The sequence below is a fragment of the Ziziphus jujuba genome, chromosome 10 (genome assembly GCF_031755915.1).
Source record: "Ziziphus jujuba cultivar Dongzao chromosome 10, ASM3175591v1".
In the NCBI taxonomy this organism is placed as follows: Eukaryota; Viridiplantae; Streptophyta; class Magnoliopsida; order Rosales; family Rhamnaceae; genus Ziziphus; species Ziziphus jujuba.
The window spans coordinates 25219228-25435638 of NC_083388.1; the positions used below are offsets into that span (position 1 = coordinate 25219228).

Genomic DNA, 216411 nt, shown 5'->3' on the forward strand with positions numbered 1-216411 from the left:
GCGTCAAGTGTAAATTTTTCAGACAAAATTTCAAACCCCAAAGTGTTCAAAAATTATTTATTATATGTATTTACATTTTAATTACATTTAGGGTATTTATTTATTTATTTATTGTTATTAAATTGTTTGATCCCTTGGTTTTTGAGAAATACGAATATCGGGTTTTGTGAAAATGTTTTAAAAAGGGAACATTTCCAACGGAGTGATTAGTGAGAGTTTTGAGAGAAATTATTATTTTCATCTGCTATTATTTATTTACCTATTTAATTGCCGGTATTAATTAAATTCCCTTATTTGTTATTATTATTATTAAAAGTGTTCAGTAGCTAGGGTTGCTCACTGAGATGATTAGCATCTCACGTTTTTAAATTCCGTTCCATTAGGTGCAAGGGGTGGTAGACGTTCTTCCGGAGCGAACCAATTCTCCGCCGCTATCGTGGTTCGAGAAGTACCTTTGTACTCATTTGTTTCAGTTGTAATATTTCTTTCATCTTTGTTGTATTTTCTATTGAATAGCACTTCATCAAGCTCTGTATACTATTTTGGACACCTATGTTTTATTTATGCACTGGATTACTGTTATTCTTGTGAAGTGCTGTAAAATTGTGGAATCAATTTGTAGTATTGTGGGAGGAATAAGGGGATGAATATAGAAGTGTGTTTTCAGTACAGGTAATTTTTGGTAAGTCCTACCCTTAGGGGAGGTGCTGCCGGATTTTCCGTTGGAAGGTTCGGTGGTATTGCCAAGATCCTTCCAATAGAACAATGTGGTAGAAAGGAAAAATAGAACAATCCTAGATATGGTAAGAAGCATGCTTAAAAGCAAGAGATTGCCAAAGGAGTTTTGGGCAGAGGCAGTTGCATGTGCTGTCTACCTATCTAATCGATCTCCAACAAGAAGTGTGTGGGGAAAAACACCTCAAGAAGCTTGGAGTGGAAGGAAGCTCGATATTTCACACCTAAGAGTGTTTGGAAGCATAGCTCATGCACATGTACCTGATGAGAAAATAAGCAAATTGGATGATAAAAGTGAGAAGTATGTCTTCATCGGCTATGACATAAACTCCAAAGGGTACAAGCTCTACAATCCTAAAAGTGGGAAAACAATAATCAGCCGGGATGTTATATTTAATGAAAAAGCAGAGTGGAATTGGGAATCACATGATAAAAGCTATAATTTTTTCCTATATCTTGGAGAGGAAGACGCAAAACAGCCAGGAATGGAGCTAATGAGAGAGGAGCCGATCACCCCACCAGCTTCACCAACCACAGGTCTTCAAGAAGGTGGAAGTTCAAGTGAAAGGGCCCCACGGTTTAGGAGTTTTCAAGAGATATATAAGGCAACCAAAAACCAAGATGATCTCACTTTGTTTTGTTTATTTGCTGATTGTGAACCCGTAAACTTCCACGAGGCAATAGAAGACAAGAATTGGAAGAATGCCGCGGATGAGGAGATAAAAGCAATCAAAAAGAACAAAACATGGGAACCAGCTTTACTTCCATAAGGATCCAAGGCTATTGGCGTGAAGTGGGTGTATAAAGCCAAGAAGAATTCTAAAGGAGAGATTGAAAGGTACAAGGCAAGATTACTAGCAAAAGGTTGTAGTCAAAGAACTGGAATAGACTATGATGAAGTATTTGCTCCCATTGCTCGACTAGAAATGGTAAGATTGATTATTTCTTTGGCAGCTCAACATGGTTAGAAGATACATCAAATGGATGTAAAATCTGCCTTTCTAAATGGGTTTCTTGAAGAAGAGGTTTATATTGAGCAACCACAAGGATATGAAATCAAGAGACAAGAAAAAGTTTTAAGGTTGAAGAAAGCACTTTATGTGTCAGGACCCATCCAAAACCCCTCACCGGAACCCTGGACAAATCCTGATCCCAGGGAAATACCACTGAATTCGACAGCATCTCTCCTAAGGGAAGGACTTACCACAAAATTTACCTGCATAAAGATACACTCCTATATGGTACCACCTTATCCCTTCCACCTTACTACAATAATTTCCACAATAGCAGCACTTCGATAACAATTTATATATAAAACACATACGTATATATATATATATGCAATAGGAATAATCAACTAAATAAACAACAAATTATACCTTTAATCATTCACGTTCGCCCACACTACCCACTTGTTGCTGTATATTTCAAATACACGTCAAATATTGTGTTAAAAAATATACCGATGCGTAATATAGGAAGAAAAGTAAAGCAATCATCACATTAACAACAACAACAATAATAATAGTAATCATTTTCATGATAAAAATAGTACTAATATCATCTGTCATATTTACTTGAGGCAATTACTTGTTCAATGACTATCACATAATCACAGCTGTCGCAAGGACTATCTCACATGCCCAAAAGCTACCACTTGTTCTAAGGACTATTCTACTTGTCCAATGGCTATCTTTCTTGTCTGTAGACTGTGATACTTGTCTGGATATACCATATGATAATAATAATAATAATAATAATAATAATAATAATAATATTAACAATAAAAATAAAAATAAATAATGGAAATAATAATAATAATAATCATAATAATGATGATAACATTAGTAACAATGAAAATAATTGCAAACATAATTCTGATAAATAATAATTGTAATATTATTAACAAGAATAATGTTAATAATAATAATGACAATAAAAGCAATTAAGTATAATGTTAGAAAATCAGGTTATGAATATATAGAATAGTACGAGGTCAAATAATATTTTAAAATTCAAAATATATTATGAAATATACACTCGTATCAAGGGTACAAACGATACCCTCCAACATGCTATGCAATCCATGATTCCAGCTATCGCCAGCACCCTGCTACCAATACAATCCAGGGTAGTTGCCTAAATTGGCCGTCCAATCCTCTGGACTCGTAGCAACATAGTTACGAGGCTAGCTTTTCATGGACCACATCGGATCGCTGTCCCCATACGATGTGATACATACAAATATAATATACACATATATATATATATATATATACATATTTACAAAAAATACTTGATGCACATACTATATACCAGTGGTGTCCTACGGTGCCCAGCGTCCTAAAGCACCGTCTGACAGGGAGGTTAAAAAAGAAATCAGCATACGGTCCCGTGGCATCCCACCGCACCGCTGCTTAAACCGTCATCCCAGCCATAGAGGGGAGCTGCTATGGCCAATATCCAACTTGCCTGCCCTCGGTTCGATAGCAACTCACTGGAGACATTACAACCTGCACGCTAATCACGTCCACATCCACATCCACCTGCACGCTAATCACATCCACAACTACATAACACCGGTACGTGTATGGTGCATCGAAAACCGATAAAAATATTTATAATATTATATTTTTTTATAATATAATATAATATTATAAAATTTGAACTTTTATATGATACACTTAAATTTATGCACTTTTATCAAATTCACAAAATTTCATGCATAAATAAATAATTAAACACATAAGTATAGTTTCGATCAGAATAATTCAATATAACCAATTCCGCAAACCTTCAAATTAATTCATACTAAGTATCAATAGAATCACATACAATTCCATAAATAATTAAGCATATAAAGATACATTCTATTAGCTGTCATAACTTCATAGTAACCTCACAGTAAAGTTAACAATAATTTAACAACAGTTTAAAATCTATAGCTTTCCAAATTTAAGAAACATTAATTCAACACAATTGGACATCATCAATATAAATAGCAATTATTTAAACATTAAACATGTATTTTTCAGATTATCATATTAAAATAATATTATTTATCCAAAAATGGCATCTGTCAAAATATTCAATCACAATTCACAAATAAGGTGCCAAACGAAAGCTAAGGTGATGATGAGTGTAAAACCAACCTTCGTTTAGCTCAAAACCCTCGGAGTTGGCCGGAAAATGGTCGGGAAGTTTCGACCGGAACCCCCTCCACTCATCTCACCAATGGCTTGGAATTTGGGCAAACGGATGTCATTTTTGGAATCAGGGGGTCAAAAACTAGGGGGAGGGACCAACCTCGGGACCGATGGCCAACCAATTGGCGACTCAGCGCCGGGCCTCGTCCAGCCATGGGCCACCACGTCGTCAGGCACATGTGGTCGTGCGACGGCCGGAAGAGGTGCAGCAGAGAGAAAGAGATACCGACGAGAGTGAGAGGGAAGGAAGAAAGAAGAAGGAAGAAGAAGAAGGAATCCAGGGGGGGGGCTATTTTTTCTTCCCACGTGGGGAAGAAGAAAAAAAGAAAGACAAAAAGAATATAAATAAATATAAATATAAAATAATATTAAAATAATAATATAATATAATAAAATAATAATAATAATAACAATAATGTAATATTTAATTATCTGAAATATGGCATTTCCTTGTCGTGACACATGGCACCCTTTATAATGCTACACGTGGCGTCGCTGTTCACGCACACTTACATATTAATGAATAGTAATAGCTGTCTTAGAAAAAATTCACAGGTCCGTAACTTTCCAATCATATGTCCAAATTGAGCGTGCTACTAGTCTATGAGCTCGTATCGACGAGTACTTCATAACCATATATAAGTCAAAGCTCAATTTTACAAGAATAAAAGCTCAACTCTGACACCCTCGGACAGTTCGAACCTCAACTTGTTTTACTTATAACTTTCAAATTGTAGCTCCATTTTTTATGTGCTACTAGTCTGTGGACTAGGGTCGATGTGTACTTCGTAATGGTGCCTTGGACAACCTAGAATTCTTACCGAGTCAAAAAGTCAAAATTTGGCCCTTCTCGATCAACGACGGTCAACGACGATCAACTTGAGAAATTTTCAATGTACTTCGGGATGGGGTGTTACATTATGTGTAACACCTCGTCCCACAGTACGTCAAAATTTTTGCACATTTATCGAGGTTGACCGTTGACCGAGATGGTTAAAATTTTGACTTTTTGTTCTGGATGGAATTTTGTGTTGATCAAGGCACTATTTCAAAGTACGTATCATCCAGAGTTCGTAGACTAGTAGCATGTCAAAATCGGAGCTAGCGTTTGAAAGTTATGCGCAAGGCAAGTTGCGGTCCAAGTTGTCCGGGGTGCCAAGTTTGACTTTTTATTTATGTAGAATTTTGATTTGACTCTTGTATGGTTGTAAAGTACTCATCGATATGAGTCTATAGACTAACGGCACGCCTAATTTGGACACCCGGTTAAAAAGTTATGGACTCGCAAAGTTTTTCTGATACAATATTATTTTATATCATTTTTAATTAAATGGTGTTATTGTGAAAAATGAGCGCCATGTGTCAAGCCCTCAGCTTTTCCCGTTAGTGCACAGTGGCACCCACGGGATGGCTTCTTATTGGCTCAAACCCGTGTGTGAGCCGCTAGAGAGAGAGAGAGAGAGAGAGAGGAGAGAGAGAGGCGAGACCACCACTGGCCACCGCCGATTTGCCATTTTCTGGCCACCCTTTCCGTACATGCTTCACCCCACCTTGGCGCCCACTTGAAAACCGGCCAGCCAGCCAAAAATCACTGCTAATCGATCGCCGACACGCCCGAATCGAGACTTTTTCCGGCGGTGGAGCCGATTGTTTCAAACCCAGATTTCTCCTCGATTTGGCCTCCATTTGCCTCACTGCTGGTCTCATCCGTTCGCCCATCCTCCAATCTGCATTTCCTCCAAAAATCATAACCAGTGACGGGTTCCTGTGACCATGGCGGCTCGTCAGGAAATTGACTTTCCGATGAGTTTCTAGTTGCACCGCCCATCCTTTCCTACTAATTCTGATCCAGTATCCACTTTCCCCAATTTTTAACAGATTGTGAGAATCGAGAGTCTAAAATCTAAGAGTTTTCCGACGAGATTCCGGCCACCTCGAGTCCGATCTCCGGAAAGTAAGACCAGATTCGTAATCCTCATTTCACAAACTTCGTTTTGGTATATTACTCGTAAATTTTGGTTGTCGTTTGTGTTTACTCCCCGGGTACCCATTTGGGAGTTATCCGATTAAAATATTAAAATAATTAGTTTTGTGTATTGTGGATATTTTAGGTGCACGTGTGGATAGTGGAGTTGATCCTGCAGAGGATCTCGATTGATACACGTGCTTGAGGTGAGTGACCCACCTTCAAAACTATTTTGGAGTGATTAATTATATTTATTTTATGTTAATTGAATATTTAGAAAATATCTCATGTGGTAGAATTTATTTATAACTATGGTAAACTGTATTATCAATTTCGGTAATTTCTATATATATATATATATATATATCTTATTGATGCTAAACAAAAGTTTGGTTTATTAAGAAATTCTTGATTATTATTATTGTGATTTAATTGAAATTATTACACATGAGCAAGGTGTTTTCATTTAATTAATTGTACTTGGATTTTAATATTATTTTTTGGGCATGATTCGATTTTAAATATTTCAAGAAAAATATTGGTTTAAGATTGGTGCTTTCAAATTATATAATTATGCCTTTGAAATATTATTTGATTGACTTTATGATTTGGAAAAAGTTATTTGTATATTATTATTGGTGGATTTTTGCTGGAAATATTAAAAAAAAATGTGGGATTGTGAATTTGAAAAATGGTATGATTTCCACAGTGAGTTTTGGAAAAATAATTATTATTATTTTTAAATAATGTGGTTATTTATTTTAGATGCACTCATACAGTACTGGTGTTCTGTACTGTGTATGTGGATGAGCACGCAAGTTATAATGTCTCCCATAAGTTGCCATTGGACTGAAGGCAGGCAAGTTTGATATTGGCCATAAGCCGCCCCCCTCCATGGTCGGGATGACGGTTTAAGCAGCGGCGCTGTCGAGACGCTGAAGAGACCGTATGCAAGTTTCTCTCTTTAACCCCCCATCGGACGGTGCTCGAGACACTGAGTATCGTAGGACATCACTGGTATATAGTGTGGTGCATCAAGTATTATTTCTTAGATATAAATTTCAAATCCTAAAGTTTTAAAGTCGTATTTAAATTAAATGTATTTAACTTGTTTTATCACTTATTTCCAATTAGTATTTTTCTAAAATGTATTTGTTCATACTTGATGTCAATGAATTTAAATCAATGTTTTTAAAATGCATCTTGCCATATTTTTATTATATAGATTGATTGAATATTTCAAAATGAATTTTATAATATATTTTTGCCATTTATTTTACATGATTGTTTGTAATTATTTAAATTATATTTTTTATACTGTTTATTTTAGATTATTAAATCAAATGTTACGAATTATGTATTGAATTTCACTTTTATGTTATATTTCTTTAATGCAAGTGTTCTAGAATTATTTTATTATATTTTATTTGTATTTGGATTATTTAAATTTTGATCAAATTAATTATTCCTTGATTTTTGGGGCATAAAAGATTGGGTTTTGTGAAAATATTTTAAAAAGAAAAACTTTTCCAACGGAGTGAATGGTGAGGGTTTTGAAAGAAAATATTACTCTCAATTAATTATTATTTATTTAATTATTTATTCTTAATTAATCAAGTGTACTATGATTATCATTACTATTATAATTGTATATTAGATAGAGTCATTCATTGAGATGATTAGCATTTCATATTTTTAAATATGTTCCCCTAGGTACAAAGATTGGTAGACGTTCGTCCGGAGTGAGTTTGGTCTTTATTGCTATCGTATTTCAAGGAGTTCTCTTTCTTTTCATTTATTTTTATTGTAATATTACTTTTCATCCTTTGTTGTATAACTTCCATACTTAATTGTACCCTATGATGCTCTGTATACTGTATTGGATGTATTTTATTAAATACTGCATTAGTTCCCGGTTTAATTTATGGAAGTTCTTATTATTGTGGAATTAAATTGTAGTAAAGTGGAGGAATAAGGCGGTATATAATATAAGTGTGTTTTCAGTACAGAGAATTTGTGGTAAGTCCAACCCTTAGGGGAGATTCTGTCAGATTTTCCATTGGAATGTCCGGTATGATTTCCCTGGGATCAAAGCTTGTCTAGGGTTCCGGTAAGGGATCTTGGACGGGTCCTGACATTATGGGTTGAAGCAAGCACCAAGAGCTTGGAATGCTAGAATTGACAAGTATCTCCAAGAAAGGAATTTTATCAAGTGTCCATATGAGCATGCACTTTATATTAAAATTAAAAGAGATGATATATTGATTCTGTGCTTGTATGTAGATGACTTAATTTTCACGGGCAGCAATCCAAGTATGTTTGTCGAGTTTAAGGAGAAGATGACGAGAGAGTTTGAGATGACCGATATTGGGCTCATGTCTTACTATCTCGGCATTGAAGTAAAGCAAGGAGGTGAAGGCATTCTAATTACTCAAGAAGGGTATGCTAAGTAGGTATTTAAGAAGTTTAAGATGGATAATGCAAATCCCATTGGCACACCAATGGAATGTGGAGTCAAGTTATCGAAGCATGAGGAAGGAGAAAAAGTGGATCCAACATTTTTTAAGAGCTTGGTTGGAAGCTTAAGATATTTGACGTGTACAAGGTGGGACATTCTCTATGCAATAGGAGTTATAAGTCGTTACATGGAAAATCTAACAACTCATTTGAAGGTTGCAAAAAGAATTCTTAGATACCTAAAAGGTACAACAAGTTTTGGTTTGTATTATTCAACTTCCAATGATTACAAGCTTGTTGGATATAGTGATAGTGATTGGAGTGGAGACATAGATGATCGTAAAAGCACAAGTGGCTTTGTGTTTTATTTGGGAGATACGGCTTTTACATGGATGTCAAAGAAGCAGCAAATTGTTACTCTTTCAACATGTGAAGCGGAGTATGTAGCTGCCACCTCATGTGTTGGTCATGCAATTTGGCTTCAAAACTTGTTAAGGAAGTTGGGTTGTCCATAAGAAGAACCAACCAAGATATATGTGGATAATAAATCAGCAATTGCCTTGTCCAAGCATCATGTTTTTCATGATCGAAGTAAACATATTGATACACGTTATCATTATATTAGAGAGTGCATTGTCAAAGGAGATTACAGCTGGAGTATGTGAAGTCTTAAGATCAAGTAGCCGATATTTTTACCAAAACTCTTAAGCATGAAGTCTTTGTTAAATTGAGAAGTCTCATAGGAATAACTAATCAAGTTTAAAGGGGAGTGTTGAAATATAAACTTGATTTTTTATTGTTATTTATTTATTTATTTATTTATTATTATTTTGTGGGCCTTGATTACTTAGGGTCCAAGTTTTCTTAGAGTCCAAGTTTTAGAAACTTCTTTTATGGTAATTTTATGATGTTTTATGTAGGTAGGATTAATTATTAGTATAAATATTGTTATGTTTTTTTTTTTCTTGTATGTGCTGAAAGCCAAAAACAGTTGAGAACCATTGAATAAACTAGTAGCAATTTTTTTTTCCTTTCTTCTGGTGTTTGCATTCTGTTTTGCTGCTTTGTTTTTATTTTTTGCTTCTGGTTTTTGTTTTCATCCAACACAGCTTGTATTCTTTTTTATTCTTTGACAATTTCAAGCCAGTAAACCAGTAAACACACTTTTACGTATAGGAGGTTTTGAGGATTAAATCCTCACAACTATTTATATGAGAGGATCTTATCCATAGCCAAGTGTTAATCTACTGTATATCATTAATTTGATGCTACTGTGACCTACACCCATTGACTATATATATATACGGAAAATATTAAGGAAACTTTATCTTAGAAAATTCAAACAAGAATACCAATTTATTCAATGGCATAGGAAAGATACAGAGAGAGAGAGAGAGAGAGAGAGAGAGAGAGAGAGAGAAATACATTACAGTCAGAAGGCATTCACAATCACAACAGCCTTGTATTTATTTTATAATTGACTTTTTTACTGAAGCGACAGGAAAAGCATATCGTACATTATTCTTTATAACCTATAAAGGTATAGGTATAAATTATTGATAATCAAGAGGCTGCTTCATGTATGATAATGGGTCTAATTGTTATTATCAACCCAGAACTGCTTCTGGAGATAATCAATCACATTCTTGTCAACTTGGAAAGCCTTGGTAAGAACATCAGGATTGATACGAGGGTCTGATCCAAACACAGCCTTAGCAATGGTAACCACTCCTGGGTTCTGGCTGCTGAGAGCAGCAAATGCGACAGTATTCTTATGTCACCTGTTGATCCATCATTCTTCATCACATCTAGAGCTGAAAAATAACAAGAGCTAAATATTGTTCCAATTTAGAAAATTTTTCCTAGCGGAGTTCGATAAAGTTTTCCCACTAATGTTTGGATGACTAGATTTTGTTACCTGCTGATGCTGCGACAACAGCATCCCTTCCAGAGGTTTTCACCGAAAAAGACAGTCTCGTCTAATAATTTGGATATGTAGCATAGAAATCAGAATGTGCCATGTATATGTAATTTTGTGCCATTTTCCCGACTCCAGAGTTGGGATCAAGAATTACACCAACGCGTACCACTTTCTGTGATCCTACACTACTAGTTCCATTTTCAAAAGCAACTACAGCAGTCGCTTTTGATCCCCAATAGTAAGACGATGAACATACAGAGATTGGCCATTTGTAGAAGGACCAAACTAAAGACAGAAATTGTATGTAGATGGCTATCTAGATTAATTGTTTGTATAAATGAGTATGTTGGTTTGTTTTATGCATATATTATACATATATATAAACATTGTCTGTCTATATGAGCAGTGAGAAATTTGTATATATATATATTGCATCAGCCAGTGGTCAACGTGTACAGTAACTTCAAGGAAAGGCTCGCGCCGTGTAGAGGAAGGAAAATTGGACTGGAATCTCTTATTCTCCGTTTGTATCGTTTTCTTTCCTTAAAACAGACGTCCAACCATAAAAATTCTGCACGAAGAAATTTAATAGCGACAGGTAGATTAATTTATTTCTTCTTTTTTTTTTATATTAAATACCATTTGTTATTTATTCAATAGGGAAACAAATATACGGATCCTTATTAAAATGTAGAAGCTTACATATAAATTATGAATTCATTGGCTGCTTCATATAATATAAATTAGGGTCTAATTATTGTTGTCAACCCAGAACTGCTTCTGGAGATTTTCAATGACATTCTTGTCAACTTGGAAGGCCTTGGTGAGCACATCAGGATTAATACGAGGATCTGAATCAAACACAGCGTTGGCAATGGTGATTACTCCTGCATTTTGGCTGCTGAGACCGGCAAAGGCAACTGCATTGGTATATCCCCTGTTGAACTGGAAATGAATGAGACCAACTGGGAATACAAACACATCTCCCTTGTTCAGGACTTTAGAAAAGAGGCGGTTCTCGTCCTGGTTGGAGGTGACAAAACCAACCTCCAGTGTACCCTCTATGACTACGAGGATTTCGGTGCCGCGAGGGTGAATGTGGGGAGGGTTTAGACCATGTGGTGCATAGTCAATACGAGCCAGGGATATGCCCAAAGTGTTGAGTCCTGCTATTTTATCGACGTTGAGTTGAGTTACATTTGAACCAAGTGGGTTCGACGTGTCCCTAGGCTTATCGAGCCCCTGAAAGAAGAAATCATTGGCAGTGACATCCTTTGGGTTCTTGCAGAACTTTCCATTCACAAACACTGTTCCATAAAGAAAATACTTTTTGTTAGTTCAGTAATATTATAGTATCATGGTATTCTTGTATATCTAGTTATCTTAGGATATAAAAAACGTTAGTGAAGAAATACAGAAAAAGGAAAATAAAGGGTAAACATACAAGCAGATTCAACTTCAGAGTCTTTGACTGCTACACAGAAGTCCTGCAGAGGACTGGGGTCAGAGGCAGAGGCAATAGAGGATGCCAAACCCAAAACAACAAGAGACAAAAAGATAGGAACTCCTTTCATCTTATTCATAGAGAGACTTGTCTGATCGATGTTTTACAAACTTTCTGTTGTATATATGCAAGTGAGGGATGAGAAATCTTGGTTGCAAACCTTCTTATTTATAGAGGCTTGGACTCGAGAACTAGTCTCTGGGTATTATATTATAGTAATCAATGTAAAGAATCGTTCTTCATTAAGCACTAAAAGAAAGAGTAAAAACTTATTTAATTTCCTCTACAGCGTTTACTTTTAACGTGGAAATGGTCTTTTTATTTTATTTTACTTTTTTATTTATTTATTTTATTTCTGATGTCTTGCACGTGCCCTTCTCTCTTCAGTTCATTCAAGCCCTTTTTTTTATAAGATTTATTTTAACCATTAATATGTTGTTCTCAGTAAACGTTAAGTTTTATTAATTTGTCTCCCAGGAAGCCCCTTGTGTAAGTGCGACATAATTTTATTTATCCAATTAACATTGATTTTATTATTATTATTATTATTTTTTAAGTTGAAAATTGTCACTGTTGTGCGTGATTTGATCAATTCGAGTATGATTCAACAAATGTTGTTTCAAAATTTTGGTTATATTAAATAAAACATATTTATAAACTATCTCGATGGACAGCAATTATGATATTGCTTCCAGAAATTAATTATATGGTTAGAGCTTAACTTAACAACCTAAACTTTTGGGGCCGGAGAGGTTTCTATTAATGCTAGATAAAATTAAAATGCCTTTGATTGTGTCTTAATTTGCCAGAAGTAATCTAATAAAATGATTTATTTTATTAATGCTTCTGGAAATAAAGAAAAAGTCCACTTGTCTAGATGTTTATTTTCGTTTTTTATGTTACAAATATTTTTCGCCTTTGGTTGACAAGGGTTGTTGGAACAAGCAGAAAAGTGTACGTTTACTCCAACTAATCTGTATGACATTCAGAATTAAAGTACTATCAATTGCAAGGAACTAAAAAATAAAAAAAATAAAAAAAAGCGCAGAGTTCAATTAAAATTTTTTACAATTTTCATTGATCCAAATTTGAAATGAAAATTGGCATGTGCATTAAATTATACATAAAATGAAAGTAGAATTCTACAAGTAATCAGATTAAATTTTTACTTTAAGAGAACCTGCCATTCATGCTTTTCTGGGTTGTCGTATAAAACTTTGATATTGACTCAACTTTTCATCTAAAATTTGAAGATATGGGTATTAATTTGAATTACCAAGTACCAAAAGATCAATCTAAATGACCCAATACCTTAGTGTAAACTGTCAAATCACACGCATCATTCTTGATAATCATTTCGTTTATATTGAATTATATATTACGCCACAGATTATTTGATAAAACTCTTTCATTGCTACATCTTTATCATATTTTTGTCACTGAAAGTAATTTATTGAACTGAAATTCAGAGGCATATATATATATATGGTAAGTTAATTTGTAATAGTACTTCCCCCATGAATAGTCAAGCAGGGCCTTTATCTTTTCTGGTGGATACTTGTTCGGAATAAATTGGAATACAATCAGAATGAGACACCGGAGGAATAGTCCAAAGCAAAGTGTAAAATACTCAACAACACACGTTTCTTTCATTTTTTCCTACAGCAGTAATTTTGTGGTAATGTGAGCCTAAAGCCACGGACCATATAACTCCTGGGTTTTGGCTGGCTAAGAGCAGCAAAAGCAACAGCATTGTAATCTCTCCTGTTGAACTCAAAATGAATGAGACCGACTGAGAAGACGAACACATCTCCTTTGTGGAGGATTTTAGTGAAGAGTCAATTTTCATCTTGGTTGGATGTGACAAAACCAACCTCTAATGTTCCCACTACCACTAAAAGGATTTCAGTTGCGCCAGGGTGTGTGTGTGTGTGGATGGTTTAGACCATATGGTGCATAATTGATCCTAGAGATATACCCAAAGTGTTGAGTCCTGGTATCTTGTCGACGTTGGCTGTGTTTACCCCTGAGCCAAGTGGGTTTAATATGTTTCCAACCTCGTCGACCCGAAAGTGAAGAAATCATCAGCACTGACGTCCTTTGGGTTCTTGCAGAACTTTCCACTAACAAACACTGATCACATAAATTTTTGTAATTAGTAGCAAACACATTTTAACAAGTACCATATAATAGAAATTTAAATGCATGCATATTAATATAATATTGTATATGTACAACCACGGGTTTTGGTGTCATTTAATGCCACACAGAAGTCCTGCACAGGGTCGGGATCAGAGGCAGAGGCAAAGGAAGAGGGCAAAACCAATATGACAAAAGACAAAAGGAGATGAGGACCTTGGATTTTAGAGAGACTTGTCTTAACTTGTATTTAGCAACAAAAGACATTTTAATCGTGGCTAATACCCTGTTTTTCTGTTGAGTGTTTTTTATGTAAAAGTTCTATAACATCTTTTTTTTTTATATTTTGTTTTAAGTTGCTTCCCCACCTTAATATCTTTACGTACATGGAATAAAAAGTTACGCTCTGCGGAATAAAAAATGTAAAAAGGTACTTTGTTTCCTGTTCTATAATATCTTTCTATTGGTTTTTATTTATTGATGTATAAGTATCCGTTACACTGTCAAATTTATGAGAATGTTTTTTTTCCATGGCCAAAAATTTCTCAAGCTCGAGTTGAAACTTCTCAATATGATGGAGTGATGGCACTGTAATCCTTGCTATTTTTAATTTTTATATCAAATAAAGTTTTCAACACCTTCAAGTGATGGAAACTTTTATATTAAAAAAAAAAAATTAAAAAGAGAAAGACAGAAGATAAAACAGAGTTTCTGATTCAAAGACAAACAAAAGTGCTAAACAAATTGGAACTAAAAAAAGTTCAATTAGAGTTTTTACAACAACATTCTATTTATTCTATAAATGGATATGAATCCGGCAATAGGGAAACAAATATAGCAATCCTTATTAAAATGTAAAAGTAAACATGTCCCAACAACAGGGAAACAAAATATTCGAATCCTTATTAAAAAGTAAAAGTTTTCATATAGATTATGAATTCTTCGGCTGCTTCATATAATATAATTAGGGTCTAATTATTGTTGTCAACCCAAAACTGCTTCTGGAGGTAGTCAATGATATTCTTGTCAACTTGGAAGGCCTTGGTGAGCACATCAGGATTAATACTAGGATCTGAATCGAACACAGCGTTAGCAATGGTGATTACTCCTGCATTTTGGCTGCCGAGACCAGAGAAGGCGACTGCATTGGTATATCCCCTGTTGAACTGGAAATGAATGAGACCAATTGGGAAAACAAACACATCTCCCTTGTTGAGGATTTTGGTGAAGAGGCGGTTTTGGTCCTGGTTGGAAGTGACAAAACCAACCTCCAGAGTACCCTCGATGACTACAAGGATTTCGGTGCCCCGAGGGTGAGTGTGGGGAGGGTTTAGACCATATGGTGCATAGTCAATGCGAGCCAGGGATATGCCCAAAGTGTTCAGTCCTGGTATTTTGTCAACATTGAGTTGAGTTACGTTTGAACCAACACGGTTTGATGTGTTTCCTGGCTTGTCAAACCCGGAAAAGAAGAAATCATTGGCAGTAACATACTTTGGATCCTTGCAGAACTTTCCATTCACGAACACTGCACCATATATAAAGAAAGTACTTTTGTAATCAGTTCATAGTATATGGTTATCTAGGATATATATAAAAAGTCAGTGAAGAAATACAAGAGAGGAAAATAAAAAGGTAAACATACAAGCAGATTTAACTTCAGAGTCTTTGAGTGCGACACAGAAGTCCTGCAGAGGGCTTGGGTCATAAGCAGAGGCAAAAGAGGATGCCAAACCCAAAACCAGAAGACATAAAAGAAAATGAACACCTTGCATGCTTGTCTGACGGATGTTCTACTATGTTCTTAATTTCTTAACGCAAAAGAGGGATGAGAAATCTTGGTGGGACACATTCCCTATTTATAGAGAACAGAGTCAGGAACTAGTCTCCGCATATTTTGTATACGATAGCAATGAAACAGAAAGAAGACTTGAAAATTTATCCACTGGGTATTTGATTTAATAGTATAATGATCAATGAAGAATCATTCTTTATTAATCACCAAAAGAACAAGTAAAATCTAAAATGGAAATGGTCCTGTTCATTTATTTATTTTTCCTAGTGTCTTACACGTATCCTTTTTCTCTTTATTAAATCCCTTTTCCCATATAAGATTTGTTTAAACCATTTACTTGGTTGATTCCAATTGGAAGTTCCACAATTTTCTTTAGCTAGTAGACGCTGACTTTTTTTTTTTTAAAAAAAAAAGTTGAAACTGGCACTGTTGTGCGTGATTTGATCAAATCAAGTATAAATAATATATATAATAAATTTTAGATGCCTTTGATTCAAGTCTTAATTTTCCTAAATTAATCTAATAACATGATTTATTATATTAAAGCTTCTAGAAATGAAGAAATATTCTACTAATCTAAAATGTTTATTTCGATATTTATGTTACAAAAATTCAATGGCTTTGGATGACAAGGTTTGTTGGAATGAGCAGAAAAGCTCACATTATAGATTTACTCTAACTAATCTGTATGACATCAGGTAAGTACTATTAGTTGCAAGGAACTAAGAAAACAGGAAAAACATAGTGTACTATTAGCTGCATGGAACTAAGAAAATTGGGAAAACAGAGTTTCAACTGGAATTTCATAAGCCTCAGACTATACATGTAATGAAAATGGAATTTGACAGCAAACAGACTAACTTTTCTAATTTTATGACCTTTGACAACTAATAGTGCTTTTCTTGGGTTGTCCTAAAAAAATTTGATGCTAACGAAACTTTTCATATAAAATTTGAAGAAATTGGTATTTGTTTCAATTGCCGAGTGCCAAAAAGGCTAATCAAAGTTACTAAGTACCTTTCGCTCATATTGAATTTAAAGTGCCAGTAGTTATTTGAAAAAAGTTTTGATTGTTATATTTTTATCATATTTTTGTCATTGAAAGTAATTAGAGAAAACTAAAAATCAAGGACATCAACTGGAACATAGTTTTAGACTTTTTTACATGCTAAAATTATTTTTTAGTAGTGCTTTTTCATGAATAGTCAAGTAGGGCCCTTATATTTTCTGGCGGATAGCGATTGGTTGTTAGTTAAAAGAAAATTTGTCCTTGCCCTACCTTTTCACATCGGAATGTGTTAATTAAATAACTTATGTTGTCCTAAAAAAAAATTAATTAGATTATATAATATTTCTAGAAAATTACAAATAAATAATCGTAGAGGCATTGTTTCATATATAATATTTTTATAAAGGCATTTGGTTCTTATATTACAATCTATGCTTGGATGTCACGGGTTAAAGGAAATATTCGTTGGGGTTGTTTAATATTTACTCTAAATAATACTTTTATGAAAATAAGAATTACTTTGCAAATTTTCTTCAAAAAAAATAAAAATAAAAACACTATAAACTCCATAGAAAAAACCTTGATTTTTCCTATGTTGTATGTATATAATTTTCAAAGCAATATATTATAATTTAGAGCATCGATCTCAAAAACCTGTAGGTTCTATTAATTGACCAGTAAAAGAAACAAAAAGGTCCATATATCATGCTCTTTTTTTTTTGCAGTATATATCAATATTAATTAATTAACAAAAGTAACATTCTAATTATGAAAACTTTGTTTCATATTAATTTCACTTAAAATTAATCTTGATCCAAACTCTTAAATTTAAATTAATTAAAACATGACAATTAATGTTTATTAGCTTCAAAACAGAGAAGATAAGTTACCGGTGAAGTAAAGGCCAAGAAAAGTACTATGAATCACTGACCAAGTCAAAGTGTCAGATAAAATGGAGAATATTCAATCCACGGTCAACGATTTCTCAAGCATGAGGCCATTTTGAAACTTCTCGATATGATGGGTTGGCGGTAATGAAATCCACTTTTTTTTTTTTTTTACATCAAATGGACATTTTCAAAAGCTTCAAGTGACCGAAACTTCCACATAAAATTAAAAGGAGCAAGACAGGATAAAACAAAGTTTCTGATTCAGAGATAAACAAAAGTGCTAAACCGGTTGGACCAATATATATAGCTGAAAATTTCAATTAGAGCTTTTACAACACTATTCTACTTATTTTATAAATGAATCCAAAGCCGACCATACGGAAACAAATATACGAATCCTTATTAAAATGTAACAGTTTATATGTAGATTATGAATTCATTGGCTGCTTTGTTAAATTAGGGTCTAATTATTGTTGTCAACCCAAAACTTCTTCTGGAGATAGTCAATGATATTCTTGTCGACTTGGAAGGCCTTGGTGAGCGCATCAGGATTAATACGAGGGTCTGACCCAAACACAGAGTTAGTAATGGTGATTACTTCTGCATTTTGGCTGATGAGACCAGCAAAGGTAACTGCATTGGTATATCCCCTGTTGAACTGGAAATGAATGAGACCAACTGGGGAATACAAACACATCTCCCTTGTTGAGGATTTTTGTGAAGAGGCGGTTTTTGTCTTGGTTAGAAGTGACAAAACCAACCTCCAGAGTACCCTCGACGACTACCAGGATTTAGGTGCCCCGAGGGTGAGTGTGGGCAGGATTTAGACCATAAGGTGCGTAGTCAATGCGAGCTAGGGATATCCCAAAGTGTTGAGTCCTGGTATTTTGTCAACATTGAGTTGAGTTACGTTTTAGCCAACACGGTTTGATGTGTTTCCTGGCTTTTATTGGTAAACATACAAGCAGATTCAATTTCAGTCTTTTACTGCCACATGGAAGTCATGCAGAGGACTGGGGTCAGAGGCAGAGGCAAAAGAGGATTCCAAACCCAAAACAAGAAGAGATAAAAGGAAGTAAACGCCTTTCATCTTATTCATAGTGAGACTTGTTTGATCGATGTTTTACAAATTTTCTGTTGTATATATGCAAGTGAGACATGAGAAATTTTGGTAGCAAGCGTTCCTATCTTTAGAAGCTCGAAGTAAGGAACTAGTCTCTGCATATTATATTATAGCTAATCAATGTATCGAATCATTCTTCATTAACCACTAAAAGAACAAGTAAAACTATTTAATTTGATCTATAACATTTACTTTGGACGTGGAAATGGTCTTATCTATTTATTTATTTATTTTTATTTCTGATGACTTCCACGTATCCTTCTCTCTTTAGTTCATTCTTACCCTATATCTATATAAGATTTATTTTAACCATTAATTGGTTGTTTTTGTTAAAAGTTAAGTTTTAAAATTTGGTCCCCTTGAAATCCCTTGTCAAAGTGCCATAATTTTCTTTAGCCAATTAAGGCTCATTTATTTTTATGTTGAAAATTGTCACTGTTGTGTATGCACTACTAGAATCGAGTTGATAAACAACGCAAGCACTACGTTGCACGAAATAAACAGCGACGCATTCGACGGAGTCGCTAAATGTCTTGTCGCTAAATACCTAATACAACGGGCATTGCATCATAACAGTCGCCTATTCATAATTTTTAGCAATACAAAGTTAATGTTTGGCGACGCATATAACAATGAACTTACAGCGACACATAACATAGCGACACTTTAATAAAATGTCCCTAAAAATGTTTTAGTGACTTGTTCATAAAGTGTCGCTTAACACTTAAGTTGTTAAACATTGATGTAGAAGAGCAACTCATGTATGTTTTAGCGACTCGTTTTTTTGTCACCTATTTAGTGATGTGGGATATTTTAGCGATGAATTATGTGAGTCTCCTTGGTAGCGACCCATATATTTTTAGCGACTCTTTTTTAGTCTCTTATTGAGTGACACATTTATGGTTTAGCGACAAATTATAAGAGTCGCATATTTATAAGTTTTTAGCGACGTAGTTTCTCATTTAGCAACACATTCAACAATTAACTTAAAGCGACTCATACATTGAGCGACACTTGATGAAATAGTCGTTCAAAATTTATTAGCGACGTTTTCATTAAGCGCGCTAGATATTTATGTTGCTAAAATGGGGAAAAAAAATTCTTTTAGCGACATTTTGTATAAGGTCGCGAAATTTATGAGTAGTTAAAATTATCTAATTATATGTCGCTATATATTTTAGGCGACTTTTTAATATTTTAATGCGTCGCCATCTCTTTTCTTTTTTTTAAATTTTGTTTTTTTTATTTTTAAAAATTTATTAAAATAGTTAAAATATAAAAGTAATTAAAATACAAAAAAAACCAAACTAGCTTTGTTCAAAATAATTAGAATACAAAAATTTAAAATAAATACTTGTTCATAATAAAACAATTATCAATATAATTAAATATCATCTCACTGACATATTTTTACATATGTGTACTCATTGAGATGAAAGTTGACGTCCTTGTGTTGACGATAATATACCCTCATACTGCATATGGAAAAATTAAAAAATTTATTAACACTTATACAAAATAAATTAATAAAAACTTAAGTCATTATTAAATTTGTAATTTGGTAAATGAAAATTTAATGAATATTACCTTCTTAAGATTTGGCATGGTACATTTCTCCTAATCAAAAGTGGAAAACACATAAGAAATAAATAATTAATGAATAAATAAATATTACTTAAAACATAAGTTAATAAATATACGTATCAATTTATTTAGAAGATATTGTTTATCCATATCCCCTCACAGTCATTACGAACATAGCCACTCTCACATTCATCCTCATGATCATTTTCATCAACACTTGGTAATTGTATGGCAAATGGATTGTGAGCCATCATAGTATCGCCAAAAACATCTTCTTCAACAAAAGTACAATATCGTGGTGGAGTTAAAACAACAAACCATCTCGAATCAAGTTGATCTTCAACATAAAATATTTGTTGAACTTGTGAAGCCATGATGAATGGGTCAGATTTATATCCAATTTTACTAAAATTAACACATGTAAACCCCATCTCATCAACTTTCACACCACTGCTGTTAAACCCAATCACACTTGGACATTGGAATTCAAAACATAGTGTAATCGACGTCCTAAATCTCTCTTATGATCCCATAGTATGCCATCTCAGCTAAAATTGGGTTATTATCCTTAACACTCATTGGCAATAACTTTGATACCACTATTCTGGGTGACTGTAACACCCCGTCCCGAAGTACATCGGAAATTTCTCAAATTTGACTGAGGTTGACCATATTTGACCATCATTGACCGAGAAGGGGTCCAATGTTGACTTTTTGCTTCCGGTGGAATTTCACATTGAAACAAAAATAAAAACATGAATAAATGCATTTTAATAATCATTTTAAAATAAGTAAAATGAATCGATTAAATAATCAAAGAAATATTTAAAACATGCATTTAAAATAAGAGTAATAATATAATAAAATTTATTTTAAATCATCCAATCAATTTAAATAATAAGGTCATAGTAAAATGCACTTTAAAACATTAATTGAATAAATGATAAAAACACATTTTATGTAAACTCTATTGGTGGATTGGCACGATAAAGGAAGTTGCCGAATTGGAATCAAGGTACGTAAGCTGCCGACAAGTGGAAGCGGGAAGTAGAAATGTTAGCGCACCTTTTACTAGTATGAGAGTGGTTCTCATTGAGACAAGTTGGTCGAGCTGTTCGTAAAGCATATCATGAGACTACATAGAGTATCAATCACCATCACAACTATTTGAGATTTGAGATTTGAGCTTTACTTGAAGACTATGACGAAGGTTAACAAATACACTTGGAGTGAGAGTTAACTACTGCATCGCCTTCCACCACAGGTCATTGGACAAGCGAAGTGCAAAATTTATACTTTGGAAGCTATGCTGAGACCGTGCATTATGTAATGTCGAATGAAGTGGGAATAAGCAATTGTCGTTGATAAGGTCCGTTGTAATATTATCTACCAAGTGAGCATCAAGGTGTCTTCATATGAGATTCTATATGGAAGGCAGTGTCGAACCCCACTATATTGGAGTGAAGTAGGTGAACGCCTACAGATGACTATGAATAAGGTAAAGGTCATCCGAGGGAGTTTGAAAGCCGCTTAAGATCAACAAATGAGTTAAGCCGACATGCATGGAAAAGATCTTGAATTCAAAGTCCAAGATTGAGTTTCTTGAAATTATCTCCGTAGAAGAGGGTCATACGCTTTGGCTGACAAAGAAAGTTAAGTTCTCATTACCTTAATTTCTACTGGGTTATTGGAAGAATTGGTTTTGTGGTATGCAAGTTAGTATTTTCGAGAAAGCAGACATGGGTATGCAACGTAATTCACGTATTGTTGCTACAAAAGGACATCGAAGACCTGTCATGTGTGGAACAACCAATACAGATCTTAGGTCACAAAGGATATGTATTGGTCGATGAGATTATTTCTCAAGTTAAAGTCTTATGGTGGATTTTACCTAGCCAAGGAAGTGACGTGGGAGTCGAGGCGTAAATTCGTGACTAATATTCCTATATGCTTCGGCTACGTATGAAATTTTAAGGATGAAATTTTTGTAAGGGGGGAAAGTTGTAACACTCCGTCTCGAAGTACATCGCAAATTTGACCATCATTGACCGAGAAAGGATCTAATATTGAATTTTTGCTTCTAGTGGAATTTTACATTGATTGAGGTCCCATTACGAAGTACACATTGGCATGAGTTCATAGACTAGTAGCACGTCAAAAAAGGAGCTACGGTTTGAAAGTTATGAGCAAAACAAGTTGTGGTCCAAATTGTCCAAGGATGTCCGATTGACTTTTTATTTTTGGGGATATGAGCTTTAACTCATGTACAAATGTGAATTACTCCTCGATACGAGTCTATAGACTAGCGGTACACCTGATTTGGACATTTTGTTGAAAGGTTATGGACCTGTAAAGTTTTTCAAATACAATATTATTTTAATATTATTTTTAAATATGTTATCAGTGTGCCACGTGTGACTTAATAAAGATACCATGTGTCACAATGAGGATATGCCACATGTCAGCCATATTAAATACTATATTATCTTAATATTATTTATTTATTTTATTATTTTATTATTATTATTATTATTTTAAAAAAATTTCTTTTTTCCTCACATGGGAAAACACTTTTCTTTTCTTTTCTTTTCATTTCTTTCCTTTCTCCTTCTTCTTCCCCAAGCCCTAAAAACACCTGCAAAACACACACAGTGACTTCTCTCTCTCTCTCTCTCTCTCTCTCTCTCTCTCTCTCTTTCTCTCTCTCTCTCTTTTGACTCTCTCCCCCTTTCTCTTTGATCGGTCATTTTGGCCTGGTTTCAATGGCTGGAAGGCAACACGCACTGGTAGGCTTGAGATCCCATGGTTAGGTGACATCGGCGGCCAATTTTCAGGCCATTTGGCTGGCGGACGTGTCGAGATATGCCGTCCAAAACCGGCGACCGGCGGTCCTCTAGCTAACCCCTTTTTCAGCTATTTCCGACCGTTAGACCAGTCCTCTCCACTATTTTTTGACCCCCTGGTTCCAAAAATGACTTCCATTTGCCCAAATTCCAAGCCATTTGTGAGATACATGGAGGGGAGTGTTTGGCTGAACTTTCTGTTCATTTTTCGGCCACCACGGACGAAATTGAGGTCAATGGAGGTTGGTAATGTGATCCTCGTCTCACTAGCTTTATATAGACACCTTATTTACAAATTTTGGACATCGTTTGTGTTAAACCCCCCGATATCGGGTATTATTTATCCGAATAAAATATTAATTTGTTTGATCCTGTGTAATATTATTGTTTTAGGAGCACGTGTGAGCCGTAGAATTGATCCTATGGAGGATTTTGGTTGGATTGCGTGCACAAGGTGAGTGACCCACCTTCAAAATTATTTTGGGTTGGTAAATTGTATATATTTTGTGTTGATTATATATTTGGAAATTTTATTTCATGTGTTAATTGTTTAGTAAATTTCCAATTGAAATTTTATGCCAAAATTAAAGGAAATTAAATTATTTGTGTATTATAAATATTTTGGGTTTTAAGAATTTTCTTGAATTTTAGGTTTAATTTAATAATTATTGGATTTTGTTATTGGAATATTTTATAATTAGATATTTGAAAAATATGTTTTATGTATTTGATATTAAGAGAATTTCCATCTAAATTATATTGCCAATGCATGTTATTTTAATATATGTTTGGGCGCCAAAAATATATTTGGGAATTAAAAGAAATTGTTATTTCAATTTCTTTTTATAATTGTTATGTTTATCATGTGATTTCATTATATGTTGAAATTTGTGGAATTGAAGGAATATTTATTTTAAATTATTGTTGATTTCATTGATGGATTTAAAATTGATTGAATTTATAGTGATGGATTTATGCTTGTGATATTAAAGAAAAATGTGGGAATGTGAATTTGAAAAATGGTATAATTTCCACGGTGAATTTTGGAAAAATTGGGTATTTTAATAATAAACTTGGTTATTTGTTTTAGACGCACTCATACAGTACTGGTGTTTTGTACTGTATATGTGGATGAGCGCGCAAGTTGTAATATCTCCCATGAGTTGCCATGGGACCGAGGGCAGACAAGTTCTATATGGTGCACATAAGCTGCCCCCCTCCATGGCCGAGTTGACGGTTTAAGCACTGGCGCTGTCGGGATGTCGAAGCAACCATATGCAAGTTCCTCTCTTTAACCTCCCGCCAGATGATGTTCGGGACGCTGGGTATCATAGGACATCCCTGGTATATAATGTGGTGTGTCAAGTTATTTTCTCGATATAAATTTCAAACCAAGATGCTTTAAAATCGTATTTAAAATTAAACATATTTAATTTTGTTTAATTGCTTATTTCAAACTAATATTTTCTAAAATGTATTTATTCATGTTTTTATCAATTTTTTGAAATTGGTGTTTTAGAATTTTATTTTAACATGTTGATATTATTTATTTAGATTTTGAGATTTTAACATGAATTTCATTGTATTCTTTTATCTATTTTAAATTGAGCTTTAAAATTTATTAAAATGTTTCCTTAATTATTTCATTGATTTAAACAATAAATTTTATAATTTATATACTGAGTTTATTTTTTTGTTTTGTGCCAAATTTCTTTAATACAAGTTTATTTACGATTTTATTTATTTTATCTAGTGATGTTTTATTCTAAATTTAATTATTGAATTTTTAAAATGTTTTCAATGTATATACTGAGTTCTAAATTAATATTTATATTTATGTGCATTTTGAATTATTGCATTCCGTTTAATTTGATTTTTCCTTGATTATTTTTTTACGTAAATTTTATTGTGATTCTACTTATTTTATTTATGATATTTTGTGTACAATTTAATATTGTTATTAAAATTATTCTTGTTTCTTATTATACATTCTAGATTTTTAATTTAATATATTTTATTTATAATTTATTTAATTAATTATTCCTTGATTTTTGGGGTACAATTATTGGGTTTTATAAAAATATTTTAAAAGGGAAACTTTTCCAACTGAGTGAACTGTAAAGGTTTTTGAGAGAAAATACTATTTCAAATATTTATTATAATTATTTATTTAATTGTTTGGTATTGATTAATTAAGTTTATTTTATTGTTATATTATTAATATTATAATTCTGTAATAGATTGGGTCACTCACTGAGATGATTATTATCTCATGTTTTTAAATTTCGTTCTCCTAGACTCAGGTTGGGAGACGTTGATCATCTGGGGCGAGCCCGACGTCTCAGTTCATTGTCGAAAGTCCAAGAAGCATTTCCTCCCTTTTTCCTCTCCATCTTGTATTGCTTCATCTGTCATTGTATTAATTTCATATTTATTTGTATAATGCCTTGTATACGGATTGGACAGATATTTGTTTAATTGCTTACTGATTCCCTGTTATTATTTTGGAGTACTGTAAATTTATGGAAACTAATTGTAGTAAGGTGGGGAGAATAAAGGGATGTTTCTAGAAGTGTTTTTTGTGTAGGAAAATTTTGTCGTAAGTCCAACCCTTAGGGGAGGTTATATCGGATTTTTCATTGGAGGGTCCGGTAGGGTTTCCCTGGGATTAGGACTTGTCTAGGGTTCCAATGAGGAATTTTGGACGGATCCTGACAGTGACCCTCTTATTATCCATATTTAAAGTGTTGAATTTAACCCCTCTAATGACAAGTCCTTCATTTTTCGTTACCACCCATTGCGGACCATGGGCTAACCATCTTAATGTTTTAAAAACTGTGTGATTAGGTTGACTTCGCTCCTGTTCAATCTAGTCAATTGAAAAAAATATAAAAAATTAAAGCTAAAACAATGATATTATATATTGAATATTTAACTTTCCCATACCTTATCACATAACAGGTACATAAATGTACGTTTGTGTTCGTCTTGAAACCATTTTGCTTTTTTTCCTCGATTTTTTTTGCTTGACTTCAAGCCTTCAAAATGAATACTAAAACAAATAAAAGTTGTTGTAATTAATAAAAATATCCAACATATCAACTTATTGATGCATATTAATATATTCAAAATATCAACCAAATTATACATGTTGATATATATATATATATATATATATTAAAAATATCAACTAATTTATACATTAACATGTATATACGCACCTGACATACGGTTCCACTTCTGTTGTATTCGAAAGTATGCATCTATGGACCTGCTCCCAAAGTTCTTGATCAATTGATTGATTTTTTCCACCTTTAATAGGGGCACTAACATCATCCTTATCATTTAACTTTTGATATCTACCAATTGGGTTTCCAACTGCATCTAACCCTCTTTGAAATTCACTACAAAACTCAATCACTTCTTCACATATGTAACCTTCGGCAATACAACCTTCTGGCCGATTTTTATTTCGAACATAACTTTTCAATACTTTCATGTACCTCTCAAACGGGTATTTCCACCTGAGATGTATTGGCCCACACAATCTTACCTCTCGAACCAAATGTACAGTTAGATGAACCATTACATCAAAAAATGATGGTGGAAAGAATGTCTCTAGACGGCACAAAGTTGTAACAAGATCATTTTGAATTTTGTCCAATTCAGCAACAATGACAGACTTCTTGCAAATTGCACTGAAGAAAAAATAAAGTCTTGCAATTGCATGTCTCACATGTTTAGGAAGGATTGCACGAATTGCAAGAGGCAAGAGTTGTTGCATCAATGTATGATAGTCATGAGATTTCAATCCTACCATCTTTAAGACCTCCATTGAAACAAGATTCCTAAAGTTTGAAGAATAACCATATGGAACCTTTAAGTCTGCTAAACACTTACAAAACAATTTCTTCTCATGCTTTGATAATGTATAGCAGGCCAGTGGTAGGAAAGTTCGATTTCCTTGCAGCTTAGGGACCAAGTCTTTCCGCAAACCCATTTCTTGTAAATCTAACTGAGCATTAACTCCGTCCTTCGTCTTACCAGGAATATTGAGCAATGTACCATATATGCTCTCACAAACATGTTTCTCAATATGCATGACATCTAAGTTATGTCGCACATGGAGAAATTTTCAATATTCCAATTCAAAAAAAAAATGGACTTCCTCTTCCAACATTCTTCAGAATCAACAGTCATTTTTCTCTTATTTGAGTTATCAAAACTCATTGCATTAAGCTTATCTAAGATTTCTTCTCTAGTCAACGGTTTTGGAGGCACTCCAAATTCTTGAAATCCATTGAAAGCCTTCTTTTGCCTTCTATAGTGATGATTTGGAGGAAAAAATCTTCTATGCCCAGTAAAACTCTTTTTTTTTTCCATGCTTTTGCCTTGTAGCAAAAGTATTTTCACTACAAATTGGACAAGCATAATATCCTTTCACCGCATGACCAGACAAGTTACCATAAGCTGGGAAATCATTTATTGTTCATAGCAACACTGCCTTCAAAGTGAATTTCTCTTAACGGTAAGCATTGAAGATCGTAACACCCTCATTCCACAACCACTGCAAGTCTTCAACTAGTGGCTCCATGTATACATCAATTTGATTTTCGTGTTGCTTCAGTCTAGAAATTAGAAGACTTAACATTATAAATTTCCCCTTCATACACAACCAAGGAGGAAGATTATACACAACTGTCATCATAGGCCAACAACTATACCTACTACTCAACATATTATGTGGAGAATCCATATGGTGGTTCATTTCCCCTGTCTTAACCTTTCTCCCATTGGTATGCCATGTCAAATTCTTAGCCGTTTCAATACTATGAAACATTCGTTTAAAACGAGGAATAATAGGAAAGTACCATAAAACTTTATTTGGAATATTGCTAACAACTCCATTCTTATCAATTTTCCATCTAGCAGATCCACATTTAGGAAATCCATTAAGGTCCACATATTCCTTCCTAAACAAAATACAACTTTTAGGACATACATGAATCTTGGTGTACTCCATTCCCAAAGCACTCAAAGTCTTCTTAACATTATACATGGATGTTGGCAACACATTGTCATTTGGCAACATCTCGGATAAGAATTGCAACAGTACATCAAAACTTTTATCAGAATATCCATATCTTACCTTTAAGTTGTACAATTTAACCAAGGCAGACAACTTGGTAAATTTGGTACAACCTGGGTACAAAGGTTTCTCTGCATCCTCCAATAAGGTAGCAAATTTATTAGGATCATTATCAAAAGTTTCTAATGCAGCACGGGTCATTTCTAAGCTATTGAAAGCCACATCTTCCTTACTACCACTATCATTTTCATTATATTCTACATTAATATTCCCAAAATGAGAAGATGGTCCAACACCATCAGCACATGACTCACCATGCTATATCCATCGCCGATAGTTGACATCAAACCCATTCCAATATATGTGGCCTTTAATATCCCTAATAGTATGGATTTTCATATTCCCACATTGCATGCAAGGACACCGTATGGCATTACAATCATTGGCATTCTCGATGTTAAATTTCAAAAATTCATTCACCCCTTTAGCAAAATCGCTTGAGGTTCTATCTTTTGTTATCCACGATTTATCCATTTCCCTACCAATTTAAGCAGAACAATGTCAAACAGTATCACAAAAAAAAATTATAGACAAAAGCAAGATTAAGAAAACCCATTGCAAACAAATTATCGACAAAAACAAGATTAAGAAAACCCATAGAACCTAACCTTAAGTTATAATGAAAAAAAAAAAGGTTAAAAAATAACCCAACCCACCACATGTCACCGCCAATCATAAAGAGAAAAGAAACTCACTGAAACCATGGAGACGAAGAAAGAATAAGCCAAGCTAACCATGAGGGTGACACAGAGAAATCCAACTTCCAGATAGTAACACAAGCAAATAGAAACTTAAACACGAAATATCCCACTCTTCAAGTCTCTTTTAGATTGCTTCCAATTCTAACACCTATTATAAAGTGTACTAACATATATTTTGTGAAAAGAAATGGTATTCAAAATCCCACGTAAAATTTTAAAACAGGCCAAAAATTTTAAGAAAATGGATAAATAGGCGACGTATTGAAATAAACTGTGTCGCTAAAGGATAAACAGTTTCAGAGACGCCCTTTTTTTAATTCTTTTTAAAAAAAAAAAGTTTCTCCAAGTACTGTTTATTTCCTTCTTAAACTTTTCGCTATAACTCTAAAATTATAATTTTACGTTTAAAAAACTAGATGAACTAGTGACTCATTGAAATAAACAGACGATGCAGTTACATATAAAAGGGTCGCCTTATCCAATAGTACTTAAAATTTATTTTTTTAATTTTAGTTACTTTTTTTAAAATTTCATCTACAATTATTTTCACGTAGCATTCCAATGAACATCAATTCAATTGATCTAAAAACAGAAAAAAGTTTTATCAATCCTCTTTTCAATTATTCACATATATGTGTATACACAAACAAAAAAACACATCTCACGATATAATTTGAGATAGGATATAACAATTGTAAATTGATCTAAAGTAAGGACCCATAGTCCAATTGCTCGACGTAAGTATGTTCAACAGTTGAAGTTTCATGTTTTTGGCTATCAATGATAGTTTATTTGAACTCAAATAAAATAATAGATTATATTTGTTTCTTCTTTTGAAATAACAAGCAACACATTAAATGATACATGGGTCGCCAGATAATTTAAGGCGACCCTTTCGAAAGGACAATAGGCGACACATAAATATCATTACGCGTCGCCTGTTAGCCATTAATTTTTTTGTTTTCCTATTTTTTTGATCAATCTAATTTTTTTTAAACATTAAATCACCAGTGAAAATATTAAAGCAAAATAAATGATATGGTTTTTCTTCTTTTTTTATTTATTAAAAATTTTAGTAATAGGCGACACATAAGCATAATTAAGAGTCGCCTGTTAGATATTTATTCATGTTTTTTGGTTTATTTTTTTTAACTTGTTAGCAAATCTTTTTTTTTTTTTGGTGCTCTTTTTTTTTCGATCAATCTGATTTTCTTTCAGCATCAAATCAACATTGAAAATATTTAAAAAACATAAATGAGTTTGTTTTTTTTTTTAAATAATTTTAATAGGCGACGCATAACCACATTTCTAGGTCGCCTCTTAGCAAATCTTTTTTTTTTTCTTTTTGGTTTTTTTTTTAAATCAATCTGATTTTCTTTACAACATCAAATATCCTATGAAAAAATTTGAGTAACTTATTAACTATACTTTTTTTTCTTTTTTCACAACAGCATGGTGACAGGCGACGCATAACCATAGTTACAAGTGGCCTGTTAGCAATTTTTTTTTTCTTGGGTGCTCTTTTTGTTTAATCAATTTGATTTTCTTTCAACATCAAATCACCAGTGAAAATATTTAAACAACATAAATGACTTTGTTTTTTTTTTTTTTAAATATTGGTTTTTTTTGGTTTTTTTTTTTTTTTCAATCAATCTGATTTTCTTTCAACATTAAATATCCAATAAAAATATTTAAGCAACTTATTAATCGAACCATTTTTATTTTTTTTTAACCAAAAGCATGGTAACATAAATGTTTAAACATTTTTTTTTTAGGCATCGCTTGTTACTAAAATATTTTTTTCTTTTTTGGGTGCTCTTTTTGTTTAATCAATCTTATTTTCTTTCAGCATCAAATTACCATTGAAAATATTTAAACAACATAAATGAGTTTTTTTTTTTTAAATTATTGGTAATAGGCGACGTATAATAATATTTCCGCGTCGCTTGTTAGCAAATACTTTTTTTTTTTTTGGGTTTTTTTTTTAAATCAATTTCATTTTCTTTTAAACATCAAATATCCAGTGAAAATATTTAAGCAACTTATTAACTGAACTTTTTTTTTTTGTTTTTATACAAAAGCATGGTAACAGGCAACGTATAACCATAGCTACACGTCACGTGTTACCAATTTTTTTTTTTTGTGCTCTTTTTGTTTAATCAATCTAAGTTTCTTTCAGCATCAAATCACTAGTGGAAATATTTAAACAACGTAAATGAGTGTTTTTTTTGTTTTTATTTTTTAATTATTGGTAATAGGCGACACATAATAATATTTCTGCATCGCCTATTAGCAATCAATCTGATTTTCTTTTAGTATCAAATCACCAGTGAAAATATTTAAACAACATAAATGAGTTTTTTTTTTTTGTTATTTAATCAATCTGATTTTCCTTCAAGTATATTTTATTTTCTGTTTAAACTTTCAAAACATTTAAAATTTATATGCTTTTTATTTTTTGATAGGCAACGTTGTTTCTTCTTTATGAGTCGCCTGTTCTAATTTCTTTTTTTTTTTATTTTGTGTTTCAATTTTTTATTTTTTTGTGTCATTAAATATTTTCATTTGCCCCTAAAATGTTCTTAATAACCATTGTTTATTCCCCAATATTCAAGAAATATTAAAAAATAAAATGGCACATCTTTCGATGGGCTTTCTTTTCAACATTTAACCCCAAGTACGGGTACTTGAGTGTTGGAAGCAATCTAGGAAGTATGAGAAGATTTTGAAGGATCACTCTCTCATTAGGCATTCGTGTTTCTTTCAAGGGTTTGAAGGATTTTGTGGGTTTCTTTCCTAAATTTCAAAGTTCCTTCTTCTTCTGCTTCTTCTTCTTACCGGTGATTGGGTTGGAAGCACTTCACCCTTTTGCCATGGTCGTCGTCGCCGCCAGGTTGGGTGCGTCATGTACTTCACCGTCGTGGAGTTGGGTGGCTGGGATTTTTGCCGTCTCTTCGTTGGGATTGGATTGCTGGGTTTCTGCCGTGCCATCTCCGTCGCCTGCTGTGGTCGCTTGAAGAAGTTCCTCTTGATTGCTATATTTGTAAAGGTGTGCTATTTTTCCTCCGTTTTGGGGTTCGGTGGTGTATATGTTGCTTAAAAAAATATTCTGTTTGCTGTATTTTTTTTTTATTTTTTTGTTCGTTACTTTTATTTTGGTGGGGTTTTATGTTGTTGAAATCATGTCTTGTCATCGACAATGGGTTAGCTAATTTTTTTTTTTGAAAAATAGCTATATTTATTGAGTGGGGTTCGATTGTATGTAAAGCAAAATGATATGCTAATATTTTTATTATGTGTTTATATGTTTAAATTCAAGATATAGCCGTTATAAATTGCATGGGAAATGTCAACGGTATCACAGATGGTTCTCTGTTGCGTGGTTCTCTGTTGCGGGTCTTAAAATGACGTCGTTTGTATGACTCAAAATCCATTAGTGATTTAGTTTCCTTTTGTGTTTGAAAATGTTAATGGCTGTTAAAGGGGATAGATGTTAAGAAGATACTATTAATGCATCACTTGGTAAATAAATTACATGAATTTATCATTTATTATTGTTATTAATGGTTTATTAATTATACTACACCCTATGTTCATATTATGAGTAATATTAATTTGTGTTTATGTTTTTTGTATATCGAATTATGGATCCTTTTAATGAACATGTTCTCTCGGATCGGGATAGTTCTGGATCACCATCTAGTGATATGAAAAGACCGAATACGTCATCCCCAAGGCATAGAACACGAGGGGCTACAACGATGAAAGGCCTTAGGAAGTATTTGGCAGGAAACAAAAGCTTGGAACCTCAATATAATGAGGTTGGAGTTGCTATTGACTCTAAGGCTGTTTGACTGAACAATTTGGAGGGCTCGTTGGCTAGGAGCACAATACCAATTAATACACCTAATTGGAGAGCTGTGTCAGATAGGTTAAAAGATAACCTATGGGCATCAATAAAGGTATGGAGTGCATTATTGTTAAATATTGTTTATTATGAATCATATTTAATTGATGTAGATTTTATAATTCCTTTTTTGCATTTGTAACTTGTATGCATTTTACTTGCATTTCTAACTTACCGCATTTACTTGTCAATCAATGTTACTAAATATATATTTTAATTTTGCAGCAATATACAGGTAAAGATGATAGTTTTAGGAAGGTAACTTTAAAAGATTTTTGTGACAAATGGAGAAAATTCAAGAATTACTTATATAGATATTTTGTTCGACCATATATTCACACACCTGAAAAGTTGAAGCATCGACCCTCATTGTATGAATTCATAAGCCAAGAGGTGTGGGATGATTTTGTACAACAAAGGTTGTCGGATAAATTCCAGGTATAGTTTTATTTAATGCACGTTAATGTTGTATTAAATTGTGCTGTCATTATTTATATAAGAATTAAAATTTGTTATGGTGACTTAAATTATTTGGGTTTTCTAATATGTATGTTTATAACTGTTGTAGGCATTAAGTCACAAATATTCGGAAAAACGGCAATTAAACAAGTATCCGCATAGGATGGGTGGAATGGGCTACGCGAGATTAGAAAGAGCCATTGTATGCAATTTATTTTTATTTACATTTAACCATATTAATTTTGTCATTGTTACTCACTTGCATTATTAAAATTAATTTATTTGTAACTTTTGAAGCAACTTGAAAGAGGGACCCAAGATTATGTAGACCGAGATGACTTATGGATATGGGCACGTATGGGGAAGGATGGAAAATATGCAAATGAAGAAACTGAACATGTAGCGGAAAAAATTGTGAGTATTGTATTTTTCATGAATATTTGTTGTATATATTATTATTTAGTTCGTTATTATATAAACCAATATATTTAATCATTTAAAAAATAGGGATATTGGCAGCTATACACCCTGAATTTTATCGGGGTTGACACATTGCACCTTAAACTTTTTTTCCTAGCATTAGGCACCCCAAACTTCTTTTTCTCTTGCACTGTTGGTTCTTCTGTCAAAAATGCTTAATGGAATCATCATGTGTTGCACATGTAATCATCAAATAAGGGTAAATCAAGTCATTTCGTTGTTCTCAAATTAGAAATTAAAGCTTAAAAAATGGAGTTTTAGCCCTAATTTTGAAAGAGATATTGCATTTTGAAATGCCTCCATTTTTCTCTGCCCTAAAAAAAAGAGCAGGAATTGTGAAAAGACAGCCATGGAAGGATACAATCAGTTCCCAATTCGAAAGCTTCTTTGCACACAGAATAGTGCAATTCATTCGAGATGTGAGAAGCGTTGATCTCAATCATCGGCATTGACTAGATTGCTGTTTTGAATGCCGATGGCTGCTCGCACCATCCGATACTGTTAATTTCAATCTGAGCAAGCTTCTCTAAAAGCCGATCGAATCTAGACCCCAGTAGAATCTCTGACATGCTAGGTGGCAAAGGTCTCAAACCTGATCTAGCACTGTCGCTGTAATAGAGCTTTAACCCACATCCCTCTGAACCACCATCGCGTTAGCTCCATCCAATGACGATCCGTGAAGCACGATCACCGAGTTGAAAGGAGAATGGTCGCTGCCACGTCTTTCAGATGAACAGAGCTTCCCTTTCCATTCCATAAACCATCAGAACCAGAATTTGCAATTAAAAAAAAAAAGATTTATTGGATGGATTTTCAAGAAGTCTTCTCTACGAAAAGAAAAATCATCTTCATTCAAATAAGAGATAAAAAAAAAGGGATAAGGGTGGTGTCTGGGAGACAAGAAAATGAAGAAATTAAGACTTTCTTGGAAAAAAATTTGGACAAAACTCTAAGAAACATTTCAGTTCTTCTATTTTTTTTCTGATTGTTTATTTTTTATAAATTTTGTTTTTAATTTGTATGATGAATTCAAATTTTCCATTGGGAAAGGGGTTTTGAAGAAACCTGAGAACAACAAAATGACCTGATCTACCCCCACTTGATGATTCCGTTAAGCATTTTGACAGAAGAACCAACGGTGCAAGGGAAAAAGAAGTTTAGGGTGCATAATGCCAATAAAAAAATTTTAGGGTGCAATGTGTCAACCCCTATAAAGTTCGGGATGCATAGCTACCAATATCCCTAAAAAATATATCGTAGAATGACTTAAAGAAGAAGGCAACAGAAGGAGAAATTCGGCTTTCACTTCCGGTGGATATCCTCACACAAGCTTTGGGAAAAAAGGAGTATAGAGGTAGGCTTAGGGGTCGAGGCAAAGGATATACTGTGTCTAACGTTTTCCATACTCCTAAGCTGAGTTCACAAAAAAAGACTAAGTCAGAGGGAAGTGGAAACAATGCAGTCTATGAGATGCTGCTCAAAGGTCTGGTCGCGATCGTCAGAAATTCAAGAAGCAACAGCGTTGCCCAAGTTGATGCACTCATATCGGCATGCGGTATTGACATTCCATCACTCACTCATCCAGCCAATGATGTTGCTGCTCCTGGGACCCAAGTTGATGATGTTGCTGCTCAAGGGACCCCCCAGCCGATGATGTTGATGGTCCTAGGACCCAAGTCGATGATGTTGCTGCTCATGGGACCCAATCTACATCTAGGGTTGATGCTCCTCTGATCTGTCTATCACCGATGAGATGTTCAAAGGTAACTATTTCATTATATATATATACATATATATGTTTAAGTGGGTTATTATTATCTATATAGCTCCCATGGTTGAAGAGCCCTACCTACCACCATGAGGTCATGGGATTGAGTCTTTAAGTTGAAGGAATATTATCATGTGAACATGTATTAATTTTTTATTTTTTCTTTAACTTTGCAGGGTGTAAAATGCAATCTTGCACAAGGCAATATTGGCCATATACTAGCACGTGGCACTTTGGTACCTTCACTGCTAACAGATATGTACCATGGTGTGAAGCTAGGTGCAGCAAATTATAAGGTTACTATTGATGACGTTATTGATGGATTTGCACCTTTGCTTATTCTGTCATTTGACATCATATGTGTCGGTGATGCTGAAGGTTTATTTGTTGCATGGCCAAGAGATCTTGTTATCTTGCCATCTGAAGAGGTATTGTTCGATGCAACTATATATAATAATGAAGTTTAAAATAATTTTGTTTTTGTATATAATAATGAAGTTTAAAATAATTTCGTTTTTGTTCTACTTTAAATGTTGTTTGTTGATATTTGTAGGGAAGTTCGAACAGGTCAAATGTTGATAATGATCAAGATGATAATGTTGATCCCTTAGTCGTTACCCCATTGATCCAAGAGTTGTTACGTCGGATCAAGGACGTTGATAGCGATCATTTATGGTTTTTTTATAATATGAAAAAAGAGATCTTTAGGGAAGAACGACAGTTGGGCATAGCGAGGAGCGACATAAATTATTTTTGTTACATGCAAGAATTATCTTCCGAATGCATCTTGTTCTACATAAGCTAACCTAAATTTGGATGTGTTCATAACTAATTCTTCAATTTAATTAATTATAAACACTATAATTACTTGTAATCGGGTTATGTAGGCATTTATGTGAGGGATTGACGGGCTCCTTTGAAAGGAATTATTGCTTTGGTCATCCAGATATTATTGCTTCGGTTGGTCATCCAAATCTTCATGAACAGATGATAAATATATTGAGTAGATGGCAAGATGCAAGAAATAATCAACTATGGTTCATTCCCTACTGTACAAGGTAATATTGTAATAGTTTTAATTGAATTATGTTGTGAAAATATTAATTTCAAAAAACATCATATTAACTAAAATATTTATTAGTGTTTTTAGGAATCATTGGATGCTATGTGTTGTTGATGTATACAAAGCAGTAGCACGATTTTTTGATTCTTTGAAGACTCATAAGAATACAATTGATAAGGATCTAAAAACTTTGATCGACGAGTAAGTTAATAACTCTAATTTTTTTAATTAATTGTTCTTATATTGGATATGTACTTTTGAAGCTACAATATAATATTATACAATATTTATATTTCCATGTAGTTCCTTCGTTGCATGGAACCAAGGGAAGACATATGAAAAGAAACTTCAGTGGCAAAATACTAAGGTAATTATTATATATAAACTGAGCATTATTAGTTGTTAGTTAATTTAAATACTTGTATATGTTCGTATCTAATATTACACATAATTTATTGTTTGCAAATTTAGACACCGATGCAGCCCGGGAGTACGGAATGCGGTTACTATATTATGAAGATAATGCGAGATATCATTAGGAGCAAAGTTCCTCCTCGAGACTTAAGAGGAATGGTAAATTATTATTAATTTAATGATTTCATAATATTTCTATTTTGTAATAATTAATATTTATGATTATTTGTATATGTATTAACATAAGTTTATCATGTTCAATATGAAGGTATCACTTGGTTACAAGCTGAAAATGTCAACGAATTTAGAGATGAATGGGCAACAGCGATGATTAGAAGTATCTCAAACCAATGAATATCTATGTGATGCGAACCCGCCCGAGCTCACACCACCGAAAACTCGCTGGGGTACCGATCCGATACGGATGAAGTCTGGACCGATCACTAGGGCTCAAGCTAAGAGGTTTAAGGACAACCTTGCTGCCTTTATCCAGAGAGTAATTCATTCTCAAAAGGGCTTGTCCATACCTGAAGATTAAAGACCTATTTTAAGTATCCAAGTGGTGGAAGCTGATACATCGGATACCCATACATCGGACATTTTATATCGGCCACATTTGCCTCGGACATCGGAGCCTTGCCTTGGACATCTGATCTTGGACTTCGGATATCGGAAGTAACTTAGCTCGGACAGACATCAGTTAGCTCGGCCAGCATAACTTAGCTCGGACAAACATCAGTTAGCTCGGCCAGACATAACTTAGCTCAGACAGACATCAGTTAGCTCGGATAGGCCATAAGTTAGCTCGAACATCAGGCAGACATAAGTTATCTCGGTTGAAGACATAATTCAGCCTAGATGTCAAAGTCAACTCGTTACCTAATTTGCGATTGACTTTATTTCTTTTTGGGTTTTTTTTATTTATTTATTTTCTGGAAAAATAACTTTAGGAAGGTTTTTATTTTATTCTTTCCATTGTAAATTAATTAATTCCTAATTTAATATAAAGGAATTAATTAATCAAACTTAGATTAGGAAAGGAAGTATAGTTTCGGCCAACTAGGTTTCTTTATGCGTGTGGCCGGTTTTTCCTAGGGTTTTTAGGATTTATTTTGTTTCTTTCAAATCCTATTTAAAGGCTTATTTTTCAATAAGAATACAACTTTGATTTGATAAAGAAAATACTTGTGAGATTAATTATCTCTTTGTTCTTTGAGAACACCTAAAACACTATTAGAGAATTGGTTGTTTTAGCTTCACTTATCAATAGGTTTTCCATCCCCTATTGTGGCATCTACATTATACAAAGGTTTCTAACCACAGGTTGGTTAGGCGTTGAGGTCCATTCCATTAAAACTTGAACTTAATTGAGATCCGGGCTAATATAATACGGGTTTAGGAGCAGGTCATCCTAGGTTCGTATCATTTGGTATCATAGCTAAATTTTGTTCAGGTTTGATCTATCTTTATTTGACTTATTTGTTTTTGCGTTATTCTGCAATTTTAGCATTAGGTTAAGGTTGCATCCATTCCATACACGTTCTTCATTTAAAAAAAAAAAATCATTCCTAGTTGAATTAGGATTTCCTAGTTTTATCGTATTTTTGTTTCCTAATTTGTTGGTTGTTTTTCATCATTGTTTTTGTTAATTTTAGTTTTTGTTGATTTTTCTTTGCTATTTTAGTCTTAAATATTTGCATTCATATATTAAAAAAAAAAAAGAAAAACAAAAGAAGGGTTTGCGGCAACATATTAAAAAAAAAAAAAAAAACTGCATTTTTTTTTCTTGTTGGAGGCCACGGGTTTGGTGGATTTTTGGTGTGGAATTGCAATTTTTAGTGTTGATATTTGATACTGCGGTTGCTTTATGATCTGTGAGTTAAAAAAAAAAAAAAAAAGAAGAAGAAGAACAAGCCAAAAAAAAAAAAAAAAACAAAACAAAAAAATTCGGTTTGTTGGAGTTTGAGTTGTTTGCTGGAGATTTGTTGGAGCTACTGGTTTGTGATTATTTATTCAATATTTGGAGTTGCTGGAGAATTTTTGCTGCTGGATATTTAGAATTGTGGGTGTTTAAATTATTTGGATTAAAATTAGATAAAGGATTTGATACAAAACTTGAATTACAAGAACAACAACCAACACTTTTCTATATTTTTGTTTTCTTTTATTCTTGTTCGTATTTGAATTTCTTTTTCTAGAATTTTATTCTTGAACTCATAATCTATTACCATCTGGTCCAGTTCTTCAAAATTCCAAAGTTTTCTCATTAATTTGTTTTGTTTTGTCTAGAAAAAACCGAACATAGGTATTTTCATTCGTTCGGTATTTGTTTATTTTTGCTTACTGTTTTGTTGGTAAGTTTAATTAAAACATACTAGTGATCTAATTGCTATTTTGTGGGTGTTTTAATTAGAACTTTGAGATAAATCATTGAGTGGAAAAAAGGCAAGAGTGTGTGAGCTTAAAAGAGGGTAAAAGCCGAAACAAGTGTGCAAACACGAGTGTCGAGTCCTTATTTGAGTGAAACACATAAGGGAGTGAAATTGGTAAGGTCCTATTTTATTTCTATTGCATTATTATACTAACATGATAGAATAAAGAATGAGTAGAGGAGAGCCACCCTTGAGGATCAATGAGGAGGAGTCCGTAGCATTCCATGGCGATGCCCGAGTTACCGGGAGTGGAGACCAAGTGGACATGAGAGCTGTTTTGGAGTCAATACAGCGGGTTAGTGCTCAAGTTGAGCATGTGAATCAAAGAGTAGGAAGACTAGAAGCCTCACAAGGAATGCCAAATACAAGAAATAGGACAGAATTCCATGGAGGACGAGGAAGTCGTGAGAGACCGAGAGAGGAATTTGATGAGGAGCCATTCGGTGGAGACTTTGAGGAAGGCATGGACGAAACTTTTGCTGTCCAAGATAGAGCTGGCCATGGAAGATATAGGAGGGAAGATACAGATGATGATTTGGGAAATATCAAGGTTAACATCCCACCTTTTATGGGTAAAAGTGATCCCGAAGCTTATTTGGAGTAGGAAGAAAAAATGGAGATGATTTTTGACTGCCACAACTATTCGGAAGGTAAGAAGGTGAAATTGACAGCAATGGAGTTTGAAAATTATGCACTCCAATGGTGGACCAATGAGCAAAATACCAGAAGGAGAGTTGGTGATGATTTAATCTTGACATGGCGTCAAATGAAAGGAGCCATGAGGAAACGGTTGATGCCATCCCATTACCATAGGTTGCTGCATCAAAGGCTTCAATATTTGTCTCAAAGAAGTAGGTCCGTGGAGGATTATTACAAAGAAATAGAGATGTTAATGATGAGGCTGAATATGAATGAGGATAGGGAGGCAACAATGGCAAGATTCCTTGGAGGGTTAAACCGTGACATTGCCAACCAGCTTGAATTACAACAATACTTGGAATTGGAGGAGATGTTGCATGTAGCAATTAAGCTTGAGAACCAATTCAAGAGGAGGGGTGTTAGCCCACGGTTTGGAGGAGTTTCTAGCAGTGGAAGGACAAGTTCAAGTGGCTGGAAAAACAATTCTACTTACGAAAGCAAGCAGAAGCCGAAGCTTGGTGAAGAAGCTACTAACCGGCCAAGATGGGAACTTAAAGCCGAATCTGTCCAAGCCATTAAAGGTGAGGTAAAATCTGAACCTAAACCTCAAAAGTCAAGAGAATTATTTGTTTCAAGTGCCAAGGAAGAGGACATATAGCCAGCCAATGCCGGAATAGAAGAATAATGGTAATTAAGGGTAATGGAGAAGTGGAATCCGAGAGTGAAGCTAGTGGGGCTGAAACCGAGCAAGAGGAGGATTGCAATGAAGATGAAGCCGAACCTGTAGATACATCTAATGCCGAGTTGAGCTTAGTTTCAAGGAGAGTACTTGCTGTTTACAAAGATGAAGAGCAGATACAAAGAGAAAACATCTTCCACACTCGCTGCGAAATACAAGGTAAAATTGTTAGCTTGATTATAGATAGTGGGAGTTGTACCAATGTGATATGTAACCTTGTAGTTGATAAATTAGTCTTGAAAACAATTAAACATTCAGAACCCTATAGGTTACAATGGTTAAATGATAGTGGTGAGATGAGGGTAAATAAACAAGCCAAAGTAAAATTTAGTATAGGTATATATGAGGATGTAGTCTTATGTGATATTGTTCTCATGATTGCTGGACATATACTATTAGGTAGACCATGGCAATTTGATAAAGATGCTACTCATTTTGGTCGAGAAAATAGTATTGTTTTCAGGTTTAAAGGGAAGAAGGTCAAGCTGGAACCATTATCTCCTAAAGAGGTTTACAAAGACCAATTACAAATGCAACAAAGGAGAGAAGCCGAAAAGCTCAAGGAAAAAGCAAGTATGGCACCAACGGCTTCACCACCCTTTCAAGGAGTTAAGAATGAGGTTGCTGACCAAGGTAAGGTTTCTAAGACTCATATTGAGTGGAAAGATCAAGGAAAAGCCGAAAGAGAGGGGAAAGAAAGTGGCAAACACTAGAGCATGGAGAAGGAAGAAAAATCCGAAGGTTTGTGCCAATCCAAGGGAAAAAAAAAAAGAAAAAGAAAGGTTAAGTAGCAACTTTTATTTGAGTTTAGGAAATATTAATAAAGTTATTGAGTGTAAGAAACCTTTGCTGTTCATGATTTATTAAGAAAATTATTTTAATGATCAAACTAACTTTGAAGAACTTGAATTGCCAAGTTCAATGATTTCTCTTTTGAAGGAATTTGGAGATGTCTTCCCAAATGAAATTCCAAGTGGACTACCACCTATCCGAGGGATAGAAAATCAAATTGACTTTGTTCCAGGGGCTACTATACCAAATAGACCAGCTTATAGGAGCAATCACGAAGAAACAAAGGAGCTGCAAAAACAGGTAAGTGATTTGCTTGATAAAGGATACATTTGTGAGAGTTTAAGTCCATGTGCTGTTCCTATTTTTTTGGTACCTAAAAAGGATGGTTCTTGGAGAATGTGTGTTGATTGTAGGGCTAGAAATAACATTACCATCAAATATAGGCATCCCATTCCTAGATTAGATGATATGCTTGATGAGTTGCATGGTGCTTGCATGTTTACAAAAATTGATCTTAGGAGTGGTTATCATCAAATTAGGATGAAAGAAGGTGATGAATAGAAAACCGCATTCAAAACTAAATATGGGCTGTATGAATGGTTGGTTATGCCTTTTGGACTATCCAATGCACCTAGTACTTGTATGAGGCTTATGAATCATGTAATGCGTCCATTTATTGGTAAATTTGTGGTTGTTTATTTTGATGGAATTCTAATATATAGCCGAAATTTGGATGACCATGTGGACCAACTTAAACAAGTTTTGCAAGTTCTTAGAAAGGAAAGATTGTTTACTAACATTAAAAAATGTGAATTTTGCAAAGATGAGCTTGTGTTTCTAGGATTTGTAGTAAGTGCTGCAAGAATCACAGTTGACCAAGCTAAGGTGAAAGCAATTCAAGAGTGGCCGGTTCCTACTTCTATCACCCAAGTGAGGAGCTTTCATGGCTTGGCAAGCTTTTATAGAAGATTTGTCAAGGATTTTAGTACCATAGAAGCACCATTGAATGAAGTTGTCAAGAAGAATGTCGGCTTCAAATGGGGGGAAGTACAAGAAAAATCTTTTAATTTGTTGAAAGAAAAATTGTGTAATGCACCTTTGTTAGTTTTGCCAAATTTTTCTAAGACTTTTGAAATTGAGTGTGATGCTTCGGGTGTAGGTACTGGAGCTGTCTTAATGCAAGAAGGAAGACCCGTAGCCTACTTTAGTGAAAAATTAAATGGAGCTGCCCTAAACTACCCGACTTATGACAAGGAGATGTATACTTTGGTGAGGGCTTTGGAAACATGGCAGCATTATCTCATGCCAAAGGAGTTTGTGATTCATACAGATCATGAGTCTTTGAAGCATCTCAAGGGTCAAGGAAAGCTCAACCGAAGTCATGCCAAGTGGATTGAATTTATTGAAACCTTTCCATATGTGATCCGCTACAATAAAAGGTAAAGAAAATGTGGTTGCCGATGCATTATCCCGAAGGTATGTACTCTTTTCTACCTTAGATGCTAGATTGCTTGGATTTGAACAATTGAAAGAACTTTATAAGTATGATAGTGACTTTGGAGAAATTTTTAGAACCTGTTTGAAACATGGATTTAATAAATTTTACATATTTGAGGGATATTTGTTTAAGGAAAACATACTTTGTGTGCGTAATTGTAGCATTAGGGAATTATTGGTGCGGGTAGGATATGGGGGTGGTTTAATGGGCCATTTTGGTGTTTTGAAAACTTTATCCTTGCTGCAAGAACATTTTTATTGGCCTAACATGAGGAGAGATGTTGAGAGAATTTGTGAAAGATGTTTGAAGTGCCGAAAAACAAAATCAACATTGAAGCCGCATGGATTGTATAAGCCTTTGCCGATTCCTACCTATCCTTGGGTAGATTTGTCTATGGATTTTATTCTTGATTTGCCTAGGTCAAGGACAGGTAAGGATTCAATATTTGTTGTAGTAGATAGGTTTTCTAATATGGCACATATTATTGCATGTAACAAAACTGATGATGCATCCAATATTGCTAATTTATTTTTCAAGGAAATTGTGAGATTGCATGGAATGCAAAGAACTATTGTTTCAGATAGGGATGCTAAGTTCTTAAGCTATTTTTGGAAAACTTTGTGGGCTAAATTAGGTACTAAGCTTTTATTTTCAACTACTTGTCATCCACAAACTGATGGACAAACCGAAGTAGTAAATAGAACCTTGTCTGCATTGTTGAGAGCATTAATTAGTAGAAATTTAAGAACTTAGGAAGAATGTTTGCCACATGTTGAATTTGCATATAATAGGTCTTTACATTCAGCAACTAAATTTACTCCATTTGAAATTGTTTATGGTTTTAATCCTTTGACTCCATTAGATTTAACACCTTTACCTTTAAGTGAGCATGCTAATCTAGATGGAAAACAAAAAGCTGAATTTGTAAAGCAGATTCATGAGAAGGCGTGAGCAAATATTGAGAGGAGGAACGAGCAATATGCAAAGGTGGCTAATCAAGGCCGAAAATCAAAGGTGTTTGAACCTGGAGATTGGGTGTGGCTGCATTTAAGGAAAGAAAGGTTTCCTGAACAAAGGAAATCCAAACTAATGCCGAGGGGAGATGGACCTTTTCAAGTTTTGGAGAGGATAAATGACAATGCCTACAAACTTGATTTACCGGGTGAGTATAGTGTTAGTGTCACCTTTAATGTTCCTGATTTATCTCCTTTTGCTGCAGGTGATGACTTCGATTTGAGGACAAAAACTTTTCAAGAGGAGGGGAATGATGCGAACCCGCCTGAGCTCACACCACCAACAACTCGCTGGGGTACTGATCCGATACGGATGAAGTCTGGACCGATCACTAGGGCTCAAGCTAAGAGGTTTAAGGACAACCTTGCTGCCTTTATCCAGAGAGTAATTCATTCTCAAAAGGGCTTGTCCATATCTGAAGATAAAAGACCTGTTTTAAGTATCCAAGTGGTGGAAGGTGATACATCGGATACCCATACATCGGACATTTTATATCGGACACATTTGCCTCGCACATCGGAGCCTTGCCTCGAACATCTGGTCTCGGATTTCGGACATCAGTTAGCTCGGCCAGCATAACTTAGCTCGGACAAACATCAGTTAGCTCGGCCAGACATAACTTAGCTCGGACAGACATCAGTTAGCTCGGATAGGCCATAAGTTAGCTCGAACATCAAGCAGACATAAGTTATCTCGGTTGAAGACATAATTCAGCCTAGATGTCAAAGTCAACTCGTTATCTAATTTGCGATTGACTTTATTTCTTTTTAGGTTTTTTTTATTTATTTATTTTCTGGACAAATAACTTTAGGAAGGTTTTTATTTTATTCTTTCCATTGTAAATTAATTAATTCCTAATTTAATATAAAGGAATTAATTAATCAAACTTAGATTAGGAAAGGAAGTATAGTTTCGGCCAACTAGGTTTCTTTATGTGTGTGGCCGGTATTTCCTAGGGTTTTTCGGGTTTATTTTGTTTCTTTCAAATCCTATTTAAAGGCTTATTTTTCAATAAGAATACAACTTTTATTTGATAAATAAAATACTTGTGAGATTAATTATCTCTTTGTTCTTTGAGAACATCTAAAACACCATTAGAGAATTGGTTGTTTTAGCTTGACTTATCAATAGGTTTTCCATCCCCTATTGTGGCATCTACATTATACCAAGGTTTCTAACCATAGATTGGTTAGGGGTTGAGGTCCATTCCATTAGAACTTGAACTTAATTGAGATCCGGGCTAATATAATACGGATTTAGGAGCAGGTCGTCCTAGGTTCGTATCACTATGCATGGTAGTGAAATAGCTAGCTTTTGGTAATAGATTTTGTTTGTACATATAAAATATCGTAGACCAATTTGTAAAAAGCGCTCATAAAGTAATATATGTTTTGCATGAACTTTGGTTTTAAACACACCAATTTTACTGAAATTCAAAAAATATAAAAAATAAATAAAAGAGTTGAAAAACAAAATGGACAAGATGCTTGTGCATCGCCTGATATTGCAAAACAAATTAAAAAACAAAACAAAAAACAAAAACCAGCATAGTTATGCTGCTTAAAAATTTTAAACGGTTATTTGAAGTAGAAAGCAAAACTGATTGATTAATATTTTTAGAAAACCCAAAAAAATAAAAATAAAATAAAAGGTGAATAGGTGACGCACAATATGCTTAAGCGTCACCTGATACAAATAATGTAAAAACAAAAACAAAAAAACAAAAACCAACACAGTTATGTGCTTAAATATTTTAACTGGTTATTTGAAGTTGAAAGTAAAACAGATTGATTAATATTTTTAGAAAACCAAAATAATAATAATAATAATAATAATATAAAGGGTAACAGGCGACGCACAATACTTTTATGCGTCGCCTGATACAAATAATGCAAAGAAAACAAAAACCAGAATAGTTATGCTTCTTAAATATTTTAATTGGTTATGTGAAGTTGAAAGTAAAACAGATTGATTAATATTTTTAGAAAACCAAAAACAAAATAAAAGGGTAACAGGTGACGCACAATATGATTGTGCGTCGCCTGATACAAATAATGCAAAAAAAAACAAAAACCAACACAGTTATGCTTCTTAAATATTTTTACTGGTTATTTGAAGTTGAAATTAAAATAGATTGATTAATATTTTGAGAAAACCAAAAAAAAAATACAATAAAATAAAAGGGTAACAAGCGATGCCACTTGTGCGTCACCTGATACAAATATTTTTTACCAAAAAAAGAATTAAAACAAGCTCTGTGATGCTGCTTAAATATTTTCACTTGTTATTTAAAGTTGAAAGAAAATCAGAATGATTAATATTTTATGAAAAAAGAAAATAAATAAATTTAAGGTGAACATGTGACGCACAATATGCATATGAGTCACCTGATACAAATATTTTTGAAATAAAAAAACAAAAACAAGCTCTCTAATCCTGCTTAAATATTTTCTCTTTTTATTTAAAGTTGAAAGAAAATCAATTGATTAATATTTACAAAAAACAAAAAAAAATAATAAGTTAATAGGCAACGCATAGAGTTGATTATGCATCGCCTAATATCAATAATGTGGGGACCAAAAAAATAAAAATCCAGTTCTATTATTTTTCTTAAATATTTTCACTGATTTTTTAAGTTAAAATAAAATTAGATTGATTAATATTTTATGAAAAAGGGAAATAAATAAATTGAAGGTGAACAGGCAACGCAAAATATGCATATGCATCGCCTAATACAAATATTTTTGAAATAAAAAACTCAAACAAGCTCTGTGATACTGCTTAAATATTTTCTCTTTTATTTAAAGTTGAAAGAAAATCAACTAATTAATATTTACAAAAAACCAGAAAAAAAAATTAATGACGCATAGTGTTGATTATGCATCACCTGATATCAATAATATGGGGATCAAAAAAATAAAAATCCAACTCTGTTATTTTTCTTAAATATTTTCACTGATTTTTAAAGTTGAAAGAAAATCAGATTGATTAATATTTTATGAAAAAGGAAAATAAACAAATTGAAGGTGAATAGGCGACGCACAATATGCATATGCATCGCCTAATACAAATATTTTTGGAAAAAAAAAAAAGAAAGCTCTTGATGCTGGTTAAATATTTTCACTTGTTATTTAAAGTTGAAAGAAAATCAACTGATTAATATTTATAAAAAACCAAAAAAAAATAATAAGTTAACAGGCGATGCATAGACTTTGTTATGCGTCGCCGGATATCAATAATGGGGGACCAAAAAAAATAAAAATCCAGCTCTATTATTTTTCTTAAATATTTTCACTGGTTTTTAAAGTTGAAAGAAAATCAGATTGATTAAAATTTTTCATTAGTGTAGCATTTGAACAATACAATTCATATAAAATATATGCACGCTATTAAAGGCGACTCTGTTCGGCTGAATATTCAGTGAGTCTTAACGGATGCATCATGTGTTGTTGTTTCTAGCGACTTCTTAACGTCGACATTTTTTGGATGCGTCATCTATTTATTGCATTTTTACTAACGCATTAATCTCGGAGTTACGGTTTTATTTTTTTAGACGCATTTATTTCATAGCGTCGCTAAATGAGTATCGCTAGATCTTAATTTTTGTGTAGTGGCGATTTAATCAATTCAAGTATAGTTTAACATATATTGTTTCATAATTTTGGTTATATTAAATAAAACATACTTATAAACTCTCTTGATGGACTGCAATTATAATATTAATTGCTTCAAATAAATTAATTACATGGTTAGTGCTTTGACTACACAACCTAGTCATATATATGGGGCTGGAAAAGTTTCTACTAATGCTAGATAAAATTAAAATGCCTTTGATTGTGTCTTAATTTGCCGCAAGTAATTTAAGAACTTGATTTATTATAAATGCCTCTGGAGATAAAGAAAAATTCCACTTTTCTAGATGTTTATTTTTGTTTTTTATGTTACAAATATTCTATGCCATTGGTTGAAAAGGGTTGTTGGAATAAGCAAGAAAGTGTACATTTATCCAACTAATCTCTATGACATTCAGAATTGCAGTACTATCAATTGAAAGGAGCTAGGGGAAAAAAAACAAAAAAGAATAGAAAAGAAAAAAGAAAATAGAGTTCAGCTGGAATATTTTACAATTATCTTTAATATATAAATTTGAAATGAAAATTGGCATATATACGCATCAAAATATTCATATAATGAAAGTAGAGAATTTGACAAGTAATCAGATTAAGTTTTTACTTTAAAAGGACCCAGGGCCATTCATACTTTTCTGGGTTGTTCTATAAAACTTTTATATTGACCCAACTTTTCATATAAAAGATGAAGAAATGGGTATTAATTTCAATTACCAAGTACCAAGTACCAAAAGATCAATCAAAATGACCATATACCATAGTGTAAGCTGTAAAATCACATGCATAATACTAGACAATCATTTCGTTCATATTGAATTATATAAAATGCCGCATATTATTACATAAAACTTTTTGTTGCTACATTTTAATTTATCATATCTTTGTCATCGAAAGTAATTATATAAAGAAAACTGAAATTAGTGGCATCAATTGGAACATCGATTAATATGCTAAATTAATTAGTACTTCCCTCATGAATTGTCAAGCAGGGTGGCCTCTATCTTTTTTTCTGGTGGATGGTTTTTCGGAATAAGTTGGAATACTATCAGCAAGACAATACATAGGATCTAATACATAGTTTTAGAAAGTACCAAAAGATCAGAAAATGAAAGACAATACATAGGATCTCACATAGTTTTATTATACATATGGATGGGTTAAGGAGGCCAATTTCAGTGCTCGGTTGTGAACTTATGGAGAAGTTCTTCAGAGAGCCCAAATATCAGAGAATGATGATGCAATGTCTATGAAAGCTGAATCCAAAGAGCGAGGTAGAAGCCCATCATGGAAGAGGACTTGGGAGATGAATAACAAACAGAAATCTAATGGGGGAAGAGGAGACCAGAAGAAAACAAAGAATGAACAGTTTGAAAGGATGGAATATCCTACTTGTGAGACTTGTGGAAAGAAACACCCACGTGAATGAAGTATGTCTTCCAAAGTTTGTATGGTCCTCACTGACCATCCATCTGTCTAAGGATGAAATGCAATACTAAAATTAAGCTTCGTACCCATAGCTTTATGTAGACTCCTTTAGAAATTCGAGGTAAACCTTGAATCATGATCAAAAACAATCGATAAAGGAACTCCATGCAACCTCACGATCTCATTAACATACAACTGAGCATACTGATCCATAGTAAATGTGGTACATATAGGCAAAAAATGCGCAGATGTGGTTAAACGATCCACAATGACCCATATAGCATTATAGCCCTTTAGTATCTTCGACAACCCAATAACAAAATCCATTGAAATCTGCTCTCACTTCCATTCAGGTACCATTAAAGGTTTAAACAAGCCAGATGGCCTCTGATGCTCAGCCTTGACCTGCTAACAAACTAAACATTGCTCGACATGGTGAGCAATTTCTCTTTTCATATTCACCCATCAAAAAGTCATCTGTAAATCATGTTACATTTTCGTACTACCTGGATGAACTGAATATGGAGAATTATACGCTTCGCTGAGGATTTCACGCTTCAAATCTTGGTCATTAGGCACACACAATCTATCTCCAAAATGTAGCACTCCATCATCTGATACTCTAAACTCGAGCCTTTTTCCAATTCTTATTTCATCGCTAATCTTAAGGAAAAGAGGGTCGTCAAGTTGTTTCCCTTTTATCCTCTCATTTAAAGTTGGTTTTACAAATAAAGCAGCTACAAATGGATGGTCTTTATCCTTCACAATCATAATTTTTAGGTCTTCCAAATCCTTTAAAATCTGCTTTTATGTAGTTAACAAAACTACGGTAAAACCAGTAGACTTTCTACTCAAAGCATCAGCCATCACATTAGCCTTACTAGGGTGATAATTAATCACACAATCGTAGTCCTTCACCAACTCCAACCAACGCCTTTGTCTCATATTCAACTCCTTCTGGGTGTAAAAAAACTTAAGGCTCTTATGATCTGTATAAATTTCACACTTTTCACCATACAGATAATGCCTCCAAATTTTAAATGCAAAAACTACTGCTGCTAATTCCAAATCACGGTTAGGGTAATTTTTCTCATAATCCTTCAATTGTTTTGAAGCATAAGTAATGACTTTTCCATTCTGCATCAACACACATCCAAGACCCTTATGAAAAGAATCACTATAGATCACAAATCCCCCAAAACCTGTTGGAATGGTCAAAAATGGAGCGGTGACCAAACATTGTATGAGCTTTTCAAAACTCTTTTCACACTCATCTGTCCACTAATACTTAGCATTCTTCCTTGTCAACTGAGTCAACGACAAAGCGATCTTAGAAAATTCTTGCACAAAACGACGGTAGTAACCAGCCAATCCTAGAAAACTCCTTACTTCACTTACTGAAGTCAGTCTATGCCAATTCCTCACTGCTTCTACTTTATTAGGATCAACAGAAATTCCTTCTTTGGACACCACATGGCCAAGAAATGAAATTTGATCCAACCAAAATTCGCATTTCTTGAATTTTGCGTACAACTGGTTGGTTCTTAACACCTCTACACCTTCCTTAAATGATCTTCATGTTCCTCATGATTCCTTGAATAAACTAATATGTCATCAATAAACACAGTAACAAATTTATCTAAGTAGTCTTTGAAAACTCGATTCATTAGATCCATAAAAGCTGCAGGAGCATTAGTCAACCCGAATGGCATCACTAAAAACTCATAGTGACCATATCTCATTTGAAAGGCTGACTTTGGAATGTTTTCCTTTTTGATACATAATTGATGATACCCAAATCGTAGGTCAATCTTCGAGAATACACAAGCTCCCTGTAGTTGGTCAAACAAGTCTTCAATTCTTGGCAATGGGTATTTATTCTTTATAGTTACCTTATTGAGCTCTCGATAATCGATGCACAACCTCATAGTTCTATCCTTCTTCTTGACGAATAACATTGGTGCTCCCCAAGTCAAAACACTTGGCTAATGAACCCTTTGTCCAATAAATCCTGCAATTGCTCCTTTAATTCCTTGAGCTCTGAAGGTGCCATTCGATAAAGTGTTTTAGATATTGGTATTGTATCTGATGCTAGATCGATATTAAACTCTACCTCTCGCTCAGGTGGAATTCCAGGCATTTCTTCTGGAAAGACATCAGCAACCTCATTCACAATTTGTACATCAGATATTGTTAAGTCTTCCTTTGAAGTATCCACAACACTAGCCAAAAAGCCTCTACAACCTTTTCTCAAACATCTTCGTGCTTGCAAAGCTGAAATAACTCGAGGAAAATGATGTAGTTTAACACCTACAAATTTAAACTCATCTTCGCCTTTAGGTTGAAACACAACCTCCTTCTCAAAGCATTTCACACTGGCATGATACGCCGCTAGCCAGTCCATGCCCAAAATTACATCAAAGTCTTGCATATCCAAGATTATTAAATCTACAACTAGATCTCTACCATCAATACTAATAATCCAAGACTTCAAAACTTGAGTAGCACACATTATCTCCCCATAAGGGGTAGCTACACACATCTCACAATCCAAATTCATAGGTTTCAAGTCAAGTTTGCATGCAAAGTTACGAGATACAAAACAATGTGTCTAGCCAGAGTCCATCAATACAAAAGCTGAGTGTCCAGAAATAGGAATAGTACCTGCAACCGTAGAAGGTGAAGCCTCTGCATCATGTCTAGTAAGCGCATAAACAAGTCCCTAAGTGAGTTGGTCCCTCTTGACCTTTTGAGTTGCATTCCCAAGGTTGGGGCAATTCTTGAAGATATGTCCATGCTTTCCACACTTGAAACATGCACCAGTCTTCCTGTAACATTCACCTAGGTGTCTCTTTCCACAAGTCTCACAAGTAGGATATTCCATCCTTTCAAACTGTTCATTCTTTGTTTTCTTCTGGTCTCCTCTTCTCCCATCAAATCTCTATTTGTTGTTCTTATCCCAAGTCCTCTTCCATGATGGGCTTCTACCTCGCTCTTTGGATTCAGCTTTCATAGGCATTGCATCATCATTCTCTAATATTTGGGCTCTCTGAAGAACCTCTCCATAAGTTCGCAACTACAGCATTGAAATTGGCCTCCTTAACCCATCCCTATGTATTATAAAACTATGTGAGATCCCACATCGATTAGAAAAGGGAATGAAGCATGCCTTATAAGGGGTTGTGGATACATTTCCCTTGACAGGCCTTTTTAAACCGTCCGGACAGGGCCCAAAGAGGATAATATCTCATACGGATGGTCTGGGCTATTACACTTGGTATCAGAGCCAGTACCCGGATCGGTGTGCCAGCAAGGACGCTGGGCCACAAGGGGGTGGATTGTGAGATCCCACATCGGTTAGAAAGAAGAACAAAGCATGCTTTATAAGGGGCTGTAGATACCTTTCCCTTGAGAGACCTTTTAAAACCGTGCGGGCTGGGCCCAAAGCAGACAATATCTCATGTGGGTAGTCTGGGCTATTACATCTATCCATTTAAGATTGTTAGGGATCTAGTATCTTTGAAGATTTTGATTTCTGAACAAGTTTTGGGGCATAGAAAGGAAGATTTTGAAACTTTGAAGCTGCATAAGGTTCGTTTTCTGATCTCTTTTATGTTATATGAGATGTTTTGAGATATTTTGTGGTTATAGAAGTATTGCTTAAGGCTGAATTGAAGAGTTGTTGTTGAAACCCTAATCTGAAATTTATTTGAGATCTATATAGAGTGATTGTTTGAATTTATTTAAAATATTTAAAGGTTTATTTTGGCACTATAATTTTTATGGATGACAATATACATGTTTATGAATCAATAGAAATTTATTTGGGGTGATTCGGGTCTGTTTTAAATTTTTTACAAAATTTTGAATTTATGCATCCTGTCTGGTTTTTCTGTACGATTTCAGTATGCTTCATAAGTAAAAATTTTAAAACAGATCTAAACAAAATTATTTTTATCTGAAAATTAGTATAATTTATAATAGATATTTCTAATATTACTATAAAAACAATTTAGCTTCAAATTCGTTATATTTTGGCCGTGATGATTTTCTGAGTTACCTACATCCATCTGTCTGAATTTATTTTCTGGTCCATTTAGTAAAGAATAAAATTCAATTTAAAATAGTTTTCGATCTCTATTTGACCTAATAATTTTTATATAGCATTATCACTATATATAGTTAAACATTGTAAAATATTACCGCTTTTGGAATTTTTATTTTATTTTTAATGAATTTTTATGTAGACGGGACTCCCTGTAAAATGCTGATTTTCAGTTTCTATCAATTAGTTACTAAATTTAATTTGACCATGTTTTTTACCTTTGTTTGGATTTTAAAATTTTATATGAGTATATGCAAGTGTCTAGTTGTAACTGTAAAATTTCAAATGCATTAAAAATTTCATGAACGAGAAACAAATCGAACATTAAATGAAGGTTTCTGAAAATCTAATAGTTTCAGTATTTTGTTTGTTAACTTTTCAATGAGTTTTGAATGGTTTTCCATTATTATTTTATGAAATTGTTGCAATCACAATTACTTATGCATGTGTACGGTATCCTCATAACTTTTCAGACTTAGATGATATCATTTGAACAAGGAATTGAATTCTTGTTTAGAGATTGTTCATGGATTAATAGGTTTTTATTCGGCTTCTGGTGATTTGATCTTGTTCTAAGCTTATGATTTTAAGATTTAAGGGTTAGGCTATGATAATCTTATGGTATCAAATCTTATTCATTTAGTTTGAATTTAAGAGCTTGATTATGGGATTTATACGTAGGATATTTATGGTACATTATAGTTCTGTTTTATACTGATGAGAGACTATTGGTATTATTCATAGGTTGTTAATCTTTTGTGGACTTTGCTGATCAAGATAAGTTACTGAACTTTTTTAAAACTGAAAGCATAGCAAGTATGTACTTGTGTTGTTGATTTATTATGTATTTCTACAAGCTTATGTTTTATGAAATATATATGTATTGTACAAATAAATTGTTGGATAATTGATATATATATTTTTGCTCTGGTTGTTGGTATTTAGGAGTCATTTATGAATATGTTATTATACGTTTTCGAGTGTTGAGATGAATCATATAAAAGTATTTCCTAATGATTTATGGTTCTTTACCTTTGGGTTTAGACGTATTGTTTCATGTGGGAGGACTTACTGATAATCACAGTACGGGTATGGCTCATATCTTTGGGTGTGAGTGTTTATTTTTAAAATTTATGTTTCCCCACTTGTTCCATGCCTCACACACGATTTGATTCGGATTTCAGATTATCGACGGGTAATATTATGTTATGGAAAGTCCTACTAAGTACTTAACAATTTGATTTTATATGAAAATTATGTTTATGTTGTTAAAGTTCATTTTCGGATATTTATTTGTTATGATTTTAAGTATTTTCTTATTTTATATTTATGAAAAATCCAGTAGCTTGCTGAGTTTTATACTCACTATTTATTGTTATGGTTTCAGGTACACTACAGTTTCAAGGTAGCTGGATTTGGCATAGGATAATGGTGTTTAGTTGTTTTATTTTTTATATCAGTTGACTTTTTGTGTGCTGGAGTTTATTTTTGTTCATTTTCTTTGGAGATATATTTTATATATTATTTATTAATGATGTTTGGAGACTTTTTAAGTTTACATTATAAGTTTTATTAAGTGTTATAAGTATGACTTTTATCACATTTCGAGTATATAGACTTGGGGTGTGACAGTTTGTATGCTCTTCACATCCATATTTATGAGGTCATAGGTTATTCATTAGAATTAAAAGAGAAGATTATTATCTGCTTCAGCTAATATCTTTATGAATAAGAATTACTATTGCAATAACTCTTTTCAATATTGCATGTATATAATTTCTATCTTGCGTATCAATCAATACGTAAGAATTTGGAGGACTAGCTATCACCAAACCATGTAAACTGTGTCTATGAGAGTACCAAATTTTCTTCCAGTGGAATTTAATTTAGCAATCATTTCTATTGTCAAAGTCGCTTAAATAATTATCACCAAATACTCTGGTACAAAATTAATATTAAAGTAATTACCAAATTAAAATCATGAATACTAATTCCAATAAAGATGACATTCATCAATCGCACCCCAAAATGATTATATGATCACGTCTTAATAGTTTCAGACATTGTTGGATTTTTTTCCCTTTTAACTCATCTCTAGTCACCTGTAGTACATTTTATTTGGAGAAGATTAAGGGATTTAACACTTTTTTATACTCTAAATTTCAACCACATATCATACTAATTGACCATTGAAAACATAAAAAAGTTTTGTACATCATACTAATTAATTAACAAAAATGACATCATAATTATACAATCTTTGTTTTATATTAAGTTCTCTTAAAAGTAATCCTAATCCTATGGCTCAAATCTTACTCAGATCGTAACAGCCTAGTTCACCCGCATGTGAATATTGTCCGCTTTGGCACTAAGGAATCCTCTTACAACCCAACCCTCACTGGTTTAAAACGCATCCATAAGGAAAAGGTATCCACAACCTTATAAGGCATGCTTCATTCTCTTTTCCAACCAATGTGGGGCTTCACAATCCACCTCCATTGGGGCCCCAGCATCCTCACTAGCACACCAATCTGGATCTGATTCTGATATCAACTGTAACAGCCTAGTCCATCCCCATGTGAATATTGTCCGCTTTGGCACTGAGGAATCCTCTTACAACCCAGCCCTCACAGGTTTAAAATGCGTCCACAAGGGAAAGGTATCCACAGCCTTATAAGGCATGCTTCATTTCCCTTTCCAACCGAAGTGGGACTTCACAATCCACTCCCCTTGGGGCCCAGCGTCCTCGCTGGCACATCGATCCAGGTCTGGCTTTGATACCAACTATAATTTCCACTTTGGCACTAAGGAATCCTCTTACAACCCAGGCCTCATGGGTTTAAAATGCGTCCACAATGGAAAGGTTTCCACTTTGGCACTAAAGAATCCTTTTACAACCCAAGCCTCATGGGTTTAAAACGCGTCCACAATGGACAGGTTTCCACTTTGGCACTAAAGAATCCTTTTACAACCAGGCCTCATGGGTTTAAAACTCGTCCACAACGGAAAGGTTTCCACTTTGGCACTAAAGAATCCTTTTACAACCTAGGCCTCATGGGTTTAAAACGCGTCCACAATGGAAAGGTATCCACAGGCTTATAAGGCATGCTTTGTTCCCCTTTCCAACCGATGTGGGACTTCACACGGATGATGATGATGTTTGGGATCAGAGGTAGAGGCAAAGGAGGAGGCCAAAGCTAAGATAACAAAGGACAAAAGGAGATGAACACCTTGCATTTTACAGAGACTACTTGTACTAAATTTTCTTGTATGATAATGCAAACTAAGGGATGACAAATCCTAGTGGAAACCATGGCTATTTATAGATTGAACCATTTTTTTACCATTTTTGTTTTCTATTTTTTGTTTTTTATAAATAATTCCCTCATGACCCTATGCTTCCAGCATTGAAATTTTTGCCATATAGAAATGGTTATTTTTCTTTTCTTCACGTGCCCTCCCTTTTTCTTTGATTTATTACTGTAGTCATTTGGTTATTTTAACTAGAAGTTCAATCTTACTGGGACACCTAATTGCCATATTTCAGTGAATGGTGTGGACTAAAATTTTCTGTTGACATTTTTGCTGTGTGTTCCTTTGATTAATTCAGTAAAACAAAAATGCAACTTACTTTGGTGTTTTATAAGAATTTATAAATTGTGTAAATTGATTAATGATCACATACATTAAGGCGTTTGGTTCTTTTCTTTTCTTTTTTTCTTTTTTTTTTTTTTTTTAATCATGTGAAGGCATTTGGTTCTCATATTACAATTATGCCTTGGATGCCATAGGTGAAGGAAATATGTATGTATACATATATTGCTGAAAATTGGCATATGCATCAAATTATACATATGATGAAAGTAGAATTTGACAAGTAATCTGATTAATTTTTTACTTTAAGAGGACCTGGGGCCATTCATGCCTTTCTGGGTTGTGCAGTAAAACTTTGATATTGACCAAACTTTTCATATGAAATTTGAAGAAATGGGTATTAATTTCAATTACCAAGTACCAAAAGATCAATCAAAATGACCAATTACCATAGTGTAAACTGTAAAATGACATGTATAATACTAGACAATCATTTCGTTCATATTGAATTATATAAAATGCCGCATATTATTACATAAAATTTGTTGCTACATTTTAATTATCATATTTTTGTCACCGAAAGTAATTATATAGAGAAAACTGAAATTCAAGGGCATCAATTGGAACATAGTTTAATATGCTAAATTAATTTGTAGTAGTACTTCCCCCATAATGAGTCAAACAGGGCCCCTGTTTTCTCCGCTGGATAGTTGTTCGGAATAAATTGGATTACGATCACCATGAGACTAAAAAGGATATAACATATAGACCAACGAGAAGTTTAAAATACTCAACAGCATCCATTTCTTTCATTTTCTGGTACTACAGTAATTATGTGGTAATGTGAGCCCAAAAACCACTGACCATATATAATGTTAGTTAACGAAACTAACTTCGAAAATTCAAATATAAAGTCTCAATATATTTAGTGGCAGTGGTCAATGGGAGAACTGTGTTTAGTCGGATTTGGTGGGTCAGTTCAGAAAAAAAAAAAAAAAAAAAAAAAAAAAAAAAAAAAGAGAGAAATCATGACTTCGTGATTAAGACATAAGTAGAACAATAGTGTATATATATATAGAGAGAGAGAGAGAGTAATACCCAAAACAATTAGAAAAAGGCATCCATCGGTCGACCCTTCTACTTTTATTATCAGACCAGAACTGTTTCTGGAGATAGTCAATAATATTCTTATCAACTTGGAAAGCCTTGGTGAGAACATCAGGATTGATATGAGGGTCTGATCCAAACACAGCGTTAGCAATAGTGATAACTCCGGGGTTTTGGCTGCTCAGACCAGCAAAAGCAAGAGCATTGTAATGTCCCCTGTTGAACTGGAACTGAATGAGACCAACTGGGAACACAAACACGTCTCCTTTGTTGAGGATTTTAGTGAAGAGTTTGTTGCTTCCATCTTGTTGGTTGGATGTTACAAAACCAACCTCCAATGTTCCCTCTACGACTACTAGGATTTCGGTAGCTCGGGGATGAGTGTGTGCAGGGTTTAGACCGTACGGTGCAAAGTCGATGCGGGCGAGGGAGATTCCCAAAGTATTAAGCCCTAGAATTTGGTCTACAGTCACGGGAGTCACTTTCGAACCAACTGGGTTCGATGTGTTGCCGGGCTTATCTAGTCCAGAGAAGAAGAAATCCCCCGCGTCGGCAAGCTTGGGGTCCTTGCAGAACTTTCCATTCACAAACACTGCTCAACATAAAATTTTCTATTTGGTATCAAACACCTTTCGACAACCATTTTTTAAAGTTTATAATGAGAATGGAATAGAAATTAAAATGCACGTCTAATGCTATAATATATACTTACAGCTCTGTTTGGTATCAAACACATAAATTTCGTAATTATAGAACCATCAAACACATTTCAACAAATACCATAAATAGAAATTCAAATATATATTAATATAATATTTTATACGTACAGCCACCAGTTTTGGTGTCGTTTAAGGCCACACAGAAGTCCTGAACAGGGTCGGGATCCGAGGCAGCGGCAAAGGAGCAGGCCAAAGCCAAGATGACAGAGGGCAAAAGGAGAGGAGCACCTTGCATTTTAGAAAAACTTGTCCAAAATTTATACTTAATTTTTTTTATAGTATAATGTAAAGTGAGGGATGAGAAATCTTTGTGGAAAACATGGCTATTTATAGAGGGCAAATCAGCAAACTAGTCTTTGTATCCATTGAAGCAGATAGGAGACTCGAAAAATCTCTATCCAATGGTTTTCAGTCTCTTAATCAAGACAGAACCATTCTTCAACCACTACATATATACAAGCATTCTTTATCTTTTTTTTTTTTTTTTAATTAATTTCCTCATGACGTTATGCTTTCGGCATTCAAATTTTTGCCACATAGAAATGGTCTTTTTTTTTTTTCTTCTCGAACTCCCCTTATTCCTTTGATTTTTTGTTGTAATCATTTGCTTATTTTAACTAGAAGTTGAATGTTATTGAGCGACCTCATTGCTATCTCCGCTGTACGTAAACGGTGTGGAATTAAATTTATGTTGACATTGTCGCTGTGCCTGCCTTTGATTATTCAGTTGAACAAGTATTTAACTTTATTTGGTGTTTAAAATAAAACAGGACTCCCACGGCCTCAAACCTAAAAGGTGATAGAACGACAGCTTCCTTTCATTTGCTCTACCAGTCGGTGTGGTGTTTGCCCTCCTTTTTTCATTAATTAGCTTATATAATGTGATTGAATTGTTAGATTAGAAAATTACAAATCATAATTGTAAAGTCATTATTACATTATTTTTTTATTTTTTTATTATTTTTTTTTTTATGAAGGCATTTGATTCTTGTATTACAATCTAACCCTTGGATGTCAAGGGTTAAGCGGAATATTCATTGGAGTTAAAAAAGAATTCTAATATTTACTCCAAAATACCTTTATGACAATAAGAATTACTATTGCAACATTATTTAAACATACATCCATACATACATACATACATATATATATGTATAAACCCCAAAAAAAAAAAAAGTTTAAAACCAGCGTTTTTTTAATATTGCATTTATAAATTCTGTCTTGCGTAGCACGCAATATATCAGAATTTAGAGCACTAGTGATCACGAAACCCTGAAGGCTCTAGCTATCCGAGTATAGAATTTTCTTCAACTGGAAATGAATTTAGCATTCATCTTATGTTCACAAAGTCTCTTAAATTATTATTAACAAAAATTATTTCTTTTTTTTTTTTTGGGTTGAAAACTATTACCACATATTATGGTACGAAATATAAAGTAATTATGAAATAAAAATCATGATTAGTAATTCTAATAAAGATGATATTGATCAATCGCACCCCAAATTGATAGTATGATTACGTTTATTAGTTAATTTCTTTCGAATTTCATCTCAAAAATAAATAAATAAACTCATTTCTACTCCCCTCTACTATATTACATCTGGAGAAGATCAAGGGATTTAATACTTTTTTAGACTCCAAACTTAAAACAAATATTATACTAATTGACCATTAAAAAAATAAAAAGGTTCAAATATCATACTAATTATTTAACAAAAACGGCATACTAATTATACAGAATTTTGTTTCATTATAATTTTCAGTTTAAAATTAATCTTAATCCTATGGCTCAAATTCTACTTGGATGATTATGGTAATTAAAGCATGAAAATTAATGTTTATTAGCTTCAAAACAGAGAAAATAAATTGCTGGCTAAGTAAAGGCCTTGAAGAATACAACTATGAATACATTAACGAAATTAAAGGACAACAAATTCTCTCTCCTCATTTTCTCCAATGCAAACAAATAGCAATCTCTCAAGCTCGAAGTGATCTTGAAACTCCTTGTCAATGGTGGTTTGATGATTTTGTACTTGTATATTTTTTATTTTTACATCATATAAAGTTTTCAAAATTAGTTTCAAGAGTTAAAAAGAGAAATAGAGATGATAACAGAGTTTATGATTCAGAGAGACACAGGATAAGAGGGTTTCTGATTTAGAGAGACAAAAATGATTAACAAATTGGATGAAATATTATAACTGAAAAATGAAATTAGATAATGGTATACAATACCGTTCTTCGTATTTTAAAAATGAATCTGAATCCAACAATAGGGAAACACATATTGCAACCCTTATTAAAGTGTAAAGCTAACATATAGTTTATGAATTCCATGGCCGCCTCTAATATAATTAGGATCTAATTGTTGTCAACTGCTTCTGGAGATAGTCAATGATATTATTGTCAACTTGGAAGGCCTTGGTGAGCACATCAGGATTAATACGAGGATCTGAATCAAACACACAGTCAGCAATGGTGATTACTCCTGCATTTTGTGCTCAGACCAGTGAAGGCTACTGCATTGCTATTTCCCCTGTTGAATTGGAAGTGAATGAGACCAACTGGGAATACAAATACATCTCCCTTGTTAAGGATTTTCGTAAAGAGGCGGTTATCATCTTGGATGGATGTTACGATCCATGCATTAATTGGATATGAAGGGTGAAGAGAATGTTATCATCTTGGTTGGATGTTACAGTCCATGCATTGGAGATGAAGGGTGAATATAATATTCCTTGGAGTTTTTTTTTTTTTTAATTATTATATATAACAATTAGAAGATTAAAGTAGTGTTGTTTGTATGCTCCTCATATCCATAATTACAAGGTCATGGATTATTCATTAGAATTAAAAGAGAAACATATTATCTACTTCAACTAATATATTTATGAATAAGAATTACTATTGCAACAACTCTTTTCAATATTGCATTTATATAATTTCTATCTTGCATTTCAAGCATTACATTAGAATTTAGAGGACTAGTTATCAGCAAACCTTGTAGACTATATCTATGAGAGTACAAAATTTTCTTCATGTGGAAATTAATTTAGCATTCATTTCTATTGACAAAGTCTCTAAAATAATTATCACCAAATACTCTGGTACGAAATATTAAACTAATTACCAAATTAAAATCATGAATTACTATTCCAATAAAGACGGCATTCATCACTTGCACCCTAAAATGATTATACGATCACGTCTTAGTAGTGTCATACATTGTTGGGTTTCTTTCCCTTTTAACTCATCTCTAATCATGTCTAGTACATTATATTTGGAAACGATTAAGGGATTTAACACTTTTTTAGACTCCAAATTTCAACCAAATATGATTCCACTTGACCATTAAAAAAACAAAAATGTTTCATACATCGTACTAATCAATTAACAAAAATGACATAATAATTATACAATCTTTGTTTTATAGAAGTACGTTTTCAGTGCAGGAATTTGTGGTAAGTCCATCCCTTAGGGGAAGTTCTGCCGGATTTTCCATAGGAGGGTCCGGTAGGGTTTCCCTGGGATCAGGGCTTGTCTAGCGTTCCGGTGAGGAATTTTGGACGGGTCTTGACAGTTGGTATCAAAGCTCTAGGTTCTAGTATTCCTAAGGGACTGTGCATTGCTGTGCATCCCATCCGCGTCTATTCTCTCGTTTTTCCCGTCTTAAAGTGCTCTTTCCTTTTATCTCGAAGCAAATTCGTTGCCCGAGTTTGAATAACTCTAATCTTCGAGGGTGTCAATTAGAATCACCTATCCTAACGAGGAATTCCTATGGACTAGTCGATGGTCGAGGATGGTCTTTTCTTTTTGAAGGTCAAGTAATGGGGCAGATCCAATTCTGTGAATCTTTTGGGATCTGAAGTGGTCCTAGATATGGAATGAGTGGTTCTTAAGTTTATGGACCGCTAGCATAAGGGAGTAAAGTTAAAGTGATTCAGCTTACCTGAAGTGGTGCTTCGTGGAGGAGTTAGGAAGTCTTTACGGAGGTTAATTTCTGCCGTCATTGTAAGGAGCTATCGGAGAATGGTTGTTAAAGGTCTATGGCCCAGGTGGTTGATGCCAAAGAAGATGGTGAGCGTTGGAACCACTAATAGTGGGAAGCAATTTGAAAGTATTTTCCCAGCAAGTTATATGGATTACGACCGTAAAAAGGATATCGAATCATTATTGATTTGGCTTTCGACAGCGATCTATTTCAGTACCGCCATGCCGTGTGACTCCAGTAAAGTTAAAGGACTGAAAGGCTTAACAGTAAGATTTGGTTAATAAAGGTTTTACTAGGTCAAGTTTATCATCGTGAATGACATCTGTTTCGTTCATGGAGAAGAAAAATGATTGTCTAAGGGTGTGTATCGGCTATCAACGATTTAGCAAGGTCACCACCCATAATCGATATTTTTTTTCCGATCGATTATCAAAAATTAAATACTTTTCAAGGTGATATTTGAAATTTAAGGGTGTTTTATTCAAGTATTTTTCGTTTATGTTCGTGCATGTATTTGTATGTTATATTGTTTGATATTATACTGCACCATACGGAGGCGGCGAACCAATGTGGTCCATGTAGAGCTAGCCCCATAATCATGTTGCCTACGAGTCCAGGGGATCGGACGGCCAATATAGGCAACCACCCTGGTTTGTATTGGTAGCAGAGTGTCGGCGACAGTTGGAATCATGGATTACGTAGCATGTAGAAGGTGTCGTACGTACCTCCATTACGAGCGTGCATATTTCATTTTATACTATGGATTTTAAGATATGATTTTATGCATTTATTCATGTTTTTATTATTGTTCCAATGTGGAAATTATATTTTGATTTTGAAGAAGTTTGGAAATTTAATTTGGGTTGATGAATTGTATATATTTTATGTTGGTGGTGTATTTGAAAAATATATTTTATGATTTGTTTTATGTTATGGTTTTTCCAAGAGCGACTTAAGGTTTAAGTATCGCCAATTGAGAATTCAAAGTAGGATATCGTTGAGTTCAAAAAGGAGATCCTAAAGGAAACACGTGATTTAATGTAGGCGATACACCCCAAGGGTACAAAGATGTACGGAATGCTCACTAGATGACATTATGGTTTGGCACGATAAAGGAAGTTGCAAGATTCGAATAAAGGTACTTAAGTCGCCAACAAGTAAAAGTGGGGAGTAGAAACGTTGAGGTAGTTTTAATCCTCACCCATTTCAGTGTCGGGTAGGGAGATGTAAACATGGATTTCGTGCTTAAATTATCATTCGCAAAGAGAAGGTACGACAGCGTTTAGAGAATCAAACAAGATCCGGATAGCGATTAAAGTTCTACTTGGTTGTTGATGAGGTTAATGAGATGAGGATGATTCCCTAGGCATGGTTAGATGTTTAAGCATGGTTATTTTCATTCTAGAAGCTAAGATATTGATATCTTATTTCCTTGGAGATTTGAGGTTCGTATTGATGGTGCTTTATCGATTCAAGGTGGTTGATATTGTTGGTGATAATTTACAATGATAAGGAGTATGATTTTTGGGACGTAGTTAGAATTTAAAAAGTGTGGAATACTTTTATGGGTTAAGGATCTAGTGATTTGTTCATAGTATTGGTGGTGATGCTAGAATTAAGATTTAAATTCCTTATTACTTGAGGTGTGGATTCATGGAATTTATTTGAAATTGGGGGAACTTAGGGTTTTCAAGAATGGTATTTGGACGTGAAAAATTTTATTCATGACCTTAATGAATTTAGTTAAAAGAAAGATTGATGTTTGTCGAGGTTAAGACTATTGGTTAATCAATGAGGAGCAAGGGTTTTATAATTGATGCATGCTTCAGAAGCACTTTATGGTTAGTTTTCGACTATGACCAAGACTTGTAGATTGTGTTCTCATGGCCTAGTTTGAATATCCTTAATTAGGGGGCATGAGGAGGGAAGTTGCATAAGAGGAAAGTTAAAGTCACTATTAGGCGTGATGGTTGTGATAGTGGGTGAGGTCTCTATTGTACTTGCTAAGTTAAGCTGCTCAGGTTCGGGAGAAGAGCTATACAGTTGTGTGTATACAGATACACTTGGAGCGAGCCTTAACGACTGCATCGCCTTTCACCATAGGCCAATGGACAAGCAAAGTACAGAATTCACACTTGGAAGTTATGTTGAGACCGTGCATCATGCAATGTCGAAAGAAGCTGGATTGAGCAATTGGCATCGATAGGATTCGTTACGATATTAGCCACCAAGCGAGCATCGAGATGTCTTCGTAAGAGATCCTATATGGAAGGCAGCACCGAACTCCACAGTGTTGAAGTGAAGTAGGTAAGGAGGAGCACCATATGACTACCAACCTGAATTGGATGCGAATACCTACGAATGACTACGAATAAGGCGAAAGTCATCCGAGAGAGTTTGAAGTCTGCTCAGGAATCGACAAATGAGTTAAGCCAACGTGCATAGAAAATATGTTGAATTCAAAGTTCGAGATTGAGTTTTCTGAAATTATCTCCGTAGAAGAGAGTCGTACGCTTGGTTGACAGAGAAAGCCAAGTTCTTGTTACATTGGTTCTACAGCGTTATTGGAAGACTTGGTTTTGTGGCGTGCAAGTTAGTAGTTTCGGGAAAGCAGACATCGGTATGCAGCGTAACTCATGTGTTGTTGCTACGAAAGGACATCGAATACCTGTCAGTCGAGGAAGCGACGTGGAAGCTCGAGGCACAAATCCGCAATCAATATTCGTATGCGTTTCAGCGACGTAAGAAATTTCGAGGATGAAATTTTTGTAAAGGGGGAAGGTTGTAACACCCCGTCCCAAACCATGTCGGAATTTTTGCATGTTGACCGAGGTTGACCATTGACCTTTGACTTTGACCGTTGACCAAGGGGTCAAAAGTTGACTTTTTGACCCGATTGGAATTCTAGGTTGACTGAGGTACCGTTACGAAGTACACGTTGGCACGAGTTTGTAGACTAGTAGCACGTTGAAAACGGAGCTACGGTTTGAAAGTTATGAGCAAAACAAGTTGAGGTCCAAAATGTCCAAGGGGTGCCCAAGTTGACTTTTGTTCATGCAAGGTTGAGCTTTGACTCATGCATGGTTGTGAAGTGCTGGTTGATACGAGTCCATAGACTAGCGGCACGTCCGATGTGGACATGTGGATTGAAAGTTATGGACCTGTAAAGTTTTTCAAATACTATATTATTTTAATATTACTTTTAAATGCGTAACGATGTGCCACGTGTGACTTAATGAAGGTGACCATGTGTCACCATGTTGAGAAGCCACATGTCAACCATGTGTAATATCATATTATTTTATTATTATTTTAAATAATAATATTATTATTAATATTATTTAATTAATTTTAATTTATTTCTTTTTATTTTCCTTTTTCTTTTTCTTTTTCTTTTTTTTTTCTTTTCCCCACGTGGGAAAAAAGGGCACGGGCCCTTCTTCTTCTTCTTCTTCTTCTTCTTCCTCTTCTTCTTCTTCTTTCTTTTCTTCTTCCTTTCCTTTCCTTTCTCCCTCTCGGCCTCACCGTATTTTTTCAAATTCTGGTCACCCATAAGCTACACGCGCCGGCCAGTGATGAGCGGAGGGAGGATGCGAGCTCAACCGCCAGTCACCGGCCGCCGGACGCGCCCCGATCGGGCCTGAGAAGCCGCCGGCCGGAAAATTTCTCTCTCCTCTTTTCTTGTGTTTTCCGGCCAGCCCAGTTCAAATTGCCACCCCTCTCCCCCTATTTTGGATCCTCTGAGTCCAAATATGGCCTCCAATTTCTAAAATTTGAAGTGGTTTGTGAGATGCGAAGGAATCAAAACTGGCCGAAGCTTTCCGGCCACTTCCGGCGGAATTGGGGTCGATGGAGACCGGATTTGTAATCTTCGTCGCTCAAGCTTCGATTCGATATATTATTCAACTATTTTGGTTAACGTTTGTGTTTGACCCCCCGGTACCGGGTATTATTTACCCGATTAAAATATTAATTTATTTGACTGTGTGTGAATTGTGTTCTAGGAGCACGGGTGAGTCGTGGAATTGATTCCATAGTGGATCGTGGTTTAATTGCATGCTCCAGGTGAGTGACCCACCTTCAAATTAATTTTAGAAATTAAATTGGTGAATATTATGTGTGATTTGAATATTTGGAATTTAAATTCTATGTGCCAAATATTTAATTGATTTATTGTGGAATTATTGGTGAATTTATTTTGATTAAAGAAATTATGCATTATATAAATTTATGCCATGTGAAAATTATTTTATGGTCTTGAGAATTTTGAAATTCTTGTGGTTTTAACATTAAATCGGGCATGATTTGATTTTCAAATATTTCAAGGAAAATATTTGTTTATGTTGGTGACTTCAATTTTTGTAAGCATACCCATGGAATATTATGTGATTTAATTATTATACTTCAAGAATTATTTATGCTATTGGGAAAATGTGAATATTTAAAGTGGTGGATTTGGGAGTTGGTGGATTTGAAAATCATGGAATTTATGATGTTGATTATAAAGAAATTGTGGAGAATTTCCGGGTTCAATTGGATGGAGTAAACCCGTTATGTTTATGGAAAATTTGAGATTTTGATATATAAATTAAATATGTGGACTTTTTACGATTTTTAGATGCGCCGTGCACGTACTGGTGTTCTGTTTATATGTGATATGGTTAGTGTGCACACGGATGTGATTAGCGCGCGGGTGGGTGTGAGTAGCGCGCAGGTGATTTTATGAGATTGTCCTGTGGTTGCCATCGGATGAGGGTAGGCCGCCCCTCCATGGCTGGGACACCAGTTAGCAGCGGCGCGGTGGGACGCCACGCGACCGTATGCCGGTTTCTTTCTATAACCTCCTGTCTGGCGGTACATTGGGACGCTGGGTACTGTTGGCGCCACTGGTATATAGTGGGTGCATCAAGTGATTTTCAGAACTGTGATTTTAAAATAAACATTTTGAAATTTTATTGAAATTAAAAATATAATTATTACTGTTTCTGGTATTTATTTGATGTCTTGGTTTTCGGGGAATACGAATAAAGGGTTTTGTGAAAAGGTTTTAAAAAGGAAACTTTTCCAACTGAGAGAATTGTAAGGGTTTTGAGAGAAATTATTATTTCCAAGTAATTATTATTTATCTACGTTATTACCGTGATATTATAATTGTATAGTAGCTAGGGTCACTCACTGAGATGATTAGCATCTTATATTTTTAAATTCTGTTCCTCTAGGTACCAGGTTGTCGGTGTTCATCCGGAGCGGACTTGATCTTCATCGCTGTCTTAGTTCGTGAAGTACCCTGTTCTTCTTTTATTGCAGTTGTAATACTTCTTTCACTCTTGTTGTATTCTATACTTAGTAGTACTTCATGAAGCTCTGTATACTGTATGGGATACTTATGTATTTATTATACACTGGATTACTGTTATTTATTTCGAAGTGCTGAAATTTGTGGAATCAACTTATAGTATCGTGGGAGGAATAAAGGGATGTTTATAGAAGTACGTTTTCAGTGCAGGAATTTGTGGTAAGTCCATCCCTTAGGGGAAGTTCTGCCGAATTTTCCATAGGAGGGTCCGATAGGGTTTCCCTGGGATCAGGGCTTGTCTAGGGTTCCGGTGAGGAATTTTGGACGGGTCCTGACAGATGAAAAATGTGAGATCCCACATCGGTTGGAAAAAAGAACGAAACACTCCATATCAGTGGGTGTGGATACATTTTCCTTGCGAGGCTTTTTAAAACCTTGAGGGCTAGGTTGTAAGAAGATTTTTCAGGCCCAAAGAGGACAATATCGCATGCGGATGGTCTGCGCTGTCACAGATGGTATCAGAGCCGAATCCGGATTGGTGTACCAACGAGGACACTGGGCCCCAAGGGGGGAGGATTGTGAGATACCACTGGAAAGGGGAACGAAACACTCCATATAAGTGGATGTGGATACCTCTCGCCGGGCCCCAAGGGAGGAGGATTGTGAGATTTCACATCGGTTGGAAATGGGAACGAAACACTCCGTATAAGTGGGTGTGGATACCTTTCCCTTACGAGGCCTTTTAAAACCTTGAGGGATGGGTTGTAAGAGAATTCTCCAGATCCAAAGAGGACAATATCACATGCGGGTGGTCTGGCTACTTTTAGATTGAAGCATATAGGAGATTTGAAAAAATCGCCTTTTAAAACCTTGAGGGGATCCAAAGAGGACAGTATCACATGCAGGTGGTCTGGCTATTTTTAGATTGAAGCAGATAGGATATTTGAAAAAATCGCCTTTTAAAACCTTAAAGGCTGGATTGTAAGAGGATTCTCCAGATCCAAAGAAAACAATATCGCATACGGGTGGTCTAGGCTGTCACAAAAAATCCTAGTGGAAACCATGACTATTTTTAGATTGAAGTAGATAGGAGATTTGAAAAAATCTCTATCTAATGGTTATCGATTTAGTCTCCTAATCAAGGTAGAACCATTTTTCTACCATTTTTTTTTCTTTCAAATAATTCCCTCATGATCTTATGCTTTCAGCATTGAACTTTTGGCCATATAGAAATGGTTATTTTCTTTTCTTCACGTGCCGTCCCTCTTCCTTTGATTTATTATTGTAGTCATTTTGTTATTTTGACTAGAAGTTCAATCTTATTGGGACACCTAATTGCCATACTCAGGGAATCGTGTGGACTAAAATTTTCTGTTGACATTGTTTCTGTGTATTCGTTTGATTAATTCAGTAAAACAAAAATCAACATTATTTTGGTGTTTTATAAGAATATATAAATTGATTAAATTGATTAATGATCACATATATCATAAATAAAAAATCAAAATCAAAATAAAAATGCGTCAAAAATTTTATATTTTGGTGCTTTCAGAATCTTTGTTCTCAAGAAAATTTGTCTTTGCCGTCACTTTGCATATTGGGTAATATTAATTAATTAGCTTATGTTGTCAAAAAAATCGATTAGCTTATATAATATTTCTGGAAAATTAGAAATAAATAATTGCAGTCATTATTTCATATAAAATATTTTTATTAATTAAGACGTTTTTTCTCTCTCTTTTGTTTTTTTTTTTTTTGTGGGATCATATCAAGGCATTTGGTTCTTATATTACAATTTATGCCTTGGGTGCCATGGGTTGAAGGGAATATATATATATATATATATATATTGCTGAAAATTGGCTCAGGCATCAAATCAAATTATATGTATGATGAAAGTAGAATTCGACAAGTAATCAGATTAATTTTTACTTTAAGAGGACCGGGGCCATTCATGCTTTTCTGCGTTGTCCTCTAAAACTTTGATATTGACTCAACTTTTCACAAAAAATTTGAAAAAATGGGTATTAATTTCAATTACCAAGTACCAAAAGATCAACCAAAATGACCAAATTCCATAGAGTAAACTGTAAAATCACATGTATGATTCTAGATAATCATTTCGTTCAAATTGAATTATATAAAATGCCACGTATTATTACATAAAACTTTTTGTTGCTACATTTTAATTTATCATATTTTTGTCACCGAAAGTAATTATATAGAGAAAACTGAAATTCAGGGGCATCAATTGGAACATAGTTTTAAATTATCCTATATGCTAAATTAATTTCTAGTGGTACTTCGCCCATGAATAGTCAAGCAGGGCCTCTATTTTTTCTGGTGGATAGTGGCTCGGAATAAATTGGAATACGATCAACATAAGACTAAAAATGATCTAATATATAGACCAAAGCAAAGTGTATAAATACTCAACAGCATCCATTTCTTTCATTTTCTGGTACTAAGTAATTATTTAGTAATATGAGCCCAAAAACCACTGACCATATATAATGTTAGTCAACGAAACTAACTTTGAAAATTCAAATAAAAAAGTCTCAAGCTGAGAAGTGTTAGTTGGATTTGGTGGGTCAGAAAGGAAAAAAAAAATAGAGAAATCATGACTCCGTGATTAAGACATAATTAGAACAATATCATATATATATATGTATAGTAATACCCAAAACAATTATAGAAAAAGGCATCCATTGGTCGACCCTTCTACTTTTATTCATAAATTATACTTTTATTGCAATGACTGCAACACATAGCAAACCTTATTAAATGAAAAAAGTACATAAGGATAGAGTATTAATCCTTGGTTGCTTCATATTATATAATAAGGGTCTAATAATTGTTATCAGACCAGAACTGCTTCTGGAGATAGTCAATAATATTCTTATCAACTTGGAAAGCCTTGGTGAGAACATCAGGATTGATACGAGGGTCTGATCCAAAAACAGCGTTAGCAATAGTGATAACTCCTGCGTTTTGGCTGCTCAAAGCAGCAAAAGCAACAGCATTGTAATCTCCCCTGTTGAACTGGAAATGAATGAGACCAACTGGGAACACAAACACATCTCCTTTGTTGAGGATTTTAGTGAAGAGTTTGTTGCTTCCATCTTTTTGGTTGGATGTTACAAAACCAACCTACAATGTTCCCTCTATGACTACAAGGATTTCGGTGCCTCGAGGGTGAGTGTGTGGAGGGTTTAGACCATATGGTGCATAGTCGATTCGAGCCAAGGATATACCCAAAGTGTTGAGTCCTGGTATCTTTTCAACATTGGCTGTGTTTACAGCTGAGCCAACTTTTGATATGTTTCCAACCTTGTCGAACCCGTAAGTGAAGAAATCGTCAGCATTGACATCCTTGGGGTCCTTGCAGAACTTTCATTCACAAACACTGCAGCACATAAATTTCGTAATTATAGTATCATCAAACACATTTCAACAAGTACCATATAATAGAAATTTAAATGCATGTATATTAACATAAAATTGTATACGTACAACCACCGGTTTCGCCGTCGTTTAAGGCCACACAGAAGTCCTGAACAGGGTCGGGGTCAGAGGCAGAGACAAAGGAGGAGGCCAAAGCCAAGACGAAAAAGGACAGAAGGAGATAAGCACCTTGCATTTTAGAAAACTTGTCTAAAATTTATACTTAATTTTTTTTTTTTTTTAATAGTATAATGCAAAGTGAGGAATGAGAAATCTTTGTGGAAAACATGGCTATTTATAGAGGGGAAATCAACAAGCTAGTCTTTGTATCCTTTGAAGCAGATAGGAGACTCGAAAATTCTCTATTCAATGGTTTTTTGTCTCTTAATCAAGTAGAACCATTCTTCAACCACTACATATATACAACCATGCTTTATCTTTTTTCTTTTTTTCTTTTTTCAATTATATTCCTCATGACCTTATGCTTTCGGCATTGAAATTTTTGCCACATAGAAATGGTCTTTTTTTTTTTCTTTTCCTTCGCGAACTCCCCTTATTCCTTTGATTTTTTGTTGTAATCATTTGGTTATTTTAACTAGAAGTTGAATGTTATTGAACTACCTCATTGCTATCTCGGCTGTCCGTATACAGTGTGGAATTAAATTTAAGTTGACATTGTTGCTGTGCGTACCTTTAATTATTCAGTTGAACAAGTATTTAACTTTATTTGGTGTTTAAAATAAATCTAAAATATGATACTGTAAATTAAAAAATCAATGCTGCTTCAAACAGATTGTCTAAATTGATTAATGATCACATGGTCAGACGGCCCTATGACAACTAAACAAATATCATAACAAAAATAAATAAATAAAAACTTATCAAAAATTTCATTTTAATATTTTGGTGCTCGTGTTTTTTTGGGTGTTTAGAATAAATCTAAAATTAATATTGCTTCTAATATATTGTCTAACATGATTAATGATCACATGGTTAGAGGGCCTTAAGACTCGTAAGCAAATATCATAACAAAAATAAATAAATAAAAACTTATCAACAATTTCAATTTAACATTTTGGTGCTCGTGTTTTTCTAGATATTTTTTCATCTTTTAAAAAATAATTAAAAAAAAAAAATAGGGCCTCTTGTTGAGGTTAATTGCCCAACAATACTTGGGTGTGGGAGTCCAAAACTAGCTCCTAGCCAAGAATGAAACCCACAACTTGGTAGCTAGGTCTGAACTCCCGCAACCGCAAACCCAAAAATTATGGGATGATGGCTTCTTTTCATTTGCTTTACCCCTCAGAATATGGTGTTTGCCCTCCTTTTGCACATTAATTAGCTTATATAATATGATTGAATAGTTAGATAAGAAAATTGCAAATAATAACTGTAAAGTCATTATTACATATAATTTTTTTTTTTTTCTTGGAAAGGCATTTGATTCTTGTATTACAATCTATCCCTTGGATGTCTAGGGTTGAGCAGAATATTCGTTGGAGTTAAAAAAGAATTCTAATATTTACTCCAAACTATCTTTAGAGTCAAAAAAGAATTCTAATATTTACCCCAAAATATCTTTATGACAATGAGGATTAATATTGCAACATTATTTAAACATCTATATATATATATATATAAACTCCATAAAAAAAAATTTTAAAACGATTGTTATTTTAATATTGCATGTATAAATTCTATCTTGCGTAGCAAGCAACATATCAAAATTTAGAGCACTAGTGATCACGAAACCCTAAAGGCTGTACCTATCCGATTACAGAATTTTCTTCAACTGGAAATGAATTTAGCATTCATCTTTTGTCGATAAAGCCTCTTAAATTATTATTAACAAAAATTATTTATTTTTTTCGTTGAAAATTATTACCACATATTATGGTATGAAATATAAAGTAATTACAAAATAAAAATCATGACTAGTAATTCCAATAAAGACGACATTGATCAATCGCACCCCAAAATGATAGTATGATTACGTTTATTAGGTAATTTCTTTCAATTCATCTCAAAAATAAATAAATAAACTCATTTCTACTCACTTCTACTATACTACATCTGGAAAAGATCAAGGGATTTAAGACTTTCTTAAACTCCAAACTTAAACCAAATATTATACTAATTGACCATTAAAAAAATAAAAAGGTTCAAATATCATACTAATTTACCAAAAATGGCATACTAATTATACATACTTTGTCTCATATTAATTTTCACTTAAAATTAATCTTAATCCAAGGGCTCAAATTCTACTTGGATGATGATTTAAATTAAAACATGAAAATTAAGGTTTATTAGCTTCAAAATGGAGAAAATAAATTGCTGGCGAAGTAAAGGCCTTGAAGAATACTACTATGAATCATTAACGAAATCAAAGGACCACAAAATCTCTTTCCCCATTTTCTCCAATGCAAACAAATAGCAATCTGTCAAGCTCGGAGAGATCTTGAAAACTCCTTGTCAATGGTGGTTGATGATTTTGTACTTGTCTATTTTTAATTTTTACATCGTATCAAGTTTTCAAAATTAGCTTCAAGAGTTAAAAAGAGAAAGACAGAGGATAACGGAGTTTCTGATTCAGAGAGGCACAGTATAAGAGAGTTTCTGATTTAGAGAGACAGAAGTGATTAACAAATTGGACAAAATATTATGACTGAAAAATGAAATTAGATAAAGGTATACAATACCGTTTTTTGTATTTTAAAAATGAATATGAATCCAACAATAGGGAAACACATATTGCAACCCTTATTAAAGTGTAAAGCTAACATATAGTTTATGAATTCAATGGCAGCCTCTAATATAATTATGATCTAATTGTTGTCAACCCAGAACTGCTTCTGGAGATAGTCAATGATATTATTGTCAACTTGGAAGACCTTGGTGAGCACATCAGGATTAATACGAGGATCTGAATCAAACACGGAGTCAGCAATGGTGATTACTCCTGCATTTTGGCTGCTCAGACCGGCAAAGGCTACTGCATTGCTATTTCCCCTGTTGAATTTGAAGTGAATGAGACCAACTGGGAATACAAACACATCTCCCTTGTTAAGGATTTACGTAAAGAGGCGGTTATCATGTTGGTTGGATGTGACAAAACCAACCTCCAATGTTCCCTCAACGACTACAAGGATTTCGGTGCCCCGAGGGTGGGTGTGGGGAGGGTTTAGACCAAATGGTGCATAGTCAATACGAGCCAAGGATATGCCCAAAGTGTTGAGTCCTGGTATTTTGTCAACGTTGAGTTGAGTTACGTTTGAGTCAAGTGGGTTAGACGTGTCCCTGGGCTTATCGAGCCCTGAAAAGAAGAAATCGTTGGCCGTGACATCCTTTGGGTTCTTGCAGAACTTTCCATTCACGAACACTGCTCAGAGGAGAAACTTTTATTAGTATAGGAATTAATACTATATACACTATAAAATTAAATAGAGGTGAAGGAAAATAAAAATGGTAAACATACAAGCAGATTCACTGTCAGAGTCTTTGACTGCAACATAGAAGTCCTGCAGAGGGCTGGGATCAGAAGCAGAGGCAAAGGAGGATGCCAAGCCAAGACTAGTTAGGGAACTAGTCTCTGTATTTTCTCTGCACGAAATACATAGAAAACTTGGACAATTTTCCACTGCTTATTTATTTACTATTTATCTTAATCGAGGAAAAAATGTTCTTCAACCATTAAAAGAACAAGTAAAACTTATTTAATTTTTACTTCTTTGTATATTTCTCGAATTAAACTTTTGACATGGAAATGGTCCCTCTTTTTTTTTTTTTTTTTTTTATTATTCATATCTTAAAGATTGCAACTTCCCTTTTACCATATATAATTTAAGCTAACCATTAATTTGTTTGTTTTCTATTAAAAACTCACTATTATTAACTAGGGCACCTTTCAGTACCATGTCAAAGTCCCATATTGGTTTTGCTTAGCCGGTAATTCATGCTGAAATTTTTAAGTTGAAATTGTCACTACTGCTGTGCATGATCTGATCAGTCTCAAGTAAAAATCTATAATTTTGTTCTCTGGTATTAGATTAAAGATATCACTTAATGCAGGGATAGCAATTGAACTCTTTTTTTTTTTTTTTTTTTTTTTTTGTGAGAAGCAATTGAGATCGGTCGCTTAGTAAATTAATGATTAAATACCTTATGTTTTGAGGCCGGCACCGGGCTGTTAGTTATATTAATGCCGGACAGAAATACCTCTCATTGTTTCTTCTCTTCATCAATTTGCCCACTTCTTTTATAAGTAATTAAACTAATAATATGATTTATTATACTCTTTTGAGAAAAAATAATAAATATACTTATATTTTTAAAGCGTCATTCAATTCTTATGATGAAATTGGCAGAAGCATTAAATTATTCCATCTTAAGAATTAATTTAGGATTATAACGTTTTCTGAATTAGTTGATATAAATGAATGTGGAATTTGACAAATAATCAGATGAATACTTTTTATTAGTAATTTCTTTATATAAAGATTACTTGTTAAGTATTAAACTGATATATGGGGCATATTAATTTTCCTCTCACATAAATTTCTGTACCGTCCAATATCGACAATACATGCATTTCTAAAATCTAACAAAGAAGCCATTGAAAAAAAGGAAAAAATAAATAAATAAAAAATAGTAATTTACCCATTAGAGAGTTCTCTCATATTCAATATCATATTAGAGGCACTGATTAATTTTTAAACTTTCTACATGATCTAACTAATTATTAATTAAGTCTGTCACAATCTGGTGGATATATAGTCGGTGGAAATAATTGGAAATTTGGAATTCAACAAATAGACTTATTGTTACGAATTCTAAGAACAAAATTCAAGAACCTAAATCTAAAAACTAACACAGAAATTTATCGAGGTTCGGTCGAAATCAACCTACGTTCTCGTGCTTCAGTGTGAGGCTTCTGCACTAAATAAAATTGTATATGTTTACAAGCTCTAATTCAGATCAACAATGGTGATCTCACATAAAAATAAAAATAAATAAATCCAAAACACCAATCCCAAAGCCCCAAATACACCCTCGCTCAATCGTTTCCCCAGAGAAACCAGTCAATCTCACACAGAGACACAAAGCGATGGACAACCTAAAAGAACTTTGGAATTTCTCTCTCTAAAAACTGATCTGAAAATTTTCTCACTCTAGAAGCAGAAGACGACCAGCACTCCGTTTTGATTCTTGAAGAAGACCCGTGTATGGCTTGTGGACCCCCTCTCTCAAAACACATAGTTTTGTTTGTGATGTGGCATAAAATCTGTTACAACAGATTAAAACCAAAACGACATAGTATCTTTTAAGTGAACCCAGTGGTTATATTACGAGCTTCCATAAACAACGCCGTTCTGCTAAAACCAGATAAACCATCAAACTGCAGCTTGTATTCTTCTTTATTCTTTCACAATTTCAAGCCAGTAAACACACTTTTACGTACAGTAGGTTTTGAGGATTAAATCCTCACAACTATTTATATGAGAGGATCTTATCCATAGCCAAGTGTTAATCTACTATATATCATTAATTTGATGCTACCGTGACCTACACCCATTGACTATATATATATATATATATATATATGTAAAATATTAAGGAAACTTTATCTTAGAAAATTCAAACAAGAATCCCAATTTATTCAATGGCATAGGAAAGATACACAGAGAGAGAGAGAGAGAGAGAGAGAGAGATACATTACAGTTAGAAGGCATTCACAATCACAGCAGCCTTGTATTTATTTTATAATTGACTTTTTTACTGAAGCGACAGGAAAAGCATATCATACATTATTCTTTATAACCTATAAAGGTATAGGTATAAATTATTGATGATCAAGAGGCTGCTTCATGTATGATAATGGGTCTAATTGTTATTATCAACCCAGAATTGCTTCTGGAGATAATCAATCACATTCTTGTCAACTTGGAAAGCCTTGGTAAGAACATCAGGATTGATACGAGGGTCTGATCCAAAAACAGCCTTAGCAATGGTAATCACTCCTGGGTTCTGGCTGCTCAGAGCAGCAAATGCGACAGTATTCTTATGTCCCCTGTTGATCTGGAAATGAATGAGACCAACTGGGAACACAAACACATCTCCTTCGTTGAGGATTTTAGTGAAGAGCCGGTTATTATCTTGGTTCGATGAGACAAAACCAACCTCCAACGTACCCTCCGCGACTACTAGGATTTCGGTGGCTCGTGGATGAGTGTGTGGAGGGTTTAAGCCATATGGTGCATAGTCGATGCGAACGATGGATATGCCCAAAGTGTTGAGCCCTGGTATTTGATTAACATTCACAGTTGTTACGTTCGAGCCAAGTTGACTGGATGTGTCCCCGGGCTTGTTAAGTCCGGAGAAGAAGAAATCATCTGCATTGGCATGCTTTGGGTCCTTGCAGAACTTTCCATTCACAAACACTGCGAACAAAACAGAATATACAGATCGTTAATTAGCATGATCATGCTAATTAATAAAGAAAGAAAAGTAACATGCATGCAATAGTAATTGTATTAGTAATACATACAAGCAGATTTGGGGTCATCTACTGCTACACAAAAGTCCTGGACCGGGTCAGGGTCAGAGGCAGAGGCAAAGGAGGTTGCCAAAGCCAAGAGAACAAGAGACATAAGGAAATGAACGCCTTTCATCTTATTAGAGAAACTATCTGATCTTCTACAGTGCTTTTCACTAATGTGAAGCTTTTCTAAATAAGAGATGAGAAATCTAGATTGGGGAACATGCCTATTTATAGGCAAAAATCACTGAACTAGTCTTGGCACTTTCTGTACGCCAAGCATATTAATATTTCAAGTGAGTTTTGGATTTCATATATATTAATCAGGGAAGAATAATTCTTAGCTTCAATTGATTTCTGCTTCCTCGGCTATGCTTTCACATATGGAAATAGTCATAATTTTTCTTATTATTTATTTGAGCCAACTTGGTTTTTCTTATTTTTTATTTGAGCCAATTTGGTTTTCTTTTTTAACTAGAATTCCAATAATGTTGTTAGGCCATCTGATTGTCATGCATAACAAAGTCCTGTACATGGTGTCTCTAGGTAACCAACAACCGAAAATTTTGAGTTGACATTGTTTATGCAGTGCATCAATTCAATTAAACAAATCAACCAGATTAACAAAACATAATCTGAAATTCCAAGAGATGTTGTTAAGATTGGACATGGTTAATTTGTGCTTATAAATTTAGTCAACATAACATGCCTAATCTTTTAGGGTCTGCGGGTCATAAATCTTTGATTAGTAGTATGATATATTAGATGCTTAGAAACCCTTTGATTATGTAAAGGTTATCCACTTGTTTTATAATTTAAATTATCTTCAAATATGATATATTAGATATTAAAGTGTTTTCCTAACCATATCCTCCAACAACTTCTGTGGAGGTTTGAGACTCGGTCTCTGTTTTGGATTTGGGTTTCCTCTGTTTCTGTTCCCAAAGAGTAAACAGAGGGCTTCCTTGTGTGGACTGTACTAATGCATTGTATGGTTTTCTATATTGATATTGTTTGCTAGTTTAATGAAGTATAATAATAATTTTTTTTAATTAACTAGTAATTAATCTAATATTATACACATGATTTCTATATTTATTAGAATTATTATCAAAAGTCAGAATAATAAAGAAGTTAAAACATTAGGTGGGCATTGACATAACAAAAAATTATTGATATAATACTATTATAGATGCGAATGTTCTTAGGAATGTTCCTTATCACTATCTTAAGATAAATTCAGGACTTAGAAGACCACTTAATTAAAATAAGCCACGTTGTCAATGGCAACATTGAAGATTGAGAAATTAAATTGAAATCTAATAGCTTTTACAATTTTTGGATAAATCAAAAAATTGAATTGGCATAAGTATCAAACTATCCCTTATGCGTCCCAATTTATAAAATTTTGAGTTTAATATTGTTGGATTACTATAGAGTGTATATAAATGAATGTGAACAGAACACTGCACAAGTAATTCTCAAAAATATATTATTTAATGGGTAATTGAAGCATAAATCTTGAGGAATATCTACATCCATCAAAATCATTAATTTCCTCACTGGCATATTTTTATGGTGGGGTTATGGAGGAACGGTTAAGACCTTTAACGAGTCATATATGAATTCCCAAAACCTAATATAAGAAAAGTTCTATGCAAGGTTCAAATATGACCCTATTATCATTTTAAAATTAATAAATAAATATACAAAACTCAGAAGATCAATTTGTTTCCCATTACATCCAAATTACTTTTATAAGATAATTTTTTTCTTATGGAAGTTCCATAAGACTACTCTAAGAAATGTTTTAGGTTATTATCTTTCGATCATTTTAAAAAGATATCTCATAGGGTTAATTGCATTTTAATATGGTCAAATTTCAAAAGTTTCGCAATTTGTACTTTTAACTTTTCGATTCTGCAATATAAATTAATGATTTTTGAATTTAGTGCAATTTTTTAGTTTTTTAAACTTTTGACTAATAGAGCTTTAATTGTAGTGTCTATTATTAAACTATATTAAATTTTAAATAAAATATATTAATTTAAAATTTTGCATTTTTAGTATTTTTCTAATTTAAAATTTGATATAATTTTAGTTGGATGACATGTACCAAATTTTTTTAAAACATTAAAGATACCAAATGGTAAAATATATTAAAAATAAAGGGTATCTATTTTGCACTTAGTATATTTTTAATATTTTACATTTTAATATTTTTTAATTTAAAAATTAATACAGTTTAATATTAGTAATGTGAGATGCAATTAAGCCCAGAATCAAAAGTTAAAAAAGCTCAAATTACAATAAACTGAAAAATTAAGGATCTAAATTGCTAAATCAATAAATTAAATATTTAAATTGCAAGATCTTAAAAATTGAGGATACAAATTATAATTAACTCTAAAGGTATCAACTATCAACTTGCTTAGTAAATGATGTGGCAAACTGCATGGTATAATTTTATCGATTTATATTGCATTTCATTTTTTAAAAGTTCATTGATCCATATTTAATCTATATTAATTTGTTTTTTTCAGCCAATAATCTAATTAAATCTTACTTTACCACTTTATTTGGTAAATAACTTGATCCATGCAGCACCATTGGTCTTTTTGAATATATACAATTTTAAATTAGTGTTGGTCAATAGGAAACAAACCATTGACCGACAAGACTTCAACAGTTGATGTTTAGGAAAATCGAAATCAAATTCATAATTAATATATTATTTGGCTTGCGTGAATGGCAGTTGAGATTAGATATATTTAAAAATTGAAAAGCGAAAAAAGAGGGGGAGAGAGAGAGAGAGAGAGAGAGAGAGAGACAGGAATGTGACAAATTAGAATATATAATACCGAAAATGAAAGGCACACAAAGAAAGGTACAAGCACCCTTCTATTTATTTTACACAGAAAACTAGGAAAGCCATACATTTAAAAGCTAGCATATTAAATTATTTAATTCATGGCTGGAGCTTCAGAGCGTCACATATAATGTGTGTGTTTTAAAAATCTAATTGTTGTCATACCAAAACTGCTTCTCCAGATAGTCGATCACATCCTTACCAACTTGGAAGGCCTTGGTAAGAACATCAGGATTAATACGAGGATTCGATCCAAACACAGCGTTAGCAATGGTAATCACTCCGGGGTTTTGGCTGCTCAAACCAGCAAATGCAAGTGCATTGTAATGTGCCTTGTTGAGCTGGAAGTGAATCATACCGACCGGGAACACAAACACATCTCCCTTGTTGAGGATTTTCGTGAAGAGGCGGTTATTGTCTTGGTTGGATGACACAAATCCGACCTCCAATGTTCCCTCTACGACTACTAGGATTTCGGTAGCTCGGGGATGAGTGTGTGGAGGGTTTAGACCGTACGGTGCAAAGTCAATGCGAGCAAGGGAGATTCCCAAAGTGTTAAGCCCTGGAATTTCGGTTACAGCCACTGGAGTCACTTTCGACCCAACTGGGTTCGATGTGTTCCCGGGCTTATCGAGCCCAGAGAAGAAGAAATCCCCTGCGTTGGCAAGCTTGGGGTCCTTGCAGAACTTTCCATTCACAAACACTGCTCAACAAAAAATTTTCTACTTAGTATCAAACACCTTTCAACAACCATATTTCAAAGTGTATAATGACAATGGAATAGAAATTGAAATGCATGTATAATGCTATAATATATACTTACAGCCCGTTTTGATGTCGTTTATGGCCACGCAGAAGTCCTGAACAGGGTCAGGATCAGAGGCAGAGGCAAAGGAGGAGGCCAAAGCCAAGATGACAAAAGACAAAAGGAGATGAACACGTTGCATTTTACTATTAGATAGAGAATGTTTATTCTTCTATACTTCAAAACCTTCTTCTTCTTCTTTTATTATTGTGGTATGCAAAGTGAGGGATGAGAAAGCTTAGTGGAAAACTTTGTGTATTTATAGAGGGGAATCACTTAACAAACAAGTCTCTGCATACTCTCTACATGAAAGCAGATGGTACTAGAAGGCTTGAAAATCTGTTCAATATTTATCAATTTAATATGTATTTGTATTAATTTAATTTAGGAAGAATCGTTCTTCAACCACTACGACCTAAAAGTATATACAATTTGGTCCTCGTCTTAGCTTATGCTTCCAGCGTTAAGTTTCTCACATGGACATGGTCTTTTATTATTAATATTATTACTATTTCCCGTGGTTATGTTTACTAGAAGTCCATTCTTATTGTGCCACCTCAGTGTCATATCCAATTAATAATGATTCCCTAATGTTTGCTTTATCCAGTAATTAAAGTTCGAACACATGTCCCATTTTGACATTATCTTGTGACTATTCTGCGTGATTTGATCGATTCAATTAAACCATTACAATACCGTCATTTGTTAATTTTGCCACTACTTTAAATAATTTGAACAAAGGGAAAAAGCAATTAAGCAATTGTTTTGCTTCAAAGATCTGCTATTTTCATTGTGCCGACAGTTCTTAATGCATGCCGAGAACTTGATTTCTGCTAACTGGGTTTTAAAAGCTTCATAAAATTAAAAGAAATTTACAATTATTAAGTATGATTTACTATTAAAATATATAAAAGTCGAACTTTTATAAGCTTTGGATTTAAAATAAAAAAATGGTACTTTAACATATCACACACACACACACACATATATTTATATTTATATATATACATATGTAAATATATTATTATAAATTCGTTAATTCTCAATTATATTAGTAATATTCTGTGGCTTTGCATTTCTTGGGTTTGTCGGAGTTAGGAAATCATATTAAAATGTTTTACTCCAACTAACCTTTTTGAATAATTTAATTATTCGAACTAATCTGAAGGACTTTAGGAATTATAACAAGGAAATTATTGCGAGTTTTGTCAAAAACAAGCTACATTTTACCATAAGAACATATATGACGATTAGTTTCTATCTTGCGTGGCAAGCAATATGTTTGAATTTAGGGTACATTGATGAGAATCAATATATATCCAAGTCCAACAAATTATTATATAAAGTGAATATAAATTTAATGTGCCATTCATTTTCCTTTGATGACAAAAGTAGTTTCTACATTTTGACACGAAACAAGGACAGCTGAGGCCTAGGGATACCTATGATCAGACAGGTTAATTACCAGAATCTCATTTGTGAAATATGCTCTTTAAAATATGTATACTTTTTCAAATTGTCAAGGTTAACGTACGTTTTAAAATTTATTAGGATGACTTTTTTGTGGTGGTAATCCAATATTTCTAGTAAAAATTTAAAGGATTACGTAACCCAATATTTCTAGTAAAAAATTACAGGACTAAGGAGTTTAACTCAACTAACGACGAGCGATTTTGAGAAATATGACATACAACCCAAAATATCATTATACTCCTTTGTTTCTAGTAAAAACTGTACATTATTTCTGAATATGGGTGGGTAAAAAATTTTAAGCTACATATATTAGTTTTCGTTGATTAATTCGTTGAGGATGTTTGAAGGGATATAGCATGTATTTAACAACACTTATTTTATCAGAACGGGTTTGTCCTAGAGGGATAGCGAAATGGCAAAACAATTATTTCCTTGATCAATGATTTTAATTGCAAATTCTCATACATCCAATAATCAATATCAAGTATTTGAAATTAAGGATGGGCTACTCACATCATTCTATACCTAGTCTTAACACACACTTCCCAGTTAAACCGCCTTGGGGAAGAAGAGAGAAGAGGGGGGGGGGGGGGGGTGCGGCGGGGTTGTGGGTGGTGTGGTGGGGTGGAATAATTGCATTAATTTTTTTTTTTTTTATCATAAACATGCATTAACTAACAATCATAAAATTTAGGAATATATAAGGAACCAAGTTGTTTTGGAGGTATATAGGAAGCCAGAGAGGTGGTACCCAAAAAAAAAAAAAGAAGAGGTTGTTAGAGAGTTGGCAGAGACAGTGACTATAATACAATGAGATGTGGACAGGTTTTAGCATATCCAATTAACGAAAGGTCTTCCATATAAAAATTTCCTAATTTTGTAAAGAAAAGCTATAACCAACTAACCATTCACCGTTTGCCTTTATATATATATATATATATAAAATAAAATAAAATAAAAGATTAGTTGCACTTTAATATTATCTATTTTTAAGGTTTTGTTACTTACACCGTCAACTTTCAAAAATAATAATTTAAACTTTTAAATTTTTAATTTGTTATAAATTGCTTCAATTCACAATTTAACAAATGGGTAAGTAAAGTAACTGTTTTGTTTATGTGGACAGGGTTAAGGGATGGGGATTTTTTATATTTGGGTTGAGGGTTGGGATCATATGAAATCCACATTGATGGAACTAGTACTAATCCATATTAGACCAATCTACAACAAATTGAAAGATTAAATATTTAAATTACAAATCTTGAAAATTAAAAGAATCAAAATGCAATTAACACTAAACAAAAATGTCAATATTTAATAAAAATGTAAATGTGTTGATCGTCAATGCTTTTGTCAGCAGAAATTTTTTTTTTCTTTTTTTTTTTTTTTTTTTTTTTTTTTTTTTTTTTGCAATAACAGAAGCAGCCTAATTTGATTAATTTTCCTCAATCATTAACGTGAAATCTATGGTCCCACAAGTATGAGTAAATGAGTGCTGAAGATACAATGCCTTTGGGCTTCACCGTAAGTCATTTAGACTTCTCTATAATTTACATTAAAAAGAAAAAAAAAAAATCTTGTGTAACTGATATATAGATGATATGATACCACAATTAAGCTACTCATAATTATCCTGAAAATCCATATCTTTTATTTTGATGTTGCAAAATAACAATAAGTTATGTACCCAAAAAATAATAATAATAAAAACACTATAGGCTGTTTAGTTTATATTACATAGAATAATTGTGTTTAGTTTATATTACATAGAATAATTGAAAATAACACAGAATAATATAATGTAATGGTTATTTGTATCTTCTCAGTTTCCATTAGTCATCACTTTAACTGGGCGAAAATTTTAGATATTATATATTAATTAATTAGTCGGTAAAAAAAAAAAGGTTCTGATATGCTCTGAGGAGAAAAGCCCACATTTTCCTGTGGAAAAATGGTAAAGATAAAGCACTTTCCACGACCTATCCTGATAAATTAGTTTGACATTAATTAATTCTGGCAGCCAGTGTGGACAAAAAGAAGGGAAAGAAGCAAGAAAACAAAATTGAACTGTTTGCCAAATACGTGGATGAATCATGTAAGCGGAAAACATGTACCCAGTCCTATGAATTAATTTGCAATTGCAATGACGTAATTTAAATATTATATATTGAGTGTATATGCATTTATATGTTCAAAAAAGAAATTGTATATTGACAATTTGCTATGCAAATACGAAAGTGCTGAGGTTGAGTTACTTACGTGGAACAAAAATGGAATCCAGTCCGTTTAAAGAAACGCCACAAAAGGTTGTATTTTTATGTAACTAAATAGACATCCTAACGCCTTTTTAATAAAGAAAATTCCATGAAAGTGTCTTCCATATCCAGAGGATGGAAATCAAAAGTTATAATATACGTGTTTGTCTCTTTCATGTTTTGCCCTTACCAACATAACATGATCTTTCTTTTGTTATTCTCAAGATCACCAATGGGCCACCAATACTACCTAATGTTACCAATATTAATTTAATTGGAATGATTAATCAAAATGCTAAACATTAAATAATATATTTGTACATGTATAATCACAAATATACAATGGCGGCTAATAACGTGTATTTAACCTATCCGATGGCACTACTTTTATTTTTTTTTTCCCTCTTCAGCCATGAAATTTTAACAACGAAACAAAAATTTGTCACATCAATTGTTTTTGTTATTGAAGTGGCAGTAGATTTGTGATTAGGAAGTTTTTGTATTTATTTCAAATGAGCATTTTAGTAATCAAAATTATATATATGATAACTCTAATAATAGAATATTTCTATTTGTGTTTATGAAAATATGAATTTGAATCATTAAAAAAAATAATAATAAGATAGCTTGTAAATTAAGTGAATTATTCAAAGAAAAAAAAATTACATACAAGGTGACAAAATCTATAAAAATTGTAAACATAATTTGTTGCAGTGTTATTAATCAATATCCTTATAACTTCACATCCCCTTCCGGCCAAAGTGTAATAAATAAATGAAAATAAATATCGATGAACGAAGCAAAATTAGGGTATTTCGAGATTTATGCTGAAAAATTGGTCTACTTTTACATTGTCTCTGGGTGTTCAGTTCAGAACCAAATTGTGTATATCCATCGGTCTTCAATATTTGAAAGATAACAAAGTTTAAAATTTTAAATAGTCGGCTCAATGTTTCGTCAAAACTAATGACCAAGTCTTTCAACAAATACTAATTTATTATTTGAAAAGTCACTAAAAAGTTTCTCTGTTTTCCAACAACCCAAACCGAGTACAACGAATCCGAAACCTAAAGGATATACAATGTCTTTGTACTAAACTGTCATGTCGTTATATTCTGGAAGCATAGCGTAATTAACATCAAATTAAGGAGTAGGTAAAGACCTTCCAAAAGTTATATCTAATTGACCCGAACAAGAAAGTTATATATAATCGCAACAAAAAAAAAAAATTAATAATAAAATAAAATAAAAAATAAAAAACGCAATAGAAAATTTTCTTGTTAAGGGTGATATCACGAGCTCCAAGAGAGTGTCGTATTTTACATAAGTCATAGAAAGCGAATTCAATAATAATAGACATACTTATCAAAAATAATAATAATTATAAAAGCAAACACATTAGTATTACTATTTTAAAAATAAAATAAAATAAAAGACATAAACACTTTATTGTTAACAAAAAATTTGCAAAAGATAATTAATATATAGTATATGAATATTTTACAATTAATAGATATCATCCATTAGCTTCTTTCAGTTTTTTTTTTTTTTTTTTTGGGTCAACTTATTAATAAGCTAATTGAGTTATATAACAAATGAACCAAAAATAAATTAACCAATAGAGGGGATTGAAAAAAAAAAAAAAAAAAGGGAGAAAAAGTTAGCAGCTTTGCCCCTCAATTATTAAACTTTTGCATTTTGGTTCTTCCTTAAATTATTTTTTATCTACTTTTTAGCTATTCTAAAGCATGTATCAAACAATTTTGGAAGACTATACATATTGCATCAAATGTACTGTAAATATTAAAACTGTTAAAAAATTAAACAAAAAATTGTGAAAGGACCAAAGTTTATAAAAGAAAAAAAAAAAAAAAGACTACATAAAAAGTCAGAGAGTAAAATATAAAACTTTAATAATTGAAAGGGTAAAGATGCTAAATTACCTAAAAGAAATAATAATAATAATAATAATAATAATAACATAAAACAAACTAACTAACTTTTTTATCTTGATATTCTAGGTGGAACTTTTGGCAAGTATATCTGTCTTTGCCTGCTATTGATTAGCTATATGGGCAATAATGTAATGCGAAAAAAAATAAAAAAATATCTAATAATTCTAGAATAAAATATATATATATATATATATATATATATATTTATATATATCTAATAATTCTAAAGGTTCTTTTTTTTTTTCTTTTTTTTTTTTTTTTACACTTAGGTATTGGGCCAAATTTGGTTAGTTTCTGCTATTTGATGACAGAAAATGGCCCATGATTTCCATAGTTTGTGAGAGACTTAAGCCCAACAAAGTCTGTTCGGTTGAGCCCAAAACCCTCAGTGCCCCCAATGGAGTAACAGGTCCACATTACTCATGCTATTAATCCCGTCTCTAATATATGCTTGAGGGAGATTAAAACGAAATTTGTCAATTGATTAGAACTATTGAAATATATGCATTATTTATGATTAGTGGATCGGAAAATAACAACTACAATTCCAATAAGATTAATGATTTATAACACTATTTTACTGATGTAAAATTAGAAATGAATGAATTATGTATGTAGAATAAAGAGACAAATTAAGAATGAGAAAGAGGCTTTTAGTTTTATAATTTTATTCATGTTTTAAAGTGCTATAAAATTGCTTCTTCTTCTTCCTTTTTTTTTTTTTTTTCCCCTTTTTTTGATATTTAATATCATTATTCTTGTGCCGTACAAAACAACCGTTTTTTCAAACAGAATTTGAATCCTCTATTTAATTTTTTTTTTTTTTTTTTTTTTTTTGTTCTTAAAAAAAAGGTTCAGCATTAAAAGACACACTTGTACAAGAGCCACTCTACACCGACACACAGGCTCTCAGCCAAACTGTCGTCGCCTCTGGTTCTCTCTTGAACACTCTCAAACCCACGTTCAGTTCAGCCACATCTAAAGTTTCAAACTTTCAAACCAAACACCTTAATTAAATCTCTCCGCTAAAACCCACCAAAAATTTTGCTATTCAATACCCAATTTTGGCGCCGTTCTCTGCTTTCCACTTCCATCTCAAAAGATCAACAGCAATTTCATCGAGCAGAGTTACCGCAAAGAAATCCATTTATCAAGCCCTGCATTCCACATAAAATACTTTACAAAACGATGATGATGTTGTCTAATCTTCCTTCATCTTGAATTCCTGGGGTAAATTCCTTTCTTTTGTCAAATTTCCCTTTTCTGAAAGGATATATATTGTTGTGGTTTACAGAATGCTACATTATAATCTGGTATTGGGCGTATTTAGTAATTTCGGGGAAGGAACTATTGCAATAATTCTGTTTTTTTCTGTGGAATAAGTCATTTACTTGTAACTTGCAACTTCTTAATTATATATTGATTTACTTGTAAATTGCATTTTCTTTGTAATTTATTTATTTTTTTTGGCAGTTTCTAGGTTTGGATGAGATATGATCCATGCTTCTTTCCTCACTGTTTGTAAGGCTTTGTAAGATTTTTTTTTTCCCCCCTACTATATTTATGTTTCTTTTTCTTTTTTCTTTTTCTTTTTTTTTTTTTCTTTTTTTTTTTTTTTTTTTGGGTTATTTGATGTTTGTTTTTAAAAGTTTTTCTTTTGGAGTGGAAACTGTTAGCTGTGGTCATTTAGGAAGAAAAGAAGGAAAAGAAAATACAAAGAAATGTAGATAGAACAATGGGTTTCTGTAAAGTTTTAGTTTTTTCCCTCCTCAGAACAATGGAACCCACTGGCCCAAATTGGTGCATAAGTTCAGTTTTTCTTTGCACCCTGATTCCCAATGATGAGAAATAGAAATTTTGAAACTTTGTTTTGAATTCTTATGTATAATTTCTCTGCAAAGAAACTGAGTTTAAGCATTCTAGGTGTTTGCAATAATTGAAATGATCCGTTCATTAGAACTTCTTTAATAGAATGCCCTTTTTTTTTTCTTTTTTTTCCCCTTCCTCCCCCCAAGGAATTTTGGAGTTGTAGCAGTTCAAAGGTCATTGAAGTTTCAATTGAACAACTATCGCTGCAAGGGTTCTATTAGGCACATTCAAATGGAAATTAATCACAAGTCTAATTCAAGTGGTGCTAACAGTGACTCAAGAGGCGCTTTGGTTGTTCTAGAAGGCTTGGATCGTTGTGGGAAGACTACGCAATCTGGTAGACTACTCACTTACTTGGAAGGACTGGGGCATCCAGCTGAATTATGGCGGTTCCCTGACAGAAGCACAAGTGTCGGGCAAATGATATCTTCATACCTTTCAAACCAATCACAACTTGATGATCACACCGTCCATCTTCTTTTCAGTGCTAACCGTTGGGAGAAGAGGTTCTTATCTTATCTCATTGGACAAACAAACTATAAGGTGGATATAAGTGCCCTTTTAAAACTCTTAAGGTTGTAATGAAAACTCTATAATGCCTTTGTAGATCTTTGATGGAAACTAAACTGAAATCTGGAACCACCCTCATTGTTGACCGTTATTCTTATTCTGGGGTGGCATTCTCTTCTGCCAAAGGACTTGATTTTGAATGGTGTAAGGTGATTACATGCTTGAAATTGTTTCTTATTGAAGTTTACATTCTTCATCTGATCTTTAATAACAAGCTTGCCTCTAATAGGCTCCAGAAATTGGGTTGCTGGCTCCAGATGTGGTACTATACCTCAATATACCACCAGAGGTAGTTATTACTTATTATGATTTTTGTTATGCTGTTACCAATGATGTGACCTGTATATTTTGAATTTGAATTTTTTAGGGTGTCAATTTATTTCTTTTTGTGTATCATATACTAATTTCATTATTTTATACTGTCCGGTTGGTTGGTAGAATTGCTCTTTACTCATATGGTAAAAAGTCTAAACATTTTTGTTACTTGGCTGACCTAAACGAGACCATATTTCCCTCTAATATTTACACTAAGCAGGCAAACCTATTGTCTCTTGCCAATTTTCTTTGAGAACTGACGACTTATGTTACTTATCAGAAAGCTGCAGAAAGAGGAGGCTATGGAGGTGAGAGATATGAGAAGCTTGAGTTTCAAAGGAAAGTTGCTCAAAGTTATCAGAACCTTCATGATGCTTCCTGGAAGGTAATTTATTGCTCTGATTGATATTAGAGAAAGCTGTATAGCTGCTTCTGATTATGCTGCAATATTATGCAGCATAGCATTATATATCTTCTATATGCTTTCTCTTTAATTGTACATAAACAATCTATCTCTAACACGTGTAATGGCATCACAGAAAGCAAAGATGGAGGTTGCATTACTCTGTTTTCCTTTTCACCTTCATCACTTATCTATGTTTCATCCGTTTTATTTGACAAAGAACACTATTATTTTTGCCAGTGCTTTGCAGAAGATTGATGACTCACTTTCTGGGTGTGGTTGCAGATAATAGATGCTTCTCGACCTGTAGAAGACATTGAGAAGCAGCTGCAGGAGATAGTCTCAGACTGTATCAAGACATGCCAAAAGGGAAAACCCCTCTCCTTTCTCTGGTCCTGTTAATTTTGTTATTCTATTGGAAGGAATGTGAAACAGGTTTTTTTTTTTTTTTTTTTTTGGGTGGGGGAAGCCAGCCATATATGGAGCATGAGGATGGTTTGATTATGCTATATGACTATTGAGTTATAAAACCACTTTCAACTTAGTCATTGATATATTATGAACATCTATTTTCTGGTGGGAACATAAAATGATTTAATATATGGTTTTATCGACTGTTGAATGAGATTGGATAGTAGACTTGCATTTCTAATATATATTTTGGTGGGAAATGTTGTTTTTATTGTGGCATTTTTCAAGGAATTCTTTAACTTCTATATGTTTCAAGATTTCTGCAGTATCCATCAATTTTAACGAATATAGAAAACTCGAAAATAAAAATAAAATTGAAGTTCACAACGTGTCAAGAACATCAAATGGGCTCCAAAAGTTATATACTTGAGGTTTCACTTCCAATAAAATCTATTCAAATTTTGGTTTTTGGAACCACAAAACCATTTCAGTAAATTTTTGACATATAAATAAATACACTGTACCTTCCAATCCAACTGCGGCTTGGCGGGAAACACTTTCAGAATTTTGACTCTTTTTTTTTTTTTTTTTTTTTTTTGGCCCTTTTTAGAGGGTGGTCAACTCAGTTTTGACTGTTCGATAAAATAAGTGCGCGTGCACCATTGTGTCCTGACCAGGTGGCCTCACACCAACCTGGACCGTACGATTCTCATCGTATCTTTGACATTTGATCGAGATTTTTTTTAACGACTACTCACGATAGAAAAAGCGGTTTTAAATGGAAATTTGCCTCCAAACAATCATCAAACCCGCATCATCATGAAGTCACAATGCAGGTGGCCACACCCAAAATAATTGGAAAACCCCAGAAGAGAAAATTGGAGGTTCGGTTCAAAAATCCCAACGTTAAGGAATTTTACAGGTAAAGCCCTGTAGATGGCAATGGCATCGCAGATAGGAATTGTAGGAGCTGGTCAGTTTGTGAGAACCCACAACATTCCTAGGCTGGCCGCCGATGTCTCCGACGTTGCCTTTAAAGCCATTTGCAATCGCGCAGAGGTACTTCAATTCCTACTATTACGTTTTGTTTTAGAAACAGAGATTTTGGTTTTTCTTTTCAAATGAATTCCGGTTTTAAAGTAAAACGAATCGTTTCGTCGGATTGCTCAGAAGTATTTTGCAGTAGAGGAATCTGAGTTGTGGGAGTACAAGGGTGATACGGAAATTGTTGATAACAGTTCAAAACTTGGTCCTCCAATGGTTTCAGCTAGTAAAACCTCAGGTATCTTTTTCATTATCTCTGCAATTGCAAAGACCCTTTTTTTTTTTTTTTTTCTCAGTTTCTACAAATCTGTTTAATCATATCTTTGTAAAGTTACCTCCTTGCAGAAATTTGCATTGAATTCGAAGCTCAAAGTGGTTCCTTTACTCGAGTCTTGCATGTCATTGAAACAAATCAAGCAAGCCCATGCACATATGATCACAACTGGTCTTATTCTACGCCCTATCCCAGCGAATAAGCTCCTCAAACTCCTTGCTTTCTCAAGCTTTGCTTCCCTCTCTTATGCCCACCGTGTGTTCGATCAAATTCCCACTCCTGATCTCTTCCACTTCAACACCATGATCAAATCTCATATACTCTCACCCACTTCTTCTCACGATGCTCTTATGCTATTCCGGTCTATGATGATGCAGGGTTCGAGTATTTTGCCCAATCAATACACGTTTGTGTTTGTTTTGAAGGCATGTGGGAATGGATTAGGAGTTCTTGAGGGAGAACAAGTTAGGGTCCATGCGATTAAAGTTGGTTTGGAAGGGAATTTGTTTGTTACAAATGCATTGATTGGGATGTATGCCAAGTGGGGCTCGGTTGAAGACGCTACAAAGGTGTTTGATTGGAGTACGGATCGAGATTTGTATTCTTGGAATATCATGGTTGGTGGGTATGTGGGGTTGGGGAAAATGAACCGTGCTATGGAATTATTCAATGGAATGCGAGAGCGAGATGTTGTATCGTGGAGTACAATCATAGCTGGCTATGTGCAGGTAATTATCTTGTTTTGTTTTAATTTTTTGATTGAATGTTTATGAGCCAATAGAGCAACCGTACCTCATCTAACTTTTAACTGTTGATTCAAAATTTTACGGCAAGACTCTTTTATCTTTATGCTTAGGAGCTTAGCATTCTAACTTTGATACATATTTATAGCAGATGGACATTTAATGAAAGAAAATTATTTATTTTCTTTAGGTAGGTTGTTTCATGGAAGCATTGGACCTTTTCCACAGGATGCTGCAAGAAGGTCCAAAACCAAATCAGTTTACTCTGGTAAGTGCTCTTACAGCTTGTGCAAATTTAGTTGCACTGGATCAAGGAAGATGGATTCATGTATATATTGGCAAAAATAAAATCACGATGAATGAGCGATTGCTTGCTAGCCTTATAGACATGTACGTAAAGTGCGGAGAGATAGAATTCGCATCAAAGGTCTTTAGCAACGAGCATGGCCTGAAGCATAAAGTTTGGCCTTGGAATGCCATGATTGGAGGGTTCGCAATGCATGGAAAATCCAAGGAAGCAATTCATCTATTCGAACAAATGAAAATTGAAAAGGTTTCTGCTAACAATGTTACATTTGTCGCTTTATTAAATGCTTGCAGTCATGGGGATATGGTAGAGGAAGGAAGGAATTATTTCAAACTAATGGCAAGTTCTTATGGAATTGAGCCGCAGATAGAGCATTATGGTTGTATGGTTGATCTACTAGGTCGTGCTGGGCTCTTAAAGGAAGCTGAAGAGACCATATCAAGTATGCCAGTGGCTCCTGATGCTGCCATTTGGGGAGCATTACTCGGTGCTTGTAGAATCCATAAGGACATCGAAAGAGGAGAGCGAATAGGAAATATCGTTAAAGAATTAGACCCTAACCATATTGGTTGTCAGGTTCTATTGGCTAATATGTACTCTGTGTGTGGAAGATGGAAAGAAGCAAGGATCATTAGGGAGAACATTGAAGTAAGTGGCAGAAAGAAAACTCCAGGTTGCACCTCCATTGAATTGAATGGAAGGTTTCATCAATTCCTTGTTGGAGATAGATCCCATCCAGAAACTAAGCAGCTTTATTTATTCTTAGATGAAATGGCATCCAAGTTGAAGATTGCTGGGTATGTTCCAAGATTAGGAGAAGTGTTGCTTGATATTGACGAGGAGGAAGATAAGGAGACGGCTCTGTCAGAGCATAGTGAGAAGTTAGCCATTGCTTTTGGGTTGATGAACACGGCACCTGGAACCCCAATTCGTATAGTGAAGAATTTGAGAGTTTGTGGGGATTGCCACCAAGCTACAAAGTACATCTCCAAGGTTTATGACCGAGAGATCATTGTCAGGGACAGGATTAGATATCACCATTTTAAAGGTGAAAACTGTTCTTGTAAAGATTACTGGTGAAACATGGAAGTCGCTTCACATTGGACTAAAAGTGTCTTCAGATTGCATCTCTAATAGACAACGCAACTATTAGGAGTAATAGTTTTCTCTTCTGTACTCAGTCACCAGTCCACCATACCGTGATGCTATTTTTCTACCGAAAAGGTATGGAAAGTTGGATGGTGCAGAGTCAGATCGATCTATTTATACTGTGGGAAAGACATTGGAAGCAAAGCTAGCATAAGAGAGGATGATTATAAAGCGACAGCTGATTTAGAAGGCAAATAATAAAGATAGAGACAATGTACAGAAAAGTTGTCAGATATAGAAAGCGGTATGACACTAATCACTGACTCGTTACGCGGTTGGAGATGCACATAAATCTGATTTACATGGTTACAATTTGATTTGTAAATTGTAATAGTATTTGTTTAGAAGGAAATATAGTCACTTCGTGCCCACTGAATTACAAGTTGAAATTAAAATGAAACCCATGTTACCCATGTCATTTTGCCTGGTGACCATCTCAATTTCGTGTACAAGGTTACAAGGTTTCAATGCAAGATTTTTGGCTTAATTATTTATAGTCTCTGAGTTGGACAAGCAATACCTAAGAAGTAAATGACATTGTTCATGAGGATTTGACTTTACGGAACGCTTTTGACAGTGGAAGTTTGAAAATCAGAGCAACGTGCTTTCTTTAAGATTTTTTTTTTTTCTTCTTTTTGGCCCAGAAGGATAGACTTTGGAAAAGTGACACAATCCATAAACCATTAGACAATCCCAATTCCCACATTCTGTTGGGCACAGCTTTATGTCACTGTCTTAGCTAGTCTTTTTGAACCATTCACGTTCTGTGGGGTAAAAAGAAAAATGCTTCTTTGAGGCAAATAGATCCACACTAAAATGTTTCTTGAACGGTTGTTCTGCTATATCTTAGCTTCACTAATCAGAGACTAAACAGATGCACAAGATTAGGTAGCCCAAAACGCGCTTTTAGTCTTTTGAGTTAATATTTTGGGAATGGAGTTTTACTTTTTGTAATTTTTCCCCTTTTATATTTTTTTGGCGTTTTGGTTAAATAAATATATTTGTAATGTTGAGTCTGCATTCACAAAGCCTATTTTTGGTAGTACATTCATATATTTCCATATAAAGAAGAGCATAATCATCATAGTTAAAAAAACAAAAACAAAAAAAAAATACAAAAAAATGCCAATACCATCCTTTTTTTTTTTTTTCATTGGCAGTCTAATCTTTGGTGGAAATTACAAAAAAAAGGAGCACTCAACGCATTTTCTCTTTATACCCAGTCTCTCCCTTGGCAAACACCCCCACCCCCCCCCCCCCCCCCCCTTCTTTCTCTTGGTACTCCAAGGCAGTCATGCAGAACATGCAGGGACCAAGCACCTTGAAAAGATTCCCAGCATTTTCTTCTACAAGTCAAAAATTACAACATAATTTGGTGAACAAAAAAGGGAAATCATGGTTGAATTTTAGATACATGGAAGATAACAGTTTTTTCAAACTGATGTGAAATTTTGTCTTATAGCAAAGATTAGAGTAATGTAATACCCTGGCATTGACAGGTGCAACTTAAAATTAAGATTTTCAAACATATAAGGGACCACAATCATAATTACAAAAACATATAAAGATAAAGAGAGTCTCACCCTCTTCGTGTTACGGAGGAGTTCAGGGGGTATTTTGTAGAGATCTTCATCGACGGGTTTAGGAGGGCGAGTGGTGGTCAAACGAGGAGGACGTGGAACGGTGTCGTGTCGGTGAGGTTGTTTGTGTTGTTGATGGCAAAGTTTCCTTGGCGGTTCAGTCACGTCAAAGACCTTGTTCACAGATTGCTGCTTTTTGTGCTCCTTAACATGCGGCTGCTGATGAGAGCAGCCTCGCTTTTCTCTTCCTCTCGTCTGCAAAATATTTCATCCCATTTCACACTTCATCATTATCATCATAATTAATAATAAAATATTTCTTTTTTTTTCCCTTTGTTTTTGTTAGTTTACCCAGAAAATTAATTATTATTATCATTTTTTTTTTTTTTGCCTCAGAAACTCATGAATGCTTCTGTGCCCATACTGTCACTGATTTTTATTTCACCAACTACAAAAAGTACTCGAGAGAAGAACCGAGAAAAATCATGCATAGCAATTAATTATTTTTAATAAATGCAATTTTTCTTACATTTTTCTTATTACTTTAATTATTTTTTAAAGAGTCAGATTTTCCAAAATAAAAAAAAAATAAAAAAACATGTACTTAACTGGGTTTTGGATGTAACTAGCAAGATACATGTGTGCATGTCCTCCATTCCCACTCTCCTAATCTTGTACCTTGCCATCTTTCACCATAATATATATATATATATAATAATCATAATAGTACCCTTTAAAAACAAATTATTAATCATAATAATACCATTTTCTTAACATAAAATAATTACTAAAATATGCTAATTTCTCATGTGTTTCTGCAAATGCTTTAAGCAAAAGAAAGAGAAACTTAGGACAGGAAAGCAAAGAGACATGAGTTGTTTGTAAAGAAAGAAAATTTAAGAAGAATATGAAGAAGAAAACCTTTCTAGTGGGATGAGGAACAGCAGGACGATAAGGTTGATATGGATTATGGAGATCAACGGCGTACAAGTCAGCCTTCAGATACTGATCGCTTTCACCGGATGAAGAACTGTAGCGGATCAAACCGGCTTGTCTTGCAGATTCAAAATACTGAGTAATTGGAAGCTCATTTGCATAATCCCAGTCCCCAAATGCTGGTATCTGACCACTCCTTTTGCAGTAATCCTTTTTCATTTACATTCACAAACCAAAACAAAACATATCAAACATCCAAAAAAAGAAAGATTCAGCAGAAAAACAATGCCAGATCAAACAGAACAAAAAACAGAGTTTTCAGAGGGTGGGATAAAAAATAACAAAGTTTTGGGTAAAACAAAACAAACTCACATCCATTGTCGTTTCTGAAGTCTATTTCTGGGATCAGAAAAGGCCAAGAAACCAAGACAAAAGTGAGAATGAGAACCCAAAAACACAAAACAAAAAATAAAGCGGTAGATAGAAAGGTAGGAGAGAAAGGTTTGCTAAAGTTCAGTTTTCCTTTTGTTTTTCCTGGCTTGAGTTTTTGGGTTTTTAAATTGATGTGGATGTGAAACACTATCTCAAGTCTCAAGGAAAAGAAACAAAAGAAGGGATGGGAAGCAAAAAGGTAAAAAAAGGAGGTCTGGGGATTCCTCCGTAACCCAGAGGATATAAATTCCTGCTCAGAATTTAGAGCTAAAAAAAAAAAAAAAAATGGGAATCTAAAAGAAGATCAAAAAAGAGAGAAAAGTGGGAGGGATTTTTGCTAGTTTTATGGTATACAGTGGAATGCTACTGACCAAGAAAGACAGGTGCTTGTTATAGGGTAGTGGGGGGTTTGTTTTTCTACTTTATCAGAATTAATAATGAAAATTTTCAAAATGGTTTTTTTCGTTTTTTTTATTTATTTATTTTTTTACTCTCTTTTTTGCAGTGCAGTGGTTGATGATGTATCTAATCTAATCCCCAGTGCCATGCCTCTAATAAAAAGAAAAGGTTTTCCTCGGTTTATGTCCCACGCTGTGGGTCCAGGGTTTGGCTCCTAAATCCAGGGGTTTTCCCACCTTGCAAGATCTGGGCAATTTATTAACTTTGTTGCCAAAAAAAAAAAAAAACAAAAGGTCGGTGAATGTGAAATGTGTATACTACTGTCAAACTTTGTATGCTACTGTTTTCTACTGTTTTTTTGCCCTTATTTGAAAGCAATTTCTACTTTTCTACAACTCCTTTTTCAGCTGATTCAACTGACCCTTTGATCTCATCCGTTTACCCAGATCCAGTAAGGAAACTAGAGTTCTATTGTTAACTATTGCAAGAGACTGGACTTGCTTGACACCTTTGAAGAATGTCTTCAAAAAATACATAAAAATAAAAATAAATTCTTATCAAACAAAATGTAACTTTTTTTGGTAAATAAAACAAAAAAAATATATGTAACCTGTTATGAAAGAGAAAAAAGGAAGCAACTTGGACTTCTAAATGAAGATATATTAATATTAAAATAAATGAGAAAAAGAATGATTATCTTGTCAATTGGATAGGAAAAAAAAAAAAAAATCATCGAAGAACTATATAAACTATTAAAAAAGAACTAGATTGATCTAAAAAGACTGAAAATGGTTATGGTTTGGATCTTGGTTTTTGAATAAATTTATAGATATCTTTATTTGTACGGCACTTTTGTATATTATGGATGTATCTAGGCCTAAAACTTAAACGCTGGGCTTCCTAATTAATAAATTTTTCTAGTAAGTGTTATTTTATTGCTTTATATAAATGATGATATGCTTATGATTATCAACATTATTACTGATTATTATTATTTTTTTTGTCTCTTGGAGTGGAATTATTACTGATTAACGTTTTGCTGGATAAATGTTAAACATATATATGCCATCCCAAGGCATATGGTTTCCCTTGCTGTGACGACAATTAAGCAGCTGAGAAAAGCATTTTTTTTTTGCATGGATTTAAATATCCATCTAACATCAATAATACATATTTTATTCCCACCATATTTTCGAACACCCTTTACTTGTTAAAAAAAAAACACAAAAAAAAAAAAAAGCTCATCTACAAGGCTGTTATATATCATTCAAAAAACTAAAGAGGAAAAAAAATTCAAAATTTAATAGCAAGCATAATACACTCCCAACATAAAAGTACAGTACCATAGTGAATAGGTAAAAAAGTCTAAAAGCTTTTGTAGATTATTAGAAAAAAGTTTAAAGGGTTTACAGGAAAAACATGAACAGTGAGTCACTGAGCAATGTTCGGCAATTTTCATGGGAGCCCCCACATACAACACCGACTTTTAACCCACTTTGAAAAAGACTTTTAGCATCCTTGTCGTTCTCATTTTGATTTGTCAAGTATAAATTCATTCAGTCTTTTTTTCTTTGGCTGATCGAATTTACTACTTGTATTTTCTCAAAGTAAATAAATAAATAATTTAGTACTTGTATTTGCATAGCTAAGCTTAGCTATAATTTATCAAAAAGGACTAGCTGGCTATACCATATAGAAGAAGGAAGTCTTTACTCTACAAACACAACTACGTAATTAATATTCGTTGGTGAATAAATATATAATTTAATAATATAGATATTTATAACAATTGCTTATTAGGTGTTTAAATGTCGAAAAAAAAAAAAACAATTGCTTTGTAGGTAGTATCTATTGCATGGAATATTATCTCAAGCTCCAAGATTACTAATACTAATACTTGTCCTTGTCATCCATTTTCTGCCTTGCTATCTCTTTTTCTAATTTGAGTTTGATTCCCTGCAAGGACGAGAGTGATCGAACAATCTAACCAGGCCTGAGCATCTTAGCAAAGATTTTTTGAAGGCCTGGTGTACATGTGAAACTGGAAAAGCAAGTAGCTTCAACTTCAAGTTGAAGGTTTCGCACTATACGAGGAAAGGTTTTGAAAGATGTATTAATTAATTATTATATTTAATGTATCTATATATTTATAGACCAATTGGACCAATTTAAAGATGAATTTGAATTTCTTTCTTTTTTGTTGCTTGGTTGACCTTCTCTATGTACAATTCACTAAAGCATGAATCTGAATTACTCATTTTTATCCTCCATATACTCCCTTTTATTTAGACGCAAGAGATACATTGATAGATTCTACCTACGTATGTTGAAAAGAAGAACCAAATAGATCACTCTCGTTTAACTTTGGCTTGCCAAAAAATCAATTAAATGATGCCCCTAATAAATAAATTAATTAGCTGGTCCTGGCCCAGCTAACGTGCAATGAAAGCCAATTACTATACGCTAAAAGTTATGTTAGAAAAACGTAAAAGGTATAATCATGAAAGAAGAAAAGACCAAATTAAAGTTGTGGAAAGAAATGAGTATATATAGAGAATAGGACAAGAAGCTAATTCAACTATGCAATTAGAGATTTTACTGTTTCTTTAATCAACTTTTTTCTTTGCCGTATATTAATAATTGCTCATAGCATTATAAACGAATATGCTATGATTTCAACCATTAATTTGGCCGAAGCAGAAAAAAGAAAAAAGGATTTATAAATAAACATAGGTTTGAACATTGAATGTCAAAATAGTACTGAAATTAATTATAATTTGCACAAAACACGATAAAATCTTTGAAACAGCAAAGGACTTGCAATAAATAAAAATAATTAAAAAGCATTCTCACCTCTGAAAATTACAACTGACTTCCATTCCAAAAAAATTAATATGGGAAACGAATACGGTCAAGAAGGGTTTGAGAAAATATGGACAAAAACTTGATTGAATACTTTGAATGAAATTATTAAAATTACAGTTTGGGAATTGTGCAACAAATTGACCAAATTTCAAACTTATGCAAATGAGCTAGAATAGGCACGGCTACCACTGCGGCTTTTCTTTGTTTTTTTTTTCTTTTTTACCTCATGCCTTGGGACCATTTTAGGGTTAGGCCCCATAAAAATTGTGAGCAATTTTTTTTTTAATTATTTTTATTTTTTATGTTGAAGTTAAAGTCAATAGTTTCACAATATTCTACGACAGATCAGCTGACAAACCGAGACAAAGAGTCTCACCGCTTACCTGCGGTGTTTTGTGCAATTCCATTTTGTGATAATAAATATCCCACCCACCAAACGTAGCTTAAGCCTACAAATTCATTATTCCTGTCTTTAATTATCTTTGTTCCTGGTTATTGTTATTCTTCACGTGATTTTCCAATAGTCTTATTGTTTGGTTTCACATGATTCTCTTAGTGGCTTCAACCTACAAATTCATTATTCTTATATTTAATTATCTTTATTCCTGGATATTGTTATTCTTCACGTTATTTTCCAATAGTCTCATTGTTTGGTTTCACATGATTCTCTTAGTGGCTTCCTTGTTTGATTTCGTTCTTCAAGTTCAAATATACAACTTGAATTTAATGGGGGCTGAACTAATAGTTCCTTTGTAGTAGTAATTTATCACAATGGATGATAGTTTGAATCCACATTGGGTTAATAAGGAATATGACAGTTTTACCCTCAAAGACCTTTTGTTTTTACCCAAGTTGGCATTAAATGAATAAGTTTGTTGAAATAGTATTACAAAATGCGTCCAACAGACAACATACTGTGTCAGAGAAACATTTCAGTATGAGTCAATGAGAAGTTTGTCATGTCATCAGAACCTTGAATCATGCTCCATTGTGTCCTGTTTTTTAATATTAAAACGGTGATTAGTCTGATATAACGCAAAGTCTTCCCAATCCCCAAGAAAAGAATTTATCTATTCCAGTTCCAAAGCAAGAGTGAAATTAATGGAGAGCGAATGAATATATTCGGCGATCCAAACCAACAGAATAGGAAGCTTAATTCCTCCTCTTCACTTCAGAGTATTATTATTATTATTATTATTATTTGGGTAAATACTTCTGATATTATTCGTATGGTATTGTATTATATTTGCTGTTTTAATTTTAGAGTGAATATATATATATATATATATATTGGTAATGTTGTTTAGAACGATATATAGATATAGTGTCGCCCACGGCCCACCATTTGGTGGGAATTTCTGCCCAATTATATTTGATTACATGTAATTATTATCTGATTATACATAATTGTGTGAATCGAACAATGATAAATATTTGTCATCTATCTTTTGCTAACTTTGCCTACAGTAATATTTAATATATATATATATATATATAGTATGTGTATAATTTTACAATAAAATGTGTGCGCATGAAATTACTTGTATATATTACTTGATTACACATAAACTATAGATATATATTTGGGATTATATATAATGTAATGTACCCTATGCAGGAATTTTGAACTTAGTTAAAACCCTTGTAAGTTGTTTTAGACTAAATCTAATATTTGGGTCATTGATGAGATCTCACATACTCAAGATTAAAATTCTGGATTTTAGCTAAATCCAAGATTATATGCATATCCATCATATAACTGTATATATTGACTGCCTTGCCAATTTACCAAATGTTCACATCAATATGGCCCATGATCAACAGCTTTATTTACACCCTTTTGAGTTCTGTGATATCTGATCTAGATCTTCGAAACAAGAAGGCGTTTGAAGAAGGCAAATTATAAAGAAAAGATTATAGTACCACCAACCCAGCTTCCAAAATTTAAGACTCAGTGATGATTCCAAGTACCATGAAAGAAAAAAAAAGTAGCTAGTAGCTATATAGGAAGTTAAAAGTGTATAGGAATTATGGATCGGACTGAATAAATGGGAGAGAGATCTAGCAAAGTACAACTGGTCCAGCAGTGAAAACACCATGAGAAAACTGCTCAAAGAAACAAATCAAAAGTACTCTCATATCTGAGATCAGCTGGAAATTAGCAACGAAAAGAAAATAAAGTGGACCAAGTTTTTAGATAAAAAATGGTCCCTGGTCTTTGGACGAAAGTTGTCTGTTTCATTTGGACCGCAAGATTTTGATCTGCACAGACAATCAACCAAACGGTGGCAGCCCATTAATGAAAACTGTCTGAAAATACTGAAAAAGCTATTACTTATATATATATATATATATATATACACGTACTAAACAAGTGTTGCTCCATTGCATCGAGCTTAATGCATACTAGACTAGATTATGGCCGTCCTCAGCTCCTTCCCTCTCTCTCCCATATCCCATGCATTTGCTCTGCCTGTATTTTTTAGCTATTTAATAAAGAGCCCCTCTGGTCCTACCCTCACTTCCATTTAAACCTGCCAAACCAAGTAGCTAGGCTATCTACAAACACCCTATATTATTACATGCAAGAATGTGATCTATTGTGCTCATAATTAATGATATTATGTTTTTCTTTGTAAACTAATTAAACATGTTCAAACTAATGAAACTACTTGTATAAGAAAAGATGCGATATAATTGTGCTTCAAAAATAATATTGTTATTTCAAAAATTATTTTCCAGAACAACATAAGAACGTAACAAGTTCTATGTTTAACATTTTGATTAATAAATTTAATTGGAGATGTGGGAAACTTGACATTTATCATGTCATTATGTCTCATATTATAAGATGCTCATATTATAAGATGGAAAAGACTTCGATCATATGTAAAAGATAAGGATGGGGATGAAGACGTTTGACATGCATTTGCACTGTAGGCGGAGAGAAATGCCAATAGTGAGGACCAGTAGTGGTAGGAAGGCTGCAAAGCCATGTTTTATGCTGCCTCATCATAAATAAGGATACAGCCACACTGTCTTATAAAGAAGATCGATAGGTTGTCATGGAATTAATTAACAATGTGGGGATCATTGGGCATTTGGTGCTAGGCAAAACAAGTACATGATTCGAAATCGATATAAATTCTATATACATAATTATTTACACACACACACACACATATATATATAGGATTTAGAAGCCATAGATAATATATAAATGCAGTAGTAGTGGAATTTCTGACTTTGCATCAACGATCACATTCATGGGTGGCATTGCATGGACCGAGGAAGAGGATAACTTGCTCAAGAAATGCATACGACAGTATGGCGAAGGGAAATGGCATCGTGTTCCTCTTCTGGCTGGTAATTTATAAACTTTATTATATGCATGTATAACTTGTATTTTCCCTTATAAAGCTAAATATGTTCTTTTCCCCAACCGTCTTCCTTTTTTCTTTTTTTACTTGTTTTATTAATTAGTTGTCTTATTAAATGAGGGTGTCTTGAACTTCAGTTATAAATTTAATTAAATCACCTCTCTTTCCACCAATTAGTTCAAAAAGTAGAGCACCATCATTTAATTATCAATATCTAGGACTAATATAATTCATAATATATAACCAAAATTTATTGATTATTTTTAATTTCTATAGCAAATTAATGAATGAAGATATTAGACTAGAACATTGAAAAATAATGGAGAAAAAAAAAATCCAAGCAAGTTCATAATTTTGTTGCTAGTGAGTGAAGGGGAATAGTGATTCCGTGGTGGGTTTGTGAAGGTCTAAAAAGGTGCCGAAAGAGCTGTAGGCTTAGATGGTTAAACTACCTCCGACCTAACATCAAGAGAGGTCAGTTTTCCCATGAGGAAGTTGATCTTATTATCAAGCTCCACAGGCTTCTAGGCAACAGGCAAGTAATTATTTTCTATTATTTCTTTTATTTTCTTCTTCTTTTTCTTTTTCAACATTGCCGGAATATATTTACTTTCTTCAAAAAAAATATTTTTAAATGTCCTATAAATAAATTCTGGCAAAACAAACATATAATTAGCAAATAGAGAAAAAGAAACCAGCAACTAAATATTATCGATTAGTCCCTTATCCAAATGTAACATCAACCCATTAAAATTTCATGTTTCCAAGGTAGTACCTAAGACAAATATTAGCTGTACCAACAAAGCAGATCATGAATATCTAAGCAACGAACTAATTTGTCAGAGCTTTACCTTCCTTTTTTTTTTTTTTTTTTTAATTGTTTGTGTAATTGGACGGAGAAAAAACAGAAAGTACATGAAAAGTTTGCTCTATTTCTCAGGTGGTCATTGACCACCTGATCATGAATTTCTTACACAACTAATTAATTTCTCAGAGCTTTTAAGTTCCTTCTGTTCTTTTCCTTTTACTTTTTTTGAAAAAAAAAAAAAAAAATTTAGTTTGAGTAATTGAACAGAGAAAAGAGAACCCAGAAAGTACATAAAAAAGGTTGCTCTATTTCTCAGGTGGTCATTGATTGCTGGCAGACTTCCAGGAAGGACTGCTAATGATGTAAAGAACTACTGGAACTGTCATTTGAGTAAGAAATTAAATGCCCAAGAAACTGAACAAAACAACAAAAATGATGGAAATATGGTGAATGTTACAAGACCACAGCCTCGAAACATCGAAAAAAGCTGCTCAAGGAGACCATGTTTCAAGCCACCAGAAGATGCCGGTAGCACATCAACACCAGTCCCATGCATTGAACAGAGTCAGATATATTTGGAGGACAATGGATACCACACATGGAATGAAGAATATGGTGCTGTAGGGGGATTTTCGACGAATATTCAATTCGAACAAGTTAGAGAGGAAGATGAGACCAACGGTAAATGGGACTTGGACGACTTCATTTTGGATCTGGATCTTTGGAATGATTCTTTCTGAGAGTGATTTAATAGATTGCCATTGTTATTATCTGAGAGTCTATAATAAGTGAGATGATGATAAACAATTTTCATGATCTGTAGCATCTAATCGTATTGAAAAACGAACCAAGAGTTTGTCTTCCAAAGAGGTAGTAACAGTACAACTTTCATTCACAAGCAGACTTGAATACAAATGAGGACCTTGGTATCATTAGACAGAAAACGATACGTTGTTATTTCTTTACAATTGATAACAAAATATAGACGTCGGGTAATCCTGAAAACCAGCAATTAAAGAAAAGTTACTTGAACACCAAGCAATACCATTAACTGAGAAATGAACTCTGGGTGGCCTGGCCAAGCTGCTCCTGTAACCAAATTTCCATCAGTGAAGCAACGATGAATTGGTTCAGGCTCTAACCATGTTGCTCCTGACAACACCACATTAAGCTTCACAGCAGGATATGCAGTACATTTCCTTCCCTATTAAGAAGCCAAGTAGATACAATTAAACTATGAAGTGAGAGATCATAGAAACAAGATTCAAGATCAACAGCAAAACTAAAATTTAAAACTCAAAGGAAAATTAAAATCTACTAAACAGAATAATTGAAGCAGTTAAGAAATATTAATATCTGAATCTCAAGTTATCCCTCAAATGTTTGTCAATATAACTACCTTGAGGACATCAGCAGCAGCTAAAACCTGCTGTCCTTGGCAGATGGATGCAAGTGGTTTCCTGGCTTCCATAAATTGCTGCACTAATGCAATGACCGTCTGATCCAATGCCAAATACTTGGGGGCTCGGCCTCCAGGGATGACAAGAGCATCGTAGCTGGAGCTATCTAGACCTTCAAAATTAGTTGTCAAGAAGAAAGTATGGCCTGGTTTCTCGCTGTAGGTTTGGTCACCTTCAAAATCATGAACAGCGGTTATGCAGGTATCACCAGCCTTCTTCTTAGGGCAAACTGCATCAACATGGCACCCAAGAGCTTGTAGGGACTGAAAAGGAACAATTACCTCATAATCTTCCATCAAATCCTGCAAATAAAAGAAGCAAGTAGACCGTGCTCTGTAAGTATGATAAATTCAATTTTTCAAGTTTGACAAGGACTAAAGGCACACTTCATAAAAATACTTTGACGAAAACTTGACCATTTTATATTCAAAAGCTTTTACAGGATTACTGATTCATGGTGCTCTAATGAGTAAAATAGAAGTACCCACATCTAAACAAAAGAAATAAAAATTATTTGCCTTACAGCAGATGAAAATAAACCCAGCTTTAAGGAATGCCTCAGTCAGTACTAAGGCAGACAGAAATCATAAATCTACTCTTTTTTGTAATTAGTAATTTTTTTTGTAATTAGTAATCAACTTTTGGTGATTTGCACACACTATGAGGTATTCTATCACATTAAGAGTTTTACTAGTAAAAGCCAAATTGATAGGCCAAGCCTTTGCATTGGTTCTATACAGCTTAGCCCCCTATAAAACTTTGGCGAGCCCAGTTTTGAAAGAAGACAAATGAACATGCACTCTTGTTTTCCAATCTTCAATAATAACTTGTTATCATACAAATTTCCCTGAAACTTTATTCCACGAGCTGGTATTTGCTCTACCAAGCAACAACTAAATGCAGCATAGAACATTTTATGACTCTTAGATCCCAAGTTTAACATTGACCATTTTATCTAACTCTGTATCGTAGTTAAAACATTTAAAATCCAAATTTGACAAATAAATTTTCTGAAGAAATCTTCAAGATATGAAGCGTCAATGTTGAAGTAAAGACTCTCCCAAGTTCTAATATGATATTTATCTGAACCACCATTGCCACTACGAAAGAAAATAAAATAGAACATACCCCACAGAGAAACAAGATCCTTTTATCTGCACCAGTTATGTTGCCTCCGAGTGCCTTCACGAAAAGCCTAATGAACTTGGGATGCCCTTTATATGTAACTCCAGTTATCATATTTCCATCAACAACACACACCAACCTGGTCTCCGGTTCTACCCAATGAGCACCTGCGGCAACAAGTACCGGTCTCAAAGAAGGGAATGCAGTGCACTTCCGACCTTTAACTAAGCCTGCAGCTGCTAAAACCAGTTGTCCATGGCAAATAGAAGCAATTGGCTTTTTGGCATCGGCAAATTTTCTCACCAACTCCAAAACTGACTCATTCACGGCAAGATACTCCGGAGCTCGCCCTCCTGGTATCACCAACCCATCATATTTGCTAAAGTCAATGTCATCAAATGTTGCATTGACCGTAAAATTGTGACCACGTGTTTCAGAATATGTCTGCAACCATGGAAAATTCAAACTTCAAATATTTATACAAAGTGTATTCTGCTTTGACTTCTACCTTAACAATTATGCATAATCATTTCCCCACAATATTTCTTATTGTGAGGGGCTGATTTGAGTGAAAGATAAAACTACTTACGAAAGTTACAAAATGATTTCCCCCCCCTTAAAACTTGATTATCACTGTTGGTTGCGAAGAAACAAATAAGACTCAAAGAGGAATATCAAATAGACAAGATGCTGGTTATAAAATGGACCTGATGACCAGGAGAAGGCTCCTGAATGCAAGTGCGGCAGACATCACCAGCTTTCTTGCCAGGGCAGACAGCATCAACAGCAACTCCATAGGCTTGCAGTGCTTGAAAGGGAACCATGGCCTCGTGGTCTTCCATGTAGTCTCCGCACAATAACACCACCCTCCTCTCACCTTTTGAAGTCGCCATTGCTCATTCTCTTCCTCTTTCTCTGTCTTTTCTTTTCTTTTTCCTTTTTAGGTAATTTTCTTTCTCTATCCCTGTATCCTTTGAGCTTTGAAGCAAAAAGCTAGAGATAGAAGTTTAAATAGTGAAGCACAATGCTGTTTTTCTCGCCCGCCAGGGGACTAGGCCAATCACAGCTCAACCACTCAATTTATTATTAAAATTTCCTTAGCAAAAAATAAAATAAAAAATTAAAATTAAAATAAACAAAGAAGAGAAAGACTCGTTTGGTCAAACTCTCTATCTCATAGTCAAAGCCAAATAATTTTAAATGATAATATACGACTAAAAAAGTCAATGAATGATTCGTGCAATGAGTTCATCCGAAAGCTTTATATTAATATAACATAAAATATGTGGAATGGGTTACAGCTAATATCTCAGGCGTGATGCCCATTTCTCACACTTCATGTTTTTTGACAAGATACTCTACCAACAACCGCATGGTTCATCGACAAGAACAATTCTAGCACAATTACGAAAGCTTATGAAACAGAACCATCGTATCAACACAGACTTATTTATTTGTTTATGGACAACAACATATTAAACAGCCATTAAAACGACACTCTAACACCAAGCAATGCCATCAACTGAGAAATGAACTCCGGGTGGCCAGGCCAAGCAGCTCCAGTCACCAAATTTCCATCAGTGAAACAGCGGTAAATTGGATCAGGTTCTAACCATGTCGCCCCTGATAACACCACATTAAGCTTCACGGCTGGGTATGCTGTACATTTCTTTCCCTGAATAGCATCACAAGAAAATGAATTATTTCATTATTTTCCCACCTTTCACTTGATCAAATAGAAATATTAATTAGGAAGTAACGGAATTTACTATTTCATTTATTATTCAATATTGTTACCTGAAGAACACCAGATGCAGCTAAAATTTGCTGCCCATGACAGATAGAAGCAACAGGTTTTTTGGCATCCATAAAATGCCTCACTACTGCAACAACCTTCTCATCTAATGCCAAATATTCAGGCGATCGACCTCCAGGGATGACGAGAGCATCATAACTTGAGCTGTCTAAACCTTCAAAATCAGCTGTTAATGTGAAATTATGGCCTGGCTTCTCACTGTAGGTCTGGTCACCTTCAAAATCATGGACAGCAGTTACACAGGTATCACCAGCCTTCTTCTTGGGACACACTGCATCAACATGGCACCCTAGAGCTTGAAGGGACTGAAAAGGAACAGTTACCTCATAATCCTCCATGTAATCCTGCAATGAAAGGAAATAACACACAGCAACTGTCACCAACCTAAATGTTCAGATTTTCACATATTTAATCTGTCAACAGTTTGATCGTTCAATAGTGTTGAGCGATAACTTTTAGTTGTCATGGTAACAAAGTTATAGAGAAAAAGCATACCTATGTCAATAAAAAGAATCTAAGAGTATTTGCTTTATACTCGAGGGAAATAAACTAGCTCAAAACAATTCCTCAACCAAAAATTTCTACTACGGGCAAAAAGCAGAAACCAACTTACTAGAACTTTGATAAATATATTAGAGAACATGCATATATTTTGTTACAACTGTTAGACAATGTTCATAAAACGCTATCTGTTCAAATGACAATTGTACTGTCATCTTCTTATTTGGTACAGTCATCTTCTACCATAGTTATCTTCTACCAAGTTCTGCCTAAGACCTTGTAACCTTTTAATTGAGTCAGAGAGTAAGCAACAACTCTTAATAACATCCCAAGTTGGTTCTGAAGCGCATAGACTATTTTACCATATTCTTTGACTTTCTGTGTTTTAAATTCCATTTAAACTACAATATTCCAATTCCCAGCTTATGTTAAGTATTAAGAAAAAAATTATCATGAATTCGGGATGTCAAAGCATAAGAAAGAATGATTCTCCTAATATGGTATTTATCAATTGCACATACCCCACAGAGGAATAAGATCTTTTTATCCGAACCAGTTATGTTGCCTCCAAGTGCCTTTACGAAGAACCTAATATACTCAGGGTGGCCTTCATATGAAGCCGCGGTGATTAGATTACCATCAGCAACACAAGCCGCCAAGGTCTCAGGTTCCACCCAATGAGCACCGGCAGCAATGAGTGCAGGTCTCACAGCACAATATGCTGTGCACTTGCGACCTTTAGCTGAACCTGCCGCTGCAAGTAACAGTTGTCCATGGCAAACAGCGGCAATTGGCTTCTTGGACTCAGAAAATTTTCTCACCAAGTCCACGACTGATGCATTCACAGCCAGATATTCTGAAGAACGCCCTCCTTGTATCACTAACCCATCATATTTGCTAACTTCAATTTCATCAAAATTTGCATTGAGGGTGAAATTATGCCCACGTGATTCAAAGTATGTCTGCAATCAATTATTAAAAAAAAAAAAGGAAAGAAATAATTGTAAAGCCAATCCCTGAAGAAGGTTGAGGTTCTATATGCACTCTGTTACTTTTCTTCTTTTTCTTAACTCTCGGAAAAAAACAAATATTTACTAGGAAAAAAGATAACTTTTCACAAGCACCGTATTCTTCAGTCAAATGGGTATCCCCGATCCCTAGAGAAAACTAAGAAAGTTGCTTAAATTGAGACAGAGATAAACTTGTAAAAATCGGTGGTTTGATTAGGGAACCAATTATAGAAGTCAAAGAATTCAACTTTGCAAAGGGAAAGAAAGCAAAAAAATAAAAAAATAGTATAAGTCTTGAAAGGAAGGGAGTGAGAAAGTGGACCTGGAGACCAAGAGGAAGCTCATGAATGGCGGTGCGACAGAAATCACCGGCTTCCTTGCCGGGACAGACGGCATCAACGGCCACTCCGAAAGCCTGCAAGGCTTGAAAAGGAACCATCACCTCCAAATCTTCCATGTAGTCTCCGCACAATATCAACACCCTTTTCTGACCCATTTCCTTCTCTCTCTCTCTCTCTCTCTCTCTGAGCTTCTGTGAGTGTGAGCAAAATGTAGTTTTCTTGGAGGCTTTCAGAGATGTAGTTGTTCCCGGAAAGATGTTAAGATACTTTTACAATAATCTTTTGCTATTTTTTCTTGGAGGGAAAAAATTAATTATAATAAAAATAAAAATAAAAAAAGAAAAAAGAAAAAGAAAAACCAACAACAGCAGCAACTCCCTTGAACGGGCATAGTCGTCGGCCTAAGAAAATGAAAGAATTTTTGTTTTTACAGAAGATTTTGTAAGATTGAAATACTCTCGTTGTACTATAATACCTTCTGGAGGTGTTCGTTACATGGGACTGGCCAAAACCGGATGAGTTATAGTCCCAATCTGGTGTTTGGGAAGGAAAATGGAGGATGGGACACATTTATCCCGTTAACCAAATTATCCGCTTCGAAGGGGACAAAGCTGACCCACCAAAACACCTGGGTCACTTTTGTCTTGCCCTTTTTCGAAGCTTTTGTGAATAATCTCTCAGCCTCTCATACAAAGTAGCTTCTGCCGGACCGTTCGCTGACTCTGTTCGAGATCTCGTCGGATCGTTGGCCGCTTCTTTTCGGTTTGAAACCCTCGATGAGTCTGCTTCTTTGCTCTGTTTGTTTTCGTGTTCTTCATATTTGATCTGGTCAGTTTACTTCTTCTTCTTCTTCGTCGATAATCTCTGCTTCTTCTTCTTCTTCTTCTTCTTCTTCGTTTTCCTCTGCTTCTTCTTCTCCGTTTGATTTGTTTAGGGATTTCTCTTGTATCCCACCTAATCAAATAAAATCTGAGTCTGAATAATCAATTTTAGTAGTCTTGGAATGATTTTATTTTATTTTTTCCAAATTTATCAAGAACTTCATTAAGACCAACAACATTTTTGGACCAAGAACGAGGCTTGTCTGAGCTTTTTCTGAAAAACAGCAATAAAGTGTGTTAAAACACTGAAACTTTGATTTCTAAAAACGCTTTTGTAAAATTGATATAGGGAAAGAAGAAATTGTGGAATTCGTTGGAGTTGGAGGCTTTGAGTTGAGGAAGATTATATACTACTCCAGTCTCCAGTAGTAACTCTATCTCCATTGTTGAAGAAGCCCTAGTCAAGGTACTTTTTTTCTTTTTGTGTGTGTGTGTGTGTGTGTGTGTGTGTGTGATGGTATTCTTAGCATCAGATTCATGTATACCTTCTTTAACATGCCAATGGATATCTCTTATGTCGGTTATGTCAAAAGCCACCTTGCTATAAAAAACTAGCACAATTTTCTTAAAGAAAAAAAAAATACAGCTTTAGCACAGTGAAACACAGTGTTTGAACTTGACTTCAGAGGGAATTGGTCTCAGTTCGACATAATTATTTAAAAGGCCAGGAACTATATCCTTATTGCTTGCTAGTTAGTGACCATTTTCCCATGCATAAAATAGTTATGCCATCTTTACTTGATTTTAGTGATACGTAAAAATCATTTGGAAAACAAGAGTGACCTGAGGGAGCCAACCTGAAACCAGAGTACAGTCTCGTTTACTGCCACCTTATAAAACCTGGGGTAGTGAATTTCAAAAGGCAAAAGTAGGTAATTGCTTAGTCAGAGTTCAACCTCATTAATTCTGAAAGAATACTATAGAATCCAATCATACAACTTGGATTGCTTATCAATTAGTTCAAAGTATTGTAACGAATTAAAGCATTATATGCATATAATTGAGGGTCATTAATATGATTTCAAAGTAAACGACACTATTTACTACACATTGTCATAATGATTCAACCTAATATTTTCAAAACCAATTGAAGATGTCTTATGAAACTAATTCCATGTTCTTTGTTACAAAATATGTAATTTAAAGAAGTAAATACATAATTTTATGGTGAGCTTCTGTTGCTTGATATAAATGGTTAGACCCAGTTTTTGATAACTTAATCTTTTGAGGTTAATGATAACCTAGAAGTAGAATCAAAGTCTATTTGTCCATCTAGTCTTATGTTCTGATCCTAGTAATGCCTTTTCTGTTTTGGTAGTTTATTAATCTTTGAGTCTAAGGCCTATGTTTGTCATTTATTGGACAGACTTATATACAAGAGACTGTTAGGTGACTGATGGGGAGTTAAAACTTCATTGTAAGCTCTAAGTGTGAAAATTTTACTTCGTAGTTTGCTCTCACAGAGAACTCGGAAAGCTTTATGCTAATGAGGGTTTTTCAACAAGGAAAAGTCTGTGCATATTTCGTGTCATTTAGTTTCTACACTGTTGCTTCACAGTCTTTTTCTCTCATGTTTCAAGTCCAATGTTATGTGTTCAGCTTTTGCCCTTGACATGATATCCTCTTCTGTATTCTATCTTGTGTTCTTAAAGAATACATATTTCTCCTCATTTTACATTCCTTCATAGAGTTACTCCTTTTAGTACAAAAGAAAAGCAATACCAGGTAGACTCATTCCAATGAAGGATCACTTCCAGATAGATAAAAAATTTCTTGCAAGAAACTCAAAAAAGTTTGGAAAATTTAGGAGTTTAGATTATGAAGAAGAGTCATAGGGAAATAATGGAGCATATGGCTTAGACTTTTGATGAATAGGTTCTCTCAAGAAGCCAGTACAAGCAAAAGTGGTACCAATGGTAGCCAAAAGCTATTGAAATCGTTAAAGAAGAAACAAAACAGAGCCTTAATCATTTTCAGCTAAAACAATAATTAGGACAGCATTTCTCTTTCTCTTTGTTTTGACCAGCCTGCATTTTCAGTAGTTTGTTGGTGATTTTAACAAATGGTTGAAATTTCTGAAAAGCAAACCTATGAGTGGGATGTAGGTGTAGGCAGAAGATGTTGGAGCTACTAATGAGGAAGTGTTTAAGCCAACAGACTTATTTATAAGCTGACACGGAGTAATTGCTGTTCTGCAAAATTTCCTTCATGTTGTATATTAAATATGGAAAAAGTGCTACTGAATATGGAAACATAGACCATGTTTTACCTAGTTAGATAGCAACAAATTTTTTTTTAGTATAATGGTATAAGGAAGTGAACCAGATGGAGTGTAAATTATTCAATGGTAATATGATTATTCCTGATAGTCTTGACTTTTTTTTAGTGAATTATTCCTGATAGTTTGATACTGATAATAAGAGCAGTCATTTTTGAGCGCCAGATCCAAAGCCTAATTAGAAGTCTTAAGCAATTGAGACTGACAAATTATGGGCCGGCTAGCTGCTGTCTGAAAGTTGTGTGAATTATGGACCTGTGATGTGCACAGGCTTTGCAGGCTAGCAAATAATTGGTTTGTTTGGTGGTGGGTTTTAACACTTCAATGACTGAATTGGGCACGCAAGAATAGAGTGAATACATACCAGTTTATTAGCTTAACATCATGGTTATCTGATCCATCACTGTTGAAAGCATGAAAACTATTTGACATGTCATCACACGTACAGACATCAAATTTATTTATTTATTTGGTTAAGGAAAAAAGGCATATTCCCAATATAAATAAAAAAATAAAAGAAGTCCATGTAATGCACTTCCATTTGTGTAATGGAAACCCCGTGTCTATGTAATGCACTTCCATTTGTCTATCTTCTTCATTCATTTTTTTTTTTTTCTGCCACTAATCAAACTGAAATTGCATACCGGGCTACAAATGAAAAATAATGACATTCACGATCATAAAAAAGCATAATCTTTTTGGAAAAAAGAGTTTAAAGAAGGAATAAAAATATAAGAAAATAACAAGATTACACAGATTTCCATTAGTTTCAGGCTAATCTCAGCATGCTGGAAAACAGCAGGAGAGGAATCGAAAGTTCGAAACCAATGCACAAGCATCAACAATTTTCTAAAATTTGAAGGACAGAATAATTAAAATTTCATCATCTGAAAAGCAAAACAAAACGAAAGAACGCCTTTTCTTTTATGCCAAACGAAATGTTATATATAGGAATAAGAAAAAAAAAAAAAAAAAAAACTAATACTCACAGAAATTGACCAGCATTTAAAGCTAAACTTCGGCTTGTTATCTTAAAAAAAAAAATTTAAATTAAAAAATTAAAAAAAAAACTATAATCACAGTATATGTGTCGGTTTTAAATCTATGACCAGCCTTCAACCATAACTAATATATTTTAAGGATACAATTATTCATTTGGCTCCATCATTAATAATAATAAAAAAAATTTGATGATATATATATATATATATTGAGTTTGAAGAGTTTAAAAAAACTTAAATCCACCTTTTATTTTGACCTTCCAAATATATATAATGTTTATTGTGAATGCCAATATATAAATATATTATTTATGGAAGATTTTTGTTTGCTGTATATATTCAATTGTATTGGCAATAGTAGCTCAATTTATTGTATTTCTTATAATTTTTTTTATTTGTTGTTTTTTTTTCTTTTTGTAGAGATGGATGGAAGAAAATTAGTTGTGATTCAATCTTTTTGTTGGGGCTTTATGTTTATCTTCTTTATGTACATGTATGTAGCGTGGCAAAGGAGAAATGAAAGAGGTGTTAGGAATAGAATAACTAGGAATACCGAATTGCGTACATCTTTTATAGATAGTTTGTTGGACAATGATGTCACTTGTATTAGTCAATTGAGGATGGATAGGAGAACATTTGTTATTTTATGTCGGTTATTACGCTAGGATGGATATGTGAAAAGAGATGGTACTGTTATATTGGAAGAGCAAGTGTGCATATTTTTGCACATAATTGCTCATCATACAAAAAACCGTACAATTATCAGTCGATTCTATAGATCAGGGGAGACAATTAGTAGATATTTCAATTCATTATTGAATGGGGTGTTGCACTTACATTCCATTTTGTTGAGGCATCCTGAACCTGTGTCGGATAATTGCTCGGATGATAGATGGAAAATGTTTAAGGTACGTATGTGGACTAGTTTGGTTATTAATTTTATAGTTAGATGACTTGTAGCATTATCTGACGTTAATAAAATTGTTTGTGTCGTAGAATTGTTTGGGAGCATTAAATAGAACTTATATTAAGGTGAAAGTACCTGAAATCGATAAGCCAAGATATCGAATAAGAAAGGGTGAGATAGCAACAAATGTCTTAGGTGTATGTAACCCGAATATGGAATTTATATTTGTATTACCGGGTTGGGAAGGCTCCGCTTCAGATTCCAGAGTACTTCGAGATGCAATAAGTAGGCCAAATGGAATAAAAATACCAACCGGTAAGACCAATCCTTAAATATTTCATCGAGTGGATTAACATTACATAAACTAATAGGAGATATTTTTCTGTGTTAGGTTGTTATTACTTAGTGAATGCTGGTTACACAAATGGTGAAGGATTTCTTGCACCATATAGGGGAACAAGACATCACCTTTCCGAATGGAGAGATGGTTGTGCACCCATAAATCATCAAGAGTATTTCAACATGAAGCATGCATCAGCTAGGAATATCATAGAAAGATACTTTGGGGTTCTTAAAATGCGATGGGCAATTTTAAGAAGTCTATCTTTCTACCCAATTGCAACACAAATCAAAACCATTACTACATGTTGTCTGATACATAATCTGATTAGAAGAGAAATGACACTTGATCCTGGAGAAGTTGAATATGATAGGATGGAAAATGTGGACATTAATGAAGAGGATGACATTATAGGATCAATTGCTTCCTCGGATCGATGGACGAATTGGAGAGATGAGTTAGCTAAGCAAATGTTTGGTGAGTGGAGAGGTCATCATGATTACTAGTTGATGGCTATGTAAAAAATTAGGCTCTAACTGCTTATTTAATATTGTTTGTTAAATCTTTTAGATAATATGTATGAAGACAAACTTATATTATATTAAGTGCAACATTTGAGATTTATTGTTATTTTGTTTGCATCTTGTTTTGATAATGTTGGAATCATGAAATGTTTACTTGAATAGCAATGGAAGCTGGAGGTAGCAGTAACGATAATAGGGGGGATGAATCTAGGCGTACATGGAGTAGAGGTGAGAAAGAAGCTTTGCTGGTTCTTTTAGATGAAGCTGTAGCTAGTGGGCAACGTTGTGACATGGGAGCATTTAAACCTGGTACACTTAATATGATTGAGCGGCAACTGGCTGAAATGTGTCCTAACTCGGGATTACGAGCAACTCCACATATTGAATCGAAGCTAAAAAAGTGGAAAAAGCAATATGGTATCATATACGACATGCTGAACAAAAGTGGATTTGGATGGAATGACACTCTTAAATGTGTGGAGGTTGACAGTGACGATGCTTGGAAAGCATATATGCAGGTTTTGAATTTGTTAGGAAAAATACCTTTATTGAATTTTGTGTTTCTTATCTTAAATATATAATGTTTTTACTAAATGATGGCTTTTTTTATTTTAGAGTAATCCAAGTGCAAAAAGTTGGAGAGATAAACCTTTTTCGATATATGAGAGGCTTGCTAATATTTTTGGGAAGGATCGGGCAACAGGACATGGAGCACAAACTCCAATTGATTTAGTTAATGATATAAATATGGAGCCTGACAATGACCAATTTGATGATGTGGGTTCTCCAATGTCTATGAATCAACCACATAGTCAACTGCCCACACAATCCCAATTAAGAGGTAAGAGGAAAGCTAAATCGAAGGATGTTGACATCGTTAGCGGGTTAAACAATATAGCAGATAAGTTTATTGATAAATTGGCTACACAGTTAGACAAGTTGGAGAAGTCTGATATCAACTATCCACAATACTTAGCTATGGAGCTTGACAGGTTAGGATTCCCTATTACTGACAATCTCAAAATCTCTAAGGCAATGAGATCGGATCCATCGAACGTTGAGGTTTTCAAGATTATTAAAACTGATGCGCAGAAGATTGAATTTGCTTGTGGATTTTTGGATAACTAAATTAGTATTGTTGTGGATTATATATCTATGGATATGTATGAGAGGATGACAACTATGAACATTTGGAATTGAAACTTATGGACATATATTGTAACGTATTGAATGTTGGTTTCTAATTATGCATGTACGGATAATTTTATTATTATGTGTTATTTTTTAGAATATTAACATGCACTTTATTGATTTGGTTAGTTGTTATTTTGTTTAATAATATTACTATATTATATTGTCATTTATTATTATATGCAGGAATATTGAATGGCAAATAGAAGGGTTTATGTTGTGTTTAAAGGTAGACAACTATGGATATATAATTCTTGGTCTAAATGTCATCAACAAGTGCACGGATTTACAAATAATTTATATCAAGCCTATAATACAATTGAAGAAGCTGAAATTGCATATGTTGAGTTTGTAGAACAAACAATGAGGAATCGTAATAAAGCAAATCCAATACAAAATACCACCACCGTACATACACGTGCTCAATTTCACAACTAGTGGGGTAATGGTTTTTGTATTAGGTTGTTTATTTGGCTTACTATCAATGGGTTTATTTACTTATTTCTTATATAATTAGATTATCCTTGTAAAATCCAATATATATATATACGGATGCCATACTTATTAAAAATGCAACTACATGTGACATTTATTTATATATCTATATATCTATATGTATGAATTGAAGATGGATATTTTTATGCTATCAACAAGTTCTTAATTAAATATTATGTCAATTTTTTTTATTTGTATTTAATTGTTATTCATGATTAGTAATTTTATTTTAATTGGTTTTGAAAACAATATTTTAAGTAGTTTATGGGTGTTAAAAAAAAAATTACAAATGTATTATAAATATCATTAAATTATTTTTATTATTAATTAATTGAACATATAAATATCTATACAAAAAATATTAAATATAAGTAATAATAAAACTTTAATTAAATATAATATTTAATTTTTTTGTAAATATAAATATAATTTTAAATCTTTTCATATTTAACAAAATAAAAACTATAATTATAAAATAATCCAATCCAGTCCGATCCTGCACCAAACATGGGACAACTAGTCCAACATTCAGTCCAGAACTATACCAAACACAGTACTGCATTATTCGATCCTGTCCGATCCGAACCTATTATGTCCGATCCCGTCCGATTCGGACCTATCCTGCATACCAAACGTCCCCTCTGGACTGAACTTATATTAACATGTCACACGTGGTTTTTATCCAAAAAAGATTAAAAAAAAAAAAAAGAAAGTCACACGTGGTTGTTACCAGCAAAAACATGTCGCACGTGGTGATTGTCCCGGAGCTAATTCGTGGCCTCCCTCATGTTTCTTCTCCTTTAGCACATCACACATTATTTTCAAAAATAAAAATAAAAATGAAAAACAACCTATCACTGTTCAGTTTTCACTTTCACCACGATAATTGCCAAGGCTCAGAAGTCCGTTTTTTATTTCAAAACAATTTTATTTTCACCAAGCAGATTCTGGAGGTAGAACTTTCTAGCTCTTTTGATTATGAAATAATACAATATTTTCTAGCTCATTTAATTAAACTAATGTGTACATCTTTCATTCGAGATTCTCATTACCTTTCGAATGAACGATCAGTTGTTTGGAAATCTATTTTAATTTAGAGTCAAAACGTTGATTCGATTGAATATGGTATTATTGATATTCAATTTGAAAAAAATCTAGGGAAGAATAAAAAAAAAAACACAATTCATATAAATAAAGTGTGAATAAAAGAAAGAGATTATGATATTAGGTATCAAAACCTGTAGAATCAAAAGCATCAAAATGCCCAAAGAGTGGCTTTATCTTAATATCTCTCAAGAGAAAATAGTAAATTGGTCTTTGCTTTGATAATTCTCATGTACTTGTAATTGCCTTCCACTGTTGCACGTTATAATAATAGTCTTCCTATCAACAATTGAATTTTCAAAACTATTGCATGATTAAATATAAACAAAATGATCAATATTTATTAAAAAAACATAATTTTATGCATGTTTGAACACAACACAAAATAAGACTAGTCATACAATATAAAAAATGCAAAATGGTTCGATCTCAGTCCAACCTTATTAGTTCAGGTTCAAATAAAAATTTAACTCAAAATTAATTGGTAATATTTTACTTGACTTGTACGGTATATGCTATTTAGGTTTCACTTTCTTTTTCCCTACTACAAGTTATGATAATAGTCTTCTGAACTCAATTGAATTTTCAAATCTTGAAAACAATTGGATGAATAAATATAAACAAAATGATAAATCTTCATAAAAAAGAAATCTTTGCCTCTCTAAACACAACAAAAAACAAGACTAGTCATACAATATAAAAAGTGCAAGGCGACCCACTTTTTGCCCTGACTTACCTATCCAAATTCAAATGAGGTTTCAACCTATGATTAATCATATAATATAAAGAGTGCAAGGTGACCCATTCTCTACCTTAAGCCATCTACCCAGGTCTAAATGAGATTCTAACACAAAACTTCCATGTGGAGACTAATATAGGGATTGCTTTGCCACCTTGACTCGAGACTCCATCATCTAGTTTATCTAGGGCTTGCTACTATTTGATTCGTCAATCACTTTACAATCTTTTTCGGTTTTGATACCACTTAAACTTGAAAGTATTGCATTAATAAATTTAAATAAAATGATCAATCTTCATTAAGAAACAGTGTTATGTGTATGTGAAGTCCCACATAGGTTAGAAAGGAGAACGAAGCATGGCTTATAAGCGTGTAGATACTTTTTCCTTGCAACGCGTTTTGACAAAACCTTGAGGGCTGGGTTGTAAGAGGATTTTCCAAATCCAAAAAGAACAATATCGCATACGGGTGGTCTGAATTGTCACAGATAGTATCAGAACCGAACCCGGATCGGTGTGCCAGCGAGGACGTTGGGCCCCAAGATGGGTGAATTGTGAAGTCCCCGATCAATTCGAAAGGGGAACGAAGCATGGCTTATAAGCGTGTGGATACCTTTCCCTTACGATGCGTTTTGACAAAACCTTGAAAGCTGGGTTGTAAGAGGATTTTCCAGGCCCAAAAAAACCAATATCGCATGCAAGTGGTCTGGGCTGTCACAGATGGTATCAGAGCCGGATCTGGATCAGTGTGCCAGCGAAGACGCTGGGCCCCAAGAGGAATGAATTGTAAAGTCCCCCATCGGTTGGAAAAGGGAACGAAACATGGCTTATAAGCATGTGGATACCTTTCCATTGCGACGCGTTTTGACAAAACCTTGAAGGCTGAGTTGTAAGAGGATTCCCCAGGCCCAAAAAGGATAATATCGCATGCGAGTGGCCTGAACTGTCACATGTATATATAAACACAACATAAAACAAGACTAGTCATACAATATAAAGAGTGCAAGGAGGTCCACTTTTTGGCCTAGCTTACCCATCTAGGCTCAAATTAGATTCTAATAAAAAACTTACATGTAACTAGTCATGCTATATCAAGAGTGAAAGGCTGTCCACCTTTTGCTCTAACCCACTAGTTTACAATAGAAATAGTGCAAGGTAACCCATTGTCTGCCTAACCTACTTGCCTAGGCCAAAATAATGTTCCAACCTAAAACTTCCACGTTCGATACATTGTATTCAGAACCCGTTTGCATATCAATAATATTATTGTGTTCTATCCATGGAATTCTAATTTCTCCCTTTTATTACCAAAAGTTTTTCGTTATGCTTAAACCAGGTATTCTTTAAAAATAAGTAAGCTTTGTTCTTACTATGGAGTCTGTGAATCTTGAATATCAAAAAGTTCAATATGCTCTTAATGATCCATTTGGACTACATTGTAGTCTATGCAGAGCTAAGCCTTTAAGGTTTGCCCCTTGTTTGGATTTGAAGAGGTTGTATGTAGGGCTTATTCTTTGTGTTTGACTACAATATAGGCCTTCATGTAGTTTGTATAGAGCTGAGGCCAGTAAGTTTGCCGCTTATTTGGATTTGAAGAGGTTGTATGTAGGACCTATTCTCTGTGTTTGATGATAGTATAAGCCTCCATGATAACAAAGCTTTAGACTACTAGTTCTAGACTTGTATGAATACCCATAAAACCAGTAGTTCTAAATATTTTGACAAAAGCATACGGATTAATGAGTAGGGAATAGCTCTTAATCATAGAAACCTCAAACGCTTCCATTTCATCTGCCTCCCCAAATAGCCCTCCTAGAATGTCTTCTTCAATTACTCTTTCACCTCGTTCACCTTCTATTTCAAGATCAAATTCAGTAAAGATTGATCAACTGGTAGAATATACATATATCCCTCTAGAAGCTCAAATCAATGCTACTGAATTACCCTTTCTTAACCCTTACGAACTTCTTCATAAAAATAATTATCTTCAAAAAAGTATCAAGAAACTAATTACTTCAAAGAAATTCCCTATAAAAGAATACATACAGTCCTCCTAGATGAACAACTGTTTAATTTCAGCCACTAAAGTAGAACAATTTGTAGATTTTGAAGTTCCCCAAGATCTCATAGACACATGGAAAAGAGAATGGTACACTCACCTCCATTTTGGAGTTTTGAGACTTGTTCTCTCCTTGCATGGAAGATGAGGCATTCCTGTAGCTGCAAGGCTATCACTTCTTAACAATACCTTTCTCAGATACGAACATGCTATGAGAGGCATTGTACTGTCAACTCTCAATGCTGGCAGTATTTTGTAGTCCAAATTTGTATGTCCCACTATCTTGAAGCTTTCAAAAGTTCAAATCCATATCATCGGAGCACAACAAGTAAAAACAACTTATGTTACAACACTTCATCATCAAATCACTTTCAGATTGCAAAATCATGCTGTTTATCTCAATAGACCTCGTGTTACTGACCATTTAAATTGAAGCCCGAAGAGCAGATCTTCCGACAATCGTGCAAATTCCAAGATAGATTGCCAAGGAAAAACTAAAAGAAATCATTCCTCTTAGTTGGACCACCAACCATGAAAAGATCTTGCTCAACAATAAGCCCTTGCACACAATGGTTCCTACCTTTAGAACCATGGCTGATGGAACGGTGATGACGAAATTCGAGAGCTTTGATGAAGGTCCCAACTCTACAAACACCATAGACTGAATTTCCCATGATGGTGATAATCTCAATCCCGAAAATCTATGAACAGGATGACATAGTTAGATGGAAAACGCTCCTATGTGGACAAAATCAATGGCCACTTCATTTGAAACGTAGCACCTGAAATATGTGATCCAACCTGCAATTGCTGGATGCATGATGAAGATACAGATTCTGAAGACGAAGAGCGAAGAAGAAGAAGGAGAAGAAAAAAGAAGTCCTCTTTGATGATTTGTAAATCTCAAAGAAGGTAATACCATCCATATAATCCAAATTCACCTTAGATCGAAATGCATAAGGACAAGAAATCCCTGTCTATGTATGGAAAAGGTCTTAAGGCCATTTATCAAAAAAGGTGCAAAAACAAAGAAGCATATTATGCTCTTGGAAAAGAAAAAACAGCAACATCTACAGAACTTCATTAAAAACAGAAACAAAAAGCTGAAGCAGAACTCACACTGATTTCCTACATGGTTCGGCCAAGCAAGCCTTTCTTATGATAAAAAATTCTCCACTCTTAAAAAAAAAACCCATCCAGTCTATAAAGTCAACTCCCAATCATTTATGCAGTCTAAAGAATTCATGCCTGATAGCTTATTCAAACCTTTATCTCAACGTGAAAAAGTTCTTAATTGGTAGACTTTGAATGCTTGAGCATAGAATAAAACTCTTAAAAGAATTGATATGAAGCGGGATAAGATAATTGCAGAGACTGCTATAATAAACACCAAATTGGACTCCCTTTCCATTGAAAGTAAGAAAACTCTACATCAATCTCACTGTGAAAATCTCTCAGTTAGATAGAGATCCCAAAAATCTTATTGACAGACAAGAAATTGGAAGAGAATTCTTGAAAAAGACCAGAAAATGAAAGAAAAAGCTGAAGCAAATCAATGATAGCTTAAAAACTCCCAAATTTACCCCATTTAGTGTAATACCAATATTTGCTACACCAGCATATACCCAACTACAGACTCCTCGAACGCCTTCTAGATGATCCATGAACTTTTCAAAAAGCCAGAATCAACAATAAGAAAACAAAAAGAACAAGGAAGAGTTACACCAGCATCAGCCTCTTATCGACCTATCCAACCATCGACTTTCACATAAACATCCACCAAACCTTCACAATCCATGGCTGTTATCCCTCGTTCAACAACTTCAAAAGAAAAATCTGAAGAATCAAACTCATCAAAGGAATCTGAATCTAAAACTCCAATCCTGATGGCTGGACCACGGGCCCTACAAAAAGCAGAACGCTGTTTTTCGCCCCCGCCAGGGGACTAGGCCAATCATCGCTCAACCAGCCACTTTATTATTAAAATTTCCTTTAACAAAAAATAAAATAAAACAAAAATAAACAAAGAAAAGAAAAACTCGATTGATCAAACTCTCCTTCACATGGTAAATGCGAAGTAATTTTAAATGATAACATACAAATAAAAAAGTCAATGAATGATTCGTCCAGTGAGTTCATCCGAAAGCTTTATATTAATATAATACAAAATATGTGGAATGGGTTACAGCTAATACGTCAGGCGTGATGCCCATTTCTCACACTTTATGTTTTTCGACAAGATACTCTACCAAACAGCCGCATGGTTCATCCACAACAACAATTCTAGCACAACTACGAATGCTTATGAAACAGAACCATAGTATCAACATAGACTTATTATTTGTTTATGGACAACAACATATTAAACAGGCATTAAAACGACACTCTAACACCAAGCAATGCCATCAACTGAGAAATGAACTCCGGGTGGCCTGGCCAAGCAGCTCCAGTCACCAAATTTCCATCAGTGAAACAGCGGTAAATTGGTTCAGGTTCTAACCATGTTGCCCCTGCTAACACCACATTAAGCTTTACGGCTGGGTATGCTGTACATTTCTTTCCCTGAATAGCATCACAAGAAAATGAATTATTTCACTATCATCCCACCTTTCACTTGATCAAATAAAAATATTACTTAGGAAGTAACGGAAGTTACTATTTCATTTATTATTCAATATTGTTACCTGGAGAACACCAGATGCAGCTAAAATTTGCTGCCCATGACAGATAGAGGCAACAGGTTTTTTAGCATCCATAAAATGCTTCACTACTGCAACAACCTTCTCATCTAATGCCAAATATTCAGGAGATCGACCTCCAGGGATGACGAGAGCATCATAACTTGAGCTGTCTAAACCTTCAAAGTCAGCTGTTAATGTGAAATTATGGCCTGGCTTCTCGCTGTAGGTCTGGTCACCTTCAAAATCATGGACAGCGGTTGCACAGGTATCACCAGCCTTCTTCTTGGGGCACACTGCATCAACATGGCACCCTAGAGCTTGAAGGGACTGAAAAGGAACAGTTACCTCATAATCCTCCACGTAATCCTGCAATGAAAGGAAATAACACACAGCAACTGTCACCAACCTAAATTTTCAGATTGGCCGCTGACCTAAACTTTCAGATTTTCACATATTCAATCTGTCAATAGTTTGATCGTTCAACAGTGTTGAGCGATAACTTTTGTTTGTCATGATAACAAGGTTTAAGAGTAAATGCATACCTATGTCAATAAAAAGAATCTAAAAGTATCTGCTTTATCGTTGAGGGAAATAAACCAGCCCAAAACAATGCCTCAACCACTAATTTCTACCACAGGGCAAAAAGCAGAAACCAACTTTCTATACCTTTGATAGATATATTAGAGAACATGCATATTTTGTTACAACTGTTGGATAATGTTCATAAAAAGCTATCTGTTCAAATGACAATTGTACTGTCATCTTCTTATTTGGGACAGTCATCTTCTACCATAGTTATCTTCTACCAAAGTTCTGCCTAAGACCTTGTAAACTTGTAATTGATTCAGAGAGTAAGCAACAACTCTTAATAACATCCCGAGTTGGTTCTGAACTGCATAGACTATTTTACAATCTTCTTTCATTTTCTGCGTTTTAAATTTCATTTAAACTACAATATTCCAATTCCCAGCTTATGTTAAGTATTAAGAAAAAAAGTATCATGATTCTGGATGTTAAAGCATAAGAAAGAATGATTCTCCTAATATGGTATTTCTCAATTGCACATACCCCACAGAGGAATAAGATCTTTTTATCCGAACCAGTTATGTTGCCTCCAAGTGCCTTCACGAAGAGCCTAATAAACTCAGGGTGGCCTTCATATGTAGCCGCAGTGATTAGATTACCATCAGCAACGCAAGCCGACATGGTCTCAGGTTCCACCCAATGAGCGCCGGAAGCAATGAGTGCAGGTCTCACAGCAGGAAATGCTGTGCACTTGCGACCTTTAGCTGTACCTGCAGCTGCCAGCACCAGTTGTCCATGGCAAATAGAGGCAATTGGCTTCTTGGAGTCAGCAAATTTTCTCACCAAGTCCACCACTGATGAATTCACAGCCAGATATTCTGGAGCACGCCCTCCTGGTATCACTAACCCATCATATTTGCTAACTTCAATTTCATCAAAATTTGCATTGAGGGTGAAATTATGCCCACGAGATTCAGAATATGTCTGCAATCAATTAAAAAAATGGAAATGATTGTAAAACCAATCCCTAAATAAGCTTGAAGTTCTATATATACTCTATATATACACTCTTTCTTTTCTTGTTTTTCTTAACTCTCGGAAAATACATATATTCACAAGGAAAAAAGAAAACTTTTCACAAGCACCGTATTCTTCAGTCAAATGGGTATTCTCCGATTCCTAGAGAAAACTAAGAAAGTTGCTTAAATTGGGAGAGACATAAACTTGTAAAAATCGGGGGTTTTATAAGGCAACCAATTATAGAAGTCAAAGACTACAACTTTATAAAGGAAAAGAAAGCCAAAAAAAAAATAAAAAAATAAAAAAAATGGTATAGGTATTGAAGGGAGGGGAGTAAGAGAATGGACCTGGCGACCAGGAGGAAGCTCATGAATGGCGGTGCGACAGGAATCGCCGGCTTCCTTGCCGGGACAAACGGCATCAACGGCCACTCCGAAAGCCTGCAAGGCTTGAAAAGGAACCATCGCCTCCGAATCTTCCATGTAATCTCCACACAACAACAATACCCTTTTCTGACCCATTTCGTTCTCTCTCTCTCTCTCTCTCTCTGTGCGTGAGCTTCTGTGAGTGAGCTTCTGTGAGTGTGAGCAAAATGGAGTTTTCTAGGAGGCTTTCATGGATGTAGTTGCTTCTGGAAAGATGTTGAGATATTTTTATAATAATCTTTTACGATTTCTTCATGGAGGAAAAAAAAAATTATAAAAAAATAAAAATAAATAAATAAAACCCAACAACGGCAGCAACTCCCTTGGATTGGCATATTCGTCGGCCTAAGAAAATGAAAGAATTTTTATTTTTATAGAAGATTTGGTGAGATTGATTTTAGCAAAAAAAAATTTGGTAAGATTGAAATAATTTTATAATACTATAATATCTTGTCGACTGATCTGATGTTAACATGTCACACGTGGTAGTTTACCAGCAAAAGCATGTCGCACGTGGCGAATATCCCGGAGCTAATCTAATTCGTGGCCACCTCATTTTTCTTCTCCTTAATCACATCGCACATTATTTTCGAAAAAAAAAAGAAAAAGAAAAAAACAGCCTATTGCCATTCAGTTTCACTTTCACCACAGTAATTGACAGGACGCAGAAGTCCTTTTTTCTTTTTTTTTTCAAAACAATTTTATTTTCACTAAGCAGATTCTGGAGCAAGAATTTTCTAGCTCTTTTAATTTAAAAACAATATAATATTTTCTAGCTCTTTCGATTAAGCTAATGTGTACATTTTCTCATTCGTGCTTCTCATTACCTTTGGAATGAACGATTTGTTGTTGGGAAATCTACTTTAATTTAGAGTCAAATGTTTATTCAATTGAATATGGTATTAATGATATTCAATTTGAAAAAATCTAGGAAAAAAACACAATCCATATAATTAAAGTATGAATAAAAGAAAGAGATTATGACATAGAGTATCAAAGCCTGTAGAATCAAAAGCATCAAAATGCACAAACAGTGACTTTATCTTAATATCTTTCAATAGAAAATAGCAAATTGGTCTTCGCTTTAATCAAAAGCTCGTTTACTTGTAATTTCCTCCCACTTTTCTTTTCCCTATCGCGGGTCACAATAAGGTGGCCCACTCTTTGCTCGGGTCCAAATATGGTTTGGATTTAAAATTTGTTCAGGTTCTAATCCAAATCAATTACCATATGCAATTAGATTTCTTAGACTTTAATTTACATTTTTTCCAACATACTAATACAAAGTCTTTTGTCATTGCCTCCTGGTGCGTTCACAAAAAGCTCGATATACTCAGCATGGCCGTCATATGTAACCCCACAAATTAAATTACCATTACCAAAACATTACAACATGGCCTTCGAAGCACCAGCAGCATTGACATGTCCTAGTGAAAGAAATGCGGTACACTTCCAAGCTTTGAGAGATCCAGCAGCTGCTAAAACCAAATGTCCATGGCAAAAGAAGCAATTGGCTTTTTGGCGTTGGAACATTTCCCGACCAGCTCCAAAATTTACTTATTCCCGATGGTATTACCAATCTATCATTTTTGCCAAACTTAAATTCTATTGACATAGTTTTTAAAAAGCCAGAAACAATTTTTGATGTTTAAAAACTGTTTTTGAAAATATTTTCATAATTTAAAAAAAAAAAATACTTTTAACCTTCTAATTTTTAAAAGCATTTTTAATTAAAATCAATATAGAATAACTTTTTATAAAAAGCATTTCTAAATAAGCAAAACCAATAAACAAAGCCTTAATACGATTAAAAGTTGCCTTGAGCCTGGAATAGAAGCCAGGCCATTTAGAACATGTCTGTACAAAAAAAAAAAAAAAAATTGTAATATTGAGTAGACAAACAGGCATAGAAAAGAATGAAATAGGAATATATACATATAATCATGACTCTTAAAATGGGTTTCTCTTTAAATTTGCAAGTAATAAATATTTTGGATTTTGGGTTATAAATTGATTAAAAAAAAAAAAAAAAAAAAAAAGGACAATCTGAGCATCGTGTATATTCTATATATGCAAATGGACCGAGAAATGCACCTAAAAAGGTACGGTAGGAGGAGAAGGCTCTTGTGGTATCATTGCCGCCGGCGGCTTCTATTAAAATTTTATTTGCTTATCTGGCAACCTTTTTTTCTTTTTTTTTTTCTTTCTAAATAATAAAAAAAAAATCGAAATCTCCTCCATTTAATATATTATCAGCTCTGGAATCTCGGAATTATCCCTTCTTTTTCCACCAGTGTGAAGTATTCTTGTCTGATAAAATATCCCTTCTTTTTCCACAAGTGGGAAGTATTCTTGTCTGATAAAATGATTGTTAAAAATTTAATCTGAAAAGTTATTACCAAAAAAATAAAATAAAATAAAATAAAAATTTTTAGACGTCCACTTAAATTAACAAATACCATATAAAACCTATTGGTAGTGATTGCACGAACAGCATTTATTTAAAATTTTAACTTTAATAAAAAATCAAAAAGGATGTTTTATGGGAGAGAATAATCATAGTGCCATATAATTACATTTTTTGATTGATTAATATAATATGTACCTTAGGATATTAATTTTTAATTAAATTATGCTAAATACTAATATAAAAATTGAGTAGGGCATAATTCAGCAAAAGAATAAAAAAAAAAAATTAAGGATAAAATATATTTTACACTCTGAATTTTAGTGCGTTTTTTACTTTAGCACATGAACTAAAACTTTTAATATATATCACCACCCATATTTCTGTTTTATTGTGATTTTAGTATAATTTCAAACACTGTCTTGTGACCAAATCCAAAGGCATTTTGATGGAAGAAAAATTAGGTTTCGGTTTCTATTTCCGAGAAGGAAACGCACCAAAGAAAAAAAAAAAAAAAAAAAAAAAAACCCTGCCTTTCCCTTTTGTTTTTCCTTGTTATATTTTCTTTAAAAGAGGACTTTCAAATTGAAATTGAAGAAGGAAGGTTAGCACAAGTGCTCTAATATTATAGCACAGTGAATATGGTATATCTATAACTATATATATGTTACATGGAGAAGATAGGTACTGCTGCCCAATTTCGAGGAGTTTTCTGTTATTCTTTGTTGGAATATATATATTTTTTAATGAATTGAATGTTTTAATTTGATTGCATATGTATATATACGATGGTAAAGTTGTAATTAGAATTTAAATTACATAGTGTTTGTGATGGTAAAGATAGGTAGTTTCAGCATTTTATTAGAGAACACAGGAAAATTTAACACTTTGCTTTTGCTATTTTTGTTCATACTTTGTGAAGAACTTGAGAAAATAATTGATGTGTTCATATCTTACAGAAAATTTATGAAGTAAGGGTTAATGGTGTCAAAATAGTAATGCGTGAAGAGGTGCGGTTTCAATAAGCTTGAAAAAGCTTTTGGATTTTGGCAAGAGAGCCTCTTTTCTAAATTTAGAGATTATATTACTCATGAAGGAACATGATTTGGAATTGAGAGTGCTTAAAGAAATGGCTTTTTCCAGTTTTATTAAGGAGAGAACTTGTGGGTTAGATGAGGGTGGTGAAAATTTAGCCAAATAAAGGATTTGAGAATCCCCTGTTAAAAAAAAAAAAACACATGAGCAAGGTAGATTTTTTTTCTTTCCTTCTTGGTGTTGTATATTTCTTCACAGAGATGAAAATTATATTAAAATGATAATAAAATAAAAATATAAGTAGTCAATACGTCAAAACTTTTAATCCAAATGGTACAGTGAAAATTATATAAAAATTGAAGAGAGAGTTAAATATATTTTATCCAAAAATTAAATAGATTATAAACATAGAAATACCAAAACCAATATAAACAAAACAAAATAATAAAAAAATTTGGTTTTGAGCTAAAAAAAAAAAATAATAATAATAATAATAAAAAAATTTGATTTAAAAAAGGAGAGTTTCCACTTGCCCACTGTTTCTCACCAAACAAGTAGCTGAGTCTCCTTCAAAACAAGCCGCCAGAAGAAGAAAGAGCAGACACTGATAACGACTTGGAAACCAAAGACGAATGATCCTCTTACCGCTATTTAAGTAATTGTTGTTTTAATCTGTCCTTTTTATCAAATTTGTTTGCTTTTGTCAGAAAAAAAAAAAAAAAAAAAAAGAGTCGCAAATTTTCTTTGAATGGCTTACGTACCTCCCCACAAGCGTCAATCAAACGACACGAACAGGGCTTCACTGAGTCCAGAGCAGCTTGTTCCTCAATTCAAGAAGAATCTGAAATTTGGGTCGTCATCATCGTCCACAGCAAACAGGGATAGGAGTGGAAAAATCGTTTATGGAAGTCAGTCTATATCCAGATGGTTTGCCATCGGTTGTGATGGTGATGATGATGGTGGTGATCAATTTCCAGCTTCTGTTTCTCTTCAGCCTGTTTCTGTGGAAGCCTTTATCAGCAAAAAGGGTGAAAAGCCTCTAGCTTTGGTCAACACTGATATAGGTGAAAAAAAAAAAAAAAAATTACGATTTCTAATTTAGGTCACTAACTTACTGGGTTTTAGGTCTTTGTTAGTATTGTAATGTTTTTTTTTTTTTTTTTTTTTTTTTTTTTTTTTTTTTTTTTTTCCTTTTTGCTCAAATAATTCTCAGAAAGTAACAGAGTGACAGGGAACTTTTCTGGAAGCCCATGGTTATCCATTGCAGATTATGTGCTCCAAGACCTTCTGTCATCTTATGTAAATGTGAAGAACGAAATAGATTCCCAAAAGGCTGAAGGAAAGCCAAATTTGACTGCAAATGTTGGCAAGATAAAGCGAAATTTGACTGCAAAAGTTGGCAAGATTCTTTTTCATGGGTTAGTGGTAATTTCTTGTATTGTTGTTAGCTATTACTTCGTTAGCTTAATTTGAAAATGAAAATATTTTGCAGATAGGATTAGTGGAATTTGAATGTGGTATGTAAAACGAATTTTTTTTTCTTTTTTCCTTGGTTATTTTACAGAATTATGGAAGTCGAAGAAAATTTTTATGTTTTGAATTAAAAAACATAGCCAATACATTGAAATTTTGGTTAGAACTGTCCCTCTTTGATGAGTTTTCTTGTGCTATGCTATCTTATCTCTACTTGATGACTGACTACTACTACTACTACTACATTGACTGAGAAGAGGTTTATTTGATTTTGACCACTTAATTCCATTTATTTTAGCTTCCCACTGATGTATGTACTGTAAAAGTCTTTTCAAGTGGAAAAATATCTTCATTTTTTTTTTTTTGGTTGCAGGAGCCCTTTGGGTAATTTCGAGTCTCCGGTTACTGAAACCAGATTGAGGCAAGTGAAGAGGTCATTCTACACAAATATTCCTAGTTCATATGTGGAATACATAATAAAGGAAGTTGTCCCAGACATTGGAGTTGATTTTGTGGAGGATAAAGAAATATACCATGTTAGGGTATTTCTTCTCTAAATTTCTGCTTATCAAATTCTTGCTTTTCACAGCGATGATTAAACTGCCTAACAACTTCCTCATGTTTGTTTTCTTTTTTTTTTTTTTTTTTTTTTTTTGTTAGTTATCTGATGCCACTCAGCCAGATTCAACTGTTACTTGCAGATGTAGTGTAAGGAAAGAACAAGGAGATCTTCAACTCTATAAGGCAAGTTTATTCTTTGTGCTCACTGCTCACTAAATTGATGAGTGATAAACGATGACAAGTATCATGTTTATTATGCTATGGTGCTAATTATATGCTAAAAAAATCATGAATATGAAATAAAGAGTATAAGGATAAGAATGTTGATGAAGTTCAGTTCTCCATGATGTCCGGACCTTTCCGTAAGACCTCTTGTTTTTTCAAATTTCTTATTCTGTTTCTCAGTCTTCTGTTTGCGGACATTTTCTTTTGGTTGTTATTGGGTCAGATTCACCAATACTTGCATTGTTTCCTTTCAGATTGAGCTCAACCGGCTGCGCTACATGGTCGTGGATATATCATGCCTTGAAAAGAACCTGGACCTGAGGCTAATGCTATCCACCAAGGAAATCGTAGCTGATCTGTCTGTGAGTAGTGCTCTGTGCAGTTAAAAGGGTGCTTGTGAATGTCTTGAAATAGGAAAAAAAAGACGGCTTTATTCATTAATGTGCTCAATGACAACATGTATAAGATTTGCAATTTTTGTTTTGGGTTTGGTTTTGTATGTTTTTCCCCCCCCCCCCCCCCCCCCCCCTCTTTTATTCTTTCATAGGAAATGTTAAATACATTTTGTATTAACCAAATCTGACGGTTCCTTGATGAACTTTTGCAACTCAGATTGACCTTTCCACTAAATTCATTTTTCTTTTGCAGGATGATGATGTGCAAAGCATTAGAGATTTGATTAATTCTGCTATTCTAGATGCTAATGTGAAGGGTGGACTGAGATGGCCCTTGGGGAAATCATCTACTGGAACTTATAAAGTGATTGGAGTATGGCATACAGTATCTAAATCTTACAAAAGTCCTTCACTGACGCTGAAGGTAAGAGATGCTGATCGATACGATTATAAGACTTCAATTGGTGAAACTTCTTGGGAGATCAGTCTAAATTTGAAAGCCCTTTCTTCAAAGTTAGAGGTAACTCCCTCTTTTCTCTGGACAGATAACACAGCTTTCAGAATTTACTAAGCTCTTTTAAACTTTGCTACTAAGAACACATCTGATTTCCTTCCTAAGCTTCCCTTGCCTTAATATACTTATCAGGATTTTCTTTCGTTTTTCAGGAGAAAGAGGTTGATATGGATTTGATTTCTGAAATGCTTAAGACTCACTTAAAACAGATATGGAACAGCTTCATGTGCTGTGAACGTTATATAAACTAATATGGCATTTTGTAATCTTCAACTACCTTTCTTTTGGTAAAATAATCTTCAACTTGTTTGTAAATAGCATAAGCCTCTTGGAATGGGAGAGAAAAAGAGATGAACATCAAGAAGTGGTTTTTGTTTTTATCAATTTGTAGAAATGCAGTGTGATGTATTACTGATTTTGTTTGTATTTTGAATACGGAGTGAAGAGTATACTGATAAAATATAATATTCTTGATCACAAACATGGATTGGGACCTAACCCACAATTATCCGCCCACCACTGATGCTTTATATATTGAATATGTCGGATCATGTAACCCAAAAAAAAGGGAAAAAAAAAAAAAATTTCTTGCCCTGTATACGTGGGATTTATTGGGTCATATATATATATCTATATATATAACGTACAAGAAAGAGACTTCTCTTTTTCAAACCGTAATTAATGCTGCTTTTTGCAGACTCAAAAAATACAAGAAGATTAAGAATATCATGGCCAAATCAAGTAAAAGGTGATGACATATAAAAGCTATTGCATGGTTAGTGTTTTTCTATTTTTGAGGTAGTTAGCAAGCTTTCTTCTCAATTTCATAATTCATGTTCTTCCTAAAGCTTAAAATTTATAGATTAACAGGGTGGATCTCACTTTGTCCTCGTTTTCAGTTATACAGTATATCTTGAATGTCCATGCTTTTTCTTCAACCATGACCAAAAGAGGGCACCTTTTGGGTTGTCAGCAATTGGTGAGCTTGAATTCATTTCCATTGTTTTAGTTTTAAGCTTGAGATCCTTTCTTGTAGGAATCTTTGTAGACGAGGTATAGAATCATTTGAGCAATTCCAATTAGAGATCCTAATACATTTGGGAACTGCATGTGCAACAGAAAATTATACATCAGGAAATGGAAATCTGCATGTATATATCAAACCTTCAGGAAGATTTTGTTATTAAGCATAGAATATTACTACTAGTTACCGCGATGAAGAAAGCCACTACAAAAATTCCATAGAAGAACCACGTTATGGCACACAAGGTGAGGAAAATGGAAAGTGAAAAGGACATGTGTTCTACACTTTTATTCACTCGCCTCTGCGATGTAATGTACATATATATACATATATACATATATATACAATCTATTTATGGTGTGGACGGTTCTCATACGGACCACAATATTGATGATGATTTTCTAAAAAAACGTCGTTAATATTATGAAAAACCGTCACTAATACTGCGATCCTCATGCGGACCGTCCTCACCATAAAATTTCCACACATATATATATATACATAAATAGATACAAACATACATACATAAGCATATACGTATGTAAATATGCATGTACGTAAGTATAAAACTGTAGCATAACCATTAATCATAAATTACCATAATGCTTATAGTGGCAGCAAAGACAGCAAGGTTGAAAGCAGCTGAAATCCATTTAATATTATTGATTTGTCCCTTATCCAAAAGTAACATCAATCCATTCAATATTTTTGATAATGGTCCCTTTTATCCAAGGGGGTATCTTAGACAAATATCATATATACCAACTGAGCAGATCATGAATATCTAACCAACTGATTAATTTGTCAGAGCTTTACCTTCCTTTTTATTTTTATTTTTATTGTTTTACCATTTTTTATTATTATTATTTTTTTAAAATTAGTTTGTGTAACTGGACGGAGAAAAAGCAAGACAGAAAGTACATAAAAAAGGTCGCTCTGTTTCTCAGGTGGTCATCGATCATGGATATGTACAAAATTTCTCGGAGCTTTACCATCCTTTTGTTTTGTTTTTTTTTTTTGACCTTTTTAAAAAAAAATTAGTTTATATAAGAATATTGCAATCATTATATATATATATATATATATATATAAATAAAATTTAAGAATGTTGTTCTCTCAAAAAACATAAAAATAAAAATGTGGTTTGCCATTTTTTATTTGTCTAAATATTTTTGAATAAATCCACATTTTGGAAAAAATGAAAAAAATTCCATTGGCTTTATCCTACTTATGAATTTTTTTTTTTAAAAAGAAAAAAAAAAGCTTCTTTTACCTTAGCTAAAAAAAGTAACAACCTTACCAACATCATAATCAAGTCAAGAAGTTGAGTGAGATTGATTAAATTATAAACTATTTATATTCATGAATAGGGGATTGTAGATTCGAAGTACGAGATGAAGGAGAAAATTTATGTATATGATAAAAAAAATTACCAACTGAAAAAAACAAAAGAAAAATCTTTATATGCGAAAATAATAATAAAAAAAAAATTCATAAAATTAAAGGCCAAAAATGGGGCTCTACGGCGGCGTTTTAGCCAGACTTGCAGATGGCTGACTTTAGCTTGATCGCTATAAATGAATCCCGGCCATCTTCTGTCACTCTCCTTTCTCGTTTCACCAACTGCCTTCCCTTTCTTCCTTTAGGAGGATTTTCTTCAGGTTTCTCTCTCTAACTCTTCCCTCTCTCTCTATATGTATATATATTGCTTATATGTGTATGTGAAAGAAATTGTAGTAGCTGGTATGCTTTCTACAGATCTGGTTCTTGTATAATTTAGCAGCCATTTGTTTTCCTACTTTTGGATGATTTTTTGTTTTTTCACATAACATAACTCTATATTTGCAATAGATCTAGCTGTAATTAGCCTATCTTTTTTTTTTTTTTAAATAAATTTGCTTTGGGTAAAATTTTTGTTTGGGTGAATCATTTTGAGCTTCCTCTGTCTCAAACAACTTCACAATCTGTATTTAGTATGAACCTTATGTTTGGATTCTCTCTCTTTTCTTCCGGAACATGGATAAGAAAGAGAATGTTCCAAATGAGCAAAAACTGGTGGAGGACAATGGGGAAGCTGAAGCGATAGAGCTTGTTGTCTTTCAGGTCTCAGATTGTTACGTCTGCTTGGTAAAATTTATTTATAAGATACATGATCCGTGCGTTTTCTTGAATTTCGTTTGTGATTCTGTTGATGGGTTTTTCGGAAATTCCAATGGAAAACTCGCGATCCATTTATGGGATTGGTTTATTAGCTTTCATGTGTGTAGTAGTTGAGAAAATGTCATTGCTTGTTGTTTATCACTGTGGAAAACTGCAGAGGTAGGAGATCAAGTATGAAGTTTTGGTTTAATACAGATTAAAATTAAGACCATTTTCAGATTTTGAATACCCACTAATCGGTACGAAGTCTCCAGTGTTGGGATTGCAGCAATTATTGATTTCTTACTCCTCTGCAATCTAAATCACGATAGAAAAATGTTATTTTCTGGTTCATTTTTCTTTTCTTAGTAATTTGTTTTTTTTTTCCTTTGCTTTTTAAAAGATTCAATCTTCTAACTTTTTTCTGGGTTATACGGATGGTTTTGGAAATTATTTCAAATTTTAAGCTAATTAAATTATGTTCTTTAATTCTTTTTGCAGATACCAACAAGGAAAACTGCAGCTTCCTATAGCTTTTTGCTGGTGCCTTCAAATTATAATAACTGATTCTGCATTAGGTATGAAATTTTTTTTATGAAATGCTGTGCTTCCGTTTTACTTTCTTATATAGAAGGTTTATTGTTATTATTGTATGTTCTATTATTAGAGTTTAATGAATAATTTTTTTACTCTTTGCTGTAGTGAGGCTTACTTTTTGGATTTTGATTGGCTTTTGATCGCAATCTTGGGTCTCTCTCTATTTTCTGGAACATGGATAAGGAAGAGAAGGTTCCAAATGAGCAAAGAGGGGTCGAGGAGAATGATGAAGCTGAAGCAATAGAGCTTGTTCTCTTCCAAGTCTCCGAATGTTATGTCTACTTGGTAAAATATATTTATAAAATACCTGATCTGTGCGTTTTCTTGAATTTTGTCTGTGATTCTGTAGTGGGTTTTTTGGGAAATTCAATGGAAAACTCGCAGTCCATTTATGGGATTGCTTTACTAGCTTTCATGTTTATAGTAGTTGAGAAAATGTCATTTCTTGTTTATTTGGTTTATCACTGTATAGAATTATAGAGGTAGGAGATCAAGTTTGCAGTTTTGGTTTAATGTGGATTAAAAGTAAGACCATTTTCAGATTTTTGAATATCCACTGATCGGTTTAAAGTCTCCAATGTTGGATTTGCAGCTCCTATCGATTTCTTGCTTCTCTGCAGTCTAAACCATGAAATATATTATTTTCTGGATGAATACATATTTCTTTTCGTAGCAAATTTTCCTTCCTTGGGTTTTTAAAAGATTCAATCTTCTAACTTTCTTCTAGGTTATATGGATGGTTTTGGAAATTATTTTGAATTTTAAGTTAATTAAATTATGTTGTTTAATTTTTTTTGCAGATACCACCAAGGAAAACTGCAGCTTCATACAGGTTTTTGCTGGTGCCTTCAAATTTTAATAATTGATTCTGCATTAGACGTGAAAATTTTATATGAAATGCTGTGCTTCAGTTTTAATTTCTTGTATAGAAGGCTTATAGGTGTTATTGAATGTTCTAGTGTTAGAGTTTAATGAATAATTTTTTTATTTTATTTCTTTTTAACTCTTTGCTGTCTTCCATGAAGGTCATTTTTCTTACTTGTATGTGTCTTTATAAGACATAACACAAGGAAAAAGCTTTTTGAAATGCCTTTCTATAATTTTGATTTTGCTCATACAGAAGGCTTATCGGTATTGCCTTTTTTTTACTGTTGAAATTGCAAGATTGATTTTTTTACTCTTCTCCTTTTATGAAGGTTATATACTTACTTCGCCATGTCGTATTTAGATTGATTTTTTTACTCTTCTCCTTTTATGAAGGTTATTTTCTTACTTCGCCATGTCATATTTATGCTTATAACAATAGCAAGGATATGACTACGATAATTGTATCCTCTTTTCCAACCCTTTTTACAAGTATAACTTATCGAAGAGTAATGATCATTAAAATCATTGGTCAGCCTATTTTTAACAGTTGGTAATCTAAGTTAATAATTTTATACTTGAGTTGACTTTAGAAGTAGCTTCATGTCTGTCTGTAGATTGAGATTGTGTGCAGTGTGAGTTTAAGGCATTCAAGGTTAATCCACTTGATTTTGTTGGTTCGCTAAGATGCTATTCAGGTATCACACATGGAATTTAGGTTTTCCATACTATTAAAATTGGGTATAGGCTATTTTACTTGGCAGTTTTAGAATGAGGGGAAATTTGAAGGCACCGTCACTAAATGAATGAATTAATAAATTTTATATATTTACTTATACCGACACAACTACATTTAATATGTAAACCTATGTAATGTCTTTGTGGGTTTTGTGCCACTCTGATGCATTCATGCTCCTGATTTGGTTTGAGGATTGGTCTTATTGCTCTGGAGAGCCTAGTGGGCACTTTTCACCTTAGATTGATGCATTGCAGTGAGTCTTTAGAAATAAATAAAAAAATAAAAAAATAATAATAATAAATAAATAAATGAATAATAAAAAAAAACTTTGAAAGATCTTGTATGGAAAGAAGAATAAATTTTTACAGTTCTCATACATGACTGGAACCCTTCCTTTTGATGAAATGCACGGATTGTTTCTGGAATCTATCATCTTTGTTTTCTAATAATCATGTGCAGCATTATGTCAAATGCTGATTTTCGAAGACTTTTTCTGGCATCAGTTTTTGCATTCTTTTTGCTAAATTCTAAAAAGCAGATACACTTATAGTACCAAACAAGAGAGAACTAATAATAAAATCGATTGGCATTCATTACTTTGTGCAACTTTCTTCCACATATTGGAGATGGGAATTTATATCTGCAAAGTTCATTTCAGGGCTGATGAATGGGATGTTAACAAATGGGCATGGGAGGGAATCTTGAAAGTCATTAGCAAAGGGGAAGACTGCATTATCCGACTTGAAGATAAGAACACAGGTGAGAACATTCTTATGTTATTTTGATTTCCCCCCAAAAAAAAAAAAAAAAAAAAAAGAAAAAAGAAAAAAAAGAAAATAATGTATGTTTTCACCTTTATTTTATCAAATATTATGTTTCAACCATAATCTGATGTATTTGTAATAGGTGAATTATATGCTCGGGCATTTTTGAGAAATGGAGAACCTCATCCGGTGGAACCTGTAATTGATAGCAGCAGGTTGTTTATTTGTTCTCTCTGACAATGATCATTATCTGATTATTATGTTAAATGAGCATAAATTTAATCTTTGCTACAAATGAAGTTTATTCGGCCTTTGACAGTTTTCTTTATCTTGACTTGGTATTGGTAGAGTTTCTAATTTATTCTTTCTTTTGCAGATATTTTGTTCTTCGGATAGAGGAAAATATTGGTGAGCTGCTATTCTTGCCTTTTGTTTTAAGATTTCTTTCTTATCTTAATTGTAGATATTCCTTCATCCCTCTCAGTATCGACCTAAAACTTCTACAATGAAAGATGAAATGTCATAAACAAGAAAAAAGAACCTAGGCTTTCTACAACAGTTTAGTATCTCATGATGCACCAAAAGAGACATGCATATTTACCTATATTTCGTGTGTATATGCATGCTTATGTATGCAAAACCTTTTAAATTATTCATTAGTGAAGCAGGGTTATAGTGATACTCTGTTTAATTCATAGAGGGATTTGCTTTTTTTCGAATTCATTAGACAAGAGTAGAACGATATACTATAGTCAGGAGAGAAACATTTATAACAATGATAATTAATACAATAATATAGAATGCTCTTTTTTCTTTCTTTCTTTTTTTTTTTTTTTTTTTTTGGCGTGTGTCTGAGAAGTATTTTAATTACAGTAGTTTTAGCAAAATTTTTAACTATAGCCCTACTCCTTCGACATTATTTATAGGATAGCAAGTATGGTCTTAGATATTATTTAGGACCCAATGTAGGCTCATCCCTGTGTTAGATAGTGTTCCTACATCACAATGTCTTGGGCTAGGCTCTTTCATTATCAAAGAGAAGCTTGAGCCTAAAGTTAGGCTTTTTTAACTGAAAAGAACATGGCCTTTTCAATAAGCATAGGACTCAATTTGCTCATGAGCCAAGCTACATGTATAAGGCATTTATAAATTTGCAGTTACGCCATGCATTTGAAGCAGCTAATCCTTACAAGAGCTGGAGGATGCCCACGTAGCTTACAGAGGATGCCAATTTTCTTGGCGAATATGATTGCTTGATGTCATTATTAAAAGGATTAGTGTTATCTTCAGTTGAGAATAATTTGGTTCTTTATGTTGCATATAGGCTTTGAAGTTTGGCAAGACTAGATAGAATCTATAGGCATTTGTAGGAACATCATAATCATGGTGGTCCATGGTTTTGCACTTTGAATTATCCATAGCTAGCTGGGGGAGCTTTATATGGCGAATAATCTGTAGATTGGTCGTGCAGGTGGTCGTCTTCGGCATGCTTTCATTGGCATAGGATTTAGAGAACGAACTGAAGCTTATGATTTCCAGGCAGCCCTACATGACCATATGAAGTATCCTCGTTGTCTCTTCTCTCAATATGTTAAGAATTCTATAGGAATTATATGTAATCAATGCGTGTATGCCGAGACATTAAGATTCTATTACACAAGCTGATGTGTATGCCGAGACATTAAGATTCTATTACACAAGCTGATTTACTTCGCTAATTTGTTTTGAAGATATCTGAACAAAAAGAAAACGGCAGAAGAGATGGAACAGCAATTCCAGAAAACTTCCTCAGTTGATTATAGCTTAAAAGAAGGGGAGACACTTGTACTACAATTAAAGAGCAATGTAATGCATTTGAATTTCCTTGTCTACTGTGTACTATGACTGATTTTACGTATTAGGATTATTCTGATTAAATTTCACTGAATTTGGTGTCAACAGAGAGGTGGCCAAAGCGTGAAGTCCAAGTTTTTTGAACTGGGTTTGAACAATCCATCACCTGAGAACAAGGGTAATAATCAGAAAGAGCCAAAGATTTGTATCAAACCACCACCACCTTCCCCAGCTCCACTTTCGCCTGTTGGTACATTTCATAAGTCCCCATCAAAATCACCATCAAATTTCAGTTTGGAGGGAAAGCATGAGGAACCGGAATCAAGAGATGTTTACCCGAAAGACGCTGATTCTTCTGAAAATCAAAGCACACAGGATGTACCAGATGACGATTTTGGGGATTTTCAAGCAGCTGGTTAATATGCACCTTTCTTCTTTTTTTTTTTTTTTTTTTTTTTTAATAAATAAATAAATAGATATATATATATATATATATATATACAGTGTTGTATCACATCAATGTTGATTTGTTGTAATTAAACAAATAGATTCCTGATTAGATAAATTAAAAAAAAAATAATAATAATAATAATAAACACATCTAAGAAATAGTTACCACTTCGTACCACCCATACAAATTATAGAATGGGGAAAGGCAGACAGGTCTTTAATTAATTTTTAATTTTCTAAGCTGGACTGATCCCAGAAAAAGCTTCTTTTTCACGACGACCTACCAAAATCACATGTCCTGAGAACAAAGAGCTCCCTTATAGGGTACGCCAAGATTTGTCCAAGTCGCATCAACAATCATTGATGCAAAAAACTTTCAGAACAAAACAAGGTAAACAAGCATACTACACTATCTCATAAAACATTTATAACATCAACATAGTATTTCTTTCAACTCAATTCTTCAGAGACATGAGGGTCAGGGTCTATTTACAGAGCTTTGGAAGATCCTTGTTTCTGTTACATGAAACTAGTTTTGTTTCCACAATAAACTTGCTAGCAGCCCAAATTTGTACAATCTAAACAACAAACAAGTCAAGAACTTAGGGGTGGAAACCAAAACCCAAAAAAAAAAAAAAAAAAAAAAACCTAGTTAACAGTGTCAATAACCTTTCCCTCGGAAAACTTTTTACGTGCTTTTAGATTTGGATGACCTGGGAAAAACATCTACAGAGCTTCAATATCCGCAAAAATCCAACTCAAGATTATCAGCAGCAGCTTTCATTTCAATTTAGAGTGACTCGAAATTCGGTGCCCTACCAGTGGAATCCTGTACTTCATGATATGGAAGGATCTCAGAAGGATAAATCCCTCTGTTCAGAAACCATATAAGCAGACAAGTCAGTTTGACCTTTTAAGAGCTAGGATGCAGCTGTAGCCATATATCTAGTTACAAGGATTATCAGACACATGTAAATGAATACAGCAGAAGCAATGATAACGACTACATACATGTCTTGAACTGTAGCTAAAGATATGAGGGAACGAAAACTACACCCAGAAGCTCTATCGACCACTTTTGAGTTCAAAATTTTCAACTTTGTTATAAGAGAAGCAAACAATCCATCACATCACAAGGGCAGAGATTAAGTGAGAGAGTATAAACCCTGTTATTGAATCCACATAAAACATTAGCCGAAGGTCTCAGGCTTTGTAATTGGCATGTTTATGCATGTACCAAAATACATGGTGATCCTGCAAAACCATTTAATTTAAACCCAACAAGAGAATGGAAAGAAAAACGAACTTCCAACTATAACCAACGGGATGTAGCGACAATATAATTTACCACTTCTTGTTCCAGTTAGAGCTAACTCCTCTTTTTCTCTGGACAGATAACACAGGTTTCTGGGTTTACGAAACTCTTTTAAACATTGCTATTAAGACCCCGTATGATTTCCTTCTTAAGCTTCCCTTGCCTTCCTGTATACTTACCTGGATTTTTTCTTTCATTTTTTAGGAGGAAGAGGTTGATATGGATTTGATTTCTGAAATACTGAAAGCTCACTTTAAACAGATATGGAACAGCTTCCTGTGCCATGAACGTTATACATACTAATACATTTTCTAATCTTCTTCTTCTTCGTAAATAGCATAAGCCTCTTGGAATGGGAAAGAAAAGGAGATGAACATCAAGAAACAAAGGACTGGTTTCTGTTTTTAACAATTTGTAGAAATGAAATACGATGTACTATGACTGAATTTGATTACATTATTTTGAATACGGAGTGAAGAGTTTTCTGATAAAATCCAATATGCTTGATAACAAACATGGATTGGACCTAACCCACAACTATCCGCCACTACTGATGATATATTAATGGGTATATTGGATTACATAACCGAAAAAATAATAATAATAATAAAATAATTCTTGCCCTGTACACATGGGATATATTGGATCATATATATGACGTATAAGAAAGAGACTTCTCCTTTTCAAACCATAATTAATGCTGCTTTTTGCAGACCCCAAAAGGTACAACTTTTCCTATGAAGAAAATTAATAATATCATGGCCAGCTCATGTAAAAGGCTTTTATTACTTTATTATATCAAATACAAGGATAACATATATAAGCTAAAGCATGTTTGGTGTTTTTCTATCTTTGAGGTGGCTAGCTAGCCTCTCCTTCTCAATTTCATCATTTATATTCTTCTCTCAAAAGCTTATATGTATAGATTAACCGGGTGGATCTCACTTTGTCCTCGTTTTGAGTTATATAGTGTCTTGCTCAACGTACACCTTCATCTCCATGCTTTTTCGTCGACCATGATCAAAAGAGAGCGCCTTTGGTTTGTCAGCAGTTGGTGAGCTTGGATTCATTTCCATTGTCTTTGTTTTAAGCTTGAGATCGTTCTTGTTGGAATCTTTGTAAACGAGGTACAATATCATTTGAGCAGCTCCAAATAGAAATCCTAATACATTTGGGAACTGCACATGTGCAACAGAAAATTTATACATCAGGAAATGAAAATCTACATGTATTTATCAAACTTTAAGGAAGATTTATTTATTAATCGACAGAAAATTACTACGACTTACCGCGATGAAGAAATCCTCCACAAAAATTCCATAGAAAAACCACGCGATGGCACACAAGGTAAGGAAAAAGGAAAGTGAAAACGGCATGTATTCCACACTTTTAGTTTTAATGACTCGCCTCTGCAATGTAACGTCCATATATGTATATAATTTACATGAACAAGGCATTAGTAAGGATGACTATACATAAATACATACATGCATACATATATACATAAGCATATATATATATATACATATGTAAGCATGACAAGTATAAGCATTGATCATTACTTACCATGATACTTAAAGGAGCAGCAAAGACAGCAAGGTTAAAAGCAGCACAAATCCATCCAACGGCATTAACGCGGCCAGAACCTTTGAAAAGGAAGATAGTGACAACCATCATCAAGCCGTAGGCTACCATATTGAAGAGCAGTATCAACCTCAAAGTAAACATCTGCCGGGGAAAAAAAAAATTGACGTTTTCAAATTTCTTGTTAGTTAAGGAAGTTCTATCCCCTGACGGACCATAAAAGAGAGAGAGAGAGAGAGAGAGAGAGAGATTTTGACCTTGTCCTTCTTTGGTGCATATATCAAGTAGATGACGAGGTAAGTAACTTCAATAGCACAGCCAATGGAATTGATGGTGACAATGAGCAAAGCATTAGTCTTGAGGACACCATAATACAACAACAACATTGCACTCAGAAGTGATATTACATAAGGAATTGATTGGAACCCTTCTGATGTTTTCTTCTTTATTATTGTATAAAATGTTGGGCTGCACAAACATATCCACACACACTTAATTATCGTATGTATATATATATATATATATATTTATAATGTAGCTATAAATTATAAATAACAACTTATATAAACAGCAATATTTGGAATTAAAATTTCTTACATTGGGGACAAGAACACCATAAAAGATATGATGTTACCTAAAACAGTAACACAAGCAAAGCTTATATTAGTACCATAAATATAATATGTTATATAAATTATAATTTATAATCAATATTTGGATGATTATGTATGTGTACATATATATACATATATATGTACGTATATAATACCTAAGAGACCAAAGATGAAAGCCAGTTGCTGCGGTGTCAGGAAGAAGGCCATTATGAATATGTGAGATATAGAGGTATATAGGGAGGGCCCAAAATAGCAATATATATGAAGGGGTTTTTCTGGGCGAAGGTATTCGCAGAGCGCTTAATGCATGCACATAGCACAATACGAACTCCTTGGAAGCTGAAGTCTCACAATACTTTGGTTTATATAAGCATAATATCCACCAAAAGAGTTAGGCATTAATTCACTTTTCTCTTACGCAAGCTTACATTGTTTGCATGCTTTTGGCTTGGCTATTATTATTACTTGTTAGCTAGAGGTGGCCAAAGTCTGCCTGAAACCATGAAAAACTTTATTTTGCCACCCCCAACAAATAAAAAGTCTCTTGGTCACAAATTTAGTTTGACTTATCTCCTTCCTTTACTCTTTTATTACTAGTCCATATATAACATAAATTATGAATTAAAATCTCCAGGTGATATTATTTTCGTGTAACAATTAAATTTTATTATGGTCTCCGTTTTGTGTACCATACAAGCAAACAATTTGCAACCACAACTTATATTTAAGTGCTAGGGCATACGTGCTAGGACATATGTAGAACTTGATGACATTGATTAATAAAATTTTTAACATGAATTAAGTTTAATTAATCTTAGCATTTAATGCTAGCCATATCATCTTTTAAATCAACATATATATATATATATATATGTATATTCTATATTAATATTTTTCTTCCTTAATTTTCTTTTGACAGCTCTTATTTATTTTTTCATTCTTGTGGAGGATATCTCATAAACTAGCCATCATAAAGATATATCAGTTTGTTTTATTTGACTCTTTATTGATGTTCATGTTTATCTTATTTATTTAGCTAGATAGAGCAAGTTTCCGACTAATTAATTACTTGCATAAATTTACAATATATTCATATTGCGTTTTAAATTTCTTCAAGAAAGATAGAGTTAATTTCTTTTTTTCTTTTTTTTTTAAATTTTTTAGATGGACATATAAATAGGGTGAATTAGTTGCCAAGAATGCAGGGAGAGTTTTTGTGCAATAAGCTGTGGATAGAAATCGATCAAAATGAGATGAAAAGTGGTGGTCTACCCTGTTTTCATTTCATACACAAATGACGAAAGTTGTGGTGATGGAACACTTCAAAAACCCAAATAGAAGTGCCGTCACAAAACACATCAACATGCATGTGATGTGCTCTTCAAACCACCATAATCTATTTTCTACAATATATATATATATATATATTCATACATATATACATACACATAAAAATCTTCGCTAAAATCCTTGAAAGATATAATTTTTCCATTCAGAGTGTGCTTCATCTAGTGAAGTACATAGCATTGTTGGGTCTAAATCTTTGATAAAATTATTACACTAATGAAAATTACGTGTAACTTTAAGCACCACATCCGCCTAAGAGTTCCAAAATTTGATGCAAGAGATTGGCTTTAATTTATAACCAAAAGATAAATTTGGATTCAGCTCACACAAAACCAAAACAGAGTATTGTTTTGATATACTATAAGCGTTGAATGAACGACCAAATTCACTGTATCTAGTCCCGGCTCCTTTTGTTAGTACTATTACAAGGCAATAGATCAATATTTTGCCTTGTATTTACTATTTCAGATGCTTTAGGAGACTATTGGAATTATGCATTAATCTTCCCTAACATTAGGATTTTCTATCATGTTTGGTGATTACCCAATATGCGGGAAAGAGTAGTGCTTGTAATGCTTTAAATTTTAATATTTTACTTATAATACATTTCTACTCTTAAAAGGTGCTACTTTCTTAATCTCCCCTATTTAATACAATATTTCATTGATTCGCTTTTTATCTTTTAATCATTCAATTGGTCATGTGTGAAGATGTTAGTTCTATCCAAAATGTTATGTACTGTCTTTAACTACAAATTAGAGGGAACAACATTTTTTTTTTTTTTTCTCCCATTCGTCATCAATTATAAGGACAAATTGAATTATTTGAATATATATTTTATATAGATAGTCACTTTGAAGTTTGGATCGGGACATTCCCAAAGAAAATAAATCAGATATTTCTAACCTAATTTACAATAATACAATTTTTTCTTAAAAATAAAAAAATAAAAAATTCTAGAATTGGGCCTCGGGCATTGGAAAGGCCCAGTCCACCTCAAAGACCAGCCTTATTAAATCAAGCAAACACAGAAATTTTTCATGCCTTGTAAAGGCCACTTGCCAATTGTGGTACTTCACATCACAATCCTCATTCCGTGTAATTGAATTTAATCATCTTGGAGATACTATGAATTTCGAATTACTATATATATATATATATAATGGACCAAGAAAGATCGGATTTTTACAATTGGACTCTAAGGGAGAAGGTAATCACAAAAAGGCTAAGAACGATCTTACCGCTCAAGCTAAATTGGAAAAGGCAAGGTCTGGGGATTGTAGTTACCTAGCTATGTCCAGATGGGAAATATTTACATCATGATTCATAAGGTTTTTTTTTTTTATAGTTTTAATTTTCCCCACAAGTAAAGATGCATTTGGTAATAAAATACCCTTATTTCCTAATTGGATACCGGTGTCTCACTCTGTTACGAATAAACTGCACAAGTCATCAAACCAAAACCTTGTTCACTATTTTACTCTTCTCATAATGAATGCCGTCTGTCAAACTGGCAGGATTTCCATGGATCCAGACAATGATGTTGCTGATGAAGTTGTCTTATCTTGTTTATCCCGCTGCGCTCAAACAAAAACAATAATTAGCAAAGTATTTATATATAAGTTCTGTAGCACATTCCAAACTGGGTTTATATTATAATGTATGATTCAATAATAATTGATCTGTATATTTAGTGTCTTTATATGAAAAGTGATTAGTAAGCAAACCATGTCAACAAGGGTGTTCTTCCAAGCTTTTTCCATCTCATCGAAGACTACATCAATGGTTGGTCGACCTTTGCTTGATTTGGCAACGCAGAGGACAGCAATTTGCAGGATGGATTCGAAGTCAGCTCGGTTGACTTCTCCATGGAGTCGTGGATCTTCAAAATCACTTAGTGGACGTTTTCCCATGCTCACATCTTTTGCCTGCAAAATCCCCAGTTTGGACTTTTAATTTGGTTGCTAGCTTTTACCTCTTTCTGTTTCACTCAATTCTATATAAAATAAATTAAAAATGCAAGAGTAGAACTAGAAGTAATAGAGTGCCTCTATTACCTTCCTGGTAAGTTGGTCTCTAGCATCAAGATCCAACTCAATAGCCTTTTGTCCAGATAAAAGTTGCAGAGCAACGATGCCAAAGCTGTAAATATCACTGGCACAAGTCAACTTGGCGTTGCTCATATATTCCGGATCCATATAACCTATAGTTCCTCTAACATCTGTGAATACTTTGCTTTCCTCCATTCCCAGCATCTTTGCCAACCCAAAATCCGATAACTTGGGTTCCAAGTTATCAGTCAAAAGGATGTTGGTAAGCTACAGATACAATCAAACACAAAACATTATCAATTAAAAGAGAAAGCATAATTGAAATCTCTCCTCAAAAGGGTATTAAATATATACGTATATAATCCTATTTTATTTACCTTAATATCCCTGTGGACAATACAGCCATCGATATAATGGTGGAGAAACCTCAGAGCAAGCGCGCAGTCTCTTAGAATTCTCACTCTTCTAGCCCATGTTAAAGCAGTGTCTTTTCCTGGTAACATAAATATAAGATTCAAGGTGAAAATAGACACACAGTACTCCCAAAACCATTCTAATTTAAGAAATGTTGTTGAGCGAAAAAGGAATATGACAGACAATGAATTAAATTGGTTTATGTACTTAGGAGATGTTGAGCCAGGTTCCCCTGTGAACAGTACTCGTAAACAAGATAATGCTCATCTCCTTCAATGCAGCAACCAAAGAGGCAAACCAGGTTTGGATGTCGAATCCTCGAAAGACCTTCCACTTCCCGAGTGAAAGAATCAGATTTACTGTTCTTGTAAATGTGTTTGACAGCCACAAATTGACCACTTGGTAATACACCTCTGTAAACCTGCCCTGCACTGCCCCGTCCCAAACACTTCTTCTCATTCCCAAAATTGATGGCCTTCTCAATCTCTGCCTTGGAGAACCTGTAGAGCCCCGACCATATCGCAGTCTCCTTCGATTTAACCTGCTTTCTCTTACGAGGCCTCTCCTTGCTTACACGTTTAATCACCACAATAATCAGTCCTAAAATAATAACCGCCATTACGATTGCAAACAGTGCTTCTGCTAACGAATCTGAGATCAATTTGAAGATGAGTAATTATTAATTGATGATTTCAATTTTCAATCTACATTATATTATCAGAAAACCCAAATAACTTGTCCAAATGAAAATTAAATAATTGATAATTTTACTCACATTTGAGTTTCAAGAAGTCTGGTCCTGTGAATAATCCATCAAAGTTATTTTGGTCAACAAAACAAATAAATAAAGAATTAGTATCCCAAACAAAATTAAATTTCAATCTTAATACTTAGTAGTCTTAAAGTTTGCCAAGATCATCCATTACTAGTCAGAGGACAGTAATATGTGATCAATTATTGGTAATAGTATGATAGAATTTTGTATAAAAGATTTATTGTCTATATATATATATATATGATTTTGCTATTAAAAAAGACTGTTATTTATAGGTGTGCCTGTTCTTAAAAAAAAGTAGGTGTAAAATTTTTTATATACTTAAAAAATAAACAAGTAAATTTTTAGGTTCACATATTTTGAAGTGGGATATACAAAATTTGTGGCAAAACCGTATATATACATAAACATATGAATATAAATTATAGTTCTTACCGAACTCGTCTAACCCGGCCAAGCACCCATAGAAATCCTGGATGAAAGAGACATTGTCAAAACGGTGTGCAGCAACAGAAATGACAGCAGCTATTGCACAAACTTGCGTCTCTATCTTATTATTGTTCTTTACTCGAGAAAATTCCAAAAGGGCGTTTTTCAATGTCAAAACTGCAGAGGAGCAATTGGAACAGAGCTGAAATTCATTGTTCATACGAGAGCAAAAGGACACAGCATCATTGTAAGCCTGCTGTAGCTGAATGTTTGTGAGAGTTAAGTTGGAACATTTAGTCTTGCTGTTATAATAAAGCTGGTCAAACCCACATGAATTTATAGACAAAGTAGTGCTGCTGTTCTGTCGTCGAAATGGAGCAATACTGCAGTCTGTCCAAACATCTTGTTCGACGAAGATGCTTCCCTGTGTTTCATTTGCTCTGTGTGCCAGTGCTTGCGTCAAGGTGATGAGGACGTTCCGACAGCACCGAGTTGTTGGTATGCTATTCCATGCCTTTATTTTCTCATTTTTCTTCAGAATACACTCCCCACTTGGTTGGTACGGGTACGATGTGAAATCCAATTCACATTTTCCTGCAATATTATTTCACATCCATGCATGAATCAGTAACTAAGTTACATAATCAACAATTCAATTCATTAATATATATATATATATATATACGAAGGATATTTGTTTAGAAACCTTGGGGATCGTCTAGTGGAGCAACAAAAGAAGCAGAGAGGCAGATGGAGATGGTGATGAGGGAATAGTTATAGATTCGTTTCATATCCAAAGCTATGGAGATGGGTGGATTTATAAATGATGAATATGATGATAAGGAGGAGGGCTACTCCATGTGATTAATATGGAAAGTGATGAGGAGTGTGAGTGGAAAGTTCTCTTAGAGTTAGAGAAGAATGGAAAGCGAAATAATTATAAAGGAGAAAATTCCTAGTGAGAATCGGAGCTTTAAATAGATAAAAGCAAACTTTGCTTGTTACAGCTTGATATTACCCTACCTACTTAGAAATCCACGATGGTCTTTTCAAATTTTCATGCTCTAAAAATTATGTTCTTTCTTTGCCGAATTCCCCTTTGGAACTACCTCCAACACTCATTGGTTCCTCTATAAATCAAAGCTGTTCCAATCCTCTTTGATTATTTTTCTTTCCTTAATTTATAGATACAAACTGTGTATTTATATTATTTTATTAAAAAGATATGGTTAATTTTTTGTGCCACATACATCCAATTACATACCCAACAAAAACATTGCATAAAAAATTGAATATTGATTTTACTATATTAAAAATTGTATATATAATAAGGTCGGTGGCCAAAATTTATCAACCATATTTTATTTTTTCGTTCATACTTTTGGATTATTTTTTATAATAAAAATATTCTGTTTCTGATTCATATATTTATTTATCATTATCTCTCGCTCCTTTTTTTTTTTTTTTTTTATTTTGCAAAATGACTGTTTTCTTTGAGAGGGAATGAATGGATCGAAGCCCAATCTGAAAGTTCTTTTTTCAAGTCCGTAGTCCTATGGTGGCCCAAAATAAGTAGGCCCAATAAAATCAGGTGGGTGCAGAGAAATCTTCCAGTTCGTCTACCTTTCGAACGGAGACAGAATGAGTTTTTTACGATTGGAATGTCTTTGCGTGAAGCGGCAAGAGCTGGTCGTAAGAAGCCAAACGGTGTCGTATGGTACGTAAATCTTTGGCTCCTGTGGGATCGTCGTGTGGGATATTAAATGGCACGTGGCGTGTAAATTTGCAATTAACCAAAAAAAAAAAAAAAAAAAAAAACTAGGGAAAGAGGGCACGTCACAGTGCTTATTTCCACACGATGTCTAGTTCTTATCCGTCCGTGCCAGTCGAAAAACACCAGGCCCAGCTTCCTAAATCCCAAGCTCCGCCTATTTTTTTGGCGCCATATTCATCATCTTCAGCTCTTCTTCTATTTCTTCTCAAAGCGGAGGAGCTTCTTCCAATGCCAAGCATTTTCTCTTCCATTCTTCCATCCTATCCAATCCAATCCAAGGTATGCTTCTAGCTCATTATTACATTCCTTTGATTGTTTCTCTCCTTCTGTGTTTATATACATGTATTCTAATATATAAATTTTCTGTTTGGTTATGTTAAATCATACCATTATATGCATTGTGTCCCATGTCAATTCTCATTTTAAAGTGACCCACTGAAATTGGCAGAACAGAACAACACCCCAGTTGTGAAGTTTGATGATTTTGTGAGTTTTTAAGTTACTATTCTATGAATTTATTGGTGCTCATTTTATGCTCTTGATTTATCATTTAGTATTTTTTTTGGTTGTTTCCAAAGGTGAAATTTTTAATGAGAAGCATTTAAACAGTAGGTTTACACAAGAATTCTTCAAAAATAGAAAGTTGAAGTTTTCGTTTCCATATGTAACACTAATATATGTACATACCTAGAGAACCAATGCAAGCAATATTATTATTATTATTATTATTATTATTTTTTATTTTTTTTTATTTTTTTGGTTCCTATAATAAATTTCTAGAAAAAGTAGGACTGCTGAATCTTGATAACATATTGAAACTGTACCCAGGTTGCATTTTGAAGTAGTCTAGGCACTGAGGTATGGCACTGGCTGCGCCTTCAATCTGTTTGTCTAATAATGAAGGTATTGGTAGTGTATGTATGAGGTCCAGACTTGCAACTTTTGATGAAAGGTTTTGCCAGAGAAAGGCACTTCATTTTCGTGTACTAGTAATGAAATTTTGCTCCACTAGCAGAAGGTCCAGGTATTTCCATTTGATCAGTTCTGATAGAAACTTTCCTGGTTTGGGCTCAAAATGTTCGACATTGCCATTTAGCAAGACACGGGATATTTCTTCATCGTTTGGTACAAGCACAAGTAACTCTGAGGTAGCTTCTGAAACAAATAATCTGGTAATGCAAGGTTGAATAAATAATGATTGCCTTAAGGGATATACTTATAGTTTTCTCTTCATTTTGTTTCCTCTTTTAAGGTATGGCGGGAAATTAAGCGTCTGGTTGAACAAGTATCCAATGGTCTTAAAGAATGGAGTCAGTTACACTTGGTGAAAGTAGCTGGTCTACTGGCTTGCACGTTTTTGGTCATCCCATCGGCCGATGCTGTAGATGCTCTAAAAACTTGTGCCTGCTTACTAAAGGAATGCAGGTGAGTGAGATAAATTAGTTTAATTGTAGTAATAGATTCCTTTTATCACTTTGTCCAACATAGTTTTTAATTTGGATATTGTATCTTTCATACATGTCAGGTTAGAACTTGCAAAATGCATTGGAAACCCATCATGTGCTGCCAATGTTGCTTGTCTCCAAACTTGCAACAACCGACCTGATGAAACTGAATGCCAGGCTAGTTCTGTATTTTTTTTTTTCTTTTTTTTTTTTTGGGAAAATACCATTGGTTTTCTACTACATACAAAGGGAGATATCTGGTCTCATATTTTCTGTTTTCTTCCCTTCACAGATAAAATGTGGGGACCTGTTTGAAAACAGTGTTGTAGATGAATTTAATGAATGTGCAGTGTCCAGAAAGAAGTGTGTACCAAGGAAATCAGATGTGGGCGAATTTCCTGTCCCAGATCCTGCTGTTCTTGTTAAAAACTTTGATATTTCAACTTTCAATGGGAAGTGGTTCATTACAAGCGGCTTGAATCCGACCTTTGATACTTTTGATTGCCAATTGCATGAATTCCACACCGAATCCAACAAACTTGTGGGGAATATAACTTGGAGAATACGAACTCCAGATGGTGGCTTTTTCACTCGATCAACAATGCAGAGATTTGTGCAAGATCCTACCCAGCCTGGAATACTGTACAATCATGACAATGAGTATCTTCATTATCAAGATGACTGGTAATTTTCTCATCTTGTTATATGCCTAGTTTCTTCATGTGGTTTTGGTTGAGACAGAGAAATAATTAAGCTAGCACAATTATTTTGGATACATTCTTGAAGTTTCTCTTCTGATGAATTTTGTTGTGCGATTTTTTGCAGGTATATTCTGTCATCCCAGATAGATAATAAACCAGATGACTATGTATTTGTGTATTACCGGGGCAGGAATGATGCATGGGATGGCTATGGTGGTGCAGTTGTTTATACAAGAAGTTCAGTTTTGCCAGAAAGCATTATTCCTGAACTACATAGAGCAGCTAAGAGTGTAGGCCGAGATTTCAGCACGTTCATCAGAACAGATAATACTTGTGGCCCTGAGCCTCCTCTTGCAGAGAGGCTGGAGAAGAAGTTAGAAGAAGGAGAGAAGATAATTATAGAGGAAGTTGAACAGATAGAAGGGGAAGTAGAGCAGGAAGTAGAGAAGGTGGAGAAGACTGAGATGACATTATTTCAGAGGTTAGCCGAAGGGTTCAATGAGCTTAAACAAGATGAAGAAAATTTCTTAAGAGGGTTAAGTAAAGAAGAGATGGATATTTTGAATGACTTGAAAATGGAAGCAAACGAGATAGAAAAGATTTTTGGACGAGCACTGCCACTCAGGAAGCTGAGGTAGGCCAAGAAAACAATGAACTCTTTGGTTACACTTGCAAAAAATTTTACATTTTATTTACTGGAGAATAAAAACATAATTTACATCCATACATAAATTCTAAGGATGGTATTATACCATTCCATTCTTTTTATCTTCTTTTATCATGCTTCTTGTTTTTCATATTTTTCTAGTAATTCTCTGATAACTGGTTAGCATCAAATTCCTGCAACCGATCTGTTATCAGTCTGTAACTCCTTTGTAATAACAATTGTTCAATTCATAGTTAACTTGCCCATATCGGAAAGCATTGAGTTGCCTTGAGCTAGACTATTTCTTTAATTCTGACTTTTCTTGTTTCGAACAAGTACTACTTATTACATACAATTGCAGACAAAAATAATCTATAAAACCCTAGGTTACCTAGCAGAAGAACCATTTGAAGCTTTAAACTGGGACACTATTATAAAAGGTATTGCTCTTTAGAACCCATCAAAATTCAAATCTATAAATGTTACATAACTTATTATGAAAGTTTATATATTCAAGCTTGTTTGATTTAATGGTGTATATAATATATACTGTAAAGAAATGAGCAAGTTGTGCAAATATCACTTATTTCTTTTCATTTTCTAATTAATTTATAATGCAAGAAGGGAAAACGTTGTTAATTGATGTAAAGCTTCACAATCAAAAGACAATGAAAAGCCTCTTATCTACGTTGATCTCATGTACTATTTCCTTGCTTTATCAGCCGCAAGAGCTTCTACTTTTGTCTCAATGTTACTACAGCTTTATGCTCCATTTACTCTTCGGCTCGATTACAACCGTTCTTAAAGAGACAACATATCCGTCATACTCTGTTGTCCTCACATATGATAAATATATATATATATATATATATCCTCATATATTCTTCAATTTGGAATACCAAGTCATGTGAGGAAATATTCTTCCCCCACATGAAATTCTCCGCCAATCTGATTTGTTTGTTGGAACACGTTGTCATGACTTTGTCACTTTTGGGGTCCATGGAAAGCTGGCTCTACTTGTAGCTTTTGCCTCCTCTCCCTCTGTTGTTGTTGTTGTATTTATTTTTATTTTATTTATTATTATTATTATTTTTAAATCTTTTCTATATCTTCAAATAGCAATGACATGTACAAAGGGTTTGCTCACCAAGGAAATAAACCGCTTTGGATTATTTCCATGGACTATATGTTTACTTCCAGAATGTGTGTGTTCATAAAGTAGTTGTCGTTATTTAAAAAATAAAAAACAAACTGGAATTTTGATTTAGTTTCACTAGTCTCCTTCTCGACGCAGCAGCCTCTGAAGAAGCTGTATTTCATCACCCCTAAAACTAGCAATATATAGGACATGCAAAAGGAAACTTATGGAAATCAGCATAGGATAGAGCATGAGCTCTCTTAGTTCTTCTTATCCTTGTGTACTTTTTCATGTTTCTTACACTTTAATTTGTTTCAGTTTAGCTCTATATGTTGTGGTTTAATTTGCAAGGGGAAAATATGATTTTAAGATTATCTATATTACCTTAGTTGTTTAGACCTTGTGGCAAGGTAGCATTTAATAGGTAACCTTCCCAAGGTATATTATTTTCTGATCGTCATTTGTTACAAAAATGTAGATTTTCAAGGAAGAATATGCATCAATATTAGTAATCGTTTTCAGCATTAATATCCAGCCTGTAAAATGTTACAAAATTGTTACATTTCTTAAAATGTAAAATTATCTGGTGTTTCTGGCAGTGATAGGATTTTTTCAAAAATGAGGATGTTTGGGCAACAAGTAAACGTACAAAAACAGTTTAATATTTTCTTTACAAAGTTTTAACCATCAACATTCCAAAACTTATCAGAAACTCCATCGAGGATGCATCTCAAGCCGAAGTTCGATCTCGCATATTTGATCCCTAACCAAAATTTCCTGGTGAAGATGAACTATAGCTACAATTAGTACTTGAGTCTTATTATCCATTAAACTACTTGCCATCAGAAGATACAGCATATAGCACTAGTTCACTTTACTCCACGAAGATTCCTGTTTTTAATTTCCATTCATGTTTTGAACAAACTTAGCCAGTGAACCATGCAAGTATGCTTGATATTCTTTACTGACATCGAGTTCCTGTTGATTCGAACTCCCTCCAATGTTTACTGATTTATGTATACCCGTTCTAGGTGGGCTTAGCTTCATAACGTCCATTGAATGCAGTAAATTTGACAAAGAGTTGTAATCTATTGTCTGTTTCATTTTTCTCTGATTAGTAGCATGTCTATTGTTTATATTTTGTGTTTCACAAAGGGATGGATGCTCTCTAGAAGTACAAACCATGTCTGTAAGAACATCTCCTTCCAATATTTTCAAAACCTGAGCAGTTCATATAATTAACTGAGAAAAACTTCTAGACAGATAAAAAAAAAGGGGCATAAAAAATGAACAGAAATGAAAAGGATAAATATTGCAACTGATGAAGTAAAAGAAATACCTTTGACATCGTTGGTCTGTGTTCAGGGTGAGGTAAGATGCAGAGACTTGCTGCATGCATCATGCAAGCTACTTCCTTTTCTATATAATTGTTTTCCAACCGAGGGTCGATAATCTCATTAGCTTTCTTGCTTTCAAGCAGTGGAGAGGCCTGGAGTATTTATCAAAATGAGTCAACACATATGCATCCTCTTTTTTGTTAATTATAGCTTATTAATTAGTATTAATATTCATATGAAGAGAATTTCATTTAAGAAATTTCTTTTTTATTTTATTTTATTTTTCTTATGATAAAGAAGTGCATATAGAATTTACAAAAAGTAAGTATAAAGGAACTTGCCCATTCTGAGACAAATTGTTGTCCTGTATTCCTTGCAAATTCAGTTACTTCAAAGCCACTTAAGAGCTCCAACAGAACCACTCCAAATGCATATACATCGGCTTTCTCAGTTATGAGTCCACTTTGTGTGTATTCAGGGGCTAAATACCTAAAAATACGATTGGACATGAAATATTTAGGTTCTGCTATGGACTTTTATCGTTTGAAAGAAACAGGAATCAGGATACAACAAATTCCCTTTTTTTTTTTTTTTTTTTGAATACAGGAAGAGTTTAGTACCCAAATGCACCAATAACACGAGAGTCCTCGGCTGACTGACCATCTACTTGCCATCTTGCAAGACCAAAATCTCCCACCTATGCATAAACCAGAAATTATTGTTAGAATAAAATTAGTTGTATTTCTGTTTCAGATCTGAAACTTTAGTGCGAGGTAATATTGACCCAAGCCATCATCAAGATAATAAGATTGGTAAGTTGGTTTTGGAGGAAATGAAATATAATATTTGGACAGTATTTTTCTCACTAACGAATTGTATGATCCAGTTTTAATTAAACTTGGCATTGGTCTCATTAGCTCAACACATCCATATGATGAACAAAACAATAGAAGGATGTGGAAGAAAAAGGGACTAACCATTGGTTCAAAATCATGGGTCAGGAGGATGTTGTTGGGTCTGAAGTCTCTATGCACAATGCAACCTACTCTGCAATCTTCATGAAGATATCTCAATCCTCTTGCAGCTCCAATTGCTACTTTCATCCTGTTGTGCCAGCACATCAGCTCAGTCGCCTCTGTTCCTGTAGATAACTGCTTAACTCAGGAAATTGTATTTGCCATGTAAACAACCGACTATTTTATAAGAAACAGTTCTGATGATTGAATTAAAGCAATGTCCATTAGTACTAAAGGAAAATCTTCGAATTTTTGCAAGTTTTCATTTGACCTTACCGAACAAGCGGGTCTCTAATGATCCATTGCAAGCAAACTCATATATAAGAAGCCATTCTGTTTCAATGCAGTAACCCACCAACATGACCAAGTTCCTATGCTGTGCACAGCTCAACACTTCAACTTCAGAGCAAAACTCTGGTGCTCCCTGTGCACTCAACCTGTTATGTCGCTTCACCGCAACAACCAGCCCACCAGGCAAGATTCCTTTATAGACAGGACCGTAACCGCCCTGTGCCAAGAAGTTTTTACTTGAGAATCCATCAGTTGCTCTTTCAATCTCTTTGAAACTGAACTTCCTAGGTGTCTTGCCCAAAATAGGAGCATTATGCTTACAGATAGAGCAAAGAGGTGGAGGGATTGGTGGTTGTTTTATGGAGAGTGATATAGCTTTCCTTATGCTTGAGATTCGATCAATAGTTGGTGGAGTAGGTAATGCAGGTCGTTTACTTTTGTCACAAGCGGGGGACTCTCTTCTAATAACCGGCTGTTTAGATAAATGTGAGCCCTCAACATTTCGCCGCAATCTTGGTGAGTCTGCTGATCTTCTACCAGGAATCAAGGATGACTGTTCTCTAACATTACTATTAACTTCCTTTGCTGTATCAAAGATTTTAAACAGTTCAATGAAATTATTTAAGAAAAATGTTCCTTCCTCAAGGAAATAACAAACAGTATGTCTCGTCTCACCACATTGATTTATGGAATGACCACCAAAGCTGTTTGGTATCTCATACAGGGGATTGGCCAACAATTTGTGAGGTAATTTGCCGGTATTTGAATCTGATGTCTGATATCCTTGTTGGAATTTGCTGTTTAAAAAAGACTTGCTGGATGTTGCTTGAGCTCCCACTTTCTTGTCAAAATACTGGGAGTTTAGATCAAGAAAGGGCTTGCTGGTATTGTGGAGCTGGTCTTTATCTGATATAGACAATGAGGACGAAACATCAGTGTCAAAAATTGGACTCTCTATGCCTAGACTGCTTCGAGTGGTGGCGCTGTTGGAATCAGTGGTACTGCTAGGAAGCACGCAAACCATTTTAGTTGCTCTTTGATCGCTTTGTTGGCCACCCTTACGAAGGTTCTTCCCTGTTACAGGACTCACTGATTTGAGGATTCTTGGTATGGCATGGTCTATGAGTACAATGTTGCAATTCACTTGTTTCAGGCAGTAATCACTTTCTCTCTTCAGGCGTCTGCAATTTAGAAGTACTCATTATGTCTAAACAGGTTATTTTAGATATGAAGGTAAGGGGGAATAATGTTATTCTAAGTGTACCTATCCAGTATAACCCAAGATGCCTCAAGCTCTTTGGCTTTTGAGGCAATCAAGCCCGGCTGCACATCAGCCATAACCTCTACTTCAGTGTGGACCTATGGCAAAGAAAATGTTAGGATTAATAGAAAGAAGACCACTTTGAGAGGCTAACTAAGCTACAAGGAGAAAAGATAAATAATAATACCTGCATAAGATCATTAGCTGAGCATAATTGCTGAAGCATATGCTCGCATACAATGTGTATTCTGTGGAAAACGCCCTGATCAACTCCATTAATGAGACCCACTTGATCAAAAGAACTCTTCTCCTTGCTACAGTCTATACCCAACTTCTTTAGCAGGTCTAGAATGCAAAAAAACCAAAGTAGAAAATCACCCAAAAAGAACTCCAAAAAACCCATTGATAAAAAAAGAAGGTTGAAGATATTTATAAGAAAGATTAATTTTTCTCCAAAGGGAAAAAGAGATTTACAAGAAAAGAACTGGGATTTTCTTGAATCATGATGTGCTCCATATTCAACATTGTTTGAACTAGCCAATGAACGCCTAAGAGAAGGAAAAACTGCAAGTAGGATTAAAGAGTCTGTAGGTCTTGTCACATTACGCAGCGCCCATGCAAGAGCATAATCTGTGATTTCCTTGCTTGCATCAACTGCAACTAATATAACTTCTCTTTCCATTTTTAATTTTTCTGGAACAAAACAGGATCTTCTTCCACTATATCTCTCTTACAAGTTACATTTAAACTATCCAAGTTTCCAAACAATAAACATTCAGGAGTTTCTTTCTTTTTCTCTGTCGTAATAAAGAAACTGCATCTCTGTTAAAGATTCCTGTATGTGTTTTTAAAAAAAATAAATAAAAAAAATAAAAAAAAATAAAAAAAGAAATAAGGAAAAACCATTTAGCACCAGAGGTGCTGAAAAAAACAGGTATGTGGGACAGCGATAGCAGTTGACACGTGGCAAATGGACAGAGCATTCCTGGAACTGTAGCACCAGTCAACATTCTTCATCTGTACTAAGCAATAAAGAATAAACCAACAGAAAAAACAGGCCTGTGGCATAGAGTGTGACGCGGCAGCACTGTTAGGAAGTTTACAGAAAAAGAAAGCTCCATTGGGCAAGGCAAGGTGAAACATTTGAAATGTTCTTCTTGTATATGTCTTTTAGCTTTTTGGAAGGAGTTGCCAATTCTCTCTCTATCATGAAAAAAATGGATCCCACACTTTGGGACTTCCGCTCATATATATATATATATATATCCACCAATTTATATACAAATTTAAAATCCTTGTCCATCACAGCTTGTAGCATAATCATTCTTTATTGATGTGGGGACCACTGTTATCAGTTCCATATTATTATTTAATCATATGATATTTATGAATTGCTTCGATTTAGCTCTTTTGTACTGATCCCGTATGTTGTTATTTTATTGCTCAGTTATTCTATATATGCTCATCTCCTTTTGTTTTATTTATTTATCTATTTTTAAATTCCAAAATTAAAAATTGAAAGATATATACGTTGACTTTAGAAATCAATATTTATTTGAGCTATAAAATAGAAAAATTTGAAACGCATGGGAAATTTCATCTTTTCACCTATTTGAGAAATGAGGGATTCATTGTTCCTAAAATTTGTGAATATTTCCATTCAATAATTATAAATGGAAAAAAAATACTATAAGAAAATTCAAAAAGAAAAAAATAAATAAATATATATATATGTATATATATATATATGAAAACCACCATTTTCCTCTCTAGTTCCACCACCCACTTTCTTTTTCTTTCTGGTTGAGCATCAAGGACAGTTTTACTTTATCTGAAGTGACTTATAGTACAAGCAAGGTGGATGGAGTCGTTTTCCGAGTGTTTCTTTGCACAAAGAGAATATTCTGCAAAAAAGAAAGAGAACCTTATAAATCTTTGTGTCCATGCAGCTTCTCTCTACCTCTTATCCCAAGCAGTACAGCACAATTGAGGGCAATCCTAAACATTAATCATAATTTCAAAATTTTCATAATGAATTTTTTTACGTAAAAGCAAAAAATAAACAAATAAAAGAAAAATAAATAAAATACCATGTAGATGTGTTATAGCTTTAAAGGTCATAAAGAATGAAGTCTTCCACTGTGTGATCCTCTGCTGCTATTATGTTGCAAAGAAAGAATTTCGTCTCCTCCGCCTTGTGATCCAATACTGCTTATCCGATCAAACGAATACTTTTCCTTCTGTGATCCACTCCTGCTGCTAATAACATTTCCATCCATTGATCCTCTGCTGCTAACTGATTCATTATCATCTTCTCTGAAGCTGTTAGCACCAGAGTTTCTGCTGCTCTTGTAGCTTAAACTGCCAACAACCAAATGGTTTGATGATCCTGATCTGCTGCTGCTGATGCTGCTCTTGCTGCTCGAACCACTTCCTGATCTTTTGCTGCTTCTTTGGCTCGACGAAACACTTCCTTCTGATCTTAAGCTTCCTTTGTAGCTTGAAGACACACTTCTTTCACTTGGTCTTGTGCTGCTCTTTCGGCTCGAGTTAGACCTCCAATCTTTGGATTCTGTAATGGTTTCTCCAGCTTCTTCTTCGCTTTCTTCGTCATAACGAGCCCCGGAGTCATGGTCTGAGTTGTCATTTCCCCCTTGCTTTAAAGAAGCTGAAGCTGCAGCTGGAGGAGGATTGGCTGGAGGAGTTGTGGAAAGAAAACTAAGAGTCACTACCACATCGCCTATCAATGGACGCACAGCTGATTCTTCTTGCAGACACATTGCAGCTATAGCAACAGCCTGATTGAGATCCTTTTCTGGGAATTGATTTTTCAGATTTGGATCAGCCATTTCTGGGAACTTCTTTGGATCCCGGAAAAAGGGTTGTGCCTGATCAAAACATGTTTGTGATAATGAAAAAATGACCAATCAAAAATTGAAAATGTTATGTAGTATAAAATAGCATAGTGTTAATTTTACCCAAGTAACAAGATTTTGTTCATTATTTGGTCTTGTAGTGTCAATGGCTCTTCTTCCAGTAATAAGTTCCAAAAGAACAACTCCAAAACTGTAAACGTCGGACTTCTCTGTAATAGGATCTCCTCTTGCATACTCTGGAGCAGAGTAACCATATGTGCCCATTACTCTAGATGATATAGGCATTTTATCCCCACAAGGACCAGGTTTATTCAATCCAATATCAGACAATTTTGGATTAAATTGTTCATCTAACAAAATATTTGAAGATTTTAAATCGCGGTATATAACCGGTGGATTAGCCGTCGTGTGCAAGTACTCTAGCCCTTTAGCAGCTCCAAAAGCTATTTTAATTCTTGTATACCAATCTAATGGCTTCTTTGCCTTGTCCATGTCTAGAAAAACAGAGAAAATATACAACACCAAGTTATAAAGATAATATATTATATATATATATATATATATATAACAGACTTTCAAAATGGTTCCCACAAAAAAAAAAAAAAATAAATAAATAGAGAAGCAAAAGAAGGGTGTACCAAGAAGGTGTTCATCTAAAGAGCCACCAGAGATATATTCATAGACCAAAATCCTCTGATCTCCATCAGCACAGTAGCCAACGAGATTGACCAGATTTGGATGCTGTAGGTTACTTAGAGATAGAACCTCAACAAGAAACTCTTTGTTTCCTTGAAGTCCTCCATTTCTGTCCAGTTGCTTCACAGCCACCACCTTTGAGCAAAATGAGAAAAATACAAAGCTTTAATATTATTTATTAGTAAATGGAAAAAAATAAAATAAAAATGAAATTAAACCCAATTAATTAAAAGAAAGATTTTGAAATTTAAGATGTTTAGTGTATAACCTGGCCACTTGCTGGAAGTGTGCCTTTATAGACTCTTCCAAAACCACCTTCACCCAAAAGGCATTCCTGTCGGAAATTCTTGGTTGCAGTGGCAAGCTCACGGAAAGTGAAGACCTGTGAAGTAATGTGTTTGTTTTCTCCTTGGTTGGCTTCCTCCTTGTGTCTGATACCGGATATAGATGTTTGTCTCTTTATTTCTGCATATCCTAACCCACACCAGGTTTCTACTTTTTAGTCACATAACAAGAATCAACAATGCCATTTTACGTGTATATATATATATATATATATTTTTTTTTATAATTATGATTGTTGAAATCATACCCAAGTTGCATTTTGTAGAGAAAAAAAATAATCTCTAAATTTATTTCACTCAAAATCATGATATAATCTAATTCAATATAATAAATTAATCTCACTTAATTATGATCTAAAATTCAGTGACAAAAAAAAAAAAAAAGAAAGAAAGAAATAAAAAAAGAAATTGATGCCCTTAATATTTTGATTTGTCAAAAACTTAATTATCAATGAAAAATGAGATTCATAAACATAAATAAACCGAATGAAGTATGAAATGATTAAATAATGTCACATTACTTCATATACACATTTTATGGTTGTCAAAAATTCAAGTATTATCTTATTTGGTGATTACATTTGTTTTTTAATTTTCTAAAATTTGGTTAGTTTGATTCAAGAACCTTTTTCTATAACTCTAAGTTTGATTTTGTGTAACCAGGTAAAAGTTAACCCTCTTTTCAATTGACAAAATGATGAGAGAAAACTAATAATCCATAAAATATAATTAAAAAAAAGGATCCTATATCCACACATATCACCTTGTAAAGGATTCGAATTAATTTATGTGTTATATATATATATATATATATATATATATATGTTGGCAATGCTTTTGAAGAAAACTTACCAGGTGGAGTATTGTTTGTTCTATGCGAACCATTCTCATTTTTGCTATTTGATCTCTTACTTCTCTGTGATTGAAAACACGGAAAGCAACTCATTGTATCTAATAATTAAGCAGCCGAGAAACCCAAAAAAAAAAAATATATATATATATATATATATATCAAAGAAAAGGAATTCTTTTTTGTAAAACAATATGCCTCTCAGCTTGATGAATACTAAATTCTCTGATCCCCTTATCTTGTTTGTCTAAAACAAAACAAATGAAAAATAATAAAAATAAAAAGAAAACAAAAATTTTGTAAAATAGTAGTTCAAAAACTCAATGAATTGAAAATAGATCTAACCGATTGAGGGTCCTTCAAGAAAACTGAAGGACCCTCCCGGATAGTAAAGATGATATTAGAAATCAGAAAAATAAAAATAAAAAAAAAAAGTATCAAAGAAGGAAACCATGTTTTAGGTTAAACAAGATGTTGGAGAAAAATGTGGAGATTTGGGCGGACATTTTGGAAGGTGTCCATTTTCTGCACCTAAATGTGGGTTTTTAAAAAGAAATGGGGACAAGATTTCTATAGTTTTTCCTTTCTATATTTGGAGCCTTTCCAGCCTTTGAATTTTTATTTTTTTGAGCAGTTATTTAAGGAAGGTAAATTTTGACTCATGTTCATGCATGTCATTCACCGGCCTATTTCCAAATTATTAAAAATATCTTAAAAACAATCACGAACACCACGATATATCATCATCAAAAGGATGAATTTACTACTTAATTAACAATTAAATATGTATAAATAGAAAAAATCTGTTATTTAGTTCTTGTAATTTAATCATCACTACTCACTTTATATCATAACCGATATTAAGACACATATCCATTTTTTATGCCCTTAAAAATGGGCATTTGATTTATATATAACTATTCTTTTTATATTTATATATACATTGAAAACTGAAAATTTCAATTTAAAGCGGGATACATGTTATTTTGGTACGTCCTTTTCAATGGAAGGTATATAAATTAAAAATTAAGACGCTAAGAGAGATCAAGTTATAACCAAAATGACCAGTTCAATATTAATGAAATGTAGATAATTTTATTTTTTACCTATTTTATGTGCTATTTTTTAAATAAATAATTTAAAAGAAATTCAATGTGCTAATTCATTTGCTTCCCTTTTAAGCCAAAATATACACGTGAGAATAGCCAGAGTTTTCATTGCTTGAATCATGTTCCTTTTTCCACCCAAAAAAAAAAAAAAAAAAGGAGAAAAAAAATAAAGAAAAAGAAGAAGAAGAAGATCGAAATGATGCCCACAAACAAAGCTGAGAACCTGTAGAGGGCAGAGAAGTATTGGTTGGCCAAAGCTGTCGTTTATAACAATTGAATGTCGCCGAAAACATTGATTAATATATTGTGTGTCGGCAAGAGGAACCGAATAGTTGTTTTTTTTTTTTTTTTTTTTGGTTGTGGGGGGGGGGGGGGGGGGGGGGTGTGTTAAATTCACCCGGTGAATGGTGGATGGATATTGGTTTGTATATTTTATCTTCTTCTTTTAAATAAGCCATCAATTTCAAGATTTATAATCAGGTTATGTTTAGTTTTTGTTTTTTAGTTTAAAAGTTCTATGCTTTTTTATCAAAGAATAAAAATATTTGATAAAAATTAATAAATTTTTATTAATAAAAAATAAATTTTTTTAATTTGTGTTAGAAAATGTTAAATTTTAAATTTTTTTAAAAGAATATTTTTTTTTTATCTTATATGGAAATTTAATAAGATTTTAAGAATATTTAATGCAGTTTTTTATTTACAACCAAACATTTAATAGCTTTTTAATAAAAAAAATTTTCAAAAAAATCTATAACACAAAATTCTATAGACTAAAATTCTATTTTCATCGGCTATACCAAATGGAATCTAAACTTAAACTATTATCTCATAGAACTTTTTCTTAAACAAAAAAAAATAAAAAATTAAAAAAAAAAATAAAAACCCTCTATTGTCTCGTTGAAAAGTTGGAACTTAAAATACGATATCAACCAGTGTGACGGTGCCCTTTTTAAATCTTCAAATCTTGAAGCTAGCCAGGCTACTTTTATGGTATTGGCGGTTTCGGAATGTGCGAGGAAACAGCGACATTTCTATCCTATGTTTTGTATTTATAATTCTTATTTTTTCACTTTTTTTTATTTTTATTATTTTTTTTTACAAAGATCCAAACAAAGGTTTATTAGCAGCTATATATTTTAAAAATTGTACCAATATTCATTTTATATTCTTGCCCTGATTGAATATTCTATTTTATCGTTAAGCTTCTTGCAAGCTATACAAGTCCTTGATCAATTTATCCTTAATAGGAGAAAATCTTCCATGCGACCGTCTCTTCAGTAAAATTATCAATTTGTACTTTCTTTTTCATAAAAAAGGACTAGTTGTACTTGAAAATTTTGAATTTAATAATAATACTAATAAATGATCCATATAAGAATAAGAAGTTGTGGGAGTGAGTAAAAAATTTAAAGTAATATATATACATGTTTAATTATTATACGCAGTGAAAAGTAGGGATGTCAATTTGCCTCGTTTATCTTCAAAACCGCGGTGCACCGTTCCTAATGGGGCGGTTTTTCTTCGAAAATTTGGGAATGCGGGACAGATTCGGGGCAAATGCCTAAAAATCGAGTCGGGAACGGGCCGGAGATGGGAAATAATAACCCCGCTCCGAATCCATCTCGATATATATATATATATATTTATTTTTTTTATAGAATTTTATTTATGTAAAATTATTTTTTTCTTTTTTTTATTTATTTTTCTAAATATGTATTTTATTATAATTGTAAATTTATTCTTTGATGTATTTTATTATATTTTTATTGCATTGTAGTCATTTTTTTTATATTTTAATTATAAAATAATTTTTTTATATAAATTTTTTTAAAAAATATCAATTAAAAAACAAAACAGAAAAAACCGTCTTGCAAAATCTCCGATCTCGTCCCGCATCTAAAAAAACAGAGAAAATCACGGAGATAAAATATAAAATTGTCCGCGAAGACGGGTATAGAATTTTAAAAATCAGTCCCTCTCGTCCGTTAACATCCCTAGTGAAAAGACAATCATGTGCGGTGCAAAAGTACAATGGAAAAAAAGAAAAAGAAAAAGAAAAAAGTAAAACAACCCATTAACGACAAAGAAACACAAGAAAGAACACCAATTAACCCATTCCTTGGCCACATCAGAAAGTCACCCCACTTCAAAAACAGATCACATGCTCCTGCTCAAAGCGGCACATGCCTTTTTCTATCACTCCAACAGTTCTTCATCACATGTACATGACCATATTTCTCTCTTCATCATGGTTAACTAGTTTATTTTTCTTATTTTTTTATTTTTGGTAATGAATCATGGTTAACTAGTTATTTTAAAATCTGTTTGGTATAATATTCACCCCAAAAAAAAAAAAATTTCTGTTTGGTATAATTTATTTTTGGGTATAATTTATTTTTGAATAGTAAATATTTATTAGTTGTCATAAGTTTTTTTTAATTTAAAAATAAATATTTGGTTAAAAATCAATAACTGCTCATTGATAAAAAAAGAAAAATTTAAATCAAAATAAAAAAAGCTAAAATTTTGAAATTTTTCAAAAAAACTCACTTTAAATCTATACAGAAAATTCAAAGGCATTAAATGAAACTCACAAAATACTTTTTAAACTGATAATTAAACACCAAAAACTTGTCAATAAAAATTTTTCTTACAATTTATTCGAAAAAGTTTTACAACTAAAAGCTCTTGTTATAAAACAGTCCTGCTATCTTCAAATTTAAAATAGATTGCCATCTCGAGATACCACAAACGTACACGTGTCATATTACGTGGATGTTCCTCTTTTCAAAAAATATATATACATATATATTTATATATATATATATTTTTGGTTGTCGCGCTGGCATTGATACTGCGCGTCATGTTGAAGAGGGAGTGGACTTCTGACAGTGAAAGATCTTTTTAAAGGTTAAATTTATTTTTATTTATTTGTTTTTAATTAGGCAGAGATTCGTCTCTTTGCCCTTTCAAAAAAAAAAAAGAAAAAAAAAAAGAAAAAGAAAAAGAGAATTGAATTTATTATTGCCCTGTTTGTGGCTGACATTGTGAAACAGGGCTGATTCTTCGAGGATCAAATACTTAACCGCTAAGGTTTCATCCAGACCCTTCCATGTATATATATAGAGACAGACGCGAGACAAGAACAGGAATGTATGGTATAAAAGGAGAAGCGGAAGAGAGACACATCGAGAGAGAGAGCGAGAATAACAGTGTGTGTGATTTTCTTTTTGTACGAATGGGAATGAACATGGCAACGCAAAACGATAGAGAAAGAGAGATCAAGAAATTGGAAGAAGAAGACGACGACGACGATGATAAGGCGGTGGATTATTTTTATAAATTACCTGGAGATTGTATTGCCAACATCATCTCCTTCACGTCTCCTTGCGATGCGTGTCGTTTCTCTCTGGTTTCGCCGGCATTTAGGTCGGCCGCTGAATCTAACTCCGTTTGGGAGAGGTTTCTCCCACCCGATTGCTACTCTATCATCTCTCGCTCTCCCTCTCCTCTTCCTCTTCTCTCTTGTCTTTCAAAGAAAGATCTCTATTTTTCTCTCTGCGACTTTCCGCTCTTCATCGACGACGGCAAGAAGGTATTTTTACCCTTTTTTTTTTTTTTTTTTTTTTAAAACTCCATTCTCTGAATCGTGCATTTGAAAATTGAGATTTTTGGGTTCTTCCCCCCCCCCCCCCCCCCCCCCCCCTCCATATATATATATTTATATATATATATTTGTTTTTCATTAAATTCTCCATAATTTTGCATATATATTTGTATACGCATTCGGTATGCGCTTAAAAATTAATCGTGTTTTTACGGGGCTTCTTCGTAGGCAAACTAAAATCGTAAAAAATTATCATTGTCAGCACCTCTGTCACGATTTCTTTCCAATGAACCGAGCCACTCCCAATAGTTTAATAGAACCTAATTTCGATGCGAAAGTATAAAGGTGCTCTTTCTTTTCCGAAATTGAGCATCTAATAGTTCTTCTTTTATGTCCAGAAAAGAAAAATGATAATAATAATAATAATAATAATAAAGTTTTGTTCTTTTTTACTTTTTAATTTTGTGTCCCTAAGAATCCAATTGTTTTTAGATTCTTCTATTTGGACTTTTTCTCCTGTCCGTAAGATCTTAGCCTTAGTGATTAGTTTTTACAAAAAGTGAGGTTTTCTTTACTGACTAATGTCATCTGCGCTTTTTGCAAGTATTATATCATGTATACCGTGTACCTTATGGTCATTTTATTTAACAGCAAATGGTCAAAGCTGCAATGTCTGAAAAAACAATATATATATATATATATATATTTTTTTTTTTTTTAGAGTCCTGCTACGGGGATAGAAACACATGCGGACCAGAGAAAAGCCTGTTAGAGAAAAAAAAAAAAAAAAATCGATTTTTCACTCAGAGTAAAATCCGACGCTACATAAGAAAAAAAAATCGGCTTTTCTAAAAAATATCGCCTTTCTAAAAATATCGACTTTGCTTCAGCTTTGCGTCGGTTTTGTTCCTGTTTCGCATGCAACTTCGTTCAAACGGTCTGACCATACAATTCTCGTATATGTGTATATGTATATGTAATATCTTTTTCAATTCAATCATTTGATGGGTTTTGATTGCTGATTGCTTCTCTGAAGAATTCACACTACATGTGTTGACCTTCAATTATTACAAGACACTGCTATTTCCCCTTTGTTTGTACATTGATGTGGATGCGTGGCTTAGTTTCGTCTCAGTCGCAATCACCTTTGGTGTATCCATCCAAAACATAGTTTTGTTTTGTGCTTCATAGATGTGTCTATATTTCTATGCCCGTGAACAATTTATTTTTCTGGATGCATTAGATTTTCTTACTCTGAAGGTTTTAGTTGCATGCACATGCAAAATTGAAATCTGACAAAAGTGTTTTCTGGCAGAGCTTTTCACTGGAAAAATGGAGCGGTAAGAAATGTTACATGATCTCTGCAAGGGATCTATTAATCGTTTGGGGTGATACTTCGAGGTATTGGAGATGGATTCCTCTGCCCGACGCAAGGTCTCTCTCATCGATTGCCCTCTTATATTTTGGTTATTGTTTTGAAGCGTACATTGCGATGGTTGTCAGACTGAATGTTCATTGTACTCAAAACAGGTTTCCTGAGGTTGCCGAGCTTATCGCTGTTTGTTGGTTCGAGATCCGTGGCAAGCTTGATGTTCGTATGTTATCTCCATTGACAACGTACGCGGCTTACCTTGTATTCAAGTCTACTACAAGTGCATATGGATTTGAACACCTCCCAGTGGAGACTACCTTTGGATTTGTAGGGGGAGAAACAAGCAAGAGGAATGTGTATTTGGATGCCGAAAGAAGGAGGAGGCAGAGGTACCCAACTTTGCCAAGAAGGCTTGGTCGAAACTATCGGAGCACCATTCTGGATTCTCGATCATGTGTTCCTGAAGGGAATGAGAATGGTACATATCCAAAAGAGAGAAAAGATGGGTGGTTGGAAATTGAGCTTGGTGACTTCTACTGTGGAGGAGATGGACAAGATGGTGAGTTGGAAATGAGCGTTCTTGAGGTCAAGCGTGGTAACTGGAAGGGAGGTTTCATTTTTGAAGGGATCGAGATCAGACCAAAAGGGGTATAGAGAGGAAAAAGACTTTCCTCGCAATGAATCAATAGCTTCAATGTTGCTAAAATATCGTAATTAAGCAATGCCAAATGTCAATTTCTTCGTTTTAAATTCTCGAATTCCTTTGTGTTCGAGTGCTATACAAGTGTTTCAAGTGTTTTTATTGTCTAAAAGTCTCTTAAGTCTCTTAAGACAGACGTGGTAGTTTATATTGTTGTTCTGAGATTAAAATGTTTTATCGTTAATTATATCTTTTACCGATGAAAATGGTGGTTAAATTCATTCTCATAGATGACGTATTAAGTTAGCATCTTATACATGCAAGACGTTTATTACTAAGTGTTGTGGAAAGCAGCAAGAACAAGAACTTAAAAACAAAGAAAAACACACACACAGTTTAACGAGGTTCGGCCAAAATATTGCCTACGTCCTCGTGCTCAGGTTCTGAGCTTCTGCTATTATTATTATATGAGAACAATAAGAGCTTCACAGGTTCTTCAATGGTGAATCACTCAGAACAACACCCAAAACCAACCCGTAAGCCCACATATACCCTCACTCAATCTGTCTTAGCCAATTTCACAAAGAAATTGTTCCTACACCTACAGATTATCTCGATGAGTTTGTACAAAACACGAAGAACTCAATTTCCTCTCAAAATCACTGAAAAACAAACTCAATTCCTTAGCTCTGCAATCTGTAAAACCAGAAGTAAGTGAAAAAGGACGAAGGCCGTTATTTATATCCAGTATTGCTGTTGCTGATGTGGCAATCCAAAATGACGTGGACCAATGATAATTAGCCCTTCATATAACCACCATAACTAATCCACATGGCCTGCACGTGATTCTGTTATTCAGATAAAACCACCATTGAGCCAATACGACGCCGTCCTACTTATATCATTAAACCAGATGCAAAACGCTGTCGTTCTTCTTCTCAAAACGATATAACTGTATTGTATCCAAAACGACATCGTTTCTTACTTCCTTTATGCACAAGCTTAAACAGATGCACATCAGTTCTCAACACTCCTCAACTCTTGAGGATTATTTCTTTACATTTCTCCACCTAATCCTCAAGAGTGTAATTATAGCAGAAACTCTGTGAACCCTCCTTGCAATCTTCCTTTAAATCAACATTAGCCTACCCAATATTGAGCAAGGTTTTACATGAATTAAACCTGCTCAGGGGTAAAACTTTTGTACCCATATCAATAGGATTAAGTTCTGTAGGTACCTTCTCTAACTTGACTTCCTTCCTTTCCACCATATCCCGTATGAAATGATATTTAATTTGAATATGTTTGGATCTCTCATGAAATATAGGATTCTTGGAAAGATGTATTGCATTTTGACTATCTGAATAGAGTATGACAGCCTTGTGCAACATATTAAGTTCTGACAGTAAACCTTTAATCCATATTGCTTCCTTTTCAGCATCTGTGATTGCCATATATTCTGCCTCTGTAGTAGACAAAGCTACTATGGCTTGCAAATGTGACTTCCAACTTACACAATTCCCACAAGCAGTGAATGCATATGCTGAGATTGACTTTCTCTTATCTCGATCCTTAGCATAATCTGCATCTGTGTAGCCAAGCAATTCTATTCCATCTTTGCTGCTTTTAAACACCAATCCTTCATTTGCAGTGAGTTTTAAATACCTTAAGAGCCACTTTACTGCATCCCAATGGCTCCTTCCAGGATTTGACATAAATCTGCTAAGCACACTTACTGCATAAGCCAAATCTGGCCTTGTACTGATCATAAGGTACATAACTGAACCTATTGCACTTGAATATGGTACAGTGATCATATCTTCTCTTTCTTGTGCATTACTAGGACACTGTTCCATTGACAACTTGTAATGACCACCTAGTGGCACAGATACAGGTTTAGCTTCATTCATACTGAACTTGGACAGTATCTTTTGAACATATGAAGTCTGATGCAGTTTCATTTTTCTATTTCTTCTGTCCCTCTCGATTGTCATACCCAAAATCCTTTTTGCCTGACCAAGCTCCTTCATATCAAACTCTGAACTTAGTAAGCTTTTGACTGAATCAATTACTTTTGCATTTGGTCCTGACAGCAACATATCATCCACATACAAAAGTAGAAATACAGCATTTGAGCTTGCTGTCTCCTTGAAGTACAAACAACTATCAAAGTTGCTCCTCATAAAACCAGCCTTCACCACAAAGGTGTCAAACCTTTTATACCACTGCCTTGGTGACTGTTTTAAACCATAGATAGACTTCTTTAGCATGCATACTAACTCTCCACCCTTTCTAGTCACTTCATACCCCTCTGGTTGTTTCATGTAAATAGTTTCTTCCAAATCCCCATGAAGGAAAGCAGTCTTTACATCCAATTGTTCTAGTTCCCAATCAAAATGTATGACTAAAGAGAGAATAATTCGAATAGTGGTATATTTGACTACAAGTGAGAAGATTTCATTATAATCCACACCTTCAACTTGAGTAAAACCCTTTGCTACCAACCTGGCCTTGAATCTCACTGGATCTGACTTGGTCAACCCTTCCTTAACTTTATAAATCCATTTACAGTCGACAACTCTTTGTTTTGCAGGTGCCAACACCAGGTCCCATGTATGATTATCATGAAGTGACTGCATTTCCTCATCCATTGCTTGCTTCCATTTTGATGATTCTGAAGACTTCATAGCTTCTTTATAATTCTGAGGCTCATTATCAGAGAATTCTTGAAATCCAACTAAAGCATATGCAATAAAATCTGCATAGCTGTATCTCTTATTTGGGATAATCCTCCTTCTGGCTCTATCTCGAGTCAACAGATAACCTGGTGATGCAACAGTTCTTGAAGGTGAAGAAAGCTGTTGTCCTTGCCTTTCTTCATCTGATTCTGACTCTGAATGCTCAGGAGTTCCATGGACTTCAGCTTCTGATGATGATTCCTTTGGTTCACTTCCCTCATTGTCTTGAAAATCAATTTCAGGTATTACCAAGTCTATCTGCCTTGACATGTGTTGTGGTTGCTCACTTTCAGTACCTGCACTGTTAGTATTCTTGCAAGGCATAATATTTTCATTGAAAATGACATCTCTACTAACAATGACTTTAAAACCATTGCTGTCCTTAACCCACAGCCTATAGCCTTTGACACCTTGAGGATATCCTAGAAAAACACATTTGATGCCTCTAGGTTCAAGCTTACCTTCTGACTGATGTGCATATGCTGCACATCCAAACACTCTCAAATTATCATAATTTGGCAACTTTCCAGACCAGACATACTCAGGTGTTTCAAAATTTAAAGCAGTCGATGGTGACAAATTAACAAGATGCATAGCAGTCATAACTGCTTCACCCCAAAACAACTTTGGCAAGCCTGATGACACTAACATACATCTGACCTTATCGAGCAAGGTCCTATTCATCCTCTCAGCAACACCATTTTGCTGAGGGGTATGCTTGACAGTTCTGTGTCTCACCATTCCTTGAGTCTTACAGAAATTATCAAACTCCCTATTACAGAATTCAAGACCATTATCTGTTCTCAAAGCCTTTACTGTTCTATTTGCTTGTCTTTCAACAAGTAGTTTCCACTCTTTAAACTTATTGAAGGCCTCATCTTTGGACTTCAATAAGATGACCCACACTTTCCTAGAATGGTCATCTATGATAGACATAAAGTACCTGTTTCCACTTTGAGTGGAGACTTTAGCAGGACCCCAAAGATCAGTATGAACATAATCAAGCACAGCTTTAGCTCTATTTGAATTCAAATTAAAACTGAGCCTATGTTGCTTACCTAAAATGCAATTTTCACAAAAGTCTAATTTGCTTATCTGATCCTTACCAAAAACTTGTTGCTTATTCAGATAATACATACCTTTTTCACTTATATGGCCTAATCTATTATGCCATAGTAGAGTTTTATCTGCAGAAGTCTGAATTGAAGCATTGCAAGAATTAGACACAGCCTCACCAAGCAAAACATACAAACAATTTTTCTTAATGCCTTTAAAAGCAACAAAAGAGCCTTTTGAAATTCTCATTTTTCCATTCTCAGTTTTAGTGGTATAACCAGCCTCATCAAGCATTCCAAGAGAAATTAAATTTCTCCTTAAACCAGGCACATATCTAACTGAGTTTAGAGTCTTAACAGTGCCATCATCTAGTTTAAATTGAACATTACCTAAACCAACAACTTTACAGGAATGATCATCACCAAGGAGAACTTGTCCTCCTTCATATTCCTTATAAGACTGAAAAATATCAAGTATAGGACTCATATGGAATGAACACCCTGAATCTAGAACCCATTCAGTCTTATTTTGTTCAGTGTCAGCCACAAGAACTTCACCAGACTTTTCACTCGAGGTGACAGTAGCAAAATCACTACTCACCTGAGTCTTACTTTTGTCATCTCTCTTTTTCTTGTAGCAAAATCTCATTATATGACCTTCCCTCTTACAGTAATAACATTTTCGACCTCTAGTTCTTGATTTGGATCTGGAGTGATCTCTACTCTTGGCTTTAAACTCAGAATTACCAAAAGTCCTTGTTTGACTTCTTCCTCGAACATTAAGACCTTCTGCCTTAGACTCAGATTTCATTTCAATGTCCCTAGATTTTAAAGAACTTATCACCATATCTAAGGACAAGAAATCACGGCCATACTTTATGGCATTTTTGACCTCTCTATAAGACTCAGGTAAAGAGTTTAATAGAATCACAACATTGTGTTCATCACTAAAAGTGACTTTACAATTAGCAAGATCAAGTATTAAACGATTAAACATATCAAGATTAGAGTCCAAATCTTTATTGGTGTCCATCTTAAAGCCAAAAAACTGCTCAAGCAAAAGAATACGATCAGGTAGAGACCTTACCAGATATAATTGTTCTAGTTTATGCCACATTTCAGAAGTGGTGGTTACATCATCTACCTTTCTCAGCACATTATCTGACAAGTGAAGAATGATCGTACTTAGAGCAATCTCATCCATCTCCAATTTCTTGTCTTCCGAGAGATCTGCCGAGAACGTTCCATCTATGGCTCTTGCTACTTTCATCTAGACAAGAACAGCCTTCATTTTCTTCCTCCAAAGCAGGAAGTCCCCTTTGCCATTGAAGATCTCCACCTCAATCTTTGATGCCATTCTTGATCATATGAGTTCTTGATACAGAATCTCCACCAACCTTCCTATCCTTGCTCTGATACCACTTGTTGTGGAAAGCAGCAAGAACAAGAACTTAAAAACAAAGAAAAACACACACACAGTTTAACGAGGTTCGGCCAAAATATTGCCTACGTCCTCGTGCTCAGGTTCTGAGCTTCTGCTATTATTATTATATGAGAACAATAAGAGCTTCACAGGTTCTTCAATGGTGAATCACTCAGAACAACACCCAAAACCAACCCGTAAGCCCACATACACCCTCACTCAATCTGTCTTAGCCAATTTCACAAAGAAATTGTTCCTACACCTACAGATTATCTCAATGAGTTTGTACAAAACACGAAGAACTCAATTTCCTCTCAAAATCACTGAAAAACAAACTCAATTCCTTAGCTCTGCAATCTGTAAAACCAGAAGTAAGTGAAAAAGGACGAAGGTCGTTATTTATATCCAGTATTGCTGTTGCTGATGTGGCAATCCAAAATGACGTGGACCAATGATAATTAGCCCTTCATATAACCACCATAACTAATCCACATGGCCTGCACGTGATTCTGTTATTCAGATAAAACCACCATTGAACCAATACGACACCGTCCTACTTATATCATTAAACCAGATGCAAAACGCTATCGTTCTTCTTCTCAAAACGATATAACTGTATTGTATCCAAAACGACATCGTTTCTTACTTCCTTTATGCACAAGCTTAAACAGATGCACATCAGTTCTCAACACTCCTCGACTCTTGAGGATTATTTCTTTACACTAAGAATGAGAATTTTAATGATAAAAAATGCAGTAAATTTTCGGTTTTTTTAATTTTTTTATTTTCCTTCTTATTAGCGAATCGGTATCCAAATTCATTGTGTCACTGTTAAAAACACAATTGAACCAACTGAAGTTTACGGACAAAAGCTAACTGGTGGTACCAAATATAGCATCTACTTTTCACCGCCAAAATTGAAAGGCTGGTCATAGCTCATAATCAATTCATTATTGCCATCCAGCCATCCAAGTCACTTCCATCACTTATCTTTTTTTTTTTTTTTTTTTTTTTGGGGTTACTATTCCTGAAAAGAAAACCCAAAAAAAAAAAAAAAAAAAAAAGCCTCGGTATGGAACAGTGTACTTTTGCTGTATTTATGGCATTCATACATTAGCCTCTCAACAAATAATTCTACCATTTCCATACATTTCTTTTTGCCATTCACTCTCAATTTTCTTATTTCTTACGGGTTTAGAACCTACTAACATTATTCTATTTGAATGCAGATAATTAATAAACAAAACCATACGAGGAGTCTGTAGAGCCAGTAGTATTTTACTTATTTTAAGTAAAATTCGTTGAAGGATAAAAGTTGAGCCATATATATATAAATAAAATATCAAATTGATGAATAGTGTTTTTTTTTTTTTTAATGGAAAAGATAGATTAGTTATTTTTTATTAACAAAAAGATAAAACTGCACATCTACTTGGCATGATGATCGTAAGAAAATTCAGAGGTATTCCGAATTTAATAACATAAAATTTTAATCCTTTACTTTGATGTACAATTTGATGAATATTAATATCTCAATTGAGATACTGAATAAAAATATTGTAATTTTGCTTTAAATGGGAAAACAAAAAAGGTCCAAAAGATAATTGGAAAATAGAATTTTGTTTTCTTTTATAAAAAATTTTGGCACTAAATTTAAATTTAATACAAGATATGGCTTTATTATTATTATTTAAAAAAAAAAAAAAAGACCATGAGATTAGGAGGATCCTATTCCCTCCTCCAGTTAAAATAAAATAAAACATCCCAAAATGAAAAAATAATAATAAAAAAATTAATAAAACAGAAAGATAATAAATAATTTATTAGGATAATAAAGCACTAGGGAAAGTCTATACCACACGGCATCACTTTTAACGAGGAAGAATTTCTTTACACATCTTTGTTTCTTCATTATAATAAAGCACCTTCACGCCTCACAACACAAGTTCCATTCACATCACCGAACACCAAGGTGTCATTTCTCTTGCTGTGTCAAAGAATTGGCCAATTCTTCAAAATGATGGAAATAACGTATTTTTTAATGGTATATTTTCTCAGCCTGTTTCGTGCAACAACCGGAAGGATTCATTGATCCACAATGACCCAATCATGTTTGTAAGTTACATAAAGCTCTATACGGCCTTCGACAAACACCGAGAGCTTGGTTCGACAAGTTACAGCAATTCCTCCTTAAATGGGGCTTCACCAATTCATGCGCAGATGTATCATTATTTTATCTCTATAATTATAATGGCCTGTATACTTTAATGTTGGTATACATCGATGACACATTATTCACTGAAAACTCTTTGCGGGCACTTCAAAAATTACAAGATGATCTACACTCTACCTTTACTCTCAAACAACTTGGAGAATTGAATTATTTTTTGGACATCGAAGTATAAGACTTATCAGGCATATATGTCTTTTAGTCCAAATATGCTTCTCGTCTTCTTTCCAAAAGCAACATAGTCACATCCAAGAGTTGTAACACACCAATCAGTATTTCTGGTATTCTCCAACTTTGAAGGTAATCCTTTTGACAAGCCAACTCTTTATTGCAGCACTTGGTGCCTTATAATATTTCACTCTCACCTGCCCAAAAATCTCATATTCTGTCAATCATCTTAGTCAGTTTCATACAAGGAACACCTACTAGATTGGCAAGCTTGCGAATGGCTACTCCGTTACATACAAGGAACCATAAATCTTGGCCTACACATCAAACCTTCTACGTCTTTCAATCTCCTTGGTTTTTCAGATGCTGAGTGGGCTGCTAACCCTGACGACCGTCGATCCACCAGTGGCTATGCCATATACATGGGCTGCAATTCGATTTCTTGGGAGTGCCAGAAGACATAAGGTTGTTTCTAGATTAAGCACTGAGAATGAGTACCGAGCCTTAGCTTCCACAGCCTCTGAAATAGCATGCTTACAACATCTTTTCTGTGATATCCAAATTCCACATACCCACTGTTCCATAATCTCGTGTGACAACATAAATGCCACTTCTTTAGCTCTAAATCCTGTTTCGATCTTCATTTTGTGAGAGACAAGATCTTACTTCATGACCTGGCCGTTCACCATGTACCCACTTAGGAGCAGCTTGCTGATCTAATTCACAGAACCACTGCCCGCATGTTGTTTTCAATGGCTACGTGTCAAGCTAAAGCTAAATGTGGAGCCTTCCCTTTAGCTTCCCGGGAGATGTTAGCCAAGATAACAAAAGCCCAAATAAAAACACCAATAATAAGAGGCTGCCCAATACCAGAGCCCAAGACTCTAGCAATTTCAGGAACTAACCAGAGGAACCTGTGTGCACAATTACTGACATGTAATCCTTATCCATATCTCCAACTTTCATCAAGCTTCTTTTTATATATTTTATTATTTTTGTCAATTATTGGTCGGATCGCAAGGGTTTTACTATAAGATATATTATTTTAAAAGAAACATTGAGGAAAGAGACATCCATTTCCTTTACAGCGCAAAACGAAAGGGAATGAGCATGGCTTATTATTTTTTAAAATTACCTGAAGATTGTATTGCCAACATCTTCTCCTTCACGTCTCCTCGCGATGTGTGTCGTTCCTTTTTGGTTTCGCGGGCTTTTAGGTCGGCCGCTGAAGCCGACGCCGTTTGGGAGCGGTATCTGCCACCCGATTGCTACTCTATCATCTCTCGCTGTCCCAATCCCCCTCCTCATCTCTCTAGTCTTTCCAAGAAAGACCTCTATTTTTCTCTCTGCAACTTTCCGCTCCTCATTGACGATGGCAAGAAGGTATTTTTACCCCCCTATCGTGCATCTGAAAATTGATTTTTTTTTTTTGTATGTATATATATTTGTTTTTCATTAAATTCTCCATAATTTCGAATTAGATCGCGTTGTATACGCTTTCGGTTGCGCTTAAAATTGTGTTTTTAGGGGCTTCTTCGATTAAAATTGTAAAAAATTATCGTTGTCAGCACCTCTGTCACGATTTCTTTCCAATTAACCGAGCCATTCCCAATAAGTTAATAGAACCTAGTTTCGATGCGAAAGTATAAAGGTGATTTTTCAAATTGGGCATCTAATTGTTCTTTTTTATGTCCAGAAAAAAATAATAATAATAAAGTTTTGTTCTTTTTTTAATTTTGTGTCCTTAAGAATCCAATTATTTTTAATTTCTTCTATTTGGACTTATTCTCCTGTCCATTGGATCTTAGCATTGGTGATTAGTTTTTACAACAAGTCAAGGCTTTTTTTTTTTTGGGTCAACCTGTGTAAAAATACTTTCCTGATTAATGTCTTCTGCGCTTTTTGCAAGTATTATATCATATATACTGTATATCTTATGGTCATTTTCTTTAACAGCAAATGGTGAAAGCTGCAATGTCTGAAAAAACAATATATATATATATATATTTATTTATTTCTTTTTCAACTCAATCATTTGGTGGGTTTTGATTGCTGATTGCTTTTCTGTGGAATTCACACTGCATGTGTTGACCTTCAATTACTACAAGACTCTTCTATTTCCCCTTTGTTTGTACATTTATGTCTCGGTCGCAATCACCTTTGGTGTATCCATTCAAAACATAGCTTTGTTTTGTGCTTCATAGATGTGTCTATATTTCTATGCCTGTCACTAAGAACAATTTAGTTTTTTGGATTCAGTAGATTTTCTGACTCAAGGTTTTAGTTGCATGCACATGCAAAATTGAAATCCGACAAAAGTGTTTTTTGGCATTAATCAGAGCTTTTCACTGGAAAAGTCGAGTGGTAAGAAATGCTACATGATCTCTGCAAGGGACCTATCAATCATTTGGGGTGATACTCCGGACTATTGGAGATGGATTCCTCTGCCCGAAGCAAGGTCTCTCTCATCGATTGCCCTCTTATGTTTTGGCTATTGTTTTGAAGCGTATATTGCGATGGTTGTCACAGACTGAATGTTCATTGTAATCAAAACAGGTTTCCTGAGGTGGCCGAGCTTATGGATGTTTGTTGGTTCGAGATCCGTGGCAAGATTGATGTTCGTATGTTATCTCCATTGACAACGTATGCGGCTTACCTTGTGTTCAAGTTAACTACAGATGCAGAGGGATTTGAAGACGTGCCAGTGCAGACTGGCGTTGGACTTGTTGGGGGAGAAACAAGCAGTAGAAATGTGTATTTGGATGCGGATCCAAGAGAGAGAAATGACGGGTGGTTGGAAGTTGAGCTGGGTGACTTCAACTATGGAGGAGATGGACAAGATGGTGAGTTGGAAATGAGCGTTTGTGAGACCAATCGTGGTAACTGGAAGAGCGGATTCATCTGTGAAGGGATCGAGATCAGACCAAAAGAAGTAATAAATTAGAGATGTTTTGCAGTTCCATGCTAATTGTTCACAGTTCTTTTTTTTTTTTTTTTTTTTTTTGGTTGTGTCCAGGTTTAGTTGCTGGGGATGTAGAGAGGAAAAAGACTTAACTCTCCTCGCAATGAAGCAATAGCTTCAATGTTGCTAAAATATCATAATTAAGCATCCCAAATGTCAGTGTTTGAAGTTTTTTTATTGTCTAAAAGTCTCTTAAAACAGACGTGGTAGTTTATATCGTTGTTTTGAGATTAAAATGTTTTATCGTTAATTAGATCTCTTACCGATGAAATTGGTGGTTAAATTCGTTCTCATAGATGACTTATTAAGTTAGCATTTTGTAGATTCAAGACTTTCATTACTAAGAATGAGAATTTGAATGGCAAAAAATGCAGTAATTATTATTATTATTATTATTTTGCACTTCTTGTAGGCGAATCGGTATCCAAATTCATTATGTCGCTTTTAAAAACACAATTGAACCAACTGAAGTTTGTGGGCAAAAACTAACTGTTGGTACCATGTATGGCATATACTTTTCACTACCAAATTTCAGCCTCACAGCTCACGGCCATCCAACAATCCAAGTCACTTCCATCACTTTTTATTTATTTTTAATTTTTTAATTTTTTTAATTTTTTAATTTTTTATGGGTAATGGCACTCTCATCACGAAAAGAAACAAAAGAATTAAAGAGGAAAAAAATAAAGCCATAGTATGGAACGTTGTACTTTTGCTGTATTTATGGCATTCATAAACTAGCCTCGAAAACAAATAATCCTACCATTTCCATACACTTCTTTTTCCCACTCACTCTCAATTTTCTTATTTCTTACGGGTTTAGAACTTACTAACATTATTCTATTTGAATGCAGATAATTAATAAACAAAACCATATGAGGAGTTTGTAGAGCCAGTAGTGTTTCAAGTAAAGTTGTTGAAGGGTAAAAGTTGAGCCATAATATATAAGTAGAGCAAAACAATATCAAATTGATGAATATTGAATTTTTTTTTTTAATTTTTTTTGAATGGAAAAGATAGATTGGTTATTTTTTATTAACAAAAAAATAAAACTACACATCTATTTGGCATGATGATGGTAAGAAAATTCGGAGGTGTTCGGAAATTAGTAATATAAAATTTTAATCCTTTATTTTAATGTACAATTTGATGAATATTAATATCTCAATAAAGAGATTGAATGAAAATATTGTAATTTTGCTTTAAAATGGGAAAAAAAATTCGTCCAAAAGATAATTGGAAAATAGAATTTTGTTTTCTTTTACCAAAATTTTAGGCACTAAATTTGAGAGAGAAGAAAGACCCAAAAGCGGCAGCGAACTGAACCAGAAACTGATGCCTGCAACTGCCACCAGGTGCTTTCTCTGCTCCTTTTCTTCATTCTGTTTATTACTTTTTGCATTTTTAATATCTTCTTTTTCTTCTGCCAAAACCCGTCAAATCACTAACTTAGAAGAAAATATATATATATATATATATATATATATATATATATATTCTTTTTCTTTTCTTAGAAATAATCCTCCGATATTTGAGGAGTTCGTATCCATAAACATTAACCAAATCGTCAATACAAGGATTTATAAGGAAATGGTTGAGAACCCACGACCTGAAAATGTTGAATTTTGAGCTTTTGGGTATTGGAATCTGCAGATTGACATCCTTGGATCCACTTCGAGAATGCGCAACTTCATATTTCGAGCACTCTTTTCGAGGCCAATTGTGGTTTATATATTTTTTCAGTGTATTGCTATCATTCTGGTTTTGGGTTTTGATTTGGGATAATATAATTTGGCAAAATATGACCTAAGATTTATTGGGTTTTAGGTGATTTTAGGGTAGAAACAGAATATCTTACTGGATTTTAGGACGTCAACACTTAAATTTGTTACACAGATTGCAGAGAAGAGCACTGCGTTTGATGCATTTGAATCCAGTGTCAGTGGCGTTTTGCATTATACTCTACCTTAAACTGTGATTTTCAATTTTTATTTTTTATATTTTACACATTGATTTGGGGATGATGGAATGAGCAAATGGTGAATATCCCACTAATAGAATCGATTTTAAGGAAGAAGTGATAGAACAATATGCCTTTAGCCTAAAACACTACTTATGCACATTGGATATTGAATCTGCTAGAAGTGCCAGTAAGGGGAAGTGAGCTTATTTGTGATACTTTAAAATAGAAGATTTTCTGAGACAGATCTACTTGTCGGTTAATTAACACAGGTAGCTTGATTTGTTTGAACAGCTAGCTCTGTATTTAACGTTATGTCTTTAATAATCAGAAGAAGTAGGCTTCCGTTGCGGGTGGCTGGCTTTCTTGATTAAATTACTGAGTTACTTTTCTGTTTGGTGGCTGTTGGAGAAGTTGTTTGATATGATAATATCAGTATCATGATGAAGAGTCATTACCATACAGCTAACAAAAGTCTTTCCACTTGCAGAGTGATGCATATACAGCGTTGTTGCACTTTTCTGTGCAATTTAGGCCCTTCATATTGGGTTTAATTTCTAAATGCTTTTTATGATATTGGATAGTATTATCTGACCACTAACCCTGTCACATAGCTGGATATCTTTGCAAATCCTGATGAACCTGCAGTTGCTTTCTTCTTCTTCTTCTTTTTTTTTTTTTTTTCCTTTAAAAAAAGAAGAAAAAAGGAGAAATTATTATTATTTTTTTTTTAACACAAAATGGATCTTTATATAGGATAAGATAAGAAAATAGAAACTACTTTAAAAATATTGTGAAATTAAGTCTCCGTGGATCAATATTGACTTGTTTTCACATAAATCTAACTAGGACTTATTTCAAACTATGAAACTGCATATGTACAGTTTGTTTCCTTCTAAGGAATTGGCTTTGAAATCCTTAAACATTGGCGGTTAAATTTGTTTGCTTGGTTATTGATGGGAAAGGGTGATTATTTGTTTTCCTTTTCTTCTTTCAAACTGATACCTACAGAACAATGACTATAAGTGAATTATAAGATGCTTATTTTTCTTTCCTGGTGGCTTGCAGGTGCCTTGATCATTTTTCTTTTCCTGAAGATATTCATTCACCCAAGACTGTCAAGAGGATTTTCATTTCAATAATATTATCCTAGCAACATAACATCCTTTCTTCCTGAAGTTGGTGGTTAGTCCTGGTACAGTTGGTGGCTAGTCCTGGTATAGTACTTTTTTCATTTAGTTCTTCTGGTTTCCTACAAAAATTTCCCTGTTGTCTTCAACTGCAGCATCTTTATCTGATGGGAGGTTTTATGTGGTGGCAGTGTTTAAATGGTAGCATTTTTGGACCATTGTTAATTCCATATAAAGCATGACAAAAAAGCGTTGAATCATGTGACTTTGCTGCTTCTTGTGCTGGTGGATAAATGTCTGATCATGCTTTAACTGTACAAGATGCTTCTCTTACTGTGATAGATCATCTATTAGCTATAGGACAAGAATTTCCTGATGAATATTAATTTCTCTGATCCCCTTATCTTGTTCGTGAAAAACAAAACAAGTAAAAAGGAGAAAAATAAAAAGAAAACCAAAACTTTGTGAAATGGTAATTTAGAAACTTAGCGGATTGAAAATAGGCCTAACCGATTGAGGGTTCTCCAAGAAAGTTGAAGGAAATCAGAAAAAGAAGAAGAGGTTGTTAGAGAAGGAAGCCATTTTTTAGGTTAAACAAGATGTTGGAGAAAAATGTGGAGTTTTGGGTGGACATTTTGGAAGGTGTCCATTTTCTGCACCTAAATGTGGGTTCTTAAAAAAAATTGGGGGACAAGATTTCTGTAGTTTTTCCTTTCTATATTTGGAGCCTTTCCAGCCTTTGAATTTTTACTTTTTCCAGCAGTTATTTAAGGAACGTAAATTTTGATTCATGTGCATGCATGTTATTCACCGGCCTATTTCCAAATTATTAAAATTCTTAAAAACTGCTTTTGTACCTGGGAGATGGATAGGCGAAAACACAATCCTAGTGAATGAGATTATTCACTCGATGAAGAAGAAGAAAAAAGGTAACGGAATCGTCGGTTTTAAGATAGACATGATGAAAGCTTATGATAGAGTGGATTGGACTGTTCTAACCAGAATTTTATCGAAATTTGGCTTCTCCCACAAGTTCATTACCTTAGTGCTGCGCTGCGTGGCATCGGATTCTGTGGAGCTCCTCTTAAACGGAAGTGTGTTTAGCAAAATCGAAATGAACAGAGGACTCCGACAAGGAGACCCCCTCTCCCCTTCATCATTTACCCCGAGCTGCTCTCAAGGATGATAGTGAAATTGGAAGGTGAAGGGAAAATTCATGGTATCAAGTTAGGAAGATCTAGGCCGGGCATCTCTCATTTGATATTTGCAGATGATATCCTCCTCTTCTGCAGAGCAAACCCGGGTGAGGTAAGGGAATTGTTTGATTGTATCACTAAATACTGCAAATGGACAGGCCAAAGAATGAATATGTCCAAGTCTGGCTGTTTTTTCTCCAAAAGTGTAGCTGGAAAAACAAAGGCAATTGTTAAGAAATTATTAGGCATTAATGAGTTGTCCAAGGAATCAAAATACTTAGGCAACCCATTATTCTCTGCTCGAAATCATTCCAAGGCCTATGAGGATCTCAAACAGAAGATTGAAGCCAAGCTACAAGGTTGGAAGGCAAAATTATTATCTCAAGTACACGTTAGTGAAATCTATCGTCAACGCCATCCCCATTTATGCTATGTCTGCAAACAATCTCCCCTCCAGTTGGTGTCATGATATTGAGAAGTTGGCGAATAACTTCCTTTGGCAGAAATGAGAAACGGGGAAGACTTTTATTCCCATCTCCTGGTCCCGCATCTGCAGACCCAAAGCAGCCGGAGGTCTCGGCATAAGGAGACTCAAAGATATGAATCAAGCTCTTCTAAGCAAACTTGGATGGTACCTGGTCACAGACTCCAATAGAGTGTGGGTCAAGGCTTTAAAAGGAAAATACTATGCAAGCAGTACGTTCTTGAGATGCAAGAAAAAGAAAGGCAATTCTTGGAGTTGGAATGGCATTTTGCTTGCCAGGAAACTTTTAATGAATGGTCTGTGCTATAGAATAGGGAAAGGGACTGACATCAATATTTGGGAGGACCCTTGGGTCCCAAACAACCCAGAGTTTAAGCCCACCCTTCTCTTGCATGGAGGCAATAGTGACGTACAAATGGTCAACTCGCTTAAACTTCGGGATGGAAACTGGAATGTTTCTAAGCTCAAAAGTTTGTTTGACGGCAGTACTGTTAGAAATATTTGCAAAATCCCTTGTATCAACCAAAGTATGAACGACAAATTGATCTGGTGTGGAAACTCGAACGGTTGCTTCTCAGTCAAGTCAGCTTTTCACATGGAAGTTTGGAAAAATTATTCAAGCTCTCCTTGGTGGAAACATTTATGGGCCTCTAAAAGACATGAAAGAGTAAAAATTTTCTTATGGAAATTGGCCAACAAGGGTCTGCCCACTGCCTCCAATCTTTTAGACAGAAATATGTTGATCGACAATCAAACGTGTGTGCATGGTTGTGGTTGTAGAGAATCAGATAGTCATTTATTCTTCCACTGCCAGGTTGCAAAGGCATTATGGTTTGCCTCACCTTGGAGCAAAAAGTGGGACTCTCTTGAAGATCAACCGTTAGAACAGAAATTATTGATTCTATCCAACCCATCCTCAAGTGTTACCTGTTCGTGCTGATGACCATGCAACGTTTTTCCTTTATGCAACTCTTATTCGGGATCAGATATGGTACATAAGGAACAGCTCCTTATTCAAAAACAAGATTTTCTGTTTGGATGATGTTATTTGCAGGCTGGAAATTAGATTTCAAGAAGCTCAAAATGTAGCCACACGCTGTCTGGGAGGTCTCAGGGTGATACATTGCAGGCCAGCCAGAAGCAAACCACCCATACAATGCATCAAGATTAATACAGACGCAGCAATCAGGGATGATTCTAGTCTGGTAGGGATAGTGGCAAGAGACCAGCAGGGAAAAATGCTTCGAATTAAGTCAGTCAGATGTCCTTCAGACATTCCGGAGGTTGCTGAAGCTTATGGTTTGATGCATGGTTTGATGCTATCCAAAAGTTGATTTGTTAATTTTTAATGAAATTTAATATGTGTGCTTCATCCCAGTTTATTTTCACTCCAACAGAAGATCGAAATGATACCCTCAAACAAGGCTGAGAGTCTCTAGAGGGTAGAGAAGTGCTGGTTGGCCAAAGCTCTCGTTATAACAATTGAATGTCACGAAAAACATTGATCAATATATTGTGTGTTGGCAAGAGGAACGGAATAGGTTTTCTTTTTTTTTTTTTTTGTTTTTTTTTTTTTTGGGGTAAATTCACAGGGTGATTGATGAATGGATATTGGTTTATATATTTTATCTTCTCATATATTATAAGATTTAAAATTTTAAATAAGGAATCAATTTAAGATTCATAATTACAAACTATCATCAGAAAACCAATTACAAATCCTTTGCCACATCAGAAAGTCTCACCTCTTCCAAAAAAGATCACATGCTCCTGCTCAAAGCGGCACATGCCTTTTTCTAACACCTCCAACAATTCTTCATCACATGTATATGACCATATTTCTCTCTTTATCATGGTTAATTAGTTATCTAAGAGTCTGTTTATTTATTTTTGAATAATAAGTATTTATTGGTTGTCATAAATTTTTTTAATTAAAAAAATAAATATTGACCAATAATTATTTATTGATAAAATCATTTTTTAAATCAAAATAAAAAGTTAAAATTTTTAATTTTCTTTTTAAAAAATCCACTTTAAACTTAATACAAATTTAAAAAAAAAAACATTAAATAAAATCACAAAATACTTTTCAAACTCACAACCAAAATATTCCCTTTGATGACTATGGCCCTGTTTCTCCTTTTTCTATTTCTAAAAACTTCGTAAACATTATAAATTAGGAATGTGGTATGTTATTTACTCCCTAATTCATTGGTAACGTGTCTTATATAGTTGTCATTTTTTGTTAATATAACTCCCCTTTCAATTTCAACCAAAAAAAAAAAAAAAAACCAAAATATTTAATAGTTTTTCAATTGGAAAACCTTTATAGCCAAGAACTTGCTATGCCAAACACTCTTGTTATCCTCAAATCTCAAGTAGATTGGCACTTGGAGATACCACAAGCTTACACGTGTCATCTTCAGTGGATGTTTCCCTCTTTACAAATAAATATATATATATATATATATATTGGGTGTCACGCGCTGGTATAGATAATGCGTGTCGTGTTGAAGAGAGAGTGGACTTCTGTCGGTAAAAGATTTTTTTAAAGCTTAAATCTATTTTTATTTATTTATTTATTTCTAATTAGGTGGAGATTCGTCTTTGAGAAGTTTTTACTTACACTACTAAAAAATTTCAATACAGTTTTCAAATTTTTATTTTCCAAAGTACCCTTTTATTTGTTTTTTTAAATGCTGGTTTTTGCAAGACTAAAATTTATTTTCACACCCCATTTTATATGAAATTACAAAACCATCGTTTTCTCTTTTCTCTTCGCTGTGTCTGACGGTCTCTGCCTCCAAATTCATCACTCATAGCCTGGTGGCCTGCCATAAACACCGAAATTTTTTTCCCGACGAACCCATAAGAGTATCTGCTTTACTTCTTCTACATTTGTATCTGCTTCAATGGTACTTTCTCTTTCTCTCTGTCTCGTAGATGTTTCATTTCTTTGAAATCTGAAATTGGTATAACTGGGAACAAATAGTTTGGGTAAGAGGAGGAACAAGACCCACACCCTTTGTGTGAGGCGTGGACACTGCAGCTTCCATCTCCACAAAAGAGTTGTTGTTTTTGAGAAAGCCTGAGATATTTTATTTGGTTTCTGTTTCAATTCCTATGCTTTTCTTGATGGGTTTTCACTGTTATGAATTGTGCTAGTATTTGGTCATTTAGCACTTTCTCAAGCAAAAGCGCCGATGTACCGTGTTTATAGCAGGGCGAGGGAGAAATAATTTGACCCAAAGAGAAAAAGAAAATAAATAAATAAATAAAAGGATTTTTTGTAATTTTCCAATGAAATTGCAATGTAAGAAGAAATTTAGGTCGTGCAAAAAGCAATACTTTTCGTCTTTTAGCCAATTGAATTTATTCTTACACTGCTTGTGGCTGCTATTGTGAATCAGGGCTGTTTCTTTGAGGGTCAAAGACTTAACCGCTAAGATTTCTTCCAGACCCTTCTAAAAGAACAGGAATAAGCAAGAACAACAGTGTGTGTGATTTCTTATTGTTCGAATGGGAGTGTGCATGGCAAGGCCAAGCAATAGAGAAACAGAGATCAAGATATTCGAAGACGACGACGACGACGATAAGGCGGTGGATTATTTTAATCAATTGCCTGGAGATTGTATTGCCAACATCATCTCCTTCACGTCTCCTCGCGATGCGTGTCGTTCCTCTTTGATTTCGCGGGCTTTTAGGTCGGCCGCTGAATCAAACGCCGTTTGGGAGCGGTTTTTGCCACCCGATTGCTACTCTATCATCTCTCGCTCTCCTTATCCTCCTCCTTGTCCTTCCAAGAAAGACCTCTATTTTTCTCTCTGCGACTCTCCGCTCCTCATCGACGATGGCAAGAAGGTATTATTTTTACCCCCTTTTATTTTTCTTTTTTTCTCCATTTTCTGAAGCGAGCATCTGAAAATTGATTTTTTTTTTTTTTGGCATATATATATATATATATTTGTTTTTCATTAAATTCTCTATAATTTTGAATTATATCGCTTTGTATACGCATTCGGTTGCGCTTGAAATATGTTTTTAGTGGCTTCTTCGTAGGCAAATTAAAATCTTAAAAAATTACTCCTCTGTCACGATTTCTTTCTTTCCAATTAACCGAGCCATTCCCAATAATTTAATAGAATCTAATTTCGATGCCTATGTATAAAGGTGCTTTTTCTTTTTTAAAATTGGGCATTTAGTTTTTCTTTTTTATGTCCAGCAAAAAAAAATTACAATAATAATAAAGTTCTGTTCTTTTTTTAATTTTGTGTCCATAAGGATCCAGTTATTTTTAGTTTCTTCTAGTTGGACTAATTCTCCTGTTCATGGATGTTAGCATTGGTGATTAGTTTTTACAAAAAGTGAGGTTTTCCTTTGTTTCAAGGCTTTTTATTTTGGGTCAACCCGTGTCATTTACTTTAATAGCAAAAGGTGAAAGCTCCAATGTCTGAAAACACAATGATCGGTCTGCACCATGAAACTACTCTATATATATATATATATATATATATATATATATTTCTTTTTCAATTCAATCGTTTGGTGGGTTTTGATTGCTGATTGCTTTTCTCTACAATTCACGCTACATGTGTTGAACTTCAATTACGACAAGACTCTGCTATTTCCCCCTTGTTTTTTACATTGATGTGGATGTGTGGCTTAGTTTTCGTCTCAGTCGCAATCACCTTCGGTGTATCCATTCAAAACATAGCTTTGTTTTGTGCTTCATAGATGTGTCTATATTTCTATGCTTGTCACTAAGAACAATTTATTTTTTTTGGATTCATTAGATTTTCTCACTCAAGGTTTTAGTTGTATGCACGTGCAAAATTGAAATCTGACAAAAGTTTTTTTGGCATTAATCAGAGCTTTTCACTGGAAAAATCGAGTGGTAAGAAATGCTACATGATCTCTGCAAGGGACCTATTAATCATTTGGGGTGATACTCCAATGTATTGGAGATGGATTTCTCTGCCGGAAGCAAGGTCTCTTTTGCCCTCTTATATTTTGTTTATTGTTTTGAAGCATATATTGCAATGGTTTTCACAGACTGAATGTTCATTGTACTCAAAACAGGTTTCCTGAGGTGGCCGAGCTTATCGATGTGTGTTGGTTCGAGATCCGTGGCAAGATTGATGTTCGTATATTATCTCCATTGACAACGTATGCGGCTTACCTTGTATTCAAGTTTACTAAAAGTGCACATGGATTTGAACAACTGCCAGTGGAGACTACCTTTGGACTTGTTGGGGGCGAAAGAAGCAAGAGGAATGTGTATTTGGATGCCAAAAGACACCATAGGAATGGCAATGGTACATATCCAAAAAAGAGAAAAGATGGGTGGTTGGAAGTTGAGCTGGGTGACTTCTACTATGGAGGAGATGGACAAGATGGTGAGTTGGAAATGAGGGTTCTTGAGATCTGGCGTTGTCACTGGAAGAGAGGTTTCATTTGTGAAGGGATCGAGATCAGACCAAGAGGAGTAATAAATTAGAGATGTCACTGCATTTCCATACCCCCCCCTTAAGTATGCCAAATGTGGATTTCGTCGTTTTAAAATCTCGAATTCCTTTGTGTTCGAGTGCATACAGTGTTTCAAGTGTTTTCATCGTCTAAAAAATAGACGTGCTAGTTTATGTCATTCTGAAATTAAAATGTTTTATCGTTGATTAGATCTCTTACCGATGAAAACGGTGGCTAAATTCATTCTCATAGATGACTTATTAAGTTAGCATCTTGTACATACAAGTCTTTTATTGCTAAGAACGAGAATTTGAATGGCAAAAAGTGCAGTGATTATTATTATTATTAGGTTTTTCCCTTCTTATAGGCAAATCAATATCCAAATTCATTGTGTCGCAGTTAAAAAACAATTGAACCAAATAAACTAACTGTTGGTACCAAACGTAGCATCTACTTTTCACCACCAAATTTAAAGGCTGGTCATAGCTCATAACCATTTCATTGTTGCCATACAACCATCCAAGTTGCTTCCATCACTTTTTTCTTTTTCTGGTAATGACCCTTCATCACTTACTACTCCTGAAAAGAAACCAAAAAAAAAAAAGAAAAAGAAAAAAGAAAAAAAAAAAAAGGCCTTGGTATGGAACATTGTACCTTTGCTGTATTCATGGCATTCATACACAACAAATAATCCTACCATTTCCATACATTTCTTTTTCCCACTCACTCTCAATTTCTTAGTTCTTACGGGTTTAGAACCTACTAACATTATTCCATTTAAATGCAGATAATTAATAAACCAAACCGTATGAGGAGTTTGTAGAGCCAGTAGTGTTTTACGAATTCTAAGTAAAATTCGTTGAAGGATAAAAGTTGAGCCGTATCAAATTGCTGAATAGTGATTTTTTATATTTTTTATTTTTGAATGTAAAAGATGGATTGGTTATTTTTTATTAACAAAAAAGATAAAACTGCACATCTATTTGGCATGATGATGGTAAGAAAATTCAGAGGTGTTCGGAAGTTAATAACATAAAATTTTAATCCTTTATTTTGATGTACAATTTGATGAATATAAATATCTCGATTAAGAGATTGAATGAAAATATTGCAATTTTGCTTTTAAATGGGAGAAAAAAATTCGTCCAAAAGATAATTGGAATATAGAATTTTGTTTTCTTTTATCAAAATTTTAGGCACTAAATTTAAATTTAATACAAGATATGGACCTTAATATTATTATTAAAAAAAAAAAAAAAAAAAGACCCTGACATTGGGAGGATCACATCCTCTCCTCCGGTTAAAATAAAATAAAACAACCCCAAAAAAAGAAAAATAAATAAATAAATAAAAAGATAATAAATAAATTTTTAAAAAAAAAAAAAAAAAAAAGAGAGAAAAGCCTTTCTTCAGTCTGGTTTCATCTATCTCCTCAAGTTGCCGGACACGAAGCAAAGAGAGAAGAAAGACCCAAAAGCGGCAGCGAACTGAACCAGAAACTGTAACTTGCAACTGCCACCAGGTGCTTTCTCTGCTCCTTTTCTTCATTCTGTTTATGTTTTTTGCATTTTTAATATCTTCTTTTTCTTCTGCCAAAACCCGTCAAATCACTAACTTAGAAGAAAAAATATATATATATTTATATTCTTTTTCTTTTCTTAGAAATAATCCTCCGATATTTGAGGAGTTCGTATCCATAAACATTAACCAAATCGTCAATACAAGGATTTATAAGGAAAAAGAAAAATGATAACCCAAGACCTAAAAATGTTGAATTTTGAGCTTTTGGGTATTGGAATCTGTAGATTGACATCCTTGGATCCACTTCGAGAATGCGCAGCTTCATATTTCGAGCACTCTTTTTGAGGCCAATTGTGGTTTATATATTTTTTTCAGTGTATTGCTATCATTCTGGTTTTGGGTTTTGATTTGGGATAAGACTGTCTAATTCGGCAAAATGTGACCTAAGATTTATTGGGTCTTAGGTGATTTTAGCGTAGAGATAGAATAACTTACTAGGTTTAAGGACGTCAGAACTTAAATTTGTTACACAGATTGCAGAGGAGAGCACTGCGTTTGATGCATTTGAATCAGTGTCAGTGACGTTTTGCATTATACTCTGCCTTGAACTGTGATTTTTTTTTTTTTTTTAATACATTAATTTGGGGATGATGGAATGAGCAAATGGTGAATATCCCACTAATAGAATCGACTTTAGGGAAGAAGTGATCGAACAATGTGTCTCTGTAGCCTAAAACACATTACTTATGCGCAGTGGATATTGAATCTGCTAGGAGTCCCAGTAAGGGGAAGTAAGCTTATTTGTGATACTCTGAAACAGAAGATTTTCTGAGACAGATCTGCTTGTCGGTTAATTAACACAGGTAGCTTGATTTGTTTGAACAGCTAGCTCTGTATTTAATTTTATGTCTTTAATAATCATCAGAAGTAGGCTTCCTTTGCGGGTGGCTTTTTTGATTAAATTACTAGTTACTTTTCTGTTTGGTGGCTATTGGAGAAGTTGTTTGTTATGATAATATCAGTATCATGATGAAGAGTCATTACCATATCAGCTAACAAAAGTCTTTTTATTCGCAGAGTGATGCACTTACAGCATTGCTGCACTTTTCTGTGCCATTTTAGCCCCTTCATATTGGGTTTAATTCCTGAATGCTGTTTATGATATTGGATAATATTATCTAGCCAGCAACCTTGTCATGTATCTGAACATCTTTGCAAATCCTGATCTAAGAACCTACAGCTACTTTTCTTAAGGAGAAATTATTATTAATTTTCTTAGCATGAAATGGATCTTTACATAAGTTAAGATAAGAAAATAGAAATTACTTTAAAAATATTGTGAAATCGATTCTCCGTGGATCAATGTTGACTTGTTTTCACATAAATCTAACTAGGACTTATTTCAAAATATGACACTGCATATGTACAGTTTGTTTTCTTCTAAGGAATTGGTTTTGAAATTCTCAAGCATTGGCAGTTAAATTTGTTTGCTTGGTTATCGATGGGGAAGGGTGATTATTTGTTTTACTTTTCTTCGTTCAAACTGATACCTACAAAACAATGACTATAAGTGAATTATAAGATGCTGATTTTTCTTTCCTGGTGGCTTGCAGGTGCCTTGATCATTTTTCTTTTCCTGAAGATGATCATTCACTAGCGACTGTCAAAGGATTTTCATTTCAATAATATTATCCTATCAACATAACATCCTTTCTTCTTGACATTGGTGGTTAGTCCTGGTACCGTACTTTTCATTTGGTTCTTCTGGTTTCCTACGTCAAAAATTTCCCTGTTGTCTTCAACTGCGGTATCTTTATCTGATAGGAGGTGTTATCTGGTGGCAGTGTTTAAATGATAGCATTTTGGGACCATTGTTAATTCCATATAAAGCATGACAAAAAAGATTTGAATCATGTGACTTTGCTGCTTCTTGTGCTGGTGGATAAATGGCTGATCATGCTTTAACTGTACAAGATGCTTCTCTTACTGTGGTAGATCATGTATTAGCTATAGGGCAAGAATTTCCTGATGTTGAAACTTGCCGTAGAACGTTGAAGGATATTGCTATAGCACTGCATTTTGATCTTCGAATAGTGAAATCAGATCGCAGCCGTTTCATAGCCAAGTGTTCCAAAGAGGGTTGTCCATGGCGTGTTCATGTAGCAAAATGTTCTGGAGTTCCAACCTTTACAATTAGAACCTTGCATGGAGAACATACTTGTGAAGGAGTTCGCAACCTTCACCACCAGCAGGCATCAGTGGGGTGGGTTGCTAGATCTGTAGAAGCACGTATTCGAGATAATCCTCAATATAAACCGAAGGAAATCCTTCAGGATATTCGTGATCAACATGGTGTTGCTGTTTCTTACATGCAAGCTTGGCGTGGAAAGGAGCGTAGTATGGCCGCCCTTCATGGAACTTTTGAAGAGGGGTATCGCCTTCTTCCTGAATATTGTGAGCAATTAAGGAAAACCAATCCAGGAAGCATTGCTTCGGTTTTTGCTACAGGACAAGAAAATTGCTTCCAACGCCTCTTTATTTCTTATCGTGCATCAATCTCTGGGTTTATTCATGCATGTAGACCACTTCTAGAGCTTGATAAAGCACATCTTAAGGGGAAATACTTGGGTACAGTACTTTGTGCTGCAGCAGTTGATGCTGATGATGCTTTGTTTCCTTTAGCAATAGCTATTGTTGATGTGGAAAGTGATGAAAACTGGATGTGGTTCATGTCAGAATTGCGAAAGCTTCTTGGAGTGAACACTGAAAGCATGCCTAGACTTACTATTCTATCTGAAAGACAAAGAGGCATTGTAGAGGCAGTAGAAACACATTTTCCAAGTGCTTTCCATGGTTTTTGTCTGCGTTGTGTTAGTGAAAATTTCCGTGACACATTTAAGAACACAAAGTTGGTGAATATATTTTGGAATGCTGTTTATGCCCTCACTGCAGTTGAATTTGAGAGCAAGATTGCTGAGATGGTCGAGATCTCACAAGATGTCCTACAGTGGTTCCAACACTTTCCTCCCCAACTGTGGGCGGTAGCATATTTTGAGGGTGTGAGATATGGCCATTTCACATTGGGGGTCACAGAATTGTTGTATAATTGGGCCCTTGAGTGTCATGAGCTTCCTATTGTGCAAATGATGGAGCATATTCGCCTTCAATTGACATCTTGGTTTGATGATCGGCGAGCTATGGGCATGAGGTGGACCTCAATTCTTGTACCATCTGCTGAGAAGCGAATTCTAGAGGCCATTGCGGATGCTCATTGCTATCAAGTTCTAAGAGCAAATGAGGTTGAGTTTGAGATTGTATCGACTGAGAGGACAAATATTGTTGACATAAGAACTCGTATATGTTCTTGTCGGCGTTGGCAGTTATATGGTTTACCTTGTGCACATGCTGCTGCTGCTCTAATTTCTTGCGGGCACAATGTACATCTATTTGCCGAGCCTTGTTTCACAGTAGAAAATTACCGAGAGACCTATTCCCAGTTGATAAATCCTATTCCAGAGAAGAATCTATGGAGGGAAGTTGGTGAGGGGACAGAAGGTGGAAGTGCCAAGGTTGATATAGCAATACGTCCACCCAAGACTCGGCGACCGCCCGGTAGACCCAAGAAGAAGGTCCCCCGTGTAGAAAACTTCAAACGCCCAAAAAGAGTAGTTCAATGTGGTCGCTGCCATATGTTAGGACATTCTCAAAAGAAATGCACAATGCCAATTTAAATAGAATTAGCTTGTTAAAAATCTTTTCTTTTTTTCCTTTTTGCCCTTTTGAACTTTCATTATTCTTATATGCAATAGAGTCGATGGTGTGCTTGTAATTTTAGTGTATTCTAACTAATTAGTTGCAAAATAAGGATTCAATCCTTTTTGGCAGAGTTCGTTTTTATCTTTGGCCATGTACAGTTTCGGTGGCTAGATTTACTTTTTTGGATCTCCGTCAAAACTCAACTTAATACTCTTATTATATCGGAAAATATCTTTCGATAGTTTGTTTCTCTTCTTATAGAGTGTATTGTTGTTTTTTTTTTTTTAATTCAACTTAGAAATTAAAAGATCTTCAACACTTTGGGCAGAAGTCTCCTAGTGATTCACTAAATTCTGAAAAGGGTCTAATAGTTTTTGGATTGCCTATGCATAGAATTATTATATTTACTATATGGTATGAAAGCCAAAAAGTGCCGTCAATTGCCATAGATATTCATGTTGGAAATGAAGTCCGCAAGATCGTCCTGCATATTTTTTGCAAATATTATGTCACATGTGCATCTTATATTATTCTTTTTTGTTTTGTTTGTTTTAACCAATCATAATGCGATGAATCCACTAATTTTCAAAATGTTATTAACCACGCAGAAAGAAAAGTAAATTTACAACCTTTCGCAAATACCCGAAAAAAAATGGAACAAAACTGATAAACACATTAAATTTCCTACAGAAAAGACTAACGGAAATTATAATAAAAAAAAATGATAATTTATTCTTAATTTTTTAAAATATATATTCTAACCCATAATTTTGCATCAGACACGGTCATGTAATTGTTCATGATTGCATTTTTCTTCCTTTTGCTTTTCAATTTTCAATTCTTAATTTGTAGAGCTTCTTCTGGAAACTGTGTCGTTTATCGTAAATACCATGCATCAAATAAACAAAAGAAGCAATGCTATTCAACAATAATTTTCATTAGCATTAGCTAAAACCACCTACACAGAAAGAGTAAGCCAATAATCTTCCACTTGTTCAGTACTCAAACGACAAAGTCTGAATTTGATTACAATTAGCAAAAAAATATAAAAAAATAAAAAGAATCATCACTTGGCTTTAAGTTGAATTGAAAATAGGATGTATTAAGAAGAAACATTCTCTGAAATTCAAAGGAGACTAGCTGTTTTTAATCTCAAAATTTAGTTGAACATACTGGGAAGAGGTCTAACTTCCATGAAAGCATCCACCATCTGAAATAAAGAATTTAAATAACATAACAGAAACGTTAACAATCTAACCGATTGACTACAGATCTAACCTTTTCTTCTCCTTTAAGTATCAATATGGTGTCATGAGGTTATATGAGAAATAATTGGTAACAGCTAAGGAACACCAAAAGCTTACCTCATCAGTCACAGCAGCCCTAGACCTGAGATGTCTTTCAACTAATTCTGTCAGAATTTCAATAAGCCGTTTTTTCACTTCAACCTGTTAGCATGCGTCCAGCACCATACTCCTAAATGATGGACAAGATAAGTAACTTGTAAAGTAAACCCCACCCCATGACAGAATTTGATGCAAATGAACAAGTATCGGTTTCACTCCAAAGCAATAAAGTGCAATAGAAACTGCAAAATACCTTCTTTATATGTTCTATTTCCACATCATCGTCGTGGAAAAAACTGAGGTACTTGACAGGTATGTCAACCTGGATGATATCCAAAAGATATATATATATATATATATATCAATTAGTTATAATTTTTCCAGTGTCTTAAGAATTTAAGTAGTCATAACAGCACTAATACTAAAAGAAAATAAATGTTCCCCAACCGTATGGTGCTGAACACAAAACAATACCTCAAGATTTGCTCCTAACTGCCTGTGTTTCCCAATAGAATCTTGTCCACCAGAGAAGGCATACTTATTTATCTGAAGAGATCAGCACAAATGCTTTTTATTAAACCTATTTTGCAACATGTTCTCAAATATGTTCATTACTGTCATCAACAAACACCTCATCCAGTAACTATCAATTTATGTTTCCTCATATTTTCATCATAATACACATTCCCATGTATTGAAACTCGATTCTGCAAAGATTTTCATATACTATCATATATATATATATATATATATTTCCCTCAAACTTATTTTCCTTAAATGATTATTAAGTCTAAAATGCCTTTATTTGTTTACAACTTCCTTTCCCATGGATATATTCTAAAGAACTTGGTGCACGATGGCGACCACAACTACATGTTAGCCAAAAATAAAAAATAAAAAATAAAAAAATTCAGCCCATCGCTAAGACACAAATAAAGTCTTCAAGAAGAGTATTTGCAGCTGATTAATTCATATGACCACACAACTGTGGCAACAATTTCAGAAGCAAACCCTGTTCTTAAAGGCCGTTGCAGAATCAGTCACATATATTGCAGAATTAGGATCACTAGCAGACATTTTTCCGCTTTATCCCTGCAAGAATAAAGATTAAGATAAAGACATGATAAATTAATTAACTTGAGGAAGATATAAAGCCCAATAAGCATTACGAAACAAGATAATAAATTAAATTTGTCTCTTAAATATTCAACTATCGTCTAGTAAACAAACAACAACACGAAGCCATATAAGTAGGATATTATTCTATAAACTAAAGTATCATGGAGAGGTATTTCCAGAAAACACCAGGAAAGAACCCCAGATCCTTAAAGTTCCACTTCCATCTCATGGATTAAATTAGATGCGTGATTGAAGGATGTTACTACAAATACAACAAGGATAATAAATTCTGTGCTATATCATACAAATACCTGCAAGGCAGGGAAGAAAGATGACTCTATCAATGCAGGCTTATGGTATCCAATCCGGGGAGCAACATCTTGTGTCATTCTGAAATAAGGATCCTGAACAAATAAACAAACAAAGAAAGTACAGTAAGAATAGAACACAGATATACGCTTGCAGTTGCTTGTAATGTATTAATACATGGACAATGGGCAAGCATAGAGAGAGATAGTAACCTAGCCTATTAACATTTCAGTCTTACCATATCTAACAAGAATCAAGACCAGTATATTCAGATTCAGGTTATAAGAACCAGTTCAAAACACAACAAGAACCATTACCAACCTGACTAAATGATCATAATCTGTCTTACATGGATGGGCATAGGAACAAGTTGTCTAAGGATCCAACTTAATCATTGGATAGAATTGAGGCTTCTAATATTTTAAAGAACATGAAAGTTAAACTGAAGTCCAAAAAATAATCCACTGATACCTGGTCAATTGCACAAGGAATTAAGCAACGAAGCTGATCTCGACCATTGAACAGATGTGGAAATGAACTAGGAAAAGATGAAGCCGCCTGCACTAAGACACAATTACAGTAGCATATGTCATAACACCATCGAAGCAACAATTCTATGCCAACTAACACAATATGAACTATCTTGACAGCTCATAATAAAGTATGGTGCACATGAGAGTCCACCACAATTCACTGCAACAATCACAATTCATATTATGTTCACTATACCTGAAGAGGAGGAAAAAACACTTTTCCAATATGATCTTCACCCTTGAAACCAAAAATACCCTCAACCTGAATGTTCAAGGCAACAATTCAAAATGAATGCACAAAGGTTAAAAAAAAAAAAAAAAAAAAAAAAAAAAAGAAGGGAGGGGGGGAACTCAGCCGGGAAAACTGTTTTCTAGAAAAGGAAAATTGCAACCACCTGATTACATGTGACACACTTTGAAATCTTTGTAATGTTCTTCTAGAAAGCCCTGCACGAAAAATCTCATACAAGCTAAAAGTGTTAGTAAATAGTCAATATTACACAAGTTGGGTTTGGCAATAAATGGACAAATTGTTGTGTTATTCACAAGACAAGGTAATATATTGTGAAACTTTACAATTTCCACATAAAGAACCAATCATTTGGCCAAAAACAGCGAACTTTAAGAGTGGTTTATCCAACAGGAAACAAAATTTGTAATTTTTGAGAACCCATTATGCATACGTACCCACCCATGTAATCGAAATCGGAGAAGGAGAAGATGAAAGTTCTGGTGACAGCAAAACCGCAAGCAATAATATCTTTAGCATTTTCCCGAGGAAATCTCTGGCTTCCTTCCACTGAAAGATCCTTCCACATGCATTTCTCATCATCAGTTAATTGTATAACCAGAGGAACCTTGAAAGCATCTTGCAAATATCTGCATTGAAAAAACCAAACAAAGATTGAAACTTTATAGGTGAAAGAGAAAAAAAAAAACAGAGGAAAAAGGCAAAAAATAATAATAATAATAAATAAAAATAAAAATGACAAACTTGGTGAACATAAAGGGAATAAGATGACCCAAACGCAAAGCTTCAGAGGAAGGGCCTCTTCTAGTTTTAGATATAAAACTCGTCTCCTTTCTCATAGGCATTAAGAATGAGATTGAAGTCCCTGTCAAAATGAGAAATCAATCACACTCAAATTTCCAATCTTATTAAAACAAACAGAAATAGAGATTAAGAATGAGACTGAGAATGGTACCGGTGAGCAAAGAAAACTCCACGTCAGAGGAAGACGTGGGGAGGTCGATTGGTAAGAAGCTGAACGCGGTTGACAAGGGACTGGTCCAGCCTCTTGCAACCGAACTTGACAATGAGCTTGTCGTAGTCAATCCTCTATCCGTTTTTGCTCGACACAATTTCCATGGGGTTACTACCTGTTCTTGTTCCCGCTCTTGCTCTGCTACCTCCCTCTTCTCCATTGTTTCCTGCACTCTGCTCACACAGTCTCCGCTCTCTACTCTGCGCTGCGCTTTGGTTAGTGTTTAGTAATTTGGTGAGTGTATATAGAATTTTCCCCTCAACGTCATTCGCCTGTCAGGCCCAAGTCTTAAGCAGTTTCGCATTTGGCGGGCCGAGACTATCATCATTGAAACTAGGCTTTGAACATTTGTTTTTTTATTTGTGTTTTGTTTTGTTTTTTTCTTTTTTTTTTTGACAATAATCATGTATCTGTTTCAATTTTTCCCTTAAAATAAAATAATTGCTCGATATTTTTATGTTTTTTTATAAACAGACAAATTGGAATTAAGTATTCTATTTTTCAAGTAGATTTAATTAACTTAAAATTTGAGGAATCAGGGTTTACAACTGTCATCGTGGCATATGTGCATGCATATACTTATTATATGATATAATATCCGGCCATTTTGGAACTTGGTAAACAACACCTGATTGCCGATGGTGGGAAAGATAAAAAAACTAGACGAATACACTTACATATCTCACAAAATCAACATAGTATGGTACTTGAACACATTTTTTTTTCTCACAACACCCCCCCCCCCCCCCTCTTCAAGTTTGGACAAAACACTTCGACAATTCCAATTTGGACGTCTAAAAACAAAGCAGAGACCTTTTAAATTAATTATTCATCCACGACTCTTTCCCTCCATATTGTTATATATGCATATTCTTGCTCTATATATATATATAGATATACATACATAACCAGATAAGTGAGAAACCAAATTATCAAACTAAGTTTTGGCTTTAGAAGAAAATATGGAGCTCCATCATAGGCTTCTTCTTCCACATGTTTTCTTCCTTCTTGTATGTTTTTTGTTTGGTCCCCTAGAAACGATAGTTTCAGCAGAAAGGGCAACATATATTGTTCATATGGACAAGTCTTTCAAGCCAGAGTCTCACTCTGACCATAAACATTGGTATTCCTCCATTGTTGACTCACTCAACAATGAAAATCCCCCCTCATTCCGTGTCAAAAGATCGTCTACTCCATCATCACTTTTATACACTTATGACAATGCTTTTCATGGCTTTAGTGCAAGCTTATCACCACATGAATTGGAAAATCTAAAGAATTTTCCAGGATTTGTCTCGGCTTACAGTGACAAGGCTGTCACCGTCGACACCACCCACACCACTGACTTTCTCTCCCTCAACCCCTACGCTGGTTTATGGCCTGCTTCAAACTATGGTGAAGATGTCATTATTGGCGTTATTGACTCTGGGGTCTGGCCAGAGAGTGACAGCTTCAAAGACCATGGCTTGAGTGCTAATATCCCAGCCAAGTGGAAGGGAATTTGCGAGGAAGGACAGGAATTCAATTCCTCATTGTGTAACCTTAAGCTCATTGGAGCTAGATACTTCAACAAAGGTGTGATTGCAGCAAACCCAAATATCACCATCACTATGAATTCTGCTAGGGACACAGAGGGGCATGGTACTCACACATCATCCACAGCTTCTGGGAATTATGTTGAAGATGTTTCTTACTTTGGTTATGCCAAAGGGACTGCCAGAGGTGTTGCACCGCTCTCGAGGGTAGCCATGTACAAGGTATTGTGGGATGAAGGGCGCTATGCCTCTGATGTTCTGGCTGGCATAGACCAAGCTATTGCTGATGGTGTGGATGTCATTTCAATCTCGATGGGTTTCGATGGTGTGCCACTATATGAGGATCCAATAGCAATAGCTTCTTTTGCTGCATTGGAGAAGGGTGTGGTGTTTTCTTCCTCAGCTGGAAATGCTGGTCCAGAGCCTGGGACTCTGCATAATGGAATCCCCTGGGTTTTGACTGTTGCAGCAGGGACAATAGACCGTTCATATGGTGGTACATTAACGCTTGGAAATGGACTAAAACTTGTTGGTTGGACCTTATTTGTAGCAGATGCCATAGTGGACAACTTTCCCTTGGTATATAACAAAACCATCTCGGCTTGCAACTCATCAGAGTTATTATCGGATTTTGTCAATTATGGTATTGTCATATGTGACGAAACTTGGCCTCTTGGTTCTCAACTCAGAGAAGTCATTAATTCACAAGTTCTTGGAGCCATATTCATCTCAAACTCCACAGAAATATTTGAATCGGGAATAATTGCAACTCCTGCTGTTGTGATAAGCCCCAAAGATTCATACAAATTGATCAAATATGTAGAAAATAGTCAAAATCCAACTGTAAGCATCAAGTTCCAAGAAACCTTTCTTGGGACAAAGCCAGCACCAGCAGCTGCTTGGTACACCTCAAGGGGTCCTTCACCAAGTTACCCAAAAATCTTGAAGCCGGATATATTGGCACCTGGGTCTCGAGTCTTGGCTGCTTTCGTTCCATCTCAACCAGCAGGACTAATTGGCTCAAATGTGTATTTACCAAGCAACTACAATCTATTATCTGGTACATCAATGGCCTGCCCTCATGCTTCTGGTGTTGCAGCGCTATTGAAAGGTGCACACCCAGATTGGAGCCCTGCAGCAATCAGATCTGCTATGATGACCACGGCCAACACAGTAGACAATACTCAAAACCCAATTCGTGATAATGGCAATGATTTGGAGTCTGCTTCACCTTTAGCTATTGGATCAGGTCATGTTGATCCAAACAGAGCACTTGACCCAGGTTTGGTGTATGATGCAAGCCCACAAGACTATGTGAATCTCCTTGTCTCCTTGAATTATACCAAGAACCAAATCTTAGCCATCACAAGATCAGAAGCCTATGACTTTACAAACCCATCTTCTGATCTGAATTACCCTTCGTTTATAGCATTGTATGATAACCAAACCACATCCAAGGTTCAGACATTTGGAAGAACTGTAACAAATGTGGGAGATGGTGCAGCAAAATACAAGGTCTCCGTGAAAGCTCCAACAGGTTCTGAAGTAACTGTCTTACCAGAAGAATTGGTGTTTGGAAAGAAGTACGAGAAGCAGAGCTATTCTCTTACCATAAAATTCAACAGTGATGGGAAAGGAAGTGTATCATTTGGTGACATTGTTTGGGTGGAAGCAACCGGAAACCACACTGTTAGGAGTCCAATTGTTGTATCACCTTTTGTTTGAGATCGGGCCAAATCAGCTACATGCTTGAATTAAATAAAATGTTTTAATTATTCTAAGTCTGATTCTTATATTATCAAAAGGAAGCGTCACTCTTGCTTTTTTTAAAGAATTAATCTAATTTTCTATTGCGTTTAGTATTTTGGAAGGCAGGAGATAAATTATAGTGAAAATTGTTTGATTTATAAAGAGTATGATTTTGATTTCTAGTATTTATGTTCCTATTATAATTACGATGTTCGGGGACGAAAAAAAAAAAAAAAAAAAAAAAACTTTTTGTAGGTGGTCACGAGGCATGGAAAAATGACTTTATAGTATAAATTAATTCTGTTGACTTGGTGAATATGATCAGAAAATACCTCCCAGCTTCAGCCTTGAGTGGAAAGATATTGTGGAAAACTATTTTTGTGTAAACATCAACTTCAGATGTCTTGTTTGAATAAATGGGCAAAGGAGGTAGCTTTTTTTAGTCATTTTGATCTCATTTAATCACTGACTACCAACATTTATGTTATGTCACAAACATTCAAAGGCTTAATTATTATACAGTTAAGGGAATAACAATTTAGGCTTAAGTATTTTAAGGAGCATGAAGAAAAGTAAAACTAAAATGCTAAAAATAAAAATAGAAAATAAGAAAAAGAATGTTGATATATATCTAATGACTAATGTCTAATGATCACAGATGCTGAAATTAATAAGGTAGCCGCCCTGCACTAAAAAAGCATAATGAAGGCAGCATAGTTCTTCACAATTTGTGCCAATCATATGCTATTTACGTGACTATGCCCACAGTATTAGTAATTCGGCATAATATTAAGAAAACATCACCATGCATCACCACGTTGAGACGGCTGAGTAAAAACATAGTATTTCTTTATATATATATATATATATATAATACCATTGATATATATGAAGTCAAAATCAAATTTAAATTACTAAATTTTGATTTTTCTCTTTCTGATTGGATAAACTCCAAGAAATTAATTCAAGTCTACTATATCAATATTCCTAAGACAGTTAAAAAGATTATAGCATTAGTTTTTCATTGCAGCATCCATCCGCACCAAAACTAAGGTTTTTCTTGACATACAAATTAACCATGCAACTATAGTCTTTACAGCTCTTTGATTTACCTAACAAAATGAATAATAATGGTAATTCATAATGCAAATACGATGATTTTTTTTTTTTTTTCTGTGAAACAAAAGACATTATATGTAGTGAAAATAGCGAACTCCAAACAAAAGAATCAATGATTTGGCAATTAGAATTAACCAACTTTTGTCCGGGAAGGGGTGGTTTTCAACAGGAAACAAATACAGGTGTATGTGTGTACATATGGAAATTACCCTTTTGCGTCATTAATTTCATAAACAAAATTTGGATAAGAGTGTCTAATTTTAGAGTATATTAGCAATTGAATAATTACGTTTACAGCTATAATTGAACGTGAAGTATGTGTGCCTATATCTATAAATGCTGTACTAGCTAATTGCTATTGGCCGGCCCTTTCCTGGCTTGGTAAACAAAATGATGCATCAAAACATCGTAAAAAAGACGAATGCTACATACCAAGTCCGGCATGTTAGATTAATAAACTCGAGGGATACGCACTTGAATATAATATTATTTATGTCTCAATAATGCATTTTGGTGTGCTATAAATGATTTATCAACTTAATCATACTATAATTGTACTTAACTATATACTTTTTTATTCTGTAGTAGAACAAAAAAAATGTCGCTGGTAACTATAATAATTAGGAAGGGACCAATATTAATAAAACCAAATTAGACAGCAATTTATATTGTTGATAAGATCACAGCTAGTTACAAAGCGATACACATTTTTGGTAAATTTTCGACAACACACAAGGAGAAAATCCAAACCGTACTAATTCACGGTTTCACACGTTGAGGCTGAAGGACACCCAAAATCAAACGCACATTTGGATTAATAATTACTAACCACATTCATCACTAACACTAGATATTCTGATAAGGCATGGTTTCCCATATATAATCACATAACTAGCTGAGATTTTCACTGGAGCAACCAAAATAAGTTGGTTTTAGAAGAAACAATGGGGTTACTCATGCACTTCTCTTCCATACATTTTCTTCCTTATGGCATGCTTATTTTTCTTGGGTCCCCTAGAAACCAGAGTTTTAGTAGAAAGGGCAACTTATATTGTTCATATGAACAAGTCTTTCAAGCCCGAATCCTTTTCCAACCCATAAACATTGGTACTCCTCCATTGTTGACTCTCTAAACAATGACAATCCCTCCAAATTCAATGCCAGAACACCATTCACCACTCCATCGGTTCTTTACACTTATGACAATGCAATTAATGTCTTCAGTGTAAGCCTTTCTCCTGAAGAGCTAGAGAATCTAAAGAAGTCTCAAGGATTCGTCTTAGAATACAGTTACAATATTGTCACGGTGGACACTGCCCATAGCACAGACTTCCTTTCCGTCAACCCCTCCACTGGAATATGGCCTGCCTGCCTCCAACTATGGTGAAGATGTTATTATTGGCATGTCTTTGATTCTGGGGTTTGGCCGCAGAGTGATAGCTTCAAAGACCATGGCATGACTGCTAATATTCCACCCAAATGGAAGGGAATTTGCGAGGAAGGAGAAGAGTTCAATTCTTCAATTGCAACCTAAAGCTCGTAGGAGCTAGACACTACAAAAAGGGTGTGATTGCAGCAAATCCTTATATCGTCGTCACTATGAAATCTTCAAGGGACACTGATGCGCATTGGACTCACACATCTTCCACAGCAGCTGGGAACTATGTTGAGGATGTATCATACTTTGGCTATGCTAATGGGACTGACAGAGGTGTTGCTCCGCGCTCAAGGGTGGCCATTTACGAGGTCTTATAGGAAGAGGACTCCTATGCCTCTAATGTTTTGGCTGCCATAGACCAAACTATTGTTGATGGGGTGGATGCCATTTCAATCTCATTGGGCTTTGATAATGTGCCCTCGTATGATGACGCCATAGCAGTAGCTTCTTTTGCTGCAATGGAGGAAGGTACTGTGCTTTCTTCATCAGCAGGGAATGATGGTCCAGAGCTTGGGACTCTGCACAATGGTATTCTAATGGGTCTTGACTGTTGCTGCAGGGTCAATAGATCGTTCATATGGCGGGACACTGACTCTTGGAAATGGAATAACACTTGTTGGGTGGTCTTTGTTCCCACGAAATGCTCCTGTGGAAAACTTTCCATTAATTTATAGCAAAATCTTCTCCTCATGTAACTCATTGGAGTTGTTATTGGATTCTGCCCCTGAAGGGATTATTATATGTGATGACACAAGGCCTGTTAGTAAGCAAATCAAACGAGTCACTGAAGCATAGTTGCTTGGCGCCATTTTCATCTCAAATGCAAGTAAAAAAGTGTTTGAATTGGGACAAATGAAACGTCCATGCATCGTATTAAGCCCCAAAGATGTGAAGTCCAGCCGCACCACCACTGCACCGACAGTGTGAAGACTGCTCAACCACCATCTTTGACAATGGCCATTGCTGCATTTAACACCGAACTCCAACTTGCTCAACAATTGTGGGCTACTGTCAGAAGCTGTTGGAGATTGTGGCCATGCAACCGACCTTGTAAGCCTATAAATAGGCTCCATCCCATTGCATGCAAGCCAAGCCAAGAGAGCAAGCTCAATATCATCCCAAGTGAGGAGTATTGAGAGTAAAATCCGAGAGAGAGAGTGTTTAAGTTCCAGAGAGAGCTTGAGAGAAGAGTGAGCAATTCCAAAGAGAATTTGATAGTGTAGAGAGAGGTTCCACGTGAGAATCTTCCACGAGAGAAGTTTTTATTTTTGTATTCTATTTCCAAGAGAGTAATAGAATTGTTTTATTTTTCTTCTTATATTTCTTCTCTAAAGTGGTCAGAGAATCACAACAAATGGTATCAGAGCTCCAGGTCGAGAGCTTGGGTTCAAAATTTGAAGAAACAGAGCCTTTGTTCTTCAAGTTGGTGTTTTGAAAAGTTGCTCAAATAATTAATTTGACAATACCAAGTGAAAGTATTCGACGAGACGAGAACAACCAAGTTCGCCGGAGAGAAACGCAGAGCTTCACGCCCCCGAATGTGCCGTTTGAAATTTTCTGCAGCAGATCACGTGCCTCACGCGCCGCATGCGCCGTCTGGAGGTTGAAGACGACCATGTCAGCAGACACGTCAGCGCACTCAGCCACGTCATCTGCCACGCGACCCAACACGTCGTCAGCCATGCAATCAACACGTCATCTGCCACGTGTTGACACGTCAACATAATCTGCCACGTCATTAAAAGTTTCTAAAATTATGGAACAGCCCCTGAATTGTTGAAAATTACAGATTGACCCCCTGTAGTTTCTGTATTTACAGATTGACCTAGAATTTTTATGAAATTACATTTTTATGAAATTACATTTTTATCCCAAAAATTCTGGTAATTATATTTTGACCCTGGAACAATCAAGTCCACCATTGTCGGCCGTTCCGGACACAACGGTTAACTTCGTTTTGCCAAATTCAGCTCCATTTTCGGTCAAGCCATAATGTCAATGGAAGAATCATCTTCGGGAGCTATGGTAAAGCTCATTGCCACAAATTATACACTTTGGAGACCTCAGATGGAAGATATCCTCAATTGTAAGGATCTGTTTGATCCTATAGAAGCTAAAGGAGAAAACCCCAATCCCAGCAAAGAAGCAGAATGGAAGAAACTAAACAAGAAAATGATCAGTCAGATTAGGCAATGGATCGACCATAGTGTCTTCCATCATGTAGCGAAGGAAACGGATGCATATGCCCTCTGGAGAAAATTGGAGGACATGTACCAGGCCAAGACTGCTCGGAACAAAGTCCTGTTGCTTAAGCGATTGGTAAATCTAAAATTACAGAGTGGAACTTCTGTAGTCGAGCATACCAGTGAGTTCCAGAGCTTGGTAAATCAACTATCTGCTGTGGATTACCAACTAAGGGATGAGGATCAGGCCCTCCTACTTCTAAGCTCTCTTCCAGACAGTTGGGAGACATTGGTAGTCTCCCTCAGCAATTTGGCCCCGAATGGCAAACTTACTATGTCTATGGTTAAGGATGCCCTATTTAGTGAAGAGGCCAGGAGAAAGGACATTGGCATGGATCGGTCACATGCCCTCGTCACAGAGAGAGGAAGACAGCAAAGAGGTGGTCGAGATAGGGGGAGAGGCAAGAGCAAGCGTAGAGGCAGATCTCCAGACAGCAGAAAATCATCATATAAGTGCTATCATTGTGGCCTGGATGGTCACATGAAGAAGAACTGCAGAAAGTTGTTGAGAGAGCAGAGACTCCAACGTAATCAGCCGAAGAAGGATGGAGAGACACTAGTCACTGTTACAGGAGAAGTGGCACTCTGCTCCACTGAAGAAGAGACATGCCTTCATATATCAACCCAAGATGTTGAGTGGGTAGTCGATACTGCAACATCCTACCATGTCACTCCACACGGAGATTTCTTCAAAACGTACAAAGCAGGAGACTTTGGTACGGTAAAGATGGGAAATTCCAGTTTTGCAAAGATTATGGGAACCGGTGATATTCAGGTAAAAACGAATGTTGGTTGTACAATCACTTTGAAGGATGTCCGTCATGTTCCAGATCTTTGGCTTAATCTACTTTCAGGAGCAGCCCTAGACAAGCAAAGTTATGACAACTAGTTCAGCAAAGGCACATGGAAAATGATGAAAGGTACCATAGTTGTCGCCCAAGGACATATTTGTGGAATGCTGTACAAGACTCATGTGAAGATATGTGCAGATAGCCTCAATATTGCAGAAGGAGAGGCGTCTCAAAATCTGTGGTACCAGAGACTCGGTCACATGAGTGAAAAAGGATTGTCCACTTTGGCAAGGAAGAAGCTTATCACTGTTTGCAAGGATGCTGCGCTAGATCCTTATAATCACTGCTTGTTTGGTAAGCAACATAGAGTCTCCTTCAGTTCCTCTGCATCGAGAAGATCAGAGTTGCTTAGTCTGGTGCACTCTGATGTTTGTGGTCCCATGGAGGTGGAATCATTAGGTGGCAACAAGTATTTCCTGACCTTCATTGATGATGCTTCTCGGAAGGTGTGGGTATATTTCTTGAAGACAAAGGACCAGGTATTGGATTACTTCAAACTGTTTCATACCATGGTAGAGCGTGAAGCAGGAAAGAAACTGAAATGTCTCCGCTCAGATAATGGAGGCGAGTATACTTCCAAGGAGTTCGATGCCTACTGTAGAAGACACAGCATTCGACATGAGAAGACAGTCCCTCGCACCCCACAACATAATGGAATAGCCGAAAGAATGAACCGAACCATTATGGAAAATGTCAGAAGTATGATCAGTATGGCTAAGCTGCCAAAGCCATTCTGAGGAGAAGCTGTTCGTGCTGCCTGCTATTTAATCAACAGATCATCGTCAGTACCATTGAATTTTGAAATTCTGGAGAAAGTGTGGTCGGGTAAGATTCCTTCCTACTCTCATTTAAGAGTGTTTGGTTGTTTAGCTTATGTACATGTATCCAAGGAGCTCAGATAGAAGCTTGATGGAGATGAAGAATTCGGATACAGGTTATGGGACCCGAAAACAAAGAAGGTTATTAGAAGCAGGGATGTAGTATTCCATGAAAACCAGACAATGGAAGACATTGAAAAGCCCAGAATGTCTCCTAATTGTCGTTCTAGTGCCGAGAATTTTGGTCCTAATCCAACACCAGCACAAATAGCCACAGAGGATAATAAGGTGCATGAAGATATACCAGAAACAGACCAGGAGGAAGAAGGGGATATTGAGCAGGGGGAGACTCAATCCTCTCAAACAGCTGCAGGGCCATCACAGCGGTCAGATGATGGTATACCTCCTAAAACCAGTGATTTACAAGTTCGGAGATCTAAGCGAGGCCGAATTCCATCAAACAGATTTCCAGAATCTGAGTATATTCTGCTTACTGAAGAGGGGGAGCCAAAGAGTTTCCAGGAAGCTGTTTCTCATCAAGAGAAGGAAAAGTGGCTGCAAGCAATGCAAGATGAGATAGAATCCTTGCAGAAAAATCATACTTATGAGTTGGTTGAGCTTCCAACAGGATAGAAGGCACTAAAGAATAAATGGGTGTTCAAGCTTAAGAAAGATGGCAGCGGAAAGGTGGTGAAACACAAAGCTCGATTGGTGGTCAAAGGATTTCTTCAGAAGAAAGGAATTGACTTTGATGAGATTTTTTCACCAATAGTAAAAGTGACTTCAATTCGAGTCATTTTTGGTTTAGTAGCAAGTCTAAACCTAGAGCTTAAACAGATGGATGTGAAGATAGCATTTCTTCATGGTGATTTACATGAGAAAATCTACATGAAGCAGCCATAAGGATTTGAGGTTTCAGGGAAAGAAAAGCTCATATGCAAGCTGAAGAAGAGCTTGTATGGCCTCAAGCAAGCACCAAGACAATGGTACAAGAAGTTTGACTCGTTTATGGTGAGTCAAGACTATAAAAGGACTGCAACAGATCAGTGTGTTTATATTCAAAAATTTTCAAGTGGAAACTTCATTACACTTTTGCTATATGTGGACGACATGTTGATCATTGGACAAGATGCAATAAAGATTAGTCAGCTGAAGAAAGAATTGTCTAAGTCCTTTGAATGAAAGACTTAGGACTAGCTCAGCAAATTTTGGGAATGCAAATAATCCGAGACAAGAAGAATAGAAGGTTATGGCTATCTTAAGAGAAGTATGTTGAACGGGTGATAAAGAGATTCAACATGGATAAAGCCAAACCGGTCAGCATTCCACTTGCAAATCATTTCACGTTGAGCAAGAGATTGTGCCCCTCATCCAAAGAAAAGATAGAGGAGATGGCTTCAGTACCATATTCTTCAGCGGTAGGAAGTCTGATGTATGCAATGGTGTGTGCCAGACCAGACATTGCTCACGCAGTAGGTGTTGTGAGCAGATTTCTTTCAAATCCTAGAAAGAAACACTGGGAAGCAGTCAAATGGATTCTCAGGTATCTTAAAGGTACATTGAAGCTGTGCTTATGCTACGGGAGAGGTGATCCAATCTTAGAAGGCTATACAGATGCAGATATGGCCGGAGACCCTGATAATAGAAAGTCTACATCAGGTTATCTCTACATTTTTGCGGGGGGAGCTGTGTCATGGCAATCAAGATGGCAGAAGTGTGTTGCTTTATCCACTACTGAAGTAGAGTACATTGCCACAGCGGAAGCGGGTAAGGAAATGTTGTGGTTAAAGCATTTTCTCACAGAATTGGACATCAAGTAAGAAGACTACAAGATACATTGTGATAACCAAATTGCCATGGATTTGAGCAAAAACTCAATGTATCATTCCCGTACAAAGCACATTGACATCCGCTATCATTGGATACGTGAAGTAATAGATCAACAGTTGTTGAAACTGATGAAGATCCACACAAAAGAGAATCCAGCAGATATGCTAACAAAAGTTGTTGCTCAAGAGAAGCTGAAGCTACGCAGAGACATAGCCGGAATGGATGGCAGATGACCATCAGTTTAAATGCGGCTAGAGGGGGAGAATTGTGAAGTCCAGCCGCACCACCACTGCACCGACAGTGCGAATACTGCTCAGCCACCATCTTTGACAATGGCCATTACTGCATTTAACCCCGAACTCCAACTTGCTTAACAATTGTGGGCTACTGTCAGAAGCTGTTGAAGATTGTGACCATGCAACTGACCTTGTAAGCCTATAAATAGGCTCCATCCTGTTGCATGCAAGCCAAGCCAAGAGAGCAAGCTCAATATCATCCCAAGTGATGAGTATTGAGAGTAAAATCCGAGAGAGAGAGTGTTTAAGTTCCAGAGAGAGCTTGAGAGAAGAGTGAGCAATTCCAGAGAGAATTTGACAGTGTAGAGAGAGGTTCCACGTGAGAATCCTCCATGAGAGAAGTTTTTATTTTTGTATTCTATTTTCAAGAGAGTAATAGAATTCTTTTTATTTTTCTTCTCATATTTCTTTTCTAAAGTGGTCAGAGAACCACAACAAAAGATGCATACGACGCAAACAAATATGCAGAGTGTGGTACGAATCCTTCAGCTACCATTAAGTTCCAACAGACCTTTTTGGGAACAAAGCCTGCACCATTAGCTGCTGTGTGCACTTCTAGAGGTCTTTCACCAAGTTACCCAAACATCTTGAAGCCGGACATGATGCCACCAGGGACTCGAGTTTTTGCTGCCCATGTTCCAAATAAAAAAAAGGAGTAATTGAGTCTAATTTGTTATTTAGTAACTAGTGTCTAAGACATCAATGTCTTGTCCTCATGCTTCTGGTGTGGCAGCATTATTGAAAGGTGTCCACCCAAATTGTAGGCCAGCTGCAATCACATCTGCCATGATGACCACAGCCAACCTATTAGACAATACTCAAAACCCACTTCCTGATAACGGCAATGATTTGGAATTTGCTTCACCTTTAGCCATTGGATCAAGTCAGATATATCCCAACAGAGCACTTGACCCAGGTTTGATATATAATGCAACCCCACAAGACCATGTGAATCTCCTTGTCTCCATGAATTTTACCAAGAATCAAATCTTAACCATCACCAGATCAAAAATCTATAACTTTTCCAACCCATCTTCTGATTTGAACTATCCATATTTCATAGCTTTGTACGATAATGATGGAACAGTAATGTTAATGACTCAGAAGTTTGAAAGAAACTGTAACAAATGTAGGAGATGGAGCAGCAAGTTACAAGGCCTCATTGACAGTTCCAAAGGGTTTTGTGGTTACTGTCTCACCAAAGATTTTGATCTTTTGGGGGAAGTATGAGAAACAGAATTATACTATTACCATACAATATAGAAACCATAGGAGAGGAAATGTACCATTTGGTGCAATTGTTTGGGTTGAAGAAAATCGAAACCACACTGTCAAAGAGTCCAATTGTTGTATCACCTTTTTTTTTTTGAGTTCAGTAGACATGACTGATGTCCTTGAGAATTTCAACTAATGAATAAACGAATTATTCACTTTTGTTCTCAATCAACCATTGGCTACATCCTCACATATCACAAACATTTCACAATTTTATTATTCAATCATCAAATAAAATGCTTCTAAGAATATATATATATATATATATATATTTTCTAAGCAAGGAAAAGTAAACTAGAATCCAAAAAGAGAAAAGTACACTAAATCCAAGACCAAACAACGAAAATGATCTTAATTTACCATTGAAAAATTGAGGACATTAATATGAACTATAAAATGAGATGGAACTGCTTGCAGTGAGATATAAAAAGTAGCAGCATAATTCATCACTTCACCATGTATTCCAACACAAGTTTTGCCAACACGCTATTTTATATGAAAGCGACTAAAAGAATAAAGCGTCTTCATTTAAAAAAAATAAAATAAAATAATAATAATAATAATAATAAAAAGAAAAAAGGAAGGAAATATTACTATATGA

General features: G+C 34.4%; 24 protein-coding genes, 1 long non-coding RNA gene and 5 pseudogenes across 38 annotated transcripts; 13 read left to right on the top strand and 17 right to left on the bottom strand.

The window, feature by feature from the left end:
* Nucleotides 1-11012: 11012 nt before the first annotated feature.
* On the bottom strand, nt 11013-11910 carry LOC107404137 (germin-like protein subfamily 1 member 17). Its single transcript, XM_016011084.4, has 2 exons — nt 11730-11910; nt 11013-11592 (listed from the first exon to the last, which is right to left on the bottom strand). The coding sequence occupies exons 1-2, from the start codon at nt 11866-11868 to the stop codon at nt 11036-11038; spliced, it is 696 nt and encodes a 231-aa protein (XP_015866570.2). The 5' UTR covers nt 11869-11910; the 3' UTR covers nt 11013-11035.
* Nucleotides 11911-14656: 2746 nt separating this feature from the next.
* LOC107434713 (germin-like protein subfamily 1 member 13) lies at nt 14657-15740 on the bottom strand. Its single transcript, XM_016046195.4, has 2 exons — nt 15574-15740; nt 14657-15456 (listed from the first exon to the last, which is right to left on the bottom strand). The coding sequence occupies exons 1-2, from the start codon at nt 15701-15703 to the stop codon at nt 14900-14902; spliced, it is 687 nt and encodes a 228-aa protein (XP_015901681.1). The 5' UTR covers nt 15704-15740; the 3' UTR covers nt 14657-14899.
* A 2345-nt stretch (nt 15741-18085) lies between these two features.
* Nucleotides 18086-18721, bottom strand: LOC107434694 (germin-like protein subfamily 1 member 16; annotated as a pseudogene).
* A 33501-nt stretch (nt 18722-52222) lies between these two features.
* Nucleotides 52223-59075, bottom strand: LOC125421041 (germin-like protein subfamily 1 member 16). Its single transcript, XM_060812168.1, has 3 exons — nt 58915-59075; nt 58114-58679; nt 52223-52357 (listed from the first exon to the last, which is right to left on the bottom strand). Exons 1-3 carry the CDS (start codon nt 59039-59041, stop codon nt 52223-52225), a joined length of 828 nt encoding a protein of 275 aa, XP_060668151.1. The 5' UTR covers nt 59042-59075.
* An 11814-nt stretch (nt 59076-70889) lies between these two features.
* Nucleotides 70890-71863, bottom strand: LOC112488787 (germin-like protein subfamily 1 member 7; annotated as a pseudogene).
* Nucleotides 71864-74366: 2503 nt separating this feature from the next.
* Nucleotides 74367-75779, bottom strand: LOC107434692 (germin-like protein subfamily 1 member 14; annotated as a pseudogene).
* A 1423-nt stretch (nt 75780-77202) lies between these two features.
* On the bottom strand, nt 77203-78285 carry LOC107434707 (germin-like protein subfamily 1 member 17). The gene is made up of 2 exons (XM_016046188.3): nt 78086-78285; nt 77203-77978 (listed from the first exon to the last, which is right to left on the bottom strand). The coding sequence occupies exons 1-2, from the start codon at nt 78207-78209 to the stop codon at nt 77422-77424; spliced, it is 681 nt and encodes a 226-aa protein (XP_015901674.3). The 5' UTR covers nt 78210-78285; the 3' UTR covers nt 77203-77421.
* Nucleotides 78286-80912: 2627 nt separating this feature from the next.
* Nucleotides 80913-81992, bottom strand: LOC107434706 (germin-like protein subfamily 1 member 14). The gene is made up of 2 exons (XM_016046187.4): nt 81769-81992; nt 80913-81648 (listed from the first exon to the last, which is right to left on the bottom strand). The coding sequence occupies exons 1-2, from the start codon at nt 81890-81892 to the stop codon at nt 81095-81097; spliced, it is 678 nt and encodes a 225-aa protein (XP_015901673.2). The 5' UTR covers nt 81893-81992; the 3' UTR covers nt 80913-81094.
* Nucleotides 81993-88297: 6305 nt separating this feature from the next.
* On the top strand, nt 88298-91272 carry LOC107434711 (thymidylate kinase). 2 transcript variants are annotated; one of them, XM_016046191.4, is made up of 7 exons: nt 88298-88663; nt 88907-88964; nt 89449-89808; nt 89910-90021; nt 90102-90161; nt 90468-90572; nt 90876-91272. In XM_016046191.4, exons 2-7 carry the CDS (start codon nt 88927-88929, stop codon nt 90990-90992), a joined length of 792 nt encoding a protein of 263 aa, XP_015901677.2. In that variant the 5' UTR covers nt 88298-88663; nt 88907-88926; the 3' UTR covers nt 90993-91272. The 2 variants fall into 2 exon arrangements, with proteins under 2 accessions (XP_015901677.2, XP_015901678.1); XM_016046192.4 differs by lacking the exon at nt 88907-88964 and having other exon boundaries at nt 88299-88663.
* A 344-nt stretch (nt 91273-91616) lies between these two features.
* LOC107434717 (pentatricopeptide repeat-containing protein At5g66520) lies at nt 91617-95011 on the top strand. Its single transcript, XM_016046201.4, has 4 exons — nt 91617-92060; nt 92172-92283; nt 92377-93047; nt 93253-95011. The coding sequence occupies exons 1-4, from the start codon at nt 91938-91940 to the stop codon at nt 94447-94449; spliced, it is 2103 nt and encodes a 700-aa protein (XP_015901687.3). The 5' UTR covers nt 91617-91937; the 3' UTR covers nt 94450-95011.
* Nucleotides 95012-95534: 523 nt separating this feature from the next.
* On the bottom strand, nt 95535-97979 carry LOC107434719 (uncharacterized). The gene is made up of 4 exons (XM_016046205.4): nt 97407-97979; nt 97020-97244; nt 96102-96353; nt 95535-95864 (listed from the first exon to the last, which is right to left on the bottom strand). The coding sequence occupies exons 1-4, from the start codon at nt 97410-97412 to the stop codon at nt 95811-95813; spliced, it is 537 nt and encodes a 178-aa protein (XP_015901691.3). The 5' UTR covers nt 97413-97979; the 3' UTR covers nt 95535-95810.
* Nucleotides 97980-103928: 5949 nt separating this feature from the next.
* Nucleotides 103929-105658, top strand: LOC107434709 (transcription factor MYB1). The gene is made up of 3 exons (XM_016046190.4): nt 103929-104096; nt 104516-104645; nt 105235-105658. The coding sequence occupies exons 1-3, from the start codon at nt 103997-103999 to the stop codon at nt 105656-105658; spliced, it is 654 nt and encodes a 217-aa protein (XP_015901676.1). The 5' UTR covers nt 103929-103996.
* A 60-nt stretch (nt 105659-105718) lies between these two features.
* On the bottom strand, nt 105719-108554 carry LOC107434708 (protein DJ-1 homolog D-like). Its single transcript, XM_016046189.4, has 4 exons — nt 108211-108554; nt 107507-107947; nt 106318-106680; nt 105719-106122 (listed from the first exon to the last, which is right to left on the bottom strand). Exons 1-4 carry the CDS (start codon nt 108394-108396, stop codon nt 105931-105933), a joined length of 1182 nt encoding a protein of 393 aa, XP_015901675.2. The 5' UTR covers nt 108397-108554; the 3' UTR covers nt 105719-105930.
* A 180-nt stretch (nt 108555-108734) lies between these two features.
* Nucleotides 108735-111336, bottom strand: LOC107434704 (protein DJ-1 homolog D-like). Its single transcript, XM_016046185.4, has 4 exons — nt 111153-111336; nt 110342-110782; nt 109301-109663; nt 108735-109178 (listed from the first exon to the last, which is right to left on the bottom strand). Exons 1-4 carry the CDS (start codon nt 111324-111326, stop codon nt 108990-108992), a joined length of 1167 nt encoding a protein of 388 aa, XP_015901671.3. The 5' UTR covers nt 111327-111336; the 3' UTR covers nt 108735-108989.
* A 524-nt stretch (nt 111337-111860) lies between these two features.
* LOC125420863 (uncharacterized) lies at nt 111861-118375 on the top strand. Its single transcript, XM_048468154.2, has 7 exons — nt 111861-111999; nt 112342-112458; nt 115752-116239; nt 116328-116553; nt 116630-117055; nt 117265-117620; nt 117718-118375. The coding sequence occupies exons 3-7, from the start codon at nt 116231-116233 to the stop codon at nt 118228-118230; spliced, it is 1530 nt and encodes a 509-aa protein (XP_048324111.2). The 5' UTR covers nt 111861-111999; nt 112342-112458; nt 115752-116230; the 3' UTR covers nt 118231-118375.
* Nucleotides 118376-124807: 6432 nt separating this feature from the next.
* LOC107434701 (protein DJ-1 homolog D) lies at nt 124808-127695 on the bottom strand. Its single transcript, XM_016046180.4, has 4 exons — nt 127263-127695; nt 126439-126879; nt 125374-125736; nt 124808-125251 (listed from the first exon to the last, which is right to left on the bottom strand). Exons 1-4 carry the CDS (start codon nt 127434-127436, stop codon nt 125063-125065), a joined length of 1167 nt encoding a protein of 388 aa, XP_015901666.2. The 5' UTR covers nt 127437-127695; the 3' UTR covers nt 124808-125062.
* A 3631-nt stretch (nt 127696-131326) lies between these two features.
* Nucleotides 131327-134431, top strand: LOC107434702 (uncharacterized). 2 transcript variants are annotated; one of them, XM_016046182.4, is made up of 7 exons: nt 131327-131846; nt 132014-132200; nt 132629-132797; nt 132916-132999; nt 133296-133403; nt 133690-133956; nt 134103-134431. In XM_016046182.4, exons 1-7 carry the CDS (start codon nt 131531-131533, stop codon nt 134199-134201), a joined length of 1230 nt encoding a protein of 409 aa, XP_015901668.3. In that variant the 5' UTR covers nt 131327-131530; the 3' UTR covers nt 134202-134431. The 2 variants fall into 2 exon arrangements, with proteins under 2 accessions (XP_015901668.3, XP_015901667.3); XM_016046181.4 differs by having other exon boundaries at nt 131328-131846; nt 131996-132200.
* Nucleotides 134432-136454: 2023 nt separating this feature from the next.
* LOC107434716 (uncharacterized protein At1g03900) lies at nt 136455-142383 on the top strand. Of its 3 annotated transcripts, XM_016046200.4 has the most exons (11): nt 136455-136635; nt 137000-137101; nt 137615-137691; nt 137816-137995; nt 138511-138542; nt 139972-140072; nt 140220-140292; nt 140454-140485; nt 141549-141639; nt 141808-141922; nt 142019-142383. In XM_016046200.4, exons 4-11 carry the CDS (start codon nt 137885-137887, stop codon nt 142328-142330), a joined length of 867 nt encoding a protein of 288 aa, XP_015901686.1. In that variant the 5' UTR covers nt 136455-136635; nt 137000-137101; nt 137615-137691; nt 137816-137884; the 3' UTR covers nt 142331-142383. The 3 variants fall into 3 exon arrangements, with proteins under 3 accessions (XP_015901686.1, XP_015901685.1, XP_060668074.1); XM_016046199.4 differs by lacking the exon at nt 137000-137101; XM_060812091.1 differs by lacking the exon at nt 136455-136635 and having other exon boundaries at nt 137000-137077.
* Nucleotides 142384-144442: 2059 nt separating this feature from the next.
* On the bottom strand, nt 144443-146207 carry LOC107434690 (bidirectional sugar transporter SWEET9). The gene is made up of 6 exons (XM_048468573.2): nt 146029-146207; nt 145857-145893; nt 145517-145727; nt 145242-145403; nt 144965-145084; nt 144443-144853 (listed from the first exon to the last, which is right to left on the bottom strand). The coding sequence occupies exons 1-6, from the start codon at nt 146078-146080 to the stop codon at nt 144638-144640; spliced, it is 798 nt and encodes a 265-aa protein (XP_048324530.1). The 5' UTR covers nt 146081-146207; the 3' UTR covers nt 144443-144637.
* Nucleotides 146208-148557: 2350 nt separating this feature from the next.
* Nucleotides 148558-151680, bottom strand: LOC112489287 (probable receptor-like protein kinase At2g42960). Its single transcript, XM_048468754.2, has 7 exons — nt 151596-151680; nt 150896-151483; nt 149893-150336; nt 149649-149764; nt 149278-149538; nt 148948-149148; nt 148558-148797 (listed from the first exon to the last, which is right to left on the bottom strand). The coding sequence occupies exons 1-7, from the start codon at nt 151678-151680 to the stop codon at nt 148726-148728; spliced, it is 1767 nt and encodes a 588-aa protein (XP_048324711.2). The 3' UTR covers nt 148558-148725.
* Nucleotides 151681-152694: 1014 nt separating this feature from the next.
* Nucleotides 152695-155751, top strand: LOC107434703 (violaxanthin de-epoxidase, chloroplastic). 2 transcript variants are annotated; one of them, XM_025067597.3, is made up of 7 exons: nt 152695-152942; nt 153092-153149; nt 153492-153811; nt 153916-154088; nt 154189-154285; nt 154401-154792; nt 154934-155751. In XM_025067597.3, the coding sequence occupies exons 3-7, from the start codon at nt 153524-153526 to the stop codon at nt 155445-155447; spliced, it is 1464 nt and encodes a 487-aa protein (XP_024923365.3). In that variant the 5' UTR covers nt 152695-152942; nt 153092-153149; nt 153492-153523; the 3' UTR covers nt 155448-155751. The 2 variants fall into 2 exon arrangements, with proteins under 2 accessions (XP_024923365.3, XP_015901670.3); XM_016046184.4 differs by lacking the exon at nt 153092-153149 and having other exon boundaries at nt 152697-152942.
* A 1422-nt stretch (nt 155752-157173) lies between these two features.
* LOC112489289 (inactive protein kinase SELMODRAFT_444075) lies at nt 157174-161609 on the bottom strand. Its single transcript, XM_025067599.3, has 10 exons — nt 160973-161609; nt 160686-160843; nt 160502-160596; nt 159913-160418; nt 159223-159822; nt 158908-159071; nt 158551-158627; nt 158272-158419; nt 157933-158082; nt 157174-157814 (listed from the first exon to the last, which is right to left on the bottom strand). The coding sequence occupies exons 1-10, from the start codon at nt 161178-161180 to the stop codon at nt 157491-157493; spliced, it is 2430 nt and encodes an 809-aa protein (XP_024923367.3). The 5' UTR covers nt 161181-161609; the 3' UTR covers nt 157174-157490.
* Nucleotides 161610-162080: 471 nt separating this feature from the next.
* LOC107434689 (probable serine/threonine-protein kinase PBL25) lies at nt 162081-165672 on the bottom strand. Of its 3 annotated transcripts, none has more exons than XM_048468020.2 (6): nt 165267-165672; nt 164339-164544; nt 164013-164205; nt 163477-163868; nt 162589-163386; nt 162081-162496 (listed from the first exon to the last, which is right to left on the bottom strand). In XM_048468020.2, exons 1-5 carry the CDS (start codon nt 165358-165360, stop codon nt 162616-162618), a joined length of 1656 nt encoding a protein of 551 aa, XP_048323977.2. In that variant the 5' UTR covers nt 165361-165672; the 3' UTR covers nt 162081-162496; nt 162589-162615. The 3 variants fall into 3 exon arrangements, with proteins under 3 accessions (XP_048323977.2, XP_048323979.2, XP_048323978.2); XM_048468022.2 differs by having other exon boundaries at nt 162082-162496; nt 164339-164535; XM_048468021.2 differs by having other exon boundaries at nt 162083-162402.
* Nucleotides 165673-169363: 3691 nt separating this feature from the next.
* On the top strand, nt 169364-172276 carry LOC125418799 (putative F-box protein PP2-B12). Its single transcript, XM_048463355.2, has 3 exons — nt 169364-169971; nt 171299-171417; nt 171514-172276. Exons 1-3 carry the CDS (start codon nt 169489-169491, stop codon nt 172007-172009), a joined length of 1098 nt encoding a protein of 365 aa, XP_048319312.1. The 5' UTR covers nt 169364-169488; the 3' UTR covers nt 172010-172276.
* Nucleotides 172277-180550: 8274 nt separating this feature from the next.
* Nucleotides 180551-182960, top strand: LOC107412341 (F-box protein PP2-B10). Its single transcript, XM_048469073.2, has 3 exons — nt 180551-180992; nt 181949-182067; nt 182166-182960. The coding sequence occupies exons 1-3, from the start codon at nt 180714-180716 to the stop codon at nt 182551-182553; spliced, it is 786 nt and encodes a 261-aa protein (XP_048325030.2). The 5' UTR covers nt 180551-180713; the 3' UTR covers nt 182554-182960.
* Nucleotides 182961-183643: 683 nt separating this feature from the next.
* LOC125421125 (uncharacterized) lies at nt 183644-188874 on the top strand. The gene is made up of 3 exons (XR_007239293.2): nt 183644-183926; nt 185600-185748; nt 185853-188874. It is a non-coding gene; the product is annotated as an uncharacterized LOC125421125 (long non-coding RNA).
* Nucleotides 188875-189999: 1125 nt separating this feature from the next.
* On the top strand, nt 190000-193152 carry LOC107412366 (F-box protein PP2-B10). Its single transcript, XM_016020133.4, has 4 exons — nt 190000-190256; nt 190752-191202; nt 192211-192329; nt 192421-193152. Exons 2-4 carry the CDS (start codon nt 190861-190863, stop codon nt 192836-192838), a joined length of 879 nt encoding a protein of 292 aa, XP_015875619.1. The 5' UTR covers nt 190000-190256; nt 190752-190860; the 3' UTR covers nt 192839-193152.
* Nucleotides 193153-194171: 1019 nt separating this feature from the next.
* On the top strand, nt 194172-198342 carry LOC107434720 (uncharacterized). 7 transcript variants are annotated; one of them, XM_060812065.1, is made up of 4 exons: nt 194172-194329; nt 195083-195191; nt 195942-196067; nt 196173-198342. In XM_060812065.1, exon 4 carries the CDS (start codon nt 196275-196277, stop codon nt 198057-198059), a length of 1785 nt encoding a protein of 594 aa, XP_060668048.1. In that variant the 5' UTR covers nt 194172-194329; nt 195083-195191; nt 195942-196067; nt 196173-196274; the 3' UTR covers nt 198060-198342. The 7 variants fall into 7 exon arrangements, with proteins under 7 accessions (XP_060668048.1, XP_048324470.1, XP_024923363.1 ...); XM_048468513.2 differs by having other exon boundaries at nt 195942-196057; nt 196153-198342; XM_025067595.3 differs by having other exon boundaries at nt 195942-196057.
* Nucleotides 198343-198966: 624 nt separating this feature from the next.
* On the bottom strand, nt 198967-202936 carry LOC107404854 (tryptophan--tRNA ligase, cytoplasmic-like; annotated as a pseudogene).
* A 661-nt stretch (nt 202937-203597) lies between these two features.
* LOC107412345 (subtilisin-like protease SBT3) lies at nt 203598-215905 on the top strand (annotated as a pseudogene).
* The last annotated feature ends 506 nt before the right edge of the window (nt 215906-216411 follow it).

What these genes read in the sequence shown, in the direction of transcription:
- LOC107404137 (XM_016011084.4), bottom strand. Translation starts at nt 11,868, where the DNA reads ATGAATAAGATGAAAGGAGTTCCTATCTTTTTGTCTCTTGTTGTTTTG. An exon ending in CTCTGAAGTTGAATCTGCTT is followed by an intron (nt 11,593 to 11,729) that starts GTATGTTTACCC and finishes TTTATGGAACAG; the next exon opens with TGTTTGTGAATGGAAAGTTC.
- LOC107434713 (XM_016046195.4), bottom strand. Translation starts at nt 15,703, where the DNA reads ATGCAAGGTGTTCATTTTCTTTTATGTCTTCTGGTTTTGGGTTTGGCA. An exon ending in CTCTGAAGTTAAATCTGCTT is followed by an intron (nt 15,457 to 15,573) that starts GTATGTTTACCT and finishes TATATGGTGCAG; the next exon opens with TGTTCGTGAATGGAAAGTTC.
- LOC125421041 (XM_060812168.1), bottom strand. Translation starts at nt 59,041, where the DNA reads ATGCAAGGTGCTCCTCTCCTTTTGCCCTCTGTCATCTTGGCTTTGGCC. An exon ending in CGACACCAAAACTGGTGGCT is followed by an intron (nt 58,680 to 58,914) that starts GTACGTATAAAA and finishes TATGTTGAGCAG; the next exon opens with TGTTTGTGAATGGAAAGTTC. An exon ending in CTGATAATAAAAGTAGAAGG is followed by an intron (nt 52,358 to 58,113) that starts GTCGACCGATGG and finishes TCAATGCTGTAG; the next exon opens with TTGCGAACTTATGGAGAGGT.
- LOC107434707 (XM_016046188.3), bottom strand. Translation starts at nt 78,209, where the DNA reads ATGAAAGGCGTTCATTTCCTTATGTCTCTTGTTCTCTTGGCTTTGGCA. An exon ending in AGATGACCCCAAATCTGCTT is followed by an intron (nt 77,979 to 78,085) that starts GTATGTATTACT and finishes TTTTGTTCGCAG; the next exon opens with TGTTTGTGAATGGAAAGTTC.
- LOC107434706 (XM_016046187.4), bottom strand. Translation starts at nt 81,892, where the DNA reads ATGCAACGTGTTCATCTCCTTTTGTCTTTTGTCATCTTGGCTTTGGCC. An exon ending in AAACGACATCAAAACGGGCT is followed by an intron (nt 81,649 to 81,768) that starts GTAAGTATATAT and finishes TTTGTTGAGCAG; the next exon opens with TGTTTGTGAATGGAAAGTTC.
- LOC107434711 (XM_016046191.4), top strand. Translation starts at nt 88,927, where the DNA reads ATGATCCATGCTTCTTTCCTCACTGTTTGTAAGGCTTT. An exon ending in GCTAACCGTTGGGAGAAGAG is followed by an intron (nt 89,809 to 89,909) that starts GTTCTTATCTTA and finishes ATGCCTTTGTAG; the next exon opens with ATCTTTGATGGAAACTAAAC. An exon ending in ACCTCAATATACCACCAGAG is followed by an intron (nt 90,162 to 90,467) that starts GTAGTTATTACT and finishes GTTACTTATCAG; the next exon opens with AAAGCTGCAGAAAGAGGAGG.
- LOC107434717 (XM_016046201.4), top strand. Translation starts at nt 91,938, where the DNA reads ATGGCAATGGCATCGCAGATAGGAATTGTAGGAGCTGGTCAGTTTGTG. An exon ending in CCATTTGCAATCGCGCAGAG is followed by an intron (nt 92,061 to 92,171) that starts GTACTTCAATTC and finishes CGGATTGCTCAG; the next exon opens with AAGTATTTTGCAGTAGAGGA. An exon ending in TTCAGCTAGTAAAACCTCAG is followed by an intron (nt 92,284 to 92,376) that starts GTATCTTTTTCA and finishes ATCTTTGTAAAG; the next exon opens with TTACCTCCTTGCAGAAATTT.
- LOC107434719 (XM_016046205.4), bottom strand. An exon ending in TTCCTCATCCCACTAGAAAG is followed by an intron (nt 96,354 to 97,019) that starts GTTTTCTTCTTC and finishes AATATTTTGCAG; the next exon opens with ACGAGAGGAAGAGAAAAGCG. An exon ending in TCCTCCGTAACACGAAGAGG is followed by an intron (nt 95,865 to 96,101) that starts GTGAGACTCTCT and finishes TTTGACTTGTAG; the next exon opens with AAGAAAATGCTGGGAATCTT.
- LOC107434709 (XM_016046190.4), top strand. Translation starts at nt 103,997, where the DNA reads ATGGGTGGCATTGCATGGACCGAGGAAGAGGATAACTTGCTCAAGAAA. An exon ending in TCGTGTTCCTCTTCTGGCTG is followed by an intron (nt 104,097 to 104,515) that starts GTAATTTATAAA and finishes GGGTTTGTGAAG; the next exon opens with GTCTAAAAAGGTGCCGAAAG. An exon ending in CACAGGCTTCTAGGCAACAG is followed by an intron (nt 104,646 to 105,234) that starts GCAAGTAATTAT and finishes TCTATTTCTCAG; the next exon opens with GTGGTCATTGATTGCTGGCA.
- LOC107434708 (XM_016046189.4), bottom strand. Translation starts at nt 108,396, where the DNA reads ATGGCGACTTCAAAAGGTGAGAGGAGGGTGGTGTTATTGTGCGGAGAC. An exon ending in GGATCTTGTTTCTCTGTGGG is followed by an intron (nt 106,681 to 107,506) that starts GTATGTTCTATT and finishes TTTTATTTGCAG; the next exon opens with GATTTGATGGAAGATTATGA. An exon ending in CTGCTGCTGATGTCCTCAAG is followed by an intron (nt 106,123 to 106,317) that starts GTAGTTATATTG and finishes GCTTCTTAATAG; the next exon opens with GGAAGGAAATGTACTGCATA.
- LOC107434704 (XM_016046185.4), bottom strand. Translation starts at nt 111,326, where the DNA reads ATGGGTCAGAAAAGGGTGTTGATATTGTGCGGAGACTACATGGAAGAT. An exon ending in AGCTTCCTCTTGGTCTCCAG is followed by an intron (nt 110,783 to 111,152) that starts GTCCACTTTCTC and finishes AATTGATTGCAG; the next exon opens with ACATACTTTGAATCACGTGG. An exon ending in CTGCATCTGGTGTTCTTCAG is followed by an intron (nt 109,179 to 109,300) that starts GTAACAATATTG and finishes GATGCTATTCAG; the next exon opens with GGAAAGAAATGTACAGCATA.
- LOC125420863 (XM_048468154.2), top strand. An exon ending in TGGAATAAAAATACCAACCG is followed by an intron (nt 116,554 to 116,629) that starts GTAAGACCAATC and finishes TTTCTGTGTTAG; the next exon opens with GTTGTTATTACTTAGTGAAT. An exon ending in GTTAGCTAAGCAAATGTTTG is followed by an intron (nt 117,056 to 117,264) that starts GTGAGTGGAGAG and finishes TTACTTGAATAG; the next exon opens with CAATGGAAGCTGGAGGTAGC.
- LOC107434701 (XM_016046180.4), bottom strand. Translation starts at nt 127,436, where the DNA reads ATGGGTCAGAAAAGGGTATTGTTGTTGTGTGGAGATTACATGGAAGAT. An exon ending in AGCTTCCTCCTGGTCGCCAG is followed by an intron (nt 126,880 to 127,262) that starts GTCCATTCTCTT and finishes AATTGATTGCAG; the next exon opens with ACATATTCTGAATCTCGTGG. An exon ending in AGATCTTATTCCTCTGTGGG is followed by an intron (nt 125,737 to 126,438) that starts GTATGTGCAATT and finishes CTTTCATTGCAG; the next exon opens with GATTACGTGGAGGATTATGA.
- LOC107434702 (XM_016046181.4), top strand. Translation starts at nt 131,531, where the DNA reads ATGGCTTACGTACCTCCCCACAAGCGTCAATCAAACGACACGAACAGG. An exon ending in AAATCGTAGCTGATCTGTCT is followed by an intron (nt 133,404 to 133,689) that starts GTGAGTAGTGCT and finishes TTTCTTTTGCAG; the next exon opens with GATGATGATGTGCAAAGCAT. An exon ending in CCCTTTCTTCAAAGTTAGAG is followed by an intron (nt 133,957 to 134,102) that starts GTAACTCCCTCT and finishes TTCGTTTTTCAG; the next exon opens with GAGAAAGAGGTTGATATGGA.
- LOC107434716 (XM_016046200.4), top strand. Translation starts at nt 137,885, where the DNA reads ATGGATAAGGAAGAGAAGGTTCCAAATGAGCAAAGAGGGGTCGAGGAG. An exon ending in AAAACTGCAGCTTCATACAG is followed by an intron (nt 138,543 to 139,971) that starts GTTTTTGCTGGT and finishes AGTTCATTTCAG; the next exon opens with GGCTGATGAATGGGATGTTA. An exon ending in CCTGTAATTGATAGCAGCAG is followed by an intron (nt 140,293 to 140,453) that starts GTTGTTTATTTG and finishes TTTCTTTTGCAG; the next exon opens with ATATTTTGTTCTTCGGATAG.
- LOC107434690 (XM_048468573.2), bottom strand. Translation starts at nt 146,080, where the DNA reads ATGGCCTTCTTCCTGACACCGCAGCAACTGGCTTTCATCTTTGGTCTC. An exon ending in TTTCATCTTTGGTCTCTTAG is followed by an intron (nt 145,894 to 146,028) that starts GTATTATATACG and finishes TTACTGTTTTAG; the next exon opens with GTAACATCATATCTTTTATG. An exon ending in ATGGTGTTCTTGTCCCCAAT is followed by an intron (nt 145,728 to 145,856) that starts GTAAGAAATTTT and finishes ATGTTTGTGCAG; the next exon opens with CCCAACATTTTATACAATAA.
- LOC112489287 (XM_048468754.2), bottom strand. Translation starts at nt 151,680, where the DNA reads ATGAAACGAATCTATAACTATTCCCTCATCACCATCTCCATCTGCCTC. An exon ending in CCTGGCTCAACATCTCCTAA is followed by an intron (nt 149,765 to 149,892) that starts GTACATAAACCA and finishes TTATGTTACCAG; the next exon opens with GAAAAGACACTGCTTTAACA. An exon ending in GAGACCAACTTACCAGGAAG is followed by an intron (nt 149,149 to 149,277) that starts GTAATAGAGGCA and finishes GGGATTTTGCAG; the next exon opens with GCAAAAGATGTGAGCATGGG.
- LOC107434703 (XM_025067597.3), top strand. Translation starts at nt 153,524, where the DNA reads ATGGCACTGGCTGCGCCTTCAATCTGTTTGTCTAATAATGAAGGTATT. An exon ending in CAAGCACAAGTAACTCTGAG is followed by an intron (nt 153,812 to 153,915) that starts GTAGCTTCTGAA and finishes TCCTCTTTTAAG; the next exon opens with GTATGGCGGGAAATTAAGCG. An exon ending in CTGATGAAACTGAATGCCAG is followed by an intron (nt 154,286 to 154,400) that starts GCTAGTTCTGTA and finishes TTCCCTTCACAG; the next exon opens with ATAAAATGTGGGGACCTGTT.
- LOC112489289 (XM_025067599.3), bottom strand. Translation starts at nt 161,180, where the DNA reads ATGGAAAGAGAAGTTATATTAGTTGCAGTTGATGCAAGCAAGGAAATC. An exon ending in TCATTCCATAAATCAATGTG is followed by an intron (nt 159,823 to 159,912) that starts GTGAGACGAGAC and finishes TCTTTGATACAG; the next exon opens with CAAAGGAAGTTAATAGTAAT. An exon ending in ACAGACCAACGATGTCAAAG is followed by an intron (nt 157,815 to 157,932) that starts GTATTTCTTTTA and finishes TGAACTGCTCAG; the next exon opens with GTTTTGAAAATATTGGAAGG.
- LOC107434689 (XM_048468020.2), bottom strand. Translation starts at nt 165,360, where the DNA reads ATGAGTTGCTTTCCGTGTTTTCAATCACAGAGAAGTAAGAGATCAAAT. An exon ending in CACTTCCAGCAAGTGGCCAG is followed by an intron (nt 164,206 to 164,338) that starts GTTATACACTAA and finishes TTTTGCTCAAAG; the next exon opens with GTGGTGGCTGTGAAGCAACT. An exon ending in AACAAAATCTTGTTACTTGG is followed by an intron (nt 163,387 to 163,476) that starts GTAAAATTAACA and finishes TGTTTTGATCAG; the next exon opens with GCACAACCCTTTTTCCGGGA.
- LOC125418799 (XM_048463355.2), top strand. Translation starts at nt 169,489, where the DNA reads ATGTATATATATAGAGACAGACGCGAGACAAGAACAGGAATGTATGGT. An exon ending in TCATCGACGACGGCAAGAAG is followed by an intron (nt 169,972 to 171,298) that starts GTATTTTTACCC and finishes GTTTTCTGGCAG; the next exon opens with AGCTTTTCACTGGAAAAATG. An exon ending in ATTCCTCTGCCCGACGCAAG is followed by an intron (nt 171,418 to 171,513) that starts GTCTCTCTCATC and finishes TACTCAAAACAG; the next exon opens with GTTTCCTGAGGTTGCCGAGC.
- LOC107412341 (XM_048469073.2), top strand. Translation starts at nt 180,714, where the DNA reads ATGAGCATGGCTTATTATTTTTTAAAATTACCTGAAGATTGTATTGCC. An exon ending in TCATTGACGATGGCAAGAAG is followed by an intron (nt 180,993 to 181,948) that starts GTATTTTTACCC and finishes GGCATTAATCAG; the next exon opens with AGCTTTTCACTGGAAAAGTC. An exon ending in ATTCCTCTGCCCGAAGCAAG is followed by an intron (nt 182,068 to 182,165) that starts GTCTCTCTCATC and finishes TAATCAAAACAG; the next exon opens with GTTTCCTGAGGTGGCCGAGC.
- LOC107412366 (XM_016020133.4), top strand. Translation starts at nt 190,861, where the DNA reads ATGGGAGTGTGCATGGCAAGGCCAAGCAATAGAGAAACAGAGATCAAG. An exon ending in TCATCGACGATGGCAAGAAG is followed by an intron (nt 191,203 to 192,210) that starts GTATTATTTTTA and finishes GGCATTAATCAG; the next exon opens with AGCTTTTCACTGGAAAAATC. An exon ending in ATTTCTCTGCCGGAAGCAAG is followed by an intron (nt 192,330 to 192,420) that starts GTCTCTTTTGCC and finishes TACTCAAAACAG; the next exon opens with GTTTCCTGAGGTGGCCGAGC.
- LOC107434720 (XM_060812065.1), top strand. Translation starts at nt 196,275, where the DNA reads ATGGCTGATCATGCTTTAACTGTACAAGATGCTTCTCTTACTGTGGTA.